Source organism: Nothoprocta perdicaria, unplaced genomic scaffold (genome assembly GCF_003342845.1).
Source record: "Nothoprocta perdicaria isolate Ctin4 unplaced genomic scaffold, notPer1 scaffold_0, whole genome shotgun sequence".
Taxonomy (NCBI): Eukaryota; Metazoa; Chordata; class Aves; order Tinamiformes; family Tinamidae; genus Nothoprocta; species Nothoprocta perdicaria.
Window position 1 is genome coordinate 17,658,750 of NW_020454092.1, and position 288,358 is coordinate 17,947,107.

General features: G+C 43.5%; 6 protein-coding genes and 2 long non-coding RNA genes across 8 annotated transcripts in view; 3 read left to right on the forward strand and 5 right to left on the reverse strand.

The window, feature by feature from the left end:
* The window catches only part of CUNH1orf123 (chromosome unknown C1orf123 homolog), a 6,395-nt gene extending 3,980 nt beyond the window's left edge, over positions 1–2,415 (reverse strand). Inside the window, exons 1-4 of the mRNA XM_026034418.1 lie at positions 2,365–2,415; positions 2,182–2,265; positions 1,539–1,595; positions 707–788 (exon numbers count right to left, since the gene is read on the reverse strand). Coding sequence (XP_025890203.1) covers positions 707–788; positions 1,539–1,595; positions 2,182–2,265; positions 2,365–2,370 — 229 coding nt within the window. The 5' untranslated portion in view covers positions 2,371–2,415. The remainder of the gene's footprint in view (positions 1–706; positions 789–1,538; positions 1,596–2,181; positions 2,266–2,364) is intronic.
* A 1,531-nt stretch (positions 2,416–3,946) lies between these two features.
* MAGOH (mago homolog, exon junction complex subunit) lies at positions 3,947–5,822 on the reverse strand. The gene is made up of 5 exons (XM_026035058.1): positions 5,713–5,822; positions 5,450–5,508; positions 5,086–5,196; positions 4,724–4,806; positions 3,947–4,203 (listed from the first exon to the last, which is right to left on the reverse strand). The coding sequence occupies exons 1-5, from the start codon at positions 5,798–5,800 to the stop codon at positions 4,104–4,106; spliced, it is 441 nt and encodes a 146-aa protein (XP_025890843.1). The 5' UTR covers positions 5,801–5,822; the 3' UTR covers positions 3,947–4,103.
* A 220-nt stretch (positions 5,823–6,042) lies between these two features.
* On the forward strand, positions 6,043–35,766 carry LOC112959889 (nardilysin-like). Its single transcript, XM_026054030.1, has 31 exons — positions 6,043–6,218; positions 9,160–9,484; positions 9,912–9,993; positions 10,075–10,228; positions 10,779–10,852; positions 11,608–11,703; positions 12,231–12,353; positions 13,339–13,396; positions 13,924–13,997; positions 16,360–16,429; positions 17,007–17,084; positions 17,535–17,655; positions 17,743–17,801; positions 18,768–18,822; positions 20,125–20,229; positions 20,369–20,492; positions 20,912–20,998; positions 21,126–21,245; positions 23,233–23,284; positions 24,590–24,740; positions 26,285–26,412; positions 27,662–27,824; positions 28,986–29,017; positions 29,320–29,458; positions 29,969–30,016; positions 30,490–30,542; positions 31,482–31,565; positions 32,479–32,569; positions 33,123–33,239; positions 33,765–33,854; positions 34,483–35,766. Exons 1-31 carry the CDS (start codon positions 6,043–6,045, stop codon positions 34,678–34,680), a joined length of 3,327 nt encoding a protein of 1,108 aa, XP_025909815.1. The 3' UTR covers positions 34,681–35,766.
* An 825-nt stretch (positions 35,767–36,591) lies between these two features.
* LOC112943280 lies at positions 36,592–37,535 on the forward strand. The gene is made up of 2 exons (XR_003248542.1): positions 36,592–36,670; positions 37,457–37,535. It is a non-coding gene; the product is annotated as an uncharacterized LOC112943280 (long non-coding RNA).
* A 5,407-nt stretch (positions 37,536–42,942) lies between these two features.
* On the reverse strand, positions 42,943–168,421 carry LRP8 (LDL receptor related protein 8). The gene is made up of 18 exons (XM_026054043.1): positions 168,352–168,421; positions 167,765–167,884; positions 87,693–87,815; positions 69,264–69,392; positions 58,528–58,890; positions 55,789–55,911; positions 55,352–55,474; positions 52,720–52,839; positions 52,465–52,590; positions 51,412–51,583; positions 50,420–50,647; positions 49,776–49,894; positions 48,180–48,319; positions 45,857–45,998; positions 44,664–44,816; positions 43,798–44,034; positions 43,381–43,449; positions 42,943–43,148 (listed from the first exon to the last, which is right to left on the reverse strand). The coding sequence occupies exons 1-18, from the start codon at positions 168,419–168,421 to the stop codon at positions 42,943–42,945; spliced, it is 2,763 nt and encodes a 920-aa protein (XP_025909828.1).
* Positions 168,422–215,820: 47,399 nt separating this feature from the next.
* LOC112944140 lies at positions 215,821–217,283 on the reverse strand. The gene is made up of 2 exons (XR_003248726.1): positions 217,185–217,283; positions 215,821–215,869 (listed from the first exon to the last, which is right to left on the reverse strand). It is a non-coding gene; the product is annotated as an uncharacterized LOC112944140 (long non-coding RNA).
* A 14,154-nt stretch (positions 217,284–231,437) lies between these two features.
* On the forward strand, positions 231,438–240,000 carry DMRTB1 (DMRT like family B with proline rich C-terminal 1). The gene is made up of 4 exons (XM_026035851.1): positions 231,438–231,831; positions 233,345–233,577; positions 235,070–235,214; positions 238,433–240,000. The coding sequence occupies exons 1-4, from the start codon at positions 231,438–231,440 to the stop codon at positions 238,534–238,536; spliced, it is 876 nt and encodes a 291-aa protein (XP_025891636.1). The 3' UTR covers positions 238,537–240,000.
* Positions 240,001–259,482: 19,482 nt separating this feature from the next.
* GLIS1 (GLIS family zinc finger 1) overlaps positions 259,483–288,358 on the reverse strand; it is a 168,478-nt gene continuing 139,602 nt past the window's right edge. The window contains exons 6-11 of the mRNA XM_026054095.1: positions 288,281–288,358; positions 284,642–284,774; positions 280,216–280,366; positions 268,927–269,111; positions 262,288–262,452; positions 259,483–260,016 (exon numbers count right to left, since the gene is read on the reverse strand). The exon at positions 288,281–288,358 is cut by the window's right edge and continues 33 nt beyond it. Coding sequence (XP_025909880.1) covers positions 259,880–260,016; positions 262,288–262,452; positions 268,927–269,111; positions 280,216–280,366; positions 284,642–284,774; positions 288,281–288,358 — 849 coding nt within the window. The 3' untranslated portion in view covers positions 259,483–259,879. The remainder of the gene's footprint in view (positions 260,017–262,287; positions 262,453–268,926; positions 269,112–280,215; positions 280,367–284,641; positions 284,775–288,280) is intronic.

Genomic DNA, 288,358 nt, shown 5'->3' on the forward strand with positions numbered 1-288,358 from the left:
GAATCCATGGGTCACTATTCTCCATTTTTGCATCTCCATTTGTAGATCTATGCATCTCTGTTTTTTTGTGTATGCATAACCCCTGAAACTGCCTTTGTGGAAATTGTGCAGAATAGTACAGAACTTGCAAGTAACTTGCTAAACTTTATTTTACTGTTTTTTATTTAGGGAAACTCTCTCTTTGACCTCCCAATCTACTCCTGCCTAGAACAGTCCAGGCCTGGAAAGATACTAACCATGTAGTTATAAAAGGCCAAAATTTCCTTAGAGGTAAGAAACATTTCGTATCTCTGTCACCCCTAAGGAAGAATTAAAACAATAYTAACATCTAATGTTAGCAATTAAATACTTTATTTTACCTATTATACTTAAGAAGAAATTATTTTAAATGAGACTATGGTTATTAACAGCTCATATTATTGCTATTAGTATGAACTTCTTGTTGCTAGTTTTAGCAACCTAATATGCTGCAAAGGTTGCTGCAGCCTTGCTGTGTTGATTTAAATTGCTTTTTATTTTTGTTGATGACAAGTTGAACTGCAGCCTCCTTCATGAACATGATAATGATGACAAGTGCGCATCTGTTGCAGACTCAAACACCAGTGTCCCCCACCCCAATAAAAAAAAGTGCAGAAGTCTCACAAAAAATAAAAACTGGTAATGCAAAAATAAACCCAGGAGATGCCTTGTATATCTAAGCACATACCAATGGAGTTCTCTCTGGAGCATAGCTTGCATTTCTGCACCATGGTGGCACTCCCTCTGCCTCCTTTCAGAGGAGCACTGTCCTAAAGACAAGGAAACAGTGACATTTTAAACTGCATTATAGCTAAGCAACTGGAAACCTATGYAGAGATAAAACATTTTACAAGAACAGTCACAAACAAACAGATTTTGCAATGAGAAAGCTGTTTTAAACTAGAAAAAAAATCTGTAATTTAGGAAGCCACAATTATAAAAGAAAAAAAAACTGTTTTAGATATACAATAACAGAGAGCTAAATGGATAGTTATGATCTGTCCATATAAATATKAATACCTCAAATTTCTTAATGTTACTTAAAATGTAACAAAACATGATGATTACTCTGATCTTGCACCTTGCAAACAAACAAATCRCTGTGACTCCTTGCAACACATTGCAGGACTGAGGCCCACAGGAGGAGAGAAGAGATGGTCCTGTGTTTGAGGCAGAAGACTGACATTCCTAAGTGAAAAGTTGTTCCATCTCTCTGCCTCTGCCCTTTGCACTGTAAAGGGCAATACTGCCTAGCATATATTGCCTATGTTCAATTGTCAATTTGTCAGACTTCATGAGGCATCTGGATATGGTGATGAGTTTAGTAGATAAAAACAAAATGGCTTGAGAGATGACTTAGCCCATCCTTCTGCCTTAAATAGAACAGCTCCATCATTCTTGATAAATACTTTCTAATGAGTTTTTGAAGTTCTMCTTTTATAAAATCAATTCCACATGAATGGAATTAATGCAGGCTTTCTCATTTTTATTGTGATGCAGATTGCAAGAGGAAAACATACCATTAATCGCAGATACTGCCATTTTTCAGAAACTTCACCACAGTTCCCACATTTCAGCTGAAAGCAATATAAACCAGAGAATTAACAGTTGTCAGTGGTTAAGAATTAAAGGCAACAGGAAGCCTGAGGATTCACAACCCCTTAGTTTTGCTGATGAGAGGAATCAGAGACAGGTATTGATTGCTACCTCTCATTATAGGTACATAGCACAGCACTAGAACCAGTACACACAGCAGCAGGGGCAACCATGTCCTTTGGGGTGCTAGAGGGACAGCATGTGGCTGAATAAATAATAGGAATAAAGTGCCCCATTTACCTGAATTATCAGCCAAATCCAGGGGGCACTGATAAACATGTGAATTTAAGAATTTGAATTACAGTAAACTAATGTATAATGTAATATATATGTGTGTTTATGTATATACATACATTTATCTATAACAATATTGTGTATATATTCATGTATCTCTGCACTAGTTGTGCCTGGCGGCTTGGCTTATGAAGAAAAACAACATTTGTCTTTAGAAGCAGAGTCTGAGCGAGATGACCCCGCAGCACCAGAGACCTCCCCCGCCTGGCACCCGCCTCGACAGCGCGCAGGCCAGAAGGAAAGGGGCGCGGGGCGGTCCCGGGCGGCCCGCACCTTGAGGTACCAGCGGAAATCCTCGCCCTCGGCCCGCAGCCGGGTGATGTTCTCCAGCGTGGCGCGCAGCTGCAGCCCGATCTTCTGCAAGGCAAGCGGCGGGATAGCACGGTTAGGGTGGTTCGGTTAGGTTAGGTTGGTTAGGGCAGCCCTGTCGCGCCTTTATCGCGGCCCCCGACCTACCCCCATGGCCTCGGAAGCTCCGGGGCCGCCGCCTCTCGGGGCGGGCGTTGGTGGATTCCTACCCTCTCGCGTGCCCTTAGCCAAGATGGCGGCAGCCTTCGCTGCCGACTGCGGACTGAAGCCAACACTGCCCTCAACCAAGATGGCACCGCGGGGCGGGAGGCGGAGGCCGGGCCCAGGGCAGCGGCAGGGGCGGCCGGGGAGGAACAGGCGGGAACGGGGCTGCTTGGGAGGGAGGAGGCGGCCGGGGAGGAACAGGCGGGAATGGGGCTGCTTGGGGCGGGAGGAGGCGGCCGGGGGCCCTGTGAGACCTCTGGGGTAAGGTGGTGAGGAGTGGGTGACTTCTAGGTTTAAAAAGGTTGACTTTTTTTTTTTTTTTTTTAAACCTGCTGGCTCCTCTTTTGGAAAAAGCTGAGAAGGAAGCTGAGGAAAATCAGGAGCAGCTAGAAATGTACAGTGACATCCCTGACAGCAGCATGAAAATAGAAGGTGAATTTTACTCAATAAAACATGGGTACATGTTCATCCAGTTTTCTAGGAACTGGTATGTTTAATTATTTTTAAGATCTGTAAGTTAATCCTTTTAAAATCAAGTAACTCATGTTGGTTTTAGTTCCAAAGGGTGCAGTTGGGCACAGAACTAAACTTGTGCCACTGGCTTTGGTAAACACTCCATCGGCAATAGCCTAGCTTAGTTACAGCTTACTATTTCTCTCAACATTTTATGTTAAAAATATTCTTTTACTCATTTGTTAGGTCAAAAGCTGGACAAGAGTTAAGCTAGACTTTTTATAGTTAAGGCAAGTTGCTAATTAATCTCTCTCGTTTTGATGAGACTCCGTTTACATTGGAAAAATGGTCTGAAAGCTTAGTGTGTCTCAGTGAAGTGCAGTGGCATTCTTTTCAAGGAAGAAATTCTTTATAGAAACTTTCCCCTTTTCTCAATATTGTCTTTGCAGTGGATTTCTTCTGCCTTTATGCCTGCTGGGGCGTATAACTGTTGTGACAGTCCTTCTTAACTTGCCCTAAGCTGAGGCACTAGCAGCTGTCAGACAAATTCAGTTTAGTTTGTATTTGCCATGAAAACCATCCATCTCCTTCAAACAGTACTTCTGAAAAAATTACCATCTCAAAGTTGAGGCATTACTTAAAAGATAGTCTAGAATGTAAGTAAATACATTCATGCTTTTCTGTTTTTTTCTTAAATTTTCAAGGAAAGAAGGAAGGGAGTAGTGAAGATGGTAGGTAACTCCTGTGCAGCCTTCTGCCTTTTTCTACTCTAAAGGCATGTGACTACTCACAGCACTGTAAGGAGTTATCACATGTGGAGACAAGGTTTCAGCCACTTTGAATTTCTGAGCTGGGCACCAGCATATCCCATTCAGGATCTGTATCAGTAACAGCTTTAGTCTGACAGCTGGCAAAAGCTTAATGACACGGGGCAAGGCTTAATTTCATTTTCTAGTACTACGTGGAAAGAATAATACATATAAAGCCTTATGTAAAATACAAGTAAAAGAACATATCCTGAGAACTGTAACAAAAGTAGTATTAGGAAATCAATTTATCACCAGAACTTTTAAATTAAAAATACCGATCGCACTGTTTTATTAAAGACATTCACTTAAAGCTTGTAAAAAAAAATTCTAACATACATAAAAGTTACAGAGCAAAGTAGTAAGAAATTGAAACAGCATTTCTCACATACATACTGCAATACAAATTTCAGTTTATATGACTTAAATTGGCTTAATCTTGAAGTGTAGTCCAATAAGACTGAAGACTAGACATTTAAGGTCCTGAACCAAGTAGTAGAACACTCTCAAGCCTTCTGGATCCCTGCAATGTAGAACAGAGAAATTAAAAGTTACACTGACGTTCTAAGAAGGCACTTTTTTTTCTCTTAAAAAAAAAAAAAAAAAAAAAAAAAAAACTATAGCTAAACTTCTTACAGGACATCTTAGATGTAAGAGATTCATTACCCACTGCGGTAATTAACGTATCATTTTTGTATCCCAAGTCAAAATCAGCATTTTCAATGTGCAGGTATATAGTAACATAACTTCAGACTTATGAAACACAATATCCAGTCTGTGTTTAGATGAAATATCAAACTCTTAGGTCAAACCAGAGACACAGAAATATCTAACAAGTGTTCCTGTGGTAAGACTAGCTCGGCAAGTTTGAAAATATATTAAATAGAGACATACTTTCTAAAAGCATTTGGTATGTTATGCTAGACCTCCCAACACATGTGTTTGTTCAAATTACAAATCAGTTTTTAGAGGCATAAAGTACATCTACTGAGTAATCAGCAAGTTTCACGTAAGAACAACAACAAAAAGAACAGAGTACATACTTGGATTGATTTACATCTATAAGTGAACCAATTTTTGATGTGGTAAAAGAGATGTGYTCATCCCCGATTACTATTTCAAGCTCCTACAAAATAAAAGATTACAAAGAAATCAAATTACTGTTTGTGATATCAGTTACAGAAATAAGCAGGGGGAAAACAGCTTTTCCATTTTTATTCCAAGGGCACTAAATGCAGTACATCTATGATCTGACTGCTTAAGTTGTCTTTTGATGCTGCACACATTATAAAAAGAYATCTCTTCACTAGAAACTATAGTTGCTTTAAAAGGTCAGTTTAAAYTTTTACCTAACTAGGTAACACACAAACTAGAAGAGCAATTGAAAAAGACACTGAGCACCAACCTGCCGACCAACTCTGTCAGGGGGAGGCCACAAAGCATCATCTTCTTTTGTAATTTCACTGTCATCAATGATTCTCTTCAGCTCCTCCATCACACTCTTATGAACATATGCCTAGAAACAACAGTTCAGCATGAAAAAACACAAGTGCTATCTTAACATGATATAGTTTTTATTCGCCTAACTAGAACACTCAAGTAGAGTTACTCGCTGATTTCAAATAAAACACTTTTAAGAGCAGCTAGACTACTAATATGCAATATGCAGGCTGGGCATGTGGACCCATCTTTATGGRAAGTGCTGGGTGAGTTTTACAGTGTTATAAAAACTCTCGGTTTWTTTTCACACCACGGACCAAACACCATACCTCCTTTCTGATCATGACATCATTTTTGTAGTTGCTGTTGTTGGCATAGCGCAGTTTCCCTGGTTAAAAAAAAATARCAATAAAATAAAGCAGAATTAGCGTTAAACCCCTGTGACTGCGGCGAGGGGCTAACGGCCTCGCCAGCCCGGACCCCGCGGCCCGGCGCAGGCACCGGAGGCGCCAAGGCCTGCCGGGTGAGAGCCGGCTCCGGCGGGGCTCCCGGCGCCGCTACCAGATCCGATCCGCTCCGGTTCGATCCTCACCGTCGGGCCGGAACTCGAACTCCAGGAACTCGTGGCCGAACTTGCCCTTATGCCCCACGTAGTAGCGGAGGTAGAAGTCGCTCGCCATGGTGCCGCCGCCGTCCCGGCATGCAGCGCGACGCCGGGCGCTGCCGAAGCGCGTCACGACGAGCGGGCTGTGCTGGGGCCGCCCCGCGCCGCCCCCCTCGGCAGCGCCGCCCGCAGCAGCGGCGCGCGGCGGTGGCGGCCGTTAGCGCCGCGCTCTGATTGGCCCGCAGCGCCGCGCGGCCGTTGGCCTCGCTCCAACGGCCGGCTCGAGGCGGGCGGTCGCGGGCGCCCCCAGGCGGGCTCATGAGGGCGAAGCCGGTGTCCGGCTCCTGCCGCCCGCAGCTGCCGCCACGGCGGGAAGTGTCGCCTGGCGGGGGCGCTGGCTCCCTGCTGCCCGCCGACGGAGAGGGGCAGGACCTCCGATTCAATCGGGGCGACCCGGACATCGTCAAGTCCCCCAGCGACCCGAAGCAGTACAGGTGCGCAGCCCGAGCTCCTTTCCCCTCGCCTCACGCCTAACGGTCGTGGCTTCCCTGCGATACTCGGAGCTCGACCAGCTAGCACAAAACTTTTTCCCCTTCTCTTAGAAACAGTTTTAGTGCTTAGAAAAAAAGCATAAAAGTTCAGGATATTGCCTACTGTTTCCCATGACTGTGATAGTAATAGCTGAGGTTTCATTGCTGAACTACATCTAGTGCATCAATCAAGATGCAAATCTAAGAATCAACTCGATACTTGAAACTGCTTGATTTTGTCAGGGAAGGATGCATCACATTCTTTCCCCTCAAAACTGGGGAAATTGCTGATAATAATGAAAGATTTCTTGCAAYACTTAGAAATTGTAGTAATAAAAATGAATTGCAGGTACTCTTTTACTTTGAGTCCAAGTATTAAACTTTTTACGTTAGTGTGTTAAAAGCTATGAGTCAATCAATGGGCAAGTTGCTTGTAGTAAGTGTCAGCAATGATTAATAGCTCTGTAACATTATCTATCTTGTATTGGTAAATGATTATTACTATTAAAATAGTAATTAGAGTATTGCTTTTTTAGTTATGTTAAACCTTCATCTAAAAAGTTGCATTTTATAAGCATGTGGCATAAAAATGTGGTCTTAGAGATTAGTAGCACTGTCTGTCTCCAGAAGCTTCTTATTACATGAATGGTGAGGTGTTTGGTTTTGCTGAGCAGATAGGCAAATGTGCAGCATTTYGGAGAGATCTCTTGCAGCAAGGCTTAAATGATCTTTTTAATCATATATTTAGAATAACAGTATTATGGTTCACAAAACCTCTGGGCTATAAAGACCAATAACTTAGAAACAAATTTTGAGTGGGGGAAACACTTTGGAGCAAGGACCCAAAGAGGCTGTGGAATCTGCATCCTTGAAATGGTCAGAACTGACCATATCTAGTTGGACCTCCTTTGAGCAGGAGTATTACTTAAAGATAATCACAGGAGGTCTCTTTCAGCCTAAATTATTTTATGAGGGATTTACAAGTGATAGGGAGATCCCTTGCTGGTATCCCATGACATTTCAGCACAGCTGTAGCTTCTAATAGGGAACAAATACTTATGCTCTTGCCTTATAGACCATATGGCTGTTTTCTTCAGACACAAGGTACTTCTTTCCTCAAGTTCTCTTCCTGTAGTCCTTTTGCTCTTAGTCAAAAATGATACTGAGAATCATAGATCTTAAGCTGATGGAATTTCTAGTATTTTCTTTAGCAAAGTCATCTTAGGGGAGAAGAGGGCCYCTGCTCCTCTATCTGTTAGTCTGGTGGTCATGTGGAAGTTTGTGGAACACCCATTTTTAACTTGATCTGTGATCTCTGAAAATCACAAGCTATTTTCCTGATTAAAATCCTAGCTTGAGTGGTAAAAGATGCAGTTTCTTTTTTTATTGTCTGTGTTCAGTACTACATGCAAATATAGTGCAAATAAGATATATTGCATATAGTGCAATAAGCAATATTGCATATAGTGCAATAAGCATTGGTGTAAGAGTTAAGAAATTGCAAAGCAAAATTAAACCATCCTGTACTTTTCATCATGGCTTCTACAGGTAAGTGAAGAGCACAGAAATAATTCACAGAATGTTCTATTGTTTCTTTATTCTTTTGGGCTTGGGAGTGATCTCTTTTAAAGTTTCATTTATAATAATTTTACACTGCAGTAATATTTGCATYGATGAACTTGAGTTGATCTCATGTAGCAGTTGCTGCCTCACTTCCCAAGTGCAGGCAGTTAATGTGGGGATATTGAAGCTGATTCTGCTTACAGTGTGATTAAGCCAGGCAATATTTGTCTTTTTCAATTGTTTAAAAAAAAATGGCTGACATGCTTCCAGATCTAAGCTGTATGTGRAAATGACATAATGTTTGGCCTGGTGTTGTGTAAATAATCAAATAAAACTTTTTGGCCTCAATTAATTCTATGGAGATGCAAGCCTTGGGTGTTCATATCTCATTGTAAATATCTATAAACTGACTAAATCACCTTTGATAGGTCAAATTTGGTTGTTGTTTTTGTTTTTCAGGAGTCTTGTATGTCTTTGATTTAGCTTCTCCTTCTTACTGTGCAGGAACCAAAAGCTTCCTCAACATAATCCAAATGTTGGGATTAATTGTTGATTTGTTTTCACAAAAGTTGTATATTTTCTTTGGAAAAATATGAATGTTTAAATGCTCATAAACTGGAATTAAGTAGCTAGTTTGGATATTTTATAAGATTTCATTGTATCAAAATCATTGAAAGGAGAAAGCATTTTTGTTGTGTTTAAGGGACGTTACTTTTTGTTTGGACAAAAAACGGAAGAAACYAAATAAATTTGGTGTTCCTTATACTATTCACCGGACACATAACATCATTACAAAGAATGATGAAATAATAAAAAAAAAAAAAAGGCATAGGAGGATGAAATACTTAAGGTTGATGCTTGAACTGATAATGGTCTTCCACTGTAATTCACTACATAGCAGTAGGAGAAGATGCTTCTCCACTCCCTGGGTTACACTATTTTTCTTACCTTCTGAAGGGATGTGAAGGACATTTCCCTTATTAGCCTAGGGAAATTTATTTATGAGTAAAAATTAATTATTAAAATATGTGCAACTCAGCTAAGTGATGAACTGTGCCACTTTTTTATAAATTTGAAGTGGCAATCTTGACAATTTGTACCTATTGTTATCTACTCTACTCACATATTAGGATTCTTAACCTTTGTGAAAAAAAAAAAAAAAGAAAACAAGGACTAAGCAATTTAAACAGTCAGTATTTCTGCTCTCAAGTTATCTTTCATTTTTAGCAGATTTAGTGACATTTCTGGGGAAGATAGCTAGGAACAGTTATACTGTGCACCTACTTTGATGATTTAGATGTTTTAAGGACAACTTGCATTGTCCGTGTAATTGGTTTCATAGGTATATCAAATTGCAAAATGGTTTGCATGCATTACTCATTTCCGATCTAAATAATATGGAGGAAGAATCCTCAGAAGAGGACAGTACTGAGTCTGAAACTGAAACGGATGAAGGCAGTGACTCAGGAGCAGACATGGAAGATAATGAGGAAAGCTATGATAACAAAATTGATAAGGAAAATTCTGAGGAGGACCACAGTGATTCTGACATGGAAATTGAAGAGTTAACGGGGAAAGARGAGTCAGAGGCAGAATCAACAGATAAAGAAGATTCAGAGACTGAACAAACAGAAAAAGATGAGGAAATTGAAAGTACAGAGAAACTGGTATGTGTTAATGTTATAGATTAAAGACTTTTGAAGCAATGATTCTTGTCCCCAGCTGAATTATCTATTCCAGACTCTTCTTCTGTAGGTGTGCCTGCTTGAGCGGGAAGGTTGGACTAGATGATCTCTAGAGGTCCCTTCCAACCTTGAATATTCTGTGATTCTGTTTTCCTTGTACAATGTTTCTTTTGCAGTTCTTTGCCCMTCTTGCCCAGCTATGTGCCACTGCTGCTGGTATGTCTAGATTYGCTCTTTACTGAGTGATTTTTCTGACATGACAACAGAATTAGCATTTTTTCCTCTGTGGGTGAATTTCAGTTATTTCCTTGTGGTAGTTGCATTTGATCAATTGGTATTGATTACCGGAAAAGTTAATATTGTTTTTCTTACAAGTTATTGCATTGATGTCTAATGTTTTATTTTACAGTCTGCTGCTGCTCTTTGTGTTGGAGTTGGCAGTTTTTGTGACCCTGAAGATTTACCTGGGTTAGCACACTTTCTCGAGCACAGTATGTGTCATTTTCCATGTTGCTTTTCCATGTTTACTCATATTGCTTAGATTTTATTTCTAATYCAGCTTTTCATTTCAGTGGTATTTATGGGCAGCTTAAAGTATCCAGATGAGAATGGGTTTGATGTGTTCCTGAGGAAGCATGGTGGCAGTGACAATGCTTCAACTGACTGTGAACGAACAGTCTTCCATTTTGATATTCAGCAGCAATACTTCAAAGAAGCTCTTGATAGGTAACTTGATCACATCAAATAAAGCATTGCTTAGCTTAAAATACACTATGGCAGTGCATCTTTTTTTTCTTAAGAAATGTAGTTCAGGCATTTCTGTTTGTTYCCTTGTTTTGGTCAGATGGAAGGGTGTATTATTTTCTGACTTCTTTAGCTGTACCTGTACTGAAGCAAAAGACACTGTGTGTGAAAGAAAACTAGTGTTTCTTTGGTTATCTTATAAGCAGCAGTTGTGACCTACATTATTATATATTATTTTGTGATTAATTTTAGGAGGTTTTCATTTGTGTAAATTCAAGTAAAGCATTGGCCATTTTTGGCCGTATTGGGGCTGAGTCTTGTGAGGAGGGAAATATATCTTTAGTTTTGTGTGGGGGAAGAAAAATAAGATCTCCTTATGGATTTTTGTATTGTATGATTAGGTCTTCTGATATTAAAGCTTCATCTGTTGTTCAAGCACAATTACCATTGCCAATATCTCCTTTATGTTGGAAGCAATGTTTCTCTCCACCAGACAGTAAGAAACAATTTACCATTTTTCTTTTTGCTTTAGATGGGCACAGTTTTTCATTCACCCCTTAATGATCAGGGATGCAATTGACCGTGAAATTGAAGCTATTGACAGTGGTAAGAGCAACCTACATATCCGTAAACTTTTCTTGAGCTTCTCAGCCTGAAGTCTTGAGTATAGCATTTAACCAATATGCTTTCATATTCAGTACTATGAACTCTCATCATGTATAATTATCATTTATTTTTAGAACTTTGAAATTAACTTGTTACATTTTGTGTCAATGGCATTTTATGACTGACTTACACTCGTCTGAACTTCCTTACATGTACTGGCACTTAAAGTGTGTCATGGAAAATGATGGATTATTACCAATGCAGACCAGTAAAGATTGGTAGTAACATTGCAGGGGGAGACAAGCTTCCTAACTGCAACAGTAAATTGTGCAAGGAAATTAGAACTGCAGTTAGTATGAAGTAGGACAATCTTACTTCACAGAAGCACCTCAGAGTTATTAACAGAAACAGTGTTGGGTTAAAGATGTTTCATAAAGGAATAGGAAAAGATCTTTTTTGATTCACAAGATATGAAGAAAAGCTGCAGAGTGTCTTAAAATAAATGTTAAAACCACTTCTTCATTTGACACTGAAGTTAGGAATACTGGAAATTTTAAATCTGCCCAGGTCTGAATGGAAGATATACTTAGCTCCAGAATATTAGCACAGTTCATTGATGTTCTGTATGTACAGAGCACTTTCTATGTAGATCTGTGTACTGTGCCAATCTTTGTTTAAGTAATATTGACATTTTATAGGAATATTGCCTGAAAACAAATGACTTAACTACCATTTTAATCCTTTAAAACTAACAGAGTACCAGCTAGCAAAGCCGTCTGATAAAAACAGACAGGAGCTACTACTAGGAAGCCTTGCCAAACCTGGATATCCAATGAGAAAGTTTTTCTGGGGTAAGTTCTGGCTAAAATGACTAGAACAGTTATGTCTTTCCAGCTGGACTTACTAGTTTGGACTATTGAGAGAAAGCCCCTTCCCCCCCACTCCCCCCCCTCTTCCTCCCAACCTCCCTCCAACCTCCATCTGTCTTTCTGTCACTAATGGCAACTTTCTAATAGATATTTGAGTTCTTTTCCAGTCCTCACAATTTAACCATTGACAATCTTCTTTTTGAATATGTTTTACAGTGATGTCAAGTTATTGTTTGAAATTAAATAATAGTAGTTACAAATACTGATTTCTTGGCCATTGTTTGATATGTTTAGGCAGCCACTTAGTAGTAGATGTTTAAAGGTGAAAAAARTTTTGTTGTATTTCATTGTTCTTCATAACAAAAGATGTGCATATTCACAGCTTCATTGTTTATGCGGCCCATTTTGCTATGGATTTTACTGAACTTCCATTGCATATATCGTCTAAAAATATGCTCTTGGGTAGAAATATCCTACTGACTAACTAAATGCTTTCTTAATATTTACAGGTAATGCACAGACACTAAAGCATGAGCCAAGAAAGAGTAACATTGATATCTATATCAGGTTGAAGGACTTTTGGCAGAGCTATTACTCTGCTCATTACATGAACTTAGTTGTTCAATCGAAAGGTAATGCCAAGTATAAACTACGTATCTTATTCYTAAATAATATCATGTTTAACTTTGAGCTCGGAATTTGTACTATTTTTTTGTTAGAAAACGACCACTATAGTCACTTAAGTTGTTCTATAAACCTTCTCTGTAACACGAATGTTTAATACACTCATTTAAATTATTATTTTGAAGGAATGTTCAGACTGGAATATGAGTTATCCTGAGAACTCATATTTAAATTAATCTGGGACATGTCAACTCTCTGAGCTCTGTATTTTRATTTTAATTTACTTTATGATGAATGCATATTTTGAGTGAGGGAGAAACTATTTCTGCATGGGTGTTAGCTTCCTTTTCCTAAAATAAATATTTTATTTTCAGTGGYGATTCAGTTGATAGCGTACGGCTASCCCCAGGTTTTTGGGGTTATCTTGACACATTTTTAATCATAGACGTGCTACACTTGAATGCATTAGCTTAAGGTCATATTTGTGAAAGACAGAAATGTGTGGATTGTAGTTCTGTTCCATCTGCTAGAAGCTGAATCATTCCCAAGCAATAGTTGTTCTGTCTCTGAAGCAAATTTATATATATAAGCATTTTCAACATTATTATTATAGATAGAAGGGCTAGAATATAATGTGGTGTAGAAAATCTTGCTACTAATACTTGTTCACAAGTCTTTCTTTTTGTTTTGATTTTTAGAGAGATTTTAAATTTTTTAGGTTTACTTGATTTTCAGTTGTAGAAGAAGTGGGAGGAAATGCCTTTCTGATGGGGAAACGGGTACCAGTGTACTTCTTAAAACTGGAGAAATAAGATAAATTTACTCTTTTAATTACCATTTAGTTCTTTTCATTGTTCATGAATGCTGGTAGCAAGATCTAGTAAATCAACATACCTTGAATCCTGACTTTAAGGTTGCACAATTTATGTGTTTTTTTTTGCCTGAAAATTTTATTGAAAAGGTTTCCTTTTCTTCGTTTTTTTTCTTCACTAGAAACGTTGGACACTTTGGAGAATTGGGTGAGAGAAATTTTTTCACAGATTCCCAATAAGTAAGATTTTTTTTCTCATTTCTCTCATATTTGTAAGTTGTGAAACTATTTCATACATGCAATTTCCACAGAATGTAGTTTTTATGTAAGAGAAGTGTCTTGCATCAGTACATGTTTCAAGTTCTTCAGACAGAGAAAACTAGTTAGAGAAAACAATTTCAGTTAGAGAAAAATGTTGTATTTCTGTGGAAAGTGTTTTTTTTTCTTTTTTTTTTCAAACAAATCTGCTTAACTGTTTGAAGCTTCCTCATGTGTCATGTGAAGGTATTGGTTTAACCACTTGCCCACAACCTTCCCGTAGTGGAGAAAGATGCCTACAGGATGGCTGTATGTCTGTGGAAGCAATCAAAGGAATATTGAGTTTTTTTCCTCTTCAGTCATGTCCAGGTTCTGGCTTGGGTCACATCCTAGTTCTATCAAGATTCTACTTCACAACTGGGCTACTAAGCAGCTGCTTTTGCTGCCATGTGGCCTTTGAGTGCAGTAAATATTGTGCTAACTTCTGTAATTTTTTTTTTTCTTTGAAGTGGCTTGCCAAAACCAAGTTTTGGTCATCTAACAGAACCTTTTGACACACCAGAATTTCACAAGCTTTACCGAGGTGAGAGATCTTGGGTGGTATGTATATTTACCAGAAACTTTTTAGTTTTACCTTTAGGGATGTACTCGTACTACACTGAGTGACTACACMTGATATATCTCTGTTATGCTTTAACATATGAACTTTAACATGAGCTGACTTTTTTTTTTAAATGTTTTTATCAATGCCTCTGCCATACCTTTTAGTCATTTTTACATTTTCTTTATTTCTTCACGCCTCTAGCTTTTCCAGCGTCTTTGATTCAGATATTTGATTCTTTGTTTTTCCTTTATTCTGTAATGAAGGAAACCAATCTAGTAGATCAGGAAAACCAAGCAGAAGGCTTCATTAGTTAAAAAAGTAGGGACCTCTGGCATGCTTTTCCCTTGTAAGCTCCAGATTTTCCAGTGCCCACTCCTTTAAAAAGAAAATTGCTTTCTTCCTTGGTACCTAATTGTACCATCAAGCTGTCTTTGATTCGGTGGAATCCTTATTTGTAAAACTCTGTTGTAATTTTCAGTGTTTGCAGTAATATAGAGGCCAAGCCTCAGCTTTCAAGAGAGCCCTTGCAGATATGTTTTRTGTACAGGTCATGTGCTGAATTACTTCAAGGTTGCTATAGGAACGCTTTTTTTCTTCTTTATCCAAAGCAAGACTGCTTCATCAGTAAACATACCTTTTTACAAGTCTCATACTCCACTTTTGTTCAAGGTTCTCRTAGCTGTTATGATCAATGGATAAGTAGGTCCTCCAATTAGCAGCCTGGTAGGCTCTCCTGTGCATCTTTGCTCACAAACGCTGATTTCTCCTTTATTCTCATCTACAAGCATGGCAATATAGCAAAGTCATTGTCCTTCGCTTCCTCTCTACTGYTTTGGAGAGAAGACTGTCCTTTCTTCTCTACTTATATACGTGCCTGAGAGCAGGTAATTTCAGATTTTGAGTTTTAAGCATACTAGTTTTATAGGTAGGTGATATGATTGTTAGCTCTATTATTCTTCTGTTCAGTTACCATGAACTCAGAGAGTTCCTGTCACCTTTTGCAAGAGCCGGCTTTATTATGCTTAGCTATTCTTCTGTCCCTAAGAGTCATCAGATTGGTCCTGTTTCAGGTCATTGCCGATTTTTTCAGAATGCTAAAAAAGATACGAGGATGGAAACCCAAATTGAGATGRAAATTATGATACTGGCTGTAATAAATGAATCCTGTTCTAGGAGTTGAGAGTGTTATTTTTTGGCATATAGATTGCATTAAATAGCGATTTGACCCCCTCACAGAAAATTGTTTTTGATTTGTAGTCAGTCAGGATTATTGTGACTAGAAGTTTCTATCATTTCGTTATTCAATATGCTACTTTACACAGAAATAAGTATTTGAATGATCGCCTAGAAAAAGGYGGATGCTGGAAGCAGATGACTAGTTTCCTTTAGATCATTTGTAGCTCTTTGAAATGCTCTAAATCACATCGAGGGTGCTGAAGTATCCCTAAATCTTTATATTGAGCTTGAGCTCCTAAGAGCTGTTTTGAATTCATTGTCCCTCTAAAGTCTGTTTCCCCCAAGTTGCTTAGAAGTGCTTGGAGAGTTTCTGCATCCTTTAAAGCTTCATTCTAGTAGAAATGTGAGTGGTTCCAGAATATGAGGATGTATTATAGGATGTATGTACCATATCCTGTGCCAAGCTCCCTGTTTTTCCTATTGAAGCGGAACTGAACTACCTTTACATTTAAGTCTTATCTTTCTGATGTTGATGGCAAGACTAATCATATATCTGTCTTTCCAGTCTTCTCCAACTCCAAAGTGCATGATAACAGATGCTTCTCTTCATGATTGAAGAGCTTACTCAGTTAGCTATGGAAGTTCCTTCTGCCTGCTTTTGTGCTAGTTTTCCATGCTGTGCAGAACTTGTGCAAAATGATTTGTGCGAATTGCAAATCAAAGATCAACATTTTCTTTTAGGTAACCTTTATACACTGGAGATGTTTAGAGATCATTGACATAAAAATGCTTATGGACAATCACTCAAAGGGCAAAAAAATCACCCCAAAGTTCTTCTTGATATTTTTGTATGCATGCTTCACTCCTTTTCCTCAGAATAAGATATGAACATTTAAAAATGCTGGGACTGAGAGGAGTTGAGGGCACAGGATGAAGTTATCCGGTTACACCACTGGGATGGTGCATAAGCTGTCCCTTACTGACAGTGTTTTAGAGGCTCGATGGCACCTTAAGAAATTAGCGTATATATTTTCATGTATTTCCGCATATTGCAAATGCATGTGCATGTGCTTGTTTCTACATCAAAGAAAGTATCTTGCCCACAGATGGTTCTTGGACTTAAAATGACGTATTTCTATTTTYAATGAATAAACTTCTTTTGCAGTTATTCCAGTCAGAAACATCCATCTGTTGCATATCACTTGGGCGCTGCCCCCACAAGAGAGAAATTACAGGTAAAATGATGTTTAGATTATGATTACATTGTTTATGTAATTAACATTAATTTACATTATGTTTTGATTTCATGCTGTTTGTGAAGCAGGAGGTGTAGAGAATCCAAGAAATGATCAAGACCTCATCTCATGCTAATACCACAAAAAAGATTAATTTTAGGAAATAAACTTTGTATTTTTTGATTATTTAAGAATAGTGTACAAAACTACATACAGTATTAGGAATAATATCTCAAAGTTGACATAGCAGATATAACATCTCATAGACATATTATGTTATTTTAATGCTCTTCATTGTACCAGCCATGATCTCATACTTGTGGATCTCTGAGGAAAGATGGGCACTTTACATGTTTAGATTTTGTTGTACACTGTAAGGGACTTGCACTTTTTAACCTTATGTTTCTGTTATCTTTCTGCATTTTGCTATCTTTTACAAAGGGAAAATTTATAGTTAAATTTGTGAAATCTTCTTATGAAAAGAAAATGTCCAGTTATTTATCATTTTATTTTTCTAATTCTTTATCCAGTTATTTTTTTTCCCCTCTTTAAAAATGGTACAATTTTATTTTTTTAGGGTAAAACCACTACACTATATCTCCTGGCTGGTAGGACATGAAGGCAAAGGCAGCATTCTTTATTTTCTTAGAAAAAAGTATGTATTTGTTTCTTTTTAACCTGTGCAGTAGGGAAAATAATACATTTGCCAAGTTTTAAGTAATGTCCATTACTACTTTCAACTTTTATTCTTAGAATATGATTTAAATTATGCAAAAATTCTGTTAAAATTCTATGTTTATTTTTCCAAATACAAGAGTTAAAACAGGAAGACTTTTCTAAGCTTCCTAGGATGTAGTTCTTATATTGCTCTTTTTCTAAGTGAAAAAATATGTATTTAGTATTCTGTTATGCTAAATATATTCTGGAGAAATGCCTGTCTTGCAGTTTTTTAATTTCAGAAAATTTGATGTTGTAGAGAGGATCATCTCTCTGAATTAATCAGTTTGTATTATATTTACTGAACCAAGATAAACTTCAACAATGAGATTGTCTTCAGGGAAATTTTTAAGTGGAATTATTAATACTAGGTTTATCTCTTCRATAGATTTTGGGCTGTTGCATTGTGTGGAGGAAATTCTGAAACGGGTTTTGAACAGAACTCCAGTTACTCCATCTTCAACATTTCTATTACTTTGACTGGTGAAGGTTATGAGCATTTTTATGAGGTATATTAGTTGTAGCTTGGATATCTTGTCATTTTTGCCATGTGCAGATTTCAAAATAAGCTTACATGCTTGCCTCTCAATCTCCAGGTTGTGCATGTTGTATTCCAGTATCTGAGAATGTTGCAGAAAGTAGGTCCAGATAAAAGGTAGTTCTTGTATCCAGTCCTTTATCCTAAGAACAGCGGAAAAAAGGATTAACAGAGATTGTAATTCTAGGTGTGCCTATCCCAGTGTACTTCCAGGTGCATGACCTAAATTTTAAGGAATATCCTGGGGATTTGTCCTCATATCTTCTTTCGGGTACAGCTCTGCCAGCTGAAGAAGATTGTTGTTGCGTCTACTTGCACCCTGGGAGCGGAGTATGTCTTCCATCCTGGCTATATTTATAGTGTTACYGTTCTCTCAGCTTTATCAGCCAAAAGGGAACTAGTTAGCAATCACAGTTTAAAGAAAGGACTTCTAATTTAACCTATTTTGTTTCCATGTGAAAAGAAGAGTTTGGGGCAAGTAGCTTGATACAAAATAAAAGAAGAAAGGGAAATTTCCAATGATTTGAGGTGATCTGAAATCACTACTCTTTTCAACTGCCATAGCTGCATCTGAAAGAGGATGTCCTCTTGTATTTTGATAACATTTTCTGTAAAAGATTCCTTAGTTGGAAACCCAAAGTAATGACCGGAAATTTCATTTCCAAGGAAATTATTAAAGATTTCACTATGTGCCATAGTCTGAGAGAAAGCTCAGGTATTTCCAGTCATGCAGTAGTGTGTAACATGGATCTGGAATTGCAAATTTCATCTCTGCCGTTTAGTAATTTAACTGTTCCTCATCTTGAAAAAGAACAAGGAGGAGAAGGCTGGTTATTTGTTTGAAAAGRCTTCACTATTTTGAGTTTTCAAAACATAAAACATAAACATAAAACATAACATAATATAAACATAAAACATAACAGTATGGTTCTAGTAACCAGCCTTTTTCCCTCATGGCAGCATGAGAACGATAGAAATATGTTACTGTCTGACTCAAATATTTAGTATTCTGCCGATAAGTGTTCTGTTATACATCTCTTAAGAAATGTAGCAGGATGATGCATGCATATTTTTCACTCACAGAATTTGGGAAGAGATTCAGAAGATAGATGAAAATGAATTTTATTTCCAGGATGAGGTACTTGATTCTTTTTCAGTTGTTATGTATAACATAAATATGTATGTATACATGTATAACATTTTTTTTCTCTGTGGGACTTTTGGAATTAGAATTTTGGAATTAGAATTTTGAATTTGAAGAAATATGGAAAAAAGAATAGTTTTTAAACGGAAATAAATTACATTTCCARATTGTTAGCCCTTTTGACTTTTAAAGCTATTGCATTAAAAATTCTCAAAACACGGCTTCTCCATAGGATGTTTTTCCAGGATTTTGGTGGTGGGAAACTTTCAAGAAGATTTGAAGCTCTGTGGGACTCCTTGGCTTTCTGTAAAGGCCCTCTAGCACAGATATTATTGTAGTTGTTGTCGCAAGCTGCTTTGCTGGGAAAGCTTTGGATTTTGACCGTGGAAAAGATGAGAAGATTCAGTGGAGCAGATGGTACCTTCCCCACTGATAACCTCCTCCTTTTATAGTCAGAAATMGAGTGGAAATGGTGGAAGTATTGTTCCAATTAAAGAGCACTAATTGTGAGATGCATACATCATCTGAGCTGCAAGCAATGCTAATTTTCTAGATAGAAATTTGCAGAGCTCATCTCAAAATACTTAATTACAAATAAATACGCATAAAGTAGTTTTCATTTTTGTTCCCAGGGAAAAGATATTCATAGCTAAAAAGAACTCTATATTTCTGTTTAACTACCCTCTCTTCCTTCTCCTTTAAATGTAAATGAGTGTCCTCAGCAGGATCAGGCTGTGGGAAAGCTACCATAGGGGCACAGACTGGGTAAGATTACCAATTTTATTGCTTTGAAAGGGCATTTTGACATATCCAGATGCTTCAGTGCAGTTCATCTGAGTAATGTAGTGTGCAGCATTAATGCGAAGGATAATAGTTGGTAGTAAGAATAATAGTGATTTAACAAAGGAAAGATAGTTTTAGCTATGTGATAAAACTAGACTACATAGCTGAATTAGTGCAGAAATTTTTATGTCTTTTCCTTCTTTTGCCTTGGTCAAAATTGGTCATAAGCTCATACAATCATGTCTTTCTTTTTGTATGGATGTGTCTATATCCAAGTCACCTGCTTTTTTTTGTTATGGAAATATCTTGTAGGAAAGTTTCTGGAGATGATCCTAAGTACCTGGACAGAAAAAGTTCTCGTATTAAAAGATTTTTCTCTTTTGTTTTGTTGCAATGATGRTTGCTTAATATAGTAGAAAACTTCAGTGTACAAAAGCTCCACTTAGCATAAAAATGTAAAATAAATTGATGTTTTGATTGTCAAAGACATGAAATTTTCCATTCATTTTCCAGACCGACCCAATTGATTATATTGAAAATATTTCTGAACACATGCATCTTTTTCACAAGCAGGACTTTCTGACAGGCGATCAACTTCTGTTTGAATACAACCCTGAAGTGAGTAGAATATAAACATTTGAGATAGAAAAAACCCATATATTAAGTGTATGTAAAATTTAAAAATCTTGACTACGTGTTAATTTATTTTTGTGTTTGTGTTTTGAATTTGATTTTTTTTTTTTTATTGCCTATATAGGTCATTAATGACATCCTTGGCCTGCTGTGCCCTCAGAGAGCTAATCTTTGTCTGTTGTCAGCTGCTAATGAGGGAAGATGCCCTCTAAAGGAGAGATGGTTTGAAACACCATACAACGTAGAAGGTAAAATGAGCCTCTGAAGAAAAATGTCTGATCACCTTCATTTGGATATTGGAAAAYCCCACTAGTCAGATTTTATGATTGCTCAATGAGTTTCAGTTGCTAAGCTGAGTGCATGAGAGTTGCGGAGGGCTTGGGTGTTTTTGTGGCAAATCAATGGCATTTTCCTCTGGGTGTATTTTTAGTAGCCTAGTCTCTGAAAAAAAGTCTATGAAAACCTAGACTTACAGACCTGGGTCTTCTACATGAGAGAACAGAAGTTTCCTTTTAAAGAAATAAGAGATGAAAACGTAAGTAGTGCTTGTAGCAGAATTTTATGGTAACTGAGAATGGTAATGCATGATKCTGTTTTAACTTTAAGATAACTTACTTCAAATTGGTTTCAAAACAAATGTTACCACTAWGCTGCATTTACTTCACAGACATTGATGAATACTGGGCTGATGTGTGGGCCTGTGACTTTGAGTTAAATTGGGACTTGCATCTTCCAGAAGAAAACAAATATATAGGTAAGACATCACCCAAACAAGGACATAGAAGAAAGGAGAGWATTTTGGTTTTGAAAGCAGTGGATCTGACATATCTTGGACAGTGGATCTGACATATAAATACCTTTGTGTTATCTTTCTGTGTTAGCCACTGATTTCTCCCTAAAGGCACCTGATTTCCCAAAGATGGAATATCCAGTCAAAATTCTGAATATACCACAGGGATGCATGTGGTACAAGAATGACAAGAAATTCAAGAAACCTAAAGGTAACTACTGTATTAATAAATGCTCAAAGCAAAACCTTTTCTAGGTTTCCTCTGTCACATATTCTTTCACTGCTGGAGCAGGGGGTTGGACTAGATGATCTCTAGAGGTCACTTCCAACATTAATGATGCTGTGATTCAGTACTGGCAATATTTTAGAACTGGATGTTTTTTGTTTCACTGTCTTCCAAAATCCAGGTAGCAGCAGTTGTTACTCTTTTAAAATCCTATTTATTTTCATTATAGACAGCTCTTCCTACCAAATAGGCTTTTTGTAACCCATGTGTCAGGAGATAGATGTCAGTGTTGAGCTACAGCATTACTGTTTTTGAGCCTCATTTATGTCACCCATTGTATCCTTAATTTTTTTAACCTTCTGGGCCCCCACCCCAAAAATCCACACCTATTTCAGCACCAACTTTTATAGATTCCTAGTATGTAAGGTCTTTGAGCTGACTTTGAGGAAAACATTACAGATTTCAGATAGTACCTACAGAAGATCCTATGTTAAAATTAGATAAGATGTGCACTCTTTCCTCTTTATGATGACACAAATCTCCATATTGGATTTAGGAAAAAGAAAAAAGCTTAAATGCTTAACCATCCTTTTCTATCCTGTAATAGAATAATAAAGGTCAGGAAATAACTTATGTTCAAAAAGAAGACTTCAGTRTAATGAGATTGTTTTATTTAATAGTAAAGAAAAGGTCATATCTTTTGTTCTTGTATTATCACATAGATAGTTTTTGTGAAGTTGAGATTGGTTTAKCACCATTTGTATTCTGTGGCTTTGTTAATTCTGTCCTGAGGGGAATAAAAAGGTCTTTTTTTTGTGGGTACCTGAGGTTTCTTGGTCCGTTACAACTGAGTTGTTCCTGTTGAAGTCCAAAGGGCTTTTTTTCTTGCGCGCACGCATGCTCTCTCTCTCTTCCTCCCCACCCCGCCTTTTTTTTTTTTTTTTTCCCCCCTCTCTTTCATCTATCTCAAATCAACCCAATTCTATTCTAACTGGTTATATTGTCTTGAAGTCTACTGTATCAGAAGTGCTTAGATATGATTTATCTTTATTGCTCACTTGTCTTACCTGAGTTATATAACAATGAATGTAACTATGTTAGCCTAATAAGCCATGTTGATTCAAGTGATTTTTTTTTTCCATGTTTTATTTGCTGTGCAAGTGATTGGAGAGATTCAAACTTTCTTTAGGGCAATGCATAACAGTATCTTAAATAGAAGGGACRTTGGAAGATATGTCTGACCAATTATTGATATTCTAATGGCTTCTTTGACTTCTGACTCTTCAACATGAAGCTGCTCCAGGAACTCCGGGAAAAGTTGATTTGCCTGTAAAAATCTAATTAAGAAAGTATGAGGCCATCTCAGGGACAAAGCCACTTGAGAGGAAGAGCCAATTTTGAGCTTGCAAGTCTGATAGTTAAAAAAAAAAAAAAAAAATCAGAAAATGACAGAAATGGTAACAAAAAAAAAAAAAACCCCAAACCCTTCAATCTTTCTTGCCCTCAAACCTTTATCTTTTCTCTGTATACTCAGAAAATGTTATCTGTAATCACCAAGACACAATATAAAATTAAATTATATTGCTTTTTCTCATGTAAAATTTTGTGTAGGCTAATACTTTCTTACTGTTATAAGAGGAGTTCTTGTTGTTTTAGAGTCTGTTTTATTGCTTTTGACATAAGAGTAATATGAACACCKGTAAAGATAATGGAAACAGATTAAGATGTCTGTCCTTAGTAATTTACAAGCTGAATACATAGTGTTTTCACCAAAAGAGTAGCTTCTTCAGTTCCYAAATGCAAAGTGACTACAATTCAAAGTTCCTTCAGATGTAAATGCAGTTCAAAGAACACAGGTTGCCCAAAACAGAACAGTCTAGAGGAAAAATATTTGCAAACTTGAATTGAAGCTGACAATGTTTCCGCAGTTTTTCTTTGTTTTTCTTTTTGTTGTTGTTTTCTTTCTCCACAGCTTATGTACATTTCCACCTGATTTCTTCACAGGTACAACAGTCTGCCAAGAGGTAAGAATATTTTTCTGTAATCTATCTTTCAAACCATGTCAGAAAATTTATTCTACAAGGAAGTAATACCAATTAAAATGTCCAGCACAGAATAGAATAAAGACTGTCTTTTTTTCATTTAATTTTCTTTGTAGTTCAGCAGTTATCTTTTCAGGAAGTGTGGCATGGAGTGTTTTTGCCAGAGAAAGGAAAAATAAACTGGGTATTAGTGCAGTTACTAATGCGAGTGTGTGTGTGTGTGTATATATACATATATACACATATACATATGTGTACATATGTATGTATACATATATACACACACACACACATATATGTGTATATATACACACACACGTGTATATATATACATACGTATATATGTGTGTGTGTGTATATATATATATATATATATACACACACACACACACACACATATATATAAAACCTTATAGTAATCACTGTAATTTGCCAGAACAGAAAGCTCAGCAGAGACTCCACTGCAATGGGCCATCAACTGTGGGCAGCACATACAGCACACTGAAAGATGTCCTGCGTGTGTGGAAGAACTTGAGACAGAGCAGCAATGGACTGTGTGTAATTGCATAGTCTTCTGCTTGAAACTCCATAAATACATTCCATCCCGTTGACCTTTGATCTAGACTGACTGTTGTAACAAAATGTCTAGTAGTTTTATTACAATATCATTAAGGAGCTGCGTAAAAGGGCAGAGCTATTTTTGTGGAAATATCTTTGTATACCTATTTTTCAGTCAGCATTAGCAATGTAGGTTTTGAAATGTTAATAGAAGTGTTTGATCCTAATGTTCTGGAGCAATTTTTAGTCCTGAAGAAAGACTCCTTAAAATGATGGAACACATTTATACCTATTGTGTCTCCAAGACAGCCACTTCCATTTCAGATAAGGATATGAAAATTCCAAAGGCCCTCTAAGGAGTTACCTTTAACATATTTTCTCATTACTAGCATTTAACAAACATTTTACTTGGAATGAATCTAGTCCTTAAAAATTAATTTTATTCAAGCTAGATGTTACCCTCTTGTACTTCTAGAGAATGGTATGGATTATTATACTTTGTAGTGCTAATAAGCTCTTTTTCATTTCATCAGCTCTACAGAACTTTTAAGGTTAATGCCAGAAATCCTGGAAGACATTCTTGCATGCCCTTTGAGTGAAAAACCTAATTCATAACTAGGTGTTTTAAACTTTTAGCCTGAACAGTTCTTATTCTTAAAACTATTTTCCTGAATGTTTGTTTCTTTTCTATGTTGATTCCCACTCTCGCTTCCTTTTTTATTCATGAAGTATGGTGCTTCTAGAGATTTTTGTTAGCATCCTCTCTCTGAATCTCTCAGAACCAGCATATGGAGCTGATATTGCTAAACTGAAATACAAACTAGTGGCTGGAGAGCATGGTTTGATCATTAGAGTGAAAGGATTCAATCATAAACTACCTGTAAGTACCAAGCAGACATTCTTTGTAGCAGTATGAAACAAATAAAATGCTGAAGATTATTTTCTAAATTAGCCAGAATCCTGAAATACTTAGGTTTGTGTTGTAGTTCATTAATTCATATTTTCACATGGTTTTAAAGACTGTGGACAAGTAATGGTTTGTGTACAATAGCCATGTACATTTTCTGCTGAGTTCCTCAAGACATGTAAGGTTAGTGAGGGTAAAGCTTATGCTTTAAGATGGACATTGTAAAATGTGAATTACAACAAGAATGAGTGTGGAGTAAAGTATGCTAAATACAAAAGAAATGGTCTTTGACTAAGTCACTGTTATTTGCATGCMGTAAGAAAGAAAATCAAAACTGTTTAAAATACTAATATCTGCTGTGAAATCTATAATGCAACTTTCCTTAATATAAATCAGACTTTAACTTCTGCATATTACATGTAAGCTTCCCATGGCTCCCTTTAATGGAAGTGGTCTAGAAACACTAGGGACTAAACGTGACCAGGGGAGGTATGTGTGCAGGATGCTGACACTTGCAAGAGGGAGAAAGCTGGGAGGAGTAACGAGGCACACAGAAACAAGCTGGGACAAGTCAGTGTTTGCTCCTGCCTGTTTCCACTTAGTACAGCTGCTGTTAAAAAGTGCTCTTCTAATAGCTTTTCTTTTCCACATTATGGGATATGCAGTAGTTGCTGTAGATGCATCTTTTTTTAACTATCTGACCTCCTTTATCTACAAAAAGTGCCTTTTATGCAAAAGGAGAGGTTACTGATGTGACTGCTGAGGAACTATTTTCTGTTAGATGAGTAAAATAAAGATATATGTGCAAGACGGGTAAGTTTTTGTTAGTGTAGGAGCTTAGCTCTGGCTGCTTAATGCAGACATTTATAAAGGATCTCAGCTAAAGACTAATAGCCTTATGTTATCTGTGAACTTCTGGACCTATGAAGATTTTATTTATTTATTTATTTTTACCAAAGCTGTTCATCTCGGTACCAAAATGGAGTTTTAATCTCAATCCTCAAATTGTTGTAGCTAATTTTCAAAAGCTTTTCAATTCAGAAGATTTTGCTGTCGGGGTTCATCCCATCAGTATGATTAGACTGTTTCTCCCTTTGGGGACTTTGTTTTCAAGTAAATAACTTTCATTGTCATTGCTGACATAATAAATGACTAATTAATGTATTTTATATTAAAAGATAGATATCTAGTTTTAAGACCTCTTGTTAAAAAATTTCATTTTGGCAAAATTTTTATCTGATTGATGTGCAGTGACTGTGATATGTCCTATTAATTGATGATTTATTTTTTAAAATTGTTTACAATTAATTTATTTATYCAAGATCTTATTGTATTTTTATATATAGTATTTTATATATATTTTATATGTAATTAATTAGATAATAGGAGAAACTGTATACAGGTTCAAGTGTGTATTTTTTGAAGTTCTTTTCTTTCATGCTTTATTGATTTGAAAAGAACCAAGTCCTCTTCCTCCTAACAGTACAAATGACTACGAAATGCTATTTCCTTTACAGTTACTGCTTCAGCTCATCATTGACCATGTGTCTGAGTTCAGTTTTACTCCAGCCATTTTTGAGATGATTAAAGAGGAGTTAAAAAAGACCTATTTCAATATGCTCATCAAACCAGAGGTGCTAGCCAAGTGAGTCTGTGGGACAGGTTTAATTTTAGAGTATAGTAGTAAAGAAAGCAATTGTTTTTGTTTTTCCTGTGTTGTCATAGCAGCATATTGTAGCAGCTCAAGAAGTTGCTCGTCTTTCTATCTTAAATTACCATACAGTCCTTTGCATAGTCTTGTTGCATGTAGTGAATGCCAGCACAATAATTATACGTGAACACWATTTTCAGATTGTCAAATATTTTTGATTTATACTAAATAGTTAGTATTAATGATGAATTTGAAAAGCTGACATGAATTAATATATGAAAATGGTTGTCATGTATATTTTCCTCRTAGTTCTTTGCCTTCTTTTCTGTCAGGAACTTCTGTATATACCCACTGTAAGGTTGAAACTTCTTATTACAAGATTCTCAAATCTTCTGARAAAGAGTCAGCTGGGATGGTTCTTCTCCCAGCACCCCAGCCCAGCTGCCCTTTGGTTCCTTCTAATCGCCAGTGGGCTCAGATCACAAACACTGTACTCTCTTTCCYGATCCGTCCCCTCATTCTCTCTGGAAGAAACTTTGTTTATAGTTTGATCATGTTTACACAGCTCTTGTTCAGTTGCTTTTCTTTTTAAAAAATATGGTTAAAAAGAGAATAGGAGATACTTCAGGCCTGAAAAGCACAATGTTGGTTTTGTTTACTGTTTTACCTGAAACTAAAAGGCATCTGTACACTTGCAAATTAAGGCTTCTATTTCTGCAGTCTTTCATCATGAAATGTAAGCAGTTTAAAGCATCAGTGACAAGAAGTCCTGGTATCATTCTGATCTGCTCCTATGTATAGGATTATAGGCTGCTATATAGGTATTCCAAACTACCTAAGTCCCTCAGGGAAGGCAGGACCTTTGCATCAAATAATTGTATACATCACTATTAAGTTAGCTTGCTAAATTTTCCATGGTATGTTGCAAAGCCAATCTAACAAAAAAGGCAATCCTGTGCTAAATGTCATCTTTCGAAATAAAACATATTGGGAGGTGCATAATGGTTATCTTTTGTCAAATCACTTTTACTCAGTTCAATTTCTCAGCAATATGTGCTGTCTTTCTTTCTAAACRATTGGTTCTTTGGTGTCAAATATTTCTGCAATGACACTGATTTTTGTGCTAATATGCTTTTCATTGCAGTGAGACCTTCCAAGATGTTGTAGTCTAAATCTCTTCTACTGCTTGACACATTTGAAAAGTGCATTTCTGAATTAAAATGGATTATACTTTGTTTTGTAGAGACCTACATCATGTAATTTTGGAGCATGGCAAGTGGTCTGTGATAGACAAGTACAGGAGATTAATGAAGGGACTTTCTGCAGAGTCTTTATTATCCTTTGTTAAGGCTTTCAAATCACAGCTATTTGTGGAGGGTTTAGCACAAGGAAATCTAACTTGTCAAGTAAGTATTAAGCTCATCAGTGAAAGTTTTGGCTTTGTCCTTTTACTTTATTTTGTAAAATAACTGTGTTTTTAAAACTACTGCTAGTAATTTGACAGCTTTATTTTTTACTAGTATTTTGGCAGATCCAGGTGATGTGAGAGTGCCAATGTAGTCTAGAGTACATTGCTGTTTTAGTTTTGTATTGTTTAAACACAAGTTGTTTTTTTATACTTAAAATGTGGTTTCTGTGGTGTGTTTAAGAATCGGAGATTGTTTACTCTGTATTCTGCTAGTCAATATTGTTCTAACTGTGCAACTATTGATTTTTTTTTTTTGCTTAATTTGTGGTGTAAATGCAGCCAAGTGATAGGGTTGACTGCAACAATTGAGCGTAACCATTCTGTTATCGTCCTCAAAATTCATCTGTCTGCCTACCAGCCATAAATGATAGCTAGCAATCTGATATAGACTGAAGGTGTTTGCTTTTAAAAAGCCAGTCATAGCAAGGTTTTGCCCCAGATAGGCTTGTACAGTACTGCCTCTGTTTCTCACTAGACGTGCAAGCTTGCTGATTTTTACAAGAAAACAGTCTTGTGGAAACTTGCCAAAATGTTTTATTAGAGCTAGATGTTCTGGTAATTTCAGAGGTATTCTCATGGTATGCTGACTGAAGGTGTCATAGAGGTAAGATGTGTTTTAWGCTGTTTATAATGCAGCATTGCACTTACTGTGAGATCAGCTACSTCCTTCTGCTGTTCTGTTGTTCTTATTTGCTGCCTTTCCCTCAACTGGAGCTGGACTTCTTTTCCAAACATTGAATGACCGAATGAAAGATAGGGCACTCCTCTAAGATTCTTGTATCTTATGTGTTATCTGCTTAAAGTGTATTACACCATCTGAATCTTCCATGGATTCTTTTGTTGTTCACATCCTGCTCGTGAAAAAGGCTACAGAATCCCAAGCAAGAAATAATATTGGTGAGCTTTTTCCTTCTGCAATATAGAATACAGCAGACCGTTTTGGCACCTTTGAGACACTTGGAATGTGGCAAATCACGGGGTACAAGAGTACTGGAATAGTGTGACAAAGCCGGATAATCTGTCCCTTTCTTTCCAAAAAATATATCTTCTGCTTTTCTATGCTCTTAAATTTAAGCTAAGTTTATACTTTCTTTCCTAGGAAGCAAAGSATTTCCTGAGTTACATTGTGGCGTGAGTATTTGTTTGATTGCTGTACAGTTCTGTTTCAGTCATTCTTTTCTGGTAAAGGGAGTTTTCTAGGGTGGGAAAAATACTGAAAGTGTGATAGAAACTTTATATATTAACATGATATATTCTTAAATGCTTTAAAGGAATTTCAATTTTCTTCACATTAAATAGGAAGTAGTTTTAAGGGGAGGGGGAGTGATGCTGAGCTGTTGACAACATCTGGATTGTGAAGCCTTACTCTCTGTATTTTGCTTAAGATGTGAGCATGTGTTTGACGTGTTGCTGGGTTTTTTTTTTCATTTCAGGAAGCTCAAGTTTGCTCCTCTTGCCCATTCCTGCCCTGTTCAGTTTCGAGTGGTKGATTTGCCAAATGCACACCTGCTCTGTAAGGTGAAAACGCTTAACAAAAATGATGCGAACTCTGAAGTGACAGTTTATTACCAGGTAATGTACTAGAGATTTGCACATGATCATAATTTGCCCATAATGGTTTATATTAGCAATTTGTCGTGCAGTTGCAATGTGAAGAGCTATCAACACAGAGCCATTAAAAAGCAGAACCTGCCCATGAGCTCGCTGTGCAGGGAAAGTGAATTGAATTATACTGATTCTGTAAGCACAAGAGTGCACAAGAGCTATTCTTTTGAGACCTCCTGAAATCCTTGATGAAACTACAGCCTGTATTATTTTGAGTATGCATCTTCTGCTTTTCCTTATGTCATATACTGCAGTCTTTGTATTGGCACCTTTCTTATTTTTCTTGCCATCAAGTTTTTCCTAATTCTACTTAGCCTTTCCGCTCTTGCAGTGGATCTGAAATGAAATGAAAGCAAATGAAATAATTTGCTTTCTCCATTGTTTTGGAGGCACTTCTCTCCCCGCCCCCGCCAAGGTGATAACTTACTGAATGGTTAATTCTGAAGACCATCCAGGCTGGTTTTGTTTTTCTTTTAGGCTGGGGCAAGGAGTATAAGAGAATGTGTTCTTATGGAGTTGCTCGTGGTAAGTTTTGACCTTTGCTATGAAATCTCGAGTGCTTACTGGGGTTTGTATAGGCTGCATCTATCTTTCATGCAGTGTCTGGTGCTTGGAAAAATAATGGTTAATATTAACATAAGGCCATAACTCCACAGATATGTGTATATATATTTTTTTCCTACTACCACTTTTTTAGTATAAGTACTTGTGATTATACCGGTACTTCAGATAATGTGCTATTTCACTTAAGAACAAAGAAATCAATTCATTATAAAATATAAGTGTCTGTAAAGGTAAATCTCCTGTCTTATGTGTTGCAGAACACAGATTTTTCCCTGTGTTATTTTCTTCTTAGAACATTGAACACAGGAGGATTTGTGCATTCTTTCTTGATTTGTCCATGCTTATCTTTTGGGTATGAAGCAGTGTGGGTATGGTGGCATATGTACTGTTGTATGCAGGAGTACATTTTTGGCTAAATTTGTGCTGTATTTCAGACCCATATGGAGGAGCCTTGTTTCAATTTCCTGCGAACTAAAGAAACACTTGGGTAAGCTCATTGTCAGGAGGTATAGCTCCTTTCATCTGTTTCTTCCTCAGTGATTAGTCCCATATACCTTGTTGCTATGGAAACTGTTTCTGTGTGTAGTTCTCTGAATAGCATGGCTGAAAGTACAGAGTAATACACTCCAAACACACACACCGCATCCGCACAGGGTATTTCTGTCACAGCTGCTTGATTAATTTATCTAGGTCTACAGATGGGTCCATTTCCTACCTTTGGTTGCACATAAGTAGAGCCTGGGGTGGTTTCCTCGCTGTATRTATTTGCATTATGCACAGTCTGAATGTAGGCCAGTCTTTGTATTTTAAATATTTTTCCTTTTCTAATTTAGTTGCTTTGGTACCCTGTATATTACAGTTACAAAAACAAACCTTCAATAACTGAYAACATGCCTGAGGAGAGAGAGTTGTATATTGTGGATGTCCACATAAGCTGCAGTGTTTAAGATATCAATGTTGTTGATCGAATTTGGTTTCTAAATCAGACTTAAGAATGTAACAGCCCCAACCAGTCTGTGCATTTTAACCTGCAAGGAGTATGCCGTGGCTCAGCTGTGGTATTCATTGACTGTAAATGCCTAAAACAAAGTTTCACCTGAGTCGGTGGGAGCCCAACTTGAACCATTTGTGTTCCATTTCATATTTTCTTACATTAAATTTACAGGAATTCTCGGAAAATCATTGTCTAGTCTGTTTATAAAATGTTATAACAAAGTTGCAAAAGTGATTAGCTGGATTTAGAAAAGGCAATGCCCCTTGGCATTTAAATTTGTGTTTGTTAGCTTCCCAGGAATCTCTGATAATGGCATCCTTACTGCAACTTTGGGTCTGAGTGTTGGTACTATTTTGATTTTGTTGTTATGGCTTATGGACACGAAGTGTTTTGTGCTCATGGAATTTTTCCTCCTCCTGTCTTTCATATAAGCTACCATGTGTACCCTGCCTGCAGAAATAATTCTGGAATCATTGGATTCTCCATTACTGTAACAACACAAGCAACAAAAAATAAGTAAGTCTTACTAATTTAAGTTCCTAAGAATGGTTTGACTTACAGTGTTTCCAGCTTTGAGGTTTAGAGCTAGTACGTGCAGATCTGCACATGCCTGGATTTGGTATTTGTTACTGGAATTCATAGAATTTGTTTTTCAGTCTTTAGAAGTGAAAATGGTGCCTGTGCTTCAATGTGTTTTGTAATGGTAACATTGAATAGGTTGTTAGCGCCTTTCCTTTTTTTCCATTTTGTAAACAAATGCTCTTTTTTGCAAGACCATTATCCTTATTTTTTTTTGTTTGTCTCTATTTTTAAAGASTATAATATTGACAATAGAGAACAGATCTGTGTGAATAACCCAACTTCCCAACACATCTATTTTGAAATTATTAAGCTATTGATATATTTTTCAGACTTCTTATTTTATTTTAGCACTGTTAATACCTAAGTAACTTTGTATGTTTCTTTTGGGGTGATGATACTTCTCTTTGCTTTGAAGACTGCTACTGTTTCACATGAAGAAGAGTTTCACATGACTGTCTGAATAGAAGAGCAGTAGATAAACTTCAGAATCTTTTTCACTGACAGCGATTGATGTTGCTATGGTTAAAAATGCTGTGTGGACAGAGTGACTTTACTAGATATTGTCTTTAAGGCACCTTTGAGAAGGGTGCTCCAAAAGAACCATAGAAGACAGCTGAGAGGAAGAGGAGAGCCAGGCACAGGCATAGAAGTGGTAATGCAACACTTAATTGCAGCCTAGAGATAAAGGTTTTTGATCGGGTGTTGCCTGAAGAGGCTTAGAACTGTGAGAATTTTCCTGTTGTTAACTGAAGGAATGCAGAAAACCCCAGTTTGATATAGGAGAATTTTGAATATGAAAGGTAAATGCGTTGTCTTTAGTTTCCTTTCTTCTTTTGTCATCTTTCAGTTCTGAATTTGTTGACAAGAAAATAGAAGAATTTCTTTTGCACTTTGAGGAAAAATTGAAGCTTTTAACTGAAGATACATTCCGTGCTCAGGTAATTGGAAAGAAGCAGCCTAGAATACCTCCAAGGAGTGGCAGTGTTTGTTTTTGATGTATTGAAAAACAAAGCAGGCAGCYTGCTGGGAGAAGAAAGGAAAGTGATACAGTTTCTGTCCCCGTTTTTGTTTTGTGACCTTAGCTGGGCAGCAGAGAAGCAGTTTTTGAGACTTGTCTCGTAACTGAGTAGAGGATATTTCTTTCTTTTATGAATTTCAATGCTGCCTTTCCTACAGTGCAAAGCAGTATTGGGTTCAGAGGGTATGTTCTGCTTGTTTAGGTATCTCAACAGATGACAGTGAATTGGGATTTAAGACCGTTGCCACAGCTTATGACACCATTCATTGCAGTAAACGTTACTGCTGATTGTTTTTAATACATCTGACCTGCAGTCTAACTCGTACTTCTTTTCCAGGGTCCTTGGCTTTGTAGGAGGAGTTAATATTTATTAATACTCTGTAGGAGTAATTAAATAATTAAATAATTAAAAATTTATTAATTAATATTTATTAATACTCTGTAGGAGTATTAATAAAAATAAATTTTTACAGGTCAGTGCCCTGATCAATATTAAAGAATGTGAAGATTGTTTTCTTGGCGAAGAAGTGGACAGAAATTGGAATGAAGTGATGAGTCAGCAATATCTTTTTGACAGACTTGCCTGTGAGGTAAGGAATTTAATTTGAAATTAACTCAGTCACATTCTTACATCTTATTAGCCCTATAGTTTTAAAAAGCATAGTGAAATTCTGATGCATTTAAATTAGAGATAACTTCCTATTGTCTTCAGAGGGACCCTTATGTTATCTGAATAAATACACTTTTTGAATAAAAATCATATTATTTCAATAAGTGGCTGAAACAAAATAGAATGATTAATCACATTTTAAAAAGAATAAGCATATAAACCGTTCTTCTGAGTGGGTCCTTCAGGTTTTGAAGGCAGTGTATTTTTGTTGTTTGTTCTTCAAAATGAATGGTGTCTATTCTCAGAATTGGAGGAAACTCAATTTAGTTCACTTTATGAGCACTGGCTCTGGCATTATGCTTATGTTTGGTGCCGGAGTTCATAAATTTGAGAAAATCAGGCTTGCAAAGGTGTTTAAATTGGCCCTTAATATTACTAATCAGTTTCTTTCTAAAATATTAGTTCAGTATTTGAGAACTCATGAAATGTACTTTTGTGGATTTAGATTGAAGCATTAAAATCATTTACAAAAGCAGACCTGGTTGAATGGCTCCAGACTCTCAGAGGAAATTATAGAAAGATACTGAGTATACATGTAAGTAAATCTGTAGCCAGTACTCTGTTTGAATATTTTCCTATACATCTTYCCTAAAAAGTAGTAATAATAATTTGTGTGAGTAAATTCCAGGTCCTCACCCTTTCTTCCTACCCATGTCCTGTAACCTACGCATTAAGTGAACTCCTATGAAAAATGTACAAAACTTTAGAATTCAGAAATGCAACAGTTGAATGCTGCAGTAAAAATATCCCTGACACTGCCAGCCTCTGAACTGCCACTGCTTGTACTTAAAAACATAACTTAGGAACACTAAGTTGTATGRAATTCTGTAGTAGTATTCATCCTGTAGTTTTCAACAATGGGAACAATCTCATCAGTTTGAGTCATCTGGATTGTATGTTAGGCATATAGTTAAGCCGCTTCTGTCATGAGCGGAGAGAGACTCAGCCAGAGACAACTACTTTCATTTTCTGATGTGGAAAATGAAATACTACCTGAAAATATGTCCACTGAAAAGAAAGGGAGCYTAGGCTACTAAATGTGAATTCTGAGTCCTAATGAATTTGAGTCATGTTTTACTAAACTGTTTTATAAAATATATTTAAAGCTTATTTTGGATTTTTTTACTATCCTCTTATTGTTTTTATGGTCTTTGAATTTCCAGGTTGTTGGGTATGGCGAGCAGGAACAGGACTCAGAGTTTGCAGCTGTCTTAGATGTGCAGAATGCAGTGCTTGGTGAACTCCCTCAGCTAACTTTCTTACCTCCTTCCTCTTACATGAAAAATACAGCCTTCATCAGACACATCAGTGATTTCACATTAACCCTGAACCTTCTCCCTTACCATAAAATATTAAAATGAGTTTTAGCTCTTCTTCTGTGCCCTGCAGTCTTGTTTAAGTAATTTACAATTTGAGGACGTACCAGGTCATTTACATTCGGTAATGGCATTTGTATTGTCTGTGAATTTGGGTAAGTTCATTCTTCATTGTTGTAAAGATTAAGGAGTAGAGGAATGAAATGTATGTAATTCTGTGATGTCCAGTATGGCTCCACATGGAACYAGATCTGCTTTGGAGGTGCACGAACTGTTTGTCCATATAATCAACATAACCAATTATCAGTTATTATAAAGTATTTTTAATACCGTTTCTGTGCATTCTGTAGTGAAATAACAAAGCGTGATTAAGAAAAAGAGAACAAATATAAGAAATGATTAATCTGATGCTCAGAACTGTCATTCTAGATAAGACTAACATCCATCTACCCCATCTCCTATCAGAGAACAGGTAATGAGTGCTTAGGAAAGAGTTCAAGAACAGTGAGTATATGGAGTAGCCTCGTTTTACTGTGTGCACAAATCTCAAATGTTTAGTTTAGATGCTTTATGAACCAGAAGTTACATCTGAAATGTTTCCTAACYAGAGAGAGACCTCTTCTTTTTGAATTTGAGTTACTCCCTTAAAAAATATTGTATGCAGCTAACCCTCACAAGATATTGTTGCAGTGGGTTCCACAGTTGATGTATTCTGTGAAAATGGATGTGTTTATGTGTACTTTGAACTTGCTACCTGAGCAAATACTATTGCATGCCTCTAAGTTCTTGTATTGTGAGGAATGGCAAAAAATTATTCTCTAGTGCTTTCTTTGCATAGTGATGATTTAAACTTTATGTACTGTATAGCCTCCCAGTTTTTTTTTTCTGTGCTGAAGCCTTGGAAAAATTTAAAAAGTCTCTAGATTGTTTTTGTTTTCCTTCTCAGTATCCTTTGTAGTTCATCAGGCCTTTTATGAGATGGGAAGATAAAAGTTGCATGCAAAATTAGAATACATTTCACCATCAGTTTCCTATACAGGAACATCGTAATAGATTCTGCTAACCTCACCTACTCTTTATTGGGCTTTCAACTTCTGATGTGTTGTATAAATATGTGTTGTGTAAATTTCCRGTCTATTCTGTCAGCTTGTCATTATTTCTGGAGGTCTAAAACTTGTATTAGCCTTTTTAAGAAAATTGCTGTCATCAAACTCATGCATTACATTCCATGTATGTATTGCTTATCTTCAAAGCATTATCGTGAGGTGTTCTCTTAGTTTAGGTCTTAGTTATGCCTGTGCCTTATTGGCAAACTATATTCAGAGTTTTTTTCTCTCTTTTTTTTTTTTTTTGTTTGATTGTAATGTTTGATTGTAAGACTTTCTCTTATTCTTTAAGTATAATGGTTTAAATTAAATGAATATATATTTGTTCAGCTTAGTTGCCCTGAATGAATATATGCATAAATGCTCCAGTTGGAACTAATTAATTTCTGAACTAGAAGACTCAGCAGATAAAAACCCCTGAAYTGGGTCATTTACAATATCTGTTAGTTGGCCAAGAACTGTGACTATAAACCTCTGCTTTTCCACCCAAACGTGCAGCCTTTAGGGCTACAGAAATGAAGCAAGGTGCAGGTAAGGAAAGAATTTATCAAGTCGCCCTTCTGTTTGCTGTAATTTTATATAATCTATCGACTTTGCTAGGGGTAAGGTCTGTCAAAATATCAGGGAGATTTGCTTCTTACGTTATCAGAACTTCTGGCTTATTTATTAGGATGGCTGCCTTGTCATGGCAATGTTTGCAGTGGTTTCCTTAGTAGTGAGGACTGTGCTTGACCGTGGCAGCTACTGTGAACTCAGAGCTGCACATTCGTGTTTAGCTGYGCAGGATCTGGTTCCGGGCAACTTGTGTCTCTGTCGGGGAGCCTGTGGCCATGGCTCCTACAAGTGAAAGGAAATGCTGTGGCTCAGTGGTTGTCTCAGAGGTTCGTCTCCTGACCGAGGAGCAACAAGCCCGGTAACCGATCTGCTAGGTAAGTCTCTGTCACCCCTATGCTGAAGAATGTCAACCCCATTTTCTTTGACAGCAACTTGAAAATGTTAATGTGAAGGCACAAATCTGTGCTTCTTTGTGCTTTGACTAGGAAGACTAATGCATGTCTGTCCTCCAGCTCCACCACCACTGTAGCAAATTAGTGTTTATTCTTTATGTGCAAGAGCTTAGACAGGTCTGCCTTTAGCCTTGGACAAGCTGGCACAGAACTCGAGAGCTCTGGTTTACCCCACATTTACCCWTTTTCACTTTATGTGATGGCTTGGATATGCTTGCTGCTAGAAGATTCTCAGCGGCAGGGAATGCTCAGAGGTCCCGTTCTTCTGCAGTGTGAACCAGGTGTAGCTTCACAGTTTGGGTCTAACTAACATTGGCTTACTGTGGTGACTGTTACTTTTTCTACCTCAACCAAGTCCCCTGGTAGCCAGCTTATGAGTCAGCAGCAGGAGGGGCTGGTGGTTTTTTTCCAAGTGACCAAAGTGACCAGAAAGGTCCTTGATAAGTGACCCAAGTTCCGTGGCGACCTCTAAATGCCATCTTCAAAAACCTGGCACCCAGTATATTGCAATGCTTCTGTGGTCACCTCTAATGGCAGCTACTTTTCAGTATATTTGCGATGGTCCCCCTTTTATTTTCATAACCTGGATTCTGTGCCAGCCAGCAACACACTTGTTTTCTCTGCTTCCCCTCACCCAACTGCCTAATAGTTTTTCTTTAAGTCTCAATGTCAGTGGTTGTCTCCTGTTAACAAGCCCTATTCTTTCAGAAGGAAAAAGAACTCCCCAAACTTCTTCGAGGCGCACGCTGCCACAGTCATTGAAATGACCCTTTGCAAATTACTTCTGGAAGGCACAGCTGCACATTGGAGCCCCAGTTTTGTCATCAGGATATTCCACACCCAAGTTGAGTGCTGCTGGAAGCGACTTGGGTAAGCTGGGCTCTAGCCATGCCTTCCTCAACCAGTGTGCTGTTCCCGGGGCAGCCGAGGTCAGTGCAGACTCTTACACTGTGTTCCTGCCGTATGGCTACAGTGTTTTGGAAGAGAGGCCAGCAGGGCTTGCAAAGTGTGTGTCTGCATGCCTGGTGTGGTGAACTAGTCACAGGCCACCCAGCATGATAATGCACAGTTGGATGATAATGAATCTAAAAGGTGACCCTCGCTATGAGTTGAAATTAGACATATAAAATTCACTTACACACATGTATGACTGCAAAGAGAGAAGGTAGCTGGTGTCATGACTGTGTTTGTTAAATGTGCATCAACTGTGTGTGGTGGTGGGGAGGGGAGATAGTTTATAAAGAAAGATCTACCCCTCCTATGCATGTCAGGAAATTATCCCTCCTGAGGTCATGCTATCTTTGTTTCCCATCTATGATTTTATTTTTACAACAGACAGGGAGGAGGGAGCTAGCTAACTGCACTATTAGTACTTGCTTAAAAATTGGCAATTTTAACATTGACTTTTTAACGTTACTCATTGTACTGTCTAGTAAATCAAATCTTTTTTTGGCTTAATTTCTATAAAAGAACTGGACTGTTATTATGTGAAAAAAGTTAAGTGTGCCTGTTGTGATTCCAAGAATAGCAGCGGACCTGTTCTTTTTGGGGGTGACAAAAGGGTGCATATTTGTCTGGAACACCTGTTTTTCAGCATCAGTAAATGTGGTTCACCAAAAGCCGTTTAAAAGAAAATAAGTAGTTTGCCAAGTATTGGTTAAATATCCTGACATACTGTAGGATTAAAAATGGTACCATTTGATAGTATGTATCATGTCATTTTGAGACAAAAATGTTCTCACAGTGGTTAAGGACCAATGTAATTGTAATGCTGGAGTTTTTCCTTGCTTATTCCTTTTAGTTACATCATAGCTCTTATTGTGCAGCACAGATAAATACAGGGAACCAGGGGCTATTGCCCTTGTGATGTGAAGATGATGTAAAGCTAAGTGGCAGAGGAAGATGATTCAGAAGAGATTAGTCTGTTCATTTGCATGTTGAATATGAAATATTGCAGTGTTGCCATTGTGATGCTGCAGATGCTGAATACAGATTGAAACTGTAAAGGGGCGCAGCACAGAAACACACCCCAATCCTGTTTTGGCTTTGGACAATCACAAGAGAAGGAAACCTAAAATATGATAGWGTGTGAGCTCTAGGACAGCATTAAAGTACTATAAAGCAATTAGTTCAGTAGGCCCAGATAAAAAAAATTTAATCTTTCTATAGAAACAGTGCACTGTTTTACAAATGTATTCATTTGGTTTYCAGTAATCCTTATTTATGTAAGTACAGCAAATGTTACAGAGAGCAGATCCCTCCCCCGCCCGCCCTAGTCCTTTTATCCGTAACATAAAAACTGAAACACAAAAGGCACCAAGCAAGAACATACTCTAACAGAACTTCAATATGACAAGACAGAGATCAGAAATGATTACAATGTTAAATATCACCCTAACAATCTGAACCGTTATTTAAAATAATTAATTTCTTAAAAAACAAATTTGGTGTTTGACTTTTCAGTAGTTATAAATCTGTAAAGTTTGAAATCAACACTGCACATTGAATTCATTTACAATGTTTGAAAAAAAACCTGCAACCTTTTATACATGATTTTTACAGGGGTATATGTGTGTGCGTGTGTGTCTTTTAAAAAAGTATCAAAAGTGTAGAACTTTCAAATATATTTACATTCTTCTGTTAGTTACAGTATTATCACATACAGCCTTTTCTCATTTTTTTTCTCTCATGCACACAGTGCATGGATTCTTACAAGAAACAGAGCTTTATACCTTAAAACAATAACTGGTATCTCAATCACTTTTTTCACTGCCTTAAAATCTAAAATTTGAATAGAAGGATGCTTGATTATTTATCTATTGCCTATATAGGTCTTGGAGTGAATAATTTGAGGGTATGTATTATTGCCATAATGCATACTATGTAGCTCTTTAGATACTGTTCCTTATTTTAGTGAGGAATCAGTTTCTATCTCTCATTACAGTGTGACTTCTGCCTTTAAAAAAGACCTTGCGACTGAACTGCTTGTGTTCACTTGGGTATGGCTATTTACTTCCACAGCCTCAAGATCAGATTCAGAGACCATTAAAAGTAAATTTCCTTTATCACTGAATTTGGATTAGGATCTTGAAAGAAGAAAGAACTGTGGGATTTCCAAAATTTGCAGTGAAAGCTGGCCTGGCCCCACAGTCGCTCTGGCCTCACCACAGCTAACTGGGACACAGAGAAGGACAGAAAGCAGCGCCAAGAAATCAGTGAGCTGCTGCCGACTGGGCTAAGTGAAAAACACTGACCTGGAGCTAGCCCCACTTTTGTGACAACACACCTCCTGATGAAGAGGTACATTGGCTTTTATATATATATTTATATATATATATATAGGACACAAAACTGAACTAGCATCCTTTATCCCAATTTACACTCCTCCAGAACACTCTCTGGGGGACTAAAAGGAAACAGGCAGTAGTTGTACGGAAGGGAAAAACTTGTCGAGTAATAGAGATGTTATTCTGCCTCTCTCTTTCCTCAATCAGTATTTCTGAGTCATCTCTGAGCACAAACGTTACATTCCGTAACAGACGGAGACTGTAATGAGCTCTGCCAATAAATGAGTATGTACTAAGAATTCCCTGACTCCCTGCTGCTGCAGAAACCAACGGGATTATGTGAACTATTTTCGTCTTCATTATGCTTTGTTCACTCTAATTATATTTCGAGAAATAACACATAGTTTGCACACCTTTGTTGCCTTGAGAGAGAATGGTTTAACAACATTGTGTTATTGAATACTGGCAGGAGAGAGAAACAGTTTGGGAACGCTAGGGAAGTGGCATTGATCATGCACATATCAAATGTGGTCCCCTCTGCGCTTCCTGGGCATTATTTTTTTTTTCAACGCATTCCTTAACTTCCTGGCCTCATGCTCTGATGTATGTCAGTCTGGAATGAGGCAAGTTTCTCCATTTGCATTCATGGGGACGAGTCTTACTGAGCCTCAGTGAATTCCATGTGTGGTGAATTGAGATACTCAGTAGCATCTCCTAAGCTGGGACTCAGAAAGAATAATAAGAAGAGGGCCAGTAGGGAAGGAGTCAACTTGTGTTACTGTGTGTTTGTTTCTTCTTGATGAGCCATATGAGAATGCTCACTCTGCATGAAAAACACAGGACYGATTCTTTGCTTCTACTAACTCTAAGTTATTTTGAGAGGTGTGAGACTCTTGCTGCAGAAAAGCATTTGGATTTACATCTAGAAAACAAGCAAACAAAATACCCTAAACCAAATTTGTGTCAATCTGTAGAAAGTAGGAAAACAACAACAAAAAATAACAGTCACTGTAGGAGTTTCTCCTTGCTAAAATATTATACCCAATAGCTTTTCAACTGAAAGCACTGGAGAGAAAGATGGAAGACTGGAAAATGAAAAAGCAGCTCCTAGAAGAGAGTTTTAAAAACCAGAGTTCTGTTTGTTATGGGAGTGCTTCATTTACCAGCTACCCCCAAAGTACAGCTGTTTCTTTCTTACTGTCTTAGATTTCAAAGCAAACTTTTCAAACCTCCTGTAGAAATTCAATTATCCCTAATTTTCATAAATTTAGGCTAGTATTTTTAAAATATATGTATATATTTATATTATATATATATTTATATGCCTATATATCTATCTAGCCTAGATAGATATATGCACAGATAATCTATGCACAGCAAGCCAAACATACAAAAAATAAATACTCTCACCCCTCTACTATATTTACAGAACAGATTTTATAATCCAGGTTTTGTTAATAAATATTTCTAAACTGCCTGTACAGAAKTTCTTTTACTTATGTTGATGGATAGCCACAAAGCATATTCAACATATTTACAAAGTCTCTATAAATATAGTCTTAAAATAAAGCAGTAGCTACTGAACCTTCAGCCTGGCTGGTTATGTACATTGAGTTAGTAGCTCAGCAGTTGCTTATTCACTATCACAAATGGGTAGTGCAACAAGTTAAAATGTGTATAAAAGATTATACATACAAAACTCTCACATCCTTTGGATGTTTGCAGTTCATTATAACTTTGTGGTTACCCTTCAGCAACATAAATAATAATTAAAAAGAAAAAAGCAAGTTCTATGATCCAAAGCAAATATTTTCAGTGCATTCTGTGCAGAGCAGCAGCTTCATCCTCAGGGCAACCCATCGTCTTCTAGGCTTAATGCYACACGCTGTGGAGGAAGAAAAGCGCATTCAAGGATAGATTCTATAACTTATGAATTTTGATGCATTAGAACCAAGTTATGATACTGTTGCTAACTTTATTCCTGATTTAAAAAAAAAAATCTTATTGCTGACCCTAGTGTAAAAGCGACAGAAATCCCTTTTATGCACTGATTTCCCTCCCCCTCCTCCCCAATGGGATTAACACAATCTTTCCAACACTTATTGCACATGTATGTTATACGGATAGATGAAGTTTGTTTCTTGTAGGGGATGACATCTTCTCCAAGATGATCCTTAGTAGGGTTTTCACATAATATAAGAAACTATCTAAAGTGCTTGCCCTTCTGCGGAAAATCTAGTGCCCTCATGAAGCTATGTGCTCTCTTCTCAAAATACACAGCAGCTACTGCTGCCAAATGCTTCCTCTCAGCAGGGCTACTTCCCTAGAGCCCAGGAAGCTTCCTGAGAGGCAGGCTGCTGCCTAGAACAGCTTCTCTTTACTGGTGCAGGCTCTGATGCGTACATGGGACTCGCTATCAGAATGGTTTTTTACTACTTGTAATGCTTCATCTTGTCAAGGCAACTTTCCTTAGCTCCTTACAGAATCTCATTCAGTCCTCCCTGTGGGGCCTCTGGCTCTTACTGGCACTGCTATATTATAACAGCAAGATGTCTTCTCCCAGGATTTTAGAAAAACCCAAGTTATCTTTAAAATAGTCGAGGAACTGGTAGCAATCTAAGCAAAGGAACATGGAGCCCAGTAGAGGATAAGAAACCACCTGTTACATATTGAGCTCTGGAGGGAGCAGCTAGCTTTACACTTGCTTATAGGTGTATTGATTAGGCTAGATATTCTTCACTCAATCTTGATCTTGTACTATATAGACCACTCTATAGACTACTGCAGGAAGTTTAGGCTTCTGCCCACTCAAAGATTGTTAAATAAATACTATTTTTTTTAAAATATATATTGCAAATAGCCAATGATGCAATCCACTCGAACTAATTATCTTGACTCTCAATAAAATTATTTCTCTTCAGCTGTTTCCTGAGTACTTACTGCTGGATAGACGTGTCCAATTTGGGCAGTCCGCCCAATATGGATTTCATCTTCATCTTCCTCTTCTGTTGTCTTCCTATACACTGGATTGTCAAAGTTCATGCTTTTAGTGTTCTTCCGTTTCCAGTTCCTCCAGATGAGGTATCCCCCCATGCACAGCAAGCCAATGACCACTGAGGAAGGAGGGAGAGAAAATGCTATTAACCAGCTATGGTAGGGCAAGAAGGAAGCTGAGGGAATATTCCCCGGTAGATGCCTGTGCTTGGACAGTTTTCTCAAAGCCAGATTACTGAGCMCCATTTCAGCAGTTTCTGCACTCCTTCCCCAGCTGGAAAAGCAGAAGARTATATTTACAATAACATTTCAGTATAATTCTCTTTAAAAAATGTATTTAAATCAGCTTACCAACAGGAATGACGATTCCAATAACAGCTGCTGTCACGGTTGAATCAAAGCCTTGACCGTTATTTGCATCTGTAATTACAGAAGTAGTTCAGATMATAAAAATCATCTGCATTTTATAACCATGGGTAAAGAATATTTAATATTAATAACTACATTGTTCTGCCCATTGGGAAATTTTGGTAATCAGAAAGTGTCTAGTAGAGCATTATCAGATAAAGAAACTCTAGCCATAAATGCATAAATGACTATGAGCAGCAGAGGTGCATAAAGATGATGTAATTTATTTTTTTCCCTTTGCATGAGAGGATAGTCATACATCTAACCTATGCAGAGCCTTGTTTTTAGGTCATATCTCTTACTAGTGCATAGATTTTTGTGATAACCTAAATCCAGAAAAAGTAAAGAGGATTCTCTTACAGTGCTGTGATAAATTGCTGTTTCCAGTAGTCATCTCAGAGTCTATTAGGATGGATGTGGTTAGAGGTAAATGAAAACTTGGGATTGTAATAGCAGCTTCTGATGTAGTTTTGGGGACAATTTCCGTGGTGTTTGTGGTCTTGCCAAACGCAGTTGTGATGGCCATGGTGGAAGTAGTGGCAGTATGAGATGCTGTGGCTGTAGAAACCAGTAGGGTAGCTGAAGTAGTTGGAAGTTCTGAAAAGCAAGAACAATCATGAAATCTAGTTAAAAGTAAATAYACAAAGCAAATCACAAATGATAATATAAATCTAAAGAGAACTGAATGGGTCAGAAACAGAGACCAAATTCCAACTCTGTTTGCCAAGCGTTCAGGCTACCTATAGGTCTCTACCTACATCTATAGAAATTATTTTCCAGGCTCAGTCTTAAATTATTAATAGTTAAAAAGTGCTCTGAATGGAAGATAGTTAACMTTACCATTTTTGAACAAGTACTGAATTTGTACCTGAGACCTGTTTGCAYGTTAGAAAAAATTATCTTGGAAACACTAGTCCATTCAAGATATTATCAGCAGTGACTGTGACCTCTCGAGATCCAATATCTATACAGTACTAAGGTGGCAAATTTTCATGGTTTATTGAACATTCACATTTTCAGTGTTGGGTCTCATCTCTTTTTTCCTCTTTATGCTGCATCTTTTTCTGGCTAGGCTTTCCAGAATACTTAAGTTTTCAATAAAGATGTCCATGCTGTTGTGTTCAGAAGCCAGAAAGCATGTGGGTACATAAGCTAACATATATTTTCACTGATGGTGTAAATATGGCTTTGTTGGAATGGTGCAACACTGACGTGATTATATTTACCTTTGTAGCATTTTTTCATGTCAGGACCCAGCCACATGTTGTCAGGACAGGCACATGTATACTTGGGAGAATGAGGAGAGATCTGAGGTGCAGGCAGACACAAATACTCACAGCCTCCATTTGGTTGAGGGCTGAGCTCACAGGAATCAGGAGCTGTTCAAGAATGGCAGAAAAGACAAGTTATTTTTCTAATTTGCTGTTGTTTTTGGCAAAGAAATCTCAGCTTCTTTAAGAACTCTTTCTTCTACTTCCTACCTCAACTAATCTGTCTGCTTAAACATCTTTACAGCTTGAAGTAGGGTGAAACCTAACAGACTTCCTTTAAAAACAGTGAAGAGATTAGCAGATACAAGTTTAAATGGCCTTGTGGGGCTCCATTTGCCTTTTTCATCAATGTACTCATTTACAAGCTAATGGTCCAAATACAGCACAATAAAGATAATATTTGAATGACTTGTCGATGACCATTAATAATAATTTAGAACATTCACAGACTGCTGATGCTGCTGAACCAGGAGAGCATCTTTCATCCAGCTGTACATTCCCTCACAATTAACAGCAGCTAGAGACAATTTTTTTAAATGAATTTCTCATGATGAATTTCATAGGGGGAGCCAATTTCTCGGTCAAGATATCTACTGTTCTAGGCATTTTCTTCAGGCAGTCTCTCAAAATTCCCTCTGCTGCATCAGGAGATATAGCTACAGCATGTGTTGTCTGATGTGCAGTCTTTATTTTTAAAAGTTCAGGTAACAAATGCCACGAAAATGTCATGGCTGGGGCTTCGGGACTGGCCGTTGGATCCCAGAGGGAACCAGGAAGCTTTCCCAGGTTGCTACGCTGAAGTCTGGGCCACTTCATTTTCGCTGCTATTGCTGCTGAGGCTGGGAGGTGAGTGCTTACCTTGCTGTAATTATGCTTCCAGATTGCAATACAGCCCAAATGTATAATGAATGGCAAGCATCAGAGAGATGAGAGAAACTCCCTGTTATCAGAGACGCTAATTAAACAGCTATTAACCAATTGGTTACTTTTCAATAAATGCTGCTGCTGAATTAATTATGCAGGAACTTCAAACAKCAGGCATTGATTTCACATTATTACCTGTGCTTTTTCTCTCATCAGGAAGCACTGCATTTACTGAATCAAGTAACTGTGATTTAGAGACATGAGACCCTAAGGACATATCTTACCTTTGGGCTGCTTTAATTCGTGAAATACCACAATATCATGAGGATTATTGAGATTTTCTGCTAAAATGGAGATGTCCAAGCCATTCAGCCTATTTGCACTGAAGATTGCTTCATTCTCCAGGTCAGTCCAGAACACTCTGTCCTGCGAGGAAATTTATAGGATTTCTGATGTGACTGCACTTCAGTTCAAGATGGATTAAACTCTAGCGTTCAGGAAGTCAATGCAGAACATTGCTTTATTCTGCTTCTGTCAGTAGCTTGCTTCCTTTTTTTTTTTTTGAACACTGTCATTTCTAATGTTTAGAAGTAGAGCAATCCTAGCTCAGTAATTCTGAGTAGTTATGGGACTGAGAAAATATATGAGTTGCGTCCATCCTGTTTCCAAACATTTTTTTTTTTTTTTTTAATAGACAAGACAAGGAAGAAAGATCATGGACAGAATCAAAGGGATTTGCTAGAAACTTTGCTGATTGTTTTCTGCTTTCCAGAGATATGAGCTGGATTAAACAGGTATCTATGAAGATGCCAGTGCCGAGAGCTCACCTGGAAGATTGTTATCTATTTCTACCTGGCCATTCTGACAAAGAGGATAAATAACACAAGGTCCTGCCCAACATTACTAATGTAGGATAAAACTAAAATGCAGCAGTGTCTTGTGCAAGGCAGGGCCAAAGTAGATGTCTAGATATCATATATATTGTGTGGGAGGAAGTCAGGATTTTAAGGAAGAGGTTTGATGAGCCAAAAGCCAACTTAGTTAAGTGAAATAAAGAGAAAGGAAAGGAGGCTGTGATGCACATCTTGACAGCGAGCTAGCTCAGATTGATTCCTCTGCTATAGTTTACCTAGACAGAGGTGCCAAAGGTCAAACTTTTGTTCCCATAATCATTTAGATATACACAGGAAAGTACTTCTCCTTTTCTACAGGAGCGATCAGACTGCATTGCTCCAAGCACTCCGCTGTAGGTAACCCTCTACTGGCATGGGGAAGGGTTGGATGTCTCTCTGCTTCCACCCAGGTAAAGCTGGAATTTGATTTAGGTCTCTCACACCCTGGAGAACTCCAGAGACAGGAGGGGGGACATGCAGTTTTGAACACATGCTATAGATCTTAAGCATGAGATACATATTTTAAGGAGGTCATTAGAGCTAAGCACTGGCACTGCACAGCTTTGTCTAAACCTCACACAAAAATGTGGACACCTGCTCAGGTGGTGATTTATACTGATGTCAGCAGGTTCTATTTTGTCAYAGGTGACTTTTGAGGATCTGAACTGTATTTAATTGATTATGGCATTGCTCTTAGGTTACAGTGTGACACCGAATGGTACAGAACACAGACTATACCAAATCTACAAGAGTAATTGAGCTTTCAGTGTACTCAATTAGGCGTTAGAAGGTCTTTGTGAAATCAGGCTTGTGTGTTTGTAGAATCCGAGCTGTAACTTTGGGAAAGACAAGTTTCTCTGACATGTAGCAAGGCACAGGTCATCATTCTCTTTCAGGTWAAGCTACTCCAGTTACCTAACTCTTTAAACTAGGTAAACCAGTAACACCTTTTTTAGTACCATGTCCCCACTTTCAGCAATGCAGTGGTGCACAGTGACTGCAGAGGGAGCCCTGCGAGTGCCTTCTGGTGCAGATACTCCCAGCTGAAGCCTGCACACCCCTGAGACTGCTAGAAGCATTCCCAGGATCCCTGTGCAGATGCTGCAGTGGTCACAGGGACAACAGGAACAATCAGCCTGCAAGGCCAGCGAAGGAAGATTTAACAGGCCTCCCCTGAGGATTCCCTTGACCCCATAAAATGGGACAGCTGTGCAAACAGGGTGTGAAACAAAGCTCTGAGAGCAGCAAAARGCTGAGGCTGCTGTGGGTCATGCAGCTCCCCTCAAAATCTGATTTCTTAAAAGCCAGGGCCTTTTGCAGAGTCAGTGAGTGAACAGCTGTCCCACCTGCTCATCACAGTAAGTGGCTTCTTTCCCTTACCACCAGTTTTGGTCTTTGCATGGTCAGTTGATTTGATTCAAATCAAGGGAAGCCCATTAGAGTTTTTCAGTTATGTGGGAGGTTACAGGGGGCAGCATCTGCCCTCGCCAATCCACTRGGACTGCATTAGTAGCATGAGCTGCAGCACTGCTCCTACAAGGGCTCCGGAAAATGATTTTTCCTGCTGAACCCACACCACGTTAATCGGTTTCTATAGCAGCAACTGCCCTTGACAAGATTTCTGTACTATGCAAAAGGCAGAGCTTTGTATCAAGAAGAGCTCTGAGACTTCTTGCAGTCTCCAGCCTGTCCTGCATCCATTCTTGACTCTTACCTCAAACACTGCTAATCCAAAAGGATGGCTCAGATCATCAACAGAGGAGATCAGAACTTTTCTGTTGCTGCCATTGAAATCAATGCAGGACAGTGAATGCAATTTGGAGTCTACCCAGTAGAGACGCTGATTCAGCAAATCTGCAAGTAAAACACAATGAAACAAAATTACACACAGCTACGGCTACTCTTTTCTCTTGCCCAGCATGTTTTTCCTGCTGGCAGCATGACTAATCTCTTTATTATTGGGCCTTTTTTTTCTTTTTTTCTTTTTTTTTTTTAGCATTAGTTCTGATTTTGATTCGGTGCCCAGATATGCTGGCATAAGACCCTATAAATCAGATTAAAAAGGAGGAACATTGCAGGGTGTGTTTGGGGGGACTGCCTGACTGGCATTCCTGCACAATGAGGCTCTTTGGTTCCCTGGAGGAGCAGGCCAGCCGCAGGGTGGGCTTCCCAGATCGCTCTATCAATGCCCCACATAGAGGGAGAAGCTTCATCACCCTTGGGGCTATTCACCCCTTGGCTTCTTGCTGGAGAACAACTGGGATTTAAATGAAACAACTCTCCAAAGAAGCTGAGATTGACACATTTTCAGTGATGAGGACTCCTGGGCTCCAGAAGCCCTTCCTATACTGCTGGCCAGGGAAATACAGGTACTGGGGACATAGACAAACCATCCAGATTTTGGGGAGGGTACAGATAAAAGGAGGAAGGTGGAGTTCAAGCTTACTTAGAATACTATGAACAGAGTTTCTTTCCTGGAGCAAACTCATTTTGGATGAGATTCATTAAACAGGATGCAAGTGGATGAGTGCCAAAATTCCAGAAATTCATATAATGAAACAAGCCATTAATTAACTTCTTAATTACTGAAGGATAACATTATTAGTTTGCAACAGTAGCTGTTTGACACTGTGTTACAGTAGCAGCATTTCTTTGCCATCTTTGTTAGGGCCAGCATTTTGTAGTATATCGCTGAGCATCTGAACCGTGTCAAGAACAGGCATGGCTGTTACTGCAGCTAGGTAGTCCCTGACTGTCCTGTGGGTGCAAGGAAAGGCCCTTCGCCCTCCTGTGACTCTCTGTGGTGGGAAAGGACCACAGCCTTCCGTATGCCAGCAGGATGGGGTACAGGCAGAGGGGGTTTCTGTCTGTGCCGCCATCCCACGCGGCTGGATGAGGAACAAGCTCCACAAGCTTGGTCTCTGCTTGATGGACTGTGCATTGGTCCAAAGCAGCTGCCTCCCACACAGCTCCAGAGATGCTARTACCAGTGATCTTGTGACACCTCCCAGACTTCCAAAGGCTGTTGTTGCAGTTCTGCATCTTCCTTAAAGCCAGCACTCCCCTTTAATACCCACCTAAAGCAACTTAAAATGCTTGCAGTGTGACATTAGAAGTGGCCACACCTACAGCCCAACCCCATGTTTGCTGCTGCATCTAACTCACTCATGTCACTGAGCAGTCAGTGACAGGGTATTCCTGGATTTGTGAGTGCAGCTGCCTTTGCACCAGTTAGAGTTTTTCTGTGCAACAAAAAACTAAAATGACAACAGCCACAAATGGATTCTGTAGCTGCAGCCCCGGTACTTACCAAGAGTGATGCCATTAGGCCACTCAATGTTGTCAGCCACCAGCACTTGCCGCCCCACACCATTCAGGCCTGCTTTCTCAATCCTAGCTTTGTCACCCCAGTCAGACCAATACATGAACCTGAAAGAGCCAGACACACAAAATCAGACCGAAGATTAAGAAATCTGTGTTACTGAACTGATCGGGAGGCTGAGTGCCCTCTTCTTGATACTGCAAAGCTCCTCGGCCACTGCAGTTTGTTCTGACATGTGCCTAGTGAGGCCCCCATGCCCCTGACAGATAAACTGCCCAAGGACTGCTCTGCCACAAACCCTGCACCTCGGTGAGATTATCCACCCAGACAGCAGATGTTCCTGTCAGACTGCTAGAGTCCCCAACATAACCTGTGTGCCTGGAGCAACTCAGGCCCATCTGACTTGTGACCTGCATTATTTTCAGGATTTTTTTTTTAACTGCAGAGGCCTCACAAAGATATACTTGAAGTACTTCAGCAGTCCTGCTTTAATGAATCTAATCATTTAATTAAGATAAGGGCATCTGTAAGCCTTAATGAGATAAGAACCATCTTTGAGTCTTTTAAGAGAGGCAGAAGAGGACTGGGATGTCCCCATTGGACGAGGGAGTGTTTGGGCTTTTCATGCCTACCTGCGCGTGGGGTCCACAGCAATGGCTCGTGGCTCGCTGAGGTCACTGTTGAAAAGCGTCCTCCTCCGGCTCCCATCTGCAGTGGCGACCGAGATGGTCTTGTTTCCTGAATCCGTCCAGTAGATGTTCTTGTGAACCCAGTCTATTGCGAGTCCCTCTGGGGAGTTCAGCTGGCTGTCTATCAAAACCACCTGCTCCGCTGTGTCGCTTGCTTTGTCTATGTAGGCACTGCAAAGGCAAGACCTGTCACTGGCCTGACACAAGGCCCAGAGAGGTGCACAGGGACAGAACTCAGAGCAGATGAATCATAGGCACAACCATGAAAGAAGGTGCATATGTGGCAGCATGATGAACACAATGACCTTCATGGCTGCCTGTTGGCGTTTTTCCACTGCTTTCTCCTACAATTCCTTTATATTTCCTTCTATTTGGATGGCATAGATTTGCAGGGCAAGGAACTGATATTTTAATTTCTATTTTCTGCTGTAACTGCATAATTCAGCAAAACTTTTAACTTAGGACACCTGATTTCAACACTGTCAATTCCATGGATTTATTAGAAGTATAATCTGAGCTCTGCTGAATGGAGTTGAATTTAACATGCAAACATGTGTTTAAATGAATTGCAGAGTTAGGACCTGTGTAATTAATTTTGATTTAGCAAAGGAACTCATGGAACTGTAATGATTTAGCATTTGCTCTTTTATTAGATACAAAGAAACTATACACCAGCATCAGTGGCAGCCTCAAGAAGCTTTCAAAATGCTAATGAAAGGCAGCAAACTCCACATGCATGTGCCATAAATAACTCTGCACTGCTCCTACAAGCAAATAGRCTGATTCTACTCTATTACACCTGCACCAGTATCAGTTACTTTCAGTRGACTGAAATGGAGTTATTCTGAGTCTGCATCCATGGTTCTAAGAGCTTAGTCTGGCTGAACCACGCCTTTGAGAAGGTACCAAAACCCGTGTCCTCCCTCAGCCCTTACCTGTAGATTTTTCGGTAGAACAGATCACACCAATATATTCTGTTTGTTGCCACCTCCACRTCCAGGGCCACTACATTTTTGAGCATGGGAATGATCCGTGAGTAGTCCCTTTTCACCAGGTCTATCTTACGGACTTCATGGCGATTGGTGAAGATCAGGTATGGACTCTTGCCTATTGCAGAAAATAAATGCATTTGTCATTTTAGCAGCTGATGGGAGGACTCTCAGCTCTCAGTCTGACTGTTCTGCTAATAACCACAAGCAAAACTATAGGAAATACCCTATATTGAAGAGTATATATATACCCTAATTGAAGGTGACTTCAATTACATGTTTCAGACAAAATAAAGGAGCCATTTTTGGTGGCTCGTGTCCAGACAAGGAAGACTCAGCCCTYTGGGCTGCCTGGAGGTAAGACAGTGTCACACCTTACAGGGTGCGACACTAGTTTGTCTCGAATAAGTCAAACTTACTTGCAGAAGACTATCCTTTCACTGGGAGGGACAAAAGGGAACTGAGACACCCACAGTTTCCTTTAAACAAACCACCACCATGGCTAACAGTTAATCTTGCACTGTTTAATTTTCTACCCTTCTGATGCAAACATAATTTTTTTGCAATAAGCTAACCAAACCTCTGGTGTTCATGTTGGTATCATACATGTGGCTGGGGTGGGGGAGAGGTGACTAATCCACCACATTTTAATTGGGTTGTTTTGGCTTTTTAACACTACTACTGCTAAATGTTTTTGCTGTGCTGTTTATTAAAAACAACTGTCAAGAGACTCTCTTTTCTAGTTTCAGCTTCAAACAGCCAAATAGTGACTGCAGTCTTGCTCTGCACAGTTAAAATATTCTGATCTGCATGATCAGTAGTTCTTGCCTAGAGACGCATCTGCTGTCTCTGCAGCAGTTCTGTGCTGCCTGAAATGTATGTCTGTACTTGCTGCCTTCCTTTCGTCTCCCCTCCGCCAGCCTCAGTCCTGCAAGCTCGTCATCTTATCAGAGCTGTGATGCTGAGCAAGCAGCTTAAGGGCCCATGGAGCTGTCTTACCTACAGCTTTGCAGTTCTTGGACAGGGTGTCCATCTCATATCCCTCGTAGCACTCACATTTGTAGTCCCCTTTGTAATTAATGCAGATCTGGCTACAGGCGTCTGGATTCTCACATTCATCTATGTCTGAAAGGAGTGTTTGAAACCCATCAATAACTTGAAATCAAACCATCTGGGATGGAGCAATGCTGGAGTGACTAGAATCACGTCTCTGTATGGCAAAACACAGGGAACTGGTGTTTGCATGTAAATTACCTCCACACGTTTTTTTATCCAGAAGCTTGTAGCCGGGAGGGCACTCACATTCATAACCAATCTTCAAGTCTTTACATATGTGTGAGCAACCACCGTTGTTCATAGAGCATTCATTCATACCTGGAAGAGGTATACAGATTATCTGTTAAAAAAGAGGGCTTTTAATCAGAAGGCTGATTAAAATTATGAGAGGTTGAGATCCTCAGAAAATTTCCCAAAGCTTTTCAGCTTTTGGTGGCCAGGACCTGGCCACATAGAGGATACAAGTGACTTCACAGTTAGGAGGCCACCATATCTCTTGCTTCCTTTTTTTTTTTTTTTTTCCCCTTAAATATTGTAGGATCATCTAGACTAAAAGCTAGTGGCTAAGTGAGCAGGGGAGCCCTGGGGATGTCGCTTATGTAAATCCCCATCTCAGCCYATCTGAGGGCTGCTGCTTCAAATACGTTCAGCCAGATGTGAGGGGCTTTCAAGGGACCGAAGGGCTCTCTCCAGGAAGCTCCTCTTTCCCCGTGCCTTGTTCGTGTTGACTTTTCTGAACAGTCTCCTTGAGCTTTAATAATGCATGCGTGGGGAGTCCTGTTTCCCAGGGGTCCCTGCTCTGAAACACTGCGCTACTTTCCCAGCTAGCTCCAAGGAATGATACACGTGACAATTCTTGAAACCACCGAAGTACAGTCCATGAGAGACACTACCTTTACAAGGTACAGAGGCTTCCCACAACACCACACACACGACAGTCTGCAGCCTGTACCAGCCTGACAGTTACAGCTCCCACCTTATCCCAAGTCCCTGTCAGATCCAAGGCTGCCTCTCTCATCCCCCTGAAATGAAGAACAGTCTAAACCGATCATTGTAACTACAACTGAATGAGAAGCTGAGGAAGGCTGGCACGAGAGGTTGTTATTTCTGTCGGACATAACATTTCTTGTCAGAGTTAACCTACCCAGGGTGAGAAGTTCTTCCCCTTAAGAAGGACTGCTGAATAGAAGCTGTGGGATTTCAGGGGCTCACTGCAACAAGCAAAACTGATTTGCTTCAAACCTTAATGCAATTTAAAGCCAAATTTTTCATTTGCTTTTACTTCTTGCCTCCTTGCACACTGCAGGTGAGCAGTACAGCAGAGCCATTAAACTCATGTTCTTGAAAGAAAATGAAAACAACCACAAGCCAATTAAAGTCAGTAAGACCAGGAAAATATTGTGCCAGGAGAAAACACTGTCTCATCTCTGGGATGCTTTCCCCTTCCTGTCAAAGACACACTGACACGGGTAGCAATACGTTATTAATGGAGCAAGCGCACGGGAAACTGTCCACAGAGTCACACGGGGTGTTGCCACTCCTCAGTGSTATTATTAATGGATATCACCTATTGCTATGCTTGCACAGGCTTCCAGCAAATGGGGTCAAAACTCACGTACCCACATGCTGCAAAATATTGCCAGAGACTGCTTCAGCTGATGAGCGAAGAGCTCGAGCTCAGAGGATGCCCCTGCGTTCAGAGGTGCTTTGTGGATGCACCTGGCGAGAGCGAATCGAGCACCTGGCAATGCTGCTCTGCGGGCTGCACTGCATGAGGCCAGGCGCAGCGCACGGCTGCAGCCCCTCACCCTGGCGTCCACGCTGCGCCCAGCACACACCTCGGCCCACAGCCACTGCCTGCCTTCTGCAGGGACATTACGGGGCATCTCAGAGGACACCACAGGATCTCGCACACAGCCAGCCAGATATGCTGCCATGAGGAGCGTGTCCTGCAGCTCCCCGCTGCTCCCTCGCTGTTCTTCACATGCACAACAAAACACATCACTCTGCAGCCTTAAAGCCGTGTTTCTTTTAGCGACTGTTCTCCTTTCGGCTTCCTAAATCAATTGACACTCCACTGCCAGCAAGTCAGCCACAGCACCAGGGCCAAGTGTGCGGCTCCATCTCCCAAGAGCTGCGGGGCCGCCAGCTCCCACGAGGGAACCTCTACAGACAGAAAGCTACAGCACCCACTCAGAAACACAGGGACACGTGGGTTAGTGCAGAAGAAAGCAAGGGCGCACTGAAAGCACAAAGCAAGCGCGTCCTCCCGGGCCTGCACATGCTCTGGGGAGAGCCTAACAGCTCCTCCTGAACACAAGGAGCTATCCATAGGCAGGGACACTGTGCTTGATGCCGCTGGTGCTCCACAAAGGGATGGAGCACTGCCACTCACTGGGGTTTCACCTTCAAAGCCTATTCCCAGTGCTAAGTCATCCTGATGAGGTTTATCCTCATCTTCAATTCAGGGATAATTTAGGCAGTTCGGCTAAACAAACTGGTCAGGGCTGTAGGGGACACCAGTCCCTTTGGGAAGGGGGAATTCCTGGCTCCTTGTGCAGTGCTCAGCTCCAGTACCCTTCCAAGGGCAAGAAGGACATCCCTACAGTGAAAAGGGCCCGGTTCACACTTGCAGATAATCACCCAGCCACTAATTCTATTCACGCAGAGAGTGGTGGACTATGCGGTGAGAGCAAAGGCAAGAGAGGAGGAGCCGAGGGAGAAACAGCATTAGCAGCTACATGTGGTTACACTCAAAGCTGTGAGCRCCAGATGGAGGAGAGGGGAAGCAGTTACAACAGGAGCAACACGTAGAAGGCAAGTACTGTACCACATTCGTTCAGAGGCTCGTCAGACCAGTCCCTGCAGTCTCTATGGGAATCGCACACTTTGCCTCCGTCAATGCACTCTCCACTCTTACACTGAAACTTGCTGGGACTTTCACATGCTGACTCTGTCGTGTCGGGCAAGAGAGGAGAGCAACTAAGTTAGACGAGGCTGGTGACAGCAAAAAGCCTGACATTAAGCTTCAAGAGTATGTCATTAGCAGAAATGGGATGGGATGGGATCAAGCAAATGAACATTAAGCCTGAATATCATGCAAGGAACTTCTTAAGACGTGCAACGTGCCTGGCCAGCGCGCTCATCTCTCCCAAGTGYCACCGCCAGGACAGCTGAAACCTCTGCAGGCAGCAGCTCTCCTGCACCAGGCGGGCGGAGGGCCCCTGCCCTCCCGCGGCCCGGCCTGCCCGCGCGGCCCGTCCCTACCTTGCACGCAGCCGGCCTCGTCGCTGTTGTCGGGACAGTCGTGCACCTTGTCGCACTGCTTCACTCCGTGGATGCAGGTCCCGTCCCCGCACTGGAACTCGTCCGGCCGGCAGGTCACCAGAGCTGGAGAGGGACAACAGCGTTTGGTGTCAGCCACGCGCACTGACACCTTTCAGCCACATGCAGCCAGCATGGCAGGGATGGCCTCACGCCACCCAGATCATGAGCAAACGGGCTCCTTACATGGCTTGTTTTCGAGGGTTTGTCTTCACACAAAGACAAACATAGCGTTCACAAGAGAAAGGTTTGGAAATAGCACTGCTCCTTGGAGAGGGAAGCCACACACACAGAGAATCTCACAGAAACACACTGCTCATAAAAATCTGCAAAGCCAGGAAAGGTCCCAGGCAACTAGCACAGTTAYGGGCTGGGTTGTGCCGCCATGTTTCAGCTAATAATCCCAGGTACACGGATAGGAAACCTTAGCGGACCCCTTGGGACAGCAGCTCCAAACCATGCAGGTGGGAATTTGGATGATTAAACACAGGGGTATCTAGAACCACAGCCTGGACAGCGGCTCTGCGAGGCCACACAGAGAGGCCAGCGCCACCCAGGCCATCCTGCACCAAGCTACACCTGAGACACTCCAAAGCCTGCCCTACAATTCCCTTGCTGCGGTTAYTTCTTATCCTCCTGGCATGAAAAATATTTTATTTTCCCCTTTTGGTAGCAACTTGTAAACACGGAAACAGCGAGGGATCCTCCCCCGTTTCTGGCATGGGAGCAGGTCTGGAGTTTATCATACAAATCTGCATGACACTGGCTACAGATCTGGAAGGCAGCTGCTATAAATCCCAGTGGCTGTGAAGAGTTGCAGCCTCCAAAGTTCTTCTAGGAAGTGTTTTTTTAGCTAAATGTTAGGAAAAGAAAGATGATTTCAAGTCTAAAGCTACAAAAAGGAAGAGGCAACTGCAAACACAACATTGCAGAGTTGCATCAGGGGAATATTCGCAGTTTCACAGCTGTCTCTGCAGTTCCATGAGCAAATACGAAACAATTTACTAAACCCTGGTAAATTAACCAGTATGCTAAAACAGATACACTTCCCATCTGCAAATACTGGGGATAAAGGTTAACTGCTTAAATTTAGCCTATATATTCCAGATTTAAAAGTTTATTCCTGTGTTTTTTCTGTCTGCATGTCCAGAATGACACAGGGAGATTCGTATCACACCAAGCTCATTTGAAATAACTCACTGAAGCTTTGTGGCGATTTTCACGTGAAAATCTTCAAGTGCTTTCCAAGTACTAACTTAATATCAAGAAAAGCCCAGCGTTTGCAAGATGCATCAATCCTCTTTTACAGATGGGGAGGCACAGAAGTGCAAGGCCAGGTCTCAGGAGATCTGTTTTCTAGTTGCAGCCACTGTTGAATTTCTCCCTGGATGCCCTAACCTGAATTCTTAGAGGACACTTTTAAAAATAACCATTCCAAATTTGAAGACTAGTAAATCTAACTCAAYATTCATTTTATATACATTTTATATATTTAAATATATACTTGGGGGGAAAAAACAGCCACCCATTCTCACACAGCTTCCTCAAAATGACTCATTCCCTCCTATTTATTTGCAGTCTTGCTGCCTGTTTACTGACTGACACCCTTCATTCCCACTTCACTCATCAGCCCAAAGCCATTAAAGCGAATGACTGATGGTGGCCCCACAGCACTTTTAGCTCCCATCCCTCCATTTATGCAACGTAAAATCCAGAGCGCCCCTCTTGCAGGAGAGGAGGTGCTGCTGCCTCTTCCATCCCCGCGCGGCCGCCCGCGGCCCCGCTGGCCTGGAGCTTTGCACCGGGTACCCCTTCTTGCTGGGACCACCAGCCTGCACGCGGTGCCATCATGGGCATGGAAAGGCACTGCTGGTCAAAGTAGGATATTTTCTTATGTACTTTTGTAAAAATACCTGGCTTGTGCAGCTGGGTGCTGCCTTCCTTCCCAGAGGTGGCCCAATGTCAGGATTGCTAAATATATACAGCTATGTAAATATTTTATTTTAATCTTGTGATTATGCATATTTTAACAAAACATTTTGCTCTTATTTTCTTGTCTCTCCTTCCCCAGATAAGTGACCGGYTTGAACAGTTAAGGGGCTAAAAATGGCTGGAACATTCAAAAATACCATGCACACAGCAACACCATGTTAAATGCATAAAGTTAGCTGAAAAGAAATGCATTATTTATCAGCTCGGTGCCTTTAACAAGCCACACTCAAAGTGCATTTCAGACTGGATTCTTCAGTGSTGCTGTTCTTGCCTGTCTTATTCAGTATGCTCTAACTTCACAGGCAGAAAATTATTTTTTTTTCCTGTGGATCCTATATTCCCTCTAGCATTGTGGCTTCTAACCTCAAGGCCACGCAGCCAGAGGACTTGGAAAACGTTCCCCACTTTCTGTTGCTTTCCTTTCTGGGGAAATGGATCTGCTCTGCAGCACATTACCACCTAGCAGCTGTTGCAGCTCCCGCCAAATTGTCAGGAAAAGGCGGAAAGGAGCGTGCCATAAACCTGACCCTGCTGGCTGGGCACCCAGCTGTGCCATGGGGGGCACAAGGACTCCTTGCTGGGCACCCAGCCGCTGCACAGACACCTCACAGACACCTCACATCAGAGATGTGCCTTAAAGCAGTGCACGTGGGGGCCGTCTGGCCACCCTGCCCGCAGGGAGACACTCACGGCAGTCCTGCTCGTCGGACTTGTCCTTGCAGTCCTCGTCCCCATCGCACTTCCAGTTGAGGTGGATGCACTCGCCGTTGCCGCACTGGAACTCGTGGGCCGCGCAGGTGTTGAGGGCCTTGGCGTCGTAGCCGCACTTCTCCACCGCCTCGTCCGACTGGTCCTCGCAGTCCGGCTGGTTGTCGCACACCCACAGCTCCGGGATGCACAYGCTGTTGTTGCACTGGAACTCGTTGGGGTTGCACGTCAGAGGGGAGCATTTGCGCTCGTCGCTGCCGTCCCCGCAGTCGTTGTCCCCGTCGCACACGAAGATGACAGAGATGCACGTCCTGTTGCTGCACTGGAACTCATTGGGGGAACAYGCTGGGGACGGAGAGCAGAGCAAAGCAGTGAGCTGCGATGTCCCCAACCTGCCAATCCAAGTTGGGGAGTGGGCCGGGGTGGAAGACATCTCAAGCCCAAACACTTTGCAAAGAGCAGGTGAAGATGCCACTGTCACCTCCCTCCCGGGGCGGCGGGAGGCTGCTGAACCAGTCACCAGCACCGGCAAAGGTCGGAGACCAGGGCGGTGTCCCCAGCGCAGGCAGCCGGGACGGGACAGGGCAGCGGGACCGCCAGGGCTGACACGACCGGCTCCCACCTTTCACGAGCACGGAACCAGCTTCCAGATTTCCCAGTGCGCTTGGGTTTGGACCAGTATTAAGTGGGATGTGTAGGAAAATATCTGTGAGTCGAGCATCAGTTTAGCTGCAATCTGCCAGTGAGGCCCTTTACATCACRCTGAGTGTGTTCCCGGGAAGCTGCTGCTCGGCATCCGCATGCCAAAGGAGGCAGCTGCCGCCTACCGTTGGATAAGGACTGTCCCTTGGAGGGTCTAACCTTTCTCCTCTCTGAAGAGGAGACCCATTAGGGGGTTAATCCCTCTCCTAAGGGCCTGGAGTAGCAGCACAGTCAAGCAGAGAAGCGCAGTAAAAAAAATTGTAGAGCAGAATTGAGACCAAGAAAATGAAGACAGTCCCAGTTTGCACCCAATTTGCCCTATTTTTCTTAATTGTGAAAGCCTTTCAATCCACATCCTGTAACTAGAAGTAAAATGATCTAATAATCCTACAGATCAGTAGACACTTGTATGAACTAACGATCTCAATGAACGCTAAGGGACTGTCAAGGGGAAAGTTAACACTTATAATCTTACCAATTAATTCAAAAAAATAAAACGAGAAATGGCAATTTTGCAAGGGCTATGTACAGTTTCTGTAACCAATTAAGACTGAGAGAAGAAATTGCTTTTCTGGCATTATTTTGATGAATCTCAGAAACAGATCAGGAGAAAAATTTTGCACGGACTTTGATCCCTAATCTTTGGACAAGTCTGCAGTGATTTGCACACTGTAAATGTGCATTAATTTCCTAAAGGTCGAGCTATTTAGGTCTCTGCTGCCTGGTCTGGGCTGGTTTGAAGGACAGTAACAAAAAGCAGCATTACTCAGTATTTTACATTGCTGTTGGAGGGACGGGGACAGAGATCTAAAGTCCCAGGGACTACTTACCTTGCATCAATCTATCAGGGTAGGGAGGCAGTCCCATTGCTGCAGCACTGCCTCCCACGTATTGAGACAGAAAAGCTTTGAACAGTGTCTAAATGATCACGGGGGTATTTTTTTCTGGCCTTGAACAATTTCCTTGCATTCTTGCATTTTGCTGTCTGTCCTGTCGTAAGCTTCTTCTCAGAAAACAAAGGAAACTAATATTAGCTTGGTTTTCTCAGTGCCAGAGAAATTACATGTGTGGAGCTCTCAGGTGCAGAAAGTACTTCAGATCTGAAGTGATCCCAATGGAAATCTTGGGAGTGTTTGTCAAGAAGTGTTTAACCAACAGGCTTCAAAGCAGTAAATAAGCATAATTACAAAAGCTCTTCTGCAGAGCACTGTAAGCCATTAAGATTTTTTGCATTTTTAGGGAGCAAAACATCAAACCGAAATGGCAGCGTATGTAAGCTCTGGCCTAGAGATAACATTTGCCAGAGGTGCTTTGCATTAATTTCTGCCTTGTTCTACCTAATGTTGTACCTAATGTAGCACAATTATTGCCTTGCAGCCTCCGCTTGCAATCATGTCCCATCCCTTGAGGAGAGAGGTGCGGAAGCCGCCTTCGGACACAGTGAGTAAAGGAAAAGGAGACACTGGAGCCATGGGCTTGGTGTATAAGTGATGGGACATTTTTGCCCTGAGTCAGGATTCAGCCTACATCTTTACTGAGTCGGCTGGTGCAGCAGGGACCACTTCAGCACCAACACCAGAAAATAAAGGTAACTTCATCACATGCTTGCCATAAAGACACAGTGAGGCCCAAGAACTGCAACTGCCCCCTTGTCCTGACACTAGCATCTAACTATTTTTAGAAGTGGCATCTCTGCAAATCAGGGATCTTCGAACCTGTCTAACCCCTGAGAAGTGGAGCAAACTGGACAGCCATCATCACCAAGAGCGGGGCACGATGTACAAGGGGCAAGCATTAGGCTGCTTCCTCTGCCAATCTTAATTAAGACCTAGCTTTTCAGTCAGAGTCAGTTAATTTGTCTTTTTTCCTCCCCAAAAAAAGCCAATTACCCGAGTKGCTTATGGAAAGATAATTATTATAGAAAGATATTATAAAAAGACCACCTGGTTGTAATGGCAGTTACTGATGCTGAAGAGATGAAAATAAGGTAAATTATTACACTGTACAGTTTCCTGACAACCCCTAAAGCAACTCAAAGGAACCCAGCTCAAACGTCCTGCTTCCCTCACTCTGCTGCCGGATTTCTGAAGGAACGCGAGGGCCAGGCACGGCGCCAAGCCTGCTGTCATGCAGCGCTGCTGGCAGCCGGGCACGGGGGGCGCGGGGAGCACCCCGAGCGGCGACACTCCCGCCAGCTCCCCCGGCCGGGCTGCAGCTGCACGTCGCCTCGCGGGCGGGCAGCGCGATGCCCGAACACCCGCGGCGCCGCCGTCCTGCCCGCCGCGGACAGCTGCCCACGGCAGAGCTGGAGCGCCGGCCGCCAGCACCCGGTGCCACGGGGAGCCAGACGGAGAGGCCCATCCAGACCCCCAGCGTGGAAGGAATTGTAATTCCTGATGCTGTTCAGGTCGCTGACGGGGTTAGGGAGCCGCCGCATGTGCACAGCAAATTAATAGTTACAGGCACTCGCCGCCCGCCTCGAACGTGAGGTATCTCTCCATCCTCTGCAGCAGTATTTGCATAGTATTAGTTAATTATAATGGAGCGACCAGATGCCAAAGCCCCTGCTGATAAATAACAGTTTCTGCAAAAATGTATTTGCCGATTTAGAATACATTTTGGAGAATCATGTATTCATTCAAAGTAGTTTAATTTTCTGAAGTACAATTAATTATAACCCCGCAATTTATGGAGAGGAGCAGCTTATGCATTAGAAGATATGGAAACTCTAAATATCCTCCCTGTCTTTCCCACTTAYGGGCAATAGGACCATGCTCTCAGATTCACAGTCTGCCCTGGCATAGTCCATACCGGAACAAATTCAGGGAGTTTCTCACAGGGTTTCTCCTCATTAAATCACTGAGAAGACATCAAAAGCAGAACAAGCGAGACCAGTGTAGAGGGTTTAAGGGTTAAAAAAAAAAACAGCTTAGGAGAAAAAAGGTGATGATCAGAGCACCGGGGATTGGTACCGCRCAGCCTTCTGCTCCAATCTCAGACACCCCACAGGGACCTCATGAGAGAAAGACCCATCTCTCCTCTTTTATATTCCAATCAGAATATAATCAGGTGAATCAAACTGGCGGCGTTTTGTACTAGACAGAGTTAAAATAGAAAAAAAAAAAAAAAAAAAGAGAACATGCTGGGATGCATTTAATGGGCTGCTTTAATCACCTGGATAACTGGAGCCTGCACGGGACATGGTYGCTCCCGCTCCCTCAGACACGGCTTGCTCAATGAAATCACCGTTTTCCAAAGGACACCCACGAGACAAGAGCCCCCGAAGCACCTGAGAGCATCCCCGGCGCCAGCAGCTGCTCCAGTGCCACCGCCCGAAGGAGACGGTTGTGCGGGAGGCACCGAGAGCACCCAGATCCCGCGAGCAGCCTCCTCACAGAGCACAACCGGCCGTGCACACAACCCTCCTCGTCAGATTTTATGRAAAAAAACAAATCTGCTTGCAAAACTGAGGCAAAATTAGCCCAACCATTATATTTTCCTCTGTTTGGAAACAGTGTGTTTTGGTCATGAACTTTTAGATATCTCTACCATCTTGCAAACAGTTTATTTTTTTAAACATCAAACACCTTGTGTAGGGATGCACCAAGCTGAAGTTTTCAAATCCTACCTTCATCATGCCTAACCGTTAAGCCCTGCTTAACAAATGCATATAGCACATGGTAGCACGTGCATCCACAGCCACCAAAGGGTGGAACCTGTCCTCACGTATCTGCCACTGCAACATAACTGTTGTCACTGCCACTTGAGGGGATTAATATAACTAAACATATTCCTRCTTTTGGGATGAAGAGGGTCAGAATTACAGCTGTGCCCTCACGCAGAAAGCATTTCAGGGACAGGCACTAAGAGCATATTTGGCTCTGTGAGAGCCTATTTCTGGGCTGTTTCAACTCCAAGAGCTCTAATCCACAACACAGCGACTGGCCAGAGAAGAGTTATTAACTAGTGGCCAAATTTTGCTGCTTTGGCAGCAGGACATGTAAGACGGGAAATAAGAACCAAAGACCAGAGGGAAACTCCATCCACAGAACACTGCCTGAGTCTACGCCTTGCTAGAYCTGAGCTGGAGAGGCAGGATTAGGGAAAACAGTCATTTTGCACTGACCTTCCCCAGGTGCAGAGCTCTGATGCAGCTTAGCCCACAGCTTTACAGCTTAATTCTTGACTTAGGCAATGCGTATCCTACCCCTAGCCTTGAATTAATGCAGTATTTTACATTTAATTACAACAAGCATCCAACAGATGAAAAATGAACCTACCTGCATTTTTACTGTAGGAGTGCAATTAAAGGTAGCCACCAAGCTTCTCGCTGTTAGGATGGATATGATTACACGGGCCACAATTTTTCCTAAATAACAATGGGGATTTTTCTGCAATTTCTACTGCTTTTGAAGGAGCTCTAATACTTTAAGCAGTGATAAAGTGGCAGCTGTACATGATGTTTAATTTCTGAGAGCCAGGGCATAATGCACAAGCATTAATCCCTCCAGCTGTCCAGTAATTAAACATCATGTAAAACCCAGAGGATATCATTGCTGTGCTACCTTATCTTATTTGTGAAGGACTTTCATTTGTTAAATCTATAGTCATTTTCCTTCTATTTGTGGGGATAATTGTAGATTCCTCCAGCACAGCAACTGTACTCAAGTTACAGCCATTTTCTATAAAATAACAGGAATTTGAGGCTAGCCATGTTCCTTTTCATCACGTGCTAAAATAATCATGAATGATGATATCAGATTGAATATTCCCTCTATTTTCACTAACTCAAGATCATGGGCTTTAACCCTATTAAAACTGCCTGGGTTCCTCAGGGGAAATATATGGCAAAATCTGATCCTTTGTGTGTGATTTCCCTCTGAACCAACTGCGGAGCAGCAGGCCACTGGGCACCTAGCCTGCTAATGAAGGCAAAGAACAGAACTCATTGCTCTGATGAAAGAGCGGGGATTAATCAGGCTGCAAAGGCAGATGCAGTTAGTGCTACGTTAGCACCGAGCAAAAAGCTGCTGTCCGTTCTGCAGAGGCTTGGCACAAGTAGGCTTGGCACAAGTAAACCCTGACCAGCAGCTCCTACTGCATCCACAGGAAAGTGGTGCTGAGATGACATGATGCTCCTCTCTGCTACTGGACAATGATTAAAAACATGGTAAAACTATTTAGCTGTTAACAAAGAGGTCAGATTTTCCAGTATGTGCGAGCGCAGGTGCCTTTAAACCGGCTTTGTAATTCCCTCCATCTGCTACCTGCTCACCAGGAGGATCTGGTGCCAGGGATTGACCTGCTTTAAGTCACCCCTTGTGCCGCCAGCTCTCTCCGGTGACAGGAGGGCTGCCGAGGACCAGCAGCGCATTGGAACGAGCTGGCTCTGCATGTCTCCTGCTCCTGGAGCCACCAGGAAGGGAACCTTCCCCGGGAGCACTGCCGCCTTTTGTGGAGATGCACGGAGAAGCTGTAGAGAAGCTCACCAAAAAGCAGCAACAAACTCCTGTCCCGAGGATCTCCTAAATGACCTATAGCCTGGCAGCCAGCAGGCCGTGAGGCACAAGGGCAAGAACACGTGCCCTCCTGCTGGGCACACCGGTGCTTTCTGCCATTTCTCTTGTTTATTTAAGAAACCTTTCCCAGCCAGCTCCCTTCCAGCCTGGTGAGCGCTACACACAGGTTTGTGTCTTTACAAACAAGGGAGTTCCCCACATTCTTTGGTTGATGAGCAGGACTAAGGAATATATGTGGGGGGAGGACTGAGCAGAGCCAAGAGTGAGGGCTCTCCATTCAAACAAAGTTTTAGGACTCCTCTGTCTCCTTTGTGGACATTCGGTTCTTGACAGTGAGATTTTCTGCACATTGGCATCTCACATCACAGGACTCAATATCTAGAAGTAATCCTGAGATACAAGGGCAGCACTGAACACCTGAAAAACCAAGTTCCAAAACTCACTTGAGCGGCTGGCATTTTTCCTCCTGACTTTCGGGCAAGGAAAAAGCAACCTGGCAGCTAAGAAATAGAATTCACAGAAATGGAGGTTAGCATGTGAAAATTAAGGAACAAATTCCGTTGTTGTCAGTGGCACAACCCTACCTACWGCTTGCAAGGCAACCTTACCTACTTCCACTTAAAATACCTGAAAGAGTGGCTAGTGTATTCAGATAGTGCACTAACCCCACATGCACACAACCTGCCCAGGCTTAGCGGGAGCAGGATTCAAGTGAGCCGGGCCTGTTTGGCGGCAGGGGGCCCAGCACAAGCACCAAGAGGTGCAAGGACACAAGGGATGGAGGGGAGGCCGGGGACCCGCGCAGCTCCRGGGCACTGAACACAAGAGAACAGGGCGCAAGTGCGAGCTGCTTAGCGCCACAAGAGCACGCAGTACTTGTGGATTCCATAAACTGCTGCGTATGTTACACAAATGCCTTCTGGAGAACATGAAGCTTTGTGACTGAGTAAAAGACAAAGCACATGGAGAGAGGAAAAAAGGCAAAAACTGCACAGGAACAAAGTGGAGACAAGCCTGTGCAGCTCTTTGCAGGCGCAGAAGAGCACGGTTCTCTGCACRGCTCTGCCTCTCCCCTGGGCAGCTCGCCGAGGTAAGGGCAGATACACAAGCTTTGCCCTTCCAGCTCACCTTGCCAAAGCTTTCACTGATTGCACTGGATGCATCTCACATTGATTCACARAGCAATTAGATAATTCAGGGAAAAAAAATCCATCAAGAGTTATTAAACCTCAAATGCAGTAAATGAAAAGMAAGAGCAAGTTGTTGGAGCTCAAAAGCATGCACAGGGGGATAGACCTAACACACTTGCCCTGTTCCTGCCTGTTTTTTGAGAGATATTGATATCATAGCCCTACCATGCCCCTTGCCACTGCAGCATCCTCACTTAACTTGGGCTGTGAACATTTTGACAGGCAGGGTTGCTTGCAGAGTCTCAGCACAACCACCCATGCCCACTAGTGCTGCTGTTACCAGTGCAGAAACGTGGGCTGAAACAATGTTTATAAACTCTGTATTTAGCGTAAATTCTTTTGAAGGATTATAATACTGAGGCAATTATTCCTATCAAGAAATAGCAAAAGCTGGCATTAAAATGCATTTAGAGTATCACATTAGCTCAAAGTAATAGTTTTATTAACATCGACTTAGAAAAGGCTTCACGTTTTTCTCTTGGATGCCTTCACTTCCAGTACCTTCAAGTCACCTTTGACTTGCGCACTACCTCTGCAGGCTCTCAACACGGAAATGACCCCGAGCACAAGGGAAATCCCTTCCAAGTGCCTACCCAGGCACATGTGTTACCTGCACACACGTTTGCTGTGCAGGTGAGAGGTGCAGCCTCGGCTATGAGCGAGTGCYCTGCTCCAAGGGGCTGCAGATGGTGGTCGGGGATGGAGCTACAGTAAAATGAGAACCAGAAAGCAAGTGCAGAGGTGAAGATGGAGGGGAAAAAAAAGGTCTGACCCTAGGAACAGACATTTCTTTGTCCGAATCAGCTGTTGTGATAAGAGCAAAGGGATGAAGAAGGATTCYAAACAGTGAAGAATGAGGAACGGTCACAGGGTGTCAGTGGAGCGGCTCAGTGGTGCTTATCAGATTTGGATAAAAAGAGGATAGCTCCGAATCCTCCAGGAGCTCGCAGAGTTTAAACGTTTGTCCACAGCCTCGAGGAAAACGCCTCATTTAACAATGAACCTGACTGAGAAAACTCCCATTAGAGCCACTCAGGAGCGTCTGCCCTGTTCCCTCTCCAGGGGAATTTAACGCTGTTGAGAGGCGCTGAGTTGACAGGCTTTGAAGAGCAGAAGCCTCTGACGTTTGCAGCCACTTAGACAGCAAAACCCCCCGAACTGCAGCGGAGGTTGAGCTGCTGCTGGAGGGGGGTCCTGCCTCTGCCCCCCGACCAGCGCCCATTCGCACCCAGCGAGGGGGCCGCCTCGCTGCCAACAGCACCCGATTGCCAGGGACTGGTGAAAGCTGCCAATTCACCTCCCAGCCAGCAGCAGATGATGATGATTTGCCCTTTGACTGAATTTCCACTTTTAAGAACCTGCCCGTGCTCTCAAGCAGAGCAAGAAAAGCAACGCAGGAGACATTGGRACATACGGAAGGGAAACACTGCGCTGTTCCATGCCCATGGCATCGCTACACTGAAATTATGCTATATCTGGAACATACTTCATTTCTGGGGCTACCTCAGAGCTTTGGGGAAAAATAAACATCCAAAGACAGCAGTTTCAAATTCTTGTTATGAGTAACAGACTCTGTGAGACAACAACTGCTGACCTAAGCAGCATGCACCTATGCAAAATTTGTTTCAACTTCACTAACTCATACTGCAAAAATAACTATTTTTTTCGCTAGCAATTACAATTCTTCTAAAGATGCCTCTAATCCAAAGGCGACTTCTATTCAACAGAAAAAATACATACACTAGATAGAGAATACTAAGAGAGTTGCCAAAACAACTTGATGAGTGTAAGAGACTTAAGCCAGGGGCTTAAGAACATTACCAAGATGCAACCTCTTAACAACTGAGCCTGCCCACGTGCAGAGGGAGGTACCGCGAGGCAGCCTGCACCCCTGCATTGGAGCGGGCCCTCTGCACAGCACGCACGGTGCTCAGCACGGCCGCGGCAGCCTCGGACCCRCACCTGGCACTTGTCTTCTCAAGCATGGGAAGGAGATGCTCTGGAAAAGGAGACTAACCTGTAGTTAAATATGTTACAGCCAAATTTTCTAAGAGGCGCAAAGTGAGAGAGTCAACGAGCATGAGACGCAACAAGGAAAATTTCTACTGGAGGCAGGAAAAACAATTTATAAGTTGCTAAATACTACAACAGGCTGCTCACACAGTAAGGTCTTTGCTGACTGCACTGAAATAATTTTATGCATGGTGTTTTACTCAGAACCACAAGATTTTTCCATGAAACCATTTTCATCACACAACTGCAGTAGAGCAGGCAAAGTCGATCAAGAAACAGGTAGGAATTCAAATTTCAGTTATTAAATGAAAAAAATCGGTATGTTTCCATGTTATTACTCAACGATATCACTCACTGACAACCTAGAAGTAAAAACTGCTGCTTTCAACGGCAGTCACAGTCACACAGAACAAGAGGCAGCCTAAGAGCCTAGAACCACGTGCACAAGAAGAATTTAATAAAGACAAACCTAAAGATATATGAGAACGGTATAAGAAAGGTGATTTTACTTCTGCTCAGTGCTGTTAAAACTAATACTCCCCAAGTTCTGCTAGTCTGTATAAAGTTGGAAAATCAGTTGGGATCCCAAAGGGAGCCACAAAAATGACTTGAGCACTCACTGAACAGAAACTACTTGACAATAAGAAGCACAAAGAACTAAATATATTTTAGTTTTATCCACAGAGACCATCTGAGAAATGACCTGATTGTATAGAATTGGACTTTTCTGAGGAAAAACACTACTAGAGAGCTCTCTTATTCAGCACAAAAAGACTTAATAAAAGGCAATGACCACGCAGGGACCAAATTTAAGACTGTTGCAATAAACGGCATATCATTGCCTCGCTGGCCAGTCAAGCTGAGCTATTTATAAAGGTTCCTGCAGAAGTTGGCCTTGGCTTACAGGACTGCCCTCTGCGGGAGCAGGGAGGCGACAGTAAACTGCTGGCCTGTCACACAGAGGGTCTGAACACCTCCTGAGCAGTCACCAAAGCTCTCATGAAGTCACCTGGGTGCTAATCCAGATGCTCGTGTTTCAAACTGACTAGTGTAGTCTGCTATGGTAGTAAAAGCCCACTCAGCCCTCTGAACACAGAACAGTACAGACAACCAGAGAAGTCTTTTTACCTCTCCTTTGCTAAAATCCACTACTTAGCATTGCAAATGTGGAGGGAATGAATTCTGTTGGCAGGAAAAGCCAGCCCTTTACATGCAATTTGTAAAAGTCACTTTAGGACTTTCACAGTCCCCAGTGGAGACGCTGCATATGTATTAAAGCATCACTCTAACTCACCAGGGGTGCAACCAGCCTCATCAGCACCGCTCTCACAGTCCTTCTGTCCATCACATCTCCAGGACGACGGGATACATTTGTTGCTCGAGTCTCCACAGCTAATTTTTTCAGCTGGACACACTTGCTTGGCTAGAAGGATAAAATAAAGAAAAAAATGATTAACATAATTACAGACACTGCTAACAGAGTTGGCATGTTTAAAGTTATTTTAATTTTGCATGGCTCAAGCTGCTGCCATTGTAACAGGACCCCAGATGGACCCCAGTTCCGTGGTGTTACCGCTCAAACCATCTCACGCACAAGCACTTTTAAAAACTGAAAAAAGGTCAGGGTTTCTTTCAACAAAACCCCCGAAACTGAACTTTGAAACCTCCAGGGACGCGGGGGCGCAGAGCAGAGCGCGGCTGGATGCAGCGCTGCTCCCGGCCGCCCTCCCTCACAGCAGGAACCTGCACCAGCCCTGCTGCTCCCTGGGGCTCCGAGGCCTCCCTGCCCCTTCCCACCTTCTCCTCGGCGGCCTCCCTGCCACCCTACGCTGACCCGTGGCTGTTACAGCACGAGCGCCTTGTGCAGCCGCAGGCAGCGCTGCACAAACCGCCCTGCAAACAGGAGCTCCAAAGCCATCAGAGACACAAGCTGCCCCGTGATAGTATCAGGGTTTGTTTTGTGCGTTTGGTCTTTAGGGGAACTGCCGAACTTCATGCCCTAGCTGGATTCTGCTCAGTAAGCCTGGCAAAATAAGTGGAAAGCAAAAGCATGAACTCACGTGTGCTACAGAAGCCCAACTACCTACCTAGATTAGGCGTGACTTAAGCAAAAAAACTAGTACATGCCAGAATGAAACTATGAAAAAAAATGCCAAATTTATCTGGAACAAAGCAAGCTGTGAAGCGTAATCTCTTCATAAAACTATTTTGCAATGCTAAAACTCCTTTCTTTTTCCTGCAATGAAGTTACTTACTATTCATACTAGTCTGAAGAGCAACATATCTATATTTATTGTGACAAGGCTGCTTGAATGCATAATGCTCCACAGTTTAAACAATACATTATTTCCAGTGCATAACGTTGCACAGTTTAAACAATACATTCCCTATGATTCCAGAATCACTACCCAATTGGGTAGATGTGCTTATTAAAAACACCAATTACTCTTTCTGCAAAAAATGAACATTGTTTGCAAATATTTTTTTTTCCCTTGGCGCTAATGATGGTCACGTTACATGCTTGGCTACTGAAGAGGCAGGAATTTAAGTTCTGGATTAAAAATACCTTCCACGTTGCACAGGAAGTTTTAGGCACTGTCAGCCACTTCCATGGGTGCCGAGCGAGGGAGGATGCAAACGGCACCTGCCCCGTTCCACCCGCTCCCCAAGGGCCTCCTACAACCCCAAGCATCACTCAGCSGCTTAGAAAGACGCATCCTCTAATCCCAGCATTTCTCTGGCCTCTCCCCACCTGGGACTGCTCTGTCCTGCAGGTTTCCAGACGCTGCAGGCAGCCAAGTCATCAAGAAAAATCAGCTCCCACCACAGACGGACAGTTAATAACACATGTACTGAGGTTTCTAACCCCGGGGCAAGGCRGCACCTTCACTGGAATTTGCTCGCTGCCCGCCTAAGCAATATTCATGAACGCTGCATGACCTGTGGAGGAGCAAAACGGCATCACCCGCCACCAGAAGGCCCACAGGTGGGGAGAGCAGCCCACACAGCAGGACCCTACGCCCTTGGGCTGCTGAAATCAGAGGCGGGCGGTTTTGCCCCACAAATAGAGCATGGGGAGGTGCCTTCCCCGCCTCTGGTTCCCCCCGGGGCTGCTGCATCCACGCAGGCGTTGCTGTTTGCTCCCCTTTGCTGGGGGACTGCAGCTTGCACCACAGCCAAACTTAACGCTCGGAAATGAAAGATAAGTAACTTCCCTCACTAGGATTTCTTACTCCTACCGATTGCCCTCACTTTGGCACTTTACAGGTTTGCCTCCAGTCCATGTTTGTGCGGTGCATTCAAGGGTGAGGTTTGTCCTTGACCTGCACACTGGGAGAAATGGGAAACTAAAAATAAAAACCAAGGAGATGCTTCTTAATCAGGTTGCAGGTCCACCCCCGCCTGAAGCGTCCTGGTTCTTGTTGGGGCTGTGGAGATGGAAAGCAGTTCCCTTGGGGTGCCACGTGGGACCTGCTTTCTCCTGCTCCTGGTAGCTCTCCCTGGAGAACAAAGTTGGCCAAGACACATGGGACCACTTTCCACGCACTTAAYTTTGCAGAAGGTGCCATATGATTATATAATGCTGCCATAACCCAGCCTGAGCACTGCCTAAAGGGTAATTTACAGCTCACGGCTCCGGCACGGGCACTACTACTGCTTGGCTTGCGGGCCAGTCCGCGGAGCCTCGGGAAGATGAAAGGCTTGGCAAGGCACGGGCAGCAGGTTCCTATTATGGCAAGCGAGCTCCGTGTTAATCATCCTGCTCATGGAGCAATTACAGACACTTGGAAAGAGTAAATCAAAGCTGGGAGTCGCAGGGAGGCAGCGCCGGAAGCTCTGGCCACGGGTCCCTGGCTCTCCACATCCCAGAGCTCTCTGCACCCCAGCGAGCACCGCGTGGAGGCCGTGAGCTCGGGCAGCAGCGGGAGCTGGCACAAAGCTCAGAGCAAGGCTGAGCAGAAATCCTTCTGCATCGTTTCATCTTTTCCCCCCAAGAGATGGGGGCAGCACAAATGGACTCCCCATGGTCGCCCACCTCACGACACCGGCCTTCAGCAAGCGCCGCCCGGCCTGGTGCCTCCTCGTGCTGCTGCCCACACCGAGGCTGTTGGGGCCCCCGTGACCAAAGCGCCTGCGCCTCCCTCGGCCCTCCCAGCCAGGAAAGGGTTAGGGCCACACGTGACAGCGAGRGCTCCTGGGCTGGGTGTATTCTGGTCCAGCGCAAGCTACAGCAAGGTCTGTCTTTTCAGGAAAAAGCCACCATTAAACAACTCGGCTGAAATGTCAGACACATCAAGACCAATTTATCACAATGAACTGCAAATGCCAAGGATGGACAACAACRGTTTATTTATAAGGAGACAAGAGCAAAGACGACAAGAAGGTTCCATTGACTCACTACCGCCAATGGCACATTCTTCTTTTTCTTTAGAGGAGGCTACAAAGTCTTTCAGAGAGCCATAGAGCCTAACTGGCGCCCCACTGTTTGCTTCCTCTTGTGCCACTGCTGTGCTTTTCAGGCTCCGGACATCATGTATATTCAAGAAAGCCCAAGAAAACAGAATTGATTTACTTTCAGAAGACCATTTGTCAGGTTCTCACCAAACAGGTACTCCATGAGCATACACAAACTGCAAGTGAGCAGCTTCTGCTGGTGGGAAACCACAGGCCAGCYGGCGCAAAGAGGAGCCTTTGTGGAAGGGCAGCATCTTGCAGCTCTGAGCGGCTTCCCTATCTCTCAAAGCACCCAGCTTAGGAACGTGGGGTTTTTTTGTTTGTTTTTAAAGGGTGGTTTGGTTCCAGCAAGGCCCTCTCCTCCTCAAACACTGTCCTTAGGTTTCCTTCACCACGGCTGGCAGCCCCTGCCCAGTGCGCTGCCACGTGCTGTGCCCGCACCCCGGAGCGAGCAGGGCCCCGAAGGGCACAGAGTGCCCAGCGAAGCCTGGGACTTGGCGCTCCCAGTTCCAAATTTACACCTCAAAAACAAATTTCAGTCACGAGCTCGTGTATACATTGTAGAAAGCTTATGTATATATATCCCAGACTACACCTGCCAGTGCTGAAGAGCAGGAGGGAACCACCTTGCCCCTCCCAGCACATCTCCCCCATGGTCCCCAGGCAGGATCAGCCCCGATCCCACAGCCCACTGCCAAACCTGAGCTGTCCTAGCTTGGAATGAGACCAGATCCACACACAACTGCCCCCGCTTCTGGCTCTGGGAGGTCCGACCTGGGCCACGCATGACGCTGATTCCCGGGGCTGGGAACTTGGACTGCTCTGYCCTGGGGTTCTGCAGCACAGACGCACGTGCTAGTGGACCATGAACTCTGGGAGCAGGCAAAGCAGGAGTGCAAATCTATTCTTCCAGCAGAAAAAGACAATTAAGTTATGGCCATCACCTTTAAACTCGGAACATAAATTACTATAAATGACCCAAAAGACAATTTGGGAAAGCTACTAAGAAAATACAACTATAAAGGCCAAGAAATCATAAGATCATTAAGGGGATTAGCAGTTCAAACATCTGTAAAACACCTCGGTCCTGCAGCAAGATGTGTTCGATAGTGACTCATGTTCAGAGGTTCCCAAGGGAATGGGATTCACGGAGGCAGCGGCTGCACCGTGCGGCACAGCCCGTGCCTGCTGCATCCTCRCGTGGAGCTCAGCAAGGCTGTGCACAGGACCTGGGGCTCAAGTACCCAATGCCCCCAGCTCCCTCTCCTCCCAAGGACTGCAGGATAAGCCAGGCTTAGGAGTGGAGAGCACCACCTTGCTCTCTTATAGATTATCCCATTCCTATTCATCACCTCTGAGATCACACTGAAGTAGTCAGGAATTCAAAATCCCCCAATTAATCCTAATTACTCAAATACGGACACACTGTACAGATTAAGAGCAAGGTACAGCACAGGAAAGGCTTTTACAGGAAAGCAGCGTTTCGAGCAGGCACTAAAGCAACCTCAGCACGGGCCGGGAGTCTCAGGGGTAGCACCAATAACTCCATACGTTACACAAGCTGAACCTGAGAGCAGTGTGTAGAGTCCGGGATTTCTATATGGGGCTGGGGAAAGAAAAAGAGAGAGAGGAAAAAAAAAAAAAAAAAGCCAGCTCTCATCTCTGTGAGGTTTAATTTTTAATTTTTGTTTTGATGGCCCTGCCATTCTTGATCTGTGCTGCACAACTGGCCCAGTTGTTGTTTTAATTAACTCTTGTGAAGCCACAGCGTTTTAGTGGAGTCCATCTGATATCCAGCRTCTCTGATCAGGAGATCAACTGCTCATGTCTCCAAACTGAGCGTGGATAGGTGCAGAAGAAAGGGGAGAGGATATCAATAGTAAATAAGGTGGGAAAAAAAAAAAAGACTTCCACATAAGAAATGGGAATAGCTGCAGAAGAACCAGTTATAGATGTACGTAAAGCAGCAAGGCACCCTGCTGATCTTTAAAAGTTTAATAATTTAATAAACTGACAGTTAACTTCATTAGTTAGCAAATTAAATAGACATATGAGCAAAGGTCAGCTCTCAGGCAGGTTTCTTTATGCACATTTCTAATAGCAAATCTATCAAACATTCCCTTTCGAGAGAGGCATTCCTCATGTCACCCTCAGCTAAGACAATTCCAGGTCCCCTGGTTTCCAGCAAAATCCACTGAYGGGCACCGAGGCAGCAGGAGGGAACTTAGTCACTCTAGAGAGTGAGATGTGAATTCACATCTATAAAACCTGGCAGGTAAYGGGTACATGAACTGTGCTACCACAGTCTCCTGTGGCAGTCCCTGTCTCTTGCTCTTATCRTCAGCAGTAACTGGCAAATTGTCAGATATTCTAGTGCTATCCTCAAGATAAGGACAGTTTGATATCTGATGAACTCCTAATGAATATACCGTTAATTGCATAGCCTTCCACCAGTACAATGGCGCTTTGATTCATCAAGGACATTAAACAGCTTCCCTGCTTCAGAGCTTCCTTATAATTAATAATATATTCTTCCCACTTCTAAATATAAACTGTAATGAGCTGCTTTAAAGATTCCACACCGTACCTTTCACCAAGCACTTTTGATCAAAAGAAAGTGAGCTGGAGTTTGTTCAGGCAACGGAAACTGTCTTCACTCGACAGGTCTGATCCTGCACCCGGCACCTTCCTCGAGCAGCCCCGGGAAGCGCCCRCCTTGCTCCAGAGCAGCCTCCTCTTATCACTAGGGGCTGATCATGATATTAAACATGTACAGGAGTCTGGTGTCTTCAGTAACAACCATGAATGAAGAATAATCAACTCGGTGGGAATGTCTCCTGCTTTCCRGAGCATGCTTAGGAAACGAAGCACTGAGAGTATGACCAGACTCACATTCCAACCGATAGAACAGTTACTTTTATTCTTGTTAATGATACTGATTTTTATTCTAAAACAAGCTGATCTTTAGCCACAAGGTGCTTTCAGACCTCGTTTGGTGCTAACTCCAAGGAAAAGATCCATGCAGTCCCAGCCTCCAGGCCTGGCTCAGGAGGGCCCTGGCACAGCAGGAGGGTCTTCTCCCCATCTCTGGCACCTGCTCTTCGGGTAACCTTTGTGGCTAGGGCAAATCACACACCACACTAAACACTGGATAGCTTATTAACACATCCRTAATCACATGCCAGAATAAACACCTAAGAGCATATTAATGCATGTATTATCTTACTAGCAAGGCAGCGATTCGAACAAGAACAACAGCAAATGACACAACTGTTCTTAACTTACAACATGCTGACCTACACTTTTTCATTTACTCTTCATGGACGTGCTCCACTATCAGCCCTTCCACAGTCTCCTCCAGAGCTAAACCCAGCTCAACGAGTACACACTGTCCCCGGAGCAGAGCTGCAGATCCTTGTGGCCTTGCAGAGCCCAAGTAATGGACCACAGACCTGCTACAGGGTAGCTTTATGGTGCTGTTTATCATCTTAAATTACCATGAAAACATCAGCTTTCTATTAATTCTCAGAAACTCTCATGAATCTGCTCCAAAATCTGCTTWAAAAAATCAAACAAAAACCACACAAATCAGCAAACTTGCTGGCTGTGTCTTTTAACACCTTTCAATGCGAGTTTGCCAGCACTGCTGATTTAAACCATGCAACTCCAATAGCTGCTGCTTGGTAGTAGGGAAGTTGCCAAATGTGTGAATGTACTTTCCTCCTCCTCTTTCTGAGCAGAAATTAGAACAAGTCGCAACATTTCTGCATTTTCCATTACTGCATGCTTAATGGTTCGCTCTCTTCACTTAATATCACACCATAGCACTGTCAGAAATACATTTGTTTTTTGTACACTTATAGAACTCCTTACAATCCTAACATACCTGGTCATAAATCATGCAAACTTCTCACTTATYCAATGTCTTTATTTTCTAACTCCCYCCTTGTAACTAGGCTCTAATCACTTAAGCTTTCAATACAGTTTTTTTTTAATGCTGCTTTCTTACAGAAACAAGATTTATATGATAAACAGGTATCTCTCTGTCCTTGCAGCTGTCRAGTGAACTGGCCGAATCAAAGACAAATAACTAGAAGAGCTCACAAAGAGAAGCTCCTGTAAGTTCACAGAAAACACCTGCCTGGGTAGAACACTCTGCCATAAGAGGCTGCCACCAGAGCCCAACCCATATTAGACAACAAAGAATCTACACACAGGACGAAAGGTAGAATTTCTTGGTTGGGACAACATTTAGTCCTTACCTTCTTGGTAAGGTCCTTACCTTCTTGGTCCCTAAAAGACAACAGGCCCCGTCAAGAGACTCCGTGGAGCTGCTCGTCCCCGCTCAGTGTCCTGCGGGAGGCGGCGCCAGGCCGCGGGGCGAGGGGCACGCGCAGCCCTCCTGGGGCTGCATCCCTGCCACCCACCCCGGGGACCCCGGCCAGGCTGCCGCCCGCTCTCACCAGAGGGGAGGGTATTTTCCCCTCCACCTGCCAGGCAGGTTTTGGTCTCGGCCCGCAAGCCTCTCGTTTAGCCAGAAATTTTACTTTTGGCACAGTGGGAACACAAATATGTCCTAAAAGGCAGATGCAGCAGCTCCAGTTCTCATAATATTTGATGAGCAGACAGGGATATATTCACTCCTGCTGTGACATGTGTTACACAACAGCTTCCAGCGGAAGCTGCCTTACRCTCCCGTGGAATAAAAAACACTTCTTCCAGGCCAGAAACACAGAAGCTAAATGACAAAAATCCAACTGAACAAGAGGAATATGCAGAATTGTTACCAGCCTGTGGAAAACCAAGGACTGTTCAAAGAAACATGAAGCTCCTGGTGTTGTCTGATCACCAAACACACCCTTGCCTAAGAATATGAATCCCAGATTTCTCACTTTGAAATCTTTTAAACAATTTTAGAGATCTTTCCTCCATTTAATCATTTAATACATATTAAAAGGACGAGGTGCAGGTTTTTTTTTTTTTCCTCCAGATTATTTTAAGTTGGTTTTTACTAAGCAGTTACCTCCCTTTGCAGCTTGTGCAGTGGCTGGGTACCTGCTGTTTAGGAATCACCATAACTAAGTCCTTGGAGCTCCTTAAATATGTGCAGAGAAAAACACTTTGGAGTCGTGTTGCTAAATGGAGTCACATCGCAGTCTGCCTCCTGAAGACAACCTTCGAAAATAATGATATGTATTTTATACCATATTATGAAAATATCACGAGCTCCTATCTCATAAAGGAAGCAAAGTCACAGCAGAAAAAACTCCTTGCTCACTACTCTGTGGAGGAAATTGTAATGCAGAGTAAGATATATACATATATATTTATATACATGCATAAAGCTGGCATGCATGCACAGCCAAAGTACAGTGGCTACTGCCAGATAAAACAGAAAATCTTGCACATTAGCACTGAGAACTGAGCCCAAAACTAAGGCCACCAGCAATCTGAAATCACCCAATACAGTGTAGCTCTGATACTTTTTCTGATTTTCATTGCAAATGTCCTTTAAAATGGTACTTCTGCATTTCAGAGAAAATGAAGCGTGCTCTTCAAACCTGCTCATTCTGGAAATGTTAAGAAAGGATGGCAAGAACAAACAAAATGCTGCTTTCTCCCCATAATGCTGATGCATAATTCTGCTCAATCATTCCTCTTTAAAACTACACAACCAGCATTACTGGCTCATGGAAAGCAACAAGGAACAGTTTAAAACACACTAAGGAGATGCAAAATCTGAGGGCACATATGGAGAAGATGACAGGGCCAGATGCTCCTCTCCCACTAGCACTATGGACCTAAAGTCTGCAGAAGAAACCACTGCCCAGAGGCTCTTAGTTTGGGACTAGAAGAACCCGCCTATGCTTAGGAAACCAAAAAGGTGCCCTTAAAAATCAGCAATCTTTTTCCAAAGTATTGGTCCAGAGCCTTTAAATATATCTGCTGTGCACTTCCAAAAGTCTAAGCTTAACTCTTTTCCACTGCTTCCTTTAAAAAAGTAATTTAAGAAAATTCCTCCCTACAGAGATGTGAAGAAAATTTAAATAAGGAATTGTAAAATTGCAAYGGAAAGGTAAAACCTCCCCATATAATTCCGTTAATCAATATTCTAGGAAGAAATTAGGCCAAGAAGGGTACCAAAGTTAAGAGCCCCTAACCACACAGTAAAATCTACCCATAATTTATACTCCTGTTATTACCCAACATGAATCAAGGAGAAATACTATCTCCAGACCGACTCCAGCCACCCAGCACCATGCGGCRGCACCAGTGTGAGCAGTTCTGAGCACTCCCTTTTGCGGACGGTGACACTTGGAAGCCACCTCGCTGCCACCCCCCAAGGCAGCAGCTCCAAAGACCAAGCACAGGCCCCTTGGGTCCTGCCTCTCGCGGGCTCCTTCTGGGCCTCCTGGTCCGCCCCGTGGAGGCCGCGTTCCTGCCACCTCGCCCCTTTGCGCTGTCCCTCTGTGCAGGGCGCCCTCCGCACGCTTTGCTCCTGCGCTTTTTTTTCCCTCAAGCCCACCTCAATGGCTACTTTTGGCCAAATAATGGCCAGATCTCTAATATTCTCAATAGAATTACATACCTTTGCAGACAAATGTGATAATCAAGCCATGCTCGGCTTTAGCTGAGGGGCCCCTTGATCTATTACTCTAAACTTTATTCTACTCCTCCTGCTGCTCCTCTCTTTCATTAGTCTTCCTGCTTCATTTGTGTCAGCTCTAACACAAGCCTGTCAGCTTCAGCAATGCCTCTCGGTGCTGAAACAAGACCTGGTTTAATTGGGTTTACGAAGCACTCATCATTTTGGGGATAGAAGCACAATACAGGAGGGGCTAGTAGAAAAGCTAAGCAGACTTAAAATTTTTATTTTAAGGTTGACAACATTTCTTTAATCCCTCTAACACAGCTTAGTTTGCTTGTCTGGCTTGAACATAAAGGATCRGGGGCTGCTTCATGGAATTTCTCACCAGATAAGCAGTTACGTAATTATGGGTCTTTAACTACACAGAAAATACAGCAACTCTACTATTGTGCCTTCCACAGCACTGCTGCTTCTGCTAAATGAACACACGGAGCAAGCCAGGAAAAGGTATTGATTAAAATAATGAAAAGCCCTGTGAACACTTAGAAGTGTTGCTTCTTTGTGAAAAACAAAACACTCCACCTGGCTGCTTGTGGGATTTAAACTACCGCCACCAAAGCCTGCTTTAATTTTTCCTTATAAATTGATTTAATCAAATCTATTACTACAAGGCTCCTTGCTTCCCCCTGCATTTTTACATGTACTGCATGGAAGCTTGGGGTACTGCAATAAATCCAAAGCTGAGAACCTTTCACCGAGGGCCTTTAGCCTTCCCTGCCCACATCTGCAGGGGGAGAGGCCGCTGCTCGGTGTGACCGTGGCCACGGCTGCGCTCACGGACGCAGCAGAGTTGGGGGCCGGCTCCCAAAAGCATCAGTAAAAACATGGCCAGAGCCACAGCGAGGAGTCCCGTGTATCTCTATCCAGGCTCCTTTTCTTTCCCTCTCTGCAAGCGGAGTGAAAACCAGGAGGAGAAAGCCCTGTAGGGGACAGAATGACCGGGACAGAGAGGGCAGGTGGCTGCTGTAACCGGGATCATGGCTGCAAACGTGTGTCTGATCAGCAGGGAAACTAAAGCCCCCACAGCCCCTGAGTGAGCAAACACAACCAAACCTGCCCAGACGAGTTAGATAGGTCTCCAGGAGACTGCCAGGAATCACTGTAAAACACACTTTTTCTGCTACATGAAGTCTCTTTTTAAAAATTTATTTAAATGAAACACTTTCCTAATGCATACTGTGCTATTTGTACTTCACCTTGTACTTGCCATTGGAATATATTCCTCAGTGTTCTATTAAAGGACTGAGTAAATAAAGCAGCATCCAGGACGCCTAAAAAAGCTCAGCGTAAGGGAAAAATTGAGCAGAGTGTCGCACTCCACATCATGTGCCTCTCTAGTGCCCACAGCAGCTGGAAAGAAAGCAGGAGGCATCCTGCACYGGTGCTGGTGACAGCCATGTGGAGACAACTGCTGCAGGGAGGTGMAGGAGATGCCAAAAGAAGATGCTGCTTTTTCACAGAAAAGATGACTACTCAACAACCAAGTCCTGCGCAAAAGGATATGAGGAACTTGAGGTTAAAAAAAAAAAAAAAAGAAAATCAGTAGACAAGACTTAAGGATTTATGAAGCATCATTTTTTTGCATATGTGTGCATGCCTATATAATTTAACATACATAAGTGTGCACGAATGGCTAGGAATGAAAGGGCTGACTTGCAAACGTGCCAGCCATGCCCCCTGTACAAGAGCAGCATCTGGCACGAGTCTGGCAGGAGAATATTTGCATGTGTGGCTCAACAAAGTTCATGAGCTAAGTGCCCTGGGTGTTAACACAGGGGATCATTAATATGTCCTATCATGTTAAAATAGCAGGCAGAGAAAGGAGAGGTGAAACCTACTGCTCTGGATACAGCCGGGAAGGAGAGGGAAAAATAACCATGGAGTAAAAGATGGCGGAACTAGRAGTCACAGTCTGTACAAGGGCAAAAGGGCCTATCAAAAGCAACCAATAAATCCACCATGATACCAAAACGGACACTATTTAAAAATATGAAAAATGTTAAACAATACCACTTCATTTTCACCTCTTCAAATATTTTCCTCACACTGATTTATCCGCTTAAGAAAGGAAAAACCAGGCAAGGTTCATCTTCTGTGCTCTCAAAGCCCAACACTGCTCCATTCACTGACCAAAACACTTCAATTCTCACCTGTGATTTGCATCTCTGACTCCAAAATTCCATCTTTCTTTCAGCCACGGTTTCATTTGTTTCATTTTCCCCATTTGTTTCAGCCATACCAAGCAGGCACCTTTTTTCCATTTGAGAAATAGATATGAAATAAAGATTAAAAAAAAGCTAAATCTGATTTTCAGAAAGCAAGCAGGAAGAGAATGGAGAAAAGAAAATGAAAGCCCTAACTGAAAATCTGCCTGAATATTTCTGAAAATGTCTTCAGTTTTTACTGGCTCCATATTTATAGGCTGTTAAATAATTACACATACAAGAGCTTCATATGCTCAACTTTCATTTTCCTGCTCTTCCCTCCTACTGAAATATATGCAAGATTAATTACAGCCATAAAGAGGGAGCATCAAAGCCTTTTATGACCAGTGCTGTTTATGAACTGCATGAACGCATTAGACCAGTAAGAGCAATATTTAAATGCCATACTTAATGCAATACTTAAATCCTCGTAGCAGTCAGCTAACAGAAGCCTGGAGTGTCAGAGCTGGGGCACAGGCAACACTGCAAATGCCCCAGCCCCCAGCGTGAYGTGAAAACTTGCACTTTCTTTGCAGGTATCATTGCTTAAGGAGAGAACAGCAAACACRTCAGATGAGATGAAAGAGGCGCTTCCCGTTGGCCTCCTTATTGGACTAAAGTCTCTAAAAAWACAACTTATGGGGTATAAACATCAACTACCACCCCTTAAACAACCTTTTTTTTTTTCCCCTCTCTCGTTAAGCAGGTATTACATGAAATTTTTAATGCTGGTAGAATTGGAGCATAACCACTMCATAGCCTGAATTAACTTCTATCTGTAGTAAGTAAAAAGTGGTGTAGCTGTCAAAAACGATGCAACTGGCTACCTAGGCACCAGCCCCCAGGCAGGTGCTCATGGCTGACGTTATCCCACTGCTGGGCAGAAGCAGCTGGGCTGCGACTTCCCCAAATTCCCTTTGATGTAAAGAGATARTTTTAGGCTTTGAGAAAAAGAACAGAATGCAAGAAGAACTAGGTTTTGTTCCTGACCTTCTCAGAGACTTCTCATGTTCGTGCCCTGTGGTTTCYTGTCCCTGGAGATGTGGAGGTCAGTTCTGGGTTACTCAGCACATCCACACTTGGAGGCAGTCAGGGAAATTGCAGTGATTAAGGAACAAGAGATACTTGTGAAGAAATTATATCCTTGTGGAGATAAGATGATTAAATCAGGGCTAAAGGTACACTTACAAGCATTTGAAGAGTTATATGAGCTTAGGGTGAAAAGGACTTAAAAAAGATCTMTTACAAGCTATTGCCAGGAGCAATGTGATGAAAATAAAAGGAAATATTTAGGATGCATATACAAAAGCATTGAGGAGTAATACCTGCACATACTGAATGAAACCCCAGAGTSAGGGAGAAAACATCGCTTGGGAAGTATAGACTGGAGCTTTTCAACTCAGCATCAGCTTGTTAGTGCTGTAAATCTTGTAAATCTTGTAAAGCTGCCTGTGAAACCCAGCCCCTGCTCATCTGATGTGACCACCATCGTACAGGATGCCTTGGGCACAGCAGCACATTCATCYTGCAGCACTGATGAAGCAGGAAGGTCTTTATGCATTGCAGGGCACTGATAGTCCCTGTCTCTGTATCAGGACACACAAACAAAACACTCCTATAAAAAAAAAAAATCTGTTACTGCTGAGGTTCTAAAACCAGATACCTGACTCCGCCTGGCTTTCCTTCCATTTCTCATTCCTGGCTACTGAAGTTCAGTGACCTGGCTTGTGCACCCTTTGGGGTGAACGGGGAGCCCGGGAGAGGTGTTGGGCATGAGCAATACCAACAAACTCTGTGCATTTGGGGATGAGCAATACCAACAAATTCCACATTTTTTTGCTTTTGTGCAGCTTAACTGAAAGGCAGGGCAGAAGCAACAGYCATTCTAAGCAATCGATGCACACACTAGCAGCACTCAAAGTGCCTGGGACACAGCTAATCCCCATTAAAAATAAAACTGTCAAGACTGGATACACCTCCCTGAATGACTAGTGACATGTGCTTAGAAATGAAAGTACTGAGTGAATCGGTACTGTATTTCAAGCCAACATTCTGGGTTTTATTTTATATTCCATTTCCATTTAAAAATCTATTTCCAGGACTGCTGCTTATTAAACCTGCCCTATTAAATCATTCCCCTATTACATGCAGCATGAATTCAGGTCTCCGCTTCCCTTTTTCTTCCTCATAACATCCAACTATGCTTTTCTGTATAATAATTTCTGCTCTTAACTAGGAGAGTGTCACAAATCTGATAGGGAACACGAAGCAGTGAGTTTATGCTGCCTGCCTCCATCTCATTACATATACAATGTCCTAAGGCAAGAGTTTGCCAGCTTAGATTTTCACTTGCTCTATCCCCTTTAATTTGTGTTCCCATCAGTGCTGTTACTCTTTGTTAGTATTTGTTTTTATTTTTCTCTAGAGATTTTTTTTAAGTCACTGATTAAATAATCAAAATACTTCAAAAGGAAATTTTAAACAATGCCCTTGTAGACAAGGCAGAATAATTCAGTGCTGAAGCAGCGCTAGGTYGGTAGCCTTCATTTTGATAGAGGTCTCGGTGATTTTGATGAGAAAAATGACTTCTCATCCCCCTCTCATCTTTGGGAAGCAGATTGGAAAATCGTGAGGAATCTTTTCATGTGCAGAAGCCAAGGACCTGCATAACAGGGCACGCCTGGGGCTCCAGCGCAGCCGGGTCTCCGGGGCAGAGCCCACCCAGGTCACCAGGCCCATGTGCTGCTGTGGCTACGTTACGGTCCTCAGAACAACCTTCCCCTCTGCCGGTATCGCTTTCCTTCCCCTTCTCCCTCTGCCAGCCTCAATCCCTGCAGCTCCCCACGCTGGGAATTCCTCCCCTTCAGCCCCTTGCTTGGCTCCACCAATTCCCGGGCTAGGGCTGCGGGGCTGCTCCTGATGTGGGGAGGTCTCTGCTCCATACAGAGGCAAAAGGCAAAACAAGCCCCCCGCCCAGGTCAGAGTGGGCCTAATAGCGGGTGTGGAGAGCCCGGAGCCGGCCCACGCGGCGCCCTCTCAGCAGACGGGGACACTCGCCTCCCGGAAACACTAATGTCACTTAAATGAGACAAAATAAAATCAGCAGCCAGATAATGGCATGGAAAACCTGACAGATGGCAAGACACAGAGATTTACTGGTGATGCTGGCATGTTACATGAATAATTCACCCGGACAAACCTATGGATGAGAGGGTATGCTTAGGTTTAAGGATCAAGCTTCAAGAAAAGATGAAGAGATCTAAGTAGTTTTTTTGTCTGTAATAATCCATTCCAAATCAAAAGCCTGAAAAACCATCTCTAAAAATCAGCCTGCGCTAGAAATGAATCAGCCTTCAACTAGCATCAAAAAGCCACTACAGGGAGAAGCCCCACAGACCCCAACATCCGTGGATGCAGTGGGATTCATAAAACATATCCTTGGAGCTGGCATCCCAGGAGCTGATAATCAATAGCTTAAGGGAAATAAAGTTTTCTTACAAAAAAGAAAATGCACAAACAGCAGAAAAGGCCTGGAGGTCACAGGAAGTCAGCAGAAGTTGGGYGAGCTGAGATGCCCTCTCCTCTATTCAAGATGAGACAGGTGGCATTGTCCTGAGACCTGGGCTTGGTAACATCCTTAGAGGGGACACTGTTAGGTACAAAACTGAGCAGTTTCAGCAGTCYGGGGAAGAGAGAAAGCCCATAGCAAGGTTATTTTAGTTATGGAGAGTTTTCCATGAAAATAAGAAACACAAACTGTTACCTTGAACTGAGYGTTAGAAAGAGGGACGTAATATCCTCAAAGACCAACGAGAAAACACAAAATACATTTAAAAAGTATTACCCAAAGCGTTCAGGGAATAAAGCCCACCTAGCAGTTGGCTAGATGCTGAGAGGGGCTGAATGGCTTTGATCACGTTGGAGGCTGGAATTGCTCCTCAAATGCAGTCAGCACTGTCAGTGCTTTAACCTCCCCGGCTCACGTGGGCTACGGACAGKGTCCCAGCATTGCATGACTCAAGGAATAACCCTGGAACCTGGCAAAGGTGCTGGTAATTACGTGGCCTATCGGCATGTAAGGAATTTTATAAAGCAGTTGGATCATGCCAAGGGTGAGAAACCACCATTTCCCAGCCAGCCCCTTCCCCAGGGAGCTGCCGCGGGGCAGACTCCTCCAAGGGCTGCATTGCTTAGCAGGGAAATGAGAGCCCCGCGGGGGCCTCAAGCAGGCCGGACTCGAGCCCAATCCAATSAGCCTTGCTTTCAGCAGGGAGTAGGAAAACAGGACTGCAAGGAGGGACTGTGCAGGAACAAACTCTTCGTGCTGTCCAAGTACATCTTTTGTCTCTCTCTAGATCTTCTTGAACAGCATTTATGCACACAAAAGACTAAACCTTGCAAGCTAAAGGACAAATTAATAGCCCGCCAGGTTTATAACTGCACTTCTGTCTTGAGCAGTGGTGGCAGAAGGATCTGCAAACATATGTGAACTCACCCCCGAGCAGCACAGKGCTCCGGCGGTGCCCGGGTGTTTCCCTTTGATTGCAAGCAGATCTGATCAGCCTTGGAGGCGACACACACTTGCACCAGCACATAAGACGTCAGGAAGGAAAGCCCTTCTCACGCAAACCAAAAGCCTAACAGCTATCAGCAGTCCTGAGATTAARACTACTTGATCTTCATCTGATTAAGCTTAACCTCAGATCTGAATAATTCTGTAATGCAAGTAATGGTTCCAAAATTCTGCCTTCAGATGGTTTTAAGGTTTGAAGACAAGTTTGTAAAAGGTCTGTAGAGAAAAATTGGCTTCTCTTGTGAGTAAGCCACAAGTCAGGCCTAAACTTGCATCGAGTAACCTGTGACCTTTGGGATCCAGGTTCTTGCTAYTTCAGCAAAAAGGCTGACTTCCCTTGAGAGAGAACCCAAATGGGGGGGAAATGGAAGGTGAAATGGCTAGAAAATGAAAAGCAGGTGATCAAGGGAAACTGTCCGAGGCCTCGGAGCTGTGTGCTCAAAGCACAGGCCGTCCTGTGGCCTCTGGCCAGAGCCCCAGGCGGAGGGACCGCGGCGAACGGAGCCGCTCYGTTATTCATCTCCCCCAGCGACAACCCGAGCTGGGGAGCAGCATTAATGAGATGCCTTTTGATGGAAGAGGATGGAGGGTGAAACATCATCACGTACAGTATGTAAATAGGCTAATGCATTTACTGACATATTTTTTTCTCTAGCCTGTATATGGCTGCAGAAACTACTCCATTCATTTCATTCATTTCATTTCCTGCAAGAGAGAAGTGCATTTGTCTTCCTTAATTAGGGAGTGAAGTAGAAAGGGCTACTAGGCTGAAAAAGAAAAATTCCTAATGTGCCACATTCTGGTGAGATCTGATAGAATATTTCCTCCAGTGCTGCTGCTGACCCATAGAGTGTCTTTCTTAAACACGTAATAATGAGAAATTCAAAGGAACAGCTTGGATTAGTTCTTGATCTTTCCCAGAACAAACCTGCACACTGAAGGAAGCACACATACAGAAGTCAGCATGTTAGCTASTGTTTTAATTAAAATATTCCTGGGATGTTCCTTTGAACTCCACATCAGACACACCTGAACCATCCAGAGCAATGGATGGTTCACCTCTTCAAAGAGTGAAAGAGAAAATAAGATAAAACGCATGGAATAAACATGGAGCCTGTCCTTTTATTTCCTGAATCAATGTGTTTTAAAAAAGTGTCACCTGCAGTGAACATCTGTTATGTTTACTCTCTGCTTTAGCTATTTTACTTTGCTGATCTTGCACCTTTTCCTTTTTCTTCATTTGTTCCACAAGGCAAATAAATAAATAAATAAATAAATACATAAAGTCACCGAGCACTGCTAACATTGCAAAGTGCCACCAGAGTGACAGAAGTGCCATGAGTAGCAATAAGGATTTTCAAAATGCTACGGTGCAAAATGCTGCAAACACAGGATTCCAAAAGCCCAATCCCAGCTGCACATGTCTCATGGTGCCTAATTCAGATCTTAAATGAGCCACCCTGCAGCCCAAGGAACATTTATTCCTGCAAGTTGTGTTGCACCTTGTGGGAAAGGGACTCTGTGACAGCTTCTGATCCACACACCATCCATACATGAACCTTTGTGCACTGCTGCTGAGCATAACCCCTCCAACCAGAGCAGTACTCATCTGTAACAGAGCTAGAGGTGCTTTAATTCTGTTACAGGCTAGATCATAATCTGGAAAATGGATACCTTGGGGAGTTTGGAAACCACTGATTTAAATGTTGTAAACCTTTTCTGTCTTTAATTTCTAGTACTCCAGAAGCAAAAGGATCATTCTGCCCGTGTGGGAAACACCTGTGGTTCCCAAGAGCCTCAGCATGGCTAAGGCCCYGCCTGAGGCGCGCACTGGGTACTCACTGCACGCTGCTTCCGACTCATCCGACCCGTCCGGACACTCTTCCTCCCCATCGCATTTCCACCTGGCGGGGATGCAGTGGCCGTTGTCACAAGTGAAATCGGACTCAGCACAAGTTTTCTTTGCTGCATGAAGGAAAAAAATAAGGGATGTGAATACAAGCAGGGCAGAAGGCCTTCGTAGCACCCAACCCCACTAGCAAAAGGCCGATTCCAGTCGCTCTTATCAAGAGAATTCAACATCATGACACATCTGACACCATGACAGACCCCAACAGGTTTGAAGATGGTGGCTTCTTCCCTACAAACCCTTCTCCCTCCCCTCCTGTTGTCTGAAACAAATCCACTCTTTTATGTCTTACTCTGGCAGTTGAAAAAAACAGGAAGTTCTACATCAAAATAAATATCCAGGGCTTTTACAAGTTGCTATGTATATGGAGCTGAGAGCATGCTGCATGATTTACAGACACATAAGATAAACTGCCTTGCAGTACTATAATCTAAGTAATAATGTTTTTATCTATGTGATGTATTCATGGCTTCTCTAGTAAATCCACCCCCCAGTCGATAGTCACAGAGCACTCTTCCAAACACTAAAAATCACTTAATTAAATTTCAACCACTCCAAGCTCTTTACTTTGCTGGCATTAGATCTATAGCTTGAAAAGAAGACACAAGACCAATGAACTCAAGCGACTAGTTGGCCTGTTCCTGCTTGCTGGTAGGGCACAACCAGCACCCTGTAACAGAGCCACCGCTTTTCCTGCAACAGAGAGACCCCAGCTCCACAAGGCTGCAACTAACCAGTTGTTCAGAGGAATTCACAGGATGGAGATGACCTTTTCTTCCCTGTAAAGCTGCTCACCACCTAATAGGATCACAGGAAAACTCAACTTGGAAAAGACCTCAGGAAGCTATTCAGGAATCTGGCCCAGCCTCCTGCAGGTCAGCAAGGAGGTCAGACAAGGTTAGTCAGAGCTTCATCCAGCCTGGTCTTAAAAGCTTCCAAGGATGGAGACTGGGCACCTCAACACTCCTTCCCACAAAYGTTTTCAAAGCTTGAGCATAACAAATCAGCCTCCCTGCTTTGATATTCCTTTTCTTCCAGGAGCTCCTGGCTGTCAGAGAGGGAGCTGTGTGAAATGTAGGTCACGTGCAGAAAACAAGGGCATGATTGTGTGAAGTTCTAAAGAGATTTACATGTCAGAAATCAAGTATTCATTTTCTAATGCACGAAACATGCAGCTTCCCTTAACAGGCATCCCTTAACAAGCAAGAAAAGGCTGCAAAACATCACTAAGCCCATGTACAGTCTCTCAGGACATACTTCATAGAGCGAACATACATTTACTCCCCTTTCTTTGTTAAGTGAGCCGGATACTGAATGAAATGGATGATTGCCCTTCAGTCTTACAGAACCACATGGTACAAACTAACACAGAAAGAAAACACACAGACCAAGAGCGTTAGAGGAGACATGATATTATGAAGCCCGTCTGATCTTTCAAAACCGTTTATAGGACAGAGCAGACCTGCTTCAGGTGGGAAAGCCCTCACTTGAGGAGCCAGCTCTCATGAGTGATTTCTGCAGACGGAGAGCAGCCCGGCAGCTGCAGTACCTGAAGCCGGCAGTGCTGCAGGACCTACAGGCTGGAGTCCAGCCGTGGCCAGTGGAGATCTGCAGGACACGGCCCAGAACGSTGCAGATGGGGCCGCAAGCCAGGGCTGAGCAGCAGCAGGCTCCCAAAGGCAGGCGAAGCAGCCCTGGCAGGYTGCATCGCTCCAGCCAAGATGCAGCACCCTTAACCTGATGCATTTAATGCACATTTAAGGACAGAGCTAGGGTGGGACACGGATGCTGTGCGCCTGCATGAGCAATACTGGGGTGCTCCGTTGCTCTCTGGAGAGCTGGCGAGATAAATTGTCCATGCCTGTTACWAGGGCAGGGCTGGAAAGCCTGCAAAAGAAAATGCATGTCTTTACTTGACCAGCAGAGCCTAATATAACACAAGACACATATAGCTTGCTTTTTACACTAGCTCTCCCGATATCCTAACATCTTGTTTTGCATAAGAAAACTCCTCTCCTTTGAGCGCTTCCCAAGAGACGCAGACAGCAACAGGATTCTTTGGTCATCTCGAATGGAAGCTCCCCTTTTCCCATCAGTGCAGAGCTGCAATTGCTGCAATGTGGGGCCAGGGGCAGCGCGCGGGTCGTGCCGGGAAGGAGGAGGCTGCCCAGGCTGCCGCGCACAGCAGATGGTGCTGCTGATGGTTTTGCTCCCCTGATATTGCACAATTTATAGATTGACAAGATTCACAAAAAGGGAGCAGAAAATGGCACTGGGCATCAGCAGGGAGCTGGTAACGGGCCCCTCTGGCCCAGCCTTCCTCTTGGCTACACGCAGGGGCACCCAGCAGCAGCCCAGGCCCAACCCAAGGTCTCACTCCGCACCAAAGACACCGGCCAGATAAGGTGCATTTGGTGCTTAGTCTGCACCTGAAGTGTCAATGMTCTAAAGCAGCAGGATGGCAGCGAGGGGAGCCAAACCTTTCCACGACTGAGATTTCCTTGTGGTATTTCTTATTTTCTACTGTTTCTGCTTTTTGCTATTATTTACATATTACAGGTACTGTTATTATCATTCCCCAACAAATGAGGGCCAGAACTCCTCAGACTGCCTTCATCAAAAGAAGCCCTGCTCTGTGTGGCRAAGAGCAGCCCAGGTCACTGCAAGCGAGAGAAGCGCAACGCGGCGGCTCACGTCTCATGTCTCACCTCCGCCGGCATCGCTTTGCTTCCGAGCACATTCACCTCCTGCTACTCAACTACTGCCTCTCCAGGCTCACAGCACAGGCAGGGAGCAGTTAATTAAAATATCTGCTCTCTGTTTCTTTTTCTTCCTTTCCCCTTCTCAAGTCAGACAACCCTTTTCTATTAATCTCCTACGTTACGCGCCTTTCTTCTATCAAACCTGCATTAAAAATTCATGGCGGTTCACGCCATAAACTGTCAGCGGTGCATTAAAATGTAAAATAAACACACGCATCCCTTCAGGGCWGGGGGGAGCAGGCGGGCTCGTGGTGTGGGTTCACCGGGCTCTCCGAGGAACAGCCAGAGCTGATTGCTCCCTTGAGATGGGAACAATCTCTCACTCTGTGGCCCTGGGCAGCTCTGCTGGCCTGGGCCTTTCAAGGGACGCAAGCATGGATTGCAAACATAGATTGCAAACACGGACTGCAAACATGGATTGCAAACATGGATCACAGTGGCCTCGTGGCAAGGCCACCTCGTGGAGCCTTTCGTCTTCTCCTGCTCCAGGGAGCTGCACCAAAGGAACCAAGATTCAGTTTTACTGTGGTGGAAGGAGCCTGGGAAGATGGGAGAATGGGAAGCTGACTTAGGCCAAAAGAGGGAAATTGAAATTCACGATGAAGAGGGTTTCATCTCACGTTGGGAAACTTCACTGGTGACTTTGCTCAGTGGCCTATCCAAGGAGCTGCCGTGACTCTGTGGGGAGGAGAAAGGGGCCGTCACAGGTGGTCGAGCCCATTATGCGCCACAGCAACTGCTCGGCGCCGGGCGCAGAAGATGTCGGTGTCACGGGCCGCGCTGCTGCTGCTGAATCTCCTAACCCCTGGCCAGGTTGTTCGCCAAAGGCCGGCTCGCCCCTCTTCAGGGGACATATCAATACCACTTCCTCCGAGCGCCGCCACGGTGACTTTGCCGAGGAGGAAGGCTCCTGGTGAGGGAGGACCGCCAGACCCAGGCACCCAAATACCTGAACCTGGCATTTTGCAGCCAGATAAGAGCTGAAACACGAGGAAATCCTCGCAGCCATCAGGCCCTTTCATCTTCAGACAACCAAAGACACCTYGAAGTAATGAAAGGGAATATACAACCAGTCTGAATCTGACACGTTGAGATGCGACACAAAATGCATTTTAAAGCGACTTCTCAAATGCTGGACCTGGGCTCCTAAAACAAGTTCCGTCGCTCTGATGGGAGGTTCAGCAACTGGGGGCTCCTCGGGCAATCAATGTGCAGCTGCTGATCTTGAACTGCCTCTTGGAGCAATTGTGTCCAATCACTTAAATGAACAGGAGAAAAGAAGAGACATCATCCAGGATTTTCATTAGTATCCCAGGTCTTCAGCTTTGTGCCTTTTATGCATAAGACCCTGCTTGAGAGTTATTTAAATGCATTTGCATGCTTAGCAGTGAGTTTATCTGGGAGGGAAATTGGTAGCACCTAATTACCAGCTAAGGAAAACCAAGAGTGCTGAGGAGGTGCTTCCTCCTCCTCCGTGAAATTAAAGGGATGTTATCAGTTAACAGAGAGAGGCCTTCGTTGCTAAAGTACTGCCTAAAGTAACCCAGGAAAAAAKTGCTTTTCCTAGCCTCTCCGGAGGCTGCCACTGCCATTTCAGACTTGAGGAAGGGACGAAAAGCTCCAAAGCTCTTTCCAAATCTGCAAGTTTGTCAAACGAAAGCACAATTTGTGCCTGAAGAGTGTGTTTTGTCAGCAAGTAAAACCAGAATTAAACTGCTCACTGGAAATCCCTGAAGAGAAAGCCATGGCAAGAGGCTGCGGCGGTCAGGCCTGGCAGGTCTGTGAGCCCGGCAGGAGGCCGCGTTGGCCTGGTCTGCCCCGTGAGGACACAGCGGGCCCGCGAGCCCGGCAGGAGGCCGCGATGGTGGGGCCTGCCCCATGAGGACATGGCCGGGCCTGCGCGCCGTGCGGCTCGCGCGTGCGAGAGCAGCCCTCGCTGGGCACCCGGGGCTTCGCAGCTGGGTGCCCCGCGCGGCCCCGTCTCGCAGGAACGAGCCCCTCCGGCAGCGTCCCCTCCAACAGCTGCTCCCTCAGCCCTCTCTTCAGCTCTCTAACTTTATTTTTAAGACCCACTTGCAAARCATAAGCGATCTGTTAAATTGTACAAATACAGAGCTTTGTAACCATTTTCTTCTGTGACAACCTCTGCTGCAGAAGACACGCATCACTTCTCCTCTGTCGCAGATGCGTGGCAATATTACGTGTCCAAACCATGGAGGACATCTGTGGCACAGCCAAGGACGTGACCCACGTCTTTCAGCAACGCCTCCCCGTGTGATATGTCAGGGCCAGGACAACCTCTTCTCCYTACAGGAGAGAGCAAGTTTTGCTTTGCCAGCAAAGCCGAGCGCCTTTCCAGAGCTCCATATTGCTGCCGTCATGACCTCTTCAAGGGATTTGGTACACTCCGAATTACCAGTTTGTTTCCAAACATTTCTTTGACTAGCTCTCATCTGCACTGACTTTTCCTGACAGAATTGTCAGATTTGTCTGTCTGCTTTGGGTTTTGTTTTGCTTTGTTTTAACAAGCAGCAAGATGCTCTTGGGAGACACAAGACCTTGGGTGGCACCTACATACATGTCATTTTTCAGTGAAGGCCGCTTGCACATTCCCCAGAAAGGCATTTGACATCAGTCTGTCTTGCTGTTTCTGGGAATTAAACCCCAGGGGCCATATTCTACCCCCATGAAACGCTGCTGAAGCCCATTAATAATTTTGGCCTTAGAGCTCTCCATGCAAAATTGGACGCAGATGTCACTATGACGTCCTATGGCCTCTTTTTTGGTTTGAATGTAGCTTTTACAATCCTCACCCTAAGTCAGTTATGTGCCTCAAGCAGACCCTAATAAATGTGGTAACAGACAGAGCTAGGAAAATGCTCCTCAATAGAAACATGAAAACAGGAAAAACTTCCTGGAATGGGAAAGTCCGGAGGGATCTGGAGTGTCTCCAGGCAGGCGGATACTGTCCTGCAATCCCTGGTGCTCAAAAACTTCAGATACAGCTGAATTATTAATGGTTTGCCTTTTGAATGAGGTTCAGCCCCGAATGAGGCTCAACAACTYACACCCTGATGAAAACRTMTTTAAACTTGCACTTGCTGTTGAACCCAGGCTTGCTCCCAGGGGACAGGGCTGCTGCCGCCCCCAAAATCACCACCAGCACATGGGATGGTCTAGGAAGGAGCCATAATTTCACTACCTGCCTTTGCCATGGAGAGAGGAGCAATGGGAGATCATGCTAGGGGGTTCACAAGGATTTCCAGCAAAGTCATTTGCGCTGCAACTCAGCTTTAAAACAGACATAAGGAAAATACACACTGCCTAGGGGCTGTTTTCCAGAACTTGGCCTGGCTCCAGCTTGCATACTGTTGCTACAACTGCCTGGAGAAACAGGAATCTGATATTTGCACCTGCAAGCTCCACATTTGTAAGTGCAATGCAACACACGGCTACAACATCCCAATGAAGGGAGGCTATGCATTCCCCCAAACATGTGTTCGTTTCTAATAGCTCAGACCTGTAATGTAAATAAACCAGATCAAATGACACATGGAAAACCCAGCGGGATTCAAATCTCACAATCCGTAACAATCCAAGAGAAAACAAGTAAAGGCTCTTCAAGAGTCAGGATCAACAACCTGACAAATCCACTCAAAGGCTCTATATTCTCAGTAGCAAAAGCATTTGTTTGCTGCTTCTGTTTGCAGGAAACAAGGAGAGACGACAATAGAAGAGTAACAGATTTGCAGTAACTCGAGATAACATTCCTGGTCTCGTGCCCAACGTTGTACGGGTGGCCAGGAGGGAAATGCAACATTGCTCCTTGCTCCTAACAAGGGAATTGCGGGTGCAGGAACACACCTGATTGTTCTGCTTTGAAGCCAACAGCAGGCAAAATTCGGCTCTGCCACATTTATTATCTTTATTAGAAGCTCGCCACATTTTATGACACTTGCACATGTGATCCAGTTACTTAAAATGGAATCAATGCTTGCGCCTTCTCTCCTCTCCCTGCTCTAACCATTAAGTTGCAAAGTTAAAAGAAATAAAAAATTCTCTGTATAATAAAATAAACACTGAGTGAGGTCTACTTTCCTAGAAAGCTAAAAATACCAGAATTAAAATGCGTGCTGCTTTCCAGGCAGCTCAGAATATGGTATCAATGGCAACGAACAGAGTGGGGATCATTCAGGATTTCTCCAAAGGCTGCATCTAGCATTTCCGACTYCTTGCTTGGTTTTATTGTTCGTTTTGTTTTTAGCAAAGTCATGGTATATTTTGGAGTAAAATCTGTTTTCTAGGATTATATCAAAATGTTCCTCTCTCTGACCTTGYGTTCATTGTCCTGAATTCTTTAACCGCTTCAGACACTAGAAATAGAAATGGAAAACAAAAAGTAATAATCGGTGTGTCGCAGCAGAAAAATTACATGGGAAAAAGAGTAGCTGTATCATAGCACACATCCCTGCAGGGCATTCTTATGCCAAACCAATAGGAATGGTATAGAAACCCAAACTGAATTAAGTGGGCAGCAGCACAGCAGGAGCATCTAAGATGGTAAAAAATGCAGGTCCTTATCCCTTAATGCTGCTTAGACACCCCAGTGCACTGATGTCTTTGGGCGTTCCTGGTCCACGGACCTGGGAAGGACCTTTCTCCACAGCTCTGCACTAGCTGCTCTCCAAGACACAAATCGCGGATGACGGATTTGCCAGGAATGCTGCTTTTTCAGCCCACTGAACCAGAGCGCAGGGAATTGTAAGGGATCGCACACAAAAGCGTTTTGCAAAGCGGCTCCGCAGCCAGCACCGTTTCAGACCGAGCAGCAGGTTGCTCCTCGGATCCAAGTCTGCTGCGGCGGCGCGGTGCCAGCAAGTGCCTGCGCGCGCTGCCAGGCGGCGCGAGCGCCCGCGCCCGCCGGGGGAGCGCCCAGGTGAAGGGCCGGCCGCGGTCGCGCGGCTCCCCCGCTGCAGCACGGCCCTCCTCGCCCACCACAGGGTGCTGTCAAATCCCTTTGCAGGCTGCGGTATTAAATATGAGGACCCTGGGGAGGTGGATAGGCGCAACARGGAAATGATGACGCATGCCACAATGTTCTTTAACCTACTAACAACTATGTCCAAGTTCGCTTATTCTGGGCTCTCTAATCATCAGGGCAAGAAGACATCAGCAGCTACTGTGCCTTGAATGGCAAGCGTGGCTCAAAGGTCTGCGGGGAACACAAAAAGGCTTTGTCTTCTGATGAGAAGAACAAAGCTACCATGTGGTACAGCATCACACATGCAATTAGTCATGAAAGTTAATACAGGAGAAGCAGATGGTAGAACCAGTGTCAACATTTCTAGTGGGCACGTTTCCCCTTACTCCGGGGGTCCTGCAAAGCGAGGTCGCGGCTGAGCTCTYGGCAGCTTGCAGATATTCCTGACTACATCATGGAGCAGCAGGGACCTTTTATCCACCCCGTGGAGGTCCTACATGCTCCCATCCCCACTCAGGCACCTCCCATCGTTCAGGCACCTTCTCTTCTCCATGTATTCGTTAGGGTGCCACCACCATCCTCATCGCACGTGGACAGAAACTGAGGCAGAGAGACACAAGGCCCCTGGCCCTGCTTGTGCAGGGAGATGTTGGCACCATCACCTGAGTTATCAGACGCTGAACCAATCRCCACTACAGCTCGTTTCCCTCCAGAATATTTTGCACATTTGCAAAGAGCAAATTCTCCTCGCTCAGCCAAGAACCGAAGGCTACAGACAACAGCGRAGCACAGGGAAGGTGCACCCCAGACCAGGAGGACTGCACAAGGCAGCCCAGGACTGGCAGCTCCACYGTGATGAGGGCTGCGAGGCGGTGGCTTTGCAAAGCTCCTCCGCCAGCCTTTAGATGGAGCCTCCTCTACGGTTGTTCTGCCCAGCGCCCTTGCTCAGGAGCTCGCGGGCTCCAGTGGGTGCCGGGGTGAGGATGGCAGAGCTGCCTGCTCTGAAAGTCACTGGAATAAAATCAGATGGACAACCCGCAGTTAGTCCAATGGCAYGTATGACCCAGTCTCTACAGCTGCTCAACCTGATCTCTTTTTTTTTAAAGCTCCCAGCAACCCATTAATTACAATACATTATTTACAGCTTGCAAGGGGTTGAAACCACGGGATGCACAGAATGGAATTTATGCAATTACCTATAGCTGGCCCTCGCGACAACCTCCGTTCCGGCTCCTGAGCTCCATGGGTCCCCTCGCCRCGGCCAGGCCATTCAATCCGCTTCTGCTGCCATGGAAATGCACAGGAGGCAACAAAGCGACCGGGATTCTCCCGCTGGAGATGGAGGAGCAGCAAAGGGAGAGCGCAGAGAGGCCCCAACAAAGAGAAACCAGTTTGTCTGCTGCCTCTGCACACAAACAAGCCTCCCGCTTTGTGCAAGGGGGTGGTGAGGAATGCAGTTCTCCCCTCCTTTAGAAAATCAAGACCTTTTAAGCCAAGCCTAACAACAGGGCTAGGTGGATGGGCCAGCTCACTGGTCCCATGCAGCAGCCCACAGCTAGTGGCTCATAGGAAACATCACTAACGGGGTGATCTGCAGCCAAAAGCAACCCCAGAGGGAGGAATTGATGGTTAGACCTATTTAATAAGCTATCCCCATGTCACTCCTATGGCAGCATCAGCTACAGACAGACCTTTTCTACATTCAAAAGACTTCTTTTCATTTTTACTCCATTAATGAGTAGTCACGCTCATCAGCAATTCCCTTGACTTTGTAGGAAGAAAGCATTTTAAAATATATATTAGAAAGTGGGACTGACAAGCATTAAAGAACTCTGCCAGGTCTTTGAACTRATTTCCAAAGGTGTTTTATGGGAATAAAGGAAAAAAAGTTGTATAGAATCGTGAACTTTTTCCTGCTTAAGGAGCCCCACGTGGACACTGCTGCCAGATTAAGTGCCGTGAGCCCAGGACATCCACACACATAATCCTCCCAGCGACTGCTGCTCCTTTCCCCCGGCCCCACATGCTTTTCTTTCCTTTTTTTCCTTTCTGACGCCACTGACTTTCCTGGTAAAACCTACAGAACTGGTTGTTAGTGAGACATGAAAAGGCAGCCCCTCTGTGAAAGCAAGCCCCTATCAAAGCCCGACAGCTTTCCTCCAGCAAGACAACAGTGCATTTGGGGCACGTTCCCCCGAGGTTCAGCCACAAAAGGAGAGAAGGCGAAAGCGGGGCGAGCGTTTCTTGCCCGACGCAGGTTTCCATCTGTAACTCCCAGGCACCTGGCCTGCCTGCCCCGAGCCCTYGGCCCCGAGGTCGGGCCAGCTGCCCTGCAGCGCGCTAGCCCCCCGAGCCGCCCTCACTCCACGCATCACTCGAGTGCACTGGCATTACTTTTGTCCAGTTAAATATGCAATAACAGGTGCTTTTTGCACTGGAATCCCCATAACACAGAAGCTTGTACCATATCTAGCACCTGATTAAGTCTTTGTCACTGTGATTTTTGTAAGAACAGCTATGAATGCAGCTCCAAGAGATCAATGACCATGAAAATGACTCCCAGATGATGGCATTATTAATATTATTATATTATCTTGCTTTTCCAGCAGTCTCCATTCTCTGCCGGTCCTCTCAGGTGATAAAGCACCAACGCTTTCCATCCAGAGCATCCAGAAAGAGATGCCAGGCACTTTTTAACAAGTCAGTCATGAAGATCTGCTTGGTTTGTCCCAAAGGGGAGCTAGGAAAAGCCATCTCCATCAGACCTCACTACCTTGCTGGGGCCCCTCCACACCAGGACCATTGACCCATGCTGCAATTTTAACTCTTCAAYGAGAATTTTTTAACAGTGCTCTTTACATCTGTGGCCACATAAGGCAAAGTGCGGGGTCCCCATACTGCCCATCAGAACCACGAGCCCTGAGCAAGACTGGAATGAAACCTCCTCCCACAGATGGTTTCCAGTCACCTTAAGTGTCACCAGGACAACTCTAGGCACAGGAATATAAATTACCTTTAGGGTGCCGGGGTTCACCCTGGCGCCGACCGGCTTTGCATGCAAATTCCAATCACGGCCATTTCAATGGCAACTGTGTAAACAGCGGGAACTATTAAACCATCACGGCAGTCAATGGTACCACAGCCGGGAAAAATGTTACTGGAGGCAGCAACAAACCAGAGAAAAAGGAGGAGGAGGCGCACACAGAAAGGGGTTCAGCCCTGTAATTCATGCGTGCCCGGCACCGGGGTCTCATTTCCTAGGAAACGTCACTATTTTTTTTCCCTTGACTTCTTCTTGCCTTGGATATTGACTGTAAACAAGAGCTGGTGCTGGGGCAAAACTTCATGTCAGCTTTGGGGGCTCACAGATGCCTGGTAATAAGCACTACTGGAGCTGTGGCTTTCAGGGATTTTATTTTTTTGCAGGCAGCAGAAATAAGTCAAAACTTTCTTCTGCCTTTGGCGGTGATGTGTGAAGCAATCTTAAAACTCAGAGTATTAAAGAAATGCTTTGGATGCACAAAGCGTTCTGCAAAGAAGCTGATAAACCAAGCACAGCAGTAGCTCCGTTACTGGCCTGAAAAAATTAAGCAAATAGCTTTAGCAAACACAACCACAAGGATTCAAGCAACGCAACCAGCAATTTTCAATGGTGTGGCAGCTCGGAGATTAGAATCTAAGAGCGAGGGGAGAAAAACAAGCCCAAATTGTGCTCTGCATTAAAGCTGATATATGGAATAAGCAAAATTTATGAGTAGGCTTCACATCCTCCAGCAAGACTTTTTAAACAAGACAGGAGGTCTGGACCTGTGGGCACCACTGCAGGTCCCACGGGCCACCCAGCCCCTGCAGCCCCAACTCTGAAGTGCTCGTGCACCTCCAGCTTCTCTCCTATGGACCCGCAGCAGGGGCTTTGYTGCACGAGACCTCCCTGTCCTCTCTCCAGCTCTCTGTCCTGCCTTGCTTTTTGATAAAGTGAAGTCCATCAAATTGAGACAGGGCGGTTATTCTCATATTCAAATATCCTCATTCTCCTGCCAGCTAAAGTTCCTGAACATTAACTCATATGACCAGACAAGGGCCTCTGTTAGAGGACAGTGACCGCTTAAATCCCAGAAGAGATTCGTTCAAAATCAAGAGAACTCTCTTCATGCCTCTGCATTTAACAAAACCCTTTTTTTTGTGGTATATGAATATCCATAAAGCTACTCCACTGCTTTGCTGAGTGCACCAATACATTTCTGGCTGGCCCCAAGACACCAGACTCTGCTGATCAGAAAAGGCTCCAAGAAAGCGTGATGTGTTGTCATCTACCAAACTTGGGTCTTTGTGTCACAGCCATGTCGAAGCCTCTCACTTTAGAGAGACYGAAAGTCAGTTTTCAGTGAAACCCAGCTCTAGGGATGCTCAGCCTGGCGCTGAAGGGAACTTTCCCTTTGAGGAAGGTTGTACTTGCCCAAATTCTGCAAAAACTGGAGCCTTTGGCAGTTGTGCGAGGAGCCAGGAGCCCAGCCAAGCCGATTCAGCATGTGCAGGGTCACACAGTGGGGAAAGCAGCTCTGCAGGAAGCCTGGGTTGGAGGGAGATCTGGGGACAACTTAAGAGGGACCTTAGCTACAATCTTGGGTGCTAGGAGCATCATTGCAGGGGCAATTTAGGGCAAGGATAGGGAAGAGGTTCATGACAGAATCTCTCTCTCCCACATCCCTAATTCCAGTGGTAGGTGAGCTGAATGAGCTGCCTCAGGTTGCCCTTCTCTTGCAAATCCAGCACTAACTCCAGGCTGTGGCTTATCTCCTATGAAGCACAGACGCCAGGAGAGATGCGTGGAGGTTTCAGAACAAATTTGCTGAGCAATGCCCCTTTCCTTGATGGCAGCATTATGATTAAAAAATAATACAAAGCTTCATTTTTTGAAGTGAGATAGAGAGCTCCCAATCCCCAAGAGATCTCTCCCGGCCATTCATCACGACTGCCAGAAGCTGCCCATCAAGCTGGCAAGCTCCGGCAGAGGCAGGTGCCGTTGCCGTGCGGGGCTTTCAAGGGGCTGAACAATATCTCCATCAGCAGGATATTCTAAACCTGCCAACAGCTCTCACCATTTTTTCRTCTTTTATCAATCTGGCAGCCAACGGGGGAGCTTAGAGAAGCCTCAGAACTTCGCTCAGCCTCTCGGCCTCATGAGCAACTTGTCTCTTCCTTTTCCTCCCTCCCCGTTTCAAGCCCCGTTGCGGGTTTAGCCCCAGCAGCACAGTCTGACCGTATCTGAGGTTCTGAGTGATTTTCTCCTGTTTCCCAACTCCATGGGGAGCGTGGAGCTCCCAACAGAGCAGCTGAGTGCCTGGTCCTGTTCTGCGGCAGCTCCCAGGCCGCCGGTGAAGCGAAGGCCCCCAGACCTCCCTGCTCCCTGGGGAAACAGGTCMAGGCACCAGTCCTGCCTTCGGAAATCCCAAGCGCTTCATTGCTGCAGCGACCACTGTGGGCCAGCGAGAGCTGGAAGGAAGAGTTTGGAGAACAGCAATTTGCTCCATGCTCCTCAAGCTTCGTGCCGCTCCGATGCAGGACGTGACAAAGCCACACTCCTGCTACGTCTTCAGCAACTATTTATGCAGGAACAAGTGCTGAAGGCTGGCAATTCGTGACTGAATTGCCAACCCATAGCTCCCATTGAGCTTTCTGCAGCTCCTTCTCGCCAGATGACAGGCATTTACAGTTTAAGATTCTGCACAGCTTCTCCCTTGCTTGCTCAGCAGCCCCAGCCCATAAATCAGAAAGCTCTGCAGTTCGGAGCAGAAAACATGCTGTCCTTCAGTAATTAGTGACAGTCCTTCATAAAGTTACTGAAGCACTAAAATTAGAATCAAAAATAAAAATAATGGTTTCAATATTGCCTTGAATAAAATGAAATCCGTGTTAGAAGCATGTCTCATATTTCATGTCTAGAAGTCAAAGCAACCCAGCAACCGAGTGTTCAGTGGTGGGTGACGTTGGGACATGGAAGAACTGCCTCTTTTCCCCCTGCTAGTGACCCCGCTGCTCTCTGTGCACCTGACCAGTAGCACGACGGAGGAAAGAGATTCCTTGGTTCGTTCCCCCTGCAATTCCACACGGAAAGAACAGCCTGGGGTCCCCCATCTGCTGCTCAGGGCTTGAGAACAACAGTAGGACCAACTGGGGAGACAGAGGAGCACAACGCCCAGCGGGGCTTCCCTGCAAGGAAAGGGAAGCCCTTTTCCGACAGGGAAAGCGATGCGGCGCCACCAGGAAACGCGGCCCTGCACCATGGAGCGGTGTGAACGCAACCGCCGGCAGCACCAGCGGCAGCTGATGCACAAGAGCACCATGGGTTTCCTGCCAACTCACAACTGAAGGCGAGACTCAGCAGAATCAATTAAAAACCTCCTTCTGGAAAGTTAAAAGGGCATGAAAGGATCTTCGTGCTCCCCGCTGAGCGGCAGCCACGAGGTGCAGCTGCTGGGAGGAGGAGCGGGGTGACTTGCTCTATCCCAACCCTCCCTCCTCTTCCAAGTGTGCTTTTTCCCAAAAGTAGAACATGGGAATAAAGAAAATCACTCCCTCGGAAAGCCTAAAGTCATCCTACAGCAAGTTCCTACAGTGCTTTTGCATAGTAAGAAATAATATTGTTCAAACCACTCAGTCCTGAGGCACTCGGCATTGGGAGGCCATCCCAACGTCACTCCAGATTTCGAAGGTTTCAGGATACTCGCACAATTCTCCCACACCTTCCTCTGGTAAAAGAAAGGCTGTTGGTATTAGAGAAGCATGGAAAGGGAAAGGATASATAGGCACACGAGAGGTAACTGTGCACTGCCTTGGATGCTCTTCACTTTTCATCCATTTCCCCAGCTGCTACGGACAAAAATCAAGCATAAACCAGAAGATGCTGTTAGTAATCACCAAGCAAGTGTCCCGAGACAATCACATCACATTCATGACAAAGCCAATTATTTATGGAGGATAGATGTCCAAAAATTAAGTGACACCATGTAAGGAGCAGCTACTAGTGGAAAACTTAGAAGACAAAAGTTTCTCCAGTTGTTGTGAGTTTAACGGCACTTGCTCCATCTTTCTCCTCATCCCTCAGTTTTTTGGCTCAGGCCAAACACGCTYGGACAGTTGCGAGCACTTCACTGTGCTCCTGGTCCACTGGTCCACAGTTCTGCTCACAGGGAATTGAAGTGGGTCAGAACTGCAAGGAAGGTGTAGAAATGAAAATAGGCTGAACGTTGCTGGGAACAGAAATAGCAGAGGGGACTYGCGGTGCAGCGGTGTCTTTGGCTGACCTCAGTTATGTAACGGAGCTGCCTTGCACTCTTTTTTTTTCCTTTTCCATAGCAGAAACTAAGTCAAGGTTTGGTAATCGTCCAATAGTTTGCTAATATAAGCTGTTCTTTAGAAGCTCATACCACTTTTCCTGGGAAACTCTATGTCTCTCTTGCACTAGCTTGACTCCAATTTAAATACAGGCACAAGCTTAAGATCAAACCTCATTTTCCTCCCTCTAAATTATCCAAGCCCAAATGGATATGGGTAACTAATATTCATAACTAAAGGTGGCTGCTGCCTGCTTAGCAGCTCCTGTTCAAAATTACTACCTCAAGAAATCCTTGCTGACCTCAATCCATCTCAGAAGACAAAATCTTCCCACTTTCCCAAGTTACGTTTTGCTTCCAAACCCAACTGGCAGAGCTCTACTAACAGGTCAACCAGCACATTTTTAAGGAGCAGAGCAATCCCAAGTTTGCAAACAGTTCAGCCAAAGGCTTGTCCTTAAAGACTAACTACCATCTAAGAACTGCTAACAACATTCAGGACACAAACACAGAGCTAGAAACCAAAGTATTTTTCCCCACAGCCAGCACTAGGCGATTATTTCAACTTGATTCCTTTAAGTTTGATTCCTTAAAAACAGAAAACTGGAATATYTGCAGCCCAGGAAATGGCATTTCCTTGTCCTCCTCAATCGCCTTGCGAAGGCACGGACTATTCTCGGCTTTGCACAAATTCATCCTCAAGCAGGATGTTTACGCCAATTTTATGAGCTGCTTCCATYGCAGCCTCGCTCCGCCTGGTTTCGCGGGGCTCTCTGCCACGTTGCAGCATCTCCCACATGCAGAAGGGGCCGTGGGGCAGGTATAAAAGCTGCTTCCCACAAGGACCAACCTCTGCAGGGCCTCGCTGCTCTCCGACGTCCCTGCCGGCTGCTCCGTGCTGCGGGATGACGCCCGGCAGGCCGAGGTGCCGCTGCTGCCCCTCCGGGCTTTGCCATCTATGTTTGACAACCTAATAAATCAAGAGCATCGCATTTAAACGGCGACAGTGCTCCCAAGGCCCCCAGGCACCTATGTAGCACGGGCCCTTTTCCTGAACGTGCCTGCTGGTAATTTGATGGATTCCAAAGGTCATAACTTGAACTGCATTTATTTTAATGCTATTCATATGTTATTAAAGCCTTTTAGGAATGGTTGTCTTGCTCCTGGCTCTCCCGCAGGGCTGGACAGCAAGGGCATGCTAAGGATGCGCTATATATTCCATGTCAAGGAGAACACCTCAAAGGCGAGCACAGAAGAGGGAGATGCTAAATAAAGTAGTGCTTGATATTTCTAATTTAGCTTTAAAATGACCCTTTTTGCTTAAAATTTGTGTGCATCAGACAGCACTTGGGTCTCTGACATTTGAACACATAGAGTCCTTTTACCCAGAAGTTTTAAGATGCTCCCCAAACCTTTCCACACAAATTGCAAGGCAAGAAACCACACCATTGCCAGCTTCACATTCAGCAGCTTCTCATCAATTTTTCAGTGGCCAAAGCACTAAACTGTCTATTGAGATGAAATAAATCTGCCCTTACCTGAAATCTAGAGAGAAAAAAAGAAATTGATCCACAGATAGCCWGTCCTCTTCCAGCTTTATGGGTCACACAGCCAACACCTGCCTGAGTTTTATACCCTCATGTGAAGGAATATTGATTTTAGCACAAGAGAAAGGATGAGGAAGACAGACACACATAAACAAGCACTTCCTAAAGCACTAACTTTTTTTTCTTTCCTTTTTCTTTAAGGCTCCCTTGGAGGACTACTACCAGCTCATTCCTGTGCACTGCATACRCCTAAAAAGGGGAACAACCAAGCAGAAGAAGTGATAACACAGAAGTGTTTGAGCCTTCCTGCTGGAAATCGATGTTTTAACACGAGGTGCTTGTACACACAAACTCAGCCGTACTTGTGATGACCTTAACTATCCACCCTGAGTTATTTGGAAACGATGCTGCCCTTCAGCTGCTACACCAGGCCCCCAAGAGAATACACCCTCCTGAGCATCCTGCTGCTCAAGTGTGTTCCTCGTCACAAAAATGAGGTTTCCTTTTACCTCCTTGTGTTCCAGGGTGTATGATTTACTGAGGAGCTAATAAACACATATGTGGTTGCTGTTTATGACGCTCAGACACTTGTTTCTGCTTATGGGTTCTGCATTATCCAGCTTTCCCACCTAGAGTGGTTCTTTAAGGTCGAACAGGCRAGAAAGGCAACATTACAACCAAAGGATGTACCTCTAGGATAACACAGGGGTATCCTCCACTGCTCTGTGATGAATGTGCACTATTTTCCTTTTTTTTTTTTGGCTCAAAATTTGCTGAATCAGCATCATCACACTGGCATATCCAGCTTCCACAACACCCTATGAAAAACTCTGTGGAGGTCTCACTAGTGACGCCAGCAGGTCACCCTCTGCCACATGGAATGCCTGGCCTGATTTTGCTCAGTACCAGGGAACAGAGATGACAAATTTACTGTTAAAACCTACTTTTTAACAGAGACAGAACTGTTGGATGCCTCAATCTACTGCCAGTGGTGGAGAGCTTCGTTTGCTGACRCCTCCTGCAGAAAGCTGTGCTGGCAGCCTGGCACCCCCAGCACCTGCAGCTTCCTCTGAACCATTCCAGCTCCAAGCTCCCTTGTTCCGCTGTCACGGACCATAGAGGGGTATGGACCAGTTGTGGCCGTGGGCAGCACTTCAAGAAGGCAAACAGACAAGTGAGACCTGGGGCTGGTTGCAGACCATGCGCTGCGTTTTGACTAACCTCTCATGCATTTGACACTGCAAAAGGGAATTCTGCTCTTCAGAAAGAAAATGTTTCTGACAATGGTGATGAGCTGGGAAGCAGCTGGTATGTCTTCCTCTGCTACAGTCTCATGGGAACAGTAGCTACCACTCAGTATCCTGACCTTTTGACTGGATTTTGCTTGAATTATTCTGGTAGGCTCACCCTTTCAACCCATCTTCTACATTAAGCTCATCTTAATTTATTGCCTGTTTCAATAATGTGCTTCTTGGTGGCAACAGTCACTTACACAGATCAACACAGCAGCTTTTTTTTTTTTTTTTCATTTGGTTTGAACACTTTCTTATTTACCTGCCATTTGCACAGTATTTTGGAGTAAAATCTCTCACTTCAGATACTCCAGCTCTTACATAATGTTATGTTTCCTTCACATTTGCCTAGTAACATTTGGCAAGTGAAGAAAATAAAACCTTCGTGACACCGTTTATTTTACTGTGCTAGGAATAAATAGGCCTTGTCATGCCAGCGAGCTGAGCCACCCTGACAGGAGTCACCACAAACTCACAGACCCTTCTGAAGGGGACAACCGAGGGTTCTCCAAGGCCCCAAAGCTCCAAATCCACCTTATTTCTTAATCTCTCTTGAGATGATGATTATCTGTACAGTGAAAGTCACTGAAAGCTGCCGGGTTTTAGTTCCTTTTTAACATTGAGAAAGCATCTGGACTTTATTATCTACCCTTGAACAGTTGAGACTACATTTGCTCAACAATGGGCATATGAAGAGGGCTAAGCAAGTTTATCCCTAGTGAAACTTCACTGACTTTAGTGAACGTGAGTGTTATATCTAGATCTCACACTGGAAGAAGGATGAACAAGCGTGAATCCTGTGTTCCAAGTCCCTGCAGCCTGAAGAGTTTCTGCTCTGATCTGGCTCTGATCCTGACAACTTTAACCAAATCACTTAAATTCTCTTCTTGTTTTCCCATCTTTCATGTGGAACATGAATACCTACTTCATAACCCTGCTAAAAAAATCCATTATTTAAAGTTTGCACAGGGCTTTGAAGATGAAAAGGGCCAAGTTTTRTCGCTAGCACAGCTTCAACAGAAAGTAGTGGTTTACTTTTGCTCAGGAAATCTCTGCCATTAGTTTTGTTTGAAGAGTGTATTTATCTGGAGAAAAATCTCCTTGATATGTATAAAAAGTATTGTATTTAATAACGGGCCTGCAAAAAAAAGATAAGAGGAAACATGGTACAACAGGAACAGATCCCGGACATTCAATGTTGGCACAAGCAGAAAGCTGCATTGTCTCTTCCAAGCACCCTGCAGGTTGAGGAGATCCCTGGAGTGACCCTATGTCTCAGTGACAGATTGGAGCCAATAAACGCATCAAATCAAAACTCTGATGCTCCTAAGCTTTAACAAAAACTTGATTTCTGCTTAGTTCCCATCATATCATGTTGAAGGTAGTAACACAGTAGGTTAGGGCCTAACCTAGCATGTAGGGAGAGTTTCTACCTTGATGAGGTCTTATTTCTAAGCGGATTGCACTTCTTCATCACAGCTGTGTCACTCTCTATTGCCAGATAATGCTGGATAAGATGCACTTAGCAGAACACGGTTGGCAGCATCTGGGAAGCTCTGCCTTCTGGATCTCCTGCTGGTCCAGGCTCCTGAAGCCACACGCAGGTTGGGACCTGGGGGCTACACAGGCTTCAGTGCTGCTTCCATACCCKGCCCAGCTCCTGCCGCACACACAGTCCAGCCTATGCCACTCTCATAAAGAGTAGCTTCAGAGGATTTCCTCTTTCTTTCTTTCTTTGGGGGTCATTTCTATTTTGTTTAATTTTCTGTAGCTGCCGGCATGTGTGAGGACAACAGTGTTCCAGTTATGAGGCTTAGGAGCTGGCTTCATTCTCTTGCAACGGGTTGCTCAAGGGCTCTCTACATTTTTCCATTTCCTTGGCAGAGCTGCAAGCAGAACGATGTCAGAAGACAAATTACAGAGGCATTTACCCAGTTCTGCAGCTTGTCCTTTGCTATTCAGCCTTGACCAAACTGGCAGGACGCACCCAGCGCGCTCCACTGCTTGTGGGACGCTCTCCTTGGCACTGCAGAGAAACTCATCATCGTATTTTTGGACAAATGCACCATGCAAAACAACTCTAAATACATCAGACTACGATGCTAGTTCATGTAGCGTGGCTTTACAGCAATCAATGGAGCTATTCACATGCACTGCTGCTGAGGATCCAGGCCTTCAGTGTTCTGTCAGCTGGAGGATATGAAATCTAACACAGCATTGCAGTAACTCATCCTTCTTTCCTCATAAACCTTTTTTCCTCTGTCCCAATAGCCAATTCTGCTTCTGATTTCACCCATGTTATTTTGAGAGCTTCTTTTAATGCCCRGTTCGTTCAAACAGGCCCAGGCTACCTGGGGTACAGCTACATACTACATAGTTTGAGAATTAGCACCTAAGCAAAAGAGTCGCATAATTTCTGTAGTTAAGAGTGGCAATATCAACTGAAAATAAAAATAAGCAAGTTCAGCCACACATGCTGTTTGCTTCTGATTAGCAGTTCATTTATCCTGCCTGCATAATCAGCCTGGTCACCTTTCCTAGCTGGTTCTCAAGTCATTGGCTCCATCTTGAGTTCGAGAGAGAGTCATTGCTGGTAGCCCAAGTGCCCAAGATTGTTTATGACTCAGACTGTCAAAACAGAATAGAAACCTATTTTTCATGTGTTAAAATTAAAAATTTAAGAAACAAGACAGTGGTAGCGTGCCTGCTCGCAAAGGCTCCAAGCGTCCTCCACGTCACATGTGTCCAGCTGCCCGTGCTCTCCCACGTGCTAGGAAAGGAAAATCACTGTTAAAATCCCATCATCTTTAAAAACAGAGGAGCAAAAGATGAAGAAATTAACTTCAGTCTAGATGCCAGGGTCCCTCGCAGCACCATGAAGTGCTTTTGAGAACCAGACACAGCTGTTTARGACTCCAGCAAGGTACCTGAGTGAAGCCCCAAACATCACTCGAGGTAAAGGTTTGGGTGAAAAAGAAAATAAAAAGAACATTTATGGAGATGTAAAGAAGCAAATCGAGAAGAGATTGCGGCAGATGCAATTCTACTAATACGAGCTGAGCTACGCTCTGTTGTGCCAGGCTTGTGTTTGCACCCATGCAAAGAAATCCTATCAGGCACGCAGTCCTGACACAAGGAAAATATATTATCTCAAATATGCGGCACTCTATTATTCACTTCAAAGCCTTTCTTAATATGCTATAAGGTTTTGGAAATTACTCTTTGAGCAGTTAAATTCATTAAAGGGTTGGAATACTTTCCATTCTTTGCTTACACAAAGAGTTTATTCCACGGTTTTGCTTTAATGAGTATTTGTATAAAGTATTAAGTTGACTTGTAATAGACAATTTAAAGAAAAAATATGTTGACTAAATCTATTTAAGTAAGCTAAAGCAGGTTTCTGCTCCAAACATGGAAACATAACACAATTCTGCTTCCCCTCACCACCACTTTGATGGATGATATTACAACACAACAAGCATATTGAGGAGGAAAAGCCTCGCGTTAGCACAACACAGTCCTGTGGATAAAGGCTTCAAAAGCGGCAACGTCGCTGTAAACCTATTGAACAGAGCCTCACCTGCTGATATTAATAAAAACAAACAAAAATCCACCACTGTCATTAGAAAAAGAAATCGTCTAGTTGGGGATTCACAGGGATGCAAATGACGGCCATGTTCTCCAGAGCTGAATCCTGTGCTCGTGCAGGGCTGAGGCTGAGCTTGGTTTTAATGTGGCCTCATCTTTGCTCGCTCACCACAGCCCTACTGGCCAAGTCACCGTGTCGTGTCCTGCGCCAGCTGTCCCTGCACAACAAGCTTCTGTTTTCTTCATGACTGTTCCTACAGGGGCTGCCTCCATAAAAATTAACGATTATTAATAACCAGATCTGAGAGATGCCTCGATTCAGTGTGTACGTGCGCAGACAGGCGTGTGTGCCCAAGACAGAGACTTCAAGGAAAACACTTCCTGAGTTTGTTCTCTGCCGAGACACAGTCTCCGAAGACATTTCTGTTCGGCTGGGCAGCTCCAAGACAAAAGATCAAATAATGCACACATGCCAACTCTTTTTCATCTTTTCACCAATTCTTTTTTTTTTTCTAATACATGGTGTCATTCTGCACTTAAGTGAACCCTAGCAGTGTTAGAGATTTTCTTGCAGAAAATATTTTATACAAAAATAAAACATAAAATTTGGAAATACTAATGATGGGAAGGTAAAGCACTGTGCTACTGCCTGAAGGCCCAGAAACAGTACCAGAGGTTTTGCAGAGAGCCCGAGCCAACAGGRATGCTTTTCAAATACCTAAAGGAAACCGATGTAGGGCGACCTGAGTCTTGGCCTGAGCAAATCTAACGTTGGAGGCATCTTTTGCCTCTGTGCAAATCCCTTTATGCCAGGAATCTCCCAGTCTTTCAGGCACCACCAACCTCTGTCATGAGACAGGGACCAGCATTTCTGTGGCCCACATGCCCAGAGAGCAGCAGCTGGAGCTGGCCGAGCTCCCCACACCAGTCTGCACACATGTATTCCAGGCTGCAAGTTTCCCTTTGGTACCAGAGCCTGTCTGCCTTCAGGCTAAATCCCTCACCAGCTTTCCTCGGACTCCTGCCATATGCAGGTGTCAAAGGGTCAGAGAGAAAACAGCAAAATTGGAAAGGAATGAGGGAAGAGGAATAAGGGAATAAGAGATGTCTGTGTCGCAGGGCAGTGCTACATCGCAGGCCCTCAGTACCAAGCTCAGATCCTGAATTTGGCAAAACGCGGATTGTTCTTTCCAATGTAAGGAATAAGAAGTGTCAGATTTCCTAGAAGCTGTTCAGGGATGTGTCCGTATCAATATATCCTTTTCCCTGAAAAGCCCTTGTAGACCCTCTTGCCATTTGTGCATTTGCAATGAATTCCTGTACTTCCAAAACACATGGAGATCAAGAGGCACGCAGAAAGGGCCCAGAAACTCTCTGCTACCTGTCAGAGAGGGAAGAGTCAGGAGGGGCAGCCCCAAGCACGCAGAGCGGCCACGCAGAGGCCGAGGTGTCGCTGCCTGCGCGGGCCCCGCACYGCTCACATGCTCCCCCAGCCGCCGGAGCCTCGGCTGCCCCGGGGACACGGCCACGGCACCTCGGCCCGGGCAACCTCCCCCGCCTGCGCCCTCGCACGGGCCRGGGCCTCTGAAGGAGGTGCCGCGAGCGGAGGAGCAAGTGGGGCTGACAGCAGCCATCAAGGAGAACAGAAAAGCTCTATTTGTCCGGGAGCTCAACCCCCTGCACAGGAAGGACGGGGTCCCTGCAGTGCCAGGGACCTGCTCTTTGCCAAAAAGAAGCAATAGAAAGCTATAAATATCCCTGCCAGGCCCATCAGGGCAAACTGACTCCAAAGCTGGCCCTGGATTACAAAGATCTACTTTTCTGTTTGTCTTAAGCAACTCTRTCCGGCGACACCGAGGAAAGTTTCCTACTCCAGCAGTGAATATTTAGACTACTTGATGATAATCAATGGAGACAACATAAGACAGAACAAAAAAACAAACCTAATGAAGAAGGGAGTAGCTGAAGGTTCTCCATTTCCCCCCAGAAATGTTACACTTTTTACGTACAGAAATGAGTGTTGTGATGATGGCATGAATTATGCAACGAGGGAAAAAAAGAATCAGACCTTGGACAGCACAAAGCAAGTTAAACAAAAGAGAAGAATGTTCCACATCCTGACATGAGAGGAAATATTTAGAAGTTTAATTAGCACTGACCAGCAAATATCAGGCTTGCTGTTTCCCAAGGGCCCTGACACAGTGGATGCTGCAAGAACACCAAGAAATAGCAGTGCCTGCAGAAAGAATCACTGTCACTTTGAAATACAAGGAGGAAGTCCATGCAGTGGCTACTGCAGAGGTTCTCCCCAGATTTCTTCTTGGCTGAAGAAGAAATGCCCCAGTAAGAGCATGAAGGTGCTCCCAGTCTTGCTGACCATGTTATCCCTTCATTGCCTTTCCTGCACCACACAAAAGTTTSCTCTCCTTCCTCTAATGCTCCACATTGAGATGTTTGCGGGTGTCTCCTGATCTCTCTCTTGTCTGCTCCAACCTGCCAGGACTTCTAAGGATCTCAGGTCCTATTTTCTGTCCTTCTCCATTCCCAAAACACCCCTCCGAATGGCTGTCACTTAAACTACCTTCATTTGGATCTCTCTGAAAGCCCCAGGTCTTTCTTGGTATCACTCCAAAATCCCTAAAAGCTCTTAAAAGCAATCTGGGGGAGGCCTTCCCGAGCAGTAGCTTGTGTCAGCAACACCAAGCCACTGACTACRAAGAAACCAGATTTGGCATCAACCAGGTTTTGCTCAAGGCACTCAGGGCAGCAAGTCATCACGCCTTCTGACATCGATACGGCATCAGACACAAGACACGCTCTCCGTGACTGCCCTTGGTATTTTCACATAAATAAAAAGAGATTTGGATCTGCTTAAGGTCAGTTCTCACCACAGTAATTTATACTTGCATCATTTTTGTTTTCCTGTTCTCCGATTTCTCCATTTGCTTTGCATTCMCAGACTACGAGGTCTCCATGGCACAGACCTTGATGTCTTTGCTACACAAATGAGCAATCGTGCCCCATCTGCCAGTGCAAGGGCAGAGCCCAACAGGGCTGGCACGTTGTACGTGTAGAGCAACCAGAGAGTTGGTGAAGCCTTTCTAAGCCTCATGGTTACATTTTTGTGAGGAAAATGAAGGAAAACATGGAACAAACACAAAGAAGTGTGAAGCGTGTCCAAAACAGGAGCCACTGCTGATGGGTCCATTTTGCTGGCCAGCCTGATCACAGTGGGTCTGCACAGCAGGACAGATGGACAGAAGACCTTCTCAAGGCTGTAGAGCCCCTGGCAGTGGCTATTCCTGTCTGCCAGGAAGACCCAGAGATGGAAATCTACCTTCCAAAGCAACTCCATGAAGGTTCAGGCTCCTTAACTCCAGCAATCATCAAGSAATGGCACCTAGTGCTTAAGAACAACCACATCAATTTCCTCATGGATTAGTTAGTAGACTAACAGGCTCTAAGAAACTTAATTAGTGCTTAATATTACGGAGTATGTACAAGAGGAAAGTAAATTCTTATATGTTTTCCACTACTTACTGTCTTCAAGCCAAGAAAAGTACCACCTTTCCATTACTTTGTTAAAATAGGATACCCAAATACAGGATTTCTCCAAATGTACTGCCTGTGCTTTGGTGGAAACCACATTTGTTAAGAAAAAAAAGGACACTTAATTAGAGAGCTTATTTCTGCCAATCACCCCCATTTCTCACACAGTTTACGTTCTGCAAAGGCRAAGAGATTCTCCAGGGCTAGGAGCAGGCAGTGCTCATTCCTACCGCAGTATCCCAGCGATGTCCACACTTCTGACGGAGCACCAGAATCACCAACATCTTCCACTACCTGGTCCCTCTTCATCACACAGCAGCCAGGCGTGAGGGGAAAGATAACGCTGGTATAAAAAACAGCGAGTAATTAAAGACATGTTTTGGGTGTTAAAAAGACTGATTAGAAAGAGCTCTGCTTTTGAATCTGTCCGACCACTGGTCAATCATCTTAAGGTGCTCTAAAGCCAAACAAAGACCTTCTCCCCATCGCGGGCCAGGGATCCTTCCCTCTATCTTTGAAAATTGCGGCTTTCCCTTTTGACTGCCCAGCACCATCCAAGCACTGGTGCAAATGGCAAGAAGAACCAGTCGGCACTTCGGCATGTCACATGTCACCCCGCTCGGACGAGCTGTCGCTTCCTTCACATTGCCGGATGGGACCAACATTCCCTTTGTCCCAGGCCCTTTTCAAAGAAGTTTTTTTGCTTTCTCTCATGATGCCACTAGTTCTCCCGAGSAGCAGCCCGTAAGCCTATCTTACAGAAATGTGAGGCAGTACATTTCTGCCTTCGGATCCTTCCTTGAAAACGCCATCTGCTACAACGCCAGAGAAAACCTGTGCACGAGCTGCTCGCGTGCTCCTTCTAGCAGTTCCTACACTGTCCTGAGCAGACTCCTGCGTCCCCCCACATGCTGGCTGCAACCTCTCTGCAGCCAAAAGGTGTTTCTAACACTACGCCCAAAGTTACAAGGAGCATCTTTGCGGCTCGCTAAAATAAATACCCTTGTCAGCCCTACTGCATCTGCACCCGACCCAGGCCTGAACAGCTTCTAGAAGCTATGGATGCACCAGACTGATGCAAACCATGCAAAGGGTGCCACAAAACGTGGGTAAGCACCATTCTGCCTCTCCTCTCGCATCCTCCTCCTGGTAGGATGACCCTCAGAGGCCTATTCACATGCAACGTGAGGTCTCCTTTTCCTTCCCTGTGCCAAAAACACCACCCCATCTGCTCACAACTAGCCAACATTAACTGCTTCCATGAGGACCCCTCATGGGAGCTGCTGTTCACGCCACGCTCTGCCCAACACGGGCAGGCACCACGAGAGACCCYTGAGCCCCCTCATTCAGGCATCTAAGATCTAGATGCCTCCCTTACACAGGGCTCTATAAGCTTTCCTGATTGCTYCCCGTGTTGGTGAACTCCAACCAGCTTTGATGAAGCTGTTTGAAGAGATGTATAGCGCTTGTTTGGGTTTTATACCACATTATGCAGAATTTTTATAAGCTAATTTGCCTGTTTTTATACAGCTACCTCACAGAATAACTTGGAGTTGGAAGATCAATGGTATGCTTCTTAACAGTCATTGCATCAAGGAGAAATAAAGCTCTTTTCCAGACTAAACTTCAATAAATTCGTATTCACGACCATGCATGGCAAATCACTCCTGCTTACTTCAGTGCTCTCAAGCTTTACATTAATATACTCACACCTCCACCRCCATCTGAGCATAACACGTACGATACCAAGCAGGAAAGGCACATCTTTTCAAGAAGGCAAAGGAGGGGAGAGACTTCCACATAACGCTGTGGATATTCACATAGAAATTACTTCTTCTACTCTATTAAAACGGAGCACCAAAATACTTATATCTGTATTTCTCTTTTAATTACTCCCGCTGGTGCAAAACTACCAACATGCCTGTCAGGGGAATAAAAAGCTCAGTCTTACAGGTAATGCATTTTATTAAGACTTCTTGCGACCATATCATCCGTCTACCAGACTTTTAATTTCCCACACGGGTGGTTCGGCGCAGCACCCACCCGTGGTGAGCTGGACAGGCTGGGGTTTGAGCTGAGCCCGAACCTGAGCCAAGCCACAGTTGCTTCCACTAAGCCTGCAGACTAGAGAGAGCGCTGCTTTTTTCCACAGCAGTGGTATTTAAATCCTTTTCTATCCCCCTAGAAGCAGATAGCTGATTTATATGTGGCTACTTACTTGCAACTTTAGCTACATCTTGTTTTTACCCCAACGACACAAAAGAAGTCTGGCAGACGGGAAACTGCAAAAGCCTTCAAGTCTYGGCTTTTTCCTTTTTACCCGCTTGCCCCAATCCTGACGGCATTGTCACGACAAGCTCCTGCTCGGCAGCTTTCTGGGGCCAGAGGTGGTGCTGGGGCAAAACACCTGAGCAGACTCCAATGCAGCAGCTCGGACAAGCTGCAACACTCTGGGAAGCAGCAAGGCCAAAAGGGACTTGCAAAAAAATTATATTATCAAGAGAAGCCCAGCGTCCTCCAACGCTGACGATGTTCAAGATCCTTTTCCACTTCCAGTGGCCACTGCTTAGCTTTATTTTAATCTAAAATATAACCACCACTTAGTGAATAAGAGAGGAAAAAAAAGAAAAAGAAAAAGCACATTTGCATCCTTCCCATCATTATTGAAATAATTCCACTGAAAATACCCTCAGCATCCAAACAGCACCTCATATTCAAACCCCAGCTATGGATTTCTGTGCATGAGTGGGAGCATCATCTCACCCCTCTCTGCTCATCATCTTCATCGCTGAAGGCTCTCATCAGCATTTGCTGATTCACTGGGCATGGAAGTTTAAATGAAACCACTATTAATATCTTAGTATAAAACTCAGGCAAAAAAAAAAAAAAAAAAAAAACCTGACTGGACATTCTTAATCTTGATTTTGCAATCCTTTAATTAGATTCAGTGAGGAAATTATTTAAACTCCATCAATATATGCCACATTTAACTCAAATTAAGGAGACATATACAAAACTTCATAATAATTGACTGGAGAAACGTAATTTAAATTGATGCAACTTTTGCATAAGCCTCAGTTATGCAGAACACCTGGGTACTAAGTGGAATATTTATCTCAAAGAAATAGCTCGATGTAGCAGTATTAATCCTAAACAGATGACAGAACTGTAATTGGTTTTATGGAGAAAAGAAAAAGGCAATTAATTTCAACTTACGTTGAACAAAACACATCAGGGTAAAATATTGACAAAGCTGATGATTTTGTTCCTTACATAGAATGCCAATTGGCAGCTCGTTTCCAATGCTGGTTTAAAGAAACAAAGCAAAATAATAATAAAGAAATCAACCATGTGAAGACTGCTCCACGYGTAGCTGGATCACAATTTCTTTTCTCCTACAGAAAAAAAGAACTCTAAATGAAAAAAACTCATTTCTAGGAAAAATGAATGTAAAGTAATGTAAAGAATTTACTACTGTGACTTTTCTTTTCTGTTTTAATAAACCACAAAGGACATTTTCTGTCATAAAGCCATTTTTGAGCCATTCTTCTTTCTTAAAATTAAACATTCAGGTCTCATCTCCTTCAAACTGTGTTAGAATGAACAAGCTGATGCTATCACGGGTATCAAACAATCTGATTAACTGAAGGAGAGGGGATTTCTTTTTATTAGTATTTAAACCTATTAAGAGGGCAACAAGAAACTTCTGTTTCATTAGAACACTTGAAAGAAAAAGCTCTTCTTGTTGTTCCACATTCAGCAAAAGTGCTCCAGCAGTTATGGGCTGAAAGCTCTTAATCCAAGACTGTGAATCATGCAAAGAACACTTCCCAAGTCAGATGATGAACATCTTTCTGCAGGAAAAATAAATTCCAGGGGGAATAAAAATATTCAGAAGTGCTTTTTTTTTTTTTTTTTTTCCCCCTCTTCCAATCACAAGGAGAACTGAACTAGTTCTCCTATGCCCTAATCCGCTTTTCTATACAAAACACGCTCCAATTTTAACTGTTTTCAACAAATGTGCAAATAGGTTGCACGGAGAGTAGAAGGGCACAAGTAATTTAGATATAATTGAGCAGCTAAATTATCTTTGTGGTAAAGGTCCGTTACTAAATCACTGCACTGGCAAATTAATAATAACGGAGCAGTTATTAGCATCTCTTGGACGGTTGTGCCATGCTCAGCATGTTTTTGATAATGAAGTGGTACTTAGCACTGCGCTATAACTCGCTAAATTGGTGTTAACTTTCTTCCAAATATATGGGGCATTTTGCTTAAAAGCTATTGAGGATCCAAAGGCAAACTGAAATCTCYGTCTCATACTTCAGGGCTGGAATATTTTATCAGATGTTCATTCTACAGTCAATGAAAAGAACAGACTTTAAAAAACAATCTGCATAAAAGAGAGGAGAGCTGGAAAGGAAAGCTCATAGCTCTAAAGACAGGGCCTGTAACCAAGATGATACAGGAAGAAATTCTCCAGGCAGCAAAATTAAAGACTAAAGACATTTTAAATATGCGACAAGTGTCAGTGGTAAGGCAGAAAGTGCCCCAAAATRGTTTTCTCTCCACATCAGAAGATAACGAAGTATTTCCATTTCAGCACACCAAGATATTAAGGAGCAGTTAATGAACACAGGCTTTTTACAGCTAGTAAGTTACATTCAAGAGTTAAAAAGAACCGCCAGAGGAGTGATGATAAAGAATTACTGTTTGTTTTCATTAATCTTAGCACACCGGTGTCATTCCCAACGTCTCACCAAGAGCTAATGTTGTGTCAGAATTTAAACAGAATAAATGAGTGCTTATGGACCTGTCAACCTAGTATCAGGTCTAGCTCGTATAAGAAAGCAAATTACATTTATCACCTTTATTTTTAAGACAACACAGGTTTATGAAAATGAGACCTTGTCAAACTAACCACTTGTTTTCCTTAATGTGCTATGAGACTTAAAGAAATAATAAGCAGTTTGATTGCTAAGTGAAACGGATGCACAGGGCACTTGGTTGCTGATGGGGAACAGGCAAAACGGGGCACGGGAAGGTTCCTGCAGCCTTGCAGGGAAGTCCAGCGTGCTCCAGGCCGAAGGAAAGTCCACACTAGGATTAGAACTTCATTTTCAGGCGCTGATAAATCTTAGACCTTGGCAGCACAGACTCTACCATGCAACGCTGAGAAATGAAATCTGGGTTCCTGAAGTGGAAGAAGAGAAATAAAGTCTAGTCTAGTCTAGTGTAAACAAGATCTTTCTTTTTTTTTTTTTTTTAAGCAAAGTCTTGTGATCTGCTGTTTTATGAGTTATACTGGACAATTATGGACACTGGAGGCCAAGGACAGGCCCATGCAGATGGCTGCACAGTTCAATGAGAAACAGATGCTGAGGCACTGACGGTGCTGCCAAGCTGTTATTAACCTTCTAGAACAATTATTAAAGCAATAAAATGAAAATTAAGAGTTATCTAGCTATGGCAAATTGATATTATGAAAATGAGCCCTAAAGTTATTATAACGTTCTGTGTGCTTCATAAAGCATTAAATAGAGGGCTGTAACGAGGCAGCCATCAAGGCACTGGGGAAGCGACTGCAGAAGAAACGAGTTGTTCAGTGCAGGCTCCGAGCGCGCTGAGCGCTGCCCTGGCCACACTCCTCGAACAAAATCCACCATCCATCCTCCTGAAGGGCCCAGGAAACACTTCAGAGCTGGAAAATAAAGAGGTGAACACACCTGGGGGTATCACGGAGCAAAGGAGTTCAGTGCAGAACTTTACATCAAACTCCACAGAGCCTGGGCAGCATCGGGTCRCTCCCCAAAGTCCCAAAGGGCAGAAGCTGCAGAGCTGCTATGAGTTATGGCCAGTTGGGCAGAGGACAGAAATCCAACAGAGGCATAAAATAAACTGAGCGGCGCTCTGAGCTAAGTGGAACCTTCTGGGACACTTAGGCCATGTGAGGAGGAGACCAACGTCATCTTGAGACAACAACTGGTGGGTGCTGTGAGCGTGAGGAAATATTTGTTAATGTCTGACGGCAATTCAGGAAATGTTGCAGTTAATGACAGTGTCTGAATTAAGAGCAGAAGCTTCCAAAAGCCTGGCCTCTTTTCGCAGGTAAGGCTCGCCCTYGCTCTAGGGGAGTATATGCATCTCCTCCCCACTTATAAAGGAGAAAACAAGCGGGCATCTCATAATAGAGATTTATTTTGAACAAAACTGATTGGAAATGGTCTGCATAGAATAGGGCTAATGTAATATCTACTGTAGCTTTCCCAAAGGTGTGTTGCTATATGTGAAGCCACATCAAGGTTTTATGATAGTTTTTGTGATAAAATCTTTTAATCTTTTCATTTTGCCAAACCTTTATTTTGAGCTGAAATTTTCCACATATGGCCGATGGGATGGACACCTTTTCTGTGTCTGAAACCCACCAAAACCATAAGCTATTCTGGTCTATGAAGGCAAGGGAAATTGTGGTTTCCTCACATGACAGAAACAAMAAAAAAAAGTTTTTAATTAACATTTAAGAATTGTTTCCTGTGGGTTTATACACGAACCAGCAAAAGAAAAGAAATCACATCTTGCTTCCAGTCCCCTCCACACAACAGCGAGCAGCCGAATTCAGAGATGTTACAATATATATGATTAGGGTCACAAATATTTACATAATCCCAAAGGGCACYGCTCACTGTGCAATAGTCGCTCACGCTGCATTATTCATGGGCGCTCAGATAACATTTCCACAAATGCCCAGTGCTTAACGAGTCCTGAAAGCCTTGAGTTGCAGCAATTATTCCTCATGAAAATGGGTACCAGAGCATATTATTTGTTACTCTATTTGCTTCTCTCCCGTTAAGTTTCAACTGCCAAGCAGAAGCAGAAACAATATCTTGAGTGGTGGGTGACAGCTGCGGTCATGTATAAGGAATATTGAACAACACAGTGAATTGGGAGGGTGAATCAGATGATGGACGTATGTTCTTAATAAGTCCTTCAAAATATATCACTGTGAAGAGCACACATCTGTACCAAATGAGGGTGAACTTATGAATTATTTACAATACAAAATAGGGATAAAACTGATGAATATTATTTGCTATAGACTGTTCAAAGCAGCTCCGATTTTCCCTGCCTTTACTGCTACCTGAGCTGTTCATGTACAGAGCACTGACCCCAGAGCACTGACCCCAGAGCRCTGCGGCGATGCCCAACTTGGCTTGAGCACAACGGCCATCGCCTTAGAAAAGCTGCTCCCCTGGCAGCCCAGGGCTGGAGCCGGGTTGTGCCGTGCAGGAGGCTCCTGTTTCTCCATGGACACAGGCTGATGCTCGTGCCCGGCGAGGGAGAAACCCCTGGGGTTGGTGCCCTGCGCTGGGAGCAGTGACAAGCTGCCTCCACGCGCAGCCCTGCACGGGGGCATCCCCACCGCCAGGCGCGCGGCCTCCTCCCTCCGCGCGGCACACAGTTGTCGTAAGCATATGGAGAGGCCCCGCTGGAGGCCAGCATTTAATGCTCTAGTTAATAACGTTTTCAAAGAGGGGGGGAAATAAGGAGAAAAGAAAAGAAAAAAAAATGAATTCAGTAGGACATGAATACAAACGGTAATTACACTGCCTCTCAGGTGTAACATGATTTGCCAAAGTGTGAGCGTGCATGCKCTCGAGTTGTCCTAGCACTCAAATAAATACAAGATGTGGTCACCATGCAATATACTCAACAACTGACTGCCCATATATATTTGAATTTAGCCTGTTTGTGGTAATTTTGAGGCTTGCTGACAGCAATTTACATTGGGCTGGGGTTTCTCAGCCTAACAGCCTCCTCGGGTACAACAGAACAGTTGTATTTAAATGTCAGACAACATTTAGCTGACTTGTCTTGCATGGTCCCCTTCTCCTGCTCGGGGAGTAGCAGCCGGCTGGCTGATGCTCTGGGTTGTTTTCCTCCTGGCTGGATTTCTCGCTTTAGCTGCCAGCATTTTTGTTCGTCGATGCCTCGATTTTGAAGCTGGTACCCACTGCTAATGATAATGGCTGGCCTGCTCGGTTACAGAGCAGCGAAATACCAACAGCCCACATCCTAGAATGGAAAAAAACGGTGGGATCAGAGAGCCAGAATGTGTGGGTATGGATTTCGCTCCAGGATCAGCTGCGTMTTCCTCGACTAATTAATCTGTGAGATCTGAACAGTCGGTAGAATGGAAAAAATGGGTCAAGTTGGCAGCATGGGACTTTAAATAAATAAATAAAAATGAGGCATTAGCTTAGACTGCTTCTGCTTTSTCCACATTTGAAAACAGCACACTGGAAAATATTGCATTAGAAAATACAATGAACTGATGGTGAGCGAGCTGCAGGCATGCTCTGGGAGACCCCTGCCTCACGTGCTGGAAAGGCATCATCACCACCCTTAAAAAACTGGACCACGATGCTGTGAGGATGCCGGGATGCACGAGCACCTYCCAGGCCTGAAAATGTCACCCATTTCCCACAGGGAAGTGAAACACCTAATGGCTAAGGGCAAAAGGTGAATCATAAGGTGTGCACTGCCAGCACTCCTGTGTCTCCATTTCCAGTGGGTTTGGTAGAATGGATTTTGAGCTAGAGCTGAATGCAGCTTTTCTTGAGATGGGAATGGACTCCTATGTGCAGCTTCTGTGACATCTCATCCAATTACTTCAGAGCCCTCTTGGCCAACAAGACACGCGAGAAGTAAGAGACCCACCTCCTTACAGCCCCCAGACTCTATCCCTCATCCCAAACCACTGCACAAGTGCCAAAGTCAAACCCCTATGTGCCAAGAGCAACTGTATGCAGTCTGGTTTATGCAGGGAACCCAGGCTAAGCAGCCAGATGCACCCAACAGACCTGACCCACCATCCTACTCAGGTGAATATCCTACACAACCACTCCCCCATCAGGCAACTTGTGCTGAGATGCAGGACATGCTGCTCGTGTCTCTGCACCAAGCTCTCCTGAGCCTCCCAAACACTGCGCTGCAGTAATTTAAGATGATTTACAGAAAATAACTTGTTCTTCCCTTTTTCTTCACAAAGTGCCTCCTCTCCAACTTGTRTCTGCCCACTCCCTTCCCACCCTCAGAGCACGAGCAGACTCCACCAGACCTATCCCCGGCCCCCTGCGGATAAATCCTGCCTCGCACCAGGAACCAAAGAGCAGGGGCTTGATGCCCCACCAGGTTCCAAAAGCGTCGCAGAGGGGCCGACGTTGCGGCGCTCGTTCTGGCTCCTGGTCCTGCACAGGAACACCGGAGCCATCTGCCAACGYGGAACGCAAAGCGCTCAAACAAATTTCTTTGAGGATTTGCTGAGTGCCGCCGTCCTCCTCCACAAAGGCAATGCCGGGCTCCAGGCCGGCCACTTTGGCTGGCCCCCTCCTGTCCCCTTTGCCTGTGGCCACGTCCTTATTGTCTGCGACACAACTTACTTAAAACTATCCAAGACTAATGGCAGCAAAGCGGCTCAGACCCGCCACATTACAGGGCACCTATTTCACTCCAGCTCAACTAGGCAGCCACGACAGAAGCCTCAGACTTCGCTCCTTGTCTAGAGGCGAGTCAGGCCCCAGGGAATGATTGTGAATCGTGGCTAATGCGGATGATGCCATTTGTAATGCAGCAAGGTCAAAATACGTAATTAGCAGTTTTCTCTGTGGGTTTCTTCCTCTTGCTGTAGTTTCAGCTTTTCTTGCTTTCTCAGGCCGGCAGCCACCTGTGCTCATTGCAAGGGGATCAAGCCCGAGCTCCAGGAAAGACAACGGTGACACCCCAGCCCCAGGGACATGCAGCTCCACAGGTGCAATTCCACATCACCAAGCAGCAGCTCAACTGTCACCATGAAAATGCGACGCATCCATCTAAAGCATCGACCTGCCATTCACACTGGGTATTATTAGGTCAAAATCTATAGCAGGAAAAGTAGCCGCAGCTGCCTGGCACATAAAGCAAAAGCTGTGAGCAGAGCATGTGAACGGGAGGAAGGGAAATGCTATTTCATGGACACAGAGATGCAGTTCTTGGTGATGTAACACGGCACAGGGCAGGACAGCCAGGGCAGCTCTCTGGAGGGCTGCTGTCCTGCAAGGGCCTCTCCTCAGACCTCAGCCCCACAGCTGGGCTGACAAGGGCTGGAAAGGAAATTCAAAATTTAGGCCAATTTCTCCACGTCTCTTTAAAGGCCCAGTACTATTCTAAATAGAGAAGATTAGCAGATTGAACTGATACGGTAACGAATACCGCTGGGGAGGGAAAAGCTACTGAGACAGGGAAGACGAACCAGGCATGCGCGCCGCAACCAGCCAAGAAACGGCAGTGAGCAGTAGCTGTCTCTGCGGTAGATGAAATCAGCTTGGATCCTGGTTTATCTGCTTCTCTGGCTCCAGTAACTGATTGCAGTCTAACATTGAGCTCCGCTCCTCAAATCTCAACACTTTATCTTCAGAGATAGCGCTGGCACCAAGGGCCGGGAGAGGGCTGCACACACACTGCCTTGTCCACAAGGACAAGGAAAGCAAAACACCAACTAAAGCACAGTCATGTTTGGAACAATTTCTATTTATCAATAGATTTCTCTGTAGTAACAGGAGAAAAGCAAACTGTTTTCCTATGGAAAGTCTAGTKGTGGTGAATATGGGACAAATCGAGTTGCTAAAGCTCCTCTGGCCAGTTGTAGATTCTTCAGCCTCCAGATACCTGGCTACCTCTTGTGTATACAAGAAGCGCAGACTTCTGTATCCACACAAGGGAATTATCTGCCATCAAGAAGAGCTTCAGCTGAATCCAACAACATTTGCTTCATTCACTGACATCTGCGTATATCGTTTTATAATAAGCAATATTACAATCACATCATGTGCTTTAGAGTTGCAGAGAGGAGTTTAAAACATTTCCTGTTGCACTCTTGGGATAAGGGAAGCCAAGAAGGCTTTGTCCTGATGACTACCTCTCTTCCAAGCACAGAGARAACATCTCCACTGATATTTTATTACAATGGTTTCACTTCTGAATCTATACAAAAAAGATGCATTTTCATTTTAAACAAATGTTCAGAATGATTCTGAATAAAAGCTATCACAACACCTCCACAGCTTACTGCCATATTATATAACGAAGATACACACTCATGTATATGTGCCTACACATACCAACTTAGGTCTTTACTCACATATTGTGATCAAAGCCCCACAGATAAGCGCAACTTCGTGGAAGCTTATGTCTGCCTAGGTCAGAATTACAAAGGCAAAGATCCGCATTTATAGGACCAAGACTCCCCTTTCTGCACGTGCAAAGATTCAGGGCTCCCTGAATTTGCAACTCCCTCACTAACCTGCACGTCTGATGCACACAAACTAAAGGAAAAATGGGGGTAACCTCAGAGGAATCTGAATGACTTGGCCAGTACATGGCACACGAGGAACCTTCTGCTCTGCAGGTCCCTCTGCAGCAGCCCCTGCTCCCAAAGGGCAGAGCAGCTGAGGTCCCGCTGCACAGGGAGCAAAGCTGCAGCGCTGAAGCGGGAGGAAGGGCAGCCGCAGGTTGTTGTGCGCTCTGTCAGCAAGAGGGAAGGACAAGTCCACATGATAAATATGATCAGCCTCATGGGAATTCACCACCCTCCTCACTTGTGATATCCCACAAGCATTGAGTTGTTTTGCTTTTCACTCCTCTGACCCCTTAATTAGGGATTCACTCTGAGGTAGAGATCTGTGAAGCACTTGTTATAGAGTAGCAGCAAAAATCTCCCATGACACCCCAAAAACTTTGGGGCTTCCTTCAAGGAAGATGGGCTCGATTATACCCAGCCTAAAGCTGAGAAATTATACCAATTAAATCACAAGGCCTGGAAGGCTGGCTTTGGGTTCGGCTCTGAAGTTATCATTCCTTTTCAATCTCTTCCTGCACAAAATCCATCACTTTGCACAACATACCCCTCTGCCTCTGCAAATCCCTCACACCCAGCTTCACACCCTGCTCCCATCTCCATCCCAATCTCTACCCTACCACTATCCTGCTCCACGATCACACACCAAGACCTCTGCCCCTTCCCTCTTCATCACCTTCCATCCACTTTGACGGGGCTAAATGGGGCCAAGCAGATTCCCCAGCTTCTTCCTCCTGCAAACGGGAGCTCTCAGCTGCTCCCGCACCAGCCAGCTGCCACCTCCGCTCCCACCCACTGTGGACGCTCCCTTCCCCGAGTTCATCCCTGCTCCTGGGATCCCATGCACTTCCAGCAGCTCTAACACGTGATCCGTGACTCACGGGTCACAGCAGCAGCTAAGCCGCTTTCCCAAGCCCAAATCCAAAGCATCTGACCCAGCCCCCTGCGGARCGCAGACAAAACGCACCTAGGAAATCACCCCACTGCCGTTCGCAGCACGTCCTTTCTCCCTTGCTCCTACACCATTCCAGCAGGAATTTTAGATATTTTGTCTGCTATGGACATGCCTCCGGAGTCACACTCTATGTGACTGATTCAGGTCTGCAGCCATGGAAATGCCTGTCCTGGCCAGATGAACTTCTTCTGGTATCCCATGTAAAAATAAAGCAGTATGTGGAACAAATTGATAGTAACAATAATAGGAGCTAAAATATACAAATTATCTTGTTACTGACGTTAGAACTAAAGACRGTGCATTGCAGCTGGCAGTAGGGCTGGATATTCGAGCTCTCATCATGCACAGCTGTATTATTGCACATGTGAGACTGAGGAAGACCCTGGCGTGGGAGCCTCCTTCATCGCTCGGGGAGCAGCTGCGTCTCCAGAGCAGCTTTCAGTGCAGCCCTGTCCCAGCGTGCRGAAACACACACCAAAGCACCGGGAATTCCTGAGCAATCGGGATATGGATAACTGTGGGAGCACCCACACGGTTAGAGAGATCTACTTTGGAATTGTTAGTTCATGCATGAACACAGGGAGCCTAATTTTATTCCCAACTAGTGATATAAAACGTCACGCCAGAACCATGACAATGCAAGCAAAAGTGAGAACCAGGTTTGTACTACCTGGGAAGAGATGGGCACATCTGCTGAGTGCCTTTTTTACTTTTGCCTTAAGATTTATGGCCTTAGTCACAACAGGAGGCACCGCAAGCAATCGCTTCTGCAGGCAGCAAATGATACCCTAGGGCAAGGGCCGCAGTGCAGCGCACAGGCTGCGGCATCGGCGCTTCCCGATACCGCTGCTCCCAGCGGGCTGCCCAAACACCAGCCAAAGGCTTGTTTGCCTTTACAGGGCATGTTTTGGGTGTCTGTAAACATAATTTTAAAAAATCAGTCCTTGCTTTTTAGTTTTTCACATCATTTCTTGTACCTTCTCCATCCCAGCAAAGCAGAATTCCTTCTAAGGAGCCAGAGCCCATCAAACTCCAGGTTCAAGTCACATGTGCGGTATCTTGCATGCAGATAAAGAGCTAGATTAAAATAGTATTAGAGGTTGCAAAGCACAGCTCCCGTTGTCAGTTCTGACAATATCTAATTTGTAAGTGCTTGACTATGTGTTCAATGTTCTTTTAATAGAAATCCTTGAATATTTTTCTCAGGTTTGGGGGAAAAAGAAAAAAAGGCGATAGAAAAATTAAATTCCAGGACTGGAACTAAGCACACATCTACAGAGATTTGCACAATGGTCCATATCTAGCCAAATTTTAATGGCCTATTAAAAGCTCAGCCCCCACACAAAGACAAAGCTGCATTTTCAAGCCCTTAACAACTTTTTCCTTTAATAAGTTTGTCCGTGAAGACCAAACAGACATACGCAAGCATGAGAGTATTTTCCTTAAGTCTCTGTGATAAATAGTTTATCTTCTGCTTTATCAACAAAACCAGTCTGAAGCAGATGCAAAGCATACTTGAATCTAGATTTATAAAACCTAGAAAATATCATCAAATATAAAGTCATTGAGAGCAAGGTCTTAAAGAGGGAGGTTCTGGACAATGTTAGTAACAACTAAAGCTGATGGATCCATTTATTCGCTGATGCAACAACACAGATCCTCCAAGCCAAACACTACACAAGGAAAGGAGAATATGCATCTTTGCTAAGCTGCCTATGAAAAGAGTCAGAAACCAAACTGTGATATAAATTGTTCCTATTCCTCCTGCATATTGCGACCTTCATTCGCAGCCGCCTCTCCAGGGCGGGTTGCGGAACGACATAACCTTAAACTGACACAGCTAAGAGCACAGATCACAGAATGGTTGAGGTTGGAAGGGACCTCTGGAGATCACCTAGTCCAACCCTCCTGCTCCAGCAGGGACACCCAGAGCACAGGGTGGCCACTGTCATTTCCTTTCTCTTGTTAACTCACAGGCATCTCAGGGACCCAGGTGTACCAGCCCCAAAGATAACTGCTCAGCACTGTGACCTGAGGTGCGGGCTCGATCGCAGGAGCACGGCAGGTTTTGAAGGAAAACTTCCCACCTCACTTCCCACCCTCCTGCTTCCAATTTTGTTAGGGTCAAAAAGAGTAATGACTAACGAAGAAAATTCCTATTAGGCTTATCTCAGTCCAGTGGGATCTCTAAATCCTTTATCAGTATTCAGAATGAAAAATAAGATAAGGCCCCACACTTGTTCAGGCTGGATTACAGCACACACCGAATTCCTGGAATTCGCTCACCAGGAGTCTCTGCTCCCTGCCCGGGCCCGGTGTCTCCGGCAGCCTCCCGCAGGGCCACAGCAGCTCCGTGGCCAGCAGCACCTTGGCACAAGCTGCATTTCAGCCACTGCCTTGTGTTCCTCCTGTCCACCTGAGAAACACCAATTGCCCTGTCATGTGAGCTTTACCGTAACATCTATATTCCAGCAAAAGCTCTTGTGCACATGCAGGAAAATCAGTATAAAAGCGTAAATTCTACAGTTATCACACTCTTGGAAAAATAAATATCTATTTCTCTTGGAGAAATTCTTTGAGAAGCGATGCTCCTCTCTGCCAAGAGCTGCATCTCTGGGGAGGCACCAAGGTTTGATATTGACTCCCCCAAATCTCCAAAGCCTTGGTCCGAGGCTCACACACGGCACAGATGAAACCCGTCACACAGAATGGTATTCCCGCGCTCAGTGACCTGCCTGAAGGAAATTTTGAGAGCTCCCAGCTCAAGGAAGGTTTTTCCTTATCGGTAACGGCATAGCTAAGCAAGCAACCTTGCACATGGCAGGAGACTCAAACACGGGCAAAGTCCGAAGGCAGCAGCCTGAGATGCTCCAGCCCCCTTGGCCCTGGCCACTTCACACCCTGCTTCCCACGGAGCGCAGGGCAGCGGGGCCCGGAGCGAGCGCCCCGGCTGCTCCGGCCATTGGCCCCATGTGCCAGCACAGAGCTGGACACTGCCACCAGCAGGGAGACTTGGCCTCTTCCTCCCTTTCGTGCCCCCYACTCACCCTGGTCGGGTGCACGGCACCTTCTTCACGCCATGGGAACCAAACCATATTTTCAGATTGCTGTTTTAGGGTTTTCTACATCAGACTTGTATAACCAGTTGCCACTGGCAGTGTCTAATCGAAAGGGAAGAGAAAATAAAAAACAAAAGCAACATCCTTAAATGATTTAAAAAACAAAAACCTGCAGGATTGATTTGCATGGGAATTACTCACATGGAAAAGTGGAAAGGGTGACAGGAACAYATAAAGTCCTGAAACTCTCCATTTCATCGCCCGGTAAATAAATTTTTAGCAGACAGCAGAAAGCGCTGAAAGACATGGGGAAACCACAGACTAAGCAAAGCAAATTCCACAGGAGACTTCTCCAGGCCTCCTGCTAGCGCCAGGGAACAACACAGAGCTTGTTCACCTTATTCAGAGGATTCATCCTCTGCCTAGGAAACACCATCCAATATAAAGTCCCTGTGTTAACCTAAGCCACCGTGGAGTGAAAGGGCTCACGGAGGAGCAATTTTTCATCTGGGTACAGACAGACTGCAACAAAGCAAGAGGGGAGATGTTGCTGTTTCCAAGGGGAAAAAGAAATTACGTGCTGTGCACGAACATATCCAGCTCCAGCCGCTGCTGGTGAGAGGACATCAGCCACCAAGGGCCARTAGGCTGATCCCCTGTGACAAATCCCATATCCCTGTGTAGTTAACCATATAATTAAAGCCTGCTGCTGCTGCATACACTAATTACCGGGGCAGTGTTTATTTGAGGAGCCGGTCGCCCCTCGAGTGACTGCAGCAGCCGRGCAGTAAGTGCCTGGAGCTGGCGGCTCACAGGGCACAGGGACACGCACCACCCTGCGAGGTGACAGAGCTGCTCTTCCCGTGCATTAGCCCCCAGCTGCAGCTGCCCTGGCCCCCAAAGCCACACAGCCGCAGCAGGCTCCGGCGGCCACGGGGACGACTTGGTGGCACAGTGCCATGGGCGTCAGCACCCTGGTGCCTCTGCCTCGCTCATGCTGCCCCATGCCACCCGTGGGCGCTGCCGAAGCGGGCGGCTGCCACCAGCGCGGCGGCTTTCGCCTGCAGATGCAGTGCTAGATGCACCAGCCGTTGCACCGGTGTGACRTGTTCCCCGCGCGGGACAGCGAGCCCCGCGGGCGCTGCTCCCAGGCACCGGCTAACACAGGGATCCTCGGGCACAAGGCCCACCGTCCCCTGCAGGGACACGGCACCTGGCGTTTCGCTCACGGGTTTCTCCTGCAGGTTTGTACTGAGGCTTCCCCATGAGTTTTCCCAATTACCGCCACAGAAACCAGCAGTCGGCATGGGGAGAGAGGCAGCTCTGCTCTCTATGGGTTGCTTGCCTTGAAGAAACAGGAAGGATCATTATTATTTTTTTAAATAGCAACTTTTGGGATKCTGTCAGAGAAATGATTTTGCATTCTAACTTACCCAGCCATTTCCTATGCCATTTGCTTCTTTYTGGATCATCGTGGGTATTACAAAATTGTGTTATTTATACTCCTGTTCATTTGCACATTCCCAAGATATGCTAATAGCTGAGCTCTAAGCGCTGCAGTGAAATGTTAATTGAGTGTTCCCAGCACCTCTCCTCACTCCTCCACTCTCCGCTGACAAACGTCTCCTTCAGCTGCCTCRGGAAAACCTGCCCTTCCCAGCACAGCAGCGAGATCCCGTGCCGAGCCCCGGTGAGCACGCAGATCCAAACGGCAGCTCGAGAGAAACTTCAGGCACCTGCRTAAAGCCACAAGCTGCTGATTTAAAGAGCTGATGCTGGCTAAGGGATAAAYAGAATCAAAACATTTTCAATTTGTGATTTTTGTTTGCAAGATTTAGGGATGAGCGACACCAGCCCAAGCTCTGCAAAACCACCAGCCACTGAAAAACAGCAGTGTGATGAGCAAAGCTCAGCGACCCTGGAACAAGTCCAGCCCCACATTACCCCAGGACCCCTAGGAAAGATCCAACTCTATCCAGAAGACAAACTGCAGGGGAGGTTTGATTCCTAGAAAACACAATTAGGGAGGATCCACCTGGTGTAACCTGCACTCCCTCCTCCTCTTCTGCCGGATGCTGTTTAACGGGCCGCATCACCCACATGCGGCTACTTTCCCTCTTTCTGCCTCGCACCACAATATCACACTAATTTAACCACAGGTGATTTGATATTGAGCTTCCTTTCTAAATATAAAAGCAACTTAGTGTAAACCACACAGCAATTATTATTGTATACATTATATAGCTAATAGTCTTCAGAAAAATAAAGTCCTAGCACAGACAGGATGGTTAAGTGCCCTATTTCCAAATGAACTGCAACTTGCTAAGTCACCTGCGCCGGGTTTGCTGCCTTCGCCATGCTGACAGATGGCATGTTGTAGTTGTGASACACGACAATTTTAAAGTGCATTCTTGAGGAAAAATACATGAGAAAAGAGTTAAGGACCTAAAATGGTAAAAGATGGACTATAGTGAGCACATGAGATTCTCACATGAGGACTGATGCCCTTAACTTCCATGAAGATGAGTTGGATTTACTCAGCTGCAAACGATCCCAAGGAGGCCGAGGGTTCCAGCCCTTCCGTTCAAGGCCAGCGCTCTGGCCTGTCCCTGTGCACAGGGAAAGCCAGGGCACGTGGGGAGGCCTCAGCATGGCCCCAGTACCAGCCTGGGTAATCTCCTTTATACCTCGTCTGGCTCCTTAGAAAAAATAGGCAAAGCAGCTTTAAAGTAACTTAGTGATGATACAGGAGCAGTGAATCAGCGCATCCAATCTGCCAGCTCACTGGTTAAATACATATAAAGCCTATGAGGGTCAGCATAAATAGGATACCGAATCCTTCTGTTCCCCGTGGACAAAAGCCATCCTCAGRGATGCACCTATCCAGAGGGGACCATGCCAACACAGATCAAACACACATGTGGGAATCAGAGACTTCTCACTAAACGTCACATCCTTCTATCACAAAGAAAACTTCCAAGGTTGAAAGCTAAACCCAGCACCTTTATTTGCAGTGAGTTTCCTCACCTTCCCTTCCCCTGCAGCCTCCTGACTCTAACAGCAACAGTGGCTAAGGGTCCAGCACTCATTTCCAGGTTGCACTTGTTGGCTTTCACAGTCACTTACATTTTGTTACTTTCTACAAGAAAAAAAGGTTTATACAAACCATAATGACCCATCATGAAGAATATAAAGTAAAAATGTAAATAATATTATTGCTTGTTAGCAGACAGGTGACCCACATGAACTTAGCTCATGGTGTTGGTCCGGTGTGTAACAGAGCGGTGCMCACCTTATCATTAACATTGATCCGCAGCCCGAGGGGCAGCACAGGCAGAGAGGCCAAGGGCTGAACGGGCTGCACAAACTGAGCGAAACGTTTCTCCTGAGCCGGGGCAGCCGGGCCGGGYGCGGGGCAGGAACGTGTTTGTTATTCCTTGGCAGAGGCAGGCGCACAGGCAGGGCCCTCACAGGTCTCCACAGACAGTGCCAATTTCACAGGCAATGAAGTTTGAAACCAAACAAATAATAAAGAAGAAGATACAAAGAGAGCAGACTGCCTCTGATGCGACTGAAGGCTTCCTTTGAGGATGCTAGCAGGATAGAGAACTGATTTTAAAGTTTCCCTTTTCACGCCACACGCGGTGCTTGAATCAAACATGAGCATGCTTCTGTCTTCTCCTTGGAAGACAGATTTAGACTCTGGGTTTTTGGTAACGAGATGTGCAAAACATTAAAATATTTATCAGATTCCCGGGCAGAGCACCTAGGCACAGCTTCTGCACAATTTTTACATCTCTGGTGGCAGGGCCCGYGAGCTCTTGGTGCTTCCTAAAAGATCAGCTCCTCAGAGACTGGACTCTATCCATTAACCCAACACTACCGATTTTTCCTATCCTTGCTGCAGGACTCACTGTAAATGAAGCTATTAGGAAGCCAGCACCACCAGTGACTTCTCCTTGCTTGTCAGCTCGAAGCAGCAAGGTCAACTTGGGGCTGTCAAGTTGCACAAGCAACAATTTCCTACCTGCCACTTCTCCATGTCCTGACTTTACAGGGAACAAAACTCCCAAATGGGGACCCAAGGCTGCACCACAGGCAGTCAAAAGAGTCTGCAACAGCCTCAGTATGGCCCAAGCAACACAAGACGATGCTTGTCAGGTCAACCAAGAAAAACAGCCTCATCTGGGCGGGCATTTAAAGAGCTGCTTCCTAGCTGAACAGCACAAAGGCAGCCAAAAAATACAAAAATCAACCAACCAAACAAAAAAATCCCGGCRAGTGTGTAGCAGGATGGGGCTCACAGAAGCAACCTGTGGCACCTCACAGAGAAACGGGTGCCGTGGGCACTGCTGCTCGGCAGGGGCTGTGTGGGAGGAAAGGGGCAGGAGAGCTGACCGGCTGCACTTGAGGAAGCGGCTTTGATCCAAGACAGAAGGAAAAAAGAAAGAAAAAAGAAAATTCCTCCAGACTGTACCGGCATGGTTTATTTATCAAGACAGAACCTGTTAGGGCTGCGCTGGCTGCTTTGAAGTTCCTCGGCCTATGCCAATCATTTATTTATGATCCCATAACCGAGTAGTGTCGGAGCACTGGATCCAGCCATGAGGACGACAAACACGAYCCCGTCCCACCCGCCAGTGCTCCAGGATCCCGAGGGTTTTCTATGCTACTGCCTGGATCCCAAGGGCTTTCTATGCTCCTGCCTTTCTTTTTTCTAACCCCTCCTTGTCAGGCATTTTGCTGTTCTCGCAAGCGCTTGTATCTTATGCCCCAACTTCCATTCTCTTTCTTGCTGAGGATATATTTACAAAATATAAGTATGTTATTAATCTAATCCTCTCTTTCTCAGTCATGAACGGGGTAGTTTTTCACAGCAGTATACTACTCTTTTCTTCCTTACAACACAYTTTAAATACAGGTCTCTTATTTCTCCTAATCTTCCTGCTCCTYCTCCCAGCTTCTGTAACCTGCCCTGGTTGCTTCTCCTTCTTCCATTTTATACAATGTTTGAGAAGTCCAAGCACAGGAAATAAATACTCAGTTGTAAAAGCCTCAGCTGTAAAATACTCAGTTGTAAAAAGTTGTAAAAAAGTTACCCTTTTTTGTTTCTACTCTTTCACCATGGTCTGCAGTTGCTGAATATTACCAATAGGCCAATTTCCTTTAATTTCTCTTCTGTCCCTCACTATATCCTATGCACTAAGTTCTGCACTTCTCYGAGTACTTTCCACACACAGTCCCTAGCACATGCCCAGAACAGGGCTCTTCAAGTTTGAAACCACAGGACCATTTTCTCTTGAGCAGTTTTATGGTAATTGATAGGACATAAGCTAAAACACCTGGGTTCTAACCAAACCCACAACATTAACTTATTTTAACAAGTTTCTGCCCACACTGAGCAGCTCTGAAATCCAGGAAGGTTTCTGCTCTACTTGATTCCTAGTCCCAGGGTACGACACCACCAGGACACACTGGGTGCCACGCTAGGAASGGGTGCTGAACATCTTAAGTGCAGCAGTTTCAACCACGTCTTACTCAGTCTTCCAGGTCCCCATCAGCCGCCAAAGACAATTTCCTCTGGGCTTTGAAGTACTCGGATCCCAACTTCAAAAATATCCCTGCCACACTCCGTCACTGTCAAACCCCGGCCCTTAACGAACGCCACTAACGCGGCCCTCCCTTCTCTTCCCCTTCAGATACAGCAGCTTGATACCACGCCTAGTTTTAGCTATGCCCACTCCCACCTCATATACTAGATTTTGAAGTACTTCAGGTTCTTCCAATTCGTTCCCCCCCCTCCCCCCAACTACAGTTATCATGCAACATTTCAACACCTAGGCACTTTTCTAATTCATCCTTCATTACAAAATAACCCCATCTTCAGTCTACCTTTCTGCACATGCAAGAACCTTCTAGAATTCAGAAGCTTGTTCTTTCCTCAGCCAGTTTAAGAGCTTATATGAAAATAGTCTTTAAACTTACGTCTAAACATGGCGTACGGTTTGAGCCTGAGAGGTGCTGCATGTTCCAGAAGGTAACCTCAAATCCCCCTACACTGGGCACCCTAAACCTCATTTTCTGTACCAAGAGCTGGGTCTCCAGTATTCATCACCTGCTTTTGTTTTCACTTATCTTTGGCACTAGACACACATCCGTATGAGAATATGGATTCTTTGCCCCTCTGGATCACATCCCACTGCTTATTTCCACAGTCTAGAGCAGTCCACCCAACCCTGCCTCGCCTCCCCCAGCTCATGAGAAGCTCTAGGTCACGTCTGAACGCAAACTGAGCAACTGCTTCCAGTGCTTGTTGCACAGAGCACTCAAAAATCGCTCTGCTCTCTGGGGCAGCCTTGCAAAGTGGAAATGGTGATGAACCAGGATTCAGTTATGTAATGAGAAATTGCTTTAATTAGCCAGCTAATTGACTCCTCAATTGCAATAAGTAAAATCACATGTTTTTACAAGACACAATAATTTTTTTTTTCCAAAGGACTCCCAGGAATCAGCTCTGCGTCTTGCTCTTTCCCTGATTAAAACTAGAAAAAGATCTAAGAGTTTGAATATGCTGCTGGAGAAGCACACATTTGAATACTGTATTTTAGAGCAGCCCAGGAAAAAAAAAAAAACCCAGAGAGAAAAAAAATTAGAAGTGGGTAGAGGTGCAGGGAGTCACATTATGATAATGATGCCATTTTTTACTCCTGCAAAGAAGTCTAAATTTGAAACACGATGAAGTGCAAATCAATCACGCAGCCTTAATATTTCTGTCTTTGGACTTCTGTCTAATGTCCCCCCTCAGAAGGGCTGACAGCCTTTTCAACCCCGGTGAGATCCAAGACCCATGAAATAAGATTAAGAGATCTGCTCAAATCTCTCCGAGTGCCTTAGCAGATCTCCTAGAGAGCCAGTTTGGGGCCAGTTAAGCAAGGCTGTAGTTCCAGTCACCTCAAAGGTGAGGCAACCTAGGGCACTTCTGAAGCAAACACAATCCAGGACCTAGTCTGGGCCCAGACCAGGATACTGCAGCTCAAACCCAGAAGCAACGGCAGGACTTTGCCACAGAAAGCAGCTATGGATTATGCCAGTTTGGTTTTGGCAACTCACTTCACAAGGACACAAAATTCCACATGAAACAAGGAAAAGTGAACACGACTGACAGATACCGAGRTCCTCCCTGTTCCCTCTCCTCCTATTCTTTCCCAGGAGGCTTCTGAAAGGCCCTTGGTGTCTCCACGATCACTCTTACCATGGTGCTGCCTCTGCAGACCTACCCTCCAGCCTCAGCCCRGCCGGCCTCGAGGGACAGGCTCCCCCTCGCCCAGGGGAACGCTGGACACAGCTCCAAGCTGCCAGGGCTCTCGGGCAGCAACCCTCACTTCTCCCCTGGTGCTAAGGACCTTCCACCGGGCAGCAGCCTTGGGTGTCACACAACCCACCTGCAGCCCTTCCCCAGCTGCATCCCCGTCTTTTAGGAGATCACTGCTGAGCAGCAAATAAAGCCCTAACTGAGCAGGGCCCCCGGTGCAGCAGGAGGGCTGGGGAGTTCCCTGACATTTTGGCCATGTGTTTATTAGCAAGGCAGGGAAAGCTGGGTGAATGTTTAGCAGCCCAGCAAGCTGCCCTGACTGAGGGCTGACAGTGTTTCAGCACCAGAGAAAACATCTCACCTTAGAGAAGGAGGAGGGAGAGGGAAGCGGTGCTGTGAGATCCTCTCTGGAGTTCAGGCAGGAYGTGAACAGCAACCACAAACATCCCTTACAAACGAACTCCTCAGGTAGGAATCCTTAGATACAATCAACAGGGAACATCCGTGTGTTTGATTAGTGCTGACATTTCAAACTAAGGCTAAACAGTGTGAAATAATACTAAATCAGCAGCAGCATAGCAAGCAGCTCCCTGATTTTGCAGCAGATTTTGCAGCCAGGAGTGATTTTGGACAAAGTTCTGCACCTTAAGCAAGTATCACAAAAAAACTGCTTTGTAGGAGCTGAGGCCAGAGCCTGCAAAAGGCAATGCACTTTTGTGAGAAACCAGGCAAATAGCTCCCAAAATAGGGATCAGTCCCACAGGGCATCACAGGGCAGAGGAAGATTCATTTGCAGAAAATGAGTTCAACAACAAAAAAACAGGGACACGAGCAGGAAAGTTGGAGGGTCCCTTCCAGTGCAAAAGCTAACATCGTAGCTCAACTGAGAAAGCAAGAGCTGTCAGCTTTTTAAACATAATTTTCTGGGGGAAAAAAAAAAAAAAAGAAACAGAAAACTGGCTTTACAACAAGACATGGGATTTTAAATAAAGCAGCCAAACTGGAAGAGCACATTTTAAAATGGATGCAARCTGGCACACCAAATCACTATATACATGCATGACCTGCAAGGAGAGACTAATCAGCCCTTGGACACAGAAGTGCCCAGGAACAACCTGATTCCCTCTTCATGCCACCGGCCAGCAGACCCTGATGTATTTGGGTGACTTTGGAGAACAAGCAATTTGGCTTTCCTGGGAAGAATGTATCCCTAAACACCTAAGATATTTTATATAGCACTGAACTGTGTAAAATAGGCTTAATTCCAGATTTCTGTTAAAATTTGTGGCAGTTTTTAGACATTTTTTGCTTTGTGCTTCATGGCTTTCTTTTGTTTGACAACGAGAACAGAGAATTTATATGACAGAATTACAGTCTGTGGGTTTTCTTTAACTGAGAACATGCTGTCAGGACCAATTCTGCACTAACAGAGAAATGGGAAAATCTTTTCCATCTACAAATCCCTTCCACCTGTAAGCCCTTTAACCTTTAAAACACTAGATGCTCAGGGATGGAATGCAAAAGCCTTGAGAAACAATAGAGACCTTGTACGAGTTACAGACAGGAACAAATCCCATGTCTAAGGAAGGCTGCATGGGGATTTTGAATAGGCAAAAATAATTTACTCATGAGATGTCTGGCCTGAAACGTTGACCTGAATTTGGTCATTGGTCTCATTTGTTCAAATTGGGAGCCAGCAGCTTGGTGCAGGATTGAGGGATGTGAAGCTTGGGAGGATTCAAATCACAGCTCGCGTGGGGTGATGTACAGAAAGTGCTGTGCCAAAATGCACAATGTGCCATTTTGCTTATGCTAAAATCCACTACAGCAGCCCTGCAAGAAGAGCTTTTCCAGCAGCCACCACAATAACCCGGGGTAGCAAAGCCTCCAAAACAGCTGGGACTCACCAGGTGACAGGCAACAGATTAACACCGCACTTAAAGCACGAGAGGAGCAATAAAGACTTGAAAAATGTCTGAGGAACCTCATACATTGGCCAGATTTCTTCAGCCATAAAGCAACACATGCATCAAATCAAGCCGTAACTTTCAATAAAACACGGGCACCTTTGCAAGAGAGAACCTCCCAGATGACAGGGGCATTCCTGGCTCCTCCGCGTGGCCAGGCTGACGCCCATGGCACTGCTTGAGGAATGGGTGCCCCACGGGCCAAGGGGCAAACTGACAGTGAGCGCGAGGCCGAGCGGCCACGGGGACCTGGCACCAGTCGTGCTACTCCTCTGCAGTGGGGCCCCGGGCAGCGCCAGGGCCCCCCCAAACAGGACCAGCCCTGTTTGAGCCTTCTGAGACACCGAGGCTGGGCAGGAGTCAGCAACGGGCGCTCTGCCCACGCGGCTGTTTGCGCACGGGTGCCCAAACAGTGACCGAGGCTTCAGAAAGGAAAAGGAAAATTTAAAAAATTGCTGAAATGTGCAGCTTGTGTGTCCGCCCCTGTCCATCAAAACCTTCTCTCCAGAATATATTCCCAATGCGTAGACAAGTGCTCCTCAAGCCCGGCTTGCCTCTGTGCSATTTTTGACAGCTAGAAGAGCATATATTTGTTCAAGACTTTTCCTATATAACAAAGTCTCAGCAGTATGGAATCTGAAACGATTCCCCTCCTGCCCAGCTGTAACGCAGGCATCTTTCCTGCCTCGAGCCCCGCCAGGTACAGGTTAGGACCAGATTCAGCACATTTGCAGTATCTGTGAACTCCCCGGCATCATCAACTCGCTATCTGCAAAGCTGGGGGCTTCCTGCAAGCAACCTGGACTCTGATGTTACCACCTGCTGCTATTTTAATGAAAATATCAGAAGTATTTTAATGAAAATATCAGAGGTAGCACAGGCATTTTTCACAGGTGGCTTAGGAAAAAAAAGTGATATGAGATACGGTATATCAGTACTCCACGCTCACCTTACAAAGCGCCTGCAGCCAGACTACAAAATCAGCCTCTTGCAGACCCCACAGGTCCTCCAGCACCTGTAGGGTGGAGCGGGCAGGAGGTGGCGGCTGTGAACGGAGGAGCTGACGACACAGGACAGGTCAGGATGAGAGGGCTGCTCTGGGCTGCAGTGGAGCCCTCCAGCAACCAACAGCTGCCTCCAGCCCCCACTTGTCCCCATCATTTTCAGCCTTGTGGTAGCAGTGACATTTCCCTTAAGTATAATATATAGAACTGTATCTTCCACCTTTGTACAGGACACTTTGCTAATTCTCACAGCTCTGCTTCCTCCTCTCACTGCTGCAGGCTCGATGCTCCAGTGTTTCTGCTGCCACAGAGTACACACTGAATTATCTAGACTATATATTTTAAAAAAGAAAACAAAAGAAAAAATAAACCTTAACACAAAGTTAACTAGCTAGGGGTGTCAAGCCCCCAAAAGATGCACGATCTTGATTCTCTCCTGTTTTGTGCCAAACATATTTGGTAATAAACACAGGATTTTATGTGGCAAACTGAGATTTGAACAGCCCAACCCCAAAACACAACATGTAACAGCAAGGGGCAATCGCAGGGATACAGACCTGCTTGTTCCCGTGGCAGTAACCCGGGCCCAGCACTTCAGAAACAACCTGCCAGTCTTAGGAAACAGCCCGACAAAAGGTAAGTACATTTTTTTATACAGGTTTTTACCTCTGTGAAGTTTGGCATTTTATACTTGAACTTTCTTGGCTTGCAGGCTTTCATCCTAGAGCTCAAATACCTGCCAAGGCAGAGGAAGGGGGAAGGTRTGAGCATGCCCCCCACAAAATACCAGAGTCCTATAAATGGGACACCAGACACCGGCAAAGGAGGAACTACCGCTGCGTTTCCCCACTCCAGACTTCCTCTTCCTCCAGGAGCCACCTCGCGTTTTTCCTCTCTGCTCTTACAGYCGAGTATCGGGCGGCTCTTAGGGCGGCAGCTCTTGGGGCTGCAGCTCAGACCTGCCACAACAGGAACCCAAAGCCACGGGTGGCTTCACAGGGTCAGAGCYACCAGCACCAGGTCTGCAAACCCCTCCCAGGAAATCCCACGTCTGGGCTGYGCCTGACAATGTACCGCGCTCCATCCAAGAAAAGCAACGTCAAGCAGGTTCCTTTGGCTTTTAGCAGCTAATTTCATATTCCCAGGAGTTTTTCTCAAATTTGGGGCAAGAGTTTACTACTAGAGACTTCAAAGGGAGACAACGTTTAAATAGCTCCCTGTTATATCCCACACTCTCGCTAAAGGCAGGTCTGGGCCGACTTCTCTCCTCTTTCTCTCCTTCAGTGTTTGGCTTCCAGTTGCCAAAAGTTGTACCGAAAGCACTGCACCACCAAGGTGATTTTCTTAATTTTCRGTGAATTTAGCACTGTGCTCTGCTCACTCCCTGCTCGCCAACACAAAATACCCTCCGCCCTTTCCCCAGCTTCTGTCRGGCTCTGTCTGTCTCCTCAGATTTCTTCCTGGCTGCAAAAAGCGTCTCCCGATGCAGCCAACTCCCATTCACTCCATCTGTCAGCAACCCAGGCTGATGGGCTCTGTGAACTGCAACCAAGGTGTTCTCTGCACCCAGATGCACCTCGTGGCCTTTCACGCCACTCTTCCGAAACCACCATTATCGCATTCCAGTCAGGCAGTTCCAGCTGAACTGGTCAAATGCCAGGTTGTCTCCCAGAGATGCCCAGAAAGCTGCTGCTAGCCCCAGAAATAGGAGCTGCTGAACAAGGACGTGAAATTCTCCCCGGGCTCGTCAAGGCTCAGATTGCCACAACCAACACAACAGAAATATTCTCACTGAAGGGTAAACAGAATAAGGCAGGAAAAGAAAACACCAAATGGAGACCAGCTCTCTTACAATACAGACCATAATGTGCTCCCCAACCTGTGGCCCATTTCTCTAAAYGAATAGAAACTTTAAGCCTAATTAAAGTCACAGCAATATCTGTATGTCATAAAATGCAGCTGAAGTCAACTTACTTCAGAGGAGTGGAAAGGACTGAATACGGAACATGGATTCACCCACAGCCCTTCCAAGGGACCTCTCTGTTAAACAGTACAATTGAGGTATATTCACAACTAGACCTTGGAAGTTTGTTTGCATCATCTGGAAGCAAATTTTTCCTCCTTTTCTTTTTCCCTCCTCTTCCCCTAAGCCCAGGTCACCTGCTGTCCCCTCTCCCCATCATCTCCCATTTAAGAAGACAATCTTGCTGACAGTAAGTTTTCAATCACATTAACAACAGCACAGAGGGATTCCCAGGTATCCCAAGCACAGAGCTGCCCACCGAGGAGGCTGTTGCTGCTGTACRAGCTTCCTCCGTTTCTCCTCCACAGTTTCTCTGACTGTGCAGGGCGAGAAACCAAGCGAGTTGCTGCCCGAAAGACATCGAGAATTGGGAGCAGCAGGAAGCAAATACTCCTCTGAAGCCAAATTCAGCAGTTACTGGCATCTCTTGAGATACTCAGTGATAACAGGCAACGACATCCCAAGGCAAAGGACTCTTCTGCCAAGAACTAATGGTCCCTAAAAGCCAAAAAACCATATCCCCATAGAAGAAACTGAAATCAAAAAACTGTACTTCTAAACGGGCCAAAATGTCTGACTTGCAAATTTGAAGCATTCTAGACCCTCTTGACTGGCTTGTCAACAGCTACTAGCTGGGAAGCACCTTTACCCTCTTGTGATTCAGGATGGGCTTTCCGAAAAACAGGAAAGACTTCAGGAGCTACAAAGGGATGGGGAGATTCCCTGTCGCTCCGGCTGCATCCTGCAGGGCGCATCGCTCTGCTGTGGGAACGGGCGATACCATCATGTGCACGGGCTGGGGAACACTGATTTGAGGAGAGGAGAGGAGAGGAGAGGAGAGGAGAGGAGAGGAGAGGAGAGGAGAGGAGAGGAGGAGAGGAGAGAACTTTAAACCTACTGAGCTTAAGGCTCATCAAGAAGAGCTTGCAAAAGGGCTTTCCAAACAAAGTTTGGAGAAATGTGACAAAAACGGAAAGGAACTGCCAAAACGTGCAAAATGCACCCAACAGAGCAATGGTCCATTTGTTTGCTTTCCTTTTCCTTAAGAAAAAAAAACAGCAATCAATTTGTACAACAACTGCCCTTAGGAACACCRAATTAGTGGAAATCACGGTAAAGATAAATGCCCAGCAGAAAACACAAACTAAAGGAACACAAAACAAGGAAAAGCACGTGGCTCACAATGCTGTGAACACAGGCTGATTAGATAATTATAGCATAAAAGAAAGGAAAACATTGTTATAAAAACACATTACAATAATTCAATTTGAGCAYTTCCTAAACTGTAAAGCAGGTACTTCAAAAAAGGGCGATGGAAACAACACAATGGTAGAAGCTTGTATTTTCTTAGATTATTAAGCCAAGGCTTAATATATTAAATTATAATTAATAATAATTTAAGCCATCAAGCCAGGGCTGATAGTGATGGCAATGGCAGCTCCGAGCACACTGAGGTGGAAGGAGCCCAAGRTCTAGTGCAGCTTCATTGGGGAGCAACAACTGTCGTCCCGTCAGAGACGCTGCTCCGGGCTGTGYGGGAAAAGGAGAACTCGCTGCCTTTGGGGATTTAAAAGCAATTACTGACTGCTTCAAGCTGGAATTCTGTAAGTATATATCAATAATGGGAGTAGGAAAGACACAGAAAAAAATTATATATATATATGGATATATGTACATGTGGATATATGTACACATACACACACATTTAATATATGCGCTCAATGATGTATGTTACTGGGTTGAAGGATGTTTATTCCACCTTTTTTTCTCATTACTACTTTTTTATGGCACGATCTACTGCAGGGATTTAAAGTGCTCCCTCTTGCAGGATTTAAAGCCCCTAGCAGAGTTTTGTAGTGCTGGGAAGCACTGGGGCTGGTGCGAGAGCTCAGARCCGTCCCCGGCTGCGCTGGGCTGGGCGCACAGCCTGAGCCGGGCCTGTCCACGCGGCCCCTCCGCGGAGGGCAGCGCTGGCAGGTCACCTGCCGAGGCAGGACAAAAGGTAGCAAATGTCCTCGCAAGTCTTGGCTGCATGGGAATTATCGAGCTGTAAAAGGTGAATCTCACAACTTCTCCGTGGGGGCCTGGAGGTTACACTTAAAATGCCTCCCTATAAAATGCCTCCAAAGACTTGGCTAAAGATGGGAGCTGCTTGTAGCACTGCCAGGAASCAGCTCTGCTCCTGCTGCACCTGCATTCCCAGCACTTGCTTTTCATTTAGTATTTAATCCTTGGTAAACTTAGACAATGAAAGAGGTTTCCAAAACTCAGTTTCTCCTCAACAGGCTATAACTTTGGTATACTGCTCATCATAAAAATGCCCGTGGCATTGGAAATTTATTTTACATATTTTGGCACATTTTGTTCATTTCCTGCTACCTCCAGTAATAAAAACATTTGCACATTTTTGAAGGTATGAGAGATCTTGCCTGCATGCATCTTTTGTGCATAAACCGTCCCATTTTATGTTATAACTGTGAATACAACTGGRGGACACTTGCCAGTCAGAACAGATGCTCAGCTCCTATATCAGAGGACAGAGCACAGATATGGGATTTGGATTAATGTCTTCACAGCCCATTCAGCCCCAATGATTTCTGAGACTTTTCAGTAAAAATTGCAGCAGAAACTGGCTCAGAAATCAAGTTCCTGCATGGAAGCTCRTGGAAAGCAAGATATTTAGGAGGCAAAAGTCTCTCCACCTAAGCCACATCAGCTTGTGCACCAGGTAAAGTATTTTTCGCTGTGACAGTTTTCCCTGCCAGGCATCACAGCCTAGGCAAGAATGAGCCATAGGAATTCAGTGCCCRCCACAAGACGGGTTACGACCAACACACATTGGGTAATTCGGGGGCTACAAGTGAAAATGGTGCAGAGCAGCTTTGGCATCGCGCAATGTAAGGGTTAAAACCAGCGTGCAGACCCGGCACAAAAAGCACAGCTTAGCCAAACCCAGCTCCTGTTTGAGCCGGGGCACAAGGACAACAGCAGGACAACATCTGCTGGTCCCTTTTGTGTGATCTTTCCAGGCCTTTTGGTCAGGATGCAAGTTTTTTTTTTAATATTCTCTCCCACATGCAAGCCAGGGAATCCTTTAAACAGACTTCAGAGGAAAGTGGGTCAGATACTGGCGAGTGCTGCAGTCACAGAAAGACCCAAGTCACGAGCTACGTGCACAGACCTCCTCAGACCCCAAGGATGGGCGAGTCTGGAACTCTAACCCCCACTCCAGGAGAATTTCTATCCAGGACATTTCTCTCATCAGCCATCTCAACTACATCAACCAGCTACATGAGTCCAAGGCCAGTTGTTATAAAACTGGCATTTCTAGAATGAAAGGATTATTACCCTTTCCTGACAAGGAGATTATTTTCCTAAGGATTTTTCAGCATATTACCTAGACTGTAATCAAGGTTAACAATTATCACATTTATTGTTACATATTTTGCCCTCAAATAGACGAATAAGCTACAAGATCTTTTATTTTGCTCACGGTATCTATTCCTGGGCAGGGAGAAGAGGGGATGTCCCTTTGGGCAGTGCTACAGCAGCAGACAGGATTCCTCCTTTTCCAGCATGGTGGCAGCTCAGGGATGGGAAACTCTGTCTCCAAAAAAAAAAAAAAAAAAAAAAAAAAAAAAAAAAAAAAATTAACAACAGGCTTCATTTTACAAAGCTCATCAGTAGGTATCTGGCTGGTGTGTCATGTTATCATTAACATTTGAGAGCCAGAGCAACAGTAAGAGCAAGTTACAGCTAAGGGCAAATTAAAAAAACCTCTGGAGTTGGGCAAAAACTTGCAATGAAAAAACAAAAACTTGATTCACAAGTGCTGTAGTTGGGGAGAGAGAGTCAAGAACTAATCTACCATAGAAATTGCACTGAAAGGTTCTGTGGTGGTGGATTTTAGTGGGTGTATTAAAAGGGATCTCTTCTCCACGGCTGAGAGCCAACGTGATGATGAAAAGGCAGGAAACACGTCCAGGAGTAACACGCAAGGTTGGTAGGACCCTGTTATCTTAAAACGGAAGCGCAGCTGATTTCCATGAAAACCAGTGTCTCTCTCCACCTTTGCTATCTAAGGCCGTTTTGGTTTTTATTACCAAAATCAGTGACTGGAAAAAATATTACCAGAGCATTATTTCCATCGTTATAATAATAAAAGGATCAATTAAAAATCAGTTATGTGGTAAATCTCTTGTGTAGTGAACTGACTCTAAAACAGATTTTCCATTAGTGCAATAAAAACAAGCAATACGAGGCTCAGCATTGGCCACCTTTCCAAATTTTGAATCTCTAACAGCTTAAATAATTATATATATATATATATAATCTCCCCATATCCTTGTCCCTCCCTCCAAAACTAACAAGCAAAGCTGCAGCACTTCTCAGTTCAGCAATGGTGCAAGTTCTCCAGATGGAGCTGATTTTCTATAAGGCACAGACCTTAAAATTGCAGTTTCATGGGTACTGTACAGAAAATATCAGACTTGTCTCTGGTTACGAAAAAAGTCAATTAGTCGGATTTAATGGCATTCATATTATACTTGTTAAATATGAGGCAACAATTTTAGGCATCTATTGCATAGCAAAAATAGGTGGGGAAGGCCAAGCTTCCACACAAACAGATTAAGTTATAATTTGCTAGGCATTCCTACTGCGTGCAAACGTGTCCCAGCTTCGAGCACATGGGCTGTGTCTAGAGCTCAGCCCAATCAGCTCTGCCCCCAAACTCAGGCAAGGGCAAATGTGGTGCTTTAGTTACAGGGACTCGGCCCTCCGGCTGCACCAACATGACAAGCCTTAAGCGGCCATGGTCTACGTAGGTATTTTTACAATACTCTCTCTTTCCTTTTCCTCTGCAAAAGGATAAGAGACTAAGCTTTGCAAGGTTAGAGAAGGCCAGATCACATCTTAGCTCCTTATGAGACAGGATAATGACCTAGCAAGAATTAGAACCAGGGACAGAAATAACTTCTCTTCATCACCTAGACTAAAAGGTTAACAACCAGGAACTTCATCTGTTGCCACCGAGCAGCCACTTCAGGATTCTCACCAGGAAGCCTGCAGTACCCTCAGCGCTCCAGACTGCCTCAGAGAGAAGGAAACTTCCCTTATTGCACTACTTCTTTCTTTTCTATCTCAAAACTCATACTGATTATTGGCCAAAACCCTCAAACTCGGTACTGCCCATTTCAGGAGTACTTAAAATACCCTCTCAACCCAGGCCYGTGTTCTGCAGTTCTGTCTCCTTCTCCAATTAAAAGCAGAAAGACAGCAGCCCAGCTCACAACACCCAGCACCGCGGGTGCCCTTGGGGCCACCACACCAGGCCGCTTCCTTCAGCCGGTTTTAATTCCCCGTTGAGCTGCAAGGCGCCAAACGCGAATCTCTGCATGGCAGGGAGAGCGTCTCTCTGCTGCTCYGGTATTCCTGATAAACATGGCTGTCAGAAATTATTTCCCTGGATTATTAGGCTAGCAAATACTCCCCCCAGTAATGATGCATTGCATTTGTTTTATTTTTCGCTCTCGGTGGCAGGAAACCACAAAAGCTTTCCTCTGAAAACACCGCTTCAACCACAGCAGGAAAAGCTAATTATAAGCAGCCTGTCTAGGGTAGGAAGCAAGCAAGCAAGAGTTTGTCTGTGCCTATGAAAATGATGAAAAAGTGGCTGCACGCTTCACTTTCTGCCTTTTCTTCTTGTCAAGCAAACAAAGCCGAAGAGCAGGAGCGGGGCCGGCCGCACGAACGGTGAAACGGCCTCGGGAATTCAAAGCTGGAGTGCAACGCCAGCGGATGAAAGGCAGGGAGACGAGGCCCCTCTGCTCCCGCATCGCTCCGCCAGATAAGAACGTTGCCAGGCTTGGACAGGCAAAACCTGCTCTCTAAACACGGTTCATCAGGGCATAGCAAGGCTTCAGAAATATTATTGCGTTTTTAATAATTCAAGAACCTGCCTGTGTCCCTCTTGATTAGCGTCTGTGTAGCAATTGTCCCGGTTTCRCCGAGGTTGTCATTTTGCTGTCAAGAAATATCTGTAATTGGTTATACCAGCTGAAATGGCTATTTCAGCTTCTCAGTGTCTTTTAAATTGAGCATCTTAATGAAGGGGCAAATTTTCTGACAGCAACGGCCAAAAATGTGCCTGAAAGGAAGTCAGGGGAGGAGAAAGCACAAGGGGAAACCAGCAAAATCCATCTGCACACACGCAAGTGCGCATCGCAGGAAAGACTGAACGTGCGGCCCTGCCTCCTCCGACCCGCAGTCGTCTCTTTGCAGGGCTGCATCCACGAGCAACAATTTTCACATCTGTTCTGGCGAGTTTGGCAGGAACCAGCACATACAGTTTCCAATGTATCACAGGAGAGGGAACCAGCATCCTCAAACCAGAGCCTGTTACAGATTTTTTTAATGGCTGAAAACAAGCAGTGAGGATTACTCTATACCCAAACAAGTAGGGGAATGCAGTCTCCTCATTTTTTCTTATCAAATCTGTGGATTATCATACATATCTTACTGTCTTCAGGTCTGCTTTAGGAATTTATGCATATAGTTGTACCAAGACACTTTTTGCCATATTCCAGTCCACAGTGGAACTATTCATTCCAAATTCTTCTTTGGAAAAATACTTGTTTTGGCAAAACATATACAAAAGTGGAACTGACATTTGGGGGAAAAAAAAACTCAAAGAAATAAACTTCTGCATGCTTTACTACAGGTGGCCCTTTTTCCTATTGCCAAAACGTAATTTAGAGGAACCAAGTTCAATTTAACTCCTAAGAAATACGAAACACCTGTAACTGTAGGGCTGCTCTCTGAATCACCCTGCAGTCCAAATCCAGAGCAATTACCTGGGGCCTCGTTCCTGCAGCAAGGCTGCTCTCCTTAACAAACCCTCCTCCCAGTCAGTGGTTGTGTCCTGCTTCTCACTGCAACAGAATTGTTTGATTTGTATTTAAATGAGATTATASAGCAACTTACTTATTCTAAATAATATTTTCCCAAGTTTGGCAGGTTATCAGCATTACTTTTCATGGAAGCCCAAACAAAGCCAAGGCTTGGGCTTGCCATGACATCAAACCTGGTTAGCAAGACAGACTGCAAACAGGAAGGATAGACACTATCCATCTTCAGCAGTCTAGAGAGGAAAAGGAAGGAAAAAAAGGAGTCTTTCGCATTGGCTCCACGGAGCCTAATCTCCCTGTACCATGAGGGATGTGACAAGGTCTCCACATTCTTACGGCGGGACCTAGGAGGTCTTGGTGTCTCCCAGGAAAAGAAGATTCGCGTTCTGTTGAAAACGACACAATGAGAACAAATAGGAGCAAGCCCCGGGATAAGCAACTTCCAAACGCTACTAGTCCTTTGCATTCTCCTGGATCCTTGCGATTACTAGAGAGGAGACCATGACAACAGCAGAAAGGCCATTCAGTGCTGACACCGGAGACACAATGGCCAACGAGTACTTTGGATGACATAAATCACCCACTGGCTGTTTTATTAATGATCCGGCCGGAAAGCTCATACTTCACTGCAGAAGATGAAAGAGGCACAAGTAAACCAAGCTGCTGGTAGACAGGAACGTATTAATATTCATTTAGCTTCTTATATACTGCTGGTCAGGTCAGGAGAGGAGCTGGGCAGTGCTGCTGAGTCGGAGCTTGGCAGCTCCCAGGGCTGGGGTGTATATAGAATTCCCATTTAAATTCAGGACAACCAGGGAAGCAGAAAGAGTGACACTAGAAACCACATATTCACTAGACAGCTGCCTATCACCTAATTAATACAGAGGCTATGTATAAAGGCAGATGCTTCCTGAAACACTGCTGCCTGCTTCTCAATAAAAGCATAACGGAAAGCTGATGCTCTACAGCAAGCGGCGCCATCGGGGAGTGGACGTATGCACGAATGGAGCTTTTTTCCAGGAAAAGCCTTTTGGATGAGCCCGATCGCGGTGTTTTGTGGACGCACACAGCCACGGGAAGACTGTTTCTGCAGCTGCTCGCCCATAACCAAATTCTCAGTTCATTTGTTTGTCATACAGCTGCAAAATAGAGGAGAGGGAACAAAAAGGAGGAAAACACCATCAAGCCATTAGGGCTTCCTTGTTTCTTTCCTGTTTTCCTGATAACACTTTCACAGCTATTCTACAATCTTCGGTCCATACGCTTTACTCCCCAACTTTGTCCCAGACCATGCTAACAAAGGCTGCATCAGAAACTCATTCACTGCAGGTTAAGTGTAAAACAAGATGACTTACACAGTAGGTTTGATACTGTTGTGACTCACCCGATACTCCAGGGCTCAAATATCCCTGGCTCACACAGCACCAAAGGGCCTATCAGTGGTGAAAACTCAATGGTGCAACAACCCTCAACTTAATCCCCATCTTACAAGGAGACACACACACACACACACACACACCCACACCCACCCCTATGACTGCTACTTATTTCTGTGTTTGTGCCTCAACAAAACATACCTTCTTTGACTTCCTCAGGACAGGAGGTTCCTGGAAAGGCAGGAGCTTATTTTATTTTATTTTTATTTAAACAGATACAATCCTAAGATAGATGTACATGAGATTTTTCTGTGAAATAACATTCAGGAGGCAATAGGTTCCAAAAATTGGGTGCAAAGGGGCAATATTATCTTCCTTTACATAACTTTATGAGAATGAAGTGCTCATGGAAAGTGTCAGAATAAAGGCTTTCAAGATTGAAGTTCACAGGCTGCATATGCCATAAACAACAGCAATTCAGACATCTTCCCATTTCCCTCAGTGCCCCTAACTGTTCCACGTAGAGAAGAGGGATGCCCAGGAAAGTGTTTAAATAACACCAATGGCACAGAACAAAAGGAAACTGGGAATTCTGCGCGCTCACAATGAATGGATCGTGGCACATAATTAAGCTGAAAATCAGTGAAAGATTTTAAGCAATATCCAGACTTCTAGCAGAAATTAGAGTAGCACATCACTGAGATTTGGCATGCAGGGAGGAAGGACAGAGCTGATACAAGTTAAAATATAATTAAATTCTATTGACTACACGTACATTCCGAGTGTTTTTGACAGGACTCTGGTTTTACTGAAATATAATGTCTTCTGCTTGGGGGTCTAAGATACTCCTTCATAGAGACTAGGCAGCCACCATCGCTGATGGTTTGTAACTGGCTTCTGGCACCATCTCAAAGCCCCTCACCCTGGGTTCTTTGCAAGACAGGGCAACAAGACCATGGGGCCCCTGGGGCAGCCTCGCTATGGTGATCGCTGCATGTCCCTATGTCCTGTAGCAGCTCTAGAAGGAACCGCTGGTGACTAATTCCTGCGAGCACAAATAAATAAAGACTCATAAGGATATATTTAGTCATAAATATGTTTGGATTTCACCTTCACGGATTTTTTTTTCAGTCTTCAAAATTTAAAGAAAAGAGATTGCTGTGAAAGCAGCCTGTTTGATTTGTCTGCCATGCAATTCTCACCACTCTATTCAAAGCCATTCATCCAAACCCAAGGTGTTCTCAGAGGCACTATTGATAAAACACTGCACAGGAGCCAAGCACCGCCAGCAGCTCCTTTTAATTATGTGAACTGCTCACTGCAACCATGCCCAGCTTCACAAGCAGTCTCGAGGTCYGGGAGGGAAGCAGGGGTTAAAAACCACAGCAATGAGCCACATGTTAAGGAAAATYTCCCCATGGGATCTCCCTCTACGACCGTGTATCAGGCCAGGTGAAACATTTGGGGCTATTGTAAATGAAGATAAAACATGTTGGCATCTGTGTGACAGACATGGCCACAAATAAATCAAGCAATAAACAGCACAGCATGCTACTTCTGGCTTTGTGCCTCCTTTTTGTCACATTAGGGTAAAAAGTTGCATTCAAAGACCACAACTGTCTCTGAAACAAAAAGCCTTCCAACACCCCCCACCATCTAGGCAAAAATAGCARGGCAAATTCAAGTGTCTGAAGGGATTATGGGATAACAGGGAGCCTGCTAACAAAAGCAGACAGCCGCTGTGGCTCAAGGAATCCAAATGAACGCCTCGGTATCTTGCTCCTAGCTTTGAGCACAGGTTTTGTGGTGGCTACGCTCGTTCTAAGATGACACCACGGGCTGCTGCTTCTTTCCTATTGGCCTGTCAAAAACCCTTCCCTGCCCCAACCCTTCCCTGTTGTTCTCCKGCTTTGCTACGTTGAGCGGAGAGCAAATCTCAAGAGGCCTTTGAGGTACAGTCCAGGGCAGTTGTGTCCAGTCACTGGCTGCGTTGCACCACATTTGCTATGGAAGGCATTCCAGCAATGAGATCAGATGGATACACTGGTTCTGCCAGTGCATCCAAGAGGTTTGGAGACGAGAGAGTAGAGGCTCCTGTGGACAATGGGATGGACTGAGATCCAGGGATCTGCCTCTGCCATCACTGCGTCACCAAAACACTCTATATCTGGGCTTCTTTATACGTCTGTGAGAGAATTAAAAACCTCAGGGCAAGGTCTTGAATGAAGGTGCACACRGACAGAGAAGTAAATATGGTCTGAGTTCAGTCTGCACTGCTAACTGTAAGTATGCATGTACCCAAAGAAAAATGCCACCTTGAAGAGAAGCCAGAGTGACTTATTTATTTCCCCTGACCCATCCCYGAGGATCTAAATCCAAACATTGTGCTAGATTCACATCAAGGTGGGGAAGAAACATCTCACCATACTGAAACACTGGCACATCAACTGACCTTCAGGATGTGCACAATCTTATCCACCTGGAGCAATCTAAATTTCCTTTCCTTTAATATCTTTTTTCTTTGCAATGTATTGCTATCTTTCATATTAAGACTCTTTTTCAATAAGGGCAACTAAAACRTAATTTATATTCATTATTCTAAGACATTGTAATTAAAATGAAGAGGTATAGGAAGAGTTTGCTTAAAAAGAGGAGGCTAAGACAAAGATCCACAGGAATTCCACAAATACACAGAGGGGTTATTTCGAAGCAAGAGGACGCGTTCTGTCTTCTTCTGTGTACCCACCAACTTTGTCCATGATGTTATGGCCATCAGTGCCCACACTTTTTGTTTTCCTAAATGCTATTTAAAAGCAAGAAGTCCACAGAGTCCATCAGAGAAACTGAGGTTCTAGACTTTATCAAACTTCAAATGTTAAATAACGCCCTCTTCCCATCTCTCTTCCCCCATTAAAATACAAAAGCAAGAACAACACAAAACAAAAAAGCACAATTCCAAGAATTTAAATGTCACCATGGTTTCAGGGTCATCTTGACACAGGCAAACGTGGTACCTTCCTCCCCAGTCCTGACAGTTGTGACACTTGAAGGTAGCRCGGCTGCTTTGCAAGCAAACAACATGGAACACATCATAAATAATGCCAGCACTTTAAACAGCAATTTTCAGCCATTACTCCGGGGATGGCTCACAAAGGTTGGCAAGAGCACTGACATTTACATTTCAGATGATAATGCCCAGATGGCTGAAGCGATTTGTCCAAAGCCACATAAAAATGCAGCTGAAGCTGCGTACGGACCAATTCCTAAAAATGCAGCACAAGAAGCTCGGCCCAGCTYCCTGGAAGCTCGGCCACCACCTCACAACCCTCCTTGCTCACCGCAGGTCTCTCCTCTTCCAAAAGCCAGGACTGCAGAATCCATGTGTGTGTCAGTGACTCCTACCTCTGTTGCTGAAGGAGACACAGATGCATCCTGCAACTTGTGTTACATTCTCACAAATCGGGTCTTTGAAGTTTAGAAAGAAAAAGGACAGCAGCAATAAATGTCAGTTGGAAACAGAGCGTGTTTTACTGCTGTCTAGGATATGGTGTGGTTTCCTTTATGTGGATTTGATAAATTCCAAAATTCATTAAACAATCAAAGCAACTGCAGCATCTAAAGAAGAGCTGCACTGACCATAAAGCTCCTTAGGCAGCAGTCATAGAAGAACCTACAAKCTCCAAAGAATAATAATTCTCATTACTTCAGGAGAACGCGTCCTTCCCACCTTGACATGGCCAGTTCTGTGACCTCCCGTTTTACACAGACACTTGCTCACATAGCACCAGCCGTTCCCCTGGCTCTTGATGTGGATGCCAAGGGGCAAGAGGCAGGAGGACGGGCCAGCAGCGCCATCCTTGGCCAAGGGAACACCCTGAGTTGGGCAGGAGGGAGCCTGCCAGGTCGCCCCACTTCAGCCTAGAGGCAGRATCACAACCACACCAGCCACTCCTGACACAAGTTCCTCTTTTCCTGGAAGTGGCAGAGATGGCTGGTGCCTCACGGCTTCACCGCAGAGATGCTTCAGAAAATTCCCTTGATGTATCATCTGAATCTCCTTTACCAAGAAAAGATAAATTCTTCGTCCTTGCCTTGAGGTACTTCCTCCCAAAGAAGCTGCACAGAGGAAAGTTCCCCTTGCACGGCTTCTGCACGGCACTACTGCACCTATACCGAGGCACATTACCCATGGGTGTGCTGGCGTGACCACGCTAACGGTTTCTATCATTTGCTGCAGTAACTGCCAACTACCTTCTCCCCTTAAACCTGGAATAAACCCCCCACACGTATTCACTAGGCATTTCTTGCTTCGCTCTAATGCCAAGTTCTAATAGTTAATGATGTGCGGGCACAGTCTGCTGTGCATGAACAAAACCCACGGAGCTTGCGCTCCATTTGGCTCCCCGGCTCACCCGTGGAACTGCCATTTACAGCTTTAATTTCTGCTGCGAGGAATCGTGCTCGTTTCSCAGTCCACATAAAAATAGGACAAACACTCGAAATGCAAAGGCTTATACTGAGCCCAGCCATGTGAGATGTTCGGCCCAACACAAAGGGAGGAAACGTTCAGCAGTTTGCAGAGTCAGGATGAAAATAAAAAAACGCAAGTCATACAAAACCAACATTTTTGGGAATATGGAAGGACATACTCCATGACTTTGCTCAGTAACAACCTGTTGCACCAGTACAGCCTGGGCTGACCTGCTGGATAGCAGCCCTGCAGAGAAGGAGCTGGGGTCCTGCTGGACACCAAGTTGAGCACTGGCCAACTTGCCTGCAAGTAGGTTAGACCAGAAGGTCTCCAGAGCTCCCTTACACACTGTTTGCGATCCCAGAAAAAAMTGTGACTGCTTGTGACACAACCATTTGTGAGCCCAGAAGAAACAATCACAAGCTGAGCAAGAGACTTGGGAGAAACGGTACCACGCTCACGGCCTGGGCCAGGCCTTTGCCCCCAGGGGTTATCACACACACTAAGCCAGGCATCAAGGCAGATGACCCAGAACTGAGGCCTCGGATCTTGGTGGCATCTGTGCTGCTTCACTCCTGCAGGCAGCCCCAGTCCCGCTGCGAGGGGCTCTGGCGACAGCCACGTTCGYGCTGCGGGACTCGGCCGCTGGATGKGTGTGTTGGATACCTGCAACTCACCCCAGACAGCCCCGGCACAAAGCGGCGCTCCAGCCGAGTAGCAGCCGGAAAGACATCCTGCTTGCAGCCTTAAACAAACAAGGATGATGTGACCCCACTGCTTCTCTGCCTGTTCCCCCCTCTTACTAACAATCCATGAGTTGAAAGGGTGAAGACAGACTGGGTGGCAAAGAGGATCACCTTGACGGGAAGTTTACTAAGATTCCAGCTGGCTGAGCGAGCACTGAATTCACAAAGCACACAGGACAGAACCATAGCTTGGATTGGTTAAGCTGAGCACTTGGAGAATGTCATCTGTCCCATCTGTAACTGATTTGCTTTAGTAAATGCCTCCTGATTAAGGAAAAGTCCACTTTCAATAATCACAGCAGCTGTGAGGCAACCCAAGAAGTACACAGAGCTGGGGACAGACTCATAAGCCAAGCAGAGATGAGACAACACTGAACCTCAGAGCTACAGGGGGAGCAGAAACTCAGCCACAGACAATTTCCGTCGTAATTTTGTTATTTTGAGAAGTTCAAACTCTGTCAAGGATTAAATTAGACTTCTTACAGCAGCCAATAATACATCAACATGACAACCGACACTGGAAAGGGCTGGAAGGTTAAATCAAGGTCTCATCTACTCTGAAGATTAACGATCTTGTATCTGCAAAAATCCCTGGGCCTTTGAAATCACTCTATTAGCCTCAGAAACCTTTGGCTACCCCAGATACAAAAGTTCAGCTACTGGTGCTGATGATCAGCAGCTGAATCCCCAAATCATAAGTGCCTTACAGGTTTATGAGGCTTTTCTGCCTCAAGGATAAAGAGAAAATAAACTGTCCCAGCAGGTACTAGCTGATTCCAGTGCCCCCTGCGAGACCTTCACAAGCTCCTTCTCCTCCCCACAGCCAGGGCGACCTGGAGCTCACCCAGTGCCCCAGGGACRGGACAACATGACCTCCAGAGAAAGAAAAAAAAATGACCAGGATTTTGCACAGACTTAGATGATTCCTAAAAATATGACTTGTGCTGTAAGATCAGCATTAACAGTGACAATTAACTGGCTCTTCTGTGATTTCATTCTAGCTCTGCAAATAAAGTATTGATTGGCTGCGCTGCAAACTTTATTTACATTAGGATCTGATTGCCAGCTTCATTCTTATGCAAAGTAGAGAGATAAAGCTCTTTCAGCCAGCATTAAACAAAAAACAGATCTAAAAATAAGACCATGCTTTCACTTTACTTGAAAAATGCTCAAGAATACTTCCAGGTTTTTCTCGCAAAGTCACAATGAACAAGCACAAGCTATAGATAGGAAACTGCTGAATCCCTGCTAGTTTCCATGGGCTTAAGCTGGAGATCAGGTTGCTCCGTGTTACAAGGTCCTTGACCCTAATTCATTAATGCTAAAATGGCAGCAAGAAGCTAGTGTCCATTCCTGATTTCCAGGATGAAGAACTCCACCTTATAGCTTCAATTTCCCACTGTATAACCAAATTTCCCACTGTATAACTTCAAATATGCAGCCTATTCCCCCCCCGCAATATGTGCATTCCTGCAGAGTTGAAAGCTATTCTTGCAGTGCTGCAACTGTAGTTTRTTCCTTGAAGTTACCGTTCGTCATAACAAATCTTTTGGAAACCATAAAAATAAATCAGTGTGTTGTACTGGACTAGTGCCAGAAGCAGTGACAATGCAGAGTTACTTCAGAACTAGCCCCGTCACCTCTGGAACAGAAGCAGCTCGGTGGCGTTCAAAGGCAGAAGGCCAGCTGCCTAATCCCTTGCTTCAGAAAAGTGGGATGCTTTCTATCATTGCAGAAAGAACATCTTCTCATAACATTACTTGTTCAGCAAGAGTCAAATTTAACTTTTTGGTTAAAAGAAAAGCACTTCATTTAATAGTTTATTCCATTTAACACTTTTCAAAGGCTGCACTTGTGCCTAGTGAAGCTAACTAGCTACTAGAAGAAACACCTAATTTTGTATAACATGACAAAACTGAGCCAAATAGTACCTCCAGACCAAAAAAGTGCCATGAAGGATATTCTAAGGCAAGTCCTAAGTCACTCCCTCGTATGTCCACATTCAGCACTCCTATCTTTGTTTCTATCTGGTTATTATAAAATCCCATTTTTTCCTCCAGCAGCCARGCACCCCTTAGCACACACCACAACGAAATTCTAATAATGGTCTAAGTATCCTTTCCTTAGGGCTTGTTTTTTTCTTGTTCTTAGGCCTCAAGAGAACAGAGCAAATATATATTCAGCACCTTCACTTCTTCGCAAACACCTCTACTGCTCATTTTGAAGCAGCACAACTTATTTCAGTGGAAAGCAAGAACCCAGAACCAAACACCTAACAAATTCTTGAGGGCAAATTGTTGCTTCTACAGATCTTAGCAAAGCATTTACTGTTTAAACCCAGCGTGAGATCCTGAAGTCCTCTCAGGGTTCAGGAGCCTACCAGGGAATTAGCAATTCTCCTACAGAAAAGGAAASAAATGTACAAAAGAGCAGCTCACTGCAGCCAGCAGTCAGCTCTACTGCAGTGCAGTTTTACCCAACATCTGCTCTACAAACCTAATTATCCCTGATTGCACCTTTGCAGAAGCCATCTGAAATGTTAGCACCTGAGATACCGACATTACTTAAGCCCCTTTCAAATGGATTGAGCTTTTTTAAAAGCTGTGCAGAAACTTTCCTGTGAACTGATGCAGATTCTGCAGCAGTCACCAAAACCCGATTCCAGCTTGATCCTAAATTAGGAGTCACATTCCCGCAGCTCCCCCGTACTGGGTGTTTATTCTCACGGCTCTTCTGACTCACTTCTGATGATATGAAGCTACAGTCTGCTGCCTTGCAGCCATTTTTTTCTGGGGTTTCTTAGCCTCCTTTGGAGGCTTAAGCCTAAAAACTTCAGTTGGTCTTAACCAGTGGAAATACCCAAGTCATGAGATTTAGTTAAAACCACCATTTCCACTGGGAAACGTTAAATTAAGCACACCTTGGAGCTACAACAGCATCGGTCTAATTGACGGTAGGCCTTTAATTTTGCCAATTCCTTCCTGGGAACAAATTATAGGAACTAAAATTTGAAAGAACAAAACAGAAGTTCTTAAGGGGCTTATTTATACAAATGTGCCAGAGAAATGTATATAAATGAGGCTGAGCTGTGTGGCAGGAGCAGAGCCGACAGCTTAAATCGTTCAGGAAACGGTATGCCCAAATCTCCAGTGAAGACGTCTTTCTCTTTGTCTCTCAGCATCTCTATTTCATCTCGTTGCTCTTGAATTTTCACTAACAGTCAAGTGGCGAGCTGCCAAGTCCCTCACAGTTGGCTCCAAGCATGGTCACCTACAAGCTAATTGAGGCCACAAAACTTCCCCCCAGGACGCCAGCTGGGCTGCATTCAGCGCTCTCGCTGCATTCAGGAGTCCGCCCCTCTACACTTGAAAGCTGCTTCGTGCGACCAAATGCCAACTTGCTGATTTTGTTTGCAAGCACATATTGAAGCTGAGCGGCAATACCCAGCTCCTGCTCTGCTCTTTTGGACAGCACTCATTTACAAAGCTGCACAAAAAGCACTTTCCCGTCCCACAAATTGGTAAACTGGGGGCAAGAGGGCTGAAGGGTCTCGTCAAGGCAAATATAGAAAGGCACCAACGTAAAATAAAAGGTGTTTTATATAAAGTCCTTGCCCCTGTCTCAGTAAATAGCCTGATTTCCAGAAGAGCTATGCATTCAGCATCTCTTTATGGCTGTAATGAGATCTCCAGGTTTAATTTAAAAATGCAGCCATTTACTGAATAACCTATATATTACTTTTGGGGGCTGCCACCCCACAAGCAGTCAAATGGGCCAGCCCTGTGTTGCTGTTTTCCGACTGCTATTTATTGCAGTAGAAAACACCTTAGTGGCACCCGGTGACAGCGCTTGAGCGCCGGGCAGCAGCACTCGCCTGGTGCGAAGCCGGGTGAGCAGGACGCAGCCACAACAGCCAGGCCCAGGGCAGCCGGCTCTGCTGCGGGGCGGGAACGCAGAGCCCCTGCAGGGCGCAGGTGCAGTCGGATGGAGAACCCGGCAACCTGGAAGTATTTCAGGGAAATGCTATGAACAATATATCCACCTGAGGAATGCAAACTGAAAAAACAGGATGTAAGATAGAGCTCTGAAGGAATCAAATTAAAGTGATGACAGTGACTCACCAAATACGTGCTCAGCAGCAATAAGCTCGCTTGGAACTCGCCGAGGTTCCACTGTGCCGTGCAACAGCCGGCCGCTTAGCAGGAGAAACAGCCGCTCCAATATTTTTTTTTTTTGTGGGTTCAATATATTGCACAAAATCCAAAATATAAACTCCAAGTCCACAAAGAAGAGCTAGCACGAGCGCTTTCCAAGGCACAGTGAGGACAGGGGGTAATGCTCTCTGGAGGGACAAGGGCCTTTGGATGGGGAACCGCGGAGCAAGCCGTGCTGGGAGCAGCACCCGCCCCAGAAATGCTGCTCGCTTCCCTTGGGCCCTATCTGTGCTGGGAGATAAAGCCGGGAAGCGCGGGCCGAGCCTGAAGAGCCCAGAGCTGCCGACAGCGTCGCGGGCTGGGGGGGGCGGGGTATGAACTCCGCAGGCTCCAAGCCAGAGCAGCAGGCGGGATCTTGCCGCCAGCCGCGGGCTCCCAATACAGCTCCAACACGTTGTCAGTTGTTGAGTTTTCCTGCTCTTTCAGTATCCCTACCCACAGCACCTATACTATGGAGAACTTTGGGTCTCTCTGCTCCCAAATCCAGCAGATGGGAAGGTTAAGCACATGCTCTTGCTGCATGAATAACACGCAATCTGTTAGAGGGAGTGCAACCCCTTGCCTGGAGCTTAAAATAAAAACTATCCAGCAGCAGGTGACAGAGGTCAATTTTACAATCTTCAAATTAAAAGCAGGATCATTTTCCAACTACTGATACAGCAAGTTACAGCATGCCTGTGATCCTTGCTTCAGCAGGGCACTGGGGAATGTATGCCAAGAAAGCACTGGATGCAGTCCCAGTGACCAGTCAGGAAAAGCGGGATGGTTTCTATCTCCACAGCTGTGAAAGCACCCAATGGCCCTTCCCACGCCAGGGTGGCACAGGAGGAAGCTCCGGAGAGCTCCCGCTGTCCCCCTGTCCGGCTCGCCCGCAGCAAGGCCTTGCACAACGCGCTCCAGGGGCGGCACAGCTGGCAACGCACTTGGGTTTGTGAGTCAGGAGGGGCCCAAGAGTTAATCATCACTTGGAATGAATCCACGGACAGCCTGGGAATCACATCCCCCCCATTAGGRCAAAGTAGTTGGGAACTGAGAAGACTTCTTGACCTGGTTTTGTTCCTGCACACTGTTTTTGTCTGCTTCAACCCGTGCCATCCTCGGAAGCACAGCAGGGACCAGCATGACCTTTCCTAGGCCCAGGACGGAGCTCCAGCCACAGACATCTGGAGGCTGACAGGAAAGAGGGCAACACTGTAGTGAAAACTGCTGCAGAAACACGGGTTTTAAAGAAACTGAGGCTGAACACATTGACTTTGAAGTTCTGAAGCTTTCTCATCGCCACTGGCGCCTATTTAAGGCTGCAGAGGCCACCAGACCCCTTGAAACTGCAGAGAAAGGTGTGATATGTCCTGTGCCGGGAAGCCACGCGGCAGGGACAGGGCTAGTGATCAACCCGACACAGCAGACGAGCGCCTGGCCAGAGGTGTCGCGCCAGGCCCGGCTGGGCCACCCCGGGACACAGTCGCTTGCTAGGAGGAGGGTTGTGTCCCAACTGAGGGAAGGGCCGTGTCCATAAACTGAAGCAGCAGGAAAATGGGAAAAAGAACACAGCTGATTAGGGCAAAATGCACCCCAAGCACCTTCCCCACATCCCAGGACATTCATCCTCATTCCTAGTTTGATTTCTGGCACTTCAGACTGAAAGGGGACCTCACATCTTCTGGTTCATTCTCAGCATGAGTATAATTCTTGCTCATGCACATGGCAACCAGGCACAGATCTTCTGTCCTTCCCACCTATCAAAGCTGATTTATCCAACGTCAGACAGCAAAACCTGCAAGATTGTCCTAAGTTAAATTGCAGTAAAAATCTCTGCTATTAAAAAAAAAACAAAACAAACAAACAAACAAAAAAAAAACCCACACACCACCAGAGTAATGGATAGGCCCAACTGATATCCATATAAAAATAACATTTACGCAAGCCACTTTTCCACATTAAAGGTCAAGCTGATGCACTGAACAGCCTCATCTGCAAGAAATGTGCCCCGGATGAGCTTGAGCAGATATGACATGTGCTTCGGGTGTGATATAGTCACTGTAACAGCTGTAATTTTGAAGAGCAGCTTTGGGGAGCATTAGCATCTTACCCTGGGTCTCACCAGGCTGCTGCTTTCCCCTCGAGAGGCCCAAACCCCTAAAGGCTTCAGCAGATGAAAGCAGCCCGGGGACAGCGCTATTCAGAAATGACGTGGCAGGAGCTGCCCTGCACCAGCCATGCAGGCGCTTCTAACGCCCCGTTCAAGCTCGCACTCCTCCGCAGGAAGGACAGAAAACTGGTGGGAAGGAAAGGACGCAAATTAGGTCCTGTGCTTGGCTGTTCTTCCCCCACTGTGACTTCCACTGCCAGAGAAGCATCTTCTTTACACTCTAAAATTAACCCAGGATATAATAAATGCCTGTGCAACACAGCTCAGCAAAGCAAACACTCAGTGACAGAGCGCGCTGTGATGCCCGTGCCATCTCAGGAGGCCCTTCCCGAGCTGTCCAGCTCACCCAGAGCCATGAGGAGAACAGGCCCTTGAGAAGACAGGGCAGTTTCCAGCTTCCTGCACGGTGCTGAACACAGAGGTGCCCATTAAGCCCAAACCAGGCATGGGCTGCAGTCCCACAGCACTGTGTTCGCCTTGGCCTTGTCTTGAGAGCCCACCTGGGTCATTGCTGAAGCAATAGGAACGTGGAGGAGCCAGTGACATCCAGGGAACTGGGAAGAGCCTCTCGAGCACCCAGAGTCTCTTATGCACAGCCCTGGAAACACAGCTCCCAACTATCTCAATGAGACGCTGAACCAGTAGTCATGGCCTTTCTTTACACTGGCTGCACTTAGCTACTCTTTAGGGTAGGGTAGAATGTATAAAAATAAAGCCCATTATGGAGAGCAGTTCAACCCCATCAGCCTGTATTCAGGCATAACTGCTCTCATCTGCGGCCTCTGAGCTGGGAGAAGGGGTGATCTCCTTGACGCACTTCTTGCATCTGACCCAACACCAAACTATAATTTGGAAGCGATCTGAACTTTGCAAACTGCGCATGACCATGGCCAAGGCTAAACCCTTGAACAGTGATTTAATCCAAGGAACACGATTATCTCTGTAAAACAATGGCATAATGGACCAGAAAATGCGAAATGGGGAACATTCTTGATGAGTCACTGACGTTCACAATGAGTTGCTGAATCACTCCACAGCCTTGGGCAAAGAGCAACTTCTCTAAGCCTCTGTTTCCATATCCACAAGCTAATATTTAGTCCACTTGTATGGTGAAGACTTAACAGAAAGCTCAGCAGCTAAGTAGCCATTAGATGACAAATAAGTAATCAGAGCAACACAACTAACTCCCATGAATAGAACCACTCAGTTACAGAAGGAGGAGGCAAATTTCTTACCTTCTGCAACAGACATTTGTCATTAAAGAAACCCTCCTCTTGCTTATTAGCATTATCATGGATGCAAATTTGATTCCGGATGAGCAAATTACAGGACAGCTGCAATTTTACATCTGAAATGGCCACCTTCTATCATCTGTTCCTTCCGCAAGCACTTTCACTATTCTTTCCAACTTTTCTGCCCTCAACTGCTTTCTGGATCAAAGGACAAGTGCAGGGAATACAGCAAGCTTTAGAGATGTCTGGTAGCTAATTCACAGCTGCGCAGAGACTACGTTTCAGTTTGCATGAGCTTAGTTATGTTTTAAGTAGCTCACAGCGTTATTGCAACTTTTAAAGTCTAATTGGTGGGTTATTTCCTGCATTTCAGACTGCACTTATCCAGACTCAAAAATCTGCATTAATTAAATCACGGGGCCTTTTACCCCCTTTCGGCTATTTAAGTACTAATAATTTTAACAGGAAAGACAGAGTTAGAAAAATGACACTAGGCATTTCCAATGCTTCCTGAAATACATGCCCCAGGGCTAGTCCCAGCTGTTTGTGCTGGAAGTGCCAGGACTAGCATCCGTGTTTCCATCGAGGACAGGCCAACACAGGAGGAGACAAGCGGCAACACAAACCTGCGTCCCCAGCACTCACACTGAGCTCACTGACTTGTTCTCCTGGATGAAGTGGAAGAAAATTGAGATCTTTATGCATTTTAGAAGGCATGTAATGACGCAGAGGGGCTGAGCTCAGCATTAACGTGTTCTGGGAACATCTAGGCGATTCCTAGGGCAGGTAAATGGAAAAGTTGTGGGAGGCAGAGGCAGGAACACGAACTGACAGCACAAGGACCCAGAGAATTTCACATCAAGTCAGGCCCCTCACAAACGTACCTCAAACACCCCATCACAGCCTCCGAGACACACCAGAGATGTGGTGAATTCAGCCCTCACGTGAATCAAAAAAGACTGTGCCATTAAAAAAAGCTGGCAGAAACAAAAGCTGGCTGCCTGCTCTACTAGCAACAGACAAAATAATTAACTTTCAAGCCTTTACGGAGTTTAATGTCCCTTTAGGTGGACAATGAGTTCCAGAAAATTCATTAGTTTTTTGCACTGGCAATCCCTTAGTCTGGGTGTCCCCAACACAGAGTAAATCCCACTCCCAAACACATTGCATTTGCTTCCCCCAGTCTCAGAATTGCAGTTTGCTCATTTTAATCTCTTGCTAAACATTTTCTGATGAAGGCTAAGCTACCCAAAGTATCTTCCACAATCAATAAGAAATCTCAAACATGAACTAATCCTTACTCTGCTACTCTGCACAGAACAGAAGCAGTCAACATTGACTTTTGGTTTACCATTTTATACGTTAAAATGCTCAGGATAAAGCTTGCCTACCTTGGGTCAAAGCGTAGAATTTTTTTTAAGTCTCCCGAAATGAGAGCTTGAAGCTCTGAGCTGAGCAAACCAAGTCACTGTCTGTTCTGACTGCACTTTCATCATTTCTATCTTGAACTCAATTGTGATTTCCAATTTTCACATTCTCCTTGACCTCAGGACAATTATTTCGCATTACAGCTTCTCCTTACAGCTGTTTCCACAGCTACTCACGTGCCATCTCGCCATAGCACAGTAGCCCAGAATAATCAACTTCTCTTCACTTGATAGCCACAAACCTCCCTGCTGCCACCCCATGCACAAAGGCTCCTGCTTCTCTGTTCTCAGTGCTCCTGTTCCAGCGCAATCCCAATATCTTTCCCACACCATGAGAAAGGGCAATTGAAAAACACAGCTTCCTGGAAAGCAGTTTGCACCTAGAGTCAATAAGATTCCTTGAGAGGGTGTGTCGGAAACACGGGAAGGGGAAGAGCACGTTGCACACGTGCATGCAGTGCTGGGCTTTCTCCATAAAGAATATTTGCATGCAGCAGAGGGAAGGCAACCCACATCTAGAAAGGCACGCCGGTGCAGTTTCCCAGCACAGACATCAAGAACGTGGCGAAGAAACCAAGATAAGTGATTAACAGCATCACTGCCGAGCATAGAAATCAATAAAGTCATTGTGTCCCTACCTTGGCAGGGCATACAGCACAAGCCAGGGCAGTTAAGCCAGTTATCTAGCACCTACATAAGCAAGAGCATATGGCCATGCATGCATCAAGGAAACCTAAGGCTCTTTGCACAGCCATGAATGTGCATCAATGCCACGAGGGGCAACGGGCAGCCTTCCCCCAGCACAGCAAACACCGACTCACTGCTGAATGCAAAGGGAAATGGGACCAAGAGAGGGCAGAGGACAGAGAAGCCGTGCACATTTGGCAGCCCTCATCCCGCCACACTCCAAACCCTGACGGCACAGGCACGAGCACCGCCACGATCCTTCGCAGAGCAGCCACTCGGGCCATCTTTCGCTCTTCACAGGATCTGTTCTCATAATAGGCTTTTGAGCTATTTTTATTCCTAAATTTCAACTCTAGTGAAATTTGTACTGAAAAGCAAGGAGAATATCACACTGCCTCATGGGCTTTCATGCAGGCAGCAGGCACAAATCAGCTCTGCACACTCTTCCTGCACAAACACAGCAGGAGAACAGGAATCTTCCCTCTCCTGGGGAGCAAGAGGACCTGACTGAGCCACATGGCCACATTACTCTGAACAGCCCAAGGCAGGGCAAGAGCTGAGCTGGCTGATAGACCAGGGAGAGTTTACCCCAAATCTGAGACACGTGTGAATGCCCCTGCCCTCTGAACAGTATTTACTAGAAAGCAATAACACAGAAAGCATCTCAAAACAATGAAGGAAAAAGCAGCCTTAAGAGAGAAATATTCATTTAGCCTTTGGCTGTCTCCTGCAGGCAGGTATTACACAGTTGAAGTTGCTTCACAGCTTGCATGGGTATATTTTAGGTAACTGGTTTAAGCCATAGCTGACTTTTTGCAATTAGACTATTTGCCATATGGGAATTTATTAACCATGAAGCTTTTAAACAGTTTCTTCTACCCACTCTTGGGTGTGGGTAAAGATAGCACAAATCCTACTTTTAATTGAAAAATAAGTACAAATATAATCTGCAAATATCCTCTGGAATGGAGTATCATTCCAGATTCAGTCTTGACTTTCTGTTCCCTTAGAAGATAAAGCACAATTTGCTTGTAGAGGGAAGTACTAAAATGCATTTAAAAATCATGTTCAAAACTGTCCTGGAGCAATTCATCCTGTGGTTCAGGTAGAGCACAGATCATGACAGCGCAAACTGTGGATTGCTGCTGAGTTTGTCTGCCAGGCCTGGGCACACTGGATCGAGCTCAAAAAACTAATCTCACGTAAACCAGAGTCCACAAACTTGTACAGATTTAAACTCTGTAGCAGGTTTCCAAGGTTTCTAATTCCACAGCTGAAGACTTCATTTTCCAAGCAGTCCCAAACCATAACTCACTGCTTTTCTCTTGGGGGGGGGGGGGGCACTCCTAGTAGACACAGGAAGATTTCAAGGAATTTCTCTGTTCCCTTTTTCTTTTCCGTTTTTTTTTTTCTTGCCATAAGAAACAACTGCTGTCTGAAAAGCTACACAAAAAAATAAGCATCTTCACATTTAAGTAAACGGTGTCCAGCTTTATATATTTACATTATATGCACAAATTAGAATCCCTTTCTTTCTTGCTAACACTTCACAAGCCCCATGTCAGTGGATACTTCACACTCTTGCTTGCTTTTCTAGTAGACACCTTTATTACAGCTCTTTGCTACCAGGATTTGTTTCTGTCTGGTTCTGGTAAAGCAGTATCTAAGTCGGCATTTACAGGCAGGGCACTTTTACATTCTTTATTTTCTTGTTCCTCTCTAAAGTCTCAGCACTATGTGCTATAAGGTGAGAGCCATTTGTGGGTTTTTTTTTTCTTCATTTTTGTTCTGTTTTTGACTATTTTAAATCATCAATGCTACTAGAGGGACTCACTTTGATTGTGATAACAGTTAAATACCACAAAATGCAGAAATGATCTTCTTGCTCCAGCAAGGAAGACCAGAAGAGGCTCCTTAMAACATTCCAGCTTTAAAGATACTGCCTGGAACATGCTAAAATTGAAAGATAATTTAAATTGAACTCGATGCACATATACACAGCATAGTCTGCACTTGTAGTAGTTATGTGACAAAACCAACCAACATACAATAATACAAGAAAGCTGAGACCCAGATCTCTAACTCGCATACAGAGAATCTCTTTTGCCTGCTCTCACAAGTGAGCTGTGGAGCCAGAGATGTTTTATCTTCTTCACTAGGTACTCCAGGTAAACTTCAATAATTATGTTAACAGTTTTGAAATATCTTTTTTTCCTAAGAATTAAATCAAATTGGATTATTTTCATTTATTTCCCACATGTAGAACTTCAAAAATCAACTGCCACATACCGAGAAAGAGTTCAGGCTCCTGATTTAGAGGAGTGAGCTAGGACAGACTTGAGTAACCAGCTCTGTTACTGGTTAAGAGCTACTGAGATGATTACTTCTCACATTTCTCYTCCTAAGTTTACCATATTTATTCTCACATCAATCCTACGGCAGGCTAACTGGGAGCACCATCAGAAAGGGAGGGATTTAGTGTGTAGGAAGCCAATTCCCAGGGGACAATAAAGGGTGATTTTTGAGATGTGCCCCCTCTAATCTAACAGGTGTTTAAAGAAGCCAATGTTGTACCCGCAAGGCTCTGGARGCGCAGGAGAGCCAACAAGGGCGGCCTTTGTGCGAGGAAGCGTCTCGGAGGAAGCACACAAAGTGCTGCCAGTTTGTCAACTCCCTGCTTCTTCCACAAACAAAATAAAAATTGTTATCTCCTTCCAGWACTGTTTAAGATACTCTCCGTTACAGACACTTGCAGTGTTTATAGACTGCCCGCCACAAGGCTCAGCTTGTTTTGTAAATGGATACTCAGCGTGCACCAAGACCCTCCTGTCTCTACAGGCAGCACAATATGCAAGAAGCAATGAGTTACTGCAAATATGTTATAAACACTGGACAGGCCCATCCACAAGCAATACAGGGGCAGCGCTCACTCCACAGGCGACCTGTGTTTTTGTTGCCCTTTCTGTCAAATACTGACCCACTTGGTCCTTCCCGTTAGGCCAGGAGCCCAGGCTAAAGACCTAGAGATCAAAGTAGAGCRTGGGATGCTGAATCTCCTCCTTGAAAGGCTGTTCCGGATACGAACCCACACCCTCTGGGAGAGGCTTTTCCAAAGCCACCTGCAGCTCACACAGCTCACACAACAATACAAAAGTATTGTTGCGCAAGGTGCACAACAATACTTTTAACGAGAGGCTTCACAAGCCTCAGCTGAGGCTGCTCGCAGMCGGCCCACACCCACACAGGGCAGGGGCTCTTTGGAGACTTGGGCACTTTCAAGGACCCTCTCCCCACTGTGGCTACGTGCCAGTCCAAGTGAGCTCTCRGCCTGCCCTGGCCTCACTGCTGCTTTAGCAATCTAACAAATTTTAAATGCAAGTTGCCTCTAACTACTGGTAGTAATTCTTGTATAATCTGTAGCTGTASACAAAGAAAGCAATGCTTCACATAACTGTATGCACACGTAAGGTATATCAAGTCTGCTGATGACAAAAGCACCAGAAGTGAGTCTTATGTCTGATATTACAACACCAAGACGCCTCTCACCAACAGAAGCTGGGGTACTCCTGCTCCCCGTGGCACTGAAGCGCACCGGGCTAACATCACTCCCCAAGGGTGTTCACAGCGTGGTCATACACTGGAAAACGGGTAACCAGTGACGCWCCAGTTGTTCCCTGGGCATGTGGATGCTTTGCACAGCAAGTTGCACCCTGTGACTCCGTCAGTCCCTGATGCCCCAAGGAGCTGGCGAGAGGAGCACGCTGCTTCAGTGCGACCTGGACCTAGGGACACCTCTCCCTAACTGCCACGACAGCCGTTTCCGAGGGCGCGGGCTGCTCCGCGCGGGGCCAACGCGCCGGCACCTGCGGCCGGAGCCGCCTGTGGCGGCGGTCCCGGCGCGCACGTCACCGCTGGGCTGCTCGGCGGCAGCCAATGGGCGGCGCGGCGGCGAGAGGCGCCACTCGCTTCATTCATTCATAAAAAGAGGCGCAGCGCGGCGGGGCCCGGCGCGCGGCCCCCCGGCACTCACGGCAATCCGCCTCGTCGCTGTTGTCCGAGCAGTCRTCGTCCTCGTCGCACTTCCAGATGGCGGGGATGCAGCGCTTGTTCCCGCACTGGAACTGGTCCTCCTCGCACTCCTTCACGGCGCCTGCGGGACACGGGAGGGTGAAGGGGGCAGGCATCAGACAAGCATCCCCCCCCCAAGCCCCCGGGGCTCCGCGCGACAGCAGCAGCCACCGCCGCGGCTCGTGGCGGCGGGAAACGGGCCGGGGGGAAAGGAGGGCGCTTACACCAGAAACGCGAAAGGACAAAGAGAAACGCGCAGCGCCCCGATGCCGAGACCCCCCGCACAAGGCGCCGGGACGCGGGGATGAGGCCGAGCCCCGGCGCGGGGGCCGAGGCGCGCGAAGTTGCGCGGGGGCGGGAGGGCGGCGCAAATCCCCCCGGGCGGCCGCGGCGCAGCGCGCGGGCACAAATCCCCTCGGCGGGGATTAGTGGCGGCGGCGGCTCCTGTCACCGCGGCCTCCCGCCGCGCACACCCTGCGCCGCGGCTCGGCGCGGGCTGCGTGCCCGCGGAGGATGGAGGAGGAGGAGAAGGAGGGCGGGAGGACCCACCTTTGCCGAGGTGCAGCTTGAGCAGCAGCAGCTGCACGAGCAGCAGCCGGGCGAGCGCGGGCCGCCACATGGTGCTGGCTGCGTGCGCGGCCGTGTGCGGGGTGCGCGCAGCCGGCGCGCCGCTCGCCCTGCCGCCTGCGCGCCCGCCCCGCCCCGTCACCGCCGCCGTGACGCGCCCCGCGGGGCGGGCCCCGCGCGCCGCCGCCCCAACGGCCGCCCCCGTAGCGGCCGCGCTCGCAACGGCCGCGCTAACGGTCGCTCCCGTAACGGCCGCCGCCGTAACGGTCGCGCTCGCGACGCAGCGGCCGCGGCCCCTCCCCCCCCGCCTCAGGCAGCGTCGCGTCGCCGCGCGGCTGTGTGGAGAGGGGCGCGCGGTCACCCGCGCTGGGCTGCGCCCGCGGGGCCCGGGTCCTTCACGCGGCTCCCCSGAGGCGGCCCCGTCGCTCAGGGCTCGCGCTGAGGCCCGGCCGGGCGAGACCGCCGCTCGCTTTAATTAGCTGACCTTAATTAGCTCCGTAGTGATGTTCACGCGGGCCGCAGGGCTTTGTAATCTCGTTATTGAAGATAYTTCTGAGGAGCAGCTTGAATCCTAGCATTGTGACATGGGACATGTGGGCCGTGGCCCTTGATTTTATATCTATATATATCTGCATGCATATATATACATATATAAGTAAATATACACACATGTATATAGTGATGTAATAAAGTGTAATAAATTGAATTTCACCTCCTGAAATTCCAGCGACTTTTTATCTGCCTCACGATTCCAAAGCTTGTACCTTTAACTACAATTTTGCAAGTCATTAGCCTTTAGTACCACTAATGCTGTGATGAGGGGGAAAAGAGCTGATTGTGGAGCTGTTTCACAACGGTTTGCAGAGCATTAACAGGTTATTCAGGTGTTTTTGAACAGTTTTTAGAGTGCAAAGCTTAGTGTGTGTTTTGTGTTGGCTGGATCAGTGTGATAGATTACAAATAGATTTTGAGATACTCAAAATACATTAAGGGAAATTTCTCTAAATGTGCCAAAACCCAGATTCATAAAATTACTGTGATTCCTGGCCTCCTCTTTCGTCTATTAGTTTCAAGTGAAAGTGAATCCAAAGTCAGTACGGAAGCTCTCCTGGTATGAAGCTGGTGCAAGTGCCCAGAGCATCAGTCTCAGCAGTGCTTTGGCATGATCCATATTGGCATTTTGTTTGATTAAGGACAATAAAAAGCCCATTTGGCCTGTGTGTCTTTCACAGGCAACAATATTAAYAGGTTTTTCTGAATAATTTGCTGCGGTACCACCTGGCCAACAGCAGTTTCAGCCTCCTTCGCTGGCCACCCGCTATAGAGGCTACTTGCAGCCTAGTACCCTCTTGTGGACACAGTCGTCTCAGAGGCTTTGCCGAGGCCAGGGAAAGCTCCAGGGACTAAAAAGAGCAAAGCAGTCAACAGAAATGTTTGGTGTGCAACATAAACTGAACCTCGCTTTATCCGCTAGGTTCTAGCAGTCAATCAAGTCTTATCTAGGCTCCATCTTCTCCARGAGCTCCCCTATGGACGGGAGCTGCCCAAACTGGCGCAGTTCCTTGGCCGCAACGTTTATTAGGAATGAGGATCAGGATCACATATCGGCTCCTCTTTCTCTCCATCTAGCTGAGCAGCACATTCTACCTCTCTACTCACAAAACAGTCAAAGACATCCTTAAAGTTTCACACAGAGCAGCCAGCAACCGGGCTGGCTCTGTTCGCGGGCACAAAGCAGATTAGGGCACCATATCTAGAGCTGTGACAGAAGGAACAGGTCAGTAACCTGTTGGATTTATAACCCGCTCTTCTACTGCTTCTGGTCACATATCTCTACACGTTAAAAAACACAACCTAACACAAAGCAGTAGAGCACTGACAGCACTAACTGTTGCTCTCCTAACTGAGCAAGATGAGTTCTAACAGTGAAATACTGCTGCTGTGAAGCCCCATCCAGATGGAGCTTCCCATCAGTTAACTCTGTCTTTCATCTTTCATGCCATTTCTTTGATCTGTTTCTCAAGCTGATTCTTTTGCAACTGAATTGTTATTTTTCTTTTCTAATATATAACCCATATTTTCATGCTTCGTGTTTTTCAACAATTTGTCACCTGGATCCAGGCATATCTTCTGCTAGCTACTGCATATAGACCAGTCTCCTCAACGTCCTGATGAGCAATTGGTGTTCTGCACGCATGGTTTTCTGCAGGCTTATAGGTGTGCATACACACAAACACACCCTCTCTACTGCTCATTTTATTTGAACTGGAAAAGTCACTCAGAAGCATGGAAAAAGAGCAATTTCCTTTCCCCTTAGTGCACTTGCATTTTGTTGCAAGATCGCCCAGTATTTTCAGCTTCTTTCCACTGCACACTTTCCCGTTTTGCAGGAAAAGCTATAGAGGCCAGACCACAGACTTTATCTAGTTTAACATTGATAACCTATATGTGACTGTGCCAAGWTTGAGCAGCATCAGACATATCCTGGCTTATTCAGTGCGTCTCACTGTGAAGAGCATCAAGAAGTCGTGGACCTCCCATAGCCTACAACCACCGTAAGAAGGAAAGACAGCAGACTGCCAGCCAGGACACTAAAATTTGGAAAAAGAGCACCTGTCAATAATGGATTCTTTGGGAAGAGAGAGAACAGGACTGGTGGAAATAGTGGAGTTTTCCACTATTCCCATAAAAACCTTCAAAATATCCCATGTCCATTAGGTTTGCTATTTTAGAGGTGTCTTTCAATAAGACAAATCTAATTCTCTCAATCCCCTCAAGTCTTTTAGATATGCTAATGTAATATCTGTTTTGCAAACAGATACTTAAACCATTTAATGTTACTTGAACCAATGYACTAGCAGCCACATCCCTTAACTTAAACCACATGATGCAAGTCAGTACCCACAATATTTTTTATAGTTTTAAATAAAATTCCATTTTTCTAAATCACTTCTGCTGCATGTTTTATCTATACATAGAATTGCATGTTAAATTTACAGGTAATATTTATTTTCTGCTGCTTCTAAGTGAGGCACAAACCAAGTCACAAGCCCAGTGGCGTATAAATAGAGGTTCATTCCTGATCTGTGCTTGTCCCCTAGACTCTTACAGAGCTCCTTGTTTTCACCCACTGGGTTAAATAGGAGGAGCACTTTTCACAACTGACATTGCAATTTTGGAGATTACCAAGACTACTTTTGTTTGCAGGTGCTTGACTCCCAGGGGCAGGACTCATCTGCAACAGTGTGCAGTGGTACCCAAAGAACCTCTTTGGTGGATTTCTTTTCACGCCTCTGTTGCAGAGCAATTTTCTTTAACCTCTCCTCTGCCTTATGTTGTTATGGTACTGGATAACAAAAGCAAACCATAAGCAACCATTTCTTTAATAAAAATTGAAGTGTTTAGGGAAAGCTGATCTCCCACTCACTTGAAAATGAAAACATAATTTAAACGAGTTACTCACATGGACTAATCAGAGTAGGGATGGTTTCTCCTTTACATCAATCCTCTTTTGCTTTTATGTGAAAGCAAGTGAGTGCTCTAACTTCCAATCCTCTAGTTATCTGTTTTGCTGTTTTTCGTATTTCTTATTTAAATCCATGCCCTACACAACTTTGGATCCTGTTGGATCCATCTTTCCCCTTTCACCCCCTAAAGATATTTCACAACCATTAGGGCCACCTTCTTGCTTGCTTGATGCCAAAAGGACCAAATTAACCCTGTTACTATATGTAATATCTTCTAATGACATCCTTATTTTTAGCCAGCTCACGGCCTAGAAAAGAAAGAAGGACATCATACAACCAGATTTAAATCAAACTCCCAAACCCATCAGTTTATCATCCAAGAACTGTCTCTCCCACAAGCCAGGATGTCTCACTTCCTTAGCCATAATTCAGCTTTGTCCTAAAACTGTCACTCAGTTTGGCTTTTTCAGGCAGCAGCAGCAGTGTGGTATGTTTGCATGCTGCTGGYCATCACAACCCCAGTCCAGGTGCTGGGCTGCAACATGCACAGGCCAAGGCTTTTATTTAAGTGCAATATACCCTGAAGCACATGTTCGCAACCTGCATATGCACATACGTATATCAGGGTGTATCTTGAATCCATATGTGGCTCCTGTTCTTGGTGTGTTCAGAGCAATTCTGACTTACAGTCGCTCTCTTCAGCTTAATACGTGTCTGTCTGTCTCACTGCAAAGCCTGCTTGGTCTGCCTTGACTACCAGCTCCTTGTTTGCCTCAGCAAAACAACCAAAGCACCACCCAGCAGCGTCAGYCCGGCGGGTGCTTCCCAAGGCAGCTGGGAGGAACACCATCTTACACGCAATAGTTTTCCAGGACAGCTTCAAATCCATCCTCCTCCACTTCATGCATTTTGCCCTYGAGTCCCTAGAGCAGCTCTTTCAGGTGGAGGGGAGAGATAAGAGCCGCTTTGTGGGCCAGTGGGTGAGTTTTTACTCTGCTGGGGAGGAGTTACCCCAGAAGGCAGCTGCTGTCCATGCCCACGCCGGGCCGGAGCCGTGGCCCGAGCAGCATCAGACAGCAGGGCTTTGAATCCCACTGACTCCCCGGGCACAATGGGGATCTTTCCCATTAATTTTAATGAGCATAAGAGTGAAGGGCCTGAGAAGAAAATAAGTGCAGATTAGGTGTCTGGCAAGATCTTTTGCATGCTAGAGGAGCACAGCTATAGACTGAGCTGCTCTTTGCTGCCRTACAGTGACTAATCACCGTGAAAGCTAACAGAAATGCAGACTTGAGGCCATAGTTGGTTACAAGTACAGTGGGATTTTTTCAAGATGTTTCACTTCAAACTATTTATCCTGTTACTGGTAACAAAGGGCTCATGAATTGCAGCAGAACTGAAGCTGACAGTGTCTCGTGTAGCTCGGCAGTGACCATATACTGAGACTGTAAAGCTGCAGATTAGCACCACAGGCTGCTGTTTGCTCTGCAGCTCCCAAGGGGTTTAGACACAAACAGGGAAACCAAGTAGCAGCACCAAGCCTGGATCTTTTTTTCCTTTTATAAACTGTGTAAGCTAAACACTCACTCCCTCTTCCTCCTCCACGTTATTTGTTTAGGCCCCGATGCTGCAAGGCAGCCGCATATCGCACGCGGCAGCAGAGCAGAGACTAGGCCTGGTTTGTGGTTGTGCAGCCTCCCTCTGCTCCTAGCAGCCCGCCAGAAAGCTCCAAGCATCCTAAAGGCTCTTAGACAAATTATTGTAGCATTAATTACAACATCAATGAGAAAATAGGGCCCAAATGGGAATTTAGGATAATGTTTGCATGCAACATTTCCCATTATATTTGTATGGATTTCATAGGACAGTAGAGCAATTTAAACCCAGCCTTGCTTCCAAGGTAGTCCTGCATCTGGACTGGTAGGCTCGGTGGGGCCAGAGTCCAGATGGTTGAATTTGCACATTCTCAGAGCTGCTGGGCAGCTCCATGAGGGGGAATGAACCCAGCATTTATTTTTCTTTTTAAAGGAAAAGCTTATAGAAGGCCRTAAGTTTCTAGATGTGATTCTGAATGCTGTTCTTCTTGCTTTCTCATTCCTCATCTCTTCAGTCATGTTTTTCAAAAGTAGCCCATTAGGTATTGCCATCTCAATCTCATCACTGTCAATTCATAGATGACAAGAGAATGGATGGAGTAGCCCAAAGCGTAGCCCAAAAGACTTGACCTTGGTCAGAACAGAATTATTGGAATGTTATTATTGAATGTAGATAAATAAAACTAGTTTTCTTCCTCACTTTTTCTTTCTTTTTTTTTTTTTTTTAATATCTCCAAAAGAGGATCTGGGAGCGTGGAGGAACAGGGGAAAACTTAGACTTTTCTCTGGGAAGGAAAAAGAATCCAATTATCATCTTGCAGAGGCAGGCCTGATGTTTGCATGTCTCCTCACTTTGCATGGTGTTTTGCTTTGTCAATGCAAAATCTCTTTTTTTCCTGGGTATCTCCATGCACAGCTGCATTAAAGATACATTAGAGTCATACAAATCCAGCCTTATTTACATTTGTCCATACAGTTCAGATTATCTACATCTCTGAGTTGCCACAAAAACCTTTCCTTTGAATCTGAGAAAATCTTTTCACAAATATTYGGGTAGAGGTGACCCCACATACAGAATCCACAGGTTTTATGTGTGATAGACACATATGCATATGCACTCCCAGAGCTACAGCTCTTTTAAACAAAGTTTTAGAGGAAGATGTCTTTTCAAATTTCCTGCCTGTTATATCAAGTTGCAACCACAGTAGCTGATGGATAAGTCCCTGGGGCATCTTGTCATATCACATAAAGCATCAAGTGATAGATGCACTTCAGGATAACATGTCCTAAAGACATAGTTTCTAGAAGCACAAAACAGCCCTTCCTCTTGCCCTCTCTGCTACATGCTTCACTATACTCCCCARTCCTTATTTGTTCTCAGTTCAAGTGTTCAGTACAAGAAATGTTAATTATAACCGCAACTGATTGAGCTGGTACAGTACAAGCAGAATGACACCTGTAGTGTAAAACAWCCCCAAGCTCTCCCGCTAATTCAGCTGGCCCTTAATTTGCCTTGTGTTTAAGCCCTGGTTTCTCCTCTGGCTGTGGGAAAGCACTATATTTATATGTTCTTATGTCGGCACAGGCTGTCAGGCTCCCACAGTTTGAACCCTAACACTTTCCATAGCTTAGCRAAAGCTTTTCAGTTCTTATCCAGTCAACATTTGTACTGCAGTGACTCAAAAAGATGCTATCTCCCCTCCATCCTCTCTTTAGAAAGCTTAAAAACATGCAGGCTAATCTGAGAGGTTTTGCAATTGTTTTTCTCTGTCAATGCAACCTGAAGAGCCTGTGTGACTGGGCAGGACTATGGGACATCTGTTGCCTGCTCCAGTCCCCAGAGGCTGGTCGCACTTGTGAAGGAGGCAGCACGCGGGGCTGGAGGCAGCGCGCGAGGTCCCCAGTGTCCCTCTCCTCTGGTAAATGACCCACACTTTGGCCAGGTCAGGTTAAAGCAGCTCATGTTGTTCAGCTGGGCACCCAACCATGGGCACAGCGATTCTGCTCCCGCCTCCYAGCGGGCACAGGCCCTGGGGCTCCTCGGAGCTCCCCAGTGGTCACGACGGATCCTCCTAGTTCAGCTGAAACTCAATTTGTGGCCTGTTCCTCTCGGCATCAGAAAGCAGACCCTGGGGAAACCCGAATATTCCCACTCAAAGCTTTGGGGTCTGTGTTGTTTTAGTACTAGCCAATAGGGTGGGTCCCCCAAACACATTTGCATCCCCTGCATCACGGAGGGAAACACCTGCTCTCAGGCCAGAAGTGAAGCTTCAGCTCTGCAGATCCCCCAAGCACCACAACGGCACCGGGCAAGCAAAGGCCACCTCCTTTTACAGCTTTTCAATGTTATCTCTGCCTTGCCAAACAAATCAATAGAACAACACATCACAATTGAGGTCCTTTGTTAATCATTTGACAACCAAAGTCTATACATTCGTTTCCCCATCTCATTTCTTCTTTATCCTGCTGCTCCAAATGTCCCAGAYGGACAATGGAAGCTGGCCTGACTCTGACCATCCCTGGCACGGGCCCGCAGGGACGCTGAGCCACCCACCCACACAATTGGAGCTTCCCAGCCCTCAAAGCAGAATCAAAATTGCTTTTCCCTGACTGTCAGCTTCTCTATGCGATTTTTTTTTCCCCCAACGCAGATGTAATAGGTTTTACAGGGAGTCCCTTTGATTCGTGCCAGCCCAGCACATTCTCAGTCTGCCCCTAATCTCTCCTTTGTGGCATGAGGACTCGCAACGGCGGGCATGGATCCCAGCGGACAGCGATTACCATCCAAATTCCCTTCTGGAAACGATCCCATCTGGCAACAGCAGAACTTAAAGCTTCAACCCTCGGCCATTGTTCTTCTCCAAAATGATCAGATTCAACTTTATTGCAGATTAAACATTTGCTGCATTTTGTGTTTAAAGCCAATCTCAAGTGCTATGTCAAAGCACAGAAGCTTTCTCTGCTAGTCCCTCCTGTAGAGTTCTTATTCTAAGCACAAATAAAATTAAGCAGACCAAGCCTTTTCTTTCTTTCTTTCTTTTTTTTTTTTTYCCCAAAATATGTACAARGAATTGCTGCCCGAGCTGAATTTCTGCACGTCAAATTTAATCTGGGAGCAGATTCGTTTTCACAACTCAGTTATCAGCTGTGCAAAGCAGCTATTATTTGTGTTCATCAAGGGTCTAAGGGGACTACGGGCCTCTCAAAAATTAACAGGCCAAGGATACGCAGACAGGACCATTTTAAAGAGGGAAGAAATGCGACAGGGCTGAACAGACCCCTGGATGGCAACCAGCAGCCTCATACGTCTCACCCGGAGCTCGCTCCTGTTGTGCAAGGCCCGCACTGAGGCTCCCGTGGAAGCTCCCATGGAAGTGCCGTGCAGCCCTGCACTCGGACCTCTCCCCATCTGCGCCACAGATGCAGGCTGCAGATGGTCGGGCTGCACTGAGATCCGCCGTGGGGAAAACATGGTTGGGATATAGGCCATGGCACTGCCTCACGGGGGTGCCCACAGAGCAGGCTCTGCCCCAGCTGAGGCACTGGGAGAAGGCCCATCCGTCAGCCGAGTCCCTCTCCTACGGGAGACCAAGGCCCACCTCGCACCCCTACCATAAGTGGTAGGTCTCCAGTTTAGGTCTCCAAGGGGACAGGTCTGGCCTGGGGCGAAAGGCTTCAGTCCTGCTCCTCGCACTGGTGCCCGCAGTGTAACTGCTACTCGGGACTGAATGTCCCTCTTCTCAAGGAAGGATCATCTGTAAAGCCAGGCTGTGTAACCCAAGAATAATTTATTGACATGCCCTACAGACCTGAGAAATTCATTAATCACAAAACAAATCATGCACCTGGAAATGAAACTTGCATCAATGGCAGCAATAATCTTTGCTTGTGTATTATATTTTAATGAGTTTAATAATCAGAAAGCACTTATCTTTTTGCAATGCATCAAAAATACTAGGGATATGAAAGCAACATCTTTCCTTAAAAATAGAAATCCATCTGAGAGCGAAGGCCTCTCTGCTTTTACCTGCAGCATGGGGCTGTATTGTCAGGGATTGGTTATGTTAGTTCTTCATGATAACCAAATCTTTTCCAAATCAATTTTACAAATCCAAACCCATGTTGTAATATGCCTGCAAATCAAAAGTCATCTTTAGACCTTTATGCAGACACTAGTGAGTATTTCAGGACAGTCTTTAAGATATATCTGTCCTGGTATCTTCACCATTGCCCTCCAAGTTGGTAACAGTCCTGCTACAGAAGCTTAGGTCTCTTTGTGTAGTCTAATAGATACTTTTTTCACTCTCTTTATAAAGAATGCAGAAATGTAGTTTCCTCCCTTATCAAAAATTGAAACAGCATGATTGGCACCCTTATAAAATTTTTAAATCRTCATTGTTGCCGTGTTAACTTAAAGCCCCCTCAGTCGCTTTAGACATCTCTGGGAATTCAATTCATCTTCAAAGGCAGCTCAAAGGCAAGACTGGGTTTCTCTGATTAAATGCAAGAGTAAACAATGAACACGGTACAACTGCTTTCTCTGTTTCTCAAGTGCACAGAGATTCCTGTGTAAAGGATCTCGGTACTTAAGAGACATTGTCTCGAAAGAAACCTGTGTCCAAGGCCTGCACAGCAGTATGGAAATGCACAGTGGATAAAAGCTGAAAAATGACCCTAAGAAGGCTAAAAAGTACAATTTCAGTAAAATGATGGCCTTCTTGTAGTTATTACTGTGGGTAAAAGCACTTACGAGTTCAGGACCATGAGACTGTCTGTCTGTCCTGTTGGTCTAAGCATGAGACAAGAAGGAACACCCACGCGTGGCACTAGCAGAGCGAGACAGTTTGTCCTCACTGCACGAAGGCTGCCCGACCTGTRCCCTGTCCTTGAAGCTGGATAATCGGGGACATCTTTGCTCTGGTGAGAAACAGCAGCACAGGATATAAACATACTCAGGGCTGGCGACTCTCCCAGGGAAACGACCAGGGTGACGTCTCCAGGCCCTGCTGTTGCCTGGTGCATGAGCCATCAGTTTGTTCCCAAACAACAGCGATACAACTAGAAAAGGCAAATTCAGTCACGACTTTCCAGGCTCGAATGCTGCTTTCACAGACAGTGTTGACAAAATGTGAGACACCTGCACCAGGCTGACTCTTTATTTTCTTCCTTAGCTTCAGACCAAACAGTTCACATATTCCAGAGAACAAAATGAGGGACCAGCTGAAAAGGCTTTGGAACATTTAGATCTTGAAGGAGGGACTTCAAATGAGTTAAAAACCACGTAACTTATTTCTTATACACAAGCAGCTATGTAATGTTCACACTATAAAGGCTGCTAAGGAAGCACATAAAATGATGTGGTTGCATGTGAAAGAGTAACACAGGGGCTGTGTGCACATGTGCTGCATGCTGTGATATCCCTATAAGTGACACCATCACGTTTACATTTTCTTCCATAAGACCTTTAGCTCATTTGGTGCCCAGAGTGAACAATGTGCAGCTRATGTGCAGCTCTCAATAGTCTGTTTTCATTATTCACTCTTATCAGGCATTATTTATTGCATGCTATTTGAATTCTGCTTTGGAAATGGAATTATTGATTTCCTCACAGGCTTTTCTGTGGTGCTCATCAGATGAGTACGGACACCTCAAACACTAATGTATTCCTTTTTTGGTAAACTTTCTGGGATACTGAGGTTACAACATGTACCCTTTGTGCAGGTCATGGGCTGAGGTGAAAAAAGTACCAGCCAATCTTGGGTACCTGATGCAAGCTGTATAAAACCTGGGTTTTCAGACTGTTACATGGCACTTTGGATATTCAAGACTAAGATCCCAATGGCTTCAGCTGGAACTGCRATCGCTCAATAATTCCCCACTTTGCAACCCTAGGTTTTAGCTATGTACCACAAAAAAAAGACAAAATCAATTAGGAAACAGCCTTGCAAAGTTTGGCTTCATGCAAGCAGGAGGCTCAGAATCAAATGGGAGTTCTCTGGCACGGGTGGAGATAAAATCTGCTTCTCTGACACTCGCTTACAAAGAAGAAACCCTCACAAAMCCCATCAGTTTGTATTCTGCAGATCCTTGCATCCTTGCTATATACTCTTCATCTTCTGCAGCAGGAAAAGCCTTGGACCCCACTCACTGCAGACTATAGATTTATCTCCAGAATACACTTCATTCTGTTATATTTTCAGGGAAGCAGAAGCCCCGAGCAGAAAACAGTGTGCAATCCTGTAATTAGAGACTAACAGCATTCAAGAGTGTAAGAGAGGTGAATTAAATCTACACAGGAAACAAATCTCAGCTTGTAAGATCTGTGAACYCGACTGAAATTTTAGCTCTCCTTTGTTAGAGATGTTTGAACATAAGTACATGTAAAGGCTGTTTAATAGCACTTCTTTRCACTGTTATACCAAACTCTGCTTTGCAATCTGTTGCCACTGCATGAATCCAATGTCTTGGCTTTCATTGCTCCTCTGGAAGGAAATGCATTTCAGTGATACACACCCTTTTCCCAAGTTTGTCTTTTCTTTCCCYTTTGCTTTCAATTTTCCCAGTCCCATCCTTTTCCCATCACAGACTACTTAATTTGCCTCTAATCTCCCTTTTCCAGACCCCCAGTACCAGCCATGCCCTGATCTTCCCCTTTGCTTCCCAGTCACTCGGAGCTGTTGGGCCATCTGTATGGGAATAAAAAAGCACGGGAAGATTCAATCACCAAAAAGAAGCTACTTTCAAGACAAACTGACACCTTTACAAAGGCTTGAGGTCACTACAAGTCCTCCAAGAAAAGGGGAGCAGGAGTGTTAATGAAGATGGTCAAGCCCCTATGCTTCCCCTGCCCTTCTTTCCAAACAGCTGAACAGTTCTGGCTAGTATTTTCCAGGGGAAAAGCAAACAAACAAAAACACAACCAGATTTTCTCAGTCTTGCATATTTAATAAGGTAGATGCCTTTGCTTTACATTTTTATGCATATTGCTTTTGCCTTATTATTCTTGGAGTGACTATAGTGTGGAGAAAGATGCTTGACTCCAACTGCAGCCCTGTTACCTCAGACTCTCCACGAGGTGGATGAGCCCCTCCACATGCACCAACACTCAGAAGTCTACACTGAGAACTTTATGAYCTCTAAGCAGCATCCCACAACCTGGAAAAGCTCCAGATCACCAGGTTTGCAAGAGATACGCATCACCAAAGCCTGCAATACGAGAGAGAAAGGGACACACGCACTTAGAAGAGGGTATGGGAAGGTGCAAAGATGTCCTGAGCTYACCACAGAGCAGGGGAGGTTTTGAAGGAGACGAGCAGCCTCCTCACGYAAAACTTGGTGTGACCAGCGGCCCTGAAGCTCGTCCAGAGGGCTACCACAGTCCACACTGCCAGGGAACACTACTTGGCTGCACACGTGTTGACCTGCTCCTTCAGATAAGAACTGATGTAGATCCAATGAATTTTTCACACACAGATTAGTGGCTCTGGGCTTGGAATTAGTTAAAAAATCAATTACATGCTATGAAAGACAGAGCTGCTCCGTGGTGCTTGCTTATTCTCATAACTGAATGGATTCAGCCATGTATATTTTTCCTTGCTTTTCAGTAAGGAGAACAAAAGCTGCTCTATATTATTGTATTTCTTATCAGGGGTCTGAAAATCACATTTCTTTTTCGGTAATATTGGTGTTTTCTTGCAGATGAATACTGATTTTTTTTCCATTCTTTCCATTCTTTCCCATTTTTCCTCCCCCGCTGCCTGGGCATTTCATGCTGCTGAGTTTTTTTTTTTTTTACAGTATTGACTGGATAGAGTCATCCCTGGCAGGACCAGAGAGGCGGATGCTGCAAGCACGGAACGAGGAGAATTTAAAAAGTAAATTGCTGGCTCAGATTAACTTAGTTCACTTAAAACAAGAAGTTACCATCAGCAGGCAGTTGGCTTGAGAAAACAACTTTAGAAATTCTGATCTACAGGTTGTCTCTAGACTATTATAATTAATATCCACCAATGGATTTATTTCTAAGTAGAGCTGCTAATTCACGTAATCTTAGTTAAGAAGAAGGCCCTGTATRGCAGGATTTGATGCTCCCACCGATACCAGAAAAGCATTCCAACCATAGATACCCTTGAGCCCCTATCAGCATTACCAGCATCCTTAAAATACCTAGGATGACTTTTTTATAAGTTTCCCCTAAAATCCCAGTGAAAGGTGAAGTTGGGCAAATGCAGGAGACCTGCAACAAGCAACAACCCCAGACTGCCCAGGGTGCTATAGCTGCACAGTGCATGTTTGATACGCTGCCCATAGGGTATTGGGGCTCTGATACAAACCTTGGGAAAATAAGGAGACAATTAACATCGGAGGGATTATTTAGGCAGCAGCAGAAAGGAAGATTACATTTTGGATATTAGTTGAAAACTACCTGCTTTCAGAGTACAAGGAAGACGTCCCAGAAAGTCAGTGGAAGTCCCTGTCCCGAAGCCCATCCAGTGCTGCAGCTCTGGAAGGGATGCACATACCCTGCAACGGTCTCAGGCCCCAAATCCTCCTGTTGATTTGCTTGTTTGAACCTTGGCAGAGTGCTGACCTGTGACCAAAAGGCTGAAGTGACAGAGCAGTCCTCTAAAACAGTTATTTATGAACCTGCAAATGTGGTTATTCTGAAACACAGGTGATTCCCTATCACTACATCACTGACAAAGTTGCAGTGAGCTGCTTTAGATTAGCCTTTCTTTCCCTGTTTTATCATCCCTTCTATTTAATATTGGCCTAGATCTCATTTATATGGGGTGGCCATGTCTAGAGACTTCTTTGTATTAAATTAGAAACTGTATTTCCATATTATCTGTGACATTCAGATGCACCTCTATTGATATTTTTTCCTTGGTTAATTAAGCACTGAGCTGAGTATTAGCTCACATCCTGGCCTCCCTCTCAGAGGTGATCYGGAGCTCTGCAGTCGCTCCAGAAGCTAATATATATCAGCTGTGATAATAATTGTGGAAATGTGCTTTCCTATACCTTTCGAAGGGTCTGTCTTCTGTTCCGTATTCCCACAGCTACATTWAATATTGCCTTGTTTCCACAACATTACATAATCCACACAATTTCTGCTCTCTAAGGAAATAAGCCACGTTATTAAAATAAAAGAAATTAAGAAAAAAGAAAACAGAAGCAGATAAAGCAGAATTTGTATTCTCTCTTACAGTGCCCATGTGGCAATGTGACTTGATCTCCATACTTGGGACCTAGCTATAAACTCTTGAGTATCATCTATGTTTGTGTACTTCAAAATGTACAGCTTGGTTGGGTGTCAGGTGTCCAGGTAGAGTTTAGGRTGTCAATACACACAGTTCTGACATTTGCTAGTGTTATTTATGTCAAGATAATTATTAGACATTTGGAAAACACTGTTTACTGCTGAGAAAAGAAGACAGTTAACACACTTCTCCCTCTGGACTGCACTGCACGCTCCTGAATCCCATGACCCAGTGCTGGTTTTCACAAAGTCGCCTCCTAGGAGTCAGCTCTGACCAGCGAGAGCATCGCCTGGCCTGGTGGCCGTGAGAGATACACCTAGAGTTACCCCAAATTTGGCTGTAGGAAACTGTTTCTGGCTCTTCCTCTCCCGTACATTATCAGGGCAACTACAACACAAACTTGGCAGCTCTGTTTTGCAAAGGAGACTTGGAAACGCCTTTGGGTGCCTTAGTTTTAAATGACAGATACTGTTAGTCTGCAGATGGGACCTTGCACAGAATTAGCAACAAATTCTAGAGTCTCTCAAGGGAAAATTACCATCACACAGGAACACCGGGAAAAGCGASACTATGGATGAAGTAACACGCTATTTGCTTGAAAAGTCAAAGAAGCGGATCCTGATCCACATTTCCCGAGGTGCCAGCTGGCATCAGGTGTTAACTAAAGCCCGAAGCAGCAGCAGCTCCCACAGGGACGTTGACACCCAGCTGCCCTCCCACCAGCTCCCATACCTGGCGCTCCACTCAGCTCACCTGTCACGCCGCTTCAGCGCCGATGAAAAYGGTGATGGAAATGGAGGAGCTCCTCGTCTAGGAGAACTTGGACACGTCACCTTTCCTGCTGCCTGGTTTAGCTGGAGTGACTCACAAGACAATAATGTTCAGTCATGGGTTATGCCAAGGAGTTCAGGGACATAAAGCTGGACTTCTTAGGCCTGTTTTGGGCATACGGGAATTGTAGATGAGTTAGAGTCAGAGGCTCTCAAGGCCACGCAGTAGAGTGACCATATAGGTGGCCTTGCAGTTTAACAAGTTTTATTTTTTTGGACAAGTCAGTGAAGCAGACTACATATGCAGCTTCGTTAAGTATTAATCAGCTACTTTTGCTATTTAATTACTACTATTTCATGCTTTTGATAAAGCATTCAATGGAACTAACCCCCAAGCAGCAGTTTTAGCCATTGCTCCCCAATTTGGCTCTGGCCAAACTACATAAACAAGGACACGGGCTCAATATTTGTCAGCACAGTTTATGACTCYAGGGATGTCATTTCCAGGAATAAGTTAATCAGTTTAATCAGTTAAACTGATTGTTAATAGAAGTGATAAAGGAGTGGAGTGATAAAACAATGTGACTATCACAAGAATTACCTAATGGCAGGATAAAGTATCCATTCTTCCCACACAGCTACCTAGAGTTAAAATATTTCTCCCCCTCTACAAATAATCACTACAGTTTATCTGCATGTCCCCCTAAAGAGAATGTAGCTGCGATTGCCATTTCCAACCCCCGCTTTTTTTCTCCAGAATTGTACAAAACAAGAGACCATAAAATATGTATTTATAGTAATGTAAGAAAGAAGATGGAGAGATGAAACTCTCACTTAACACATTAAGCAGCAGCAATAAAAAGCCAGCAATGCAGAATACAGAGCCCCTTATTTCTGTTGCGAGAACTATTGGTAAACTGAGAAAAATCCAAGTGTTTCTGAAGGAAGAAAAACACAAAGCCATCTCACTGGCAAGCACCTACCAGGAATTCCACATAGACAGCACYCTGACAAGTTACTCAGCAGTGAATGTGCTTGAAGTTATGACTTTAATGGGACTRAACTGGAAACAAAATATATTGAGAACTCTAATAAAACTCTCAGAGGAGGTGCCAAGATAATTTTTTATCTGTCTTACGAAAACTGATACAGAAAAACTGCTCGGGACATATGGTTGTGGAGGTTTAAATTGTGGTTATGGATGAAGTATGCACCGTTATCAATCATGCAAAAAATTGCTGTAGTCTATTTCCTATAAATTTATAGAACGACATCTCRGAAAGGCTGACAAACTGTAAAGAAATGACTCTATCTGCAAGCTCAGTAAATTGGAAATATATCCTTTCTCTTCCTTCTCTCCCTCCGCCTTTGCAGGACAGGAATGTCTCCCATTAGAAACCATTAGCCTCCTTGCTCTGGTTGCCTGCCTGTGAGGTCGGGGAAGCCAAGAGCTGCCTGACGATTGCAAGCAGTGTGTATAGAAACAAAACTAGGGGATTTATTCTCTGTGTTATCTCCATTAAGAAAAGCTGCGGCACTGATCAGTGAGGAACCACAATTGGCTTAAACGTGGGAGACACAGGAGCTCCTCATCGACACCCTGAGTCAGATGAGGGCAGCCCATGCCCTGAAGATCACAACTCTTCCTGTGGTTGTCTTTAGGACCTTGACTCAACTCTTTGKTTTTTTTTCTTTAACTTTTTCTTCCTTTTCCTCTTCCTAACRTGCTATGCACACCCTCTAGCTTTATTTGCAGTCTGAAACTACACCTGTTCTTAAATGTAATGCAATCATTTTAATTACAACTATGTATTTTTGTTTAAAAGCCATCCAGATGTACAAGAACCAGARAAATGGATTAGTTGCAGCTTTCCAGCTCCAGCAGTTACCTGAAGACTGACCCTGTCTTTTGTCAGTCCTTTGGCACTACCAACCATAATTTCATGCACTGCACATTAATTCCATCTTCGGATCGCATCCTCACCACCCTGCTGCTCTCCTCAGACAGGCAAGTAGAGCAGGTATGATTTTCAAAGCATAAGGAGATGGATGTTGATTTAATTGGTCCAGCTCTTCAGATGTCCTCCAGCTACGAGTTTCAACAGACAGATCATTTCTGTTTGCCAGGCAACAACCCTTGCCTATCCCTGAAAGCTTTGCAGGATTCAAACAGGAATGCTTGTTAGCCAGGCCCACTCGGAACCAGCAAATAAACCGATGTTTCAGCAGGAAGCCAAGATGCTTTTCCTTCTACACCAGCCTAGAATATTAAGATCTGCTCAGTTTAAGCCATAAGACAGCCCTAGCAGAAGGTAGGAGGCAATACCAGGATCCTCTGTGTCAGTCATCTGCATTAACAGAGGTGGGCTTTTTTTTTTTTTTTTTAAATTTATGTCTTTTGTCTTGAAGGCCTTTATTTTCTATCCTTTCATCTTTTTCCTTTGGTTCCCAGCACTTTGGGCAAATACAGGAGGATGTTATTCTCTCCCAGAAAACTGTTGCTAATTAATTCACATYTGTATTCATCAGCAGATCAGTCTTGCAGGGTGTAATCCAACTATGGGGCTATTTAGAAGAAATCCTGCTCACCTCAATTTCTGCCACATGTTTGTACCAATCTGTCTTGGGTATTTCATCACTTATTAAAAAAAGATATTAAGACAGACTTTTCTCTTCCCCGTGGTTTATCTGAAGACCAGATTTTGCCCTCTTTGCTCATATTGAATGGTCACGATATATTATATCTAATTGATTTCAGTGGGACTTCTCACGTAGTACACATGGCAAAACCKGGCTTCATAAGCATCAACAAATGCCCTCCTCCCCCAAGCCAGGAAGGGCTTCAAAAGAAGCTTCTTTATGCTCAGAAAAAAACTATATCAATTCCAGAAAATGAACACAGCAGCACCAGCAGGACCTGAGTGTCTAACACAGTGAACCAAGATGTCAATTATATTTTGCAGCACATGTGGAAAGGGTTTTAATGCCCCTGTTTCGTCTTTGCTCCACTCATGTCGCCTTTGTGTTTAAATGGTTCTGCCACTGCCTTCTATGCTTATTATTAAAAGTTTAAATCCTTCCTCAGTCCCATGGACATCGAAGCCTTTTGAATCCTAAAGATCATTTTAAAGAGCCATTGATGCCTAACCTACCCCCCAGCTTTCAGTAAGTGTGATAGGACTCCTGTTGCAGCCTGGTTGTCAAAACAGTCAGTTTTTTGGATACAAGGGTAATACAGGGAGGAACTGTTTGATAACCAGATTCCTAAATAAACAGCTTCCAATAGACTTCCAGCCCAATAAAGAACAGGGAACTACTACCTGAACCTCGAAGAGCAAAGACAACACAGAACATCCTGTTTTCTGGGGACATCAGATAAGGTGGCCTTGTAGCCACCATCTGCAGCAGGTTTTGTCTTCCTGCTCCTTGGACTCAATGGCTGCAGTTTGAGTTGCAGCTGAGACTGAGCTTCTACCTGAAAAAGGGAAGTCTTTTCTACCATAGCAACTCAGTTACTTTCACCAATTTTTACCATTTATCAGTTACACAGATGATCACAGAAGATCATAGAAGATCAGACTGGAAAACCGAGAGAAATGGTGACAGCTGAATCAGCAGAGCAGATTTCCCATCTCCTGCATTTGCCCACTCCAGCAGAGCACGGCTTTGAGATCAGGAGTGAACACAGGCCGTGCTGGAGCACAGCGTTTCGCAGGGGTGAGCTCTGCTGCTCCTTTCCTGGAAAGCTCTTTAGGCCCCAGCGTGCAGCTTTTCCATAGGGATGGGACTGTTTGCCAAGTTTCCACATCTCCACGTATAAATTGCTGCAACAAAAGGCGCAAAGTGGGGTCAAAAGAGCTAAAAAGCTCAAGTGATTTTACTCTGCAAAGTCAATGCAGCCTATGGGAACATACTCATCCACGCAAGGGCAGAGAGACAGCTGCACCCAGACACTTTCCAGGATGCTGAGGATTCCCAACAGGGCAGAAATACTCCGTAAGCATTTCCATTCATTCCTCCAAAACTGAGGATTTGGCTCCAAAAATTTCCACTTCCATAGAAGTGTAAAGACACATCCAGGGTAACAAGCTCAGTGCAGTTAATCACGTGAAGTAGATGAGTATTTATGTAAAAACTGTAACTGATTTAAAGAATTTGGAATTAAGGCAAAATAATGCTAACCAAGATTCTCCAGCATATCAATAATGTTAGAGTAGCTTTGACATTAATTTTAGAATAAAACCAAAATGATTTTATCAAGATTAGTTTATGTCACCTTMATTTCTTTTATTTCAAAGAGTGGCTACTCAATGCCATGCTAAATAATACRACTTTTGCAGACCCAGCCATTCAGTAGTCCCAGTTTAACTGCATTAGGCCTTCGGAAGGCATTTGGAGAGATTTTCAGAGTCATCCAAATGAGCTGCCATGTTTAACTAAAATGGAAGAAAAAAGAATAGAGGCTCTTCTCAAGAAGCCCTCATTCAAAATTAGCTCTTTTCTTTTTCCATAATTCAAGGTAATGCTTTGTGCCTCCCTCAGTCACATTATACCAGAAATACAAGTGACAATACACTGCAGCAGACAAACCTCTGAAAAATCAGGGAAAAAAAAAAAAAAAAAAACCTAAAGCAGGTTCTTCCTTGAGAGATTTCTGGACCAACTCTTCAGTGCCAAAGGACAAACTCTAAAGGGCTACCTCCAAACTTGCAAAGGCTTCCACAGATACAAAGCTGTTGCTTTTTACAAATATATATATTATGAAAATACTTTACCCTTGTAAGACTTCAGGATTGTTTCTCTCTTCTGCACCAGCACCAAAGACCATTCATTTGCCTTGCACAGACCCATGAGCAAGGTAACATGGGCAGCTGCTGCCTGCAGGTGCTCAGAYGAGATTTGTGTCTCTGGAGGCTAATTTTTATTTCATGGTCGGAGTGCAGAGCCTTGCCATGAGGTTCAAGCTTCAAAGCAGCACGGCCAGGGGCAGGACGTGCCCTACATCCACCTCAGCACCCCTGGCAGCCGCTGCTTTCRTCTACTGGCTGGACCCAGTCACACAATGCCTGGTACAAACAGCAAAATAGATGAAAACATTTCATTCGGAAGACAGCACTRGGGAATTTCATAGCGATGGATGACAAAATATTAATTAGATATGGGAAGCCATCCAGGGGAATAAATATACCGAAGAGGCAGAACCTCATCATCCTTCCTGGCTTTGAACTAATGACACATAAAACGGCAGCTTACTGCACTCAGAGCCAAAGTCACAAACAATCTGACACTTCTGCAATGACTGTTGGCTTTTGCCAGACACTAAAGGACAGTACAAACTTTTCCCCAAAGACAGATGTGGCAGAACTGCCACTGATACTGAAATTCAGGCTTGAAGTCCTGCCGCTGTGAAAAGCTTTTCAATTGTAGCTTTTATTTTCCTGCCTAAGCAATTATGGAACCCCTGCGCCACTGTATTTCTTTTATATTTTATAAATATTTTATAAAGCCTTTATATTTATATTTCTGTATATATTTCATCCCTGCCAACTCTTTGTTTGCAGAAAGCGGCAAAAGAGGAGYCTTTAATGACAGAAGTATACAAGTTGCTAAGATTAGTATCATTATTTGTTGATCTTTTTTCTCTCAGCAAATTTGCAAACTAGCACAGTAAATATAACAGATAGAAGCCAGCAAGCGAGGTGCATTAAGGAAGTAAATAGTTTTAATCAGTATGAGGAGATTTAACAGCTCCTTAAATATTTCAACGTGRCAATCCTTTAGGAAGTGTTTATGACAAGCCTATAACTGTGCCAGGCAAAAGATAAAGTGGGAGCCATCCAGGCCCATCCATATTTAAATGCAAGTGCTCAGCACAAACAGGGCTTAGGGAGAGGCRATCCCAGGATTTTGACATCCCAAATCTTTCGATAGGTGGCAGGCAAGAATGCCGGCAGGAATCACCATAGAATGCCAGGAGAAGGAGAGGGATGCTGACAGCAAGAAGCCATTGAGTAGTGCAAACCAAGCCTGGGGATAAAAACAGGAAGAAAAATGAAGTCCTGAGGTCCCAGAGGGACTGGAGGTAGCCAGGTTATGACAAGCCTCTTGTGAAATGTTTACTTGCCTTTTCAGTATTGCGAGTGAGAAATATTGTGAGCTAAAGYCATTCTGGCTTTACCTTCAAGCCAGTAAGTCAGGTACAGGGGAAAAAAAAAAACATATTTTCATCATCTTTGGGGCAYCTTGAAACCAAACTTGCCAGGAAAAGGTGGCCTTCTCTCCCCCCACACCTCCAACGTGACCACTGCCTGGTTTCAGTCCCATATGGGTCCCTTTGGGTTCTTAGGTGCTGGGGGTAGATTGAGGAACCCACAGAGAACTGAGGACATCCAAGTCTGGAATTACGACACTGTTTACTYTGCAGAGTGGATGAATGTTAGACAGTCCAAGATCAGACAAGAGTTCAGTCACCCCAAGTCCTGCTCCAGATCAACCTTTGAAGCCACAGGGATAGTCTACTGAGATATGGAACTGGCTTAAAACAGTCATTTAGCTGGAAGTTAAAAACTCACTCAAGAAACAGGACAAAAGGGTGGAGCTCTCGCAAAGCTGTGCTAACAGCAGCAGTGCAAGGCAGGASAGCCACCACCTCGGTGCCTGCAGGGACCTACACAGAGAAGACCGAATGAATTAACATTATTAATCATGTGGGTTTGATCAGTACCAGAGACAGATCTGCACCAAGAAAGAAAACCCATTTAAATTTACATAAATTTGGGGGAAACAAGCAAAGTTCTGATTTTGCTTTACAACTACCTTTTTATTTATTTATTTATTTATTTTTTATTTTTTTATCCTAAACCAATAACACTTTTAGAAGCAGGACAAAATAGGTGAGAGCAGCAGCTGCCTGCTCAGCACTTAATTAGGCACATGACTAGACACAGCAATATCAGACCTGCCGTGTTGGACCTCTGGTCGTAACCTTTCAAGTGACAGCACTTGTGGACAGGCACCCTCAGGAGCAGCATTTTCTTTGCTATGAAAGCTCCCTGYAAATGTCTATGCAATCCTAGCTCTGCTTTTCTCCAGTTTGCATGCACAAAGCAGAATTAGGATTACACAGGAGTTTACAGAGGGTTTTCACAGCAAAGCAAAAAAAGCAAATATCCCCTAAACTTTAGTACCTCCAGGTTTGCTGGCTTTCCGTGACATCCAAAAGACCTGTGACATGTTGGGAGAGGCAGCCACATCCACGTGCTACCCACCTTCACTCAGCTCTCCCGTGCGCTCTTGAGCAGCGCAGCATGTGAATTGGCCACTCRCTATCAGCAGCCCAGGGAGATAAGAAACTTGCAGAAAAGCTTATCTGAATCCTCAGATTTCCAGTTCTAGTGAGTCGTTCATGTAATTCAGTCCCAACAAATAAACACAAGAGCAGCTTTTCCCCGCTCTGCTGCTATGGAGGGATCTCAGTGTGTATTGGCAGGAATCACAACACAGGATTTGTTCTGAGCTTCCCCTCTTTCCTGCTCCGCACTCTGTGTTGGAAGCAGGGCAATTCTTCCTTAGCAGCTCTGAGGGCCTTTTAGCTAAAAAGCTCCTTCAGCAAAACAAGGCCCAGCAGCTCATGTAGGGACCAGCATCTCTTCCCAGCCACTCCATGCCATCATTAAACCCTTGGAGCTGCCAGCGTAACAATAAAAATAAGGCTGCTCCTCTCCAAATGCTTCACTGAAATAATTTGTGCAGTCGTTCACTGCAATTTGCTCATCCCTAATTTCTCTGCAAACACCCACTGAGCACTCTGCCTCCCCAGCTGGATTTGATATCCTCCCACAGCTGYGGGTTGCAATACAGGCAGTGGAAATGGGAAAGGCCCCTCGACCAGTCACACYGGTTTTGTTCACATAATGCCCCATATCTGGCTGGCTTTGGATGCTAACCCRCAACATTGACTGTCACAAGTACCGCATCAACCGAGTGGTCTGTGAGCCCATATCATATTCTGCTTAATTAATGGGCCTAATGAACTCAGCAGACCTAAGCTGTACCTGCCGAACAGCTTGAAGAAATCTGCACCCATGCTTAGCTGGAGTTTGAATCTTGCTCCCATGGAAGAGGGGCAAAATTCCCGCTGACCTCAGAGGAATCCAAGTGGCAATATCTGCTGTTTAACAAGGGAGATTTTAATCTTATTTTTTAAATCCAGGAGATTCAAATTTACACTTAGTTTTTAGCTGTCCTCTCATACACCTTTTTTCTTTCAACTGACATTGTGGTTGCCTGCCTGACTTTAGTTTTCCAAGGCAACTCATCCATCTCAGGCTCTGGGGGACTGACAGTGTTCATCACGAGCTTGCAGAAGTGATGGAGATAAACARCATGCAGTTTATTCAGATTAATGGCTGCGATGACAACGAGCACATTACAGAAAGCAGCAAGTAAGAGGTCTTTACAAGGTAATGATGCCTATTGCTATGGTGAAGTATGAGCGATTTTTACAGGCTGGTAAATGGAAATAAAAAGATTCACTATCCACTAAATGGATCTATTAATAACAAACCTTCCTAAAGAAAACAGGGCATTTTGAAGACAGATTGTGAGTCACTGACTCCTTCACTTATGATGTTTAAGGAAGTGGTTCTGCCAACTGAGTAAGTCAGTCTGCAGGGGAGGACAACCTTCAAATGAAGGGATGGTGTCTAAGAGGCAAGACCTACCCTGCCTTAGGGGTTGGTGCACCTGCTAATAGCCAACCCTTAAGACAAAACCAAGTGAGGCAAGTTATGGGAATAACAACTGTCTGGTGTGTTAAAAGTTAAATAGCACTCTGCCCTCAAAATACTACAGTTAATCTCAGGGTACTAGGAACACAGGTTAGTTTCAGAAAAAATAAAATAGTCCAGGAAATAAAACTAAGAGAGGCCAGTGGACAAGATGACACAAGTTATCAGCTTTGGTATGAACCTGATAAAGCACATTTGAAGTCAACATTTGAGATATCATAACAAGATATTTTCCACAGAAAGCCATACAGGGTCCTCTTCTTTTGAAGGTTAAACTCAGCAGAGTAGACAGTGCTTACACTGGATCTGGGCTGACATGAGTTTATATCTGTCCAGATTGGCTTCAGCAAAAAAAGTACAATTAGGCACAATTTCTTTTAGGAGACACACTTCTGCAAAACTTGAGATCTAAACTACAGTAGTTCATTAATAGGATGCTCTTAGTAATTTTGGTGGTTAATCACTTGCATGTGTCCTCCTGCTAATCCACTAATCCCAAGAATACACACGTGTGTGCTCAGAGGTGCTTCCTGGRGCTCTCCTCCCCAGGTCAAAACCCAAACTCAAGCACCACAAGCAGCTTTGGAAGGAAGAAGCCAAGGGCAAGAAGCAGCAAAGAGTCTGAGAGCAGGCAAACACTAAATGCCAATACTGAATATTTCATGCCTTCATATTATTCACATTTTGGTCTGTTTACAATTTGATGGCACTTAGGAGTTGCTGGAGAAAAAAGTAGACACACCTAAAACGAACTATAATCTGAGAAGGGACAAAATGCTCAGATTTTATGTGGCCATGACTCTGGAGTACTGTTTATGATGGTTACTATACAGCTTGAGTTCACTAGGATTGCTTAGGAATTGTATCAGACTAATATTCTGTTTTCATTCAAATAGGTATAATTCTGCATTACTTGCTTTCAGCTACATAAAATGAGGAGTATAAACTAGAACATTGGCTACCAAAATACATATGCTCATCCAGAAGCCTTTTCACACTATTCAGATAAGGAAACAATAAAACCAGCATTAAAAAAATATGTATTTTCAAGAATTCACCAAATTCACAAAATTCATAAAACATTTTTATGAAAACTATACTTTTTTCTTTTTTGCTCTAAAATCATTAATCATAGTGCTGTATGTGAAAGCAATCATTTAGATGCAGCTGGAAAAATAACTTGCCATCAGCCGAACTGGAACTGACTTCTAAGAAATCAGTAAATGAGTCAATTTTTAATCATTACTGAGCACAAAATTATCGTGAAGTGCTCAGTGCTCCCAGGCTGCACTCTCTCCAATGGTCTGCAGCAAATAGACCAGGAAAAGGACTGACAGAAGAGAGGAGGAATGAAAATTCCCTGCAACTATTCCTGCCTGTGCCTTTAGGTACCATGCATCTGCTACAGAATATGAAAGGATAACTCAGTGCATCCTTTTTAACCACGCAGCTGTAGAAGCAGACTGYGTGCCTCCCGTCGAGATGCTTTTCCTTACTATTCCTCAGCAAACTTCTGTTTATTTCCTGAAATTAGGACAGAGTCTTTAATTTACTAGTGTAAGCAGTGATTAGCTATCAGTAAGTATTTTCCTGAAACCATGGAGAAGAGCTGCCTTTTAAGAAGATAAATCAGCATTTCCCAAGACTCAGAAATCCTTTCTGTTGTGTACAGGGAACAGTCAGGATTCCAGTGGGAATAGTCATTAAAATGAACAGAGTGCATACCATATAAAAAACAAGAATTCTTGGTGAATTTGTCTTTAAAAAACCTAAATACAATTCAGCCCAGCTTTCATTAAACCCCACACTATCCAAATTCAATAGTCCTGTAGTTCTTAAGCTAATATATCACAGCTAATGACAGCACCTACAACACACTAGATGCTGCTACAGCAGCGATGGGGAAAACAGCATGATTTCTTGAGATTATAGTTCCTTACAGACCATGTGAAAGGCTAAGATGAGCTTCATTAGTAAGTTCTAATAAAAAATGTATGTGCTGTGTGGCATGCCAAATGATAACAGTCTGAAGAAGGAGGGGAATATCCATGCTCAGCTCTTCTCCTCATCTCAGCAACTTAGCATGCATATTAAGCAGCTGAATAAACTTAGGGTAGCTCTATTTCCTCTACCAAAATCTGAGATCGAGTAAAGAGCAGAGGTTTTTCTTCAGCTGAAGCTAAATCAATGGAGTTTAGCATAAGAAACACTGTATTGACTCAGATGGYCAGGTGGGAGGAACTGCTGCATGGAAAATTATAGGCAAACACAGATTCCCAATGCTGACTTAGACATGTTGCCTGGGCTGCAGAGAGGATTGATGGAAAGCAGGAGGAAAAACATCTGGATTTGTAGAACTGAACTGAGAAAGAGAAAAAAATAGCTATTTCCTCATGTTGGCCATTAACCCATTCCCCAAAGGCAGCCTCACTGTTCAATCATTTCAGGAACCACTACAGAGCTGTGCAGGCTTCTGTTCCTTCTTCTAGTCTCTCCTCTCTCACCTACTGTCCTTTATTTTATTCTACTCTATCATCCCCAGGACAGAATGTAGCAGTTCTCCCTAAAAATCCTCCTTCTACTGTCATCCCCCAAAGCAGGCTCAGCTACAGGAAACATTTGGCAATTCACTAAAACATCATTTTATCTAAGCCCTGTGCTTGAGTTTCCTATGGGACTGACTGCTCCTTGGGATAGGAGTCGCTTCATGTCAAAGCACTCAAGAAACCCTGAACCTCTGGTGTAGACTTATGTAAAGAGTAATAAAGAAATAAGCCGACCTGAGAACTGCTGCAGTAGGAAGACGCTCTCCCCATTACAGAGCACAAAATAGATGTGATCTGTCCAGCCCGTTATTGCAGCAGGCAGCTCTTGCCTGTGGCAGGTTGCTCTTACTAGAGCAGCCTACAAGGGCTCCTTCCCACGAATATGGCACGTGATTAAATTTGATGATCGGCCCAACATAGTAGGAGGTTTGTTCCTTTTGTTACCAAAACAGAGCCATGGATCAAATACTAAGTGCAGTAACAAGGCTCATCAAAATGAGAATAATTTTGCTTTAAAAATGCCAAACCAAATTGAGGCAAGTTCACTCTGAAATTTAAATTTATTGAACTGCGCCAAATTATGTATTAGATACTAAGTTAATAAAACTTAATTCAAATGCTCCAGGGAGACAACTGATGGAAGCCTCCGTAGTTTTTCAGACCTATATGTAAAACATGGTTGGCAGTTGACTTGTTTTGGACCTTTTACAGACACTGTTTGTTTGCTAAAGCATAACAAATGTCAGGGCTTCCCCTCGTGCTATATGCTCTGGGTTTCACACAGGGAATAACAAATCAGACTATGGTTAATGTCAGCACAGTACCATTAAAGCCCCTTGCAAACATCCGTGTCACAGGTATTTAGCTGCCAACTCTACCCCGATGAACAGGGAGCTGCCTATCGCCACATAGGGTAACGCTCAGAGGAAAGGAAGATGAGACATGTTGGTTAATCAGGGAGAAGGGAAAAAAGGAAGAAAAAGAAAGGATGTTTCTGTCTCTGTGTTTTCTACATCACTGCACGCTGAGACRCAATGTCATTTATTTCAGCCATATAAATCATGACCACATATTTGCAGATGCAATTACTTCAACTTTATACTCACTAGCTTGGAAACAAGCCCCATTTGTCTCATTCCTCAAGGAAAATAAGAGCCATAATGCAGAAGTAGAAATAGAGATGTCACATCCATTCAATTCACCCTCACTGCAGCCTTGTCTCCCACACCAATCCCTGTTCCTGCATTCCTGGAGACAGGTTTGCATAAACCTTGTAGGATTGGATTTGTGATGGAATTTGTCTGTACAGGAGGAATGAGGCAAGTACTAAGAGGTGTCAAAATGGACAAGCATCCRACATACAAATTCAGAGCTTCCCTAAGAAGCAGCTCTTGCAGATGAGTTACAGCACTGATGCATTACTTCATATTAGTATCATTCCTTTGCTGTTGGATGGACAAAYTGCTAGGTGAAGGAGCTCAAGTTTAGCCATATTACAAAGCAGCCATATGGCTACTCCATTCAGTAGCCATATTAGCTACTTAAGAGGAGAATTCTACAAAAGAACATTTTTATTCAGTGCATTTCTGCCATGGGAGCAATTCTAGAAGTGTCTATTTAAACAAGTATCAAATGTGCGATGGTTGCTGCACTGTTTAAGCCCCTGCAGCCCTGGTGAGGCTGCTCACAAACACTGCAGAGCGGTGGGAACAACCAGTTTCTTCATTTTTCTTCCCCCCTCATACTCTCATGCCAGTGGCTGGTGATCAACAGCACCAGGTGAATCAGTTCAGCCTGGGGTGATAGTGCCCCTTGGGGTAGGAAGATGTGGGTAACCTGCTTAATGTGAGATCCAGCTGTTCTCCCAGCATCCTGGCCTCCTTCCAGCAACCTAACACCAGCGGCTGGTCTATGGTACAGGCTTGACAACTGTAAGGGTTAATGGTTAGAGAAAGGAGGGACTGGCAATATCTGTCAAAGCCTGGGGGGATTTAACAAAATGACTCTCATTACATTAACGTGCCTGTGGTTTTAAGTTCAGGAACAGTTAAATTGAGATTTAATATCCATGCAGTGCTATTAACATGGGGAATCTGCTCCTTGCTAACCTGCAGTTCTGGTCATTTGAAAACTCAGTATGGAAATACAGGCTGGAAGTATGAAAGGTGGGATAACATTCATCTAGGCAGCAAACACATCCATTTTCATATATAAATCACCAGATTTTATAAGCAGAACACCAACCACTAAGAATCAGGCCCTAACCTTGTTTGACCTATATATAACCTGTCTAACCTGGGTCACTTTGACACCTCAACAAGTGAATTTAAACCTGAACGCAAATAATGAAATAAAAAGAAAACTTCTGAGTGCTTATGGATCTTTGTTAACTTGAACTAAGGCTGCAGATGATATACTTGCCGGTAGTTTCATAAATTCTAAATAGTCCCAGCCTGCACCACTGGCATAGCTGAAGAGAGCCCCAGGGCAGCTCAATTTGTGTGCAGACATGAGCTGCTGGCACCCAAGTATTCATTCAGGCCAGAGAACTGATCTGAGTCAAAACCTGGCAAAAATAGGCAGTTCATTTTAATCAGAATTGGGCCTTCCTTGGCTCCCTGCAGAGCTGGGAAATGCAGAGGCAGAAACAAGCACCCAAGTCTGAAGGGAAGACAGAAAGATCAAGACAAACTTACTCCTTTCAGTTAAAAGGCCAGGGCAGGCCCATTTCAAATGATCATGAAAATATAGCTTGAAATGCCCTTCTTCTGCATACCAGTAATTAAAAAAATCTACCCTTTTCCTCTTAAGAGACACTCCTGCCTTATTCACTCCAGGGGCTGACTTTATTTAACCATTATTCAATCAGATACTGCCAACCTGGGAACATTATTGCAATYGCTCTTGCTATAGCCTAAATAACTCTGCTGACCCTTCTAAGTGCATAAGCGTGAGTAGACAACGGGCTTATTAACAAAAATGAACTTTACCTCTTCCAAGTACAACAAACACTCCAAAAATTGTCTGAACTGCAGCTGAACCTCATCTGCAATGTAATATAAAAACAAAAGGCAGCATCTTAAAGGTGGTGGCTGCACAGCAGGATGGTATTGACTCGCATGGTCACTCCAGTCACAGATCAAGGTGGATTCTCATAGAGGATGCACAATGAAGCCATACGTGGGACCATCTTAGCTCTAATCCATTATATTCATGAATGTGAGAAAGGATTTGTGCTAGAAACAAGACGGCAGTTACAGAAACAAGCTGTTTCCCAACTTTCCTCTTTTCTGTTCTCCCAGTTTTCTGGGGGAAGATGGCAGAGAATGTTTTTCATATGTGGAAGCTGTAGTGCACAACAGAAGCTGGGGATAGTAGCCCTGGGATTATATATAGACACACACACACCCCTTTTCTTACCTCTTTCTGGGCAATTGGAAATATCCAGGGACTTGTGACCATCCCTAAGCTGCTGCAATTTCATTATTTCAGCAAAGGAGGAGGCATTTCCAGGAAACTTTCTGCAGAGTCCATACACTATATGGCATATCAGCAAAGCAATGAGCCAATTATTAAGATTGGTTGCAACCATTTTCCCCTGCCTGGGACAAGCATTAATGAGCCTAGGAAAAACCGCCCGCAGCCCTTCCATGGAGGCTATTCCATGAACTGAGGTTACAGGCAGAGATTTTAGCCTGAAGGGTAAGTGCAAGAATACATCCCTGGCGACTGTCTAATTGGAGAAAGCAACCTAAATGAACTGCATGAGCTAGGGATTTCAGGGTGCTATAACCTAGATTCAAGCAGAAATTCTATACTACAACTGCTTTAAGTGAAATCAGCTCCAAGGTGTGATTTTGTTTACCTGTCCTGACTATTCCCACCTCCAGGGACTAGAAAAAGAAGAGCAAATATTAGTACAGACACGCAGACTTTCCCTGAAAAGGACGAATCTGATTAAGTGTTGATTGAATAACACAAGATAGTTATTCAACAAATAAATTGCCTAAAAGTAATAAATCAGCAAAAGTATTATTCAGCTTGCAATAATCACCAAGCTCCAATTAGCATCTTAAGAGCCAAGAAATTAGATGAAGTCAAAACATTTACTTCCATCCTCTCTAGTCACAATGCTCTGTATTTTCTCATAAAATCTGTTTATTTTTAGAACCCTATTGGCCATCGTAGGCTTTACAAAACTATTTATGTTGATTGTCACTATTTTGCAAGGCTTGGAACTCTTTTTTTTTTTTTTTTTTTTTTTTTAAATCTAGGGACTATATATGTCTAGGGATCTTTACTCCAATAAATTGGAACACACTTGCACCTTACAATTTAATCTGAGTCTCAGCTCCATTAAGAATTCCTGCCTCCACACATGGGTGTGTGACCGAGAAGCCTGGTCCAACATAAGCACTTCCACTAAACCCAACACCAGCTTACAGCCTCACTAAAAATCACAAAGTCATAAGCCTGTGGAACATACTATACATATTTATACGACCCTACTGTCAATCTTCCAAGCATTTATTGTCAACATCACTTTTAAGGCAGGGATTTCACAGTCAGAAAATGGGAGCACGTAGGCTTCGGCTACACTGCATGACACCCTAACATTCACCTTGCACCCACAGGGATAAGCCATAGAGAGGGATAATCCTGCATAAGTTATTTGCTCTTCCTCCTGTCTTCAGAGACCTGCCTGAAAGCTCCTGTCCACTGCCCTGCTTTGAAACCCAGCCCTTTGGCTTATAGGTCACTCTTGTCAAAAAAAATCAACCCAATAGTGATTTGTAATGATGATTTCTGACTGTTATTATTCTGTCTGCTAAGCAGCTTGTGTCTATTTGTCTTTTTGTGTAGGTGTGTTATCATTTTCCGCATTTGAAAGCATGTTTCTGTAAGCAAATAACCACATGATAGCTCTTGCAGTAGGGCAAGTGACTTATTTATTACAACCRTCTCATGTTAGAAGGCTTGTAACAGAGTTAGTCAAGCTGCTAGATTTTTAGGTTTTCTGAAAGCAAGTAGGAGCTTCTCAGAAAGAGTAGGAGAAAATAACACWGCATCTTAGAAGCTTGAGACTAAGTCGTGCAGTAATTTGAAGAGCTGAATATGGTCTAAGTTGAGGTGGCTGCTAGATACTGTCTGATCTGACCATGAGGTCTTGGGTATTTGTTGCTGTGTGACAGGGGAGAATGAGACCAGAAGTCCTGAAGAAGCTATAAGAATAGCTTAGTAACCCAGGGTAATTATTTAAATCCAATGCAGATTGTGTAGGAGGGGAGCTACATACACTTTAGTTCTCATGCAGCAGAGAAAATCCTGAATTAAAAGAAGGTCCCTTAAGAACCTCTGAACAACTCAAGGTATGAAACCCATAATTGCTTAAGCTTCACACAGTGCCTTGCAGAATTACCTTCCACACTGACCCAGCAAACAGCTCTTCCAGAACACTTTCTTGTGGAGCGTAGTACATGGAAGATACATAAAAAAAGCTGCTACACAGAAAACAGTATTGCAAAAAAAGATCATTTTACCATAGCACTTACAGCCTCAAGACTTCTCTTGACTGCAGAGACTGTGCAAGCACAGCTATTATCTACAATGCTATGCTATGTTGAAGTTTTTTTAAAAAAGGGTAAAATCGTACAATTTCTCTAAACACAAATCTTGCAGAATATCTGCACTTACACCAGGGATTTTGCTACCCTGAATATGCATGGTTTATACATATACTTTTAAAACACCACCACGCTGCCATAGCTCTGCCCGCACATCTGTAACGCAGAGCTGGACACAGAGCCACAGACCTGCTCTGAGATTAGGCAAATGAGGCACGAGGGGCTTAGAGCTGCTGCTCTGTGTAACGGATCAGAATATGACATTGCTTTAAGCAGAAGGTCTTAGGCTGCTGGTTCACAGCTCTGAAACTAACAGCTTATTGAGCTGAGTAAAGATTCCTGTTTCTGTGGCTTTATTATTATTGATTATAATTAAGAACCCATCATTGCTGGTCTAAGAGATTGAATTACTTGCTCTCCTTGAGTTAGTAGAACAAAACCTGATTCTGACCTCTTCCACACCAATCCTTGGGGCTACAGGGGGTACATTCAAGGACCTACCTGGTAACTAGGACTAACCACATCCTTAGAGGGCTATCCCCCACTCCTGATTTCCTGCAATTTAATCTAAAACTTTCCATAGTCTCCATTTTATGGTATCATGCCTCCTCAGAGAGGAGGCCTTAAGCAAAGGACAGGTCCCTCTAAAGAGGCAGTACATCACACATACTCACACACACACGCGCACACACACACACACACACACACACACACACAGGTCTCATTTGCTCTGTACCTTGAGGCTAAACAATTCCAGTGATTTTGGAAGAAGTTTCTCAGGTTGGAACTACGTAGCCATGGCTTCCACCTGTACTGCCATTCACAGCAAATTATCTCCTGCACAGAGCTATCTGTAAAATCCTTGGAACAGATTAACACATTTCACGTGAGAAACACAGCTGCTTGAAATTGTTCACCATAGGAGTGTAGACATGCATCTTCCCAGGTTCCAAGATATTTCAGGGACTGGCTAAACAAGCCATTTCCCTCTATTACTATTTCATTCAGCTACTTGCTTTCACAGTTCTGTACTTGGCTGATTAGGAATTAATTCACAGAGAGCTGCCTTTTACGATCACATTTTTGTAGCATGTCTACTCCTCACATTGGGGCAGCTATCTCTCTCTTTCCCTCAACATGGTCAGCAGAGTTCAATACACACTGACCTTCTTTTTCCTGTGCTCGATGAATACAGCAGTTTGTACTGGGACACAAGCCATTGTAGAGTCCTCAGCTAAAGCAGAGCAAAGAGAGAGCTTCATGAGTCCCTACTTTATACYCAGAAGGTGCAATTCATTTATCATTTAAAGAATCAGATTCTCTTTTGAAATCTTCCTTTGCCCCATTAAGGAAAATAAGGGACCAACAAGGGTCCTCAGTTGGCATAAGGCAGAACTAGCCAGTCACCATCAACCCAATTCCTGGGACAGCTGAAAGAGGCTGGAAAAAGACAAAACCCACCCACAAAAAAAAAAAAAAGTAATATTCTATATAATATTAGGGAATTAATATATCAGGGAAACATAGGCCATTTAGGTTTACTCATGTCCCCCAAAATATCACAGACCACATTCTCACACAAGAACTGCAGAAACYGCATTTACCCCATGTAAGTTTTCCAAGCCTCATCCATCTTCAGCAAGGCAAGACCCTAGTCAAGATACAGATTGATTTTGTTCTCAATTATTAAGCTAGTATTATGAACAAAATGAAAGACTCGGGAAAGAAAGAAATAAATCAAACCAGAACATAAATGTAAGAAATGAACAATTTCCCTGACAGGTGCATTAAGAAAGAGAAGAACTCATCATACAAAAACCAGCAGTATACTACTCCAAAGTTGATGTATCTGTAATGATGATATTCATACCAGTCCTAGGACAGCAACAGAAAATTGCACTAGTATCTTTGCCGCACAGATACTGTCTTAGGACATTAATACTTCAAAGGCTGAAAAATTAATAAAAATATACACAAGGCATTAACAATTGTATCTGTATGTTGAAATGCATTTTCACATGGTCATGCTGATAAAAGCAGATTATCCAATTAATGAGATAAATAATTACAGATGCACTTCATAGAAGAGGATGTTATTCTGAGAAAATTGCTGTAATTACTGGAAATGCCCTGCAAAGTATTATTCATCCCTAGCAGCCTGAATCTTAAATCTTTGACTCATCCAGCTCATAATAAAATATCATAACTAGGTGTTGCTATGCCCTTAATAGCTAACCTTGAAAATAAATGCCTATTTTATCAAATAAAGGCACTATGTATCACCATGTAGACAAGTCACCCTGGACATAAATCCAGTATCTATCAGATTAAGCCAAATTAATTGCTGGAARAATACCTGCAACCTGACTGAATATAAAAGAGGTTGATGATCTTCGACAGGCACTGACAGACACAAGCTGGCCCTGGAGCCCTTCTGCATTGCACAGGGTGATAGATGAAAACCTAAGCAAGTGTCAGAGATCTGGTGGGAAAGCAGCTGATGCTTGAGATATAGTTATTATGTTTTAAATATCACTTAGTTAAGAAAGACTGAAAAAATAAAACCCCCTACAAAATTTCACAATATTTTTTCTCCCCTCTGTTTAACCCATATTGATATAATGGTCAAGGAGAGAACTGCTATGATGCTCTGGGATGAGCATTCACCTGGACCTTCACAATAGCATGACAATCTGCAGAAATAAAATTTCTTACGTCAGTTCCAAATTAGAATCAACCAAGTAACAGTTCTGCTCGTGCACTTATGTGAACATAGCCACAGGAGAATGAATTTAGAATGCATTATTATTATTATTTTGAAGTTTTTATACATTTTATATGTTTTGCTCACTTACCATTCTGATTGCCAGAAGACACTCAGTTCTGTCCTTTCCTGGAAAGGATTAGAAAAAGAAAAGTCATTAGTGCCCTAGGTGGTGTGGATCCCAGAGCGATCTAAGTAATATCACAAAATAAACAGGGAAAATAAACGTGAAACACTCACAGGCCCCTTACTAACAGCATTAATAATTTCCCTGTTCCTGCTGTGCAGGTACTTGAAATTAAGTATTGAAAAATTCTTTTATTACAAACAGCTAAATACACAGTCTAATACCAACTTTGATATTTCTCAGTGAAGTCAGTAATTTTTGAATTTCAAGTTTAGAGACGTATTGGGTGAGAATAAACAAAAAGACCAGATGCTGGCCTAMTTAAAGGGGAAGTATTTGACATCATCCCATCTACTCAGTCAAGAAAACTGACACAGATATTTTTATACTATAGGTGAGTCAAAAAAGCTAAATGCTGCTGTCTAGAGATATTTCCTTAGAAGTCCAAGCATAATGAAGCATCACTGACAGCACACAGACACAAGAAAGATAATTCCTATTACAAGGTAGATCTGCCTCTCCTGACCATGACATCACTGATCATATAAACATGTTAAAAACACAAGGAATAGACCTGGAAGGAGCTCTAAAAAATAAACTAGTCCAAATATCTTCTCCAAACCAGAGCAGCTCAAGCAAAACCATTTTGGAGACCTTTGTCTCTTATTCTTAGGAGCCTCCAAGCATCCCAGCTCCCCGCTCTTGGGTGCTACACCACTTCACTTCCAATACCACAAGGTTTTCCCTCCAGTCAGGGGGTTTTAGACCTCTGGTATTTCTGACTTCAGGACTAGCAGATTCAAATCTTTCTTCAAGGGCAATGTGCCAGGTGGGCCAAATGGTTAGCAGAATTCAGGGAACCAGGAGCACTTATGCACCTTATGTGCTTTGCTTCCCTTCAGACAGGCCCAGCAGCACCTGGTTGTTACACAACACAACAACCTTGACACAAGCCCAATTTATTGACTAAAGCCCTCCAGACTCTTTCCCACAAAGCTTTCTCCAGCCAGTCATCCTCATTTTCTGATTATTCCTACCTGTGCTGCCTTTGTCCTTATCAAACTGTGTTCACATGTTTTCAGTCCTCTCTAATTTGTAAAGACCGCTTTGAATACTAATCCTCTCCTCCAAAGTGCTTGCAGCCCTGCCATCTTCTTGTTATCTGCAAATTTAATCAGCACATTCTCTAATCCCTCATTGAAATCATTAATGAAGTTATTTAACTACATTTTCAGCCTGAGTGTCCTTGTTTGCAATGGGGAGGTGGCTCCCTGTATGACAAATTCAAGCCTCCAGACAATAGGTTTTTCTTAGCTGTCTTTTGCTGAACTCCCCATAGTAATTTTTCCATTAGCATGCAAGATTGGGTACAGCCTTTCTCCAAAACGAAGCACATTTCTACAAGAAATAATATAGCATTCCTGACTATTCTCAGCCTGTGTGAGAGACCTTTCTCTTCCAATTGAGAAGTAATAGTCTCTCCTTTTCAGTCCCCATCGTCTGAGTTCCTATTGACTCATGCTTAGCAGAAAAAACAGTGCATCTCCATAGAGAATTTGGGTTCAAATAAATAGGTAGCAGACAATGAAAAATTCAGAATACCTTTTTTCTTTTTTTTTTTTTTTTTGGCAGTTAAATTAATGATAGAATGAAAAACACTCACCTTCCTTGCTGTTGGAAAGACAGATTTTGGAACTGATAAGTCAAGGTGTTGTGGTTGTTTATAATTTGCATGTACCTTGCAACTACAGTTGCCGAATAGAAAATAAACTCTCCAGAAATCACTAGGTTTTATATTTTACATCAGTGCAAAAAGATGAAAGCAAAGGACGCAGATTACAGCAGAATGACAAATCACACTGCTGTTTTTTTCTGCTAGCCATGGGATTTGAGAGAGCAAAAAAGCAAGATRCTGAAAATACATCCTTCATATTGTTTATCCTTCAGCTATCTGTCTTTCTGTCCATTATCTCTGTATTTCCATGGTCATAATTATGCAAGTTCTGTGTCCTAAAAGATGCTTCCTTTTCTGCTTATTACTATCATTTTCTTTCCAACTAGGAAATGAGCTAAATCACATGGTCATCTGCATTCCCTTAACCAAAAAGATCTTACATTTTTTATTTTAAATGCTATAATAGCCCAGACCAGTCTTTCAGTACTTGTCTATTCAGTTTCTTCATGTGAAGATCTCTGTGAAGCTGGCATTGACCAAAGGAGAGCAGATAACAGGCTTTCATAAGGAAAACTGTGACCACAGTCTCAATTAATATATTTGTTTTTCTTTCCAGTATGTCACTTCTCAAGGATTAGCCATAGAGGAAAAAGCCTGTTCTGTAAGACATCTCCATGTGCATGCCTCTGGAGCAGAGCCCTGGGACATGTTCACTGCATCCTACAAACCAGCGGCTCTCCCACAAAATCCTCATGGAAGCCCTTATAAAGGCATGTGGAGATATTGCCGGTCTTTCCATGATAGGTAAAAACTGCATTTGCTCTGTGGTAATAAGTGGATGAGTAAATGCATAATATAACAGCAAGTAAAATTCAGTATCAGCAATGAAAACTTTCAGTGCAAGGATTAGGTTGGTTCTGCACAAAAGGAGTCGGTCCTTTACTTACCCGGATAAATTACCTGTTGTTGCAGCTCAGCACTACTTTTAGGACTTGCTTTGGCCAGCGTGATGCTGGGAATGTCTGTGAATGGGAAACTGCCTTGAGTTGCAGGAGGTGTGATGTCTGAAAGATGCCTAAGACGGCATCTTGAGCAGACTCCTTCCTTCCAGCCGGATGCTTCAGTTTGATGGAGCAGATCTGCTCTATCGAGAACTCCTGATGCTGCTGAGTGGGGATTTTGAGACATCTGAACAGCCTGGGCTCTTGAAAGTAATAAACTTAAATATAAGATCACTTCTTATAAGATGGCCTATTCTCCTCCACATATGAGAGGTGCAGAAGAGACTTAGTATCCTGTTTCTAATGCCTTAAACTTAGTAGAGGGGGGAAAAAGTAAATCAGTCAGTGGCACCAATCTGCTATAGCAAAGATTCACTTTGACTTCCAAAAACGTGTCTGATGTTCTGGGATGCTTCTCTTTTCGAACATTTCATCTCAAAAGACAAGAGGGCAATTTTGCCTTCAGAAAGTGCTGAGCGTGTATGCTCTGTAAATCCTATCCTCTTAAATTATTGCATGTCAGGCAAAAGAGAGCTATACGCTGAAAATTTGAGATCAAAGCTTTACTGACCTGTTTTAAAATGTCAGTTTCTGCTAGAAAAACAAAAGAAAAGCAAAACTTATAACTAAACATTCCCATCACTTCCAGAGATGAGCCTGTAGGGATTTGAAAAGATTCAGGAACAAGACAAGTAAATATTTGTTTTCAAAGTTTCTCTCTGACTTTATTATTATATTGAGTATTGACTTTCCAGTTTACCTGGGGACTTTTTTTTGAAAAAGACTTAGCTCCTGTATCAAAGGAGTTACCCCTTAATGCCAACATACAGTTAAAAAAAGTCAAAAATAGATGCTTTCATAGATAAAAATTTTGAGATATATGAATGAGATGTGGGGAAACTGGTGAATGAGAAAAAGGCAATAAAAACACAGAAATACCTCAATAACTCTGGCCGATGAGTGTGCATGTCTCAACTGTTTTTGTCTGTGCAAGGAGTAATTCAAGATTCCTCAATCTGTAAAGCAATGTGAAAACTTTGGATGAAAAAGGCTATCTTTGTTCAAAAAGTATTCTTGATCTGATATACCTGTATACTTGAGCATGTCATTGAATGGGCATTGTCCTTCCCTCTGTGCTCTGTTGCTCTCTTTCTCAAAAATACCTGCTGTAACTTATTTTTATGAAGACAACACCAGAAGAAAAAAAAGAGCACCAACTGTGTAAGACCTCAGCAACTGTCCTCTTAAAGCCATGTCCAAAACCAGATCTCCTTCTCAAATATGGAATGAAAATTCTGCAAAAGATTGACGTTACTATGGAAGTACGTCTAATGACAAAAAATATAGAAGTTTTTGAGCTGTGGGCTGATGAGAAACCAGTAGGAACCCAGAATGAACATAGTACTGTTACCCCTTTGTTATCCTCACTCACTAGGCACAAACCACCATCCTGCCAGCAGGCATCTTCTTGTTTTGAGTGACAGCATATTTTGTAGCAGCAGACTTTAGTGACATGGAAAAGTTATTTGTAAGCATTGGCCCTAACAATGCGTTTAAGGGTCTTCCTGAGGGCAGCTTCTATGTTTGCATGTTGCAGCAATAATTTCTTTATTCTGCTGAACTGTTCTACTCATGATTTTATGCATCACCAAGTTGACCCTGGTTTTAATGTGCACAAAAATAGGTGTGAGACAGAGGACGCAACATTAAAGTACGGCAGCAGCTAACATTATATCACTTGGGAATTAACGAAGCAAGAATCAAACTATGAATCCATGTGTTTACCTACTGATTGTTTTTCCTTCATCAGTTTTGATTCAGAGTGACAGGACACATACAAATATAAAAACTCATTGAGTGGTTTCATGAAGTTGCCCTGATTCACAGAAGTCTGTGCCCCCACTCCCAACTTCCTCTGTTGTGCCTCAAGTCAGCATTCTCTTTATGTCCACGCTGAAAGTACCACGGTTACTTTTTACAATTACYGCAAACAGGGACCATTAAATAGGATCTTTGTATGAGCAAGAAATAGTTCTGATGCCCAGAGAGAAACAAAAAATGACAGTGCCCAGTGAGTCGAATCAGTCGACTATAAATCAGAATAGAAGTAAATATATTAGAGAACACATTTATTGCAAAGACCCAAAGGGCCTATACTTGACTGTATTTGATGTCAAAATGATCTTTACACAAAGAGAAGTATACTGCTAGTGAATAGATGCCAACTCACTGGAGGTAGTGAACCCAGAGTTTCACTGGTGTTTAGATTTACGTCCTGCTAACACAGTTCTTTGGAAAGAAGCATGACTTGGAGCACAAACATTTCTATCACCCCCATCATTACACACTCTGCACCTTCATTCCTGCACTGTGATAAGGAAGGGGGTAGTTTTTTCTTCTAACTCAAGTCTCTCAGCTCTCCACGCACCTCTAAAATTCAGTGGAACCCTCTGCTCCCTGAGAGGGCTTGAACAGCAAGATCAGGATTTTAGCTGTCAAGTTATTAATATGCGTGAGGATGCTGTTATAGAACACAGTACTGAAAATACTGCCTAAGACAGGTACAGGTGCAAAGAAAATACTGAATGATAGATTTCTTGCTGCATCCAAAGGGAATGAAATATGTATATGTATAACTGTACATCCTGTATAGTAGTCAGCAAGACCTGCATCCTATCAATAAAACATTGCAAGTAGAAATGCTGTTCCACTGCAGGGTTGCTACTTCTGGTTCCCTAGTGTTCTTTTCTTATACGTGCTTGCTGCATAAATATTAGCATCATTAAAGATAACAACTACACAGAAATATATATCACGTCCTCTCCTAAGGCTAGCACAAAATATCTACTGTGCTTCCTTAATTTGATCTGGGACATGAGTAGGGCTTCCATATGTCAGTACCTTTTCTCCTAGAAAGATCATTTTCATCCACTTGACCTTATTCACCTTTTTGAAGACTCCTGATTTGCCTGTTCTGGAAATAGAGAGGAAATGTGTGTCATAAAATAATGGGAAATTAAAGCCCATAAAGATGAGACATGCAGCATTGAAACTCAGCTCCACAGATCTGCAGCAATCTTGCTGAAAAAAATGTTTCTAATTGTAGCCTGTTACATCTTCAGAGCCAGGGCTAAAGTCTGGTTTGTGCTTGAAGAAAGAGCTCCTATGATGAAACACAGCCAATTCCTTTCAAAATTCATTTACATGTCATTGAAGAGGGACTTTTATTTGGGAATGAAACCACACACAACAGCCGTGACCAAAAGGCACAGCTACACATTAATGTACAGCAGTGCACGAAGTTAAACAGGCTTGTTAGGCTAGGGAAGACTTCTGTTTTCCTTGGAGAAGCACCAGCCCAGTTCTCACGTTGGACAATTTTTGCTCTCACATTATTTCACTGGTTTCACAGAGTTGGTCCAGGTAAAGAGATGGACCCAAGAGAAGATTTGGGGCCCACATCGAGGAAGAACTTTTTTAAAAATCTTTGGTTTTGGCTTTCTGTGGCGGTCATCTGGATAGAAGGAAGATGATGCCAGGTCAAAAGGATGCTCTCTGGTATAACTGATATGTCAGCTGTTCAGAAATCTGATGAAGATTTTGGAGGACTCTAGAAGATGAATAAGATAGTATTAATTTCACTCTTCTCCGTATGGTTCAAAACTATTTCTCTTGTTGAAATTACTGATAGCTGTCAGTCATTGATTGGTTTTACTTAATGTACTTACATGACTAACTTTCTGAGGCAATCAACTAAAGAGAAACTTGCTTTTGCTGTAACCTCATAGTTCAGTGCTCAAACAGGGGCATGCTGGAGGTGTCAGAATACACAGTGCGTGCTGCTTGCTGTGCAGTACCGGCGTGTGGCAGCACCAAACAGCATGTTCAGGCCCCACTGAATCTGCAGGAGGTCGGAGAAAACACAGGCAAGGGACAACAGTAACATGTAGGGCAAGAGCAGAGTGTGGACCCAGCAGAGCACAAAACACATTCACTCTCCCTTTCCCCTACAGAAGAATATGGGGAATGTCCAAAGGAAAAGAGGAGTCTCTTCAGCTGATCCATGGGCTGGACCTGAGAGTGTCAGGATAATCACAGCTGCTGCATTTATTAGATTTGTATTCTGAGCCTGCACTTCTATGGGAGCTCAACACTTCCTTTGCATCCCACTAGTTGTTCCGAGCAGTGCCAGGCTGCAAACAATCCAAAACCTACAACAGTGGGGCAGAATGATGTACAGCAAGATGAATACACCTCAGGTGTAAGAATTCAAAATAGTTACACTAACAGTTTCACCATGGATAGCAGCTCTCTTCCTTAGATGTATCTTGTACCAATGTCATTTTGGAGATGGAGATAATGTTATACCAGTAATGTACAGCCTCCTGAACTGGCATTCCTAGCTGATTTGGGACATTTGACAGACTTATCTGTTATTTCTTGTACTATTCATTGCACATCTTTTTTCACTGTGGAAGCATYGCCACTTGATGTGCTCAACACAAAGTGGCTGAAGATGAACAGAWAAAAATCCTTACCAAACATTTACACGGTATTTAATTGAACAAGTGCAGCTCTAACAGTTTGCACGAGGCAAATGTGCAGCTGCTACTGAGCACAACAGAGCACCCAGCAAGTCATGTCACAGCAGATCTGCTGTTCAAGTGCTACTTAGAATGAAGGCAATAACAGCTCTAAAATAGGGAGCAGTGCTGGGATCTTCCTAGCCAACCTTTGGTATTTCCATATCCAAAAGCTTTGCCTCTAAACCATCATGAAAGTGTGCAGTTTATAAACCTGAAAGGTTGTAATGCTGATTCAAGTACTTTTCACTGTTTGAATAAAACTTCTGAAAGAGGCAGACGGTTAATTAAAGACGGTTTGTTAGACCAGGGACAGATAAAGCAGAAAAAAGAATCTGGCATCTTCCCTCTGTCTGGTTCCGTGCTGGCTGTAGGAAGAGCTGATGCCACTCGGGATTAGAGCTGACAGTGCAAGAGGAGGAGCCCATGTCAGGGCCTCTGCAAAGGGAATTGCAGAAGATCTGGTGTTGGTTTTTCTACATCTCTCTGAGGATGGGCCTGTTCTCGTCCTCTCTGATGTAGGCTGGAAAGATTAAGATCTCCAGCTGTCTAATGGGATACTTCTATATTGTGTCAAAGAATTTTCCCCTGTTAGCTATTAAGGAAATGTCCATGTAAAATAATAAGAGAAGGCTTTGGTGCCATTTTGATGACTTTTATCAACTCAAAGGTGACATGTTTTAATAATGTTTTGCAGTGCAGTTGACTGCAAAATATAAATTTAAGATCAGATTCTCAATTTGTTGAACACTAATGACTTTGTGCTCAGCATTTGACTTTAGAGGACCTCCAAAAATAATTCCTTTTTGCTTATGACTGAAGAATAAGATGAGCCTCTGTCACCTATGGAACTGACATCCTGGACCCTGAGCTCCAAGCAACTGCCTAGGAAAGATTTTTCAGAGAGCTGCCACAGCAAGCAAGCTGGAAAGGCAGTTTTTTCACAGGTGGCTGCTGGAAGCAGGTACAGGACTTTCTCTATTGYTCTCTTTTTCATTTTTTCCCCTCCTTTTTCCTTTTCTTTTTTAGGACAATCAATTATTTGAGAATTTATTCCCTGAGCAGATAACACAAAGGTATTGCACAGGTAGGCATTTTCATGTCCTATCTGCCACATCTCAAGCACATCTAAAGATTTAAAAGCTTCATATGCATTATAAAAGGCTTGCTTTTGCTTCGGCAATTATTTTTCATATATAAAAAATGTTATTTTAATAATGTTTTTTACATTCCCTAAAGGGCACTGGTTAGCATGAAGAACTAACTAGCATCAGATCTTCCTTTTTAAAATGGAAGACAACAATCATTTTGAAAAGCAGTATTTATTGGGTTCCCAATCGCTATATTCAGAAGCCTCCTACTTTATATTCAGGACCACCATTTCAATACCAATGATCAAAATTTCATACATATTTGTGTGCCTCAGCTACTCTATGCATACCAATGAGCAGTTTTTAAGGTATTCCTGTTGCACTCATGTTTGCAAATGAAGCACTGACATGATRCTCCTTCAGGTAAACAGTCTGCACGCAGTCCCCAGCCAACTCCAGCAGTACTGGCAGTGAAACCTGAGGAAAAAGGAGAGAAAAGGGACTGCCAAATGCAGGAGGAGGGGGGCAGACCCCCTGAGATTGCTGTGCATGTGTTTCAGGGAGAGCAGCTTCTTCGCTTTTTCCTTGAAACTAAGGTTCTTGAAGCTCAAAATCAGGAAGGTTTTGCAGAGGTTTGTTGTGTGCACAGCTGAGGAATTTGCCTTTTGTTCAACATGCTCCTCCACAAAGCCAAATATCAGGGCTTCCCCACAAAGTAAAGCAAACATGTGTTAGCACTTGCCTCCTATTTGTAGCACATGTGTTTAAGAGAAGTCCTGAAGTACCCCCTCGCCTTGGATTGGAACAAGGGCAGACTGTTCCTGTACAAYCAGCCCCATGGCCCTGAAGGATCCCTCTCCTCTGCTGAAAGCTGCTTGGTAAAACCCACATCAAAAGGCTTTATGGAAACTCCTGCAATAAAGAATGATTGCCACAGATTTTTGACTGTTTTAGGCTCTGTTGTGCAGAACATGGCCAAATCTCATCTCTAATAATGTAATTTCGGATGCTCTGCAGCATGCACAGCCTCACACTGTACATCTGCAGTTCTGCTTCTTATGGACTGATTTTTCACCTCATTGTATCACAGCTGAAATGAATTTCCAGTTCTCTYTTCTGCCTCTCTGTAGCAACTGTATCTCACTACACAAAGAACTTAACCAAGCAGCATCCAGGTGATTTTGGTGACAAACTTAGGAGGTTTTGAAACATATGAAAATTGAGCAACAACATGGCCTATGACCTCTACAGGCCTTTTAATACAAAATATTTCTYCATCTGGAAATAGTTAGGCATTGGTTGTGACTGATACTTCCTTCCACGGATGCTGTCCTGGCCAGAGCAGGCGAGTGTGCTGTGATCCTTAATCAATTACAAAGCCTGCACATAAGTCAATGCATCATTTCTTGGCAAAGTTTCTATATTTCTGATGTTTTCTCTTTCAATCTTTCACAGGGAGTTGGGTGGGTATGAGAGATATRGCGGAAGAAGGAGGAATCCAAGCTGTTCAGAGTGTAGGCTATTTCTTTATATTCCCCTCAGCTTTATTTCCATTTACTCTGCCTTGTCCTTGYGTTCTGCACAGTCCATTCTGTTTTCTGAATTCTGCAAGAGACTTAAATCACGTCTCAGAGGAAACAAAAATCCTCCTGTTGCATCCAGCAGGGGAAACCTGCAGGCAAGGGAGGATTAGTGAATCCAAGTAAACACAAATTCAGTTACCTGCATCTGCAGTGGTGCGGACAGTCACAAACCTGCCACCTTCAGCCTCTCTGACAGGCTGGGCTGGAAAGAGTGAGCCCCCAAATAGCTGATTATTCAGTTCTGGTTTTAGAGGTACCATTCTGAATTCAAATCCACTTACACTGCATTTGTATCTTGACCAAGCAATGCATTTTATCATCAATGTTTCCCCGTCCTCCTCACATAAGGAATTCCGCCCTTGTCCTTTGGGGTTTTGTCCTYGTTGGGAGATGTCAATGTCTTTTAATGGAGACATGTTGTGATGGGATAGGAATCCAGCTGTCAAATGTAAGTACCAAAGCCTGGGCACCTGGCTCTATTAAACTGGCATTCAATCTCTTAACATGGCAGGTAGCCAACAAAATCATCAATGGGTCATATGAATGTCAGCATCTGAGCTTGCAGAGCTGCATACCAGCACAGCTCAGCAAGTATCGTCTCTGCAGAATGAGGTTTGGGGGAAAATGCTGCTTTTAAAGGACAGCACTGCAAAGCTCTCCATGGAAATGCTTCAGTGCAAACCCTAACACCGCTCAAAGTGCTGTAAAATAGCAATTTCCAACGTGTGCTGTGTGTAAGTTATTCCAGTTCCACAGCCTGGACTGCAACACACAGATGGGTATGAATGTTTTCCCTCCCTGAATTCCCTTGCACATTGTCCAAACATTCCACCTTCCAGCAAACATGCATGAGCACAAAACAGACGAGACAGATTTGCCTTTGCAGTATAAAACAACAGCCTTAGTTTGTAAAAGACCTTATCACAGCAAGGAACCTTCTTGTGCCAAGAAAGCTTCGGATGCCTAGGGAAAGATACGTAGTTCTTTAATCAGGAGCTGCAATGCTGAGCTCACAGCTGAAAAAGATTAAATTTACTGCAACCAATAGGGCATAGAGGGAAGTTAAAGCCCAGACATCAAGGGTCAAGCTACTTTCTTGTCTCAAATTAGGGATAGAAAGACAAGCAGATACAATGCATAGGAAGACAAATAGATACAATGCATTATCCTTAAGCAATATTGAAGAGGATGACAAAAATATTCTTGGTTTTCTCTAAGTCAAAAAGAGCTGTTAAATTAAAGAAAATAAAGGTTTTGGTCCAGTTGTTGCGAGTCCAGTGTTTGCTCCAGTATAGTGAGTGTGGAGTAGAAAGAGCCAGGCAGATGACAGAAAGAACACAGGAAAACCAGTATGCTCCAGAACCAGAGACTTGCACTTTAAATTAGCTTCAAATCTCCAGAAAACCACAAAGTAGCTGAGCTCTCCATGTTGCTCCGATAAGAGTGGTGTAAGAACACGTCTACCTTCTATTTCTTCATTTTATTGAGCATCTTGATTAACTGATCTTACTGAATCCAACCGGGCAGCTACATTATGGCCTTGACTATTTGAGATAAAAGAAAAACAAGGATCAGATTTTCAAACTCATATCAACAAGTGAGCCACACAATGATATACATCCAACAGCACCCAGGAAAGACCTGTCTGATTTCCATGAAGTGTCTTCTCTGAGAGCACCTCCTCTCCATAGGCATCTGAACTGAACTGAAATTCAGTATTTTCTGTTGAGTAGCATGAGTTTCCCAGTCGTCTGCCTTTTGCTGGGAAGCAGTGACTTGCATGAACCCGGAGGCGTAGTTCGCACCTCTTGTGCAGATTTGTCTCTTTTGACATGAAAATCCACCACTCCAAAAGATGAAGCTTGTGGGGACGARTCAGAGGTTCTGGCAGATCTGTGCTGCAGGGTCTCCTCTGCTCTTGGAAGTGCTCTGTGGCGGATGTTTGTTTTCACTTCTTTCAGAATCCATAATGATTCCATCTTTTCTGCTTTTCCCCAGTGTTACCCGCTGTACATGAAAGCAAAGTCAACAAAATCAGTGGAACGAACATCACACTGACTTCCTGAGGAAGAGTAATCAGAATTCAAGCCAACAGGAAGCAGTCTAAGAAGATGCTCCAAAGTATCTGGCAGCAAAGAGCCTGCACAGACATAAAAAGGGCCTTTTTTTTTTTTTTTTTCTCCCCCTCTCTCTCACACTTTTTAAATCTTTTATGGACAAAGACATGAAGTCAACTGTCTTTTGGGAGAAACCTGGATTGATAACTGGTTTGATGTCAACGAAGTCCTAATATTGAGACACTGATAACATGATTCTTCATGAATGCAATGAAATCATTTGCCTGCTTATGCCGGAAGAGAGAGAACCTTTGTGAAAGATTTTCACTAATCCTCCTGCAAAATGCTATTTATTAAAACAGTAGTTCCCTGTTTAAAGTCAGGTGCAGAGGTTGGATTCTCTTCTGATTCTGAACCATACGGATCTTTTTGCTACAGGATTTCCTCTGTGCTTTCTCTTCACAAGGATGGAATTAAGGGCACAATTAAGTCAAAGACCAGCAGTTGTGAGTGTGCAGCAGAGTCGAGACCTGGCAATGAAGCTGCCTAGAGCAGCTCCAAGAGCCTGTGAAGAGAGAAGAGAGTTACAGAGTCCTGCCTTCTCCCATTAGTGAGTGAGTTTATGCTTCCAAGACACTTCCAGGTTTCACTGGTAGGGCTTTCCAGAGCTTCTAGTTAACTAAAGTGGGCCAAGCCCATTCCTGGCAAAGGCCCACTAAAGACTMCAGTATTAGTGTACTGTGACTGACAGGTTGTAAAATCAGATTAGGCACCAATTTCTTGCAGAACACCATTTTTGAGAAGTCTTGTAAATTGTCCAGTTCATTTCCGTATAGAAGCAAGCAATCTAGGAGCTATTTTTGCTTTGAATGTGGAATTAAGCATTTTCTTTTTACAGTGCATTCATTATCTATAGCTTAGCTGCATGCAAAGCACTTAATTGGTCTTTGGGTTGTAGGAACCAAAATATTGCCCAGCTAGAATAAAGCTTGAAAGAAATTTCCCTGATTAGGAGTGTAACTGAATCATGCTTCATAAGCAGACTTCTCTCTGGGGACTGAATCTGGAAAGGTATTTTCTAAATTATGAGTTTTATATTAATGATGTCTAGCCAAAGAGCCTGTCTGGCTTTATACATGTTATCGTGATCCCTGACAGAACAAAGCTATTGACTTGGTTTCTTTTAGTAATTACTCTGCAGAGCGAGAGCTGAGGTCTCTTGCTTTTTTCTCTTCACAATTTTCCTCTGAAAATGATATCATTTTACGTAATCTTTTGTGCTGCAAAGTGGGATGGGGTTTTTGATCAGCTTTTTTATGACACTTCCTTGAAAACTAGCAGCTATATTGCATTTTTATGGTTGCAAACTGTTTTGCATCTTTTTTTTTTTTTCAGAAAAACTTATTTCTTTCCTTCTGTCACTACTGTAGACTTCAGCTTGTGACGGCTTCTCTCCTTTTAGCACAGGAATGGCTCTGTCCTCCTCTCTCTCCGATGAGAGGAGAGGAATGGATGCACTACCCAATTAGGTTTTCACAAGGTTCAATCAGTCAGGCTATGTTGATTTAAACAAGCTGAGGTCTTGGATCACTATCTCTGCAATAAGCAGTCTCCTTGACCAAAGAGATTTTAGGAATATTATTTTACRTGGACTGTTTCTCCAGTAAATGAGCCCAGCCTGTCTATCTTTGATGTTCTATTCTAAAGTGGATCATTTCCTGAATCACTCACTGTATTATGAATGCTATTTCTATTAAAAAAAAAATCCTAGGACTGTAAGTCTTATCAGACCATTAACATCCGTCTTGAAATTCCAGCTATAGCTTAGACCAGCAGTCAATTTATGASAGGGGCTACAAGTTTGTTGCTAGATTTGTTACCTTATTTCTTTGCTCTTCTCTAATTCCTTTGGATCCTTTCCAAGGAGAGATTGCAGTGCTGAAGGATGCTAAATGTGGAAGGGACTCCAGGGCTCCTGGCAGAGGCTGCAGAAAGAGAGAGCATTAAGAGGGAGAGAGAATTCTGTAGCTTTGTGCTAAATCCTGGCTACATGATTTGTGCTATTCCCCTCTCTCGCTTTCTGACCAGGGAGCGTTCAGGTCTAGGGGTTCTGTTTAGAGGATATGGAAGAAAGGCTACGTACATAGAGTAATTTCTTCTATTTTCTCTAAGTAGTACAAGTGTCCCCTCCCATTAGCCCTTCCCTCCTGTTCCTGTTAATATTTAGGCTCAGTATGAGATTTTTTTCACATTAAGAAGCACTCATGGGAACTGCCTTCCTGAAACTTCAAACGCTCTCTGAGAACAAAACGCATCTACTCCAGAGAAACCATGGCCATAACTGAAAATGCTGTAGCCACGTTTGAAATTTTTGCCTAGGATTTCTTGTTTAAAATTCTGGACAAGTTTGGCCTTAGGGCTGGTGTTGCAATGGAAGAAATGAACATGCTGTGAAGGTTTCCAGGAGAACTTCTCCTTTTTTTTTTTTTTTTTTTTCCCCCCGCTGTGATATCATCCTCATCCAGCTTATGGCTCCATTTTATGCAGCCAGAGTTAGCCTGAAGGAATCAAAAGAAATTTTGCTGTGTTCCTTAGTGCTTTCCTACCAAAAACCTATAGCCTCTCTGCTTAAACTTCACCAGCTACAGGCATCTGTCCTTCTCTTTCTTTCATAAAATCCCAGAGGATTTGAAAAGATGAAAATTCCATCCTTAATGCATTTCTGATAATTAGTTTAGCTTAAAAGCTACACTTCTCAGTACAAGGTATGTTTGCCTTTAAAATTAACTATAGCAATCAAGACTAAAGAATATTTCCAGGAGACTGGCAACCACCTGGGAGGCTCTGTCACTGACAGCGAGGCCAAAGGCTGTTGCCTTCTGCAAGCTGCTCCCCAGCAAATGCTCTTGTGACAACATTGCTGCTGCTATTTTAACCTCCTCTTTTTTAAAAAGCAAAGGGAAATCCAATATAAATGTTTTGTGTTATTCCCACTAGAGCCATCTCTCCTTCCAGATGTAATAGAAGAGTGTGTTTCAATAGCAAAGCTGGACTGCAGTACAAGACATTCAAAAAAATCAACGACAGTTCTGATTAAAGTTGCTGCTTTGTCTTACAAGGGTTACAATTATATTTAATTGAATTTATAAACAATAGACGGTGTTTTGTTTTTCCACAGTTAATCAATCTCCATTTTTAAAGGTCTGTCCCTTTTCCCTATGGAAGTCTTTATTTTGGATACTCATGGACCTTGCTCAAAGTTAAGTGGCATGAGTGGAAATCCAGCACACAGATCTCTTGKGCCTCATAAGCTCAGCAAAACATTTTCATTAATACTGCAAGCAGGTTGCAGCAGAGGAACTCTGCAGAACCTCGGAGAAAATTTCTGCTGCAAAACTCTAAATTAACATTGCTGCTGCCCAGCCTTTATATATGCACAAACTAYCTCTCAGCGTCGCTCCTATGGGAGGAAACATCTCAGCTTTCTCCATCAGGTGTGTCCCCAAGCCTTAAAGAGTGTCAACACCCACCATAAGCCTCTCCCTGATTGTTTTCACTTTTTATCTGCATTTCTCACTGAGCTGGAGTTGAGCTGTTCTGAGGAATGGGACAGTAAACTGGGRTGCTGCATGAGGGGCAGCCTTGGGGAAATCACTAGAAGGAACCAGCAGAAAAAAAGAAGACGGACCCACATCCTCAGAGTCTGTGACTTATCATCTACAGCAACCCACATTGCTACATTTAATACTTTAAAGGTCCCAGTTTCTTCCCATCACTTGCCTGAAGTTAAAACAAGCTGTAAGCCTCCTCTGCTGCGGCCAAAGTCCAGAGCCCAACTGATTAACTCACATCACTATTCATTTCATTTCACATTAATACATAATATTGCTAATGCTGCTCTACRGATTTTGCACACATCAGGAGAAGCAAATGGATATTTATTTAGCTATCAGGATAAAGGCACGCCAATAAAATAATACAGTGGCCTGACTTCACGGGTGCTGCATGAAGCTATCAGGCAGCCRGACACAAGACAAAACCAGCAGCATTTGCCACCCCGTGCTGTGAACAAACTAACATTAATCCAGACCTCCATCTCTCCTACAAAAGTCAATTTGTACTGGCCTAGCCTGTAACTTCCAAACCCTTCCCACCAAGGGCTGCAATTTCACTTATCTGGAAGGAAGCTGCGTGGCAATTTTCTTATCCTGTTCTAATTAATTTGTATTTCTTCAGCAATTATTTCCAAAGCTAAACTTCTCCTAAAACAATTGACCATTCCTGCCAGAGCCACAGTAATTTATGAACAGTTTTAAAGATATTCATCTGTAATCTGACAGTTTATCTTTTACTGCTGTCTATCATGGTAAAAAAAGCCTGTTGGAAATTTGCCTCTTTATTATAGACWCCTCAGGCCAGGGAGTGCTTGGAGTGGTGGTAATTCTCATTGTTGATCTTAGTTTTTCTCCTGTTTCATTCCAAGCATTTGTTTTATTATGCACTCAGGGATCTCCACTTTCCAAAGTGCTCTGTGAACCACTTAAATAGTGGGAACAATTAGCAAATATGTGAACAGAAGAGGTCAAAGATAATTCTGAAAAACAATGAAAAGTGCCACAAAAATAGAAGCTCTAATTTGTGAACACTGATTATACAGCTAAGCATTCTCCATAATCTGGGAGACCAAGGGCAAAAAGGCTAAAATGCATAAGCAGCTGAAAGTCAAAACTAACCATGTATGTTGGGATATGGAGATAATATGATGAATTTAAGAAAACAAAATGAAAGCCAAGAATCAGAGGCAAATTTCTATTAAATAGTAAACGGTAATGTAASTGTAAAAGGGTCTGAATACAAAACACTGAATCCAAGAGTACATGTATGATTTAGAATATCACWTGGACTTTACTAAATGCTTGGAAAGGCACCAGGGAGATCCAGCAGGGAAGCATAAAATGTTTTTTTTTCTCTAACAGATTTCTATTTATGGATGATATGATTTTTAGAATAAGATGTATAAATCCCCAGTGATTACTTAYGGATATCATTTAGTCTTGTAATGATTGTCTCCTCCAAGCAGCCATACGTTTAATTAATTGCAATGCTTCAGGCTTGGACGATTTATCTTGGAGCTCCATCTACTGATTCAGAGGTGTCACAGCTTGTTAGAAACAACCTTTGAGACCTCCATCCTCTYAACCTTCTCTTGGCAACTTAGCTCTGCTTCAAACTCAGGTAAATCCCACTAGAAGAAGATGGAGGGCTAAATAAACAAGTTTCAGGTGGTGCATATGAGGGTGATATCTATACTCTGCTTAAACCACTGTCTCTAACTCATGCCAAGCTTTTCTTTCTGTAATATCAGCACAAGCACCCTCTGCCTTGTAAGTCTACATCCCTGCTCTTCACTCCCCCCAACGCCATACACTTAGTCACAGCTACAAATTCACTTGCCAGCCTGCACAGTGAATAGGCACAAGCTTATAATCCAGATAATACAGACTTTTTTCTTGTCCTGACCTCTGGGACGAAGGCAATCGTTTCCTGGCCCAGCCTTCCAGTTTGAGAAACGCACTGCACAGATTCAGCACATTAGAACTGAAATAATGCTCGTCACACATGGCATCTTTGTACATCTTTGGAAAATGAATGCAAGTAGGTCCTTCTTATGCAAAGAGTCAAATATCCTTGCATAAGATTTTACTCAAACATTTCAAGCTCCACCTTCATTTCAGTAGAACTAGATGAGATATTGCTCAGTATAAAATCATTGCTTTTGGTCCATTATGATTTCCRCCAATGAGATTAGGCACTCTCTTAGAAAATAGAAGTCACTCAAGCCATCGTCTTCAGTATTCAGCATGAAAAGCACTCAGAAAACTCTTAATGAAAGCTCTCTTTAAAGGGAATTGAATCGTTTTTCAAATAATCAACACATGTTTATTTACAGGGAGACAAAAAAAAATTAAACCTGTACAAAGCATCACAGAAATAGATTATATCTGAAAGATTGACCTGAAAACAGTGCAGGCATAACAAGCATTTTATATAAAATTGGCCATATAGAGTAGTGAGTGTATATTGAGATTTAGGGCTATATTTGTCCTACTGTCTCCCATTTCTTGCATAAGGTTGGATGAGATGTGGTTTGTGCTTCCCTGACCAGCACTGAGCACTGATTAGAGAAAGAAGTTCTGGGAGCTGCTGCCATTTGTGACCCAGTTTCTTGAGCCCCTGTAGCTTTACGTGAGCAAGATGCACAAATGTCTTTGCCTTTTGCCATTCTAAACACATCTCAGAATTGGAGGGGTCTGCAGAAAGGATATGTATCATTACAGCACATAATGGGAAAATAGCAGCAACACTTCACTCCATAGCCCGGGGTGCCCTGCCGGACTCTTGACAGTCGCAAGGACACTGCAGGCTTGTGAATTCTGCTCACAGCTTGCAAAAAATATCTCTGGAATTACTCTGGCTCTGCTGGAGCTGCATCTACGATGCTGGCAAGAATGGGAAAAGGAGTGTGCAGTAACAGAAACGTAGCATTTTACCAAAAACTAGTAAGATAACAGGCAAGTACAGTTACACCAGTCAGCAAGACATCACGAGTGCAAACCTCTGTCCAAACTCCATTCGGCCCAAGAGGAATAAGGATATTCAAAGATAAATATTAGGACATTAAAACTCTCCCTTGGAGGTTTAATCATATAAGAAAGCACAGCAGAAATCTTTTTGCAGGATACGAATTCTACTTTGCTGAATATTATTTAAAATCATATTGCATGCTATTATAGACAAAAGTATCCTGGGGTTCCAGTATGAGATCACAACAGATGCTATATAATTAAAAAGAACTCTGAAAAAAATGTTTAATTATGTGCTTTTATCCTCACCAAAAAGCAATTTAAATGCTCATTTTATCTTTGTTATCCATAGTGCCTCTCTAAGTCTCCTTCTAACCTGGCTGCATTTCCTGGAAAGCTGCTCTTGCCTCAATTCTTTCCAAACATTTACATTTTTTCCCACATTACACAGCTCTTGCCCTGCGAATATCCAAAGCTGTGCCGATTTTAGGACAGGATGGGCAATGTCCTTTTATTTTTCCCCTTTCTTTCCGGCCTTGCAGAAGGGAGCACCCACCTTGGCCACAGTGCCCTGCCTGTCCATCCATCCTCACCGAGATTCTTTCCAGGCTCACTGAAATGTCCACCTGTCCTGAGGAGAGAAACAGAATGAAGAGCTGAAATGCAGCAGAGGCCAATGGTTGGGTTTTTGTGTGTGTTTTTTAGGTTTTCTTTCTTTTTTTTTTTTTTTTTTTTTGGACAGAATAGACTGGCTTAAATTGACTTAGTCATAGCAAGACTGTAAAATTTAATATAAATAAATAAAATTAAACAAATAAATAAATTGCAACTTTTCATGAACTTTTTATCTAAAGATCCACCTACCCCACAGAGCCATTTTGTCCCACCTCAAGGTGCCATTTTGTCACGTGCTTTGAGGCGCAGCTGGTGCAGGAGGCCYTAGGCCGGGCTGCAGATCGGAGGGGCTCTGGGAGACCCATTTATAGGGAATAACCCACCCAGGTTTAGCTCACTGGATGTGAGGACCCACTTTGCTCTCCTGCCCTCCCTCTCGCTGCTGTTTCTAGTCCTGGGGAGCTGACACCACCAGCCCTGYGGGTACCATGACAGCTCCTCGCTGTCACAGTGCCATGGGGAAAGCGGCAAAAAAGCCACCAAATAACTCTTTCCCCATAAAAAAAACCTCACCTTTTCCACATTTGTGGTTCCCTCRGGGCTGGAGACCTTCCCCAAACTGCTCCTTGTTGGGGGTGGCTCCATCTGCGATGTGGACATGGCAAAGGGGTGGCAGCTGCACTGAACTCCCAGCAGGGCCAAGGCCATGAATTTCATTTCATTAAATTAAGCTTCTTCTGTTTTTTTTTTTTTTTTTTTTTTTTTTTTTTTTTTTTTTTTTTTTTTTTTTTTTTCTCATAAAAAAAGCATTGCAACTAAAGGCTGGCCAGGTATTTCCCCTATATTTTTCTTTTAGTTTTATTTATTTTCATTTATTTATTTCTCATTAGGTAGCCTAGGCTGAAAGAGATGTGTGTCATACCCTTCAAACTGTGAATTTTCGCTGAAATTTACCCATGTTTCCTGCTTGCTTTAAGTTTGCAGTGCTTGCAATTAATTTAATTTGTAAATGCTTGTGTTATTTTAGCACAGGTCCATATGCCGAGAACTTTATATCCAGGGAATCCAGATCTGCATGTCTTCTATTAACAAGAAAAGATATAATCTGGAAGCCTTCGTATGAGTATAAAGAAATTTAAACATACAAATTCCTTCCTCCTTCAGTGTCTGAGATGCTTCAGTGCTCCATATCAATCATCTGCTTTTCTGTCAGTCATCCATAGCAGGACTGCTCATAATCAGGCTGAAAACCTTGAGCACAAGTTCTTTCACTTCCAGTCTGGAGATCTAACCTCTATTCTTCTTTTGTCTTCCTACATATAGATTCCATCTCCTTCATTCTTTCTCATATATATTTTTCTTTCTAGATCCTCATTCATCCCATTTCTGGTCTTTCTTTCTCCACTGCATACCCAGTTCTTCACTTATTTTGTTCTCCTGCTCTTCTCCCTGTGAACCTCACTTGTGTGGAAGACAGATATTTGGTTTATTTCTTCTGTTACATATGGAAGTGCATAGAGTTCAAAACAAGAAGATAAGCACACAAAAGTAGAATTCTTTAATGTATTTTCCTTAGACAGCACTTTGAGACTTAGGCGTAATTTTTTGGTAGGTCACAAAGTCTTGCAAGACTTCCTTAATTCCTCATTAAAACCACCCTCAATCCTAAACTTCAGTCTGTGAAGTTCTGTAATCCCCATCCCCAGCTTTGCGGCATGGAGATCAGAGGGATGCTGTGGAGGTTCCTGAATTAGCTAGTGTGACAACAGCCTGAAATCCCTAATCCTTCCAGTCACTTAATTGCAGTGTTTCTGTTCTGTTCTTGCATTTGCATTCCAGAAATCCAGTTATTTTCAGATATATTTGTGCTGTAAACAGTATGTGGTCTGATAATAGCAACATTGTCATAGCACTATTACTTGCTTGGATGCTTAGCTATTTCCTTCCTTTCATGGCGAAGATTATATAGAGAACTGGCTGTAAAAGCCCCCAACCACCTCCAAACTATGTCTTTTTTATTATTATTATTGTGGCAAAACCTAATAATTACCATAGAATTATGATTTATCAAAGGACCTCTATTATGAAAATAAATCCTAGTAAGAATTTCTTTGCCAGCCATATTGCAATTAAAGAATAAAACTATCCAGAAAAATGTAATATGTAAATGGACATAGAAAGAGGATATAGAGGAGAGAGGATATAGAAATGGCAATTATCATATATGAAGTAGAAGAAAAACTCAAAGAGCTTAAAGCACTGAAATTGGAAGGACAGGATAATCTCTGTCCCTGAGTTCTGAAAGAAGCAGCACATAAAATTGCATGTCCAGCAGCAAGGATTTCTAATAAATCTGCCAGATGGTAGCATATGACTACAGAAAAGAAAACCGCTTGCCTAGATTTGAGAAAGGAGAAAAAAAAGCATAATCAAAACCCATTAAAGTATCCTCAACAGTCTTCAAAGACCTAGGAAGCATTTTTAAGAAAAACAACTATGCAGGGTGACATAAAATGGGACCAAGTGCAATCTAAGTTTTCCAAAGGCAAAGCAAGCCAAATTAATATATTTCTGTTGATTAAAATCATTGTTCAAATATAAAACACTTAATATTCATTTCTATGATATGCATGATATAATATCTGTAATATTTAACATTTGTTTTAATATAAATGATTTAATGTTTTGGATAGTGACTGTGACTCAAAAAAGAGTATGCTAATTACATTTTTCTGAAAGCAAACACTGAGAGATATGACTAATGTAGAAGAGGATTAAAGGCTCATCCAGGAAAGAAATGGATACTGGGATGACTGGAATAACTGAAATGGAATGATATAGAACACCACACAGTAAATGTGTGAGAAACCAGTAGCAGGAGTTTAGACACCAGGCAAGAGGGTAAAARTCTATATTAATGGAACACTGATTACCTGTGAGTCATGGCTGGGAATCAGCAGTGGAAGTGAAACACCATCCTAAAATGTATTAGATTTGGTGTTACTAGGATATATATGAAGATCTAAAAGGCATTAATGAAATCTCATGTCAAATATTCATTTATACTCTCCATGTTCAACTACATGGACAGGTGGAAAGAAAGATTGCTAGAAAAGCGGGAGAGCCTCTCTAATTGAGATGCTAAAGGGCATATATTTTCAGTTTCTTAAAACAGTCATCTTTCTCCAGACATTTTAGCAAGTAACTAGCAGTTTCTAATACTGGTTGACCATTCTGCATCACAAGATTTTTCCATAGCTCACTGTTGTGATACCATAGCCAATAGATCAAGCCTAAAATCTGTAATTTTGGGAAGATAATTGCCTAATCATTTGCCCTCTATAATYACCCACACCACAGTATAGCATACAGGACATTCATGATGACCTCTAAGGTTCTTGCTGGTTATGGGGCTGCCATGGGGCTGAGATGGAGAGGGCAGAGTGAGGTGGGGGCTACCACAAACACGTCACTACTGATAAAACTGAATGCTGGGGTTGGGCCTCCTTGCCTGGCTGCTGAGTCCTGGGATAGACAGAGAGGGTTGGGAGGCTGGAGACTCCCTGCAGATGGGAGTCTCCAACTACAAGGACTCCCAGCCCTTGTAGTTGTACTTGTTTAAGACTTACTGATCTAACCAGTTCACACACCTGGATGGGACACCAGCTGGGAAGTACACCCATAGTGCCAGGGGTACCGTGCTGGGCACCACAGTACCTGAGTCTGGATAGATGCATCTTGTCTCATCCCATCTCTCCAGCTGCTGCTGACCTTGTATTTCCCAGCATTTAATACATACACACACACCCAGGGGAGAAAACAAGCCTGATCTGGGGAGGCAGCTCTGTTCTGCTTCAAGCAGCTCTGTTAGCTCTGTACAGCAGACGTGTGAAGGTTGTGCTTGGAGAGCCGACAGCAGAGGAGCTGGGTCACAGAGCAGCAATCAGACCAGGAGCAGCTGCTGCCAGAGGGAAAAGCTCTGGAGACGGGGGAAAAGCTCTGGATACAGGGGCTGCCCAAGGAGCCACTGCAGCGTGGGTCGAGCTCTCCAGCAGAGCAACCCTGTGGTGAAAGGCAACCTTTTGTGGCAGCCGTGTCCCACAGCTGCAGGGAGGATTCACTGTCTTCTTCTATTTGTTTTCTGGAGTTCATTAAACTAAACTGCCCTGATTCCCCAAATCAGTTTTATTTTGAATTCTAGGAAGATACTACTAACATGCAGTCTGATTGTGTAATTTTTATGCTTTCATAATAACTTATCCTGCAAGTAGTCCCATTGACTCTGACATCCCAAAGACGGGATGATTTTATGACCACAAAGTATGGAAGGCCAAGAAATGGTGCCTCTTCAACCTTCCTTTGTGCTTCTGTGATGGTAATACTATAGTATGGCTTCATACCACTGTCTCCCTCTTGTACCTGTCAAAGACTCCCTCTGTTTTCATATCTGCTGCTGCAAATGATTCACTGTCCATTGCTGGGTGGCTCTGTACCCCTTTCCTGGGAGGTAGGTGAGGAAGATGCCTTCCTACTACATCCATTTTATATTCAAAGACATTTTTATACTTTCCATATTGCCTTTGCGGAGTTTGAAGCTCCAGAACCCAACTGAGGTGGCTCATAAATTCATTTCATGTTGTGAAGATAGAAAAATCCATCTTGTCTTTATGCAGCAGAGAAAGTGAGTCTGCCAGGGGAGCAGGGCCTTACTCACTTTGGGGACAGGCAAGCACCATTGTAAGTTGCATTTTCTTGTTTATATTTGCAAAAATCCTCTCCACTGAAAATACATTACGTATTTGTAACTAGTTATTTGTCTATGCTTATCCATTTACCTATCTATCTCTCATCTAGAAAATTCAGCTAAATTGAAACAATTCTGCTGTCATTGCCTACAACAGGCTATTGCAGCAATAACAGAAAAAATAAGGGATGCTTCTGAGCAGCATTCCTGCAGTATATTGTTTTGTGTTCCCCTCTACAAATAATAGTTTGTCTCCAACATAGGGAGTTAAGGAGCCAGCAAGAAGCGTTAACATTTCATTGGGAATCTATTAATTGCCAGCATTATGCCCAGGGGACAGATGATGTGATATTAATAGGAATACCAGAAACCAATTCTAGCAAGCATGCAGAGATTAATCATCGCCGTTCTTGTCTGCTCTCCTCATATAATAAGCACTTTGATCATGGTCTTCATCCTATGTGGATAGATAACTATTATTTGACAATCTCATTCCCAGTTGCTTTAAAAAGAGTCCAGACTGTAGAAGAAATTATGGCAAAAAAAAAAGCTTTTTTTATTTATTTTGCACTGTTTAAGGTACTACACATACTACAGAGATGTAATTCAAGAGTGAGATGGAAAAATGTAGTTAGGAAACACGGGCTGTGTACCAGTGCCGACAAGCACCGAGCAGTCCTGCCCACAGCAAGGACCCTCGCCGTTTGCAGTCGTCTTTCAGCCGTCTCCCCACCGATCCGGGCATCAACGTTGCTTTAGACCTGCTGCCAATGACAGTTTAGAGCAAAATAGGTGCTAAGCAGAGGTGACTCTAARTGGTCCACCTAGTTAATGTAGTGAGCATGGCTGCTTCTGCATAAAGCCTTTTTTTTTTCTTTTTGGGGAGTAATCAAGTGTGATTTTCTGTTTTTCCTGTCTAAGAGAATATGACAAGAACTATAGCTGAGGGGAAGGAGAATGAAAACTCTGGAGTTGGAGTAGAAATGTGTTTATTTCTCCAGGCAGAAGACTGACTGATGGGCCTGCTGGCTAAAACCCACTAAATTTAATTTTGGGAGCTTACTACTGTAAAATGGTGTTGAACTGAGGCATCCCTGCAGCTGTCCTAGCACTAAGAGAGTGGACCGTTCTTTGCATTTTCACCTKCTGKTTTTTTTTTTAYGTGTGTGTGTCTGCAAATGTGACCTTCTAAAGAAACAGAAGATTTCTTCTCAAGGGACAATTATTAAGAATTTTAGGCAGAGGAATATAAGGGAACAAGCAGATTATGATGATAGAAAGACCTCTATTATCTTCCACAAAAGGTTTTTAGGATAGATCTCTCTGTTCTACTGTAATCATGATTGCTTTTCTTTTCTCTCTGGTGAGGATCTTGATACAGTAAACAAACAGCAATGAGGTTAATAAAGCTTTTTCTAATTAGCATCCAAGAAATAAGTTTTCTTGTTTTATATTCAACATAACCACAGCTATAAGTTAGTCATATAACTGAAGTGGTTTCAAAAGCATAAGCAATCTTCCACAAATGCCCATCCTTGGAAAAAAAATTGATTATGTTGCTATTGCTCTGAGAAATGTCACAGCTAAGCAGAACAATTGCCTTGCCAAAAACATTTACTGTCTAAAATGTAAACTGAAGAGTCTGAGAAAAAGGAAAAAAAAAACTTACTTTTTTTTTTTTTGAAATTCACTTAAAGACAGCCAGTGTTTTTATTTGTTCCCCCCTTTTAGCTAAATCATTATTTTTCTTTACCATGTTTCACATATAAAGCAACTTGCATACCAAAACCATGTCTCACACAACCCAGGAGCTGAAAAGAAGAAGAGAGATTATTGGTATTGATTTCAATACTATTAAACCAGCAGGTTCTTTTTCCTTTATTTTGGTAAGATAATAATTCTTATAAATTCTATTTTATTACAGAACTCTGTCTGTACACACTTTATGTTACAGTCCCACTATATATTCCCTAAAATATTTGAGTAAGCTAAGTAGTGGTAAAAATGGAGTCTTTCTTAGGRCTCTTTTTTTTCTAATCTCAATAAGGGAGAAAATGATAATAGACTTGAAGCTACATCCACATGCAATTCTGCATCCCATTCCAAAAATTTACCTTTGTATAGTATTCCTGTTAATGTTGTGTTATCATCTAGCTAGCTCAAATAAACACACTACAAGACTGGTATAGCAGAATTCTTCAATGTGTCTGCAGAAATACACATTCCTCTCACAAACAAAATAAAACCCTCACCTTTCTAGAAAAAGCATGTTTGAAACAAACTGTGTAGGGAGAATCATAAATCTTAGGGGAAAATTCTTCAAAAGAAAAATCCACTTAGCTTTCAAAGATACGGTGTATTTATGGAGAAACCATTGCTGCCCAYGGCTGGTACATCTTTCTTGAGAGAGGAGAGAAATTGTGTTTGAGCTAATGCATTGAATATTAATACTATAAGACTCAGAGTTGAACATTGCTATATAAAATACGCATACCCTACCCTTCTCCTCTACTGTTTACATATTCAGATGGGTATAGATTGTACATCTATAGAAAGATAAATTACAGTTGCTTAAAATGTGTCATCTATCCTCTTCTGATAGAATATGAACCTGACTATGCACCTCGATATACACCAAAAYTCTGGGACAGATGATCAGGGATATGATCTCCTTCAGTTTTTAAGAGAGAGACAATGTTTAGCATGATTATGGGAACATCAGGTACTAAGGCAAGTGCTTGCATGAGCAAGCAGCACCTCAAATCTGCAGTTAAAATTGGTTTGTATCCAGGGCACATTAATCAAGTGCTTCTCTGAACAAGGAACAAATGGTAACATTTCCTGGTCACATTTTCAAAGCTATTTAGGCACAGTGCACACAGCACATGATGTTGTCTTTCTACATAGCCCTCTCAGAGGCTTCCTAGGAGAAAGGACTGTGGTCACCAGGATAGTRTTAATGACTGCATTTGCATATGTGCAGATCCCAAGGTCTGGGACATTCATGATCCCAAGGTCTGCAGGATGGGATTGCTGTTGTGCTGGCTGCTCCAGGGACTGAGACTTGGAAACATTTATTGAAGCACTTGGGTCTGAATTGCTTTGGCCAGTGGGTCTTGCAAACACCTCCTCAGGGGAACACATCCCATTGGAACACAGTGGAAGTCCTAAAGGTGCTTTTCAAAGTGTAAAGCAGGGATGAGAGTGAGCCCTGGCGCTTGCAGTGACCGGGCTCTGCTGCTCCTTGCTGGTACGAACCAGACTGTAGCCAAATGTCTTAAAGAGGCAGCCCCAGCCCAGAAAGAGTGTTTCTGCATGTCCAGATTACAACAGGGCAGAAATGAAATTGCTTTGAAACAAAAAAAAAAAAAAAAAAAAAAAAAAAAAAAAGCTTTATTGCAATTGCTATACTGCAACTGCTGTTAACTCCTGTTAATGCTACAGAGGCTACTTCCATCTCCAGATTTTAAAACAAAATTGCATATGGGAGGCAAACCAGCAGTCTCAAGGTTTAGCGTGGAGCTTGGCCCTATACCTGGGCTAGTGTATAAATGCAAGGGTTTGTAGCTACAAGCAGTAACAAATAACACAAGTGTTTTACAAGCAGCACTGATGCTGGAGCACAAGTATAAATCYGTGTCTGTTCCTAGAGAATAAGAAGTTTTGGGTTCTCTGGAAAAGGAGAATGAGTTTGGGATATGATTTTCCCCTTGCAGAGAAGGTGTAGAGCTTTTCTTTGAAAGACAGAAGGATGAACTGATGAATTTTTTCTTCTTTTTTTCTTGCTRAAGTAGTCACTCTGTCCTGATCAAGAAAACGATACTGCAAACTGGAAACAAAATGAAAGGAAGGTGCAGGCTGTATCCAAGGCCAATGCAAGGTGTGAAAGCCAGTTAACAAGGAGAGATGATCGCCTAAGGGTGTGTGGCGACAGGCTCTGGATTTCACAGCGCTGCAAGCCCTGRAAATGGTGCCCGTTAGCCCAGACATCCCCCTTGGGCCTGTCMCAAATGCCCTGTCTCCCGTTGCAGGGCCGCGCACGCCGGTGGGCAGAGGCRTCGCGGTCGGGCGGCTCCGGGGAGCAGGGCCGGTTCCTGCCCCGCCTGCCCCACTTGCTACATGCCGGGCCCGCGGGCATGTGAYATATAAGAGAGCACCGAGGCGGGCCGGGCATGTGGCGGCAAGCGGCCATGGAGGCGGAAGAGGCCCCGGCGYCGGCCAAGGTGTCGCTGCGGACGCCCAAGTGCTCGCGGTGCCGCAACCACGGCTTCGTGGTGCCGGTGAAGGGCCACGCCGGGCACTGCCGCTGGAAGCTCTGCCTCTGCGACAAGTGCGCCCTCATCACCGAGCGCCAGAAGATCATGGCGGCGCAGAAGGCGCTGCGGCGGCAGGCGCCCGACCCCCCACCCAGCGACGCGCCGGGCCCTGCGGCACCAGCCAACGGCCCGGGGGCGGCCAGCGGCCCCGAGCAGGGCGGCGCGGTGGCCAAGGGCACCCCGGCCGCTGGCGGCAGCGGCAAGAGCATGGCGCGCCGCGGGGCCCCGCTGCCGCCGTCCCCCGCCGGCGCTGCCCTCTGGGACTACGGTAAGGGCCGATCCTTGCTCTGCTTCCATCCCGCTGCTATTCCAGGCTTACCAGGGTGGGAGACAAAGCCAGCGGGAAGGAATTTGGGAGGGAAACACAGAGTGTTGTTGGCTGCGCCACGGCCAGCAAGGCACTCATGCCCATTTCCCTCCTGGTTTGTAATTTCCCGGACACATCAACAAGAAAAAGCACTGAGCAACAGCAAGGAAATGGCGAAGTCACTGCTGCACTTGCCCAGAGCGAGCGTTTTATGATAGCACCATAAAAGCAGGAGACCTTTTGGCCCTAATTCCTGCAGCAAAGGCTTAACTTGGCGTGGAGCACTGGGAGTAAAAGCGCGTTTGTGTTTAGGAGCTCGGCATAGKTTTTGCAGATGGAAAAGGTGTATGGTCTGTCACCTCTTAAATTGCTTCCTTTAATAGAGTCTTTCATGTGACTTGTCTAGTCTATTACTATTTATTATAGTAATTTCATACTATTACTGTTTTCTATAGTGGTTTTACGGAAATCCCTACAGACGGCAGCAGCCATTAGCCCAGCTCTCTGGAGGGCTGGCAGTCCAGAAGACAAAGAAAACGCTGGTCTGAGAAGCCTAGAGAAAAGGGTCATTTCAGACATCTCTAGTTCCCACCTAATCTGTTCCATTTATTCACCTTGGTTTCCTAAGGAAATGAGGCTTATGGTTCATGCTGGCTCTACATGTGCCTGTTAGTCTTTCCCTTAATAACATTTTTAACCTGTTGACCAATTTCAAGCAGGGTTAGAGGCAAACAGCAGAATGATAGTTCTGGTTTATTCCAGTAGGTTTATTACAGAAGCAAGCCTTCCACTCCTATATCAACAGCAGGATGTATAGACAAGAAAGGCTCTATTCATTTACATACAGTCCCTTTTTTTCAGACATCAGGGAAGCCACATTAAGAGTTCAGACACAAGATAAAAACTCAAAGGACTTTAATTAATTCTTGCACCTGCAACTCTCCCTTTGTGTCGAGGAAGCTAAAATTAGCTCTTCTCTGAAAATTAACTTTGGAAGTACAGATGGTACTGAATTTAGAGCTCTACAGTATTTCTATAGACCTTTTATGTTTCTGTTTAGTTTTAGTTTTAGTTTTAGTTTTGGTTGATTTAAGAGTCAAGGTAATTTATTTTCTCCTGCTGTTGCATATATACTTATATATGTTGCATATATATATGCATATATATGCATATATATGCATATATAACATATACATATATATGTTGCATATAAAAAGAAGACTGCAGTCAGGGCTTTACTAGGGACTGACTGACTTCCCAATGCATAAGGCAGAGGAGACTGCAGCTCATTCTGCAGTGTTAGGATTACTTGCTGCACCTTTTCTTAGTTTCTTAAAAAGATCACAAAAGAAATTCCCYGGGGTAAAAGTGAAACAAAAGGGCCAAATTGTCCTGGCTGGAATTTGACCCTGAAGCTATTTCTGGTGAATTCCACAGTGATGCTTTTAATTATTTCTTTCGAATTTTTTCCTAGCTCACCGAACTTTTCCTCCTGAATACGTGGTTAACCCTGAGTACTTGGAGAGAGAACCTCTGAAGGTCTACCCTGGGCGTTCTGGGGTGTATCCTTACCACCCCTTTCCCGTGGGATTTGCTATCAATCAGTCAGGCTGTAGGGGAGCACCATCACCTCCAGGGATATCCCTTCAAAGAGGCTTCCGACACATTCCCAGCAGCTATGGGCCCGGCAGTGCAACATCTCTGTCAGTAAGTCGTGGTCTTTTGGATTACCTTTGGAAATACTGTTCTCTTTATTTTCAGCTGCCTTCTTGCTGTTAAAGTAACCATGAAAAGTTAGCCGCTTATCAGTAACTTCACAGGATCTTGATACATTACACTGAAGAAAAAAAAAAGCAAATAGTAATGCTAAAAGTCTGACCTGAACCGCAAGTACCAAACCCATGCAGTTGTGAGGGGACAGGTTTTGTATTCAGACGCTTAAAGCTCCTGCTGATTTCCACAGACTTTTAGGAAGATGGCAACTGGTCACTATCATAGTCCTTTGTGCCAGCGTATGTGGCACAGATTGATTTTCTATTGGGAAAAGTGTTAAACAGAAAATTGAGATGGTATTGAGGGGAATGGACAGGTTTTGGAGGTAAGGGAAGTCTTTCAGGAGAACAAATCAGTATCACTAACCTAGACTCCTTGGCTGAGTTCAGCACTTTGCTTCAGTGCCTGTGAAAGCTGAGGGTGGCAAGTAAAATACCCAGCTGAGAGACAAACCAGGGCAAAGCCTGGCCCACACCTTCAGACCACAGGGAAGAGGCATGAAGCAAGATCCTAAATGACCTGTCAGCTGTAACAGTGTGTGTGGACACTGAGTTCCCTTCAGTGCTGTCAGTCCTCTTGCTTTAAACTGCTGGTGTCCAGTCTTTGTWGCACTCTTGGGCACATTACCAGATTTCCATCTGCCCTGAACACTGTTGATCAACTCCTGTTAAGACAGAGTGTTCTGCCTCAAGAGTACCAGATTTATTATGCTAGCACAGGAAACCTCCGTCTACATTTTAGGGGTTGCTGAAAGCAAAAGTGGATAGAAGCAGCCTGAGGCCCAGATAAATTACCCTGGACAGCTGGATATGGCTGCCCACATAGGTTGGGCATTCCTTCTTTAGGACATCACTGTCTGTGGTTTTGAACTCAGCTTTTTAATGGCCCTGGAACAGACAGGAAACTCTCATAACAGTTCAGTGTGTGACCTGAGACATGGGTGCATGCCCAGATTGAAGAGAGAAGTGCTCCTATTTTTCTGCATGAGTTTCGGCATGAAGAAGCCTAGGCCTGGGGGAAGTCTGTGTGCAGACCTGCCCCTCAGAATAGGGAATACAGTTCATTGGGCTTAGGGACCAAGACCCTGCCTGAAAACTGCCTGATCTGCTCAGTGCCAAGTGCTCCAGGTAAGTGATGAAGGTGAGGTGCCCTTGCTTAAACTATATGGTCTGATGAGACACCAAAACAGATGACAAGTACTCACAAGGGCAGTTTAAGCTCAGACATGGTCTGAGAAGCTGCTGTTTCTTGGTTCCTGCTTGTAGTGTGGACAGGCTGGGCACTTCTTAAGATGCACGTGGATTTGGCAGCACCTGACAGCACAACAGAGACAAAAACAGGACATTTACAGGTCAAAATCAAGTTTGAAATGAATACTGTGAACATGCTGTGCAGACAGTCTCTGATGCTTTATGTGTTTCTGCAGATTCCAGATGGAGGTGGAGATTTTCATCAAGGATATTACACTCCTCTGCCTCAGTTTATTCCACCAAGTTTCCTGCCAGGGATTCATTACGTTCCACCTCCTCTTCCAATCAATGTGTTGACTGAAACAACCAAGGAAACACGGGGTAAGCAAGTATGAGATGTGCCCGAAGAGTGCCATTTTTAACCTGGATTCAGCCCCTAAACTTGGAGGTGGAAGCCCTGAGAAACCCATTTGAGCTACAGTTCTTGGAGTTTAGAATATTTCAGAATATTTCAGAATATTTAAGGTTGGAAGGGACCTCTACAGATCATCTAGTCCAACCTTCCTGCTCAAGCAGGCACACCTAGAGCATGTGGCACAGGGTGGCATCCAGGCGGGTTTTGAAGACCTCAAAACCCACATCTTGGAGTTTCAGGACTGAGATCCTGGACATGCCAGAATGGCTTGCAAGCTAGTGCAAGCTCTGGGTAGGGCTGACCTAGGGAAAGCAATCTGGCKTCCGGGGTCTCTAGCTGACAAGCACCAGCATCTCATGCAGAGAGAGAGGTCCCAGGACTCGGGCTCATTCCAGAGTGGGATCTGCTGATGTTCACAAAATGAAAATATTTTTCTAAGCACCCAGTTTGCTGGATTAAAAAAAACAAAAATATTTGGGTCTCCTGCAATTTAGACTAAATGTTAAAAAAATGCAGACTAACACCATCAGCAATATGGAATTTCTCACTCACTTGTAAATCCTACATTTTAACTGATAGAAATAAGAGATAGAGTCTTGAAAATTATCTTGTTGATACTGCATTTCACAATATTTTAGATTTTTGGTATAGATAAGTTTTTTTACTCTTTGGGTCTCTTTTCTGTATTGGGTCCACATGTGGCTGTATCTATAATTATATTCTAAGTTTTTCATTTTTTTTGCAGCTAGTTGTGACCACAAGAGGGTAGAACTGCTCAAAAATTAACCAGAAGCACTGGATGAGTGAATAGTCTGTTTTATTTTAAATTCTTTTGGAAAATAGAGATATATAAATAGGGCACTTTTTTTCACTTTTGAGACATGGAAATAAGAAGTTGTACATATGACTGTTTACCAAATTGCTGTCATCACCCAGTGAAAAATCAAATTTGCATAAGAAGGAGGAGTGTAATTGTCTCATTTGAATTTAAAAACTAGCAATTGTGGTTAAATATGTGGGACAAGATATAAACTGGGTATTTTTTTTTTTAGCCTGGCTTCTCATGAAGATAAGGCCACTGCAGTCTCATTTTGTGTGTCAGTTCCTCATAACATGAAGCCAAGGAAAATCAAGCTTGGCATGGAGAGGATAAGGGAAATAGGAAGACTATGGCAGCTTGGAGGGTGAATAGACATTGTGGAAATGTGAACTTGTTTAGAGATACTGATAAATGTGTCAGGATTTTAACTCAGTGTTTAGAAGATAGTGGGGGCCTGGAGGTGCTACAGGATTTGCTCAGTATGAAGGGCAGAGAGGAAGGTGAGGATTGGCAGGCAAAACAAAGTGGACACAAGGATCAATGGGYTTTGTGGTCCAGAGAGGACAGAAGATCCTGTCAGAAGCTAGTGCAGTGGTAGAAGGCTGTATGTCATCTAGAGAGATGCAGGTATAGAATCATAGAACCATTATGGTTGGAAAAGACCTTCAAGATCATCAGGTCCAACCGTGACCCATCACCACCCTGCCTGCTAAACTGTGTCCCTAAGCACCTCCTCAACATGTTTCTTGAACTCAGCCAGGGATGGTGACTCCACTGCCTTCCTGGGCAGCTTGTTCCAGTATGATGTGGGGAGTGTGGAACTTGGAAGGAATTGGGGCAGTGGGTAGAAGGAGGCACATGGAGGGAAGTGGAGGTATGTACCATGAGGAAAAAAGAAGATCCAGCACTGTATTGGTGAGAGAGAGGTCCTAGTGGCCAAATAATCATGAAAATAGGCAACTGATTAGAGAGGAGTCGTCAGAGCACCCCTCATACAGAGCAAAATGCCACTTAGTGACCTCAGCCCTTATTACACACAGGGAAAACCACCACCCAGGCACAGAGCCTTAGGAAACAGTGCATCCTGTGTCCCTGTGCTCAGAGAACAGCCCCATTCTCTTGGTATGAGGGAAGAAGCACAAATTAATTCCACAACATTGTAATATTTTTGCTTCAGGATATGTAGAAATTAGCTGATTGTGACTCAGTGAAAGGGGGGCATATTTTCTGCATGAGGTGTTATACAAAATAGCAGTCAAAGCAGAAGATACAGATGAAGAGAGAAGCTACAGTGAAACTAAGAAATCTTTGATTCTGTTTTTCGAGACACATCTTGAAAAAAAGGGGAAAGGTGTAACCTTTAGTGCGTAATGCCATCGTGTTGTGTCTGTTTTCCCGAGAAAGGAACTGATTCAAACCTGCCATTAGACATCTTGTCTCCCAAAAGACCTCAAATTGAGGCAAAATGGGCTCTCTGGCAAAACAGTTACAGGAAAATGGTTATAGAAAACTAGTACTGGTGGGAAGAAATGTCTGTGATCTCTTGATCTCTGCCTCAGAATGGAATCTGTGATGAAGACAGATTTAAAAGAAAAAACAAGACTTCTCTTAAAAAGTTTTCCCAAGGCTAAGAGCAGCTGCTAGAAGAGTTTGAGTCAATAGTTGACTTGCAGCTGAATGATTGAGGTCAGCTAGGTTTACAATAGTGATTTGAAGTACAGGCTGTGTGGTTATGCAATTTCATGCCATATTCACTAGCAATGATATGGAGATTTTACAAAATAAATGCAAGGTATGTCCAGTATGGCTACCAGCATAGCATCTSATTGCAGGTTACTGGCTTTCTAAAAGAAAAAGCCATGGAAAAAAAATCCCCCAAATCTCGTTCTCCATGCGAGGAAAATTGCAAACCGGAAAAATGCAAATCTCCAGTTGGATTTCAGGAGGTGATTATTCAGTCAGTCAAGGCCTTTGTGAATTCAGAGGGTTCAAAACGCATTGCATAAYCCCACTGCTGTTCAGTGAGCAGAACAGTTTGCCTTGTACTTCTATTCCAGCCCAGCTTGCCATCTTGAAGCCCTCTTGCTGCATTTCTTTAAGCATGGCTGGAACAACAATTGCCATCTGAAGGGCAGTATCTTTGGAGAACTGTAGCTCTTCATGTCAACCACCTTTGAATTATCTGAGTTGAAAGACTGCATTTACAAAAGTAATTTTGCATTGATTGTTTATCTCTGGAAATGTGATTGACATGGTGTGCAATGCAAATTGAAATCAAGATGGGGGTGCTTTTTGTTTGTTTTTTTTTTCTTTTATTTACTTGTTTTTAACCTTGTTTTCTGTTCTTGTCCTTTTTTTTTTCAGCTACAGCAGCTGACAGTCAGGATTCAGAGGTGGGCTGTGAACGTGCCCAGCTGTCTTGCCCGGAAGAAACAGACAGAGATCAAACTGCATACCCTAAAAATTAAATGGCCTGGAGAAGACCTGAGTAGCAGGCAACACTGTTTTCACTGCTGAGGGGATTATTGATTAATAGGGGTGTAGAGCAACACTTAATTAAGTAACACTTAATGAGCAGCCACATCAGCTGGAAGGAGATCAGTTTTCTGCATCACTTTATGATCATGTTAGAGCTATCAGCATCACAGCTCTACCCTTCCTCCTTAAGCAGGAAGAACCAGCAGAAAATTACAACTCTAAGGGCTGGTTCCGCTCTTGAGGCTGCCTCATACCTCTCTGCCACACACACTCCGGGTAGCCTTCTCCTGCTCACAGCAGTGGTCAGAAATGTGTTGTTTCTATATCTATTTGCTGTAAAGAAAACCTGGTTCTGAGGAAGTTCTGAGTTAAGTGATGCAGTGCCCAAAGATGGGGTAAGAGAGCATGGAAGACAGTCTGGATGCTGATTGACATGACTGATCAGGAACATGATTCCTTGGCGGTCCTCACGCAGAGGCAGTAGCAGATATTTGGTACACTTGTCAAGGAGGGATTGAGAGGGATTTGTGGAAAAGCCTGATCATCTCTGCTGAAATCCAGTACCTCCTCACTGTTTTTCAGGTTAACTGCCTTTAGGGCATCTTCCCTTCAGGTAGGGGATAGACTATTTGGAATCACCTCTTACTACACAGGATTTTGAGTGCCTGTGATGGTTTATACATTATTTCTATGATGCTTAACTCAGTACAACTGAATAAACACTGCTCTTTGATTCTGTAGGACTCAGGTGGGCAGCTAAATGCCAAGATTGGAAGTGTACTGAGGTTGGAAGTGTACTGTGGTGTATCAGAAGAGTGGGAGAGAGAGACTAGGAGGCTCTAKTGCAAAACACCATTTAGAATGGTAATTAGCTAAACCCATAAATGTTGTATTTTTCGATGATAATGTTTAGATAAAAATGAAAGGTGCTTACCTCTACTGTTTAGCTGTAAGGAACTGTTTTGTATTAAGTGAATCTAGTTGTTAATGTTTGAATAACTTTAGGAGAACTTTTGAATAATTAAAAATGATATATTAAATTGTTCATACAGTTTTGATGATATGAGGCTTGTGTATCTACATGTAAGTTTTCTAGGCAAATTTCAGATGATCTCCTGAACAGCTGTGTGTAACAAGCCTGACTGCAAAGAGATTTAGACTTCAGTATTTTTCTCCTACATCAACTGCTGCTGTAGAGGTGAGAAATAAAAATATTCTTCTTTTCTGTTGCTTACAGTAATAATCCCTTGCTCAGTGCAAGATATAAAGGAATAGTATTAAGCTGAAAAAAACAGAGTACCTAAAGGTAGTAGATGATCTGCTGGAATGTTTCCCCTCTGGGATGACTTGCGGCGCACAGACAGGGCTTTTCAGGGGCAGTGAGTAGAAGGGGCACACTTAAAATTGCCAGAAAGAGAAACTAAAAAACACATGTACCTGTAACAAATAATCTGATGTAGAACTTGTTAAGTACTAGATTTACAACAGATTGCAGCTCCCAMGAGTGTCCAAACCTTCTCTCAAAAATTGCTGTGTGCTTGGGAAAGTCTGAATACTTCTTAAAGGTGTCTGAATGGAGGTAAAGCTATTTCAAAATAAAATCATCTTTGAATTGAAACACCAGCAACACCCACAAAGCAGGTTCTTCTGTGGATGGAGTTATATAACATAATGATTTAAGGAAATTGTAATGCACGAGACTGAACAGTTGAATAGTCTCTTTCCCAGATATTTTTCCAAAGTCATAATCGGTGTTGCTTTACACTCTTTAAATCTCAAGATGGACTCCAGCCCAWTTCACTGACTGTAAAGCACAGTCATTGCAGGTATTCTGCATATATACTGTCCTTTTTTTTTCTCCTTTTGCTGTGCTTCCAGTGTCTGCTTCCAGATTGTCAAGCCAGACTCTTGGCCTTTCTCTTCCTCCATGTCTTGGAGCCATCTATTAGTGAACCAAAACCTTTGCTTTGGGTTTGGATCATGATATSGTTCTCTGGTAGGACTTGTGCATTGCTGCAGGTCAGTGTTCATCTCAAGAGGGATGAAGTAGCTTTAGAGAGCAAAAAGGCAACTAATCTGAATGAGGAAAAGCGACAGCTGCTTTAAAGAGGAGAGCCTAACACTGGACTCTTCAGACTAGAGCGGAGAAAGTTGAGATGAGAAACTGTCCAAGTTCTACAGCACTGTGAACACTGGGTCGAAGTAAATGCAAAACTATTATGAAAATTTGTTATGATAGACCTAYTTCCATACACATCCAGGGCAAGAAGGTGGCTGGGAACAGGGCAAATCATGCCTAGCCAACCTGATTGCCTTCTGTAATGCAATGACTGGCTCTGTGGAGAGGTGAGAGCAGTAGCAGTCACCTTCACTTTGGCAAGGCTGTTGAGATGGTCTTCCATGGTACCATTCATCTGGACTCAAAGAAAGTAGCTGTCAATAGTCTAAAGCTTAGTAACTGCTGGGCAGTTAAAATTGGCTTTCCTTGTAGGTAATTGTTTGGTGTCATCTTCAGATTTTTACATTTGGAGAAAATTGTCCCCAAGTTATTTTGCACTTAACTTTATCTTGAAAGATTAATTAATTGGTAGAACCTGAAAGTTTGTAACTCCCCAGCCAACAGGGAGGATTATTTTAGGTTGGTATGACAGGTTTCCATTCTTCCATGTTAGGCTCAGCTTGCTGTTTTTAACCAAGGGAAAAAACGTGCCTTTACAAGTAGTATTTTCATATTGTGTGCCTAAAGACTTCCAAGCAAATAATTTTAATTCCAAACTTAGTGCCAACCAGTGTTTCCAGTGATTAAGCTCTGTGATCTCTTCTGACTCCATTTATTTAAATAAATTACTTAGGGTTTATGAAATCATTTGGATTGAAATGGAATGATTTGGATTGGACCAGTCAGTTGGTCTTCCAATCTAAATCAACCTAGATTTTTTATTTTATTTTATTAAGGCTGAAGCCACGTATAGTTTGGTCAAATTCATAAAACTAGAGGACAAAAAGGAAAGTTAGCTATGACATCTGCTCCTGAAATCTTTCCACATGCAAGCTACTGCTGACTTCAGTAGTAATTCTGCATATAGCATTTACATCATCATTATTACTTGATTTCTTTCTTCAACTGCTTTGCTGAATAGCTCTGAATTTCTGAAGATGTGGTTCCTAATGTCTGACACTTCTTTCAGTCCTCTGTCCTCACTGCAAGCAGCTGGGTCATCACAGAACAAGTATTATTTGTACGCTGAAGGAGAAAACCTAAAATTAGTAGCCAGTTCTTTAAAGCTTACTCACACCACTAATTTCATTGCTTCCACTGGAATTATTTGTAAGGGTACAGAGCTGACATGTTAGTTAGGTATGCAAGCTTAGGCTCCAAGTTTTACACAGAGGTGTCTGTGACACTGTCCAAAACCTCAGATTATTGTAGATTTGCATTTTCTGCAGGAGCTTTGGAAAAAAAGAAAACAAACCCAAGGGATTCTAGAAGGATCACGTAATATGTCCATTCTGCAAGCATATGTGAGACTCATTTGTCATTGCCCCAGAGCAAACTGCAAGATGTTAGCATTCTGTGGTATTGCTTTCTACATCTGGACTGAAGCAGGTTTTCGTATGACAGTAATTATAATATTAACTCTCACTAGTTTTTTTTTTTTTCCTTTTCTTCTTGGAATTAGATGCGCCCAATTGGAAACCTCTGAATCCACAGCAAGACTATAGTTGTTTTTTCCACATTAATRAGTAATTAATTTTGAACAGAGATCCAAAGAAATATTTAACTGCCTACCAATAAAGTCAGTTTGCTGCAAACAAAATTCTCCCTCCCCTTAAAAAAATAATTTTCGTGACAGAAAAATTATGATGTGAAACATACCTACTTTGGAACAGTGGAAACTTTAATTAAATCATTCTTATGGGCAAATAGGTCTGATTTTCCTATTTTTGCCCTGTATTTTACTACTGCAATATTAGCATTAGTCACAGAGACTCTACTCTTGCCAAAATGTAGAAGAGGAATGAAATTTAGAGAAAAACCTTGTGGAATCTAGTCCTGAAATGGGGGTGTATCTGTGTATTTGGTTGTAGCCATCATGGGAGCACCAGATTCCTCACAGTTGGCCAGACCTTGATGTGTCCATTCATCCCCAAACCCCATGCATTTTACTTGGCGTGAGTATCCTCAAGGTCTGTCTTGTCAGACACGAGCAAGGTGTGCAGCAACTAGGCTAGAACATTTATGGGGGAAAAAAGAGCAAAAAAAACCACAGCAGGTTTATCGTCTTTTATTTGTAGCATGTACGACTTTCCTCTTGTTTTCCCCTGTTGTCCTTCCAACTTGCATTTCTGATCTTGGCCTCCTCAGCTGTGCAACATTAATGGTGAACTTGCTACTGGCTTTGTAGCAATCCGGCTCTAATTATACATCAGTTCTGATCTCACATTGCCTTCACATTTATTTCATGCAACTGTCTTTAGTGGAAGCATTTCTGGTTTCATTTACTAATTACTTTCAGCATTTTATAGTCCTAATGGTACAATCTACTCAAAGGTGTCCAAGCCACATAAGCTAGGACAAATCCAAAACATTTATTTTTACAAAATGTGGTTTAAATAACAACCACATGCAGAGTTCCCTGGGAGAACCTTTCTTATTTTTTTTTTCTGTTTCCCATTAAGAAATGTGTTCTTTTGATCAAGGTGCAAGTGGACTATTTTTTATATTTTTCATTAGTAAATATGCAGTTACATTCTAATAATTCAGAAGTCCGATGTACCTGCAGATAATTGGTTTTTTGTTAATTTTTTTTTTTTTACATTCCCTTCCTCATTTACCATCTCACATTTTCAAATGGGGATTTTGAGGATTCATGGGATTTATTACTCTTATTTTAGAACAAGACTTAATGAGGTTTCTACCACTTTGGATAGCAGGGCCAATATAGAAACTAATCACTTTCTCTCTTGAAGTTACATTAAATAATAACAGAAAACCACCTTTCTAGCCCAAATCTTATACTAACATTGGTAAAAATGCAATCCATGGCTAAGCTACTTTTTRCCTTTCCTTGGTCTTTCACCCAGGTCTCAGTGTGCAGCAGCCCGTACTCTATTAAGTGTGACCTGGCCTCATTCTTCCCCCTGCTTTGGCGCTTGCAGAGAGACTTCTGCTGAAGACCAGTTTTCCCACAGTGTTCACTCAGCATCCCAACTCGTTCACATCTTTAGTAAGATCTTGTTTCAATGTATTAAGGTATTTTGTCTCAAATTTGGATTTTCCTGCAGATGGATACCAGCACACTTAACACTCCTTCACCTCCATAGAAGAGAAGAAATTCACTTTGAGGTATCAGAACAACCTGGAAAGTTGATTTTGACCAAGTAAGATGCTACCAGCACATTTTATGTTTCAAGGACTGGGAAAGGCAAGAGGGTACTGACAGGATGCTGTTACCTCAAAATATAATCCCAAAGCAGGTCAGGACTGGCTCTTCCCTAGCATCTCATAGCTGCGGGTGAGTCTCCAGCTCCTCTTGGACTCTTGGGCTGCTTTCTGATACCAGGTGCCACATGGGATCTCAGCGTTGCCCCGACAGTGCAACAGGTCCTTGTCGGTGGCATGCAGGAAGAAAAACACCCCTCAGTGTTTGGCCTCATGTTGGCTCGTACTCTAATGTGTGCTTTTGAACACTTGCATAAACAGTAAACAACTGCAATTTAAAATAGAATTTTAGAAGGCATTTATAACCTCTTTCTTCCTGATGTAAACCAACCTGTACAGCTGGCTAAGCGTTAAAATTCTTGCTYTCAGGATATTTTTGCCATTTTCAAAAAGTCTCAATTTAGCTTAAAAACAACAAATGAAAACACTTAAGATCTAAGCATATACATATATACATATATTTGAAGCAATTCAGCACATTTTGTTTTGGTTTTGGATTACTTGGACTTGCATTTGTTGACTAAAAATTAGGCCAAATGTTAGCCCTGTGAAGCTTATGTTTATTTGTGTTGAACCTAATCTACAAGAATATTCAAGGTCAAATGAAATTTGACCCTTCCAGACCAATTTAACACCATAACAAAGGCTGAATCAGTTTGATTTGTTTGCACCAATTTCCCAGTACCAAGTTTCCAAAGAGAAACTTGAGAACAAGACAGTTGACCAGCGGTGCAGATTATTAACAGGGTTTCTGTTAATCAAACCTAAGGCAAGTACACAGATTCTCTAATAGAAATGGAAGCGAGTGCAATGAAGACATCGCTGGAGTGAACATGGTCTCTCCCATGCACTAGGTCAGYAGAGAGGGTAGTTACTGCCCTTGGTGTCAGAATACGCTAGTTGACTGGAGCTCAGGTCTTGCCTTTTAGGACAGGCACATCTACATCTGTCTGCTAAGGAACTGSTGCCCTAAGAAAGGGCAATATAGTGAAAATAATGCCCTGCAGGGCATCTCCAGATATTTTGTTGTGGGGGCCTGAGTGATACTTATTTGGTCTTCTCTCTACGCATGTTCAGCATTGGCTGGTGCAGTCTGTCCTATATTTAACACGTGATACCATCAGTTTAAGATGGCCTTGTTCTTGGGGACTTCCCTGCTCTGAGAGAATGAGGAAACAAAGAACATTTGTGGAAAAAGAACCAGAGTGTGAAATGATGAGAACTCTGGTCGAGAGAACCAAAAGAAAGGGCTAAAACCCAGAGCCTACAAAGAACAAATGGAGACTACCTAGCAGTCCCAAGAACAAATTTATTTAGGATTGCACCAGTCTGCTTTGCAGCTTACGGTATTTCAGCTATGGTTTTCTAAATGTATATACATGATTCATTCAAGCAAGGAAGTTCTAGAAAATGGACTTTGTCTAGGTTAGACACAAGACTTTCTTCCTTCAAATGTGACTGCTTTTATGCCTGACAAAATTGAGAGCCACAGGTTAGAGAAATGTAACTTGACTGAGAAAGGAGAAATGTGCATAGAAGGGAACTGTGCTTGGATAGCATTAAACTGGGCTAGTATTTAATCCAGTCACATCAGCTCCTCTTAGAGAGGCATGGTGCTCAAACTGTAGTTAATACCAAAACAGCAAACAGGGCCAGATCTAAGTYACAGAAGGATTCTGTAGAAGTGTCTTTTAAGAGGGAAAGCAGGAATAGTCATTCTGAAAGTGTCTGGTTACATTTTTTTGCTATGAACTGTGATTTAAGTYGTTGGTTTTGGAGTGTGACTGTGGCTGGCAAGTATGTGGAGCTCTGATTTAAACAAGAATGTTGCCGTGTGTAGCAGCTAAGGTTTTGGGGAAGGGATTAGTAAACCTCTGTGCACATTACTGCTCTGTTATCTGCTGGAGAAAAGGGTATGTACACTCCTGCCTGGGTTCWAATTTTGCTCTGTGTTTCTGTAGCAGGGATATGTCACTTCTGGAGGAAAAGGTTTATGAGCTTACAAAAGCAGCCACGAGGTCAGATCTTCTCTCATTGTAGTAACAAATCTATTTGTGGATTTGTGGTGCATAGGATGTTYTTGTGTTTTTAGAAATAACAACTGGTAGTTAAAGGAAGCAAATTCAAAGCTCTAATATGTACTTCATAAAAAATTCCAGTGCTTCTGTGGGGAAGTAAAAGGGAAGATGGAAGTCTAAACACAAAGAGTGAGAAATGTGTATAGGTAACAGCCAGAAGGGTAGAGCCTCTGTCAGGAGGGCTGGAGTCCTCCCACAGCACCGAGCTGTGCCGTGGTGGCCCTGTCTGCTGTCCCTGCTGARCCTTGGCCCCAGTCTGGCCTCACGAAAGCAGATGAAAAGTGACACGTGAGAGACAGCCTCAACACGCAGAGCAAGTGTCCTTCAGGACACAGGACACTTTCAGAGGCTCAGGTAAGGCAGGTAATCTATCTGAGTAGGAGACTGACTTCCTCAGGTCTAGTTTGTAGTCTAACTTTATTTTTATTTAGGATGTGATGAAATTTGAAGACCTGTCAAAATCAAATGGTCTCCGTTTTGGGGGGAATGTACAGAAAGAATATGGAGAGAATCCTGGGGTGTACCTCAGAAAGCAGTTTTGTTCCTCCTGCTTTCTATTACACTTTCATATTGTGTGTGCGTGTGTGTGCTCTATTTTTTTAAAAAACCTTTAAGTTTTAAATCCATGTAATGTGCCTGACCAAAACTGTGACTAATTTAGTATCACAGACTAGTTTTAGTAGTTTTAGCTAAATAGTTTTAGTGTCACAGACTTCAATGACGTTGGAGGAAGCTTGTCTCAACTAAAGATAAAAATATTTAGATGAAAATTCCTAGATGCAGAGAGCAAACACTTGGCAATGTCTGGAATCAAAAAGTGTGAGACCTATCGGTACAAAGAATATACTCTAGTTGAGATAGGTGACTCTTTTTTTTTAATTCAAACATCTATTATGTTGCTTAAAGACTCTGGAATATTTTGTCATGTTTTCCAACCTTGTTGAATTGACTTAAAGCGTAATCARCTTAAAACAAATAGAACAAAACCCTCGTCTAATAAATGTCAGTTCCATGCTGACTGGAAAGAAAACATGGTGTTCCTGCCCTGTCACCCTGGTGCTTATGTTGAAACACAAAGTCCCCAATCATACAAATGGAACAAACCCTTCCACTGTTCACCTTTTTCCCCATGTAACCAGGCAAGTATGTGATYGTGTGAGCAATACAAGAAGTTGGATTTTTCCTTTATTTATGTAGTAACCTTATCACACACCTCGCTGAATGACCTGGTAATGGTTCAGCAGAAGACGGCTCGTGATGGACYGTGTCTTGCAGGGTAGTGGTGCTAGAGAATGGATGGGACTGAGCTGCATAAGGGCACATCTGGGTGCCACTGAGGACATTTCTCCTGGCCCCATCAGGAGCTGAGCCCTGGAGCTGAAGGGAGCCTCCCATGTGAGTGTGTGGGAGATCCGGGGGATTCCCTGTCCTACAGCGTGTCCTGTCTCCTTCCTTCTTTGGAACCTGTATCTGAAGAAGCACTCGTGCTTGGTTTAGCTGGAGTGGATCCTTAGGGACTGAATGGTTGCAGACAGCCCAGGCTGTGGTGGACACCGTATTTCCTCATTTCAAAAGTGCAGGGCTGAGTAGCAAATGAAGCCTAATTTTGTAAGCTAGAAAGGAAACTTTCCAGATGAGCATGTTCTACTCTTGGGTTTAACCTCCTGTCTCCCAAAACCTCACTGGTTTTCTTGTAGTGACAGGCAGGACCATTTGCTGCCTTGCTGTCATAAAAGAGTGTTTAAGTGCTGTAGGTATCCTGCTGCTTTCCTGGTTTTCCTTTCAATGCAACTCAAAACTTCCATAGAAAAGCTAATATCGGCCTTCACTTGCACACTTTTGTCTCATTCCCTGCTTTCTTCTATGCTCCGTGCTCTCTATTTAGACAATAAAAGGACCAAAGGGAAAACAATGTTTCTTTATATTAGAAGTTCAGTGGCCTCACATGTCAATATTTCTTTTCCCCCTATGCACTATGACTTAGTTTATTTTTTTAAACACTTTGGCTTCTTTTAAGGAGATTCGAGTTCCAGAGCAAACCAGTTTGCACGACGTGCGCAGCTTCATGTTGCACTGGACTGATGGCATTTGTTATGTCTACCAGCTGATAGAGTTTTCAGAAAATATTTAGCCAGTAATGCGACCCTCCCATGTCTTCTGTTTTCACTGCAAACATGCAATTAATCACCCTAATTACCCAGAAGCCCGAGTGATTATGATTAAAAAATAATAGTAATAATAACAAAATGGTGACGTGGGTGGCTGCTAGAGTGCAGGAGATGAACTTTCAGCACACCCATGAACCTGCCACGTGGCCGTTTGCTTTGGGCCAGGGACCCTGGATGTGGCACTTGCTGGGTGTCACATAGTGCAGCCACCGCAGGTGCCACCAGCAGCTCCCTGGGCACCAGCACATCAAAATGTTTCCTGGTCCAGGGCTACCAGAAAGTGCTACCTGTCAAATAACAGCACGAGAAAAAYGTGGAGAAACAAGAGTACGTTCTCCTAGAATATGTTTAGCAAAGATTAAAGTTGTCGTTTGCAAGATAAGTGTCATTAGCAACATAAGCTTTCATAAGGCATATGTCAATAGTTCTGATTCACAAAAATACTTGAAACTGAAAACAGTATAATTTTTTCCCCCTCTTTCAAGTCATTCTCATGCCAGGAGTTTGAGTCTATAGTAAGTTTGCCTTGTTGGGCAAATGTGCTCGTGTCCCATTAAAAATCTCTGGAGATTTTTATGCTCAGGGAGAGCTCTGCACTTCCAGGGCTTCTGCGAGGCTTCACCATGAAGACTCAGCCTTGGAGACAGTAAACCCACCATCGTCTCAGTATCTTTTGTTTAGCAGCAGGTAAGATTTCCAAAACAATGCAAGCAGTGGGCTTTTATATAGCTTCCAAGAGACACCTTGGGGAGTTTACATTGCTCTATAAGAAATAAAAACAGGACAAGGGTTCCTGGAATATCTCTGCTTAGCAAATATGGGCCAACTAATAATTGCAGTAGTTTGAGGTTGGCAGAAGTCAAAGTGTAAAATAATCTTTATATATTGTTCATATATATACTATTTATGTATTTATACAGTATATATTTTATATAGATATCTTTATATATCTTATGGTTTTTTTTCTTCTGAAAACAGTTTATTTCCTTTCACTTGCAGTCTGACCTAGCTGTATGCAGCTAGCCAGGCAGCTGACAGAAAACAATGGATTATATCATTATAGATATTCCCCTTTATGTTTTAAGGGAAAAATGAACATGTCACCTATCCAAGTAAGTATTTAAGAAGTGCTGTAGCCTAGAAAATGCTAAGAAGGACAAAACAGGTGCCAGTTAATTCTGTATACTTTGGATTAGATTTCAGCTGTAGTCAGTGCCAATTATAAAACTGAATGGAGTGACACAGTATATTAAGGAACATGATTTGTCATATTGTGTCAACATTGCTGGCATTTTATATTTCTAGAGGCAGCAGCCTTGAGCCAACTCATCTAAAGTGCCCCAAAATCTCATTTAACACGTCAGAAAGAGCTTTCATTGTTAATTCTCCAAGTATGGAAGAAATGGACATTGTGACCGACACGTTTTGACATTCATAGCAGGGCTAAACCCTCTTAATGCTGGGATTTAGCTTGTTACAAGCAAATAAGGTCTGAAGCCAGCTCTGCTAGAGAGAGCAGTTCATTGCATTTGTCACGCTGATGGAAGGAGCATTTAATGGAAACAGTATGTAGATGTCTTCAGACATTTTCTGACCTGTTAATTAAACAAACAACTTGGGGCAGAAATACAGAGTTTTTAAGAGCAGCCCCCAAGCCATACACCAAAGCCATCATTTACTGGAGGGCAACTGTTGTCTGAGCACATCCTGTTTATTTTATGCCACTTCTCTGCCCTGCGTTGCCCATGGTCAGGACTTTATCTGTGTATTTGATGGTCCATGGCCGTGGCAGTGGCACTGCCTGCAGCTTGGGCTGCTCTGCCCTTTTTGTGCAGCCCGGGAGCTGCTTAGGCTTCAGTGCCGCTCGTCCCAGAGCTCGCTTTTCTGGAAAAAGCAGGAATTCGACGCTATTTATTTGATGTAACAATATTTTGAGACTTTGAGGTGCAAGCCCACCCTGACAAAACCACGAGGCAGCAGGAAGCAGAGCTGGGGGAGCTGGGCCACCTTCCTGGGCCCTGTGATTTAGGGCTGGCCCTGGGTGATTAGCTCAGAGCGACATGACTGGGGAAGAGCAGCAATGAGAATAAATTGTGCAATGCCACAGACTGCCCTGTTTAGGTTTTGGGGGGCCAACCTGCTCCCCATGGCACTGCTGACATCCCYGCGCAGCAGCAGAACAGTCTGTGTTCTTGGCTAAACTTACTGTAATTGGATACTCTTTTTAAATTTCTCTTTTAATTAAGAAGATAAAGTCATTTTGGCTGCAGTAAAATGTAAAAACAATATTTTACAATGAGGGAGAGATGTATGACATGCCTGACTTTTTTCTTATTACACTGTTCTTACACAACTCATTAGAGGATCTAAAAGCCCATTATATTCTGAGCTAAGCTTGATCGCAGTGTTTCTCCTATATAATATTCTATAAATTTTATAAAAGAAAGAAACACTAGACTAAATTAATGTTCTGAAGCAGTTTGCAAATGAGGACTAGGACTATGATTGCTGCATTTTATGAAAAATGTTCTAAAATGTTATTTTACATGCTATCCTCAGTCAAGGCTTATTTGAAGAACAAGATTTTGACAGCAAAAGTAAATTCACATAATTATCTGCATAATGCTGGATATGTTTTGTTATGATGGTTTAAATTACCGTCATCTTTTCAGCATCTCTCAAGGCRTGAAAGAAGGCTTTCTTCAGTGCTTTTCAGCACAACCAGTTTGGCATATTGAAATACCAGCTATATTTTCTAGGATAATTTTCTTACCTAGCAACTATTTGCAAGTGCAATGAATATTAGGAAGCTCTGGAGCTGGATTCTGCCACCTGCATGCCCTCAGTGTGCAAATTGTTCCACTGAAGCCCATCTATCTCTTTGCATGAAATAATTTTGTGAGCCACAGCATGAAATRTCCTAAGTTAGTACTCTGAATACGTTTTGTGCTCATGTATCTACTCCAGGTAGAAAAGCGAGGGGAAATTTCAGACAAAAGAGAGAAAAAGCCCATAATCCTCATTAACTTTTATGTCATTATTGAAATTTTTTAACAATCTGCCACATGACAGTGAGCAGGAGTCTTCCCTTCCATGTGCTCCTTKAAATCAAGATTGAATGAGGCCTTTGGTTTGAGGATTTTTTACTGAGTTTTCATTACTTTTTTTCATCACTCTGTTATTTTTTTGCTTGGCTGAAAGGAAGAAGCTGGTTGTAGTCAAAACTCTGTAATTAAATGCTCTCTGACACAAACTGTTACGCAGCGGGAAGACCTGGCAAGGAGTGAGAGGCTTCACTGCTCAACACTTGTGCTTGAGCACAAGCTGGGAATTGGGATTGGGAGCACAATCTTGGGAATCTGCCTGTGCAGTGAATGAACCCAWACGCTGATGGAGTCACCTCAGATCCTGCGTTTACTGCAGCTACTGAAGTTTCCTCTGAGTTTCTGACTCCGTTCATACAACTGAGCAGCCCTGCCTGCGTGCACAGCAGTTGGGAATGAGCTGCTCATGTGTGGATTGTTTATTTTGTTTTATTTTATTTTATTTTATTTTATTTTATTTTATTTTATTTTATTTTATTTTATTTTATTTTATTTTATTTTATTTTAGTCAGAAATTGTCTGAGTTCTCTTGCCCACCCTAAGGGGAGCATCCCTGCTGCAGGCCAGTGGCTCTCCATTGCTCGTGCACCCCATGGACTCATGAGAAATTGCTCTTGCTGAAATTTTGGAGGCTGATATTGTGATTTGCTGTGTGTTCTGCGGTGGTGCCGGTGGTGCCTGTGAGTAACTGGAAAAAAAGAGTCAGAGTTTGGGGTGCTCAATCCAAGTCAATCCTCCTCCGTGTTAGCTTCCAAAGTAAAACTTGAGGGGTATTTATAGCTCTATTCGGCATGTAATATCCAATAAAAGGTCACTGGGCAGCATAACGCCAGTTAAAAMAATAAAGGCAGTAATTAATTGACAAGATGTTTTCACTCCGGGTTAGTCTGCCAGAACGTAGCTCTACCTGGAAGATATGAACGGTCTTCCCTCGCTTCCTTCCATACTGCCCAGTTTTAGCACTTCTGAAGCTTCGCTTAATCTAGAGATTATTGCTGAGCTAGTTTGAGATTGCGATGTGAAAATCTCCAGATTATATATGATTTCTTTTTGGGGTCTTTTTACATTAATATCAGCCTGCTAGACCTGGAGCAGTTGATCTAGGACAATTTCTGATGTACAGCTACTACTAACTCATGTTTAAATGCTGTCTGATAGCACATTGATCAAGGAAAGCTATTGGTTACACATCACAAGCTTCCACATCCCAGTTCCTGAGCAATATCCCCGTGGTCTCTGTAATCCTCTTGTCCATCTCGCTTGTGCTATCTTTAAAATGGGAATCATTCTTCCTGTGGGGTTCTCTATTTCCATTTCCAAATCCAGTGGAGGCCAATGATGTCCCTTCATCAGCAAGGGAATATTAAAAATGTAGTTTTGGAGAAGTTTGGCAGTGTGATCGCAGACAAATCAGGCTGCACATGAGGAGCACTGTATTGCTTTTGGCTGCTGACAGCTGCCCATAGTTTGGGAGTAATTAGTCCACCAGCATGGAGTAATTAGTCCACACTTGTCATTAACACAAAGAGCAGAGGATTAAGATGGTGCAGGGCAGGTCCAGCTGCAGTGAACAAGGGGAGATGTCCTGAGCAAGCTCCTTCCCAAAGGGCAGGTGGGCTCGGGAAGGAGGGAAATGCAGGAGCTGGGGGTTATGCTGCTGTTAGCTCTTTTCCAGATTGTGTTAGTTTGCATAGCTGACTGTTGCTGTTATTTTTAAGTGGGTGTTTTAAGATGAGACTAGGCAGCGTGAAATGACAGGGTAGGTGATCCTGAAGCGCATGTGTGCTCATCTATAGAAATAATCATTTAAAACAATTGCCGAGGACTTCCAAACTCGCAGCTGGTGAAATCATCAGACAAACATCAGTGCTGTTCTCCCGCAGTGCTTTCGTGCGCTGCCACGTCTGCCCCTTATCAAATGCTTAGCGAGGGGGAAAGAAGGGGCTATGAGGAAGGAGGATATGAATGCGCAGTGCTGGAGATGCCTTGAGGAGCAGCTTTGCTTCTCCCTGCACCAGCAACACGGGCACTGCCCAGCGCTCCCACACGTGTCTCCTGTCCGGCCAAAACCCTCCCCGGCCGCTGGGAAAGAGAGAAAAGTGGTTGAGAAAAAGAGTTTCTTTGTTACTCTTCACATATGAATAATGTTAATAATTATTAGGGGAGTATTGAACACAGGCAGTGCGAAGACAGCGCGTTGAGTTGGATCATCATGGTCTGCAGCTCACATTGTGAACATCAAGTGTTTCCCATTAGCAAAAAATCCAGAAGTGAACTKGAGAATTAATATTCAACATATATTACCCTGAAATCAATCCTAATTTTAATTAAATAAGCATAAGCAGGTGGCTGAAAATCAGATCTGAAGTCTTCAGTAACGAGCACCATAACCAGTGAGATACCGCATCAGGGTTTGTAATTCATTAACAATCCTGGGAGAGAGCATATAAAAGTGATGGCTCCTATTTTGGAAGGGAAGCTGAGGAGATGTTGGCAGAGAGGCACGGCCGGGGGGATCCCCCCGTGGCAGCTACGAATGCAACTTGGCCGGCGAGCGAGGTAAGGGGGTCCCCAAAGGGACCCCWGTCCTGCTGCCTGTGGCCACACGCTTTGGGGACAACCTCTTGTCACTGAGGCACCAAAAGTTCCGCAGGAACTTGAGGAAAAAAATCTTAGCAGTGAAGGTGCCAGAGCCCTGGAACAGGCTGCCCAGAGAGGCTGTGGAGTCTCCTTCTCTGGTGAGATGAGCATGAATTTGCCATTTTTACTGTGCTTTTTGTTGGGATGCTGAGCAAAGGCAGATGCGGTTAGTGCAGCCACTGCGGTGCTTGGTGCAGGGCGCCCAGCACACGGCCCAACACCGATGGGACAACCCAGCACCTCCTGTGGGAATTGTTGCTGAGGGGCTGGAAATGGGAACAGGAAGGATTCTCTCTGGGTTGGGGAACCTTTCTGGAACTTCCAACAGTCAGAGCTGACTTCAGGTAGCTGCTTCAGCACATAAATTCACCCAGTTTAACTTTGCCATTAAAATTTAAATTAAATTCGGGGTGGGGGAAAGACTCAGAACTTTTAATTTAATTTTCCTTCTTTGCAAAGTGAGCATTACCCTTTTTATATATCTTGATTTTATATAACCAAAGCAACTACTATGGTCAAAAGCCTTTTAGATTTCRACATGTGGTTTTTATATGCTTCGTGAGGTTTAGAGAGATGACGAATTCTCCCTTTTGGACTTTTTTCAAACACTTAAGTTGTAACTATTGGAATCTGCTGTATGTTTAATATAGGTTGGAGAAAGGAAACAGAACCGTAGTTTTTCTAGGGGAAAAGAAAAAATATTTTGACATATTAAAGCCAGGATGTCTCTGACATAATATAGAAGAGCATATTTATATTGACTGTAGTGTCTGGTGTTTTGTATTTGAAATATTCTGCATTTTCTGTGCAATCAATGTTTCATAGAAATAGAGTATGTAGGAAAAATAAAATTTTGCTGCTGCATGGAAGATGCTTCCCGCCCGGGCCAAATCCACACTCCTGCTCACAATCAGCCTTGGCCTGAACTAAGCAGGTCTAGGTGGCACAGGAGGACAGGGCAAGGGCTTAAGCCCTCCCTGCTGGGAGGTTAAAGCTCCACCTAAGCTGGGCTGGGAGCAGCCTGGTCTTTGCCCTGCACGGAGGAGCCTCCAGCTGTGTCCCCAGCAGGACCCCTCGCTCCCAGGATACTGGGGGGCGGCATCCCCAAAGGTGCCGRTGATGACACTCCTGATGTCGCTGCTCATCCAGGCACAGGTGGCCCTGGGGACACAGGCGAGGGGCCGATGTGACCTTGGGGATCGGAGGTTTAAGCACTGCCTATAGCGTTACTTTATCTGAGCTTTGCTGGGAACTTTCATGTTGGAAAAATGCCGGTGACTATCGGGGTAGGGATTGCTGGGCCCTAAAGCCCTCTGGTTCTTGTGGGAAAAACGATTTCTAGGCAGTCCCTGCTCTCCCTAACCCTGATAAAGCCTCCCAGCTGCTTGTGATGTTTTCCCAAAGCTTTAGGACAACAGCAGCTTTTTGCTAACAGATTCCTGCTGGAGATGAAGCTCCAGGGATGGATCTTGGAGGGGAAGCCAAAGCTGGTCACAATCCATCCATCAGGATGGCGGGAGCCCAGGCTGGACGATCCCATCCCCATGTGCCGGAGCCGGAGCTCCCTCTGCTGAGAAAAGGGAAACATGAGCAGGGCCCGGGAGCCACAGCGGGAAACATGTGTGGAGAGGGATGGTGGAGAGGGATGCTGCACCGAGCGGGATGCTGCGGGCCCGGGCTCCCAGCGGGATGCAGCACAGCCGGGCTCCTGGAGCCCTCCCAGCTGCTCTGCCTGGGGTGCTGCTCCCCATGCACGGGGACAAGAAAATGGAGTGTTTGCGGCCACGTCCCCCCGAAATTGTGGGATGATGCTTTGATCTGTGCAGCCCCAGCACCARCGAGGACCAAAAGGTGCTCGTCACATCCCCAGCCAAAATGAGGCACCTGCAGCAGGGTGATAGTGAGGCACCTAGGGACTGGCTCCACATGTAGGAGGACCCCATTGATGGCTCCAGGAGCTGAGGAGCATTTGTGGAAAACACTTAGTGAGATCGGTGTGCTTTGAAGGGGAAAACTACGTTTGGGAATCATTTTTATGAGCATATTTGATTTTTATAATTATTTTAAACTTTATTCTGGCCAGTGTGACATGGTGAATCCCACTGCCCCAAAAGCAGGAGGGGCTGATCCCACCAGCCGTGGGGCCGACACGGGTCCCCATGGGGCTCCCCAAAACATGGGGCGCCCGTTCCCCGGCCCTGCCGGCTGGTGCCACTGCTGCTGCAATGCAAATATTGCCGCTCGCTGCAACAGGGGCTGTGGAATGAACGTCTCCCCCGCTGCACAACAAGAGCCACTTGCGCGAGTGCAAGAATATTATTCCTAGAGCTTGCTAGAAAAATTATATCTCCTTTTTTTCTACAGTAGGGAACAAGTCCAATAATTGATGTGRGAATATTAATGCAATATGCGTGTGTTATCAATTTAGAAAAAGCAGAAGACATATTTCCTTAAGCTTCTAATCATTTATACATATGACCTTCATTTGTACAGCAGAAAGGCTCTTCCTGAGAGCTACAATTTGCTTCAGATGTTTAGCCGGGGTATTTGGCTTGACCTAGTAGCTGCCAAGTTTGGGATTATTTAGCAGTAAAATTAGAAATGGACTTGAGTATGCACCAAAATCCTGACAGGTGTTAATGGAACTCAAGTCAAATATTTTATTCTTTAAATAGTAAAACGTAAACCTGCATTTGTTTAGCTTTGCCTTCCTGCCAGCTATATCAGGTATCTCGTGTGACTGGGATCACTGTTTTCTGTACATGCACTTCATGGCAGTTTCCAGGGCCTGTTCCCAGCTTGGGCTATATTTATAATTTTAGCAGATCTGGGCTCCGTGGGGAATTCCTGGGCAAACGTGCGGTTCCCAGCCCAAGGAGATAGGAAACAAAATTCACTATGCAATATAGCCCAGCTTTTCAAACTGTGCCTAAGGATGCAAGTAGGCACCTAAGAGGATTTTCAGGGGGAAATAAAATCTTGGAGATGCATTTAAAGCAATTAAGGCAGATCTGAAAACCGTACACAATCCTCCTCTTTTATATCGACTTGGGAAAGGTCTGAAAATCAATATTGCACTTTTCATGGTGTCCTTGATTAATAAAAGAGACGTTCTAAGTCACATAAGGCCAGAAATGCTCTCCTAGGGTTGAGTCACTTGGTTTGAATGTGCACTGCTGCTTCAAGCCAGAAGATCTGTGTCAATACAGAAGAATTAACTTTTTTTCTTTTTCTGGCTTCACTACCATTACAAGAATCTTTTTGCCAAAGGATTGRACAGGCTTTTAATTTCAGTAGAAATTATGTAGAAAGCTCGGAGTCATGAAGCCTTCAGCTATATTGGGGCTGAAGTCTACCAGGGCTTGACTAGTTCTGCAGCTGTGAATAGCTGAGAGCCCGTGCAGCCAACAGCCTGTGACAGTGTCAAAGTCTGCAGCTCTCTTTCTGCTGCCTTCTCAGTCCCTTCAAGAAAGGAGAGCCTTCAGTCTGCTTTGTAATTTAGGCATGGAGGAGGTTTTGGTGCAATTCTGCTGCACCAAAGGACTTCTCTCCAGACAAGGAGGAGCTGCCCCCACTCTTTGCTGGGTACATAGCTAGAAAGCCCGACTTGAACATTCCTTCACCAAGGGGGCATTCTCCTCAGCAGCGCCTMTCGCCAGCAGCCTCCTGCCCTGCCTGTTACTCTGCTCTCTCCAAGTCCTGTGTCCTGGTGCCACATGAGAATTTGGGACAATATGTCCATGTTCCACATGGGTCCATCTCGCACGCTCCCTCCCCAAGGCACCTCTGTAGCACTGAGCTCGTGAAGCACTGCAATTAATAAACGGGACGAGAACTTTGGGTTTCTATACAATTAAGGGCTTCATTATATGAGACGTGTTGGGGTCCTGCTGAGTGGCTCCGGTTTGGKCAGCATCTCCCGGTGCACAGCCCGGAGAAGGGCTCCGGCCACTCCGGGGCAGCTCCATGGGCTGCGCCAGRCACCTTTGCCCGGCATTCCCAAAGTGTGCGGCATACACAGAGTACATGCACGTGGAAATGGGGGGGTAATTCACTGGAGACATGATTTACAGCTGTTTAAAAATTATTGTTGCAATTTATTAGTCAAATTGTGTTGCCGAGATTGAAAAAGTATCTGATAGTCAAGGGGAACCAGCAGCTCCATTTCAATTCCGCAGGGTAATAATTTTCTACTATTACAAAGCCTTACTCCAGTTATTATACATATTATTTGGTGGGTTTTTTTACAGCTCCACAATAAGAAACTTGCCAAGCAATAAAGGCCATTGAAAGGCTTCTTTGTGCCTGTAGGAAAAGCTTACATGAGATACTTCCCTACTTAAATGTAATGAAAGGGAATAAATGAAGCACACAAGCAATCATTAACTTGTGCTATTGTGTATTTTAATGGTTTTATTATGGATAACTTTCCAAACTATAGTGTCTCAAAGTAGGGCCTTTGCATTTCCCTGAATCTAGCCTTTTAATTTACAGAAAAACCTGATTCACACAGATTCTGGAATTAAATCATCACTCCAGCTGCTCTGCTTTAAGTTTCCCAGACCTTTGTGAATCATCGTGTGGTTTCGAACAGCCTGGTTGCTGTGACATAAATATTTGTATAATTGATCAAATATGTTTAGATTTGGATGGTCTGTATTTTTAACTAAAAAAATTACATTTTTKGAAGGATTTCTTTAATTTTTAGGAAATGAGATTAATCGTGTTTTTAAGACACCATTTCCCTTTAATGTCTCCAGCTAATTGGAGCAGAGGAATTACTTTGATTTTTTTGTTCCAGCCATTGCAGCTTTGTTGGGCTCTGGATATGTTCTTACTTCATCATCCTTATTTAGAAAATGCTGGGGCTTTTACTGCTAGGCAGTTTATATATAATATGTACATATACATATATATGTGTGTGTGTGTGTATATATAATGTATATATACACATACATATATTTTATATACATATACATATCATACATATGTACATATATATATATATATATACACATATACATGTCTTTTAACACTGTAGGAAAGAGTAGACCTCTACTAGTAAGGCCTCCCTGGCCTTACACTGGCCTTATGTGGCTACCGTGACTTCCCTGCTACTTAGACTTGCCACCTATTTGTGCTTTTTATATATGTCTGTGTGTATGTGTACATATATTCAAATATATGTATATTTTTTCAGCAGAGGGTGGCCTGGTGAGCCAAGCCTCTGTGCCACCAGCCCTTGGCCCGTGGGCTGCTCTAATTTTGCAGTGCCCAAAGTGTCCCCATTTGGTTGAAATCATTGCTGGGCATCTGAGGGCTGTAATGCTGAGGCTTGCTGGGCAGACGGATGATGTTCAGGAATGACAGGACACTTGTTTCCAGTTTTTAATGCTTTCTTGTAAAACTGAAAATATAAAACCAGCCGAGCAAATGGAGATCTTTATATACATGAGGTCTGTGATTAAAAAAATCCTTTTAGTTTCAAGGAAAAAAAAAAAAAAACAAAAACAAAAAAAGGACCAACGAATTAAATGAAAACTGATTAAAGGGACCAACATTCTCAAATTGAAAACATACTTTTCAGAAAAAACAAACCTTCTTTACAAGTTTATTATATAACTTACATTTACACTTTACTGAGAGGACTTACAAAACAAGCTGCTTCAACTGCTCCTCCTTCCCTTAAAGCCTGAATTTCAAAGTGCCACAGCAAAGGAACAGCTTCCAATAGTACCTTACACAGACTATTCATGTATAAAATGGTTTGGTAAATGTGAGGTGTTTATTTAAATGAGCACATATAGGGATACAGACTAAATAAAAGTACTTGAACAACATCTTTGTTATTACATACACAGTTATAGGTAATAATACAGGAAACAGGGCCGGCTCTGTTCTTAGGTGTCTGTATAGATGGAGGGAATGTGATTCAAGCAGTGATCAAAGGCGCCGTTCTGGAAGAAGCCGTTCTCCTCCGGGCCGCTGGAGACCAAGTCTTCAGGGGCGCAGGGCGCTTCGGAAACCGCCTCGTAGCCTGTGAACGGGACGGGGCAGGGAGAGGGTTGAGTGAGGCCAGCGCTAACAGGGAGACAGTAACTGCCACARAGGGCCGTGCCGAGGCCAAGGTGCCACCAACGCTCCCTGTGACGGAGCTGTTAGGGGTGAGGGGAGAAACTCTCCGTCCTTTCCCTCCTTAACCCAAACCTCCCCCAGCAGCTACAGCCCCTCCTGAGATGCAGGCTCCTTGGAAYGGCCCGGCTCCGTCTCCCCTCTGCAAACTGAGCCTAATGGTTTTTGTTTTTCAGGCTTTCTGTCTAGTCCCAAAGGCAAGTGGGGGGTGTGGGGCCAGCATGAGGCAGCCCCAGGCCAGTGACACACTGACCCGGTGGCCTCGCACGGCCCCAAGATCCAGGAATCTCATGCAGGGGATCACGCATGTCTGCAGTATGAAAAAATCRAATTCTGTACTTAATTCTCCTCCTGCATTCGCTTATGACACAGTAATTCACCGTTAACTTAGGGATCAGAATCTGCTGCCAGGCACGCGGTGCAGAGCCAACATCTCCGACAGTCGCACTGCCCGGCGCTGGGTGCTGCTCCCGGCAAAGGCATCAGGGTTTGCTCATTTGCGACTGTTTATGTTATGCTAATTGCTGTTTGATGAGCCTGTGTGAGAGCAGGATGCCTGGCCACGCACGGGCAAAGCCCGAGACAAGCATTCGCCCCAGAAACCATTATTAGATTCCAGAGAGAGTAAACTATCCAAAGCCCTGAACAGAAAATAAAAATTTATTGACTGTTAATGTGATTCATGGAACAGCTGTTTGCCAGTCACATTTGGCATTCCTGTGAGATGAGATCTCATTTAATATTAATGGGACTATAAAATCCTGGAAAAAAAATTAATGCATCGCCTTGATGAATCTCACAAACTTGAATGGCTCTATTTTACACACAAAGAGATGTGATAAGATTTATATATTTCATATATATTTATGTTTTGGCTTTTAAGTATTTGCATACCTCCATAACTACTCTAAAAACAAAAGGTTACGCAGAAACATCTCATAATAACTTAGCTCTAGACAGAAAAAAATCAACTGTTGTTGAAGTTGGTGTCTTGCCATAGCGTTATTCTTTGTGCCCACAATTTCTTTTGGAAAGTTTACTTAGTCTGTTCTTTAAATATTGCAGTCTGTCAATCCAAACTTGRAATTTGATGTTAGCATGAAAAAAACCCTACGTCATAGTAACATCAAACTTATGAATAACACAAAAGCATTCAAAGACGAAGTTGAAACACCAGCTTAAACATTTCCCTTGTGTTGGTTGTGCAATCTCTAGCATGGAATACCAGGCAAGTGCATGCACATCTCGCTCAACGCAATTGCCTTTAATACAAAACAAACAGGAAAATCGCCTTTAATTTAGTGGTGGGATTCAGGCCCCTTTTCAAAAAGCATTTAAACATATATTTTCAGTATCGTCCTTAACTGAGGTGATCTTCTGAATTCAAATGTGAACAAAAAGTCTCTCTGAGATACCTAAGTACAGACTGTGGCAATGGTAGCACTTCCTGGCTCCGACAGGCCTTGGAGAATATTATGTTYGGTTTGGTAATTCTACCAATTCTTAGTTGTGGTTTTAAAAATAGAAAAAAAATCCTCTATAAAAATGAGTACTTATATATTTAAGTGTTTTAGTCATCTAGCTATAATAACTYGTAGCAAAATTTACATTATATAGCTAAATGGAAAAATACAGTTGCCATGAATGTGCAGCAGCACACTTCCAAACACAAAAGAACAAATTAATATTTTTAGTCACATTTCTCAAAGCAGCAACTTTCCATTTTGTCAACATCAGTATTGTAAAACAGAGCCATCCTTTTATTCTTATGTGAGTACAAGTCCCTGACGCCAATATTTTCTCCAGAATTTTGCTCAGTATTGTCTCGACTTGGATCTTTCTGTAGGAGCCTGCCTGAGCTTTCCTATGGGGGTGAACAACGCGGAGCCCAGGCAGTAAAGGTAAGCAAGGTCTGGCTTGGCAGCAATGCCGTGGGTGAGTATTCCAAGGGACATGCAGCATTAGAATAGAGGGAGAATTTGTCCATCAGCCAGAAGGATTAAGGAAAATAAACTTGCTTACTTTGTGGGATTTTTATAGATGCAAACGAATTTCAGCAACTGAGCTTTTAACGCAAACGTATTTTCACAATAATARCTGACATAAAAATGCAAGGTTTTATTCCCCTCTCCTAAAAATATTGTAAGGGTAATTCTTTATAGGCAGAGCAAGTTACCTGTGGCAGCTAGAGGTGCATTGAGCAAGTGGTAGCCGTTGTGCCTGAGGGGAGCGAAGCAGTGCGAGTCCCCGGGGAGCGCGTCGCCCGCGGGCTGCTCCAGCGGGCGGTAGCAGTCGCCGTAGTGGAAACAGTTTTGTATGGAGTGAAAGCTGCCCTGGTAACCTGGAAACAGAGATTGCACACTCGCTTGAGCACGGCTGCCACGGTGTTAGCTCCATTTCTGCAATAGTATTTCATTACTATTGGGKTTTTTTTTTTTTTCAGTCACTCGGTTATAACTATGGAAAAATGATCACGTTATTCTGTACGGCGCAATAATACGAAACCTCCATCAGGCTCTGTCCCACGAGGTGCCGTGCAYTGTGATCCCCATCAAGCAAAAACCTCATGGATGTGCTTAATTTCAAGCAACTGAAGATGTTGCCTGAATGAAGTCAACAGCGCACTTGTTTTCAAAGCTAAGCAGTAAGTACTTCGCTGGATCAGGTCCAGGATGCTCAGTTCCTAAGGGAATGCAGCCATAATGAATTACTGCGAATTTTAATACAATAAGGCAGTATTTTAATGCAAAACACTGCTTTGTTTGCAGCGCAGTAAAGCCTTTTCCCAGCCAGCGTGCATTATTCACTGCTGGACACAGCACTGTTTATTCCAAATACCTTTAAGAGCACCTGAAACCTCTCCTTCCTCAGTGCGCTCCTACTGCAAACCAAAACCCTCCTCTGAACACGGSGGGCCAGCGTCTGCGAGGAGAAGTGGAGCAGAGGTGCAGACCCGATGCCAGACGGACATCAGGGGAAGACTTTGGATTCAGTCAGACGCTCTTCTCGCTTCCAAAAGGTGCCAAGAGAAATCTCTGTGGTCTCTGGCTGTCTCAGTCATGCTACTTTAGGGGCATGTTTGACTTTTTCTGCTCCACATTCCCTGCATTTCTCATCTCCTGCTTTATATATATGAAAATATATATGTAATTACCAACAGACCAGCGATGTGGATATTGCCAGCAGAAGCTGTGGATGAACTGGACAAAGCAAAAGATATTTAGCAGTAAAGGACACATCAAATGCCAAGAAAGGAACTTTACAACTTCTAAGTTTGTGCCAACATCCTAGAAGATGACATTTTTTGCTCCCACAAGGCTGATCTCAAAGCACTCCACAAGACTTAGTACCAAACATGGTCTGATTTAATTCTTCTCCTTCCTCTTGCCCCAGTAACCTCTTCCTGATTAGGATTCCAGGTGCATCTCACATTAATTGCATGTTCAGATTAACTATCCCTCTTGCTTCCCTCAAGGTCCCTTCCGATATGATGCTCCTACTCTTATGGGTGACTTAAGCAGACCAAGTCAAGCCTACAGTTTAGTAGAAAATGCCATCAGGATTTTCCCCTAATTGGCAGGAAAGGGATGGGGTCCTTTCTTCCTTCTGCTCCCTCACTCAGTTGGACTGACCCTTCCCAAGGAACCACCACAAAAGCTCCAAGGGTCAAACTCGGCCCCTCAGCCGCCCGAAGCCACCACGGCTGCGCTYGCCCACTGCAAGGCTTGCTTTGCTGGGCCAGTTGTGCAGCTCTTCAGCCTGTTTATTTAGCAATACGACTTATACCAGTGCCTATCACCATAGAGAAGGGCAGAGTTAGCTCCTTGGCAACTCACTGCATGTAAAAGCTCTCCCCTCATAAGAAAAAATCKGTCTCTTTCTGCATTCTCTCTTCAGTACCAAAGTTTGATCAAGTAGATAATATCGGGTAAAGCTCAGGGTCTCGCTGTTAATTCCAGCCATATTTTTAAAGTGGTTGTAAATCTGGCTAAGTGAGGCCGTTCTGCAACAGAAACGCAATGAACTCATCTAGTGGTGAAAGATTTGCTCCGAAGTTTCACAATTTTATATGTGTTTTGGCTGCAAGTGCAWGGATTAGTTGCTTCGTTTCTTGAGAACCGATGACCCTCCACCACAAAACCCCCAAACTGTTGATACCCATGACTGGTGAGGTACTAATGGATGACTATATTAGATAAAGACACTGCGCCCACTGTACCAGAGCTGCCCCTATTCGCTGCTGTGTAGAAGAAGGCCTAGAAAGCTGGAAGGCTGAATACTAAATGATGCGTGTCCTTCCTTGGAATAAATAGACAGCTCCTCTATTTCATGCCTGGACAGCCTGGCTCAACAAACCAAAGAGCTTTGCGAGAGGCAGCAAAGCCATCTTTTGATGTGGTTTTAGGTACAGTGCTTTATTGATAGGCTTTTGATAATTATCCTGACTTTTTCTGTTTACAAAACAGGAGATCCTGGCTGGAAGCCTTCTAAGAATATTATATATACTGTTTTAAGATACTGGACTTAACATGAGGTATAACTGGTCGCACGGAGCACTTTATATGCCTTGCTAGAGCAAAAGCTGAACCATTTCCAGAAGGTCTGTTATACACATCACTTCTAGGCATGACGTGTATTTTTTCTGTCTCTGTACTTGCTGCCCTTTCGTCATGCTCCCGAGCCTGCCTTTGGGAAATCAATTAAATATGATCCACGGGGCTGGCAGAGCGGCTCAGAAGAGCAGAGAATAGCCAAGCACGACAGACCTGGACTGAAACTAGCTGGATACGGGGGCTTCTTAGACCTAGGGGTAAGGCTTCTTTTAAGGGCTTTAAATTATGCTCTATAGCTGTTCAGGAAAAGCAGGTGAGGCAGGAATGAACTGCCTCAAAATCACAAGTCTGGAAAGGAGCTGTTGTAAGTGACCAACTCCTTGCTCAGGCTGCAGTGTCTGCTCCTGAACACCACTGAGCGACCATCAGAAAAGGCAATGCACAGAAAGTGATATGGGAACTGTCCATTGAAGAGGGACTGTGTAAGAAAATACTAGCARTTTTGCACTATTGCATTCACCAGGCCCAAATTTCTGCAAAACTCTTCCCAAAGAAAGCACAAGAAAACACACTGTTCCTGTCCCCATGCACTTGGGGATGTGAGAAAGGCTGGTAGTGAACTAAAGAAAAGAAGGGGAAAGTTACAGCAATACAACAGGTAAAGCAAGCCATCATACTAAAAATGTGACTTAATCCCTTYGACCTGAGTCACATATTGAAAATTTCCTTCCTTTTTCATTAGATTTCTAGAAAGACTGAGTCAGTGTGACCGACCCTGTTAGGACCAAGAGAGAGGACGCAGAGGCCCAGGAGGTGAAGCTGCCACGAGGACCTCTGCAGTGATGCTTGCTCCTGCCAGGTAAAGTTTCACTCACACAATCATAGGAGATGGACCCTCCAGCTTGCAGGCAATATAACATTTGATTTGTATATACAATACATTGCTTTCCTGCAGCGTATAGGTGCTGTAGGAAAGGAAGGTGCTTTTGGTCCTTTCTGTTTAGTTCAGCTTTTCCAAAACGCTGTCCTACACGGACTGCTCTCCTCCATGCACAGCACAGAAAGAATCAGACATCAAGATACAATTAAAATCCCATAACGAATGGTTCAATTAACCACCAAGAAAGCTAAACATGGAACATTTTCTACAAGTTCTTCAAAAAGACCCTCTTAAGTAGTTAAAATATGAAGTAAGCAAGAAGGTTTGTCTAGTACAAACACTGCTGCTCCTTCTAGGAGAGCATGAGCACAGTAGTACCAGTTTGGCAGCCAGTGCTTCACTGATATTTTTTTTTCCAAATGGATTTCAGGTTTTCCTTCAGCTTGTTTGATTTAAATCAATTTTTCTGAAGTTAATTTTCAAATGAAGAATTGACTGAATGTCCTGTCAAGTTTAAATGATCACTATTAAATGTTTTATGTGCAGTAGATGTAGAAATATAACAGTTAATAAAGGAATGAACCGGGTTCCAAGCATAACATTTAGCTTCAATTTTGCTTTGAAATAATTTGTGGCAGAAAAGCTGCAGTTAGCCGCTTCACACAGTGCCCTGGCTGCCTCTCCTTCTCTAAGGCACAACCTAGAAAACTTCCAGCAGTTTTAAAATGAATGACGTAATGAGCAAATAATTGGAATATGTCTATTAAATGCTGGGTTGTTATGTCATGTCATTTACATGTATGTGCAAATAAATCCAAGCACTTCAAATTCCATAAAGTTTCTGACATGAAACCACGTCAGGTATAAATAACTGCAGGATTCCTCCGCCTGCCAAATTCTTTCAGCATATAATAATTTCCATGTGATCTTACTATGACTAGCTTTAAACATATAAATAATGTCAGTTTATTATTCTTTCATTATCAAAATTTCTGCTACCAGTTTGCTGATGCTTGCTATTTAAAAAAAAAAACACAAAGTCATCATATTTATAGGCTTCTATAAAGATGCCTCGTTCARACCTAGATTTACATTGTATTCCTCTTTTTGCAAGAAGTTTGACCCCCCAAATTACTTCAGACTCTATTAGAAATGTTTGCTATTAATGAATTGGGGTGCAAAAAAAGGCTTAGAGCAAGTATAGCTAGGTACAAGTTGCAGATCAGTTCATTTCAAGGGCTGCTAATCAAAATTGATTTTGGAATGACCATTTCCATAATGAATTTATAATAATACTTCAACATTTGGCCAACGTGGAAAATTATTGCTTTTTCAAAACCGCACGACATAACACTTAGAAAGCAACAATTCATGCAAAAGGAAATGTGGTTTTCTTAAGGAATAAAGTCAATTTATTTAAGTGGTTCAAAACTTGTTCTATGCATTTGTTTCTGCCATAATAATGAGCTGCTAAACTTTCCTCTTGTGGTTTGTAGTTATTTAGCTCATTATGGTAGCATAATCATATATCATTATATACTATCATAAATCTGCCACTTTTCCCTCACAGAGTTAATCTTTTAAAATTGAATAATCTGTTGAGCATCAGGTTGAGTTAGTTTTTCCTTTGACACAAATCATTTAATATAATATGCCTTAGCTTTACAGACAAACCCAGTCCAACCAAAGGGCAAAATGAGGCAAACAACCTTATGAGTATTTATGTTATTTGACCCAAACTGGAGGTAAAATACCCCCTTGAGACCAAAGGGCCCTGTTGGGACACTGAACCCCATTACAGCCGTGCACTGCCACTGGGTTTGTGCTGAAATCCTGAATTTCAAACCAAGCCTTAGAGCATTTTCAGGGAAAGCAAACSTCCCATTTGCCCACTGCCAAATTGGTCACATGTGATATTTTGCCCAGGCAAAAACGACTTTATACAAATAATACTACAGCTGTGATATGATTTTCAAAAATCTGATTATTTGCCTGTACAAACTTACATTCTTGGTTGTGCTAGCACCAAACAGATGTCCTGCACACTTCTTTATTGCGAGTATTTACCACACTTAAACAACACACCATCTGGATTATATAACACATTTCGTAAATATGGATGGTCTCATTACTGGAGGAATCTGTGATAATAGTTGCATCATTTGCTAATTTATACCTCAAAAATTGTAGCAACGTTAATTAGTTGCTGCAGTCGAACTCCAGGATAGGAATGGGAGCTCTCTACTAACAAGGCCAGGCAATTCAAGATGTAGAAAAATGTCTCAAATTAAGCAGTGAAATAGCTGCTACCTTTCCTGTCCTCAGATCACACTACATCACTCTGCACTTCAGCAGAGTACAGATTATTACATGGTGCAATACGCATGCCACAATCCAAATCGCAAATAGCAAAATTGCTCGTTTTTGTCTAAGCTCACGGCCAAGCTCCTCCCTAGCAGTGGATGGAGCAGGAGGGTGTCGGGATGTGCTGCACCCAGGTATTTTAGATGACACTTGCTTTGGCTGTGTCACCCTCTCAAAACCAGCCATAAGCCGATGAGTGGTCAGACKAGGAGCACAGCTAGTTGGCAGCTCCCAAGTGATGAGAGGAATCCTTCCCTGACGCTCAACAAGTGAGGCTGGGGGAAATATTTCACTGCATCGTTAAATCACAGAGCTCTTAGGAGGCATAATTTATTCTCATAAGGACCTTTGAAGTCATGTCCTAAAAAAGCAATAAATCTGTTGCTGTGATAGCTTCCCACATTCTAATACAATATGACAGTACAAAGTGGTCTGAAAATTGTAATCAAAATTATAAATCTCCTGTATAAGTCAAAACATACTGAAACTAGGAGTTCTGATTGAAATGCTGACAAGCTCTTAATAAGGCAACATTGGCACAAAGTGCAACAATGGCAGCCAGGAGTTGGGAAAGAAAAGAAAGAAAAAGAGAAAAAAAAGAAAAAGAGGAAAAAGAGGAAAAAGAGGATAAAGAGGAAAAAGAAAAAGAGAAAAAAGAAAAAGAAAAAAGAGGAAAAAGAGAGAAAGAGAAAAAAAGGGAAAAAAGAAAAAAGAGAAAGAGAAAGAGAAAGAGAAAGAGAAAGAGAAAGAGAAAGAGAAAGAGAAAGAGAAAGAGAAAGAGAAAGAAAGAGAAAGAGAAAAAAGGAAAAAGAAAAAAGGAAAAAGGAAAAGGAAAAAGGAAAAGGAAAAGGGAAAAGGGAAAAAGGGAAAAGGAAAAAGGAAAAAGGAAAAGAGAAAAAAAGAAAAAAGAAAAAGGAAAAGAGAAAAAAGAAAAAGGAAAAGAGAAAAGAAAGAAAAAGAGAAAGTAAAAGAGAAAAAAAAAACAGAAAAAGAGAAAAAAGACAAAGAAACAAGTCACCTTGTGATCCCTGTGGTACAGACTGGTTTTGGAACTGAGCGTAGGGTTTATTYGGTGCGGCAGGAAACTGCTGCCCGTTGGGCGACTGGCTGTGCGGCGCCGGAGAGCCGTGTTTCTGCAGCAGCGACGGGGGCACGAGCGCCTTCAGCGGGCTGACRAGCGGGGAGATGACGTTGGAGGCAAGCCTAGGGAGAGGAAAAATAGGGAAGCTTTATCATGTCACAAAAGTGGAGAATGAAACAGTGGAAAGGCTCCTATTTCCACGCTCCCCAACTGGGGGAACGTTTATTTTGCACGTGTAGGTTAGTCCTGCTCCCAGCTGCTGTTCTCGGCGTCAGCCCCGCAGCTGGCCCCAGAGGCAGGTTGGGATGAACTGTGGAACAGYGGTGACAACAGTGTCATCAAAGGCAACACGGCAGGCCGGGAGCACTGCCAAAAGCGGCCGCAGGGACGCAGGTCACTGCGACACTCTGCTGAGAGGGGCTGATATAAATCAACCGGCCAAAGCTCATCCTATGATGAAATAACCCCATCCTCCCAAAGCAGGGAAATTAGGCTTATAACACAGACCACAGAGAGTCTCAATAACCCAAAACGAAAAGGAAGAAGTAAACCACTAATGTTAAATGGGCCACGCCAAGGATGCGCTCAAGCCAAATATTTAGGAAAGCGAAAACAAACCTTTTTCAGGCACAATAACTGCTCCTCTATAAACAACAGCCTGCAATATGTAAAATAAATAAAAAGGCCTAAAGCACAACTTGAAGAGCCAAGCAGAGGATCTTGTTTGCTTTGGGTTTCAAGTGGAGATGAAGAAGCCAGGGCCGAGTGGGGACAGCCCCGATCCAGGCTGTGAGGAAAGGGTCCAGGTCGGCAGCTGCCGTGTGGGGAGAAAGTGTCCTCAGGGTCCTTGAGGATGAACAGCYCCTCTACAGGAACCTCCCCATCACTGGTGGCCATTACATCTCCTGTATTTGGCTCGGCTGCTCCCAAGCAGCAGAGCTTTCCAGCCAGGACTGAGCTGTGGTCACTGGAAAATGAGGCTGCATTAGAAGAAGAGGCCAATGTGGGGATTTGCCTCCTTAGAGATACCCACGGTGGTGCCTACAGCTCAAGCTGGTGCCTACAATACTGCTTTGCATGTGTGCATGTTCATGTATCCTGGCATGCTCCAGGGTTTTAATCCTGACTGTCCAGTCCCCAGCGCACTGTTTTTAATTCTATCCCAAGTATTTGCCTGCTGATCAGGTTGCTGTGATACCCAGCCTGTTACAGGAGTCTGATGCAGATTAAGCAGATTATGTATTAGCGACAGAACAGAGGTTAAAAAGGGATTTCTTCTGTATGGAAGGAGAAACCTCAAACTACAGCAAATGGGAATTCAGGGGTGGGGGAGGACGAGGGCAGCTGGATACATTAAAAATGCCCAGGCAGTAGCTCAGCTGTATGTGTTTCACTAACTAATAGCCTGGACATTTCCTGTTAATACTTTTCTACAACCACAGTTTGCTTTGTTTTGGATATTTATTATTAATACGTACTGTATATTTTACTTTATTTTTACCTCATACAATTCAAAAATTTGGAAGGCCTTTTGGGGCCTCATAATATATTTGTACCTGTATATAGTGATACACATTAAAAAGTTCATAACCTTCCCTAATTCATTAAATCTGAAGCYTCCTGGTTATGTTGAATATTTCTTTTCAGCACAATAAACCTTTTTCTTCATATGTGCTAATGGGAACATTTATAGGTGGATTTAAGTTTGGCAAAGTGGTCACCATTGGCTGAGAATATTTAAGTCTCCTTGATAAGTTACTTGGATGCTCTTAGGAAACAGAATGGAGCTGAGTACACTGGGAATCTGGACTACAGGACACCAAGTGAAACTGAATTTGGAGGAATGAGAGGTATACAGCAAATAGGTCTCCATGATTTATACAGGTTGCCAGCTCCAGAATTACAGCATCTTTTGGGAAAAGCAGTGTTCTAAGAATAATGTAGAGTTTTGTTGAACAGTAATGATAATAATAGGAAATTATACAGTTGGATGCCMGCAGAATGAAGAATAAGAGTCTGCAAAAGCTATATTCAGTTTTGACGTGTTAAATCATAGCAGAGACTAAAACCTTGTGAAGATTTCCTGGAGTAGGAAGACAGGGTTTTCTTGGGAGGCAAAACTGCCAAGCCGAGAGGCTTGCCACTGAAGGGAGAGAAGGGAGGAAGCATTTTGCTTCAGAGGGCTGCAGTGGAGGAGCCGCCTTCCCCTCTGCCCYGTCCCAGGAGCAGCAGGGCAGGCAGTGCGGCGAGAGGCAGGTCTCGTCCCAACCAGAGGTCCCTGCTCCTGGCACAGCAGGTCTGGGCCTGCGGAGTTCACAGCCACGGGACGTCACGGAATCAGATGCTCCAGCCAGAATTTTAGAAAGGGACCGAATAATTTAATGGCCAAAAGCAACATTTCCATGCTAAGCAAGGGGTAATCAAATCTTGTGCTTTAGGATGTAAACCGATCGCCTCCAGAACTCCAAGAGGAATTCTCCTCACCCTTCACTCACCACACCACATCACACAAGTGTCCAGGTACTGCGGGCTTTTCAGCTGCCCTTTGAAGCACCATGTGTAGGATGGTGCTGAAGACATAACATAGTCTTGAGGGACCTACGATTTCAGGTGGAATTGCAAAGCTGAAGCATTCCTCCCGGGAGGAGGCAGCAGCAGATAATTAAGAAGTGTAGGAACTAATGAGAAAAAATCTTGTTTATGTAGCACCTTCATCCACACCATGGACCAAAAACTATGGGAAGAACCTACCCTGAGTCACGGGCCTGCCAATGACACTATAGCAATCCAGGAGAACCACAAGCCAGCCCCTAAACCAGGTGTTTGAACTGGACCCCACACTGAGTGCTGGGCAAAGGTGGTGAGACTCTTCCTCGCTCCGGCTGCAGAGTATCGCTCACTCATATCAATGGGAACTTGGGGAAATTTAGATATTAGCAGTAGGGCTTTTTTAAAGAAAATGAAAAGCCAAAACATTGAAAACGTTAATGTGTTCTCTCTCATTTTGAGAGAAAGTTATACACCTTTAAGAATCTCAGAAAGAATTCCCCATAAAACTCTCACAAAAATTTCTCATAACCAAGCTTGCATGTAACATACTTCATGAAAATGCATATTAAATTGTAAGAACAGCTTATTTGAAGGAACCACTTAGGCATCCTATGAGTTAACATTGCCTGATATAAGACAGTGAGTACCCACTAGGCTGCAAGTGYTGTTGTTTTGTTTCAGAATTATTATTATTCCTGTCCCCAGTGCCTGTCTCCCACGTGGGCAGTGATATACAGATCCGTGTGTTTACCCACTACACACCAACTGCCTTGTTCTAATATCACTGCAACATAAGGAACCAGAAATAAACAGACAGCAACACTGACTTTTCCAAGATCAGTCAAATGGTATGATTTCTATATTCATCCACACACTATTTGAATAAAAAATAGTCTTCTACTTTGCTTTAGACTTTGTTCAACAGCAATTCCCGGACAAATTACACAGAACAACAGAGGACAAAGGCACCTTTTGGCTGTTTTAAAACGAGCTTTTACATGATCTACTTCATCATCTCTTAACTGCCAAAAAAAATACTCATGACCTTTAATTAGTAACTTCTTGAAGGGAAAGAAAACTTTAAAACTAATAAAAAGAAATTCAAACTAAGATTCTTGAATAATAACTGAGAATGCAGTGTAACCACAAGACAGAAATATCTAAGATAGGGATGTTTCCAATATGAAAACTCTTTTTCTTTGACTTTTTTTTTTTTTTTTTTTTTTTTATGATGTGATGGCTTGATTGGCAGATTCCTCAGCTAGACAAAGAACCTCAATTCATATCCTATTGAGCTCAGTGGAAACAGGACCAAGTCCAGAGTGAAAAACATCTGTCCCTTATCTCAAATACATTTTTGTGTATTTCGGGCTCCAAAGCTGTACTGTAATATAGTTCTCATGTGCAGCACATTGCTGCATCACGCAAGCTTCACTGGAAGAAGCACATCCAGCCCGTCTTAATATGAAGACAAGTGTATAAAATAGGGCACCAGGGTGAGAAGCACAGAGCAAAGATAAAACATGGGGTGTCTTAAGTGATTAATATAGTATTGCACCTAGTTACAATAASTAAGATGTTTCCATAAAACCAAGTTCTAACCTAAAATCCAGCATGCCAACCAGTTCATTCATAAAATTTCTCCCCCAAGCATTATGCTTACTTATATTGCGAGGGAGCCCAATTCAGTTCCAGCACCAGGAGATTTTTTTTTTTTTTTGGAAAAAAAAAAAGTTAACACTGATTTTCATCTCTTCCCATAATATTAAAAATGATGTGTAAAGCTCTGCTAATCTGGTCTCTGGATAGCGCCCAATCTCTTGCCACGTGTTTCTGTTCTGGGTCTTGCCCTACGGGAATTTCTGTCAGCACATGCTCAGGAAACAGTTATACCGTTCACTTTTTCTTTTTCTTTTTTTCAGACAGCCTCTATCAGAAGCTGGTGAACCTCTGCACTAATCACTGCCAGGTGCCTCTGGCCGGCCTTCTGGAATGCCAGGAATCTTCTCTTTCTCTCGCTCTTTCTTTCTTTCTCCTCTTCCCCCCTGCTCCCTGATATACAATAAATCCTTCATTGCGGATCACCTTGCTGGGCACCACTGCATTTTATTACCCTCTTCTATAAACAAGGAGCACACAAGTCACTGGGCTGTAACAAGCTGCCCTTTGGAGAAGGGCTCCTCTCCACTCTTGCATGGGAGATGTGACCCCGCTTGGGACCTTCTGCTCCTCCTGTGGTTGTGCCTGGAGGTGCCACCTCTCGGGAGACCCAGCTTTCCATGAGACACAGCGCTGTGTGCACCATCCTTACAGCAGGAATAAGGAATAAGGAATAATATTGCCTTGGGTAATTTCAATCCGTTTCTGCACTTTTCAATAGCCAACACTCGGAGAGGTGTCAACAGGCAGTGCACAACAGGAGCTAGTCACCTGGGAGCAGAGCATCCACTAAAGGAGCTTTGAATGTGTCTTTCCCTCTTAGGTCATTTAGTAAAACATTTTCAATACCAATTAGCAACTACATGAAAACAGCTTCAGGTTAAAAATTACGCTGAAGCCAAAGGAGTCTCTCCTTGGTCAACTCAAAGCCCTTTGGTAGGGGCCTTCTTTTTGAGTTGAGACTGACTGAAATGTGCACAACCTTTTCCAACAAATACACTGCTCTCCTCATAGCTGGGGGTAAAGCATAACTCAATATTTTAAAACACATGTAATTACCTGCACAGACTCACGCATACACGCACATATACACAAAAAGGGATTTTTTTTCTACATTAAAGCATCTCAACAACTGTTTCAAATTGATCTGTGCCATTTCTGCAGAGCAGTTAACKCTTAAAATACCATTCCTGGAACTCTGGCCGCCTAGACATTTTTATTCATAAGGGTTCATTCAATATTTTTCTTTGAAAATAAGCTGATGAGTCACTACCACAGAAGGTGCTATATGTAACAGAAATYTGAAAATAAAATCACCTAACAAGCTAACAGGAAAATATATTGTAAAGGTAAGTAAAAAAATCCTCATTAGTATGCTCAAAATACCAAAACATATTTAAATAAAGATTGCTGCCTTAGGGTCAAGTGACTGCCAGAAAGTCAGTTACGAAGACATGCAACCAAACGCCGAAAATTTCTACCTGGTATTATCTGACATTTAAGCTTGAATGTTCCCTCTAACTTTAGTCATTTAAGGTCACTGATGTCTGGCAGGGATGGAGCACAGATGCTTCCACGCATAGGTAGATTCTTTACAGGTATGCAGCATTTTTGAGTTTATATTATAAAAGGCACTCTACTAAATAGTGGCAGATGACAAACACTGTCTTTATCATTTGTTATACCATGACAAATTATTATGTGTTTGGCATATATGCTAACCTCACCTCAGAAGTTCTGCTTAAAAACAAAACCAAATGAAAAGTAAAGCCCTGCAAAAATAGCAGGTTTACAGATGTTAAGTGTACAATTTAACAACAGACAAAAGCAGTAACAGCTAAAGCTGTTAATAGGATGCAGAAGAGCTGTGGTTGAACGCCTCTGAAATGCTTCCTGAGCTACTCCGGGCAACTCATTTAACCTCCCACATTTTCCTGTAACTCTCATTTCTTATTCCAAACTAGTGTTGCTTACGCTGTCCCTTCTGGGCGGGCAGGAGAGGTAGTGCTCCCTTGGAGCTGTGCTGCTCAAGCTGCTGCTCGCAGGAATGTCAGTCTAGCCCTTTCAGAGGCATAAGTGAAATGCATGTCCACCTCTTTCTGCCAATGGTCAAGTAAGCAAAATTCTACCCATTAAACRATTAAATTATTAACTGTGCATTGTTGAAATAAGCCCATGCTAATGCTTATTTTCTTTTAAGAGGAAAAAAAATGTATAGGCCTATCTGGACRTGATTATAAATGAATTCTGATCACATTTTCTACAATGAGATGAATGACTTGGGATTTGGAACCAGCTGTTTTTAATTACGGATTTTCTTTGTTACATGAGCCTCAGCTCCACACCTGTACATTGTTCTTTCTCTGGACAGATGTACTGATGCCCCTTTTGCGTGCTCGGATCCATAACACCGAGATAAATTAYGATGGGTTCTTGGCTTCCTCCATTGAAAGTGTTTTCAGCTGTCAGAGATATCTGTTTCTTGTTATTGGGTTTAGAGCTTTTGAAAGAAAGACTAAAAACACTGACTTGTGTATTCTATTATAAATGAAGAGCCCTCTCCTGTGGAAGCCACAGTGAATGAATGATGTATCTTCCTGGTCCCAAGAACTGTTATAAAAACTCTGGAGGTATTGATTTCTCCCAAGTGCGTCCAGAGAGTAAAATTCTGTTTCCTACAAATATTCTAGCAGTAGGCCAGTTCCTATCAATTTACTCACAAACGTCAAGATCTTCGAGATGAACAAAATACTCAGGATGAGAGTAATGAGAACTGGTACAAAAATTTATGCCTATCACTGGTTTTAGGCCCATTTCTTAAATCTTATCCCATGAAATAGCCATGCTCCAGAAGCCTMGCCCCTTGCAAACAACAGTGAAACTCACAAAAGCTACAAGATGAGTCTAGTCTATCTCATGCAGAAGGGCTCTAAGAATAAGAACGAGCACACTGGCTTTTATCCTGCATATTGGTGTCTACTTTAAAAATATCAGTAGTTTCAAATCTGGTACTGGTTAAGCTTGAAGGGAAGCTCTGTGTGAGGAATTAAACAGAGATCTCTTCACAGTGAAGTATTTCTGTGGTATTTGAATTAACAGGWGCTAACAAGCAAGCAAACAAAAATCCTGAGTCTGAGCAGCCTCATTAAAATGTCTCTTCATTTGATTGTTTTGAAGTCCTGTTGCTTGTGATTGTACATGGGTAAGTGGCTCTCCATGAGGGTTGGAAAACGCTTTGAACACTTTGCAGTTAGCTGGTGAGAAGCCTGAGCAAGGAAAGAGCCTGTGTGAGCTTTTTCCTCTCACCTTGCTTTTTTAATCCTTTACATTAAAGACTCACCATAATTACACGACTGGATGCAGGGTTCTAATCAGTCATCACCTACAAACACCATTAATGCCTTAATCTCACTAGTTCATTATTTACCAATGTGTTTACACAGCAGAAATGACCTAACTTACCGCGGAAACATTAAATGTAGTTTTCCTTTCCTCCTCCTTGGAGACACATCATCTTCCAGGTAAAGTTAGCATTTGTCAGGAACCCCAGCCTTTTTTTTTGGAGATCATAAGTGCTGTGTGTTACAGACGACCCATGCGACTGAGGGCCTCACAGTCACATAGAGAAGGACTGTGTTCACATCCTACAAAGTGACCTTGTTAAGTCATTAAGCTAAATTGGTGCAAATCCCTAGTTTGGTGCCACCACTCAAACTCATTTAACTTTGGTCCTATCAGTTTCATTTAAGATGATAATTTATCATGCTAMATATGTTAAATGAGGATAAGTGGATCTACACTGATGGTTAATAAAGGAACGTTTTTAAAAATGATTTAGAAAATACCTTCTTATAAAAGGAGAGCAGATAAATCTAGATGCATCTAGAATTTGATACTAAAATTTGTGTTTCAATATTCATATTGCTACAATTCAAAAGCCATTTTTTTTGCACTGAGCAAAATAAAACTGACTTAGACATTATGCACAGCAAATGCTACCAGAAATGCTAAAATAACACTTYACTACCCGAAATAAAAAAAATATATATTTAAACTGGATCATTACAAGCCAATCTCTGAATGCCAAAATTTTTCTCTGTCACACACTTTTAGGTTAATTAATATCAATATAAGTTAATATTATTAATAGTTAAAATTATTTAGTCTATCCTGCACTCCATCCTAAAGTMGAAAAAATACTCTCTATATTGTATAAAGCCAGTGTAAATACATTTGGTAATGAAGTCAGATTTTGTTAGAACATTTTCAAGTGAATTAGATAATTTTGTCAAACTATTTAAATGTCTTAGCAAACCCTTTGGGAAAACTGACTGCTGCACTTGGTATTGACTTTGGCAAAAGAAGGTATAACACATTTTTTTATTAAAAAAAAAAGCTTTTAAATCAAATTCTGAATCTGCTGTCAAACTTGAGTAGACTATTTGTACTCTGCCTCATGTAGTTTTTGGCATCTCGCGTATTTGATGACTCAGTAATTAGATTTCTTGATAGTAATCATTTGCTTCATTCCGTAGACTTAAACTATGCAATCCAGTCTTGTCATCATACTGATTCACAGGATAGAAATTCTTTGCATTTATTTAAACACGAATGCTGCGACAGCTGACAAATGAGGCAAAACATTGTGTGGGAGCCAGAAAGCTAGAGCAGTTAATATGAAGAAAGGTAGTGTTAGGTGGTTTTTTTTTCCTATTGTAAACCGTATATACTTCATGTGAGTAATGGCACGAACTGGCAAAGGTGTAAYGGTTCTGTAACACAGTGGTTCCAAGCATGAGGTTATTAAGTGATTTTGCCCTGTTAAGTGCATGAATGCTATCCACAAAACTCTGCTAAGTGAAATTCGAAGACTATTACTTCACACTAAACTTTCTGTATTTGCAATTAAAATGTCAGTTATGGACTTTATTTCAACGGGACTAATGTAACCATGAACAATTAAAATGCAGAAAAAAAAATCTTGGACTAGGTAGGGTAATGCTRAATGCGGGTTATTTTGAGTTTAGAAAATGATATTTGAGATGCCGAAAAATTCCAAGTCATTATGTCATGAAACTAGATATCCTGTTTTAAAATAACCTTTCAAAAATACATTCTACTCTCAGTTTCCCGATGTTTGGGTCATGGTTAGAATCCTGTTATCATCCAAGCCTTAGATTTTTGTCATAGAAAAATCAACTGGGGTGTTTCTGCAACAGCTTTGCATTAGCTACGTATATAAGCACTGAGATAATTATTTAGCATAGTTGTCTTCTCCGAGACAGAAGAGCTGTTCTGCTGAAAGCGAAAACAGCAGGGGCCACTGGGATGTAAAACCCAGGCGAATGGTCAGCCCGTCTGCAGGAGGAGCTCACCACGAAAGCTGGTTCGTGCAGGCCAGCGTTTCTGCTGAAAGGGAAGTGCCGCGCTCTGGCCAGAGGCACGAGGAGCAGCGGYGAGAGTCAGCGTGGGAGCCTGAGAGCCTCCAAGGGCAAGCTGCCTGCTGCCCTCCTGGTAAAGTCTTTATTTTCCTTTTTTATTAATAGTCCCAAAAGGGGAACTATTTTTGGAAACAAATCCGCCTCTCCTGGCAGCCTGTGACATCCTCCCTATAGCATACCTGGGGCTCGATTACTCCTTGCTTGGTTGGGATTTCTCACTGCAAGGCCCCTGTGAAGCTGCTCTGGGCATCAGCAGAGCCCTGAGGATGCGGTGGGAGGGAGGCTCCCGTCTCACCTCCTGCTCTGCAGGGAAAACAGCCGGTGGTTCCCTGCTCTCGGGACTGCCCTCCTCCTGTTTGCACTCAAATCCCCTCGGCAGGGCAGGAGTCTGCCAATAGGAAACACAAGGCCAGGAAACTGCTGGGCCGGGCAGGCAGGAGCAAGGGTCATTGATACCTTATGGGACCTTTTCAGTATCATTTAGGGACAGGGCAGGTCTGTTCCTGTCCTGTCAATTACTTCCAGAATAATTTTCCCTATAGGCCCCTTTCCATGCCACGAACACCCCACTTCTGTCACTTGCGTAAAGAGTACAAATATACACTACCTTTCTGCACTGTTCTTTCTGTTTAAGAAGGGATAGGGCAGTCACCGGACTAGGATGGAAGAAGTTTACATTCGGTTCCTGGCTTTGCTAGAGGTTTCCAACATTATTTCAGGAAAAAATATCTCTTCATCTTTCTCTAWCCCCTCAGGTTCACCTCAGTAAAGTAAAATCACAGTTCCCTCCCTGTCCACGGTGCTGGGAAGGTAAAACATTTAATACAAACCTGATGTTTAATTTGCATGAGTGTAAGCACTGTAAAGTCTTCTAAACAGAATGATCTGAGCAGAATTTTGCAGAGATTCTTCAYTGTTCAGAAGATGTTTTGACCAGTGAGTGAACAGTTCACTCTTGAACAAATGGTGCAATGTAAATTATCAGATATTATATACCTTTTTTAATGCAATCTATACAATTCATAATATACTCTTCATTGATCAGATGCTTAGTGGTTAATGCTTGATGCAAATGTGTATTACAGAAAATGCTAATAAATCAAGAAAGTGAAAGACACAAACTGTCTTACTCACTAACCACTCTGACTAAAGCAAACTCCACCTTATTTTTCAGTGAGTCAGMGTCTGATTTCTGAGTTCTTCATGGATTTCTCATTTTAGCTGAGAGAAGTTCTCTCCACATACTCAAACTTAGGACAAGTCATCACGAAAAAATTCAAAAAGAAGTGATAAAACCCCAATGCAATTCCACTGTATGAGGAAAAAAAGTCTTTTTTTTTTTTTTTCCCCTAAGACAAGGCTGTAAGCAAACTGACATCATGTCTAAGTTGTCTAAGTTTGTCCTGCTTTGAGTAGTGACTGGGTGAGGTGACCTTCCGAGGTTCTTTCCAGCCTAAATTACTCCATGACTCTAAAATAAGCAAAATCGCTTAGTTTGGGTGATTTTTAATCATACAGCATCCACCCAAAGCAAAACAAACAATGAATCCTTCATCATTGTGTTCCGCACACATACCCTTCCCTGGCACTCTCCAGCGGTGACTGGTGGTGATGCGGACTGGCAAGGGCGGAATCAAGCGGATGGTGTCGTGAAGGGACGTCATGAGGCGGCGGCAGAACGCCCGGGGAGGGACCGTTATGGTTAGCGCTGGGACCGCTGTACATGCCTGGGAACAAACAAGCACCATTTGGCAAACCAAAGCGAGCAGAGTAAGGAGCAGTCAATCCCCGACAGCCCGACTCCTTCCCTGCCCAGCCCCCTGCTAGCAGCACTTTTGGCAGGGGAATCATAGTGCCGAGGAAGAACTTCATCCTCTTCTTGTGATGTCCCTAAAGAAGCCCATGGAAAGGGGTTAGACTTTTCCATATTTTTACATAGGTGATGCCTGCCAGACACTAGCAACGTCCGTCACATCGCTATGTACCTATTCTGTTGAAGAAGCGATACAAATCCAGGACTGCTGGATTAAGATGCTGGAATTACTCTTTTTTTTTCTTATAAAAAGTAAGTCTAACTCGTACAAAGTGCAGTTCGTAGAATAGTCCTTCTTTTCTCATCTTCTGTACCTACCTCCTCCTCTTCCAGCAAGCTTGCCTGCAATTCACCTCCCAGAGTTAGGAAGCAGCAGGTTCCTCCCAGGGCATCTGTACGCTACGGAGGAGCAGGGCACCACTGACATCAAACATGCAGAGGTGAGGGGTAAATGAAGCCTGTCACCTCCAAGAGAGCCCAGCTGGAGCATCCAAGTTCATCTGCCCGCTGAGCCATCACCTCCTCCTGTGGCATTTGCCTTTGCATTCCAAGAGTGCAGAGCTACACGTTTAGGCAAACAGGGAGCTGAGAGCCAGCCTTGCTTTGCCTCATCTAACGTCACTGCCAGGGCTCGGGATGACGGTCTTCCCAAGCTCCCTCAGCGACTTACGACAGCAGGATGTCACAGGAGCTGTTGGAGCCACAGGGAAGGCCTGGCAGCCCTCTGGGAGGATGAGCCACTGCTCAACGTCAGCATCTGTTTCCATTTGCCCGAAAAGCTGAACCACTAAGGCAAGAGTCCAGCCACCTTTGTAGGGGCTTCAGATGAGTCAAACCCCTCTCTTGAACAGTGACTCCTCAGCTGTTGACAGATATAAAGGAACAGAAAGGATCCGCATCATCCTTGTCTCCTGCCACACAGAACATTTGTCAACCAGCCAGCAAAACCAACTTGCTTTCTGCTCTGAATGCCAGAAGGAAGGGGCTTTAAGAAGTCAGATGTGCCCAGGYGACACTAGGATTTACTTGTCAAAGCCTCTTGTGATAATGCTAAGTTAGTAGCTGGAGGCACTTTCTSAGAATGTCATTATTTCTACTGGTGTTTCGGCCCGTTTTATAATGCRGTCCTTTCCACTTCCCCCAAATCCTTGCTATTCACGCATTCACTGGCAGGCTTGGAAGATGAGTCAAACGCCAGTTGGACCCTGACTGCACAGGATCACTTCACACTTCCCTGCATCTCCCACCACACACAGCTTTGCTTTGCCAACACAGCCTGCAGCAAAACACTGTATCTAAAGAAAAATGTTTTGTTTTCCGGGTGTATCAGACTATTACTGGCCCTTGCTGATACCTCACTCCAGAAGCTCAAAGCACYTTAAAGATATAGTTGGAGCAGTGCAGTGGCTGGTAAATACACTCAAATATTTTATCTTACAATCCCACCCCAAGAGACTTCACGGAAGTTTAAGAGACCATCCTGGGGACTCCCTTACTGTAACGGGTGCTGAGCATAGTTTTGATTCCTTGCTTGTGGTGGATGCAGAAGACAGACACCTCTCTCACTGGTTGCGGCAGCAGAATATCTCAGCTCCCGTTCAGTTTGTTGCTTTTAACTAATTTGTTAAAAGACAGTGAGGATAAAAATCACAATCTGCATGGGAGAGAAGTTAGAAAATGCAGAAAAATGCACCCAAGCATCCATGCATTCCAGAGTACTCGTGTGCTCAAGGTTTGTCAGTGCATACCGGTGAATTTTCCTACATCTCTCTTTACCACAACACCTCCACTGCAGCTTGGTGGTGCCTCCTGTCCCCACGTCCCCCTCACCCCCATCCCACTGCGTGAAACGCGGCCGACGTTGCGCCGATCCCGCTGCCCACGAGTAGGAGCGCGGCCAGGGCCGTGTGGCACATGGGGTGGGTGGGATGGACCAGGAGATGCCACGTGAGTCTGCAGTGAGACATCAGTCATTTCTGCCGCATCACCGAAAACCTAACTAGTACTAATTTAAAGTGAGAAGTAGGTTTTTTTCTTTTACATGGTGCAAACAAGGGCCATGACAATACACGACTACAGCGCAGCCCTGCTCTCATTGCTATCCCATAAACCTCACCTCCCAGAATGGACCAAGATTTCATTTTTTTTTCAGTACAATTTCTCTTATTTTCCAGTTTCTTGTCCCTTTTTCCAGCAGTGAACTATACTACCTTTGGTACCTCAGGTACCACAGAAGCCTCTGGAGTTGTTATAAAYGACTCCTGCAAGWGCYGCCCWGCTCAGGCCTGTGCACCTAGGGCCTCTTCACAYATTGACCATCTTGGCTTGTAAATACAGGTCATCAATCAGGATTTTAAATGGCTTGGCCTTTAACCTAAACATATGTTGCCAAAACAGTGCTCTGAGTATTTGTACCTAGCAAGGGCTTTTCCCCTTTCCTTCCCTTCCCTTTCTCTCTCTCTTTCTTTCTCTCGTTTCTCTTTCTCTCGTTTCTCTCTCTCTCTCTCTCTCTCTCTCTCTCTCTCTCTCTCTCTCCCCTCTCTCTCTTTCTCTCTTTTTTCAGCTTTATGCCAAGAGAGACCAGAAAATAACGAAACAGAGAAATGCCTGTGTGGTGGAGCTACCTAAATGGGGTCACCTCCACTGCAGAGAGAGTGATGCGAGGCCTCGGGCACAACTGCAGTGTGGTGTGTGCAGTCATGAAGCAGTTCAGTTATTAGCTAGAGCAGAGAGAAAGGAGGAAGATCTAAGCAGCCTCCAATGGGTTCCTCCTCTCTGACTGCAAGACATTCCTTTTGCTTGTTGTCTTGCTCAGGCCTAAGCATAAACCTGCTTTGAAGCTGGGCACAAGGGATAGGAATTTTTCTAAATATTTCATTTTCGTATGATTGGCTTTTATCCCTGACGTGTTTAAAATGTGTTTTAACTTGGAGAAAGACAAAACTGAAACTCTCCAAGAATCCAAGTGATCTCTAAAGCCCAGAGCTCTGCACATTAATAATGTGGTTTCTTTGAAAACAAAACAAAAACAACAACAAAAAAGATCCAAACCACGAACATTTTCATACTTTTGAGTGGAATCAAAAAGGCATAATATACTGTATTTATCCACATGGTAGTCTATACAGAGAGTGTTACAGATAATTTGCCCAGAAATACTACCCTTGCTTATCTGAAAGTACAAACAAGCTCACTGCGAACTATAGATGGCAGCAGGAATGTCCTTATGCTTTAACCATCTAGGGATCAGCACTTTTTTTTAAGCAATAGCAGAGACACAGCTTTGCCCATGGAACTGTACTGTGTGTAATGTGAAACAACTCCTGCTTCACTGTAAAACAGTCTCTCAAATCTTGATTTATTTCCCCTGGCTCCTTCGCATGCTGTGCATGTCATGGGGTCTCATATGGGGTGACCCCATGGAAGTTTTGGGGAAAATTTACTAGATTTTTTACAATACCCCGGTGAGGATTGATACAACCAGCAGAGAAATCATCCTGGTGACAAGCTGGTGTTATTSATAGATATGATCTGTGCCTCCATAAAAGGTTCTCTGAATGGACACCGAGAAGACTCCATGAGCTAGTAACTTTTTTCTTGTTTTACTGTCACCACTTGAAATCTGYGGCCATTCCCAGGTTAGTAACTGGAGCCTGTTGCGAGGGAAACGTCCCGGCTCTTCCCAGCCCTGTGTGGAAGCAGGAGGCCGGGCTTTGGCCATGGAGCACGGCCTCAGCCCAGAGCACAGGCCCTGTAGGTGCCTCCCAGGCCACAAGTAAAATACATCAATAACAGGGCACCAGCCCTTCTTGATGTAGGGAAACTGGGCCCAGTCTTGTTTTCTAATCCCAGTTCACCGTGGGTTTTCTCTAAGCCTTGGCAGCAACAAGCTAGGGTTTGTCTGGAAAGCTTRTGCTGAGTTACTAAATCAATTTAAGAACATATTTAGCAGTAGCAAGGCAAACCTCTTCCTTAGTGGAACTGAAATTGGATCAAGTGCAACTCAAATCAAGACAGATTAACTTGGCTTTAAGCTAAATCATTTTAAGGGTGATTTGGGATTTTAATATCACTGAGAGTTTTCTAATAAAGACCAAGTTCAAAAGTAGCTTTTTCTCTTCAGACAAAATATTCAGACAAATGTATTAGATGACACATATAGCACCATACTTATTAGAAATATTCTTACCTGTAATTAAATCATGATGACCTACAGATCTGCCACATTTCCCATCCAAAATGTGCTGTGAAGATGTGTGGAGCTGTTGTATAGCTAAGCATTCACTTAGTACATCTTGTTCGATATCAGTACATGAATTTAGCTATAAGAGGAGGATAAAACAAACATTTTATTTCAAAGTAAACCAAATGACCTTTAATTAAATTCATGTGGCTTGTTTGCCTAAAGATTATGCATAGAAGGAAGGAACAAAATGTCATTCTTAGGAACCTAGTGTAATTAAGGATATATCTATTACTTGGTATTTCTAATTAGAGATAATTTTGGTTTTCTTAAGCACACGAGTTAAGTGTGCTAATCTTATATCAACAACAGTTTGCTTCAGAAAATAACGTACTCTGTGTTTCTTCAAATCGTACTGAGCAATTTATCTGCACATTTTTAGGCTTTCAGTAGTTTCTTGGGTTCTGCGGCAAAAGGATTGCATCACGTTGTAACTGTGACACTTGGAAAGACATTCGATAGGGAAAGAAAAGCGTTTGTGCTTATCAGATTAGAACTGGTGGAATAATGTGCTGTCAGTAACGTGTAAGAGGTATCACTGATATGTCAGCTGTTCCCCATGTAAATTAAAGTGCTGGCAAAGTGTCTGAAGCAAACTCTTGAAAACCACAATGTCGATCATATTAAAAACAGCAGGAGAGGAGAATTAAGAAAGAAAAGCATTTCTAATTCTCTTTCAAACATGCTGATGTTGCCAAGCTTTTGTCATAATACAGAGCTCACATTACACAAACAGCTATCATATTCTATTGCTATTAATAAATAGTTATTGTCTTAAAGTTTACAGTATTGCATACCAATCTCCCCTGGGTTTGGTTATTCTAAATAAAAGGTCCRTGCAAACCTATTTAGAATTCTGCTATACAGTCTTTGTTTGTTCAAGRTAAACATCTAACATTTTGGATCTCRAAGTGCATCTGCAGTCAATTAAACTTAAACTACTACTAAATTAACAGCTAACTTTCTCATATTTTGTTTTTGAAAAGCCTTTGGGAACAAGCAAACATTACCACTGCAGCCTTTTTCTAAGGTATGAACTATTCAGGACTCTTTCGATGCAAGTCTCAGCTCAGAGCATTTTATTTTATATCAAAAWTGGCACATTTTGGTAGCATGTCTCAGCCGAGCCATGCAGGCAGAGCAGCCTGCTAATTTTTCATTCTCAGCTAAGCCACTTCCACTCAGAACTCCAGGGAAGCTGATACCAACAGACGGCTCCTGCCCAGAGTCATAACCAAAAATGACCAAGCAAATGTAAACAGTCTATCCCCTTTTTTCCTAAATCTGAAAGTCAAAGTAGACTGTTGCTGTTTCAATAACACTGAGTTTTACTTAGTTGTGAAAGGGTTTTTCTTTTCCTGTAATATGTTTAAGTGAAATATTTGTTTTGTTTATTATTTCTTTATGAATCAGATTCGTTTTGGTGGCTTTTAACGTTGCCTGATCAAAATGCACTTTAAATTTCCTGCTCTTTTCAGCGTCCTGAAGTTAAAGTAAAAAAGACACGGGATGAAATATTCACCAACTTATCATGCATAAATGAGACAAGAAATCTGATGATTTTTAACCACTGGAAGGAGTGCARATTTAGAATGGTCTACCAAATAAGTGTGGGAGGCAAAAAAACAACATTATTTTAAGATGGATTTGATAAGTCTRTGCGAGGGTTTGTATATGTTCGTAGGAGAATTCCTAAACCTATGAGATTAAGAGATACGAAGCCTGGATATTTGATGTCTTAGTATTTCCAAGCAGCTCAAGCTTGTGACTTGTATGTACTGCATTCACCCTGTATTGATTCAATGATTCAGGCCTCCCGCTGGTTATCCAGGAATTACTTTTTGCCTTTTGCCAGGTTGAATTTTTTTTTCCCCCATCTTCTTATGGAAACCTGGAATTTGGAGCTGGAGATCTCAGCTGTTTCTTTGTCCAGACCCAAAGGATGACAACATGTTAATGTACTGAGATCCATGTTTGGTGTTAAGAAGTAAATCCCTCCTTCCTTCCCCCAAGAGATATATCAGCAACCGCAGGATAGGGGTTCTCTCCTGTGGAATGGAGCAGGGTTGCTCTCCAGGATCAGCTGAGAATTTCATGTAATGAAATCCTGCTTGTCACAAAGATACCGTAAAAGTCACTGGCAATAGTGTCAACCTCTTCCTGGCTTTTAGTGTCACTCTCAGTTAAACCTCAGCTCTGAGCTCTTGGGAAGTGCTTTGTGCTAGGCATGGGCAGGTATAAATACAAGCATGCAGTGAGTGTTTCTTCACTCCATCCTCAACAGTGTGCAYAACTTTGGTCACTGAAGTTCTAGAAATAGTTACCCAGCCTGAAGCTAGTACAGAGGAAAGTTATAGGCAGACTGGGAGATGGACAACCTGTCCTGCAAAGGAAACCAGAAATTCAAAGTGATGAATCCAACCAAGCYGAGAAGGACAGGGGATACAACTCGTGCTGATAAGCAGCAAGAGGGGAGCAGTACAAGACAGAGGGCCTGGCTGAGCTCAGTATGAATCACTATGAACTCATCACAGATCTACTCAGGCAGGAAATTCAGGCCTTTTTGACATTCATCTCATTCCTCCATGGCCCATCTCAAATTCTGCAGCTAAGACCATCTTTGTTCTGCYATTACCTCCTCTCCCCATGTGTTCTCTCGTTGCTCTGCAGGGCTCCTAGCGCTTACCTTGGACATCTTTCCCAACTAGCTGCTCCCTAGCTCTATCTTGCCATGCTGTCCTTTCTGCTCTGTCCTCCATCCTCTCAACACTGCTGTCTCATCTGTGATGCCCTCGGCAGGGCCAAGGTGGCTGTGGGAAGACACCAGTGCTGCTTATTGAACAGTGCTGCTATAGCTAGGATTCCCTTTCCATCCTGGACCTCCTGTATGTACATGGTCTGACCTGACACAGACCGGTTTTGTGAGGTCTCTGCTATGTTTTTACACACTGTGGGTCAGAATGAGCAATAAAAAAGATTCTGATCCTGGGCTGGTGCCTTTGAGCATCCCCATTTAATAAAGAGTTCAAGTTTGAGCCCCAACAAGCCTTTTCAAAATACTTCTTTGGATCTAGTATTAGTGACACATAATTAACAGTCTGTTTGGAAAGATTTAGAAATGCATTTTAAATACAACTATAGTAACCCGGAGAGAAGTGGGAGATTTTCATTTTTACCTATTAAAAATTAAAATTTCCATACTATTCTTSGTTTTGTTTCTGTTTTAAATGGTCTGCTACCATGTATTTACTACGTGAACAGAGATGCTACATGTACGGATGTGTGAATGACAGCAGTATGTGGGCTTGTGTTTAAAGATGAACAAGAAAGAAATGCTTGGCGTAAAAGCTTGAGGCCTAGTGAAATTACACCGCTGCAGCATTAAAAGCAGAAAAATATAAAGGGAGCTGGGTAACAAATGGCACTAAAACCCAACAGGAAAATTAACTCAACTTGAGGGTTTTTTTTGCTGCTTTTAGCAGCATCTCAAAGAAAATGATTTCAAAACATATAAACTAATGGTAAATTTAAAATGAGCACATTGAGGAGATGTGGCCCCATGTCCCTCGGCCTCGTGGCGCTTACCTTCTTACGCACCTGCTGTTCCTTGGCTGAATGGGCTTTGACGTGTTTGCGCAGCGAGCTGGGGTCCGTGTAGCGCTT